Source organism: Mesoplodon mirus (genome assembly GCF_964341445.2).
Source record: "Mesoplodon mirus genome assembly, chromosome: 3".
NCBI classification, from domain to species: Eukaryota; Metazoa; Chordata; class Mammalia; order Artiodactyla; family Ziphiidae; genus Mesoplodon; species Mesoplodon mirus.
In genome coordinates, this window is record NC_138978.1 from 153,681,087 (window position 1) to 153,969,444 (window position 288,358).

The 288,358-nt window shown below is 38.5% G+C and overlaps 1 protein-coding gene and 1 pseudogene across 7 annotated transcripts; one reads left to right on the forward strand and one right to left on the reverse strand.

The window, feature by feature from the left end:
* The first annotated feature begins 20,099 nt into the window (after positions 1 to 20,099).
* RPS6KC1 (ribosomal protein S6 kinase C1) lies at positions 20,100 to 217,807 on the forward strand. 6 transcript variants are annotated; one of them, XM_082616018.1, is made up of 15 exons: positions 20,100 to 20,325; positions 39,645 to 39,680; positions 45,807 to 45,927; positions 66,737 to 66,852; positions 79,237 to 79,330; positions 92,381 to 92,743; positions 127,516 to 127,631; positions 137,253 to 137,345; positions 169,616 to 169,663; positions 170,885 to 171,017; positions 180,237 to 181,832; positions 182,104 to 182,193; positions 200,149 to 200,231; positions 201,331 to 201,426; positions 216,821 to 217,807. In XM_082616018.1, exons 1-15 carry the CDS (start codon positions 20,221 to 20,223, stop codon positions 216,929 to 216,931), a joined length of 3,201 nt encoding a protein of 1,066 aa, XP_082472144.1. In that variant the 5' UTR covers positions 20,100 to 20,220; the 3' UTR covers positions 216,932 to 217,807. The 6 variants fall into 6 exon arrangements, with proteins under 6 accessions (XP_082472144.1, XP_082472149.1, XP_082472145.1 ...); XM_082616023.1 differs by having other exon boundaries at positions 180,237 to 180,260; XM_082616019.1 differs by lacking the exon at positions 92,381 to 92,743.
* On the reverse strand, positions 46,076 to 46,909 carry LOC309798960 (NADH dehydrogenase [ubiquinone] flavoprotein 2, mitochondrial-like; annotated as a pseudogene). The gene has a single exon. The product of its transcript is annotated as an NADH dehydrogenase [ubiquinone] flavoprotein 2, mitochondrial-like (transcript).
* Positions 217,808 to 288,358: the final 70,551 nt, after the last annotated feature.

The following is a 288,358-nucleotide window of genomic DNA, read 5'->3' on the forward strand; positions in this document are numbered from 1 at the left end:
GTACACCTTTTTTGCTCCCCGCTCTTCAGAAGTGGTAGTTGGGTTTTTTTGGTCTTTTTGTATCATGTCCATAATTTGCCCCAACTTCTCAAGCATGCACGCAGTTATTAGTCCTTTAGAGTTTCTTTGTATTTTGTTGCTCAAGGAGATGTTTGTCCAGGTGCAAGCACAGCAGCAAAGTGTCCCAGGTCCCAGCCTGTCTCAAAGTTACTGCCAACACTGAATTAATAACTACTGAACCATTGCTCTTAAGGTAAATACAATTAGGTTCCCCCAGGCCACTGGTCACATTTTAGTCACTAAATCAATACATAACCTTGTTTTATATGTGTTTGTTTAAAGACACTTTATTTACTATATATTTTTGATTCAGTAACATTGAATTCATGACCAGTAGCACGAATTCATACCTGAGTGAAGCATATATAACACATGTATTTTCTCCATAAGGCACATCAAGGACTCTAGGAACAATAGACAGCATTTCAGCACTACCTTTGGGGGCCATTTTTAAAATATTTTATTTTATTTCTTTTATTTCATTTCATTTCATTTCATTTTCTTGGCTGCACCCCACAGCTGTGGGATCTTAGTTCCTGAACCAGGGATTGAACCCTGGCCCTGGCAGTGAAAATGCGGAGTCCTAACTACTGTGCCGTCAGGGAATTCCCTAGGGGCCATTTTAAACAAGAAAATCCCTAAGAAAAAAGGCACAAAAATGTGAAAAGTGTGGCACTAAATAGACCATGAAGAGGACACTTGTTTATGATGTGAGAGCTGAAACAAGAAGGCAGCACTTTGCTTCCCTAGACCTCTCCTGGGAACATGCACGTTAGGCAACCAAATTTTTTGCCACTCTGCACATGTCCATGAATGACTGCAAAAGCACTGCAAGTATTGATGGTGGACAAATGATTGTCCACCACTAAGGGGGTGGACACACCACCTAAGCCACCCCTCGGGCCCAAGCCCTGGACCCACCCCTACCCTCACCCTGTATAAGGAACCAGCTCGCCTCCCCTACTCGGGGAACAAGCAAGGGAACCTGTCACTTGTTTTTGCTTGTTTTGCTTGTTTTTCCCTCGTGCTGCACCAGGAGCCCCAATAAAGCCTTGCCTGAATTTCTTGTCTGGCCTCATCAATTTCTATTGATTAAGGAGGGCAAGAACCATGGTGGGTAACAGTATGATTTTACTTTTTTTTTTTGAGAATTATCCTATAACAGTTTTGCAGTTCCCACTGAGATGCCCAGTGTATTCATCTGACAACCAGTTGAACTTCACCACCAGAGAAGTACACCTCATGGGTTGCTAAATCCAGGTACTTCTTTTCTTGCTCCCAGAGGTGAATCTGAAGCACAATAGGATTCTTTAGGTCTCTGTTTTCCTCACGTAAATTTTCTCCTCCACCAATTTTTGGGGGCTTATATGTGGCCAATAAATTATTTCCCCTTCATGGCAGCAAGGATCAGGAATTTGGTTGTACGGTCTGACCACATTGGTGGGCTCTGTAAAGGGATTAATGATTTATAGAGATCTATTTTCTGTTGAGTGAGAGACAACAGAGAATCTGGTTTGTTGGTTTTGTTTGTTTATTTATTTGTCTATTTTCAGTTCAAGAACTCTGTGTCTACTGGGAAGAATAACTCTTTGATATCTAGACTAGTGAATTTTTATGTTTTACGTTTCTATGTTTACTCTTGACCCATGGCTGAAACTGTAAAATCAAAGCCATAAACTCTCCATATGCCTGTGTGTCTATGTGTCTGTTATTTCTAAAGGACTTTACCTCTCATTTTGTGAGCATGAGATGTCTTACATCTGGATGGTACTAATAAATTAAATTATAAAGTTTATTAAAGGAGCTCTGTTCTGATTGGTTTATAAAGGTAAATAAACACATATAAATTTAACTTCTAAAATTATCTGAAAACAAAGACATAGAAATACTTTAATGTGATATGCTTAAAATAAAAATATATTATTCTTACAGAAACTAACTCAGAAATGTTTTAAGAATCCAAGTTCAAATAATTAAGGTCAATCTCTAGTGAACAGGTGATTTCTTTTTTGAAATAGTTTAATGGTAATAAGAAATGGGTGGGGTGAGACGCTGATTGGTATCTCAAAATACCATTCCATCATCATTGCATAGATAGCCAGGGGCTGAGGCAGTGAAGAAGAATGGTCAGGAATGCCTCAGCATTCAAGGTCTCCACTAAAGGGAAACCGAATATTTCGGGCAAGCATACAGAGATTCAGCTGCTGCTAAGGGGACTGCTTAAAAGCTTAGGAACTTGAATCAGTTGGGCAGAGGTGTGAGTAGATAATATGGCAATAAGTGTGAGTTAAACCTCTCCCAGAGGCTCTGATGTTTGAAAGAAAAGGGAAGTGCTTCAGAGTCCACATTCTATGATGTGAGGACTCTCAAGAATTCATTGCCCACTGGGAAGGAGAACAGCTCTTTAATAACTGGACGGGTGAGTTTCTGTGTTTCCGTGTTTACTCTTGAACCATGGAAGTTGTTCTTGCTGCCAAAAACTGAAGTAGGTAGGACTCCCTCTCCCTTCCACAGAACTGCCAGGGCTGATTATGGAGCAGAGAGGAGGATGGAGAGGTGCAGTGGCGTGAAGTCAGTGACTGTCTCTCCTCTCAAGGGATAAGTCACTAGTGGAGGCACTTTTCAGAGTGTGACAGAGGTACAGAGAACCTCATTAAGGAATTAAGGGCTCTACAACTAGACATAGAGATGACTAGAGCTATGGAAATGTGGCAGAAGATAAAATAATACTCAAAAATATGAATTTTGTAATGCCACTTGCAGCAATATGGATGGACCGAGAGATTGTCATCCTATGTGAAGTAAGTCAGACAAAGACAAATATCATATGATATCACTTATATGTGGAATCTAAAAAAATGGTACAAATGAACTTATTTACAAAACAGAAACAGAGTCACAGCTGTAGAAAACAATCTTATGGTTACCAGGGGGGAGGGGATAAATTGGGAGATTGGGATTGATATATACACACAACTATATATAAAATAGATAACTAATAAGGCCCTACCGTATAGCACAGGGAACTCTATTCAATACTCTGTAATGACCTTTATGGGAAAAGAATCTGAAAAAGAGTGGAGATATATATATAACTGATTCACTTTGCTGTACAGAAACTAACACAACATTATAAATCAACTATATGCTAATAAAAATATTTTTAAAAATATGAGTTTTGAACAATAGCAAAGAGACTTAGGGATTTGAAAACAATTTTCAGATAATTCTGAGCAGGGGCTTGACCATTTCTAGTCTGGGATATCCAGACTGGATCAGCAAACAAGGCAGAGCCAGGATTATGAGAGAAGAAAAATCCAGAACAGACTGAAAGAGAAACATTACACATCTGGAGAAGACCTTCACTAGTTTCTAGAGGACAGGAGGAATCAGAAATTTATACTATATTGGTCAAAAGGTACAAACTTTCGGTTATAAGATGAATAAATTCTGAGGCCTAAAGCATAGCATAGTGACTATAGTTAATAAAAATATATACCTGAAATTTGCTAAGATAAGTATTCTTACCCTACACACACACAAAATTGTAACTAAGTGAGGAGATGGATAGGATATGTTAATTAACTTGTGATAATCGTTTCAAAATGTTTATATATATCAAAACATGTTGCGCACCTTAATATGTACAATTTTTATTTGTCAATCAAACCTCAAGTTAACGCCATAACAAGAGTGTAGCACTTGTAGTTTGTTAAGTTCCAATTTAAATAATCTTTCCAGATATTATTATTGTTATATCCCTATACCAGGTGGACTCCAATGACATTTGCAGTTAAAGTTCATTCACTCTTTCATTTTTTCATTTATCCCAATACCCAGCTTAAGAAATAAAGTATTAAAAACGTGGTTGAAGCCTCTTGGCACTTCACCCACAAGTCCTTCATCTCCCCAGATATAACTACTGTCCTGATTTCCATTCCCATATATGCTGTTATATTTTTCTGTATAATAAGTATTCCAAACATTATATAATGTTTTATGTAACATATTTTAAAACTATATCTAAATGGCACACTCTGTATCTTTCTGCAACTTGCTTTTAGAACTCAACATTTTAAGGTTTACCCATGTTTAGCCCTCTGATTCTGGTTCATTCATTTTTCAGTACTGTACATTATTCCAACTACAAGTCACATTTATTAATCTTTTATTCTGTTGATATACATTTATGTTGTTTACTGATTTTGCTATTATTACTAATGCTATAATTACTAATAAATTTTCTTATATGTCTTCCTGTTCACATCTGTGATGTTTCTTTCCATGTTCCCAGGGGTGGAATTGTGCTGATGGTAGGAAATACATCCTTATCTTCACTACATATTGACAAATTGCTCTCCAAAGTGGTTGTACTTTCACTTGGCATGTATAAAAATTTCTATTGCTCCAAATACTAATTTCATTTGTATTCCTAACAAAATTTCTAATAAGAATTTTTTTAATCTCTATCCTTTTCATGATTAAGACAAGAACTTTAGCAGACTTTTTCATTAAACACTGCTGCCCATATTTCTTGATTTTTTTTTGTTCCCTCAACACTAGTTTTTTAATAGTAACACCAACATATTTATAACAACTTCTTTGCCTCTTTGTTATTGTTAAAAATCAAAATTCAACTGAGGAAATTTGAAGATCTAACCGGCTTTATTCGAGGGTTCATGAATCAAGCAGCATCCCATCAAACAGACAGAAAGGAGTTCTGAGGAGCTGTACGAAATGGAAGGCTTTTGGAGGCAGAAAGGGATGAGAAAAGGAAGTTTCTAGCAAAGAGTGGGTTGTTTCAGGCAAGGTCACCTGCCTTTGGGGGACAGAAGGGTTCTATTGCACAGACTACCTTGCTAGTGCTGACCAGGTAATTTCAGATTGACTGGTTAAAGTTTACATTCCTGGGAGAGGCTGAAACTGCAATTAGGTTAGGTATTAAGTCTTGATTTGCTCATGTGGGGCTTAGCACAAGCAATCCATCTTGGGCCCATTGTGTCTTTTTTTAAACATTGTTTCTCTTTTTAGCAAATGTCTGTGGGTGATAAAATCTTTTTGTTTTTGTGTCACTGATAATATCTTCAGTTTTGGTTTCTCTGTGAGTGACACTTAGTTACCAAACTGTGTTTTATTTGCCTCCATTTCCCCCCAAGTAATCCCAGACCAGAATCAGGTCTTATATTGGTGGTTTAAGCTTATCTAGCTATGATATTAAGAAACACTGCAGATCCAGGCTTTGAGCTAGTGGACCACTTGACCAGGTCCAGGATATGAAACTGTCACCTTTCTCCTGCCTACCTCCTAGCCACTGTCACGGCTCTGGAAGCAATCATTGCAGCACTTTTCAACCTTTTTTTCATAGGTGCAGAAGCCCCTAGTTTCAGCAGTGAGACTGCGTCCATCTCTTGTCTTTCATGGGAGGACTTTTGGTCCATGTTAACAAGCAGGAGCAGAATTCTTAGATGGAGAACGCTGTAGGCCTCAACTTTGGTGTTTCTGGGCCTCAGAGAGGTTTATATTGGTTCCAAGCATGGTAGTTTATTTGTTTGTTTGTTTCTTGGCTTTGTTTTGTTTGTTAATTTCTGTTTTTATATTTTATCTCTCATTGCTATGTGTTAGAGCAGAGGACATTTCAATGCAAGAACTTATATCTTAGCTAGAAGTACAAACATATTGTTTTATGTAATATCAGAAACAATTTCTTTATAAGCTCAAAGTATATGCCTCCAGAATCATGAAGACATTGATAATCAGTGTAGCACAGGAAATGGAAAGACTTGTAAGTGTCAAATAAACCTGGGATTTAACAGACCTGACACTTCCAGATGTGGCATGGGGCAAATGTATCACCTCTTTGATTACAGTTAGCTCATCTCTAAAAGAGGATAATAATACTTATGAAATATTGTGAGGATTAAATAAAATGAGAGCTGTGAAGTATCTGTTATAAGGCACAGGCAGACATGTTTATTTTGCATCAACTTTGTATGCAAAACAAACTGGAACATAAACTTGGTTAAATAAACAACATATACTGAGTAGATAATACACATATAACAGAGCTTTATGCAGACACTTTGGGAAACAGTACAGAGGAAATTAAACACAGAAGATTAACATGTTATAAAATCAAATGAAAAGTAATATAGTATAAATTCAGTATGTAAGGTATCCACCTGATACTCTCAGGTTTTTTAAGACAAGGATGGGTATACTAATGTATAATAACCTATTTTGGGACTTCCCGGTGGTCCAGTGGTTAAGAATCCGCCTGCCAATGCAAGGGACATGGGTTCGACCCCTGGTCTGGGAAGATCCCACATGCCACAGAGCAACCAAGCCTGTGCACCACAACTACTGAGCCAGGGCTCTAGAGCCTGCGAGCCACAACTACTGAGCCCACGTGCCACAACGGCTGAGGCCGCATGCCACAAGTACTGAAGCCTGCGCGCCTAGAGCCCAAGCTCTGCAACAAGAGAAGCCACTGCAACGAGAAGCCCTCACACCACAACGAAGAGTAGCCCCTACTCTCCACAACTAGAGAAAGCCCGCGCACAGCAACGAAGACCCAACACAGCCAAAAATAAATAAATAAATAATAAAAATAAATTAATTATAAAAATTTTTATAATAACCTATTTTGAACTATTGATGATATAAATGTGTCCAATTCTTCAAGAAACCTTGTATCCTTTGTTAAAAAAAACCCTCCCAATTCTTGAAGTTACATAGTCATATATACATACATGTACATAACATTTATATATTAATATGGGGTATAAAAATTATTTTTGCCCTTTTGCGCTTAGAAAACAAGATTTGGCAATATGTAGATTGCAAGGAAAAGCTAAAAAATAAAGATGAAAATCCAAATAAAGTTGAAATTTGTCTTTCAACTCCCACACATGTTCTTATACTTCACTCTCAACCTCCAAATTCTGGAACATGTTTCAGTATAGCCTACCAACTCTCTTAATAAAAATATCTTGGGTTGTCATGGTGACATAATTCTCTCCCCTGCAGAACCTTGTAGTCTGGTACAGTGGCTTCCTAACTCTTTATGGTTATGAAATCTTACCTTTCTTTTTTTCATGCTGTTTCTAATTTTTTCCAGCCTAAGTTATATCTGACCTGCCAGAGTGGTGGCATATTAAAGATTTAATTTGGAGCAGGCCAAATTTCACAAATGGTCTCACAATATCTAGTAAATTGGACTGGAAAGCTGATGGAATTCTCCATAATGATATATTCTGCAGTGGTCCTTGATGAAAACTTTACAGCATTCAGCCCTTGCTAGAATTTCTCATTTCTTTCCTAACCTGTAAACGGGCAGATTAAATTAAGAACTCTTGATGTTCAGGCTTTCAAAACAGAGGTACAATGATAGAAATTTGGTAGTCAGGATATAAAACTCATGTTAGCTCATCTTTTCCCTCTATCCCCAAACCCTTTCCTATTCTGATCCCTCAATCCCAGAATGAGGCCTTTGCAGGTTTGTGAGTCCCTACAGTGCAGATATTTGTGAATGTTATGGAATTGAACTTAGCTCTGACAGATGACCTTGCTGCCTGGCTTAGTCTGTTTTTGAGCTCCTACAGCTATCTTTCTGGGAAGCTATGAAAGAACAAGGACAGATCTCAGCAGGGGTTCCCTGGACACAGAGAAGAAGGAAGAGGCTGAGAAATGGAACAACAGAGGAGAGTATGGGGAAGCTACATGTAAGAAAAAGCAAAAATGCTCTTTGTGGTTGTCTGATACCCATTTGAGGACAGAAACCGTGTCTTTTGTTTGTCTAAATAATGAGAAAATAAATGGATATTTTATGGTATTTTACCAAGTATTTTGACTCTGCCATGCCCAAACTAGATATTTAATTGTAAGCAGTATGTGCCTTTAATGAAGGCTAACGTCAAGGTGTAAGTTGTTTCACATTATTCTCTTTAATTAATCTTTAGTTCATAGTTATCTAAACTTGGGAGGTTTGGGATCCTAGAGGTCAAAAATATTTAAGAACCTTTGAATTATTACAATATTTTGAAAAATCTAATAGAAACTGAAGAAAAGTCTACAGCAAGGTAACAAAGCTTTGCCAAAAACTCAAGTTTCTTTTAGTGTTAGTGTTAGTTTCTGTTGTACAAAAAACTGAATCAGCCATATGCCTACACATGTCCCCATATCCCCTCCCTCTTGAGCCTCCCTCCAAGCCTCCCTATCCCACCCCTCTATGTCATCGCAAAGCACCGGGGTGATTTCCCTGTGCTACGCTGCTGCTTCCCACTAGCTATCTTTTTTTACATTCGGTAGAGTATATATGTCGATGCTACTCTCACTTCGCCCCAGCTTCCCCCTCCCCCACCATGTCCTCAAGTCCATTCTCTATGTCTACGTCTTTATTCCTGCCCTGCATCTAGGTTCATCGGTACCATTTTTTTTTTTTTAGATTCCATATATATGTGTTAGCATATGGTATTTATTTTTCTCTTTCTGACTTACTTCACTCTGTATGACAGACTCTAGGTCCATCCACTTCACTACAAATAACTCAATTTAGTTTCTTTTTATGGCTGAGTAATATTCCATTGTATATATGTGCCACATCTTCTTTATCCATTCATCTGTCGATGGCCACTTAGGTTGGTTCCATGTCCTGGCTATTGTAAATAGTGCTGCAATGAACATTGTGGTACGTCTCTCTTTTTTTAAAAAAATTTATTTATTTACCTTTGGCTGTGTTGGGTCTTCGTTTCTGTGCAAGGCTTTCTCTAGTTGTGGCAAGCGGGGGCCACTCTTCATCGCGGTGCGCGGGCCTCTCACTATCGCGGCCTCTCTTGTTGCAGAGCACAGGCTCCAGACGCACAGGCTCAGTAGTTGTGGCTCACGGGCCTAGTTGCTCCGCGGCATGTGGGATCTTCCCAGACCAGGGCTCGAACCCGTGTCCCCTGCATTAGCAGGCAGATTCTCAACCACTGCGCCACCAGGGAAGCCCACATGTCTCTTTTTGAATTATTGTTTTCTCAGGGTATAAGCCCAGTAGTGGAATTGCTGGGTCATACGGTAGTTCTATTTTTAGTTTTTTAAGGAACCTCCATACTTTTTTCCATAGTGATTGTATCAGTTTACATTCCCACCAACAGTGCAGGAGGGTTCTCTTTTCACTACACCCTTTCCAGCATTTATTCCTTCTAGATTTTTTGATAATGGCCATTCTGACTGGTATGAGGTGATACCTCATTGTAGTTTTGATTTGCATTTCTCTAATAATTAGTGATGTTGAGCATCTTTTCATGTACCTCTTGGCCATCTGTATGCCTTCCTTGGTGAAATGTTTATTTAGGTCTTCTGCCCATTTTTAAACTGGATTGGTTGTTTTTCTTTATACTGAGCTCCATGAGCTGTTTGTATATTTTGGAGATTAATCCTCTGTCTGTTGTTTCATTTGCAAGTATTTTCTCCCATTCTGAGGGCTGTCTTTTTGTCTTGTTTATGGTTTCCTTTGCTGTGCAAAATCTTTTAAGTTTCATTAGGTCCCATTTGTTTTTGTTTTTATTTCTGTTACTCTAGGAGGTGGGTCAAAAAAGATCTTGCTGTGGTTTATGTCAAAGAGTGTTTCTCCTATGTTTTCCTCTAAGAGTTTTATAGTGTCTGGTCTTACATTTAAGTCTTTAGTCCATTTTGAGTTTATTTTTGTGTATGGTGTTAGGTAGTGTTCTAATTTCATTCCTTTATATGTAGCTGTCCAGTTTTCCCAGCACCACTTATAGAAGGCGCTGTCTTTTCTCCATTGTATGTTCTTGCCTCTTTATCGTAAATTAGGTGCCCATAAATGTGTGAATTTATCTCTGGGCATTCTATCCGGTACCATTAATCTATATTTCTGTTTTTGTTCCAGTACCATACTGCCTTGATTACTGTAGCTTTGTGGTATAGTTTGAAGTCAGGGAGCCTGATTCCTCCAACTCCGTTTTTCTTTCTGAAGATTTCTTTGGTTATTCGGGGTCTTTTGTGTTTCCATACAAATTGTAATTTTTTTTGTTCTAGTTCTGTGAAAAATGCCATTGGTAATTTGATAGGGATTGCACTGAATCTGTAGATTGCTTTGGGTAGTATACTCATTTTCACAATGTTGATTCTTCCAATCCAAGAACATGGTATATCTCTCCATCTTTTTGTATCATCTTTAATTTCTTTCATCAGTGTCTTATAGTTTTCTGCATACAGGTCTTTTGTCTCCCTAGGTAGGTTTATTCCTAGGTATTTTATTCTTTTTGTTGCAGTGGTAAATGTGAGTGTTTCCTTTATTTCTCTTTCTGATTTTTCATTGTTGGTGTATAGGAATGCCAGAGATTTCTGTGCATTAATTTTGTAGCCTGCAACATTACCAAATTCATTGATTAGTTCTAGTAGTTTTCTGATGGCATCTTTAGGATTTTCTATGTATAGTATCATGTCATCTGCAAACAGTGACAGTTTGACTTCTTCTTTTCCAATTTGCATTCCTTTTATTTCTTTTTCTTCTCTGATTACCATGGCTAGGACTTCCAAAACTATGTTGAATAAGACTGGCAAGAGTGAACATCCTTGTGTTTTTCCTGATCTTAGTGCAAATGCTTTCAGTTTTTCACCATTGAGAATGATGTTTGCTGTGGGTTTGTCATATATGGCCTTTATTATGTTGAGGTAGGGTCTATCTATGCCCACTTTCTGGAGAGTTTTTATCATAAATCAGTGTTGAATTTTGTCAAAAGCTTTTTCTACATCTATTGAGATGATCATATGGTTTTTATTCCTTAATTTGTTAATATGGTGTCTCACATTGATTGATTTGCATATATTGAGGAATCCTTGCATCCCTGGTATAAATCCACTTGATCATGGTGTATGAGCCTTTTAATGTGCTGTTGGATTCTGTTTGCTAGTATTTTGTTCAGAGTTTTTGCGTCTATGTTCATCAGTGATATTGGTCTGTAATTTTCTTTTTTTGTGATATCCATTTCTGATTTTGGTATCAGGGTGACAGTGGCTTCATAGAATGAATTTGGGAGTGTTTCTCCCTCTGCAATTTTTTTGAAGAGTTTGAGAAGGATAAGTGTTAGCTCTTCTCTAAATGTTTGATAGAATTCTCCTGTGAAGCCATCTGGTCCTGGGCTTTTGTTTGTTGGAAGATTTTTAATCACAGTTTCAACTTCAGTGCTTGTGATTGGTCTGTTTATATTTTCTATTTCTTCCTGGTTCATGCTTGGAAAATTGTACTTTTCCAAGAATTTGTCCATTTCTTTGTGGTTGTCCATTTTATTAGCATATAGTTTTTCATAGTAGTCTCTTATTATCCTTTGTATTTCTGCAGTATAAGTTGTGATTTCTCCTGTTTCATTTCTAATTTTATTGTTTTGTATCCTCTCCCTTTTTTTCTTGATGGGTCTGGCTAAGGGTTTATCAATTTTGTTTATCTTCTCAAAGAACCAGCTTTTACTTTTATTGATCTTTGCTACTGTTTTCTTTGTTTCTATTTCATTTATTTCTGCTCTGATGTTTATGAGTTCTTTCCTTCTACTGACTTTGGGTTTTCTTTGTTCCTCTTTCTCTAGTTTTTTTTTTTTTTAATTTATTTATTTTTGGCTGCATTGGGTCTTCGTTGCTGCATGCGGGCTTTCTCTAGTTTCGGTGAGCAGGGGCTACTCTTCCTTGTGGTGCGCCAGCTTCTCATTGCGGTGGCTTCTCTTGTTGCGGAGCACGGGCTCTAGGCATGCAAGCTTCAGTAGTTGTGGCATGTGGGCTCTAGAGTGCAGGCTCAGTAGTTGTGGCACACAGGCTTAGTTGCTCCATGGCATGTGGGATCTTCCCGGACCCACATGTGGATTCTTAACCACTGTGCCACCAGGGAAGCCCCCTCTAGTTGTTTTAAGTGTAGGGTTAGATTGTTTATTAGAGATTTTTCTTCTTTCTTGAGGTGAGATTGAATTGCTGTAAACCTCCCTCTTAAAACTCCTTTTGCTGCGTACCATAGGTTTTGGGTCGTTGTGTTCTCATAGTCATTCGTTTCTATGTATTTTTTATTTCTTCTTTGATTTCTTCAGTGATCTCTTGGTTATTTAGTAGCACACTGTTTAGCCTCCATGTATTTGTGTTTTTTACAGTTTTTTTTTCCTGTAATTGATTTCCAATCTCATAGCATTCTGGTCAGAAAAGATGCTTGATATGATTTCAATTTTCTTAAATTTTCCGTGACTTGATGTGTGACCCAAGATGTGATCTATCTTGGAGGATGTTCCATGTGCACTTGAGAAGAAAGTGTATTCTGCCACTTTTGGGTGGAATGTTCTATAAATATCAATTAAATCTATCTGGTCTATTGTATCATTTAAAGCTTGTGTTTCCTTATTTATTTTCTGTTTGGATCATCTGTCCACTGGTGTAAGTGGGGTGTTAAAGTCCCCTACTATTATTGTGTTACTGTCGATTTCTCCTTTCATGGCTGTTAGCATTTGCCTTACGTATTGAGGTGCTCCTATGGGTACATTTTTTTATTACATTCCGGTCAGATGCTCAGATCAGTATAAGTCGATGATTTTGGCAAGAAGATAAATAATTATAACTTAATATATTTAATTGGATTGGCAGGAAAAACTCTTTAGAGCCCAGGAGTTAAAGCACTCAGAAGCTCTTGTCTTCTAGCTTAACTCTGAAGCTCTTATCTTCTAGCCACTGCAACAAATACCCAGGTACAAATACAATATAAAGGAAGAACAGCCCCTGACTTTAAGGAGCATGAGGGAACTCCTGCAGTGATGTCTGTGGTGGTGGTTACACAGTTATAGACATTTGTCAAAACTAAACAAACTATACACTTAAAATTGGTGAATTTTGTTGTATATAAATTATGTCTCAATATAAACAACATAAAGTCATAAGGCAACACTGTCTTTTCAAAGTAAAAGCATACCTTTTTCTTTCTATATTCATGGAAAGAATACAGGCAAGAATTACCATTAATTTAATATTGTTGAGAAATCTATATTACATTATGAGAATTTTGTAAACTTAGCATGATGAAACAACCAAAAAACACTGCTAATGGTTCTTTCATATCTGTGTCTCCTTTAACTAAAGAATCAATGGAATTCTACAAGAGAATTTTCCAATCCTGAACAGAAGTTCTTATTCTAGATGAAAATTAATAAGCAACACAGAGTTTAACTAGGAAATCCATTAGCAAGTTTGTAGCTAGCCATAAGGTTATCTAAGCCTGACAGATTCCAGAGAATTGAAAAAAAAAAAGTATAAAGGAGATTTAAGAACATGAAACAGCTCTTATGCTACTCAAAATTTAGCAGTGGTACTCCGCATGATTCTAATTCTACTCCTACATAATGAACCCTGCAAGGATCAAGAATACAGAGATTGTTCCTTAAAGCTAGAAGTCAGTCAGTAATGGGAAATGTAAAGAAGACTGCCTTTAAGGAGTTCATGGTGTAGTGGGATAAAAACATGTCAGCCCTAAATTAACCCACACAACATATCACTACCCTGCAATAGGTGTGTAGTACAGATGAAGAATAGAGATGTGGTAGCAAAGAAGAAGGAACACCTACTACTCCTTGAAAGGGAAGATCGTTACTGTGAAAGAGGGCTTCAGAAAATCATTAGTCCTTGAGTGAGCTGATTCCTGAAGGCTGGTTGGGAGTAGTGGATATCTCAAGAGAAACAAATGGTTTGCAGATCTGAAGGTGTGAAATTGCAAAGGATTTGGTTGAAACCCAGAGAAATGAAACTGACAGGTGAACAGGGACCAGACATGATGGATCCTAAAAATCTATGACAGAGAAATTATGACAGTAAGACCCACTGAAGAATTTTACAGAGGAGTGACATAAGGCCATAGCTTTTTTTTTTTTTTTTTTTTTTTTGGCGGTACGCGGGCCTCTCACCGCTGTGGCCTCTCCCATTGTGGAGCACAGGCTCCGGACGCGCAGGCTTAGCAGCCATGGCTCACAGGCCCAGGCCCTCCGCAGCATGTGGGATCTTCCCGGACCGGGGCATGAACCCGTGTCCCCTGCATCGGCAGGTGGAGTCTCAACCACTGCGCCATCAGGGAAGCCCTGCCATAGCTTTTAAAATGGATGATTTTAATGGGAATATGAAAGGTGGATTGGAAGGGACTAGGGAGACCAGGGGACTTTTACTTCCTTAAATTTTTTTTTTAACTTATTGACTGGGGTACAACATACATACAGTAAAGTGAATAAATCGTAAATGTTTAGTTTGGTAAGTGTTTTCATATGTATACACTTATGTAACTACTAACCACCAGATCATGGCCCTTTCCAGCATCCCAGAAGAGTTTCTCACGTGGTTCTCAGGCAAAACCCATTGTACCTTGCACCTCCCATCCCTGTCGTCTTTGGATAGCCACTGTTTGAACTTCTATCACTATAGATTAGCTTTACTGTTTTTGAACTTTATATCAATGGAATTATAGAGTATGTACATTATCTTATGTCTGACTTCTATGCTGAACATTATGTGCATAAGATTCATCCTTTTTTTTAAAGAGAATAACTCTTAAAAAATTTATTTATTTATTTGGCTGCTCAGTGTCTTAGCTGTGGCATGTGGGATCTTCACTGCCGTGTGTGAGATCCTTGTTGTGGCATGCAGGGTCTTTTTAGTTGCGGCATGTGTGATCTTTAGCTGCGGCATGCAGGCTCTTAGTTGCGGTATGCAGGATCTAGCTCCTTGGCCAGAGATTGAACCTGGGCCCCCTGCATTGGGAGCATGGAGTCTTAACCATTGGACCACCGGGGAATTCCCAGATTTATCATTTTTGATGCATGTAGCAGGAGTTAATTTTTAAAAAACTTTAGTATATGGCATAAGGTAGGGATCCAAATTCATTCTCTTGCATGTGGATATCTAGTTTTTCCAGCACCACTTGTTGAAAAGACTACCTACTACCCTTCCCCACCCTCCTCCACCCTTCTCAGCCATTGAATGGTCTTGGGATTGTTGCTGAAAATCACTTGACTATAAATGTATGGATTTATTTCTGAACTCTCAAACCATGCCATTTGTCTATATGTTTACCCTTATGCCACAACCCCACTCTTCTGATTACTGTAGCTTTGTAGTAAAATTTGAAATCAGGAAGTGAATCCTTTTTTTTTTTTTCAAGATTGTTTTGGCCATTCAGCATCCCTTGCATTTCCAAATGAATTTTAGGAACAGTTTGACCATTTCCAAAAAAAGAAAACAAAAAACAAAAACCAGGCAGTCAGAATCTTACTGGGGATTACACTGAATCTGTAGATAAATTTGGGGAGTATTGCCATCTTAACAATATTCTAATCCGTGAACATGGGATGACTTTCTACTTATTTAGGTATGCTTTAATTTCTCTCTATGAGGTTTTTAGAGTTTTCAGTGTACAAGTCTTACATTTCCTTGTTTAAATTTATTCTCAAATATTTTATTGTTTTTGATGGTACTGTAAATGGAATTATTTTCTTAATTTTATTTTCAGATTGTTTATTGCTAGTGTATAGAAATAAAATTGATTTTTCTGGGCTGATCTTATTTCCTGCAATTACAGTTTTATTGCATTTGTGTGTGTTTAGAGTTTTCTGTATATGAGATCATGTCACCTGCAAAAAAACGTTTTACTCCTGCCTTTCTACTCTGGATGCTTTTTATTTCTTGTCTCATTGTCTTGGCTAGAACTTCCAGTACAATGTTGAATAGATGTGGAAAGAGTGTACCTCTTTGTCTTGTTGCTGATCTTAGGGAGAAAACTTTCAGTCTTTCACCACTGAGTATGACGTTAACTGTGTTTTTTTCATCAGTACCATTTATCAGGTTGAGGAAATTCTATTTTATTCCTACTTTGTTTTGTGTTTATCACGAAAGGGTGTTGGATTTTGTCAAATGCTTTTTCTGTATATATCTGTTGAGATAATCATGTGTTTTCCCCCTTTATTTCATTAATATGGTGTATTACACTCATTTATTTTCATATGTTGAACCAACCTTGCATTTTTGGGATAAATCCCACTTACCATGTTATTTAATCCTTTTAATATACTGTGGGATTTGGTTTGCTAATATTTAGTTGAAGAAGTTTCCATATATTCATAAGAGATTTTGGACTGCAGTTTTCTTATTTTGGTATGTCTTTGTCTGGCTTTGATACTCAGTTAATACTGGCTTCATAAAATGAGTCATTGTTTTCTCATCTATTTTTTTTGGAAGGATTTGAGAAAGATTGTTGTTAATTTTTCTTTAAATATTTGGTAGAATTCACCAGTGAAGCCATCTGATCCTGGGCTTTTTATTTGTTCAAGTTTTAAAATTACTGATTCAATATTTTTATTCATTATGTGTCTATTCACATTTTCTGTTGCTTCTTGAGCCAGTTTTGGTTGGACATTTTTTGTTTTGTTTTTAGCTCTTTGAACATATTTAAAATAGTTTATTTACATTTGGGCTTCCTCATGGACTTGGTTTTTATTGATTTCTTTTTTTCACTGTGTAGGGGCCATACTTTCTTATTTTTCAGGATGCCTCATAATTTTTTGTTGGAAACTGGACATTTTGAGTATCATAATGTGACAACTCTGAAAACCAGATTCTCTTCCCTCCTCAGAGTTCATTGTTACTGCTTGTAGTAGTTGTTGTTTAGTACATTTTCTGAACTGTTTTGTAAAGTCTATTAGTTGTTGTGTATGGCCACTGAAGTCTCTGTTCTGTTAGCTTAGTGGTCAGCTAATGACTGGACAGAGCTTTTCTTATATGCCTGAAGATGAAAAAAACGGATTTGGGACTTTCCTCGTGGTCCAGTGGTTAAGACTCCACGCTTCCACTGTGAGGGGCACAGGTTTGATCTCTGGTCAGGGAACTAAGATCCCAAGCATGGCCCCCCCAAAAAAAATTAAATTAAAAATATCATTTATTGTCCACCTGTTTTATCAGTTACTGAGAGTGGAGTGTTAATTTCTTAACTACTATCATGGATTTGTCCTTTTCTTCTTTTAGTTCTACTGGTTTTTACTTTATACATTTTTAAGTTCTTTGATTAGGCACATGCACATTTAAAATCATCATGCCTTCTTGATGAATTTGTCGACTGAAAGAAAAATGCACAACATAAAACTTGTGAGTTAAGTTTTATTCAGGACCTTACTGAGGACTCTTGACTGGGAGAGAACCTCTAGGATACCTGTGAGGAACTGCTCCAAAGAGGTAACAGAGGAGCCAGGATATACATGAGTTTCTTTTGCTGGGAAAAACATGATGTCATGCATCAAAAGATTACGGCTAATCACAAAGAATAAACATCTCAAGTTAATGATTTTAGTGTTTTTCTATGTATGGGAAGATATAAGAATCTGGGGTCATTTGAAAAATTTCCTTAGATATGCATCTTAACTATCTAAGGGCCTGTATATCCAAAACACTGCTGAATGTTTCCAGTTTTTCTCTATCCTGAATTCCCCTCAGGGTGAACTGTCAGTGGGCAACTGCAGTGGCAAATGGCTTGATTCTTGTAGAACTGGAATGGCAGGCAACTTTTTTTTTTTCTTTACAAACTGAACCCTTTATCATTAAGTTTTGTTTTTCCTTATACCTGGTAATGTGTCTTCTTCTAAAGTCTTCTGTGCGGTGCTTTCATGATATATCTTTTTCTATTCTTTTAGTTTTAACCAATGGCAGTTGCTGAATTAAACAAATTTGGAGAAAGTGGGAGAGGAGGTTGCTAAGGGTGATTCCTAGATTCCTGGCTAATGTAACTAAATGGAGAGTAAAGTCAGTCATTGAGATAGGAACAGGCTTTTGAGGGAAAAAAGCTCAGATTTTAATCTGCTTTTTTTAGTGGTATTTGGATATATAGGTAAAGATGTGCAGAATATGTGTCAAATCCTAGAAAAGAGATACTCCTTGAGATATAGATTTGTAAGTCAATGGGAATAAAGAACAAAGGATCAAAGGCAAAATTCTGAGGAACAAGAACATTAAAGTTTCCCAGAAGGAGGAGAAATCAACAAAGGAGATTGAAAAGGAGTGAATGACTCAGAGTGTAAAAGAAAAAAGCAAGAGAATGCTGACTCCTATACTAAGGACATAGAAGAGTTTTGAAAAGGTGGAAATGATCAGAAACGTTCAAAGTCTGGAAATACTGGGTAAGATAAGGTCATTAGAAACTTTTTTCAAAGCAGTTTCACAGTAGCAGTGTAGTAGTGAAGTGAATATGGGAATGAATGTATGATATTCATGAATGTATGAATGTGTGATGAATATTCGACTATTGATGCAGATTACTTTGAAAACAACTTAACTTTGACGAAGAGGGGAAGGAGAAAGAAAGAAGCAGGGGAAAAGACAACATGAATGATGTCCTTTATTCTCTTCTCTGCCTGGCTAATTCCTATCTCTCTTTCAAGATTCAGCCATAGTTTCCCCTGTATCAGAAAAATCTTAGCTAATCTTCCAATATTAATTAGATGTGCTCTGTAGCACTCCATACATACATCTGTTATACTATTTATAACAATATAGCTTAATTGTTCCCTGTTTTTTCTTACTAGATGGTTCTTAAGAGCAGAGACTTTGTAACTCCAATGCCTAATTAGCATGATGTCTGGCATATAGTAGGTGGTGAATTCAGGTTTAATGAATGAATGATAGATAGATTTAGGCGTACATTGGTTGAGAAGAAGGAGCCAGTGATAAAGAATAGATTAAAGGTACAGAGAGCAGGGTTGGGATGTCACCGATGGAACTATGTCTTTAGGTCTGCCAATGAGGATGGATATCAGGGCACAGGAAGTGATTAGTCCTGAAAAACAAGGTAGGGATATGTCTATATCTCAGACTGGAATAGAAATGTGTCAAGATGGAGGGGTTGGTACTAAGAACTTTTTTCCTCCTGTAAAGAAGGAGGGGCCAAAGGGTAGGGAGGCAAGACGAAGAGGAATAGAGAGTTGAGGAGAATGGCAAATGCTTGGAATGAATGTTATGGGGGAATGAGAAAATCTTGATCAAGGGAAGGTAGAATAATTGCCAAGCAGTGGATAGCAAGGAATTGAGATAGGAAACTCTATTTTCCTAGTAGCTTTCTGAGTCAGGTGATTCCCAATCCCTCCCCACCCCGACCCCCCCAGCCAGACACAGATTCCAGCTTTTAGAATATGAAGGGATGAAGTTTAAAACTGATATAGGGTTGTGTCAACTAAAAAATAGGCACAATGTGAGAAAAATGAGTTTCAGTTTTATTCAGGGACCGCTTTGAGTACTATAGCTCAGGAGACAGCCTCTCAGATAGCTCTGAGAAACTGCTCCAAAGAGGTAAGGGAGGAGCCAGGTTATATATGATTTTTTTTTTTTTGCTGGGAAAAACATGAAGTCAAGCATCAAAAGATTACTGCTAATCACACAGAACAGCTATCTCAAGTTAATGATTTTAGTGCTTTTCTATGTATGGAAAGGTGCAAGAACCTGTGAAAATTTCCCTTGGATATTCATCTTAACTATCTAAGGGTTAGTATACCCAAAGCAGGGAATACGTCCTAATTTTCCCCAGCTTGAATTCCCCGCAGGGCGTACTGTCAGTGGGCTTCCGCAGTGGGTCGCAACTTAATCCTTGTAAAACTCTAACAGGCAGGCTCTATTTTTTTTTTTTTTTTTTAACATTTGGGGGCTTGCTGTGGTGATATAAAGACATATGCACAGGTGGACGGGATTTGTCTTAGGAAGAAGGAAGAGTTATGTCAGGGAGAGAGTTCAGGTGTTGTGGGTATTTAAACCGATGGGTCGTCAGTAGGGAAGGAAAGAAGATGCTAGGCTCGGGTATCCCTCCATCCCGTTACAGGCGGTTCTACTGCCTGATTCCAGGCAGTAGAACCGCCTAATTAGGGCCTAACCTATTTGCCAGTCAGGCCCTAATTAGGCTCCGTATCTCAGGTGGAACCACTTCTTCCCCAGAATTGGCGCGCCGGCCTGACCCGGAAGCTTTCCCGCCAACCCGGAAGCAGAGCTCTGCGGCGGAGGCGCCGCAGCAGAGCTATCGCTCCCTCGCCGCCTGGCCGCTGCTTAGAGAATCCGGGCCGCGGCGGTGTCGGGTTGCACTGATGATCCCCGGCAGGCGGCGGCGGCAGAGGCGGCGGGAGGATGACCTCTCCCCGAGAGCGGGGTGCCGACCTGGCCCGTTTCTACACTGTCACCGAGCCCCAGCGACACCCGAAGGGCTACACGGTGTATAAGGTCACCGCCCGGGTAAGTGCAGTTGTCTGGGTGGGGTAAGAGTCTGAACTGGGACGAGAGATGGGTGTGGACCCTGGTGTGAGGATGCCTGACACCGGGTCAGAGCCGAGGGTGGGACTGGCTGCGCCTAGTGCCGGGACAAGCGTCCGAGGTGAGGACTTAAGGAAGGATGGGGTGGGGGCAGAGCGTGGGATGTCCCGGACAACGCTGGAAACGGTCGCGGTAGTGTCCCCATTCCAGGGTGGGGCAAACGTTGATCATTTAAAATTGATGATTCAGCCCCATCCCACTTGGACTTTCTCTTCTGAGGCTGAAATTTGCAGAAGTGGTTTTGCTTGCCTCCGAGGGATAATGCAGGTTAAAAAAAATGTTAAATTTATGTACTATTTGATTTACATAATAAAAGATATTTCTTCCCTTGACCTTTTATACAGCTTCAGGGTTGCACTGAGGAAGATAAACTCTTGGGAAGTATGTCAGTGGTAGGGCCACCATCGTAAGACCTCTGTATCTGTCTATGTCTTTCTGCCTCTGAGTTTTTCGTGGTTTTCAGTAGGAGACATGAGAAATTCTGCTGACGGTGTCTTGTGTGAGTTGTCTTGAGGGCACATTTAAAAGTTGTGAGGCTCCTTTACATCAACTAATTGATCCAGTTTTTAGTACCCACTTTGTTCATGTTTCATTGCTCTTGCCTTGAGTTTTAGAGAGAGTTTGCGTCTCCCTTCTTGGAAAATAATAGTAATAAAGTTAAATATGAATATTAAATATAAAATAAGAATATTAAAATGAAATATCTATATACATGTATGTAGTAGGAATGTATGTTTACATTAGGCATGTTGTACACATCACCCAATTTAATACTAATTTTAATAATGAGGAAACTAAGGTTCAAGAGAGTGCTGTGGCTTGCCCAGCTTCATGTTGCAAGGTGGTAGCACAAATGGGGTTTGAGATCAGTTCTGTTTAACTCCAAGTTGTATAAAATGTTAAGAATTAACTTTATCATTATCATTAATTGTTAAAAAAGAGAGGTATTGATAGTAGTAATGGTACAATATACATTTGGGGGATGTAGTAATCTTGGGTGATAGCTTAGGAAGTGGGCTTTCAGAAGAACCTTAAAGGTTAAATAGATTTAGATAAGCAGAGTTTGGGGCATGGGAATGGCACATGCCTTATGGAAATGGTGCACAATTCAGACAAGTGTGAGAGGATGAGATGAGCAAATTTGTGTAAATATAATAAGACCAGGCCTGGTTGTTGCAGAGGGCTGTACCAAGAATAGAGAAATTTGTTACTCCCTGTTTGCAAGTAAGGTTGCTATATAGGTGGAGTGTTAGTTTCAGATTAAGAAAAAAATTTTAAGATTAAGGGGACTCTTATTATACCACTCTTGAAACCTTTCTAGTCTTTGGGATCTTCAAAAATCTAGACTTGGTTTCCTAACATAGTTTGTGGTATTAGAACAATCTTCAACATACATAATGTTCCCCTCACAGCACCCTGTTTATCTCTTGTTATAACACTTATCACAGTTATATTGTATTAATCTTTTTACATGTCTATGTCTCTTAGTAGATTTAGAGCAGGTCTCTAGCATTGGTATTTGTTTCCTTTTATATCTCCTAAGGCAGTGGGGCACAGAATGCCTAAAAAAATACTGTTGAACGTTTTCCTCTCTATTTCTTCTCTAAACACACCCAATAAATGTTTAGTTTCAGGCACTACGTGCTCCTAGGGATACAAGGCTGAATAAAGTGTGGACCTTCCTTTCAAGGATACTCCTAGTAGAAAAGGGTTTACTGGACTTAAAGAAGTATAGTACAGGGTAGAAAGTGTTAAATGCCATAAGAGACTACAGGAAAGGGCTATGGGATTTTAGAAGACAGATTGCTTCTGGCCCAAGGGATCAGGGAACATGTACCAATTAAGATAGGTGGTGAGAGATGGGAAGAATCTAGATGGGTGGGATAAATGGAGAGGGCATCATAGGTAGAAGGGTAGGTAGAAGGAATAGAGCCCATTAAGGCCTGAAGGTGTGAATGTGTGTGGAACTTGAATAGGAAACACTGAGTATGATTATCACTTGTATTCTTACTTTACAAAAGGAAAGGTTAACCTAATTGAGATCTTAAATATCTTAAGCTGTGAACTAACTTATATGACAGCATAAATTAGAAGATAAAGTAGCACATTGCTTGTTCTAACCAAATCCATATAATATGCATGCTACATATTGCTTTGGTTGTTTAACTGGAAATTGCTTACACTGCCTTTTTTCCTCCTTGTAAATATTTACGTCATTTATTACTTATTGTACAGATTTTGTTTTCTAATTTTAAAGATTGAGGGTTAATACTGATATATACTTAAAAAACAACCACTTAGTATTATAAAATAAGTAAAATATTTGTTATTTTTTGAGACTTAAGGAGAAAAACAGCTTAACTCAGGAGAATTAATCAGGTAAGTAGTGCTCCCCTGAGAGAACTTCATAAGATAAAAATGTCTTCTTTGTTTCCTATTACTGACTGACTTCTAGCTTTAAGGAACAATCTCTGTATTCTTGATCCTTGCAGGGTTCTTTATGTAGGAGTAGAATTAGAATCCTGTGGAGTACCATTGCTAAATTTTGAGTAGCATAAGAGCTGTTTCATGTTCTTAAATCTCCTTTATACTTTTTTTTTCCCCCTCAATTCTCTGGAACCTGTCAGGCTTAGATAACCTTATGGCCAGTTACAAGCTTGCTAATGGATTTACTAGTTAAACTCTGTGTTGCTTATTAATTTTCAACTAGAATAAGTACTTCTGTTCAGGATTGGAAAATTCTCTTGTAGAATTCCATTGATTCTTTAGTTAAAGGAGACACAGATATGAAAGAACCATTAGCAGTGTTTTTGGTTGTGTCATGCTAAGTTTACAAAATTCTCATAATGTATATACATTTCTCAACAATATTAAGTGAATGGTAATTCTTGCCTGTATTCTTTCCATGAATATGGAAAGAAAAAGGTATGCTTTTATTTTTAAAAGACGGTTTGCCTTATGACTTTATGTTGTTTATATTGAGATGTAATTTATATACAGTAAAATTCACCAATTTTAAGTGTATAGTTTGTTTAGTTTTGACAAATGTCTATAATTGTATAACCACCACCACAGACATCACTGCAGGAGTTCCCTCATGCTCCTTTGCAGTCAGTCCCCTCTCCCCACCCTCTGTCCCTAGGCAACCACTAGTAAGTTTTCTGTCGTTGTAGATTAGGCTGTATTTTCTAGAATGTTATATAAAAGGAATCATATACAGTGCTTTTTTGGGGGGGGTATCCAACTTCTTTAACTCAGTATGACTATTTGAGATTCATCTATGTTGTGTATTTTTTTAAATAAATTTATTTTTTATTTATTTACTTTTGGCTGCGTTGTGTCTTTGTTGCTGCGGGCTTTCTCTAGTTGCGGCGAGCCGGGGCTACTCTTTGTTGCGGTGCGCAGGCTTCTCATTGCCGTGGCTTCTCTTGCTGTGGAGCATGGGCTCTAGGTGCGTGGGCTTCAGTAGTTGTGGCTCACGGGCTCTAGAGCACAGGCTCAGTAGTGGCGCACGGGCTTAGTTGCTCGGTGGCATGTGGGATCTTCCCGGACCAGGGCTTGAACCCGTGTCCCCTGCCTTGGCAGGCGGAATCTTAATCACTCCGGCATCAGGGAAGTCCCGTATGTTGTGTATTTTCATTCTCTTTTATTGCTGACCAGTATTCCCTTGTATGGTTATACTACAGTTAATCCATCCACCTGTTGATGGACATTTGGGTTGTTTCCAGTTTGGGGCTGTTAATACAGCTATTAGGAACATTTATATACAAGTCTCTGTACAAATGTGGGCTTTTATTTCTCTAATAGCACACAGCCTTGTTTACTATACCTTTATACTAAGTTGAAATCTGGTAGTCTTAGTCCTCTTTCTTTTTCTTTCTCAAAATTGTTTTGGCTATTCTAGATTGTTTGCATTTTCATAAAAAGTTTGGAATCAGCTTGTCAAGTTCTACAAACATGGCTACCCATATTTTGATTGGGATTACCTTGAGGATGTAGATCAATTTCAGAAGAACTGATATCTTTAAACAGTATTGAATCTTCTGATCCATGAATGCGCATCTTCCATGTATTTAGCTCTTTAATTTGAACCATATTTTCTAGTTTTCAGTGTGCAGGTCTTGCACATAAAGTAATTTGGGTTTGTTTTCAAACTGTGAGAATACATGTCTTTATTTTACATAGCTAACGTTTACTGAGTATTAATAGCAGACACTTCTGTGGTGCTTTCTATGAGTCAAGCTCTATTCTAAGAACTTTATATAAATTAGCACATTTTTCATAGCAGCCCGATGAGCAGCTGCAATTATTATTCTCACTTTATTGTGAGAAAATTGAAGCACAGAGAGGTTAAATAACTTGCCTAGGGTCACACAACTAGCAAATTATGGAGTCTAGATTTGAACCCTGGTAGACTGGGTTTTTAATCCCAGTGCTATGCTGAATACCTAAACATATTTCGTTAGAGGCTGTGGCTGTACTGTAGCTTGGCAAAAGTGATAGATGCAAGTATACTACAGTGATTAGGATGATGTGAACAAAGGGGAGCAAGGAATGAATAGAAGTACTCAGCTTGACTCGAATCTGAAAGCTGCCATTTCCAAAGCTTCGTATTCAGGCATTATTTGTATTGCTTAGAGGGAACCTGCTTTCAATTCCTGAGCACATTCTTGTATGGCCTGCTTGTGCTTGGGAAGATAATTATTTGTAGTTTTCTAAGTATGCTGGTACCCTGCATTCTTTCATACCTCTCTGTTAGATGCTGTTTCCTCTGTCTGGAATGCTCTTTCCTTTTGTCTTGGCAGTCCCTGCTCATCTGAAGTGTTAGCTCCTGCCCTGTGTTCTACAGGAAGCCTTTCTTTTTTTTTGAATTTTATTTCCTTTATTTGTAATTTCTGTTTGGGCCTCCCCATCACCACCACCTCCCCAACACATATAAATCTGCCCTTATAATATGATCATCACCATTAATTATACAGTTGTACAAAACCAGAATCAGGAATTTAAAAGTTTCCTTTTTTTTCCCCACAACTCACACACACACACTGTATTTTATTTTTACAAGAGATAAATAAACTGACACCAACCATTGTAAATGGGTGACCACACCAAAAGCAACAATGATTGAATTACCAAACACGAAACACACTCATACTATGTCATAATATTGACATTCAGTCCAATAATCCTCCACTGTAACAGCTCCTTTACTTTACAGTGAAAATTGATTTGTATATTTTTTGCCTCTGAGTCCTTGTGGGATTTTTTTTAATTCAAATAGAAAGTCACAAAAATTATAATCATCCTCATCAGTTCACTCAGTCCCATGTAATTAATTTATTTTTCCTCTTGATCTTTTGTTAGCACTTTTATGAATTCATGTTTTCCATTAGAGCTCTGAAAATGCTTATTCATTCAGTTAAGCAGTATAGTCAGTTACCAGAAACCTGTACTTGTCAGAGTCTTTTCCATGAACACCTTGAAGATGAAACCCTTTTATAGGAAAATTTTTGCAAAAGCATCAGAGTACACCCAGGACAGTCTGTAAATGACAAGACTTAAAAATGACCATGGTTAAAGATTTGATGAAAGTTCATAATAATGCAGTTGACAAGGAAATTTAGTTATTTCTGAGATATACATTTTAAAGTAATAACTAGAATTATGACTTATAACATTATACCAGAACATATAAGATTTTTAGAAATCTCATGTAATGTCTGAAACATTTATATTAACATATTGCCATACAAATAAGCCAAAGAAAGTTTAGTATTAGTTGTTTTTTTTGTTTGTTTTTTTATACTGCAGGTTCTTATTAGTCATCAGTTTTATACACATCAGTGTATACATGTCAATCCCAATCGCCCAATTCAGCACACCACCATCCCCACCCCACCGCAGTTTTCCCCCCTTGGTGTCCATACATTTGTTCCCTACATCTGTGTTTCAACTTCTGCCCTGCAAACTGGTTCATCTTTACCATTTTTCTAGGTTCCACATACATGTTAATATACGTTATTTGTTTTTCTCTTTCTGACTTCACTCTGTATGACAGTCTCTAGATTCATCCACGTCTCAACAAATGACTCAATTTCGTTCCTTTTTATGGCTGAGTAATATTCCATTGTATATATGTACCACAACTTCTTTATCCATTCGTCTGTCGATGGGCATTTAGGTTGCTTCCATGACCTGGCTGTTGTATATAGTGCTGCAATGAACATTGGGGTGCATGTATCTTTTCGAATTCTGCTTTTCTCTGGGTATATGCCCACTAGTGGGATTGCTGGGTCATATGGTAATTCTATTTTTAGTTTTTAAGAAACCTCCATACTTTTTTCCATAGTGGCTGTATCAATTTACATTCCCACCAGCAGTGCAAGAGGGTTCCCTTTTCTCCACACCGTCTCCAGCATTTGTTGTTTGTAGATTTTCTGATGATGCCCATTCTAACTGGTGTGAGGTGATAACTCATCGTAGTTTTGATTTGCATTTCTCTAATAATTAGTGATGTTGAGCAGCTTTTCATGTGCTTCTTGGCCATCTGTATGTCTTCTACGGAGAAATGTATAGTTAGGCCTTCTGCCCATTTTTGGATTGGGTTGTTTGTTTTTTTAGTATTGAGCTGCATGAGCTGTTTATATATTTTGGAGATTAATCCTTTGTCCGATGATTCATTTGCAAGTATTTTCTCCTATTCTGAGGGTTGTCTTTTCATCTTGTTTATGATTTCCTTTGCTGTGCAAAAGCTTTGAAGTTTCATTAGGTCCCACTTGTTTATTTTTGTTTTCATTTCCATTACTCTAGGAGGTGGATCAAAAAATATCTTGCTGTGATTTATGTCAAAGAGTGTTCTGCCTATGTTTTCCTCTAAGAGTTTTATAGTGCCCGGTCTTACATTTATGTCTCTAATCCATTTTGAGTTTATTTTTGTGTATGGTGTTAGGGAGTGTTCTAATTTCATTCTTTGACATGTAGCTGTCCAGTTTTCCCAGCACCACTTATTGAAGAGACTGTCTTTTCTCCATTGTATATCTGTGCTTCCTTTGTTATAGCATAGTTGACCATAGGTGCGTGGGTTTATCTCTGGGCTTTCTATCCTGTTCCATTGATCTATATTTCTGTTTTTGTGCCAGTACCATCTTGTCTTGATTACTGTAGCTTTGTAGTATAGTCTGAAGTCAGGGAGTCTGATTCCTCCAGCTACGTTTTTTCCCCTCAAGACAGCTTTGGATATTTGGGATCTTTTGTGTCTCCATACAAATTTTAAGATTTTTTTGTTCTAGTTCTGTAAAAAATGCCATTGATAATTTGATAGGGATTGCATTGAATCTGTAGATTGCTTTGGGTAGTATAGCCATTTACACAATATTGATTTTTCCAATCCAAGAATATGGTATATCTCTCCATCTGTTGGTATCATCTTTAATTTCTTTCATCAGTGTCTTATAGTTTTCTGCATACAGGTCTTTTGTCTGCTTAGGTAGGTTTATTCCTAGGTATTTTATTCTTTTTGTTGCAATGGTAAATGGGAGTGTTTCCTTAATTTTTCTTTCAGATGTTTCATCATTAGTGTATAGGAATGCAAGAGATTTCTGTGCATTAATTTTGTATCCTGCAACTTTACCAAATTCATTGATTAGCTCTAGTAGTTTTCTGGTGGCATCTTTAGGATTCTCTATGTATAGTATCATGTCATCTGCAAACAATAAGTTTTCTTTTTTCTTTTTCAATTTGTGTTCCTTTTATTTCTTTTTCTTCCCTGTTTGCCATGGCTAGGACTTCCAAAACTATGTTGAATAATAGTGGTGAGAGTGGTCCTTTTCTTGTTCCTGCTTTTAGAGGAAATGCTTTCAGTTTTTCACCATTGAGAATGGTGTTCGCTGTGGGTTTGTCATATATGGCCTTTATTATGTTGAAGTAGGTTCCCTCTATGCCCATTTTCTGGAGAGTTTTTATCATAAATGGGTGTTGAATTTTGTCAAAAGCTTTTTCTGAGTCTGTTGAGATGATCATATGGTTTTTATTCTTCAGTTTGTTAATATGGTGTATCACACTGAGTGATTTGTGTATATTGAAGAATCCTTGCAGCTCTGGGATAAATCCCATTTGATCATGGTGTATGAGCCTTTTAATGTGTTGTTGGATTCTGTTTGCTAGTATTTTGTTGAGGATTTCTTTTTTTTTTTTTTGCGGTAGGTACGTGGGCCTCTCACTGTTGTGGCCTCTCCCATTGCGGAGCACAGGCCACGGACGCGCAGGCCCAGTGGCCATGGCTCACGGGCCTAGCTGCTCCGCGGCATGTGGGATCTTCCTGGACCGGGGCACGAACCTGTGTCCCTTGCATCGGCAGGTGGACTCTCAACCACTGCGCCACCAGGGAAGCCCTTGTTGAGGATTTTTGAATCTATATTCATCAGTGATATTGTTCTGTAATTATCTTTCTTTGTAGTATCTTTGTCTGGTTTTTGTATCAGGGTGATGGTGTCCTCATAGAATGAGTTTGGGAGTTTTCCTTCCTCTGCAGTTCTTTGGAAGAGTTTGAGAAGGATGGGTGTTAGCTCTTCTCTAAATGTTTGATAGAATTCACCTGTGAAGCCATCTGGTCCTGGACTTTTCTTTGTTGGAAGATTTTTGATCACAGTTTCAATTTCATTACTTGTGATTGGTCTGTTCATATTTTCTGTTTCTTCCTGGTTCAGTCTTGGAAGGTTATACCTTTCTAAGAGTTTGTCCATTCCTTCCAGGTTGTTCATTTTATTGACATAGAGTTACTTGTAATAGTCTCTTAGGATGCTTTGTATTTCTGCGGTGTCCGTTGTAACTTCTCCTTTTTCATTTCTAATTTTATTGATTTGAGTCCACTCCCTCTTTTTCTTGATGAGTCTGGCTAATGGTTTGTCAATATTGTTTATCTTCTCAAAGAACCAGCTTTTAGTTTTATTGGTCTTTGCTATTATTTTCTTTGTTTCTATTTCATTTATTTCTGCTCTGATCTTTATGATTTCTTTCTTTCTGCTAACTTTGGGTTTTGTTTGTTCTTCTTTCTCTCGTTCCTTTAGGTGTAAGGTTAGGTTGTTTATTTGAGATTTTTCTTGTTTCTTGAGGTAGGCTTGTATAGCTATAAACTTCCCTCTTAGAACTGGTTTTGCTGCATCCCATAGGTTTTGGATGATCATGTGTTCATTGTCATTTGTCTCTAGGTATTTTTTGATTTCCTCTTTGATTTCTTCAGTGATCTCTTGGTCATTTAGTAACGTATTGTTTAGCTTCCATGTGTTTGTGTTTATTAGGTTTTTTCCTCTGTAATTCATTTCTAATCTCAGTGTTGTGGTCAGAAAAGATGCTTGATATGATTTCACTTTTCTTAAGTTTACTGAGGCTTGATTTGTGACCCAAGATGTGATCTATCCTGGAGAATGTTCCATGTGCACTTGAGAAGAAAGTGTAATCTGTTTTTGGAATGTCCTATAAATATCAATTAAATCTATCTGGTCTATTGTGTCTTTTAAAGCTTGTGTTTCCTTATTTATTTTCTGTTTGGATGATCTGTCCATTGGTGTAAGTGAGGTGTTAAAGTCCCCCACTATTTTTGTGTTACTGTCGATTTCCTCTTTTAGAGCTGTTAGCAGTTGCCTTATGTATTGAGGTGCTCCTATGTTGGGTGCATATATATTTATAATTGTTATATCTTCTTCTTGGATTGATCCCGTGATCATTACGTAGTGTCCTTCCTTGTCTTGTGTGACATTCTTTATTTTAAAGTGTATTTTATCTCATATGAGTATTGCTACTCAGCTTTCTTTTGATTTCCATTTGCATGGAATATCTTTTTCCATCCCCTCACTTTCAATCTGTATGTGTCGCTAGGTCTGAAGTGTTTCTCTTGTAGATAGCATATATATGGGTCTTGTTTTTGTATCCATTCAGCAAGCCTGTGTCTTTTGGTTGGAGCATTTAATCCATTCACATTTAATGTAATTATCGATATGTATGTTCCTATGACCATTTTCTTAATTGTTTTGGGTTTGTTTTTGTAGGTCCTTTTCTCCTCTTGTGTTTCTCACTTAGAGATGTTCCTTTAGCGTTTGTTTTAGAGCTGGCTTGGTGGTGCTGAATTCTCCTAGCTGTTACTTGTCTCATGGAATCTGAATGAGATCCTTGCTGGGTAGAGTAATCTTGGTTGTAGTTTCTTCCCTTTCATCACTTTATCATGCCACTCCCTTATGGCTTGTGGAGTTTCTGTTGAGAAATCAGCTGTTAACCTTATGGGAGTTCCCTTGTATGTTATTTGTCGTTTTTCCCTTGCTGCTTTCAATAATTTTTCTTTGTCTTTGATTTTTGCCAGTTTGATTACTATGTGTCTCAGCGTGTTTCTCCTTGCGTTTATTCTGTATGGGACTCTCTGTGCTTCCTGGACTTGGGTGGCTATTTCCTTTCCCATGTTAGGGAAGTTTTCAAGTATAATCTCTTCAGATATTTTCTCGGGTCCTTTCTCACTCTCTACTCCTTCTGGGAACCCTATAATGCGAATGTTGTTGCCTTTAATGTTGTCCCAGAGGTCTCTTAGTCTGTCTTCATTTCTTTTCATTCTTTTTTCTTTATTCTGTTCCTCAGCAGTGAATTCCACCATTCTGTCTTCCAGGTCACTTATCTGTTCTTCTGCCTCAGTTATTCTGCTATTGATTCTTTCCAGTGTATTTTTCATTTCAGTTATTGTATTGTTCATCTCTGTTTGTTTGTTCTTTAATTCTTTGAGGTCTTTGTTAAACATTTCTTGCATCTTCTCGATCTTTGCCTCCATTGTTTTTCCGAGGTCCTGGATCATCTTCACTATCATTATTCTGAATTCTTTTTCTGGAAGATTGCCTATCTCCACTTCATTTCGTTGTTTTTCTGGGGTTTTATCTTGTTCCTTCATCTGGTACAAAGCCCTCTGCCTTTTCATCTTGTCTATCTTTCTGTGAATGTGGTTTTTGTTCCACAGGCTGCAGGATTGTAGTTCTTCTTGCTTCTGCTGTCTGCCCTCTGGTGGATGAGTCTATCTAAGAGGCTTGTGGAAGTTTCCTCTATTTTTGTGTTTTTAAGGAACCGCCATATTGTTCTCCACAGTGGCTGTATCCATTTACATTCCCACCAACAGTGTAAGAGGGTTTCATTTTCTCTGTACCCTCTCCAGCATTTGTTATTTGTAGACTTTTTACTGATGGCTATTCTGACTGGTGTGAGGTGGTACCTCATTATAGTTTTGGTATGCATTACTCTAATAATTAATGATGTTGAGCATCTTTTCACGTGCCCACTGGCCATCTGTATGTCTTCTTTGGAGAAATGTCTATTAAGCTTTTTTACCCATTTTTCGATTGGGCTGTTTGTTCTTTTTGTTGTTGAGTTGTATGAGCTGTTTGTATATTTTGGAGATTAAGCCCTTGTCTGTCTCATCATTTGCAAATATTTTCCCCCTTTCTGTAGGTTGTCTTTTAATTTTTTTTCATGGTTTCTTTTGCTGTGCAAAAGCTTGTAAGTTTGATTAGGTCTCATTTGTTTATTTTTGTGTTTATTTTTATTGCCTTGGGAGACTGACCTAAGAAAACATTGGTACAATTTATGTCAGAGAATGTTTTGCCTGTTCTCTCTTCTAGGAGTTTTATGGTGTCAGGTCTTATGTTTAAATCTTTAAGCCATTTTGAGTTTGTTTTTTGCATGGTGTGAGGTTTATTTTGGTTTATGTTGTGCATGTTCTGACTTCATTGATTTACATGCAGCTGGTGAACTTTCCTAGCACCACTTGCTGAAGAGAGTGTCTTTTTCCCTTTTTATATTCTTGCCGCCTTTGTCGAAGATTAATTGGCTCTAGGTGTGTGGGTTTATTTCTGGGCTCTATATTTTTTTCCATTGATCCATATGTCTGTTTTTGTACCAGTACCACACTATTTTGACTGCTGTAGCTTTGTAGTATTGTCTGAAGTATGGAAGAGTTATGCCTCCTGCTTTGTTTATTTTTTTCCTCAGGATTGCTTTGGCAATTCTGGGTCTTTTATGGTTCCATATAAATTTTTGGATTATTTGTTCTAGTTCTGTGAAAAATGTCTTGGGTATTTTGATAGGGATCACATTAAATCTGTAGATTGCTTTGGGTAGCATTGCCATTTTAACAATATTAATTCTTCCAATCCAAGAGCATTGGATATCTTTCCATTTCCTTGAATCCTCTTTAATTTCCTTCATTAATGTTTTATAGTTCTCAAGTATGTCTTTCACCTCCTTGGTCTGGTTTATTCCTAGGTGTGGAAAGTCATATCTTTGAGAAATGAAACGAGTGGGCATGTCTCTCTTTTTTCATTGTGTTTGATTATTTGTATCTTGACACTTAGTTTTTTTTTTTAATATGTTACTTTTGTTAATATTTTATCCTGTTAGATCTGATATTACCCTAAACTAGAAGCTGAATAGTAATAGTGAAGTGGCCATCAGAAGACATGATTATAATAAATTGCTCATAAAAGTAGCTTTTTAAAATTTATGTTTAACTGATTTCCATTTGTTTCTAAAGGGACTTATTTTTTGATCATTTTTGGTAGGAAATACAACAGCTAGATTTGAATAAATTTTGTAGTTTTATTTTCCAGTAGCTATCTCTTAATCTTATGAAGAAGACAATTCTTTTGTATATGTCTGAGTTAAGAGGTTGATTTCAAATCATTCTTATGAGTTATTATGATAATAATTAGATAAAAGAGTGCCTTTCACTTGACTTTTAAGGAAACTAGGTAAAACTTATTAAGATGTAGATAAAGTAAGTTAGCTCTGGAAAGGATTTAGAGGACCTAATGACAGCATGGTTTGTTGTTTATTATGGGCCTTAGCTAGGCCAAGCCACAACATTCATTCATTTTTTTTTTTTTTTTTTTTTTAAAGATGGGCAAGAGGGCTTATTTTAAGGTTGCTTTTCTTTGGTTTAGCACTGAACTGGCAAGAAAGCAGTTTATAGCTAGTGCCAGAGCTGGTATTCAGACTCTCTTCTTTGATCCTTCTGATCTGCCAAAGTGCTTCTTCAACGTCTATTTTTTGGTTTACTTGCATTTCTTTGTGAAAGACAAATGGGTTTACCTAACAGGCATTAGGACTATTACTTGGAATTTTAATCTCTAGGAGGGTAGATCTGTTATGTCCTGGAAAGAGCACTTTGTTCGGAATCACAGAATTTTGAGATCCAATCCTCTCTGTTACTGATTAATCTGATTAGTATTAGTATGATAATATATGCTCTTGGTCCTTGGTTATCTCATTCTACCAGGCAATATTGTCTTGTTGATTGAATGAAACGAAGTATTTAATTTCTTAGCACAGTGAGAGAGAGTTAACCTTCACTGTGAGCCCTTATTTGTTTTCCTAAATTCAGAACTTGTCATTGGCATTAACCGAGGCAGATGGACTACAAACGTTGCAGTAACATTTCCCAACTGTGTTTCAAATTTTAGTAGGCGTTGCACTAAATAAATCAAATAATAGTAAATAAACAACCTATGATAAAAATAAAAAGATGAGTGGATAAATGACCTTGGGGAATACTATATATTTTCCTTTTGGAGATTTACTAGGCATAATAGTGTGTTAAGGCCTTGAGAAATTCTGCTGTAAAAAAAAAAAATTTTTTTTTAAAACAAAGGTAAACTGAGTTGACCATTAAGCCTCTTTTGAAAGCACCGATTATTAAAGAGTATCCGTATACCGTGGCACATGGCTTTTGAAGCACAGCTTTAGCACAATAATTTGCAGGATGACTTGGTGATATAATTCTCTATAGCAAAAGGCTCTTCAAGATATGTATAGTACTTACTGAGCCAGTGGTAGCTAACGCTTGCAGTGGAAATTTATGAACTTTAAGTGAAAACAATCACTGCTTTAAATTCTAACTTTTGTGAAATTATAGGCTGAATTTTATGACAAAATATTGAAATTCTCCCAGAAAAAAATTACTAAATGCTAGCAATCTATATCAGGGTGAAATTACAGTATTTTTGTTTTGGAATTGATACTACTTATTTAGATAATTGCTAATATAGTTTTAAAAGTTATAGAAATCTTGGTCTGAGGGCTCAGTCTTGTTCATATTCAGTATGATCATATTTTTCTTCAGATTCTGATTTGACATTCTTATTTTTTGTCAATTTGGCAGTCCCGCTGAAGAGAATTATTTAGTTAGAAAGAGTTACTACTAAAGGACATTTGGGCTTAACTCATGTTATCCTAATACATTTGTGTTTTTGGTTTTCATTTCAGAGGACACATTGTTAACTCATTTAAGTGAGATTACACACGTGGGAATACCGAATCCTTATAGTGGGATGCCAAGTGGTTGAACTTGGTAATGTATTTGGCAAGTGATTATATTTTTATAATGTGATGTAGGAATCAGACCCAGTGTTTTCACCACTGTGCTTCAGTACCTAGCAGCAGAGTAGGCACTGATATTTGTTGAATGAGTAAGAGAAAGAATAAATAAAACAATAGTGAAGGGTGTTGTGGAAGTAAGTAAAGTTAGTTATTGCTAAAGATACTGCAGATGAATGGACGGATGCAGTAGAGTACCACAGAAAGAGCACTGAACCAGGAGTCAGACTCTCCGAGTTCTCATTCCAATCTGAAGGTGAATAGCCATGTGACCTTGCACAGGTTTCTGGATCTCTTCCTTGTTGGGTAAAAGGGGGACTCATAATAACCACTTCTGCCTAATTCATAGGTTGCTCAGAGAGTAACATGAAACACTGATATATCAATAAAATGCTTTGCAAATGCAGATGTACAAAGTCAAGTCCCCCCCCGCCCCGCCACATGCCTAGCACAGTGCCTTGAACAGAATTAGCATGGATATGGTCTTTCTCTCTTAATTCTAAAAAGGAGGCTAAGAAGCAGAGTTAGGACTGATTCTTGGAGTGATTGCAGAGTGTTGAGGGTAGAAGGAGGAAGAAGAACCTACAAAAGAGAAGCAAATAAACCAAAGAGGAAAGAGGAGAATCAGGCCCTCTACTTTCCAGACATGATTTTCAGTAAGCTTTATTTATGTTGTTTGGGAAAAGGATAATTAATGCTCAGGAAATAGCTTTTGACTTAATTTTCTGAACTCTGCCTAAGTAAATTTTCCCCCTTCCATATGAGAAGTATGTGAGGGTGAAGAGAAGTTCCTTTTGGGAGCTTAAAATTAAAGACCTTTGGGACTTCCCTGGTGGTCCAGTGGTTAAGAATCTGCCTTCCAGTGCAGGGGATGCAAGTTCGATCCCTGGTCGGGGAACTAAGATCCCACATGCCGCGGGACAACTACTGAGCATGCGAGCCATGACTAGATAGCGCATGTGCCGCAATTACAGAGCCCACGTGCTCTGGAGCCCATGCGCCACACCTGAGCCGGCATGCCACAACTAGAGAAAAGCCCCTGCGCTGCAATGAAGAGCCTTCACGCCGCAGTGAAAGATCCCGTATGTTGCAACAAAGATCCCATGTGCTGCAACTAAGACCCAACACAGCCAAAAATAAATAAATAAATATAAAAAAATTAAAGACCTTCACTTAGGTAGTTTGAGTACTTAGGCTTTGATTTTCTGTAATAACCATGAGTAACTTACTATGAAAACACTGAAGGTCTTAAGTCACTAAACTGTTCTTGTCTGCTTCTGGGATGCCACTGTGGTCTGGACAAGAATTCAGTGAGCATTCAGTATCATGGGAAGCGCCTAGGATGAAGCACTTCTTACTCTGTTGCTTAGCACACTACAGTCTTGCGCACCACCAGACTGTGAGCTCTGGGAATTGTGAAGGCGGGGACTTTCTTTTGCTCACCATCGTAGCCCCAGCACACAGCAGAAGTATGTGAGCCAGTAAGAGTGTGGATGAGGAATCATAATCAGATTGGTTATTTCTGATGAAATGGTTTTAAAATTGTGGATATCATTAGGGGATTACTAATATATTTTTGCATATTGCAGTACACATATATTTGATTTCTGGAATGGCTTGCCTGAGGAAAATCTAAAATGTGATACTTCTGATACATTCACCAAACCAGGAAATAATTTCTTTTGTCACAAAAAGATCATTTGCATGTGTAAAAAAAGATTATTTAAAATAGCAAGGTACTTTAGTATGTTTATAAAATGATTGAGTTGTAAATTCAGGAAATTAGTAAATTTTCAGAAAGGTACATCTTAGAATGTAAGGAACAGCTGAATAAATCTTATTGCCAGTGATCATACGTTGATTATTTTTGGTGGGTGGATATTAGTGGATTGATTATCTCTAACTTTCTTCTTGTTACCACATTTTATAAAAATATAAGAAAAAGTTATAGGAGGCAAAATTAAATCATTTAATTATGTGAAACACCTTACTTTTGGAAAGGTGTGTGTGCTTCCAAAATCTTTTGGAAAGTTTTTTCGGGGAGGGTTGGAATTTGAAAGTAATAGCTAAAATCCAATATTTGAATAACATATGGTTGTTAGTTAGCTTTCTAACCTCTTACTTTAAATCTGTGTTGTTTAATATGGTAGCCATTAGCCATATGTGGCTACTTTTATTTAAATTTAATTTAAATGAAATAAAATTAAAAATTAAGTTCTTCAGTTGCAGTAGCCATATTTCAAGTGCTCAGTAGCCACACAGAAGCATGTGGCCAGAGGCTCCTGTGTTGTATAGTGCAGATAGGGAACATTTCCTTCCATCATCAGAGAAAGTATTATTGGACAGCACTGTTTTAAATTAATGAAAATTGCTAAGAGATTTCACCAAATTTTATATCCTGAAAATTGTAGAATAGAGTGGCAAGAAATTGAAAACCTTTTCTGTTGGCATTCTTTTTTTAAAATTTAATTTATTAATTTATAAATTATTTATTTATTTTTGGCTGTGTTGGGTCTTCATTGCTGCACATGGGGTTTCTCTAGTTGCAGCGACTGGGGGTACTCTTTGTTGCAGTGCATGGGCTTCTCATTGCGGTGGCTTCTCTTGTTGTGGAGCACGGGCTCTAGGCGTGTGGGCTTCAGTAGTTGTGGCACGCAGGCTCCGTAGTTGCAGCTCGTGGGCTCTAGAGTGCAGGCTCAGTAGTTGTGGTGCACGGGCTTAGTTGCTTCATGGCATGTGGGATCTTCCTGGTCCAGGGTTCGAACCCGTGTCCCCTGCATTGGCAGGCAGATTCTTAACCACTCTGCCACCAGGGAAGTCCCTCTGTTGGCATTCTTGCGTTAAACTCTCTAGTAAGAGAGAGAGGGAGATGACTTTTTAATTATGGAGTTCTTGTTCTGTTCGTATTTGATGTCAATTATAGGCAGGCCAGGCAGGGACTATTATTCCCATTTTACAGAGGAGATCAGACCTAGGGAGTATTATCCTCATTTTACAGAGGAGACCAAACCTGTAAGTGGAGCAACTATAATTTGAACCCAGGTTTGTCTGACTTTAAATAGTATACTTTTTGTTTTTGTTTTGGACCTCAGGGGTAGTGTTGAGTTGATCATAATCTCCCAGTTCATTGTCACCAGTCATCAAGGACTTTTTTCCTCTCATTCACAGTCAACCATTTTAATATGTTTGATGTATCTTTTTGTTTGTTTCTGCAAAATACATATTGTAGCATCAAATTCATGATTTTTACATTTGCATAGAGGGTATTATGTATCTAATGTGAGATTTTCCCACTCTACAATGCTATTTGATGATTTAAGCACCCAGCCTTCTTCTTTTTTGTAAATTTTGTGAGGAATTCTTTGTAAATGGTGTTAGGCTTTTTGGCTTTTGTCATTAGAGAAGTCTGAAAGAATCCACCGCCTCCCCTCCCCATCCCCCTTGCTCAGGGAATATTGATAGGATTATTTGTCCCCGAATGATGTATATAATTTTAAAAATTTAATCCTTGAATATTTACTGAATATTTACCACAAGTCAGTTACTGGCCAGGGGAGTATAGCAGTGAACAAAACAGATAAAAGTCCTTGCCTACACACAGGTTACAAAATAGATAACAAGTAAAATACATAGCATAATATTTTGAAAACCATAAATCAGGGGAAAAGGATAGAGAATGCCAGGTGTGAGTAGAGCTGTATTTTAAATAGGAAGGACAGAAAAGTCCTCGCTGAGAAATTGACATTTGGGTAAAGATTTGAAAGAGATGAAGGAACAACCCATGAAAATACTGAGGGGAAAAGCATTTCAGGCAAAGGGAACAGTGAGCATGGTAGCCTTCAGGTAGGGGTGGGGATACACTTGATAAATTTGACCTCCTGGAAAAGAGATCTGTGTGGGTGGAAAGATGGGCTGGGGGTCCAAGAGGTAATAGGGTTAGGTCCTGGGGCCTTGAAGGATAGTAAGGGATGATGCCAGGTGCCAATCACACCTTAAAGGCCCATATGCAGTCAGTCTTAGGAATTTAAATTTGAATTTAACTGTAAAATGCAGCTGACAAGCGACCCTAAAGCTCCTTCCATTCCAGCTTGTCCAGCGTTCCTTCTCTTGTGTCTGGAATCCTCTCCTCCCCCTCATCCTTCATCTTTGATGTTTTCCCTGACCTTTTCTGTCTGTTTTATTTGCACCTCCATCCCTGTTCCTCTCTTAGTCTGTACTTACAGAATGGCCATCGTATCATGTTTACTGTTTTATGCCTTCAGCCAGGAGCTCCTTAAGGATGAGGACGATGTATATAATTTTTTACGGGTTACTTTTGTTTTCTTCTTCACCATTAGGAGGTCAGTGATTACTTCTAACAAATAGTGGTGTATGGGAGCATTGTGGTTGCTGTTTTTTTCTTTAACTTGAAATTTTTATTGAGCTAATTGTAGATTCACATACAGTTGTAAGAAATAATACAGAAAAAAAGACAAAAAATGAAAAAAAAATAAAGCAGTGCTATCGTTTTGTATACTTTGTCCAGGTGCAGCTGCTTTTTATGCTTCTGATTTATATGTAGGCTGGAAAGGGGGATAGACAAGCTGTTAGAATTATGTCAAGTAAGAGGGAAAGCATGAGGCATTCTCTTGTGAATGTAATAATACATGAACTTTAGCATGTGGACTTTATTTTAGTTGCCTTTTTGCTTAATTTTTTAGTATGTGTTTCAGATACTGAAGTTATATAACTGACTTCTGTGTAAGTGATATAATACAGTATTTCTTTTTCTTTAAGCAAATTGAATTTTTCATACAAATGCTGTTGAAAGTAATGAAATGATTTATGTGTATGCTTTGTTTTAGGTTGTTTCACGAAGAAATCCAGAGGATGTCCAGGAGGTAACATGTTTATCCATATGAAAATTTTATTTTATGTATTTGACAAAAATTTACTTAAATGCTTTATTGAGGAAACAATTATTTGTATGTCGGTTTTTGTATTTGTATGTTTATCTGGAGATTGTCTGCAATTCATTAAACAATAGCTGAAATGTCTTATTTCAGACCTATTAAGTACATGTCAAGTTTCAGTAGGTGTTAAGTTATATAAATAAGAATTTCAGGAATTATAGTGCCGTTTAATAATGTGATAATTTTTCTGATAACTACAACTCATAAGATTTCAGTATCAGTTAAGGGCCCCTCTTTACCTATTTCAAAATCATGATGCCTGTTTGGTTTTTTTAAAAAAAAAAGAGAAAGTATTTGGTAACTAGTATTAATTTTAAAGATCATGATAATAAATTATGTGTTTCCATTTACTTTCATTTTTATACTGAGTTGGCATGTTGGAAAACTGCTTTGGGTGTAGATGTTTCTTTTTAAAATTTTGTGGTTTTTTTACAGACTATTTCCCTCTTTCTAAAATAACAGCTTGTTATATTTTTGCTTAAAACTGTGGAATTCTCTATTTATAATTACTTTATCCTTGTTATATATCCTTTAGGAATCCTAACTGAGGAGTTAGCTTTTTTTTTTAACATTTTAAAATTTACTTTCATTTTGGTCCTTGCTTATTTACAGTAGGATTAGAAGAGCATATATATATATATATATTTTTTCTTCCTACTAAAGTGTTTAAAACAGATGTTGTAAATTGGCAGTCTTGATTCTGCAAGTTATTTTTTTAATTGCATTTTAATGTCTTCAGGTGAACTTTATGCTATCTATTTAGCCACAAGCCCCACTACTCCTTACTGTACATACCTGGCTTGATTCATAGATTTAAGTTGATTGTTTGCTACCGGTTGGTTTGAATTTGTGACACATGTTTAGATAATATTTTAACTTTTATATATTACCATTACTTGCTATATCTGATCTGATACTTGTTTTTGTCCTGTTGTTAAAAAAAGTTCAATAAAAGACACATTTTAAAATGATTTCATACTTTTTCCTTAGGGGTTTTAAGATATCTCACCCCACCCCCCACCAAGAGCCAGGAAGAGAATATTGTAATATTGTTATTTAGGAAGAAAAGGCTATATCTGTATCTATGTCTAGATCTGTATCTGTATATCTCTATCCTTTCAAAATGGCAGTGAAAATAACTTGTACCTTTGATTGATAAAGTACTCTTTCTACTTAAGTGTCAGTTGATTAGTATGAACTATTCCTTAGAATTCTATTAATTATGTTGAATTAATAGTCAATTCCAGGCTATTCTGCTTTTGAAAATTTACAACTCTGTTAGAATTGAAAATGGGTTGTGTTTCCGTTGAATACATTGTCTGATTGCTGTGCTGTAGTTTGTAGCTTGATGTTCCCCTTTTCCAGGGAGAATCCTGAACCAACCTATCCATGAACATACTCTCTGCCATTTCCTTAATCCTTTTTTGGGGAAATCTCTTTTATAATAACAACTGTTGGTGAACCATTCATCAGAAAACTCTTGTAAGTGTCCTTTAGTTAGACGATTGCATGGTCCTTTGTTAGAAATGGAATAAAATTTTGAAAAGAATGTCTTCTGTCTAGCTTGCTTCTTGAAGTATAAATATCCTTGAAGTTATAGCAACATTTTTTGGTTTCCCACGTATTTCATTTAAACATTGGAATTCTTATTTAGGAGAGGAATTTTACCACCTAGAATTTGTTTCTGTTTCCTTTCTTTTCACTTTCTTTCTCTGTTTACAAATTCATTTAGTTATTGCTTAGAATTTAGTCATGCTTCACAAGTGCTATTGAAGATCAGTAGATGTACTGCTTGTCTAAGCAAGTATAGGGCTAATAATATGGTATCCTTATAAAAGTGGAGAAATTTAGCTCTTTTTTACACACACACACACACCCCTTGGTGCATGCTACCAGATAGCTCTGTTTTCTTCCTGAGGATGCCAAAACACTCACATGGAGTAAATAATTTAAAATTACCCAGGATAGTTTTTTCTTTTTATCTTTTAAAAATTCCCTCTAAATTTTTATTTATTAAGAGCAGCATGGGTGAATCTTAAGGGGGATAGCAATAGTTAATGTGGCTTCTTGTTCAGTAGATTCTCTAGAGCAGGGGTCTCCAACGCCCCGGGCCACGGACTGGTACTGATCTGTGGTCTGTTAGGAAGTGGGCCGCACAGCAGGAGGTGAGTGGCAGGCGAGTGAGCAAAGCTTCATCTGCCGCTCCCCATTGCTCGCGTTACCGCATGAAACGCCCCCCATGCCTCCCCCTCCCTCCCCCCTGCAGTCCATGGAAAAAGTGTCTTCCATGAAACTGGTCCCTGGTGCCAAAAAGGTTGGGGACCACTGCTCTGAACACTTGCAGAAGGTAAAGAAAAAGATGGAGATGTTGTGCCCTCCTCCCCCCCACCTTTAAAAAAAAAAAGTAACCTATAGCTCTGTTTCTCTCTAGGTAGTAAATTTCACTGGGGAAATGTGGGAAATGAGAACCAAAATAGAACTTTCTATGTATCATGTCAGAAATCTCTAACGTTGAAGTCATTTCATAAATAAAATAGTTTTAGAAAAGCTACTTGAGCACATTCTGAAATGTGTCAAGGGAAAGAAAAGGTTCTTCAAAAGGGGAGGAAAGAAAATTTGTAAGCAGTGATGTTGCAGGAAAAGATGATCCAGCTAGTTTTAAATACTATATGAGCGTAAAAAGGACAGAGTTAATTGAATTGAGTGGTTTTGTAAAAGATCTAAAGTTTTTTTGGTATCGTTAAGAGAAATCATCTGAAAAGAAAGCATTTGTTTTATGTAAAAAGTATTTAAGGCAGTGTTTTTAATGAAAATTAAGCTTTTATTAAATTTGTAGTCTATTATGATTGTCACTGAATTAATATTTAATTGAGGAATTTTATTCAGAGTAACTATAATAAATAGGAAATTTCTGCAGGGTTGGTTCTGCAGAGTAATAGCTGTTAATATAACTTTTTTTTTCCTGATAGGAAAGAATTGATTATTAGAAAAAATATGTTTTGCATGTATCTTTTGGGACTTTGTATAGTCCAGTTATAGACATCCATACTTGCTGATGTAATGGACGTGTGCTTTCGTTCACATTTACATTTTGAAGATTTCTAGAAATGTCCAAGCTCAAAAGGAGTAAGAAGAAAAGGAGGCAGTAGATGGTGACATTTTTGGGATGCTTTGATTTCCTGCCTTTTTTTGAAGGTTTATATTTGCTCTTAGGTATTTCACTTCTACAGTCTTAGAGTCCAGAATAAGGAATATATGAGTGAGTAAATTAGGGCATGGTGAAGAAACACAGATTCTCTAATTTTGGCTATGACAGACTATCTACTGGTTTATATGCCACGGTATTATTATTCTTATTGTGATTCAATTGTTAACTTTTGCCCTTTAAGTTACTCTGACTTTATCTGAAAATGACCCTAACTAGAATATAAATTTTATCTGCAGATTTAATTGTTTCCATGAGCTTCAGTCTTTTGAATAGCTCTCGTGTCTAGTTTATAATGGCTTTAAGGATTGCATTTCCCTTATGTAAGATTACTGTCATGACGACTTCGCTGGTGGCGCAGTGGTTGAGAATCCACCTGCCAATGCAGGCACAGGTTCGAGCCCTGGTCCGGGAAGATCCCACATGCCTCAGAGCAACTAAACCCATGCGCCACAACTACTGAGCCTGTGCTCTAGAGCCCGCGAGCCACAACTGCTGAGCCCGCGTGCTACAACTACTGAAGCCCATGCACCTAGAGCCCGTGCTCCGCAACAAGAGAAGCCACCTCAGTGAGAAGCCCGCGCACTGCAACGAAGGGTAGTCCCCACTCGCCGCAACTAGAGAAAGCCCGCGTGCGGCAACAAAGACCTAACACAGACAAAAAAAAAAAAAAAAAAGATTACTGTCATGAGCCCACCACCCATTTCCCCCTTAAGCCCTTGGCAAATGTGGTAGCACCATAATTTGATCTATTTAAAAAATATAAAAATAACACTATTTTCCCATGACAAAATTATGTTAATGTATCAAAATTAGAAACTACAGAGAAGCAAGATATGAAAATTAAAATCACTTGTGATCTCACTGTCCTGAGACCTTTTACTTTTCGAGTGTTGGTTTAGCTCTCTCAGTTAGTTCCTCTTACTCTGTCTTTTACTGGAACTGTTGATTTTCTGCTGTCAGCATTTGTCTTGTTTACTTCCATTTAAAATAAAATCCCTTCTTCCATCCAGGTGTCCTGTGTCATGGCATAGCTGAGCTTCTTAAATACTTACTTTGTGCTTGGTTTCTTCCTTACTTCTGGCTGACCCCCATCATTCAGTTGTTAGATTCCTCATCTTGTTACAAATGCTGAGAAATGTTTTCTGAGTGGTTACCACCTCTCTCCCGATGACTCCCCAGTTAATACATCTTGTTTAGTTTTTGCTCTTGAACTCCAAACCTGTCTTTTCTATTGGACAACTCCAATTAAATGCCTCACATGCACCTAAATAAAATATGTCTAAAATTGAACTTCGTTCTTATCTCAAAACAGCTTTTTCTCCTTTGCTCTTTACCTTAGAGAATAACACTACCATTTATCCAGTTGCAAAAGCCAAAATTTTAGTAGTTATATTTGGCATCTCACTCTCCTTTTAAATACTTCATTCCCAACTACTTCTCTCTCTATTTTTTTTTTTTTTTTTTGTTCTAGCTATTATGTCCCTTCAGTATGCCCACCTAAGTCAGTACTTTGTGTAGGTGCTCCTTCCATGATACGCTTGGGCTACTGTTTTAAGCATTTATCATGCTGTCTTGTGATGTAGTTATTGTGTTGGCTTATTCTTCCTAATTCGACAGGGAACTCTTTAAAGGAGGGACTTGGTTTCTCATTTCTTCATCCTTTGTGCCAACACAGTGCCTAGCATAACGTAGGCTCATGAAAATATTTGTTTTGATGACTATTTTTATTGTCAAGTAAGTGAATAAAAGGAAGGATCAGGAGGAAGCAGTTTGTTTAAATTAATTCATATTATAGTCTGACTAGTCTCCTAGGATTAAAAGCAAGTCTCCTACATTAAAGCAAGACACTTAGTACTCATGGTAGAATTTTTGATAGTATGGCAGAGTTTAGTGAAGAATTTCTTATATACAGGAGTAGATTTTTTGACAAGTCTCTTAAATCACACTTGGTTACCTCTTTGGCCTAAGATTTGCTTATTAGCATTACGCTATTGAGTTTGTTAGAAGTGAAATAATTAGGTTTTTCAGAAGTAAAGGCCCCAATATACCAGGTAATGGAATTTAAAACTCAGTTTTACCCTATTTTGTGGCAACTGAGGGGCTGAATCAGCGACATCAAGGCCATGTGTCAAATTCTTTTTATTAAGGGTTTTTTTCTTTCTAATCTAAATAAGTTGACAATAATTTAAACTAATGAAGGTAAACTTTTACATGTTGTATAATCTAAATGATTGTTATTTTGTTTTTTGAAATACCCTAATTTTAGTGGTATTCTGATCAGGATTTACCTTGCCTCCAGAAATCTTGTTACTATTTTTATTGAGGTTTATGAAATGCAAAAGTTTAGGTTAATTATTTGCTATAAAGCCATTTTTTCAGTGTTTTTCAGATTATTCTTTTAGGGAAGTGCTGAGTATGTTTTTTATGTTTAAAAAATTGTCTAAACTACTTTGTGTTTATAAACATGCTGTTTTTGAGATGAATATATATTTTGACATCTAACTCGTTTCCAGGGTAATAGTAATTAATGTTTGAAGAGGTTAAGTGACATTTTATGTAGTGTAAACCTTTTTTGTACCAGGTTGATATTTTTCTAGTATGAAGAAAATAGTACTTGTTTAAAATGAAATTTAAAAACCCAAACAGAACAGTTTGAGGAAGAATTGCTGCTTTATATTTTTAAATCAAATATTATTAGTTAATTTTAGACAGTTAACCATATTGGTTAGAACATGTATGTTTTCCTTTGCATGACAATTTTGAGCACTTTAATAAAAAGATTATTTGTTGTTCAGATATCTATGGTTTCACTGTGAGTTACACATTTAATTATCTTCTCTCTTTAGATAATTGTATGGAAGAGATATAGTGACTTTAAGAAACTACACAAAGAACTATGGCAAATTCACAAAAACTTATTCCGACGTTCAGAATTGTTTCCTCCATTTGCTAAAGGAATAGTGTTTGGTAAGTGATTATTTTGAAATTGTGATTTTTAAAAATGATGATTAGCTAATTGTGTATATATACTGAACACTGAAACACTGTACCATGAAGTCAGAAGACCCTTATTAAGATAATTCCTATCCTGCCTCAAGCAACTGAAGTTTTTTCATGTTCCTTTTTTTTTTAAGATAGGAGATTCCTATTTTATTTCTCCAGTGACATACTTGCTATGAATATAAATTAAAGACCTGCTTGCACACCAAAGCCAAGTCCTTTAGGTGGTTCAGTCAAAGAGGTAAGACCTCTGGCTGGTTCACATGAGAATCATCCACTCCTTGGCCCAGGTTTTGGGATTTTGCCAGCTTTGGGTTCATCAGTAATTTCTTCAATATCCTTAAGTGTCAGATCCTCATAGTAGTTGTCATTTATTTGAATCATTGGTGCATTTACACAGGCCCCTAAACGTTCCACTTCTCTAAGAGTGAAAAGTTTGTCAGGTGTAGTCTCCCCAGCCTTTATTCCAAGCTTTTTCTGAGTGGTCTCCAGTATGCTGTCAGAATTTCGAAGCATGCAAGGTATAGTAGTGCAGACTTGAATATGATACTTTCGACTGACTTTCTATTATACATTGTATAAAAAGTTGCTACTTCATATACTCTCATTGGAGGTATTTATAAAACTTCTTCAGCCTTGTTCATAGCAGAGATGGGCAGCCATCCATTCTGTCTTTGGCTAAATCCAGGACTGGAAGCACAGCTGCTGCTTTATGCCCTTCTGGGTAGTTTTTTACAGTGGCCTCTATCTGCTTATAGTTTTCTGGTGTGAAATCAAATGGAGTATCTGGGTTATTCTCAGGAGTATCTCTCTGCACAAATAAGGCTCCTCCAGCTCCATTCTGCACAGCTGTCTTATGCAAATTCCTTATATGTCTTCCCCACTGGGCGGTGAGGCAGGCTGCGTGGGCCCCGGGTGCCATGGAGAGGAACATGGCAGGCCAAACTGCAGGCCTTTCAGGTCTCCTGTTTTTTCATGTTCTTGCTGTGGTTTTGTTAACTCAGAATGCATTTACTCCTTTCTTTCATGGAAAAACAGCACCAGAACAACAACTCAAACTCAAACCGATGAAGCAAATAGAAAAACCCTGTAGGAACATGAGGTGACATTGAATTATTCTTTTTTTTTTTTTTTTTTTTTTTTTTTTTGCGGTACGCGGGCCTCTCACTGTTGTGGCCTCTCCCGTTGCGGAGCACAGGCTCCGGACGCGCAGGCTCAGCGGCCATGGCTCACGGGCCCAACCTCTCCGCGGCATGTGGGATCTTCCCGGACTGGGGCACGAACCCGTGTCCCCTGCATCGGCAGGCGGACTCTTAACCACCGCGCCACCAGGGAAGCCCTGAATTATTCTTATACAGTTGTCCCTTGGTGTCTGTGGGGGATTGGTTCCAGGACCTCCTGTGGATACCAGAATCTGTGGATGCTCAAGTCCCTTATATAAAATGGTGTTGTGCAGTCAGCCCTCTGGATCTGCAGGTTCTGTATCTATGGATTCAACCAACTGTGGATCGGCACCTCATATAAGTGAAATCATACAGTATTTGTCCTTTTGTGAGTGGCTCATTTCACTTAGCATAATTTCTCAAGATTCACCTATGTTGTATCAATAGCATGTGTCAAAATTTCCTTCTTGTGTCTGAGTATAGTCCATTGTGTGTGTAGACACCACTTTGTTTATTTTTTCATCCATCAGTGAACGCCTGGATTGCTCTTACCTTTTGGCTATTAAAAATAATACTGCTGTGAACGTGGGTGTACACATATCAGTTCAGTTCCTGCTTTTAATTCTTTTGGGTATATACCGAAAGTGGAATTACTGGATCATAACGGTAATTTTATTTTCAATTTTTGGAGGAACCACCGTGTTGTTTTCCATAGTGGCTGCTCTATTTTACATTTGCACCAGCTGTGCATAAGGGTTCCAGTCTCTCTTCCTCCTTTGCCAACACTTGTTAGTTTCTGTTAGTTTGATACCTTGGTGTTCCTTTTTTTGCCTTCGTTTTCACATACTTAGTTTACTTTTTCTTTTTTTTTTTTTTTTTTTTGCGGTACGCGGGCCTCTCACTGTTGTGGCCTCTCCCATTGTGGAGCACAGGCTCCAGATGTGCAGGCTCAGCGGCCGTGGCTCACGGGCCCAGCTGCTCTGCGGCATGTGGGATCTTCCCAGACCGGGGCACGAACCCGTTTCCCCTGCATCGGCAGGCGGACTCTCAACCACTGCGCCACCAGGGAAGCCCTTAGTTTACTTTTTTTATATTAAATTCTCTTTCTTAAAAAAATTCTCTTTGTTAAAATAATTGATATATATATATTTTTTTTCTGCGGCACACGGGCTTCCCACTGCTGTAGCCTCTCACGTTGCGGAGCACAGGCTCCGGACGCGCAGACTCAGCGGCCGTGGCTCACGGGCCCAGCTGCTGCGCGGCATGTGGGATCCTCCCGGACCGAGGCACGAACCCGTGTCCCCTGCATCGGCAGGTGGACTCTCAACCACTGTGCCACCAGGGAAGCCCTTAGTTTACTTTTTTTATATTAAATTCTCTTTCTTAAAAAAATTCTCTTTGTTAAAATAATTGATATATATATATATTTTTTCTGCGGCACACGGGCTTCCCACTGCTGTAGCCTCTCACGTTGTGGAGCACAGGCTCCGGACGCGCAGACTCAGCGGCCATGGCTCACGGGCCCAGCTGCTGCGCGGCATGTGGGATCCTCCCGGACCGGGGCACGAACCCGTGTCCCCTGCATCGGCAGGCAGACTCTCAACCACTGCACCACCAGGGAAGCCCAGTTGATATGTTTTTTAATCCTTTGATTAGACCTTGACCAATAGAGTACAGAATGTTATTTCTTGTTTTTTCTATAACTTTACCATAAATTTTCTTGTATGGACAGCTTTATATTCATCCTGTTATTTATTTTAAAATTAATTAATTAATTAATTAATTTTTGGCTTGTTGAGTCTTCATTGCTGCGTGCTGGCTTTCTCTAGTTGTGGCGAGTGGGGGCTACTTACTGTTCGTTGTGGTGCACGAGTTCTCACTGTGGCGTCTTTTCTTGTTGCGGAGCACAGGCTCTAGGCACGCAGGCTTCAGTAGTTGTGGCACGCGGGCTCAATAGTTGAGCCGCAACTAGAGAAAGCCCGCACGCAGCAGCAAAGACTCAATGCAGCCCCCCCACCCCCCAAAAAAAAAGTCAGTCTCATGGCAGAAATTTAAAAGTTTGATTATAGCTACTATGGGGAAATGGATACAGGAAGAGTAGAAATTTGACCAGTTTGGGGAGGACAATTTGGAATATACCTTTTCCTATTTTGGTAAATTTTACTACACATCTATTCTCATGTCTACATAGGAGATATTTATCAGATTATTAGATGCTTTGGCTTCAGGAGTCTCCTTTACACTCTTAAAAATTATTGAAGCTTGAAGAACTGTTGTTTGTTTGGTTGTATCTCTTAATATTTACCATACTAGAAGTTTAAAAATATTATTGTACTAAATTAAGAATAAAAACACACTTAACATGTTAATATTTTTATGAAAAATGATTTTTCCAAAGCAAAAAAACTAGAGGAGTAGTATTAGTTTACTTTTGCAAACCTCCAATGCCTGTATTAAAAGAAGACAGCTGATTCTTTTTTTAAAATTAATTTATTTTGGGCTTCCCTGGTGGCGCAGTGGTTAGGAGTCCGCCTGCTGATGCAGGGGACATGGGTTCGTGCCCCGGTCCGGGAAGATCCCACATGCCGCGGAGCGGCTGGGCCCATGAGCCACGGCTGCTGAGCCTGCGCGTCCAGAGCCTGTGCTCCGCAATGGGAGAGGCCACAACAGTGAGAGGCCCGCGTACTGGAAAAAAAAAAAATTTATTTTATTTATTTATTTTTGGCTGCATTGGGTCTTCCTTGCTGTTTGTGAGCTTTCTCTAGTTGCAGCGAGCAGGGGCTACTCTTCGTTGCGGTGTGTGGGCTTCTCATTGCGGTGGCTTCTCTTGCTGCGGAGCACAGGCTTTAGGCGCGCGGGTTTCAGTAGTTGTGGCTTGCGGGCTCTAGAGCGCAGGTTCAGTAGTTGTGGCGCACAGGCTTAGTTGCTCTGTGGCATGTGGGATCTCCCCAGACCAGGGCTCAAACCCGTGTCCCCCACCTTGGCAGGCGGATTCTTAACCACTGCGCCAAGGAAGTCCCAACAGCTGATTCTTGTATCTGCTTCTGGATTCAGTTTGTGGTGATGGTTTTGGTTGAAGTATATGACGAAAATTTAGGGTCACACGGATGATGTAGTTGAAAAAGGGAGGAGTATTTTAATAGCTCTTCAGATAATTAAAGATATTCTTTGATACATCAGAGCTTGACAGTGGTAAATTCCTTCTTTTTTTTTGTTATTGAAGTCTAGCTGATTTACAATATTATGTTAGTTTCATGTGTACAACATAGTGCTTTGATATTTTTAAAAATTATACTCTATTTGAAGTTATAAAATGTTGGCTATATTCTCTGTGCTGTACATTACACCCTTGTATCTTATTAATTTTATGCCTAGTAGTGTGTACCTCTTAATTCCCTACCCCTATATTGCCCCTCCCCTCAACCTTGTCTCCACTGGTAACCATTAGTTTGTTCTATGTATCTGTGTGTCTGTTTCTGTTTTGTCATACTCATTTGTTTTATTTTTCAGTTTCTACATATAAGTGAAAATATACAGTATTTGTCTTTCTCTGCCTTATTTCACTAAGCATAATACTTTCCAGGTACATCCATGTTGTTACATATGGCAAAATTTATTCTTTTCTATGACTGAGTAGACAGCGGTAATTTCTTATTCTTTTATTAACATTTTTTTTTTAATTGGAGTATAATTGCTTTAGAATGTTGTGTTAGTTTCTGCTGTAGAATGAAGTGAATCAGCTGTATGTCTACCTATATCCCCTCCCCCTTGGACCTCCCTCCCCCGCCCTCCCATCCCACCCATCTAGGTCATCACAGAGCACCAAACTGAGCTTTCTGTGCTTTATAGCATGTGCCCACTAGCTATCAGTTTTACGCATGGTAGTGTATATATGTCAATCGTAATCTCCCAATTCGTCCCACCTTCCCCATCAACCTCTGGGTCCACACGTCTGTTCTGTACATCTACGTCTCTATTCCTGCCCAGCATGTAGGTTCGTCTCTACCATTTTTCTATATTCTACATATATGTGTTACTGTATGATATTTGTTTTTGTCTTTCTGGCTTCATTCTGACTGACAGACTCTAGGTCCATCCACATCTCTACAGATGACCCAATTTCGTTCCTTTTTATGGCTGAGTAGTATTCCATTGTATATATGTGCCACATCTTCTTTATCCATTCATCTGTTGTTGGACATTTAGGTTGTTTCCATGTCCTGGCTATTGTAAATAGAGCTGCAATGAACATTGGGGTACATGTGTCCTTTTGAATTATGGTTTTCTTAGGGTATATGCCCAGTAGTAGGATTGCTGGGTAATACGGTAGTTCTATTTTTAGTTTTTTAAAGAACCTCCATACTATTCTCCATAGTGGCTGTACCAATTTACATTCCCACCAGCAGTGCAAGAGGCTTCCCTTTTCTCCACACCCTCTCCAGCATTTACTGTTTATAGATGTTTTGACGATGGCCACTCTGACCAGTGTGAGGTGATACCTCATTGTAGTTTTGATTTGCATTTCCCTAGTGATTAGTGATGTTGAGCATCCTTTCGTGTGTTTGTTGGCAGTCTGTACATCTTCTTTGGAGAAATGTCTGTTTAGGTCTTCTGCCCATTTTTGGATTGGGTTGTTTGTTTTTTTGTTATTGAGCTGCATGAGCTGCTTGTAAATTTTGGAGATTAATCCTTTGTCAGTTGCTTCATTTGCAAATATTTTCTCCCATTCTGAGGGTTGTCTTTTCATCTTGTTTATTGTTTCCTTTGCTGTGCAAAAGCTTTTAAGTTTCATTAGGTCCCATTTGTTTATTTTTGGTTTTATTTTCATTACTCTAGGAGGTGGGTCAAAAAAGATCTTGCTGTGGTTTATGTCAAAGAGTGTTCTTCCTTTGTTTTCCTCAAAAGTTTGGTAGTGTCCGGTCTTACATTTATGTCTTTAATCCATTTTGAGTTTATTTTTGTGTATGGTGTTAGGGAGTGTTCTAATTTCATTCTTTCACATGTAGCTGTCCAGCTTTCCCAGCACCACTTATTGACAAGGATGTCTTTTCTCCATTGTATGTTCTTGCCTCACTTGTCATAAAGTAGGTGACCATATGTGTGTGGGTTTATCTCTGAGCTTTCTATCCTGTACCACTGATCTATATTTCTGTTTTTGTGCCAGTACCATGCTGTCTTGGTTACTGTAGCTTTGCAGTATAGCTTGAAGTCGGGGAGCCTGATTCCTCCAGCTCCATGTTTTATTCCCTCAGGATTGCTTTGGCTATTCAGGGTCTTTTGTGTTTCCATGCAAATGGTAAATTTTTTTGTTCTAATTCTGTGAAGAATGCCACTGGTAATTTAATAGGGATTGCATTGAATCTGTAGATTGCTTTGGGTAGTATAATCATTTTCACAAATCTGATTCTTCCAATCCAAGAACATGGTATATTTCTCCTATCTGATTATGTCGTCTTTGATTTCTTTCATCAGCGTTTTATAGTTTTCTGAGTATAGGCCTTTTGCCTCCTTAGGTAGGTTTATTTCTAGGTATTTTATTCTTTTTGTTGCGATGGTAAATTGGATTGTTTCTTTAATTTCTCTTTTTGATCTTTTGCTGTTAGTGTGTAGGAATGCAAGAGATTTCTGTGCATTAATTTTGTATCCTGCAACTTTACCAAATTCATTGATTAGTTCTAGTAGTTTTCTGGTGGCATCTTTAGGATTTTTTTTTTTTCTTTCGATACGCGGGCGTTTCACTGTTGTGGCCTCTCCCGTTGCGGAGCACAGGCTCCGGATGCTCAGGCTTAGCGGCCATGGCTCATGGGCCTAGCCGCTCCGTGGCATGTGGAATCTTCCCGGACCAGGGCATGAACCCGTGTCCCCCTGCATCGGCAGGCGGACTCTCAACCACTGCGCCACCAAGGAAGCCCTTTTTTAGGATTTTTAATGTATAATATGTCATCGGCAAACAGTGGCAGTTTTACTTCTTTTCCAATTTTTATTCGTTTTATTTCTTTTTCTTCTCTGATTGCCATGGCTAGGACTTCCAAAACTATGTTGAATGAGTGGCAAGAGTGGACATCCTTGTCTTGTTCCTGGTCTTAGTGGAAATGCTTTCAGTTTTTCACCAGTGATGTTTAGTGTGGGTTTGTTATATATGACCTTTATTATGGCGCAGTAGGTTCCGTCTGTGCACATTTTCTGGAGAGTTTTTATCATAAATGGGTGTTGAATTTTGTCAGAAGCTTTTTCTGCACTTATTGAGATGATCATATGGTTTTTTATTCCTTAATTTGCTAATATGCTGTATCACATTGATTTATTTGCGTATATTGAAGAATACTTACATTCCTGGGACAAATCCCACTTGATCATGGTGTATGATCCTTTTAAAGTGTTGTTGGATTCTGTTTGCTAGTATTTTGTTGAGGATTTTCGTGTCCTCAGTGTTCATCAGTGATATTGGTCTGTGATTTTCTTTTTTTATGATAACTTTTTCTGGTTTTGGTATCAGGGTGATGGTGGCCTCATAGAACAAATTTGGGAGTGTTCCTTCCTCTGCAATTTTTTTGAAGAGTTTGAGAAGGATAGGTGTTAGCTCTTCTTTTTTTTTTTTTTTTTTTTTTTTTTTTTGTGGTACGTGGGCCTCTCACTGTTGTGGCCCCTCCCGTTGCGGAGCGCAGGCTCCGGACGCACAGGCTCAGCGGCCATGGCTCACGGGCCCAGCCGCTCCGCGGCATGTGGGATCTTCCCAGACCGGGGCACGAACCCGCGTCCCCTGCATCGGCAGGCGGATTCTCAACCACTGCGCCACCAGGGAAGCCCTGTTAGCTCTTCTTTATATGTTTGGTAGAATTCCCCTGTGAAGCCATCTGGTCCTGGGCTTTTGTTTGTTGGAAGATTTTTAATCACAGTTTCAACTTCAGTGCTTGTGATTGGTCTGTTTATATTTTCTATTTCTTCCTGGTTCATGCTTGGAAAATTGTACCTTTCCAAGAATTTGTCCATTTCTTTGAGGTTGTCCATTTTAATGACATATAGTTGTTTGTAGTAGTCTCTTATAATCCTTTGTATTTCTGTGATGTCAGTTGTGATTTCTCCTATTTCATTTCTAATTTTTTTGATTTGCGCCCTCTCCCTTTTTTTCTTGATGAGTCTGGCTAAAGGTTTATCAATTTTGTTTATCTTCTCAAAGAACCAACTTTTACTTTTATTGATCTTTGCTGTTGTTTCCTTCATTTCTGTTTTATTTATTTCTGCTCTGATATTTATGAATTCTTTCCTTCTACTGACTTTGGGTTTTCTTTGTTCTTCTTTCCCTAGTTGCTTTAAGTGTAAGGTTAGATTGTTTATTTGAGATTTTTGTTTCTTGAGGTGAGATTGAATTGCTATAAACTTCCCTCTTAGAACTGCTTTTGCTGTGTCCCATAGGTTTTGGGTCATCGTGTTTTCACTGTCATTTGTTTCTAGGTATTTTTTATTTCCTCTTTGGTGTCTTCAGTGATCTCTTGGTTATTTAGCAGCACGCTGTTTAGCCTCCATGTATTTGTGATTTTTTCTGTCCTTTTCCTGTAATTGATTTCTAATCTCATAGCCTTGTTGTTGGAAAAGATGCTTGATACGATTTCAGTTTTCTTAAACTTTCCAAGGCTTGATTTGTGACCCAGGATGTATCTATCCTGGAGAATCTTCTGTGTGCACTGAGAAGAAGGTGTATTCTGCCACTTTCAGGTGGACTCTCCTATAAATATCAATTAAATCTATCTGGTCTATTGTGTCATTTAAAGCTTGTGTTTCCTTATTTATTTTCTGTTTGGATGATCTGTCCGTTGGTGTAAGTGGGGTGTTAAAGTCCCCTACAATTATTGTGTTACTGTCGATTTCTCCTTTTATGGTTAGCATTTGCCTTATATATTGAGGTGCTCCTGTGTTGGGTGTATAAATATTTATAATTGTTATATCTTCTTTTTGGATTGCCCCCTTGATCATCATGTAGTGTCTTTCCTTATCACTGTAACAGTCTTTATTTTAAAGTCTAATTTATCTGATATGACTGTTGCTACTCAAGCTTTCTTTTGCTTTCCATTTGCATGGAATATCTTTTTCCATCCCCTCACTTTCAGTCTGTATGTGTCCCTACGTCTGAAGTAGATCTCTTGTAGACAGCATATATATACAGGTCTTGTTTTTGTATCCATTCAGCCAGTCTGTGTCTTTTGGTTGGGGCATTTAATCCATTTACATTTAAGGTATTTATCGATATGTATGTTCCTATTACCATTTTCTTAATTATTTTAGGTTTGTTTCTGTGGGTCTTTTTCTTCACCTAGAGAAGTTCCTATAGCATTTGTTGTAAAGCTGGTTTGGTGTTGCCAAATTCTCTTAACTTTTGCTTGTCTGTAAAGGTTTTAATTTTTCCATCAAATCTGAATGAGATCCTTGCTGTGTAGAGTAATCTTGGTTGTAGGTTTTCCTCTTTCATTACTTTAAGTATACCCTGCCACTCCCTTCTGGCCAGCAGAGCTTCTGCTGAAAAACCAGCTGATAACCTTATGGGGATTCCCTTGTATGTTATTTTTTGCTTTTCCCTTGCTGCTTTAAATATTTTTTTCTTTGAATTTAATTTTTGATAGTTTGATTAATATGTGTGTTGGTGTGTTTCTCCTAGGGTTTATCCTGTATGGGACTCTGTGTGCTTCCTGGACTTGGGTGGCTATTTCCTTTCCCACATTAGGGAAGTTTTTGACTATAATCTCTTTGAATATTTTCTCAGAGGTCTTTGAGATTGTCTTCAATTCTTTTCATTCTTTTGTCTTTATTCTGCTCTTCGGCAGTTATTTCCACCATTCCGTCTTCCAGCTCACTTATTCGTTCTTCTGCCTCAGTTATTCTGCTGTTGATTCCTGCTCGTGTATTTTTAATTTCATTTATTGTGTTGTTCATCTCTGTTTGTTCTTTAGTTCTTCTAGGTCTTTCTTAAATACTTCTTGTATTTTCTTGATCTGTGCCTCCATTCTGTTTCTGAGATTTTGGATCTTTGTACTGTCATTACTCTGAATTCTTTTTCAGGTAGTTTGCTTATTTCCTCTTCATTTACTTGGTCGTAGGTTTTTACTTTGCTCCTTTATCTGTAACATGGTTTTTTATTGTCTCATTTTTGTTTTTTGGGTTTTTTTTTTAATGGGTGGGACTATGTTCCTGTCTTACTGGTTGTTTGGCCTGAGGCTTCCAGCACTGGAGTTTGTAGGCTGTTGGGTAGAGCCAGGTCTTGGTGGTGGGACGAGGACCTCCGGGAGACCTCAGTCTGATTAATATTCCTTGGGGTCTGTGGTTCTCTGTTAGTCCAGTGGTTCAGACTCGGAGCTCCTACCACAGGGGCTCAGGCCCAACCCCTGGCCTGTGAACCAAGATCCCGCAAGCCACGTGGGGTGGCAAAGAAAAAAAGGGAGGAGACAATAACAAAGAGTAAAAAATAAAATAAGGTTAGAAAACTAACAGATATATTAGAAAACATAAAAATATAGATGAAACAATAACGAGAAGATAAGACAGAACCACAGTAGCAAGAAAAAGGGAAAAGAAAAACAACCAGAAAAGGCCTTGGCTGTGGGAGGTGGGGCTTAGGCACGGGTGTGGATTAGGTGGGGGCGGGGTCTAGGTTTAGGACCCACGGGACCTGGGTGGATGGGGGAAGGGCATAGGCTCTGTGCAGCCAGAGGGGCCCTGGAGTGCCTCTGGCCTCCGAGTGTGGATGATGAGGTCCAGGACCTCAGCAGGGTCCCCGGGGTTGGATTGGTTGGGGAAATGTTAGCTGCGCTTCTCCCCGCTGATCTTTCCATCCCAGAGTGTCCCTCCCCGTTCGCCTCTACTCTCTCCCCACCTCCCCCCGCCATGCCCCTAGGACCCACATGGCTGGAGGGGATCTTGGATGATCGAGGACCAGGCCCAGGACCCCAGCAGGCTCCCCGGGCCCGAGTGGCCAGGGGAAATGCTAGGCACATTCCCCCCGATCCTCCATTCCTGGAGGGTCCCTTGTATTCCTCTCTCCTTCCCCCCCACCACCTTGCTCCCACGCCTCTACGACTCACGCAGTCGGAGGGCACCCTGGAAGGTAGAGGACCAGGCCAGGGAGCCCAGCAGGCCTCCCGGGGCCTGCCTAGGTGGGGGAAATGCAAGCTGCGTTCCCTCCCTGATCCTCCGATCCCTCAGGGATTGGAGCCTCTCCTCTTCTTTCCCCCCGTCCCTCCCATGCCCCCAGGACCCACATGGCCAGAAGTGGCCCTGGAGGGCAGAGGACCTGGCCTGGGACCCCAGCAGGCTTCCCGGGGCCCGATTGGGCAGGGGAAATGCTAGCTGCTTTCCCCTCTGATCCTCTGAACCCCCAAGGGTCTCTGAAGGCTTGGGAACCCCTTCCCTCCCCCAGCCACCCCTCAGGGGTGCTGTTCCCGTTCGGCCTCTACTTCTCCTCCCCTCTTGTTGCCCCCTACGTCCTACCTTGTCGCTTGGGGGTTCCTCCTGTCCCCTTGGGTGTTTAGGTCCCCCACCAGCATCTGGTAGGTGCCCTAGTTGTGGGGGGATGCAAACTCTGCATCCTCCCACTCTGCCTCCTTGACTCCACCCCCCACAGCAGTAATTTCTTAAAGGTTTAATTGCATTATGGAATCTGAAACCCTGTCAGTGAACCTTTGGTACTTTGTTGTATTAAAATCCCTTGGTCTGGGGACTTCCCTGGTGGTGCAGTGGTTAAGAATCTGCCTGCCAATGCAGGGACATGGGTTAGATCCCTGGTCCGGGAAGATCCCACATGCTGCAGAGCAACTAAGCCCATGGGCCACAACTACTGAGTCTGTGCTCTAGAGCCTGTGAGCCACAACTACTGAGCCCACGCACCACAACTACTGAAGCCTACACGCCCTAGAGCCCGCGCTCTCCAACTGCTGAGCCAACGCGCTGCAATTACTGAAGCCGATGCGCTCTAGGACCTGTGTGACTCAACTACTGAGCCTGCGTGCTGCAGCTGCTGAAGCCTGCGCTCCTAGAGCCCGTGCTTCTCAGCAAGAGAAGCCACCACAATGAGAAGCCCGCACATCTCAACGAAGAGTAGCCCCCACTCACCACAACTAGAGAAAGCCCATGTGCAGCAACGAAGACCCAATACAGGCAAAAAAAAAAAAAGAGTAAAAAATTTAAAAAAAAATCCACCTGGTCTGTCTTAGATTTGAATGGATATTTTACTTATGCATGAGCTTGTAACATCATGCATTGATCATTTGAAAAAGATTGGTTCCTTGAGTTATGCAGATCTTGAAAATGTTGACCCATTTCATTATATAATATCAAAAATTGTTAATATCACAGATCTCTAAAGGAAATTTTTTAAGTATTGCGAAGCTGTCAAGCTTATAGTGAATTGACAGCTTGAATTTCATCACTGAAAACAATGCCATTGGTTGTTTTACTTGAAGTGTTAGGCTCAGTTTGTTTATTTTTGAGAGAATATCTGTCAAATATCCAAGTCTGAGTAGTTATAGTTTTTTTTTAACCCATAGACTTTTAAAAAGAAATGGTCTCAGGGACTTCCCTGGTGGTCCAGTGGTAAAGAATCCACCTTGCAATTCAGGGGACACAGGTTTGATCCCTGGTCAGGGAACTGTGATCCCACATGCCACGGGGCAACTAAGCCCGTGTGCCACAACTACTGAGCTCTCACGTCTCACCTAGAGCCCACGTGCCGCAGACTACAGAGCCCTCTGGAACCCACACGTCACAACTACATAAGAGAAAACCTGCATGCCACAACTAGAGAGAAGCCCGCGCACCACAACAAAGAGCCGGCACGCTGCAACTAAGACCCGACGCAGCCAAAGATAAAGAAAAAAACTAGAAATGGTCTCAAGGATTGAGGTTTTTTTTTTTTTTTTTTTTAATTTATTTATTTATTATTTATTTATTTATGGCTATGTTGCGTCTTCGTTTCTGTACGAGGGCTTTCTCCAGCTGCGGCAAGTGGGGGCCACTCCTCATCGCGGTGCGTGGGCCTTTCACCATCGCAGCCTCTCCCGTTGCGGAGCACAGGCTCCAGACGCGCAGGCTCAGTAATTGTGGCTCACGGGGCCAGCTGCTCCGCGGCATGTGGGATCCTCCCAGACTAGGGCTCGAACCCGTGTCCCCTGCATTGGCAGGCAGATTCTCAACCACTGCGCCACCAGGGAAGCCCAGGATTGAGGTTTAATAAAGTTAATAATTTTTACTGTTTCATCAAGGACATTCGCACGTGAAACTGGCATTTAAAAAGATTTAATATGAGTGAGTGGCAATAAGGAATATGATGAGTACTAGTAAGTATAGTTTGGTGTCATTGTCTTGATTCATGCCAAGAGGTCAGCAGTTTTACTGCCATTGCTTTTAGATTATCAGTGCAAATGTCAATGTGGTGAAAAATGCAACTGCTGTCTTGGTATTATTATGAAAATGGTTTTGACCTTGTTGATACCTTAAAAGGCCCTCGGGGGGACCCCCAGTAGTCTGTGGACCAAACTTTGAGAACACACAGCACATATATGAACACACATATATGTATATACACGTGGGTTTCCTTGAAGCATTTTCAATACTGACACGGAATTTTCTCACTGTGTGATTCTATGGATGTGCCATAATTTAGCCAATTAATAGAATTCTGCAGCTATTTGAGATACACTGATATAGAAAGATGTCCAAGATACAGAAAACAAATGTTGCATAGCAATATGTTTAGTAAGATCCCATCTGTGTTTAGACATACATATTTGTGTGAAGTCATACCTAATGTGTATAGCCTATGATGATGTGGGTGGAGGGATATTTTTACTTTCTGCCTTATACGTTCTGTACTGTGGAATTCAACTGCACCCAAGTAGCTGTAACTTTAATGTTGGGAGATGTATAGCCCGGCTTCTTAAACAATAAGCTTGTCACTGGGTGAAAGGGAGCGGCTTCTGAATTGGTTGAGGTTCTTAGCTATTATTGTCTGTTGCTAGTGGATTATTTTCAGCTTTTCTCCACATCCTTATATATTAAAGAGTGAAATTTTCTTATTAATCTTAGTAAGTGAGCAATTTATCTCTTTCAATAAATGGTACAGTCCATTTGTAATACTTATAGTTGCAGTGAACCTTGCAGGCAGCAGCTGTGGTTGTGTGGAGGGAATTGTTGGTTAATCATCTGTCTTTTAGCTATTCTCACATTTTTAGTACGTAAGCCTCAGCTGCAAAAGAGAGTCCTATTGTAATTTACAGAACCATTGGATATGTAGTTACTCTTCTAGTGTTACAGTGAAAAGAACATACCTTTTGGAGTCAGATAGATTTAGGCCCAAATCTTCTCTCCATTATTTACTTAGCGGTGTGATCTTGTACAAATTAACATCTGAGCCTATTTTGTTATTGGTGAGTTAGGGATTATAGCTTCCTGTTCTGAGGATCATATCCGTAGTGTGTATAGTTCAGTGCTTGACACAACGTCAGCTACTGTTAGCTCTCATCTGTTGCTCGGTCTGCCTTCCTCTAACGTACCGCACTTTCTCTGTCTCCTTCTTCAGTGTTGCACTGTTCCACTGAGAACGTTCTGGTTAGCCTTTAAGATTTTTAGCTGTCTCCTCTTCTAGGATGTTCTGTTTCCTTTAGGCTGAGTTAGTTGTTTTCCCCTTGTGGTTCTACATCTCACCAGTATGACCCTTAACTCATTTTATTTTTCTCCAATTTTTTTTAACTTGCAAAATTTTCAAATTTACCAAAAGACCCTAAAGAACAGTGTAGTGAACACTTACATACCTTTTGTCCAAGTTCACCGATGAACATTTTGCCACATTTTCCTGTATCTCTGTGTGTATGTATCATTTTTTTACTGAACCACTTGAGAATAAGTTGCAGATATTGTGACATTTCATCCCTACTTCCCATATTTCCCCTATAGTCACAATACCATATTATTCAAGGAATTTAGCACTCAAGGAATTTAGCATTGATATAAGACTATTATCAAATATGTAGTCAATATTCAGATTTTTCCAGTTATTCTAAAAATGGTTTTTATAGATTTTTTTCTTTTTTGGATCCAGGATTATGCTTCTAGGTTTGTTTCTTTAATCTAGACTATTCCTTATGCATTTTTTTTTGGTCTTTCATGACATTGACATTTTTAAAGAGTATGACACAGTTGTTTTGTAGGTTTCACAATGTTGATCTGATTGTTTTCTCATGATTAGATCATTGTTTTTTGTTTGCTTTATTACATCTCTCCTCACACTATGATTTCCTGTGAGAAAGGCAAAGCAGTTCCTGACAGATCTAAGAAAGAACTGGCCCGGTACTACCTATTTGTTTGACTTTGGTGTTTCTTAAAGTTGGCCTGGCATTCACAGCTAAGCTGTGCTGTTCTTCTGTTGAACGTAAGCAGTTTCACAGAACAGGAACATTAGACAAGGCCACTCTGTGTCCTTGGATCAAGACTAAAACGAGACCACTCTGTAATCATGTCTGAACACAGACAAAAACATTTTTCAAGTCACAAAAATGATCAAGCATATCTTCACCCTGGCTATCGTGATGACTACAGCTTTTTTTCTTATAAATCACAGGCTTAGCCTCTTCATTCTTCTTGCCTCATAGTAAGATTTATTAGAATCATAGAATCATAAAATTAGATAGAATTAACAGAATCATAGAATTACTCCTGCTTCCTAACAGCATCCAAGCCAGGGCAAACAAAGCCCCACTTCTTTGAATCTTTCCCCAAAGCACCTAACACAGGCTCATATCCTGTAAGTCCTTTCTAACACCCTCTTAGTGAAATGCCTCAGGGTTCCCCATAGTATACTTTCTCGGAGTCTTAAATCCAGCTTGTTTAACTAGAGGTATGTTCTTGGTGCTGTTGACTAGAGGGAATTCACACCTGAGAACGTTGGCCTCCCTCTTTTTCTTTTTACTCTGTGAATGAATTTTTAATACAGTTAAGAATTAGCACCAAGCTTTTCTGTCTAGTTTCTTACTGGTCAAGGATAACTTTTCGTTTTGTATAATCAGTTTTTGGTCACCGACATTTGCATTTTAAAAAAGTTGTGAACGCTGCTTTCAGGAGTTGTTCTACGTAATTAAAAAAACGTAGAGAAAGTCTCAAAGGCAGCTTATAAATCAAAGAGAGAGACTTTATTTCTGATGCTTTACCAGCTTTGTTAGAAGGTTTTGGTTTAATTTTCCTTTTGCAGCTTTTAATAGCAAACCACTGTTCAGTAATTTGGAGGTGGTGGAGTGGCTTAAAGATAATATATACATACTCACACACAAATAATATAGTATGTAATATGTAATATTGTATAATAAACCTCAGGAAAAATTTGTTTTACATTTTCTATCACAATTACATATAAATTTTCTACTCTCTTTACAGGAAAATAAAAAAATTTCCATTCCTGTGAATGGAAATTTAAAGCACTGATAAGAGAAGCACCTGTTTATTAATTTCTCTTTGTTGTTGCCTTTTAAGGGAGGTTGATGATATTAAAAGATTAACAATTTGAGAATAACCACTAGTGTGTTGTCTACCATTAGCATCTTGCTAACTCAATCTAATTTTCAAATTAGGTAGCTTTTTAACGTATATTAGGGCCAGTAGTTACTGCATTAAAATTCATCTGCTTCTCTTTGTGCTGCCAATACTATTTTTTGTTGTTGTTATTTTGAAATATCTTAGGAACAAAGAAGTGAGCATGTTCTTTCATCATATTAGCTCTGATGATAGGATTCAGTGTAATTGAACCTTTTAATGCATTAGCCTTTAATTTTGGTTTTACTCCATTCTGAAAAATGTTCTAATTTGTCTCTGCTTGTCCAAGTTTAGTGGAATAGAAATGCATAGATCAATAGAAATATAACAAAGATGCACTTTTGACATGTTTATTCTATTTAGAAGTGATATGCTTGTTGCTTAAGCATTTAAATCTAGTTTAATAGGGAGGTGGGATGAGCCATTGATCACACTAGGATTAAAGCAGCTAAATTTTTATGTATTTGTTTCAGCCAGTAAATGAGACTTTTTTAGGATGTCATCAAATAATAGGAAGTTTTTCATTAAAATTTTTCAACAAGTTGTTAGTTCATTTACAGATAATATCAGGTGGTCTTGTGGGTTGAAGCATAATATAACGTGTGCATTTTCTGGATTTCTGTTCTTAGATTGCAGATGCTCACATAAATACTAATTTACAAGTACTGCAGTTTACTTTTTTGTTTAAAGGATAAATATGTTGGACAATAATCATAAGCACCGATGCATACTTAATTTCTTATTTAGGCAAAACAAGGAATAATGGACATTTAGCTGTCATTTTAACCTGTTTGGCCTACGTTTTTTTCCCCAAGATTGAATATCTTAGATTGTTTCCAGGCCACAGAATTTGCTCTACATGTTAGGGCTCTTAGCAGTTTGTTTCCAGATAATATTATTGATAGGTATGCTAGCAGCGTCATTTTAGATGTGTTTTTTGTCATTGGAAGAATTTAATGTAATTGTTGCCTATGAACTGGGAACTAATAGGAAAGCAGATTTAGCATAATGGATTATATTAGGTTTGGTTACTTGTGACAAAACTTAAAACCAGATAGACGTCAATTTTTTTCTCATGGCATGAGCTCTGGAGGTAGCCTATGCAGGGCAGCGTAGGAGACAGGGCAGCTCCAAAGTAATCAGGAATCCAAGCTCCTGCCTTGTTGCTATATCATTTTTAACCTCCCACATCATAGTACTTCTTGGAAAGGGGAAAGGAGATAGAAGAAAAAGCGGGAGGTGGGGAGGTGAGGGTGTATATCAGTTGTCTCTTAAAGAGATTTCTGGTAATCTGCAAAATAACTTTTGTTTATATGTTATTGGCCAGAATTTAGTCCGTGTCCACATGTAACTGCAAGGTAAGATGGAAATTATAGTCTTTTTTTTTTTCCCCCTGGGCCGCCATGTACCTAGTTAGAAATTGGGGATTATTTTACTTAGAAAGAAGGCGAGAACAGATATGGGGATAGCAACTGGCTATCCCAAAGTAAACGAAGTAGCATACTGAATGTTAGGAATCCTCTAATTGATTGCCACTTGCCTGCTAACCTTTACTGGGCGTGGACTCTTTGAGGATGCTGATACAAGTTACAGATCTTTTCCCTAGAAAAACGTACCCGTGGACATATGCGTGGAGTTTTGTAGGATTGTTGTAACCCATCCATTAAGCATAGGGGGTTGTTTATGGACCCACTGTTAAAATTTCTTTTTCTTTCTTTCTTTTTTTGGCTGTGTCGGGTCTGGTGGCACGTGGGATCTTCATTGCGGCATGCAGGCTTCTCTCTAGTTGTGGCGTGCAGGTTTTCTCTTCTCTGGTTGTGGCGCGCAGGCTCCAGAGTGTGTGGGCTCTGTAGTTGTGGCACGCGTGTTCCAGAGCACACGTGCTCTGTAGTTCGTGGCACGTGTGCTCTCTAGTTGTGGCATGCGTGCTCAATAGTTGTGGTGCAGGGCTTAGTTGCCCTGCAGCACGTGGGATCTTAGTTCCCTGACCCAGAATTGATTGGAAGGCGGATTCTTTACCACTGGACCACCAGGGAAGTCCCTAAAATTTCTTATCAGTGAAAGATGACTATCTTCTAGGATAGAATGTTCCACTGTAAGATAGTTCTTTGTGTTAGAAAGTATTTCTATGTTTTTATTATTCACTCATACAGTCAACAAAAATATATTAGCATGTTCTGTATGCCAGACACTATGATGGTACTTGAAGATTTAAAGACACCATGATTGGTTTATTAAGTGCTTACTATGTGCCTGGTATGGAACTGCTCATTTTAAGTACATTGCTCATTTACTCTGTTTTGTAAATTAGGAAATAATCTGCCTAAGATTTTATAGCTAGTGAATGATAGAGCAAGTAGTTTGAACCCAGGTCTAGCTCTAAAACCATTTCTTTTAGTTACCATGAAGTAGACATTTCACCATAAGCATGAGACACATTGAGCTGAGGTATTTAGTGGTTCAGTTTCAAATTCTTGCTGTGGGTAGTATAACTAGGAATCTCTCTCTCTCTTTTATCTTTAGGTTGACAAGCATTTTTAATGTGATCATGCTACCTTGCTTATTTACATTCCATAGACTTTTAAAAACCTGTTTACTTTCTATAAAACATTGTTAACCATTTTAAGGTGATATCATGATTAAAATCAAAATGTTTGAACCTCAATCTGTTATTTTCCACAAAGTCTAATTATTATGTCAAGTTTTTTAGCTGGGATATAGTATAATCTTACTATAAGGGCTGGTTTTAAATTAAAGTATGTTGGATTAGATGTGACATTTCCTAGTTTAGAACATCTTTTTCGTAATTATGTGTTTTTACAATAGAGTTGAGCATTTTGAAACAGATTTCCCCATAAACAAGGGAGAGTAGAGAGTTGGCACAAATTTAGTTAGCACACCAAAATTTAATCATTAATTGTATTTCTGAGTGGGTGGCAAATAGAAGTGATATTTTAAAAAGTTAGTAAAAAATAAATTTCCTTACTTTATAGTTATATTAATACTTATTGAGCTACTGCAAGAAGTGTGGCACTGCAAAAGTAACCTCTTTTCTCTTTGTACTCTCAGATGTAGTTTAATGCTTTGACTAAAGCAAGTGAGGGCTCTGTTTTAATCCATCTGTTTCTTTGTTTCCTCCCTTTCTTTCATTTGCTTCTTTGTAGTGATAACGGCAAAGAAGTTGACTTATTTCCAATAAGTTGTGGTGCCTATAACTAGGAATCTCTTTATACCTCAGCTTTCTATTAACATTTTGCAAACCACTTAAGTATGGGATGTGTTACTCTTTTGATTTTCTATTTTTTTGAACCTAAATTGCAATCAGTATGATACATGGCATGTGACAAATGCCAACCGGTAATCTTATCTGAGAGTAGTACAAAATGGTCATATTTGAAAATGTCTTATCAGCATTCAAACTGTATATATCATTAAAAAAAATTCTTTGAAAACCACCTTTCGATCACCTTGCAAACCAGAGCTCACTGTGTTGTGTGTGTTCTCTTTTTTCTCACAAGTGTGCTTTCATGTACACTGACAGCGTCACACATGGAATTTGGCTTGAAAGTTTTTTGCTTCAAGCTGAGGTTTTTGACCCCACTGACATACAGATGTTCTCGTAATTTTCTCTCTTCACCTCCGTTTATAAATCAAAAAAGAGTGGGAAAGGGAAAATTATATGAGTAATTACAGTATTAAACTACTATAGAAAACCATTTGAGTTCTTTATTAATTCTGCTTTCAACTTTAGTTTCAAATTACCAGCTTCTTAGTTTTTTATATTGACAGGCTTTAGATTATGACTGCATTATTTATTTACTAGTTGACACCTCTGCCTCTTGTTTTATCAGAAACATTATTTTCTTTTCTGGTGGGAGCACTACTGATTCCAACTGTAGAGACTAGATTTGACTTCAGAAAGTTGCCTGATAAGCAGAGCAAATAGGCAGTGATAGGCCTGCTGCTGCTTTCTAAATTGTGAACATAAACTAACATAAATCAGTGTTTGATCTTTCTTTCCTTAAGTGTTGATTCTTATTTAATTCTAGGACGGTTTGATGAAACTGTTATTGAAGAGAGGAGACAGTGTGCTGAAGATCTACTACAATTCTCTGCCAATATTCCTGCTCTTTATAACAGTAAACAGCTTGAAGATTTTTTCAAGGTTTGGTGTTCTTTCTGGAATATTTCGTATTTTATTAAATGTCTTTGTTTTCTAATTTGTAGTAAAGCAAGATTCAAGTTGTTTTTAAAACAAAATGTCATTTACTTTTGAATTTCATTATTCACTAAAATAAGTAGAAGTTAATAGCTAAATAACAATGTCCACGGCATGTCTTCTGTTTCTCATGTAGAACTGTATATAATTTTCGATTCACAGATTTAAAAAAAAACGATGCTGAGGGTTTAGAGATGATCTAATTCACTCCATCATAATTGAAATACATGAAAATGTTTAAATATGATGAAACTCCAGTAGTTATCTTCACTTTTTGAGGTGTCTTTCAGTAGTAGGCTTCTTTTCTATTAGTCTATATTAAATTTGTTCTAATTAGACTAAGCTATGCAAAGATAGAACAAAAATAGTCACCATACAACTTAAAGAGGTAGACTAGTACAAGTTGTATTACCACAGATGTTTGGATAGTAGCGTTTTAAGTTTCTTGACATGTAATGCCTTCATTCTGAGTTCATTATCATTTTAAATAATAATTTTCTAGCTTATTTTGTATTGAACCTGTGCTAGTTGTCGGTTAATATCAATGTCTTTATTTATAATATTAATGTCTTTTCCTATTTCATTTAGCTCTCTAGAAAAAAGCTAGATGATTGTGCCATAATTATTTTTTCCCTTCTTTAACTAAAAATCTACTCAATTGTATATATGTCATTTCTTAGACCATATAGGCAGCAAGGTATATGAGGATCTTAAAAAAGGATATACCAAAGGATCTACAAAAGGAATTTATTTTTTATGACCTATTTTAGTTTACTGAAGGAAGTTGATCATTTGAAAGATATTATAAACGTATGACTTAGAAATAGAAAGAGTAGTATAAAAGTTTGTAGTAACAATAAGATTCTTGCTGATTGACTTAATTGCTTAATTTTTCATTACTCTGTAAACACGGCTGAGATGATAAATTTGGCTTCTGCTCATGACCTAATGCAGATGTTTAGGATAAAAGGCCAAGTCAAATTGATACAGTATTTAGCTCTTTACTAAATACAGCTGTTTCTATGTGGCAGCGAATCTATGCTTCTAGAAAAAGGCAGCATTATTTATTATTATTTTTTAATTAATTTTCTTGGCTGCATTGGGTCTTCGTTGCTGCACGTGGGCTTTCTCTAGTTGTGGTGAGCAGGGGCTACTCTTCATTGTGGTGTGCGGGCTTCTCATCGTGGTGGCTTCTCTTGCTGCGGAGCATGGGCTCTGGGCGCGCAGGCTTCAGTAGTTGTAGCACGCGGGCTCAGTAGTTGTAGCACGTGGGCTCAGTAATTGTAGCACACGGGCTCAGTAGTTGCGGCTCCCGGGCTCTAGTGCGCAGGCTCAGTAGTTGTGACACAGGGGCTTAGTTGCTCTGTGGCATGTGGGATCTTCCCGGACCAGGGCTCGAACCCGTGTCCCTGCATTGGCAGGTGGGTTTTTAACCACTGTGCCATCAGGGAAACCCCATGGCAGCATTATTAAGCAAGAAGAATATTGCTCTGTAGAAATTGTGAAAGGCAGTCTTGGAAATTAACACATGCCAAGGGCTAAAAAAGGGATATAGAGGTCAGATCATAGACTGAACAATTTAAATGAAAGCTAGCTGCTCATTCTATTTCTTTTGGGTCTGGGAATTCCTAATTGTAGCTGTTGCTGGAAGACACTTATTTTTAGGCTTTGTGGAATGAGAAACAAAAGGAAAGGAAGAAAAGATCAGGCAGTTTAAGAGAAGTCAAGCTAGTCTTGGAAAATATTTGGAAATATCTTAAGCACTGTGCTTGGCAGGAGAGAGATACTGATTTGGTAATATCACAACAGTGATGCTTAGTTTCTTTACGTAGAGATCAGTAAATATGGTCTTTGAAGGTTATTTAGCTGCAGATAAACAATAACAACAGCAAAACTCACCATATTATCTTAAACAAGAAAAGGGTTTATTTGTCTCATACAACAAAGTTTCTTTTTCCACATATATATATATTTTTAAATTCAGGTATAGTTGATTTACAACATTATATAGGTTTCAGGTGTACAACATAGTGATTCACAATTTTTAAAGGTTATACTCCATTTATAATTATCATAAAATATTGGCTACATTCCCTGTGTTGTACAGTATATCCTGGTAGCTTATTTATTTTATAGATAGTAGTTTGTACCTCTGAATCCCCTACTCCTATTTTGCTCCTCCCCCTTTTCCTCTCCCCAATCATAGTCACTGTTTCTCTCTATCCGAGTCTGTTTCTTTTTTGTTATATTCATCAGTTTGTTTTATTTTTTAGATTTCACATATAACTGATATCATACTGTATTTGTCTTTCTGTTTCTGAGTTATTTCACTAAACATAACACCCTCCGAGTCCATCCATGTTATTGCAAATGGCAAAATTTCATCCTTTTTTTATGGCTGAGTAGTATTCTATTGTATATATACACCACATCTTCTTTATCTGTTCATCTGTTGATGGACACTTAGGTTGCTTCTATATCTTGCCCATTGTAAATAACGCTACTCTGAACATTGGGGTGTGTATATCTTTTTTTTTTAAACATCTTTGTTGGAGTATAATTGCTTTACAGTGTTGTGTTAGTTTCTGCTGTATAGCAAAGTGAATCAGCTATATGCATACTTATACCCCCATATCCCCTCCCTCTTGCGTCTTCCTCCCACCCTCCTTATCCCACCCCTCTAGGTGGTAGCAAAGCACTGAGCTGATTTCCCTGTGCCGTGCAGCTGCTTCCCACTAGCTAGCTATTTTACATTTGGTAGTGTATATATGTCAGTGTTACTCTCTCAGTTTGTCCCAGCTTACCCTTCCCCCTCCCCGTGTCCTCAAGTCCATTCTCTATGTCTGTGTCTTTATTCCTGTCCTGCCCCTAGGTTCATCAGAACCATTTTTTTTAGATTCCATATATATGTGTTAGCATATGGTATTTGTTCTCTTTCTGACTTACTTCACTCTGTATGACAGACTCTAGGTCCATCCACCTCACTACAGATCAAGACAGTATGGTACTGGCACAGAAACAGAAATATAGATCAATGGAACAGGATAGAAAGCCCAGAGATAAACCCACACACATATGGTCACCTTATCTTTGATAAAGGAGGCAAGAGTATACAATGGAGAAAAGACAGCCTCTTCAATAAGTGGTGCTGGGAAAACTGGACAGCTACATGGAAAAGAAAGAAATTAGAACACTTCCTAACACCATATACAAAAATAAACTCAAAATGGATTAAAGACCTAAATGTAAGGCCAGACACTATCAAACTCTTAGAGGAAAACATAGGCAGAACACTCTATGACATAAATCATATATCTTTTTGAATTATGTTTTTGGTTTTTTTTTGGATGTATTGGAACTGCTGGGTCATATGGTAGTTCTGTTTTTAGTTTTTCGAGAAACCTCTACACTGTTTTCTTCAGTTGCAGCACCAATTTACATTACCATCAGCAGTGCACAGGGTTCCCTTTTTTCCACATCCTTGCCAACATTTATTATTTGTGGTCTTTTTGATGGTAGCCATTCTAACAGGGTGAGGTGATGTCTCATTGTGGTTTTGATTTGCATTTCTCTCGTGATTTATGATGTTAAGCATCTTTTCATGTGCCTGTTGGCCATCTGTATGTCTTTGGAAAAATGTCTATTCAGGTCTTCTGCCCATTTTTTAATTGGGTTGACTGTTTTTTTGATGTTGAGTTGTATGAGCTCTTTATGTATTTTGGATATTAACCCCTTATTGGTCATATCATTTGCAAGTGTTTTCTCCCAGTCAGTAGGTTGTCTTCTCGTTTTGTTGATGGTTTGCTTTGCTATTCAAAAGCTTTTTAGTTTAATTAGGTCCCGTTTGTATATTTTTGCTTTTGTTTCCTTTGCCTTTGGAAATGGATCCAAAAAAATATTGGTATGATTTATGTTAAAGAATGTTCCACCTGTGTATTCTTCTAGGAGTTTTATATTTTCCGGTCTAACATTTAAGTCTTTAATCCATTTTGAGTTTATTTTTGTATATGATGTGAGAAAATGTTCTAATTTCATTTCATATAGAAAACATATATCAGATAGATATTGAGCAGTGGAATTGCTGAGTCTTTTTTTTTTTTTTTTTTAATTTAATTTATTTATTTATGGCTGTGTTGGGTCTTCGTTTCTGTGTGAGGGCTTCCTCTAGTTGTGGCAAGTGGGGGCCACTCCTCATCACGGTGCGCGGGCCTCTCATTATCGCGGCCTCTCTTGTTGCGGAGCACAGGCTCCAGACGCGCAGGCTCAGTAATTGTGGCTCACGGGGCTAGCTGCTCCGCGGCATGTGGGATCTTCCCAGACCAGGGCTTGAACCCATGTCCCCTGCATTGGCAGGCAGATTCTCAACCACTGCACCACCAGGGAAGCCCGCTGAGTCTTATGGTAAGTTTATGTTGTTAAAAAACTGCCAAACTGTTTTCCAAAGTGACTTCACCATTTTACATTCCCCAGCAATGTATGAGGGCTCTGGTTCTTTTACAGCCTCACCAGCACTTGGTATTGTGTGCTTTAAAAAATATAACTATCTGTATAATGATGTCTCACTGTAGTATTAACTTCAATTTCGTAACCTCACCAACACTTGGTATTGTGTGATTTTTTTTTTCTTTAATTTACTTTTGGCTGTGTTGGGTCTTCGTTGATAGGTGCGGGCTTTCTCTAGTTGTAGTGAGCGGGGGCTACTCTTCGTTGTGATGCGTGGGCTCTAGGGCGCGCAGGCTTCAGTAGTTGTGGCACCCAGGCTTAGTTGCTCCGTGGCACTGGGGATCTTCCCAGAGCAGGGATCAAACCCGTGCCCCCTGCATTGGCAGGCAGAGTTCCAAATGTAATTTGGATACATGTTCTTTATTAGATACGTGATTTGCAAATATTTTTTCTGAATGTATGGCTTGTCTTTTCATTTTCTTAATGGTGTCATTTGATGTGCAAAAGTTTTTAGTTTTGATGAAGTATAATTTACCATTTTTTTTCTTTTCTGAATCATGCTTTTGTTGTCATATCTAAGACCTCTTTGATTAACCCAAAGTCAAGAGAATTTTCTCCTACATTCCTTTCTGGAAGTCTGTGATCTATTTTCAGTTAATTTTTGTGTATAGTGTGAAGTAACAGTCTAAATTAATCTTTTGGCACTTGAATATCAAATAGTCCCAGCACTGTTTGTTGAAAAGACTATCCTTTCCCTATTGAAGTATGTTGGCACTGTTGCTGAAAAAGAATTGACTATACATGTAACGCTTTATTTCTGGACTTTTGACATCTTCTGTTGATCTATGTGCCTGTTCTTTTACCAGTACGTACTCTCTTGATTACTGTAGCTTTATAATATGTTTTGAAATAAAAAAGTGTAAGTTTTCCCACTTTATTTGTATTTTTCAAAGATGTTATGGCAATTTTGATTCCTTTGAATTTTCATAAAATGTTTTAGTATCAGCTTGTCCATATCAACAGAAAATTCTGATGAAATTTTGTTTGGAATTGTATTAAATCTGTAGTTCAGTTTGGGGAGAATTGTTATCTTAACAATAAAGTCTTCTAATCTATGAACATGAAATAACTCACCATTTCATTTATTTGTGTTCTTTAATTTGTCTCAGCAATGTTTTGCCATTTTCAGGTATAAGTCTGGCACTTCTTTTGTTAAATTTATTACTAAATATTTTATTCTTTTGTTGCTATTATGAATGGAATTGTATTTTTTCATTTAGCATTATACTTTAAAGGTTTATCCATGTTATAGCCAGTATCCATACTTCATTCCTTTTTTTATACTTCTTATAATATTCCTTTGTATGGATCCATGGATATGCCACATTTTGTTTATCCATTCATCAGTTGATGTACATATAGGTTGTCTTCTCCTTTTGACTATTATGAATGATGCTGTTATGAATACTGGCATATAAGTTTTTGTGTGGACATATTTTTTCATTTCTCTTAGGTATATACCTAGGAGCGGAATTGATGTGGGAAGATTTTAAATTTCTAATTCAGTTCATTTTCTTGTTGTAGGTCTATTCTAATTTTCTCTTTCTTCTTGAATCAGCTTGTTAACTTGTATCTTCCTAGGAGTTTTCATCTAAATTCTATAATTTGTTCATAGTGTTCCTTACAATGTTTTAAATTTCTGTAGGTATGGTAGTGATGTCCCCTCTTTCATTCATGATTTTGGTAATTGTGTCTTATCTATTTTTTCTTGACCTGTCTAGCTAAAAGTTTGATATTTTTGTTGATCTTTTCAAAGGATCAACTTGGTTTCATTGATTTCTTTTCTCTATTTTTCTATTTCATTTCACTGATTTCTGTTCTAAACTCTGTTTCCTTCCTTTCACATGCTTTGGGTTTACTTTGCTCTTTATCTAATTCTTTAATTCCTTAAATTTGAAGCTTAAGTTATTGACTTGAGATGGTTCTTCTTGTCTAACATAGGCATTTACAGCTATAAATTTTCTTCTTAGCATTGTTTGAGCCTCATCCCATAAATCTTTGTTTTATTTTCACTTTTATTCAGTTCAAAGTATTTTCTGATTACTTTTATGATTTTTCTGTTGACCCATTGGTTATTTGGAAACATGTTCTTTAATTTCCAAATATTTGTGGATTTCTTAAAGTTTCATCTGTTGTTGATTTCTAATTTTGTTTTCTTGTGGTTGTGGTCAGAAAATATACATTGTGGACTTCCCTGGTGGCTCAGTGGCTAAGAATCTGCCTGCCAATGCAAGGGACACGGGTTCAAGCTCTGGTCTGGGAAGATCCCACATGCCACGGAGCAACCAAGCCTGTGCGCCACAACTACTGAGCCTGCGCTCTAGAGCCCGCGAGCCACAACTACTGAGCCCACATGCCACAACTACTGAAGCCCACGTGCCTAGAGCCCGTGCTCCACACCAAGAGAAGCCACCACAATGAGAAGTCTGTGCACCACAACGAAGAGTAGCCCCCACTCACCACAACTAGAGAAAGCCCATGCGTAACAGTGAAGACTCAGCACAGCCAAAAATAAATAAATAAATTTATAAAAAGAAAAAAAAAGAAAATACACATTGTATGATTTCATTCCTTTAAAATTTACTGAGACCTGATTTATTTCCTAGCAACATTGAAAGGATCATATATTTTGTTGTCAGGTGGAGTTTTATGTAAATATCTGTTAATTCAAGTTACTTGATAGTGTTGTCTTCTTTATCCTTGCTAATTTTCTGTCTAGTTGTTCTAGTAATTATTGAGATTGAAGTATTGACGTCTCTAATTATTATCATTGAATTTTCTATTTTTCTTTTCAGTTATGTTAATTTTTACTTTATTTTGGGGCTTTTTTGGCATAGAATGGTTATATCTTCCTGATGAATTGATTTTCTCAACCTTATGAAATGCCCCTCTTTCTAGTAATATTTATTGTCTTAAAGTCTGTTTTTTGTGATTTTAATCTAGGCACTCTAGGTTTCTTACAGTTGCATGGTACCTTTCTTTTATTCTTTTGCTTTCAGTCTGTTTGTATTATTGAATCTAAAGGGTACTCTTAGGTGCACTATATATAGTTTAATCCTGTTTTTTAATTCAGTCTGCAAATTTGCTGTTGTTGATTGTGGTATTTAGTCCTTTTATATTTAATTATTGATAAGATTGAATTTTTGTCTTCCATTTTGCTATTTGTTATATGTCTCATATTTTTTGTTCTTTGTTTTTCTACTTTATACCACCTTTTGTATTAAATAGGTATTGTTTATTATACCACTTAAGTTCTTTTTTTTTAGGTGTGTGTTTTTAAAAGTTATATTCTTACTGTTTGCTCTAGGGATTAAAATATGCACTTTAGGTTATGACAATTTACTTGAGAAGAATACTAACTTAATTCCAGTAAAATATAGAAAGTTTGCTCCATAGAGCTCTATTTACTCCTTTTTTGTTATATTATCGTATACCTGAAATGTAAACTGAACAGTATAGTGTTATGATGTCTTTTCAAGAGTTAAGGGAGGAAAAGAGAAGAACATATATTTATGTAGTCTTTTTATTTACCCTAATGTTTCCTTTTTTTTGGTGTTCTTTATGTGTTCAGGTGGATTTGAATTACCACATGTTGTCATTTCCTGTCATCTTGAAGGATTGTAGCTTCTTTTTTTGTGCAAGGCAGGTTTGCTAGCAATAGAGTCTCCCAGTCCTTGTCTGGAAATGTTTTTATTTACTCATCATTTTAAAAGAATAGTTTGCTGGATGTATAGAATTATTGATTGACACTTCTTTTTAACAGTTTGAATTTATCATTCCTCTGTCTTTTGTCCTTTATTTTTATTATTATTATTTTTTTGCGGTATGCGGGCCTCTCACTGTTGTGGCCTCTCCCATTAGGGAGCACAGGCTCTGGACACGCAGGCTCCGTGGCCATGGCTTACGGGCCCAGCCGCTCTGCGGCATATGGGATCTTCCCGGACCAGGGCAACCTGCATCGGCAGGCGGACTCTCAACCACTGTGCCACCAGGGAAGCCCCCTTTATTGTTGTTTTATGTGAAGTCAGCTGTTAATTATAGTGTAGTTCCACTGTATAAGTCTTTTACCATTGCTTCTTTCTGAATTTAGCCTTTGTCTTTCAACAGTGACTAGCTGTTGATCTGTTTCTGTTTATTTTATTTTGGGTTTAATTTATCTTCTTGTGTTTGTAGATTAATATTTTTGTCAAATTTTGGAAGTTTTCTGCCCTCACCTCTTCAAATATTTTTTTTCAGCCCTTTTTCCTCTCTCATGTGTGGTACTCCTATTACATGTAAGTTGGTATGCTTGATATTATCCCACAGCTCTCCCTGGTTCTCTGTTATTATTCAGTTTTTTTCTTATGATGTTCATATTGGATAGTTTCTGTTGATCTTCAAGTTCATTGGTTATTCTTCTTTCTCAAATGTATTGTTGAACTTCTCTAGTGAATTTAAAATTTTGTTACTATACTTTTCAACTCTAGGATTTTCATCTGGTTCTTTTTTTCTTAAAATTGAGATTAATTTACATTACATAAAATGCACCAATTAAGGCATTCAGTTCAGTGTTTTTTAGTTGGTTCACAAGGTCATGCAACCATTATTACTATCTAATTTCAGAACATTTTTATCACCCCAAAAGAAATGTTATACCCATTAGCATTCGCCCCTCCTACCCCACTTGCCCCAACCCCTAGCAAACACTAATTTACTTTCTGTTTTGATGGATTTGCCTATTCTGGACATGAATGGAATCATACAGTATGTGGCCTTTTGCATCTGACTTGTTTCACATAGCTTAATGTTTTCAAGGTTCATCTGTGTTGTAGCATGTATCAGTACTTAAGTCCTTTTGATGGCTGAATAATATTCCATTAAGTGGATATGAATATACCACATTCTGTGTATCCGTTCATCACACTTTACTCTTTCTTTGTATGTCTCATAATTTTATTGTTGAACACAGAAAAATTTGGATAATATAGCAACTCTGTGTTCTAATTTTTTCCCCTGAGGGTTGTTGCCATTGTTTTATTAGTGTGTTCAGTAACATGTCTGTACTAAATCTGTGTAGTCTGTATGGTGTACAGTGTGTGACTGCTAATATCTCTGCTCAGCTTAAAATCTTTATTGTATTTTTAAACCTGGCTAGGTGCCTTGTGTAAGCATAGCTTGGGTCAGCCAGTGATTGGCCTTTGCTTGTACACTTTGTTTCATTATATGCTTCTCCCTTACGCTGATGATTCTTTGTGTGTTTTCAAGGTTCAAGCAGTTTTAAAGTTTGCCCTGGCTTTTGTTTTCCTTTGGGATCTTTTGCATTTCTCTGCATGCGCACCCTCTCATGGTTTACCAGGGATTTGCAGATAGCTTGATCCGTCTCTGGTTTTTCCTGCATGGGTAGGTAGAGAACTTATTAAGAACCCTTATGGCCATGTTATTTTTTGGATCTTCCTGCTAAATGTCTGGCTAATGTGCTGGTCCTTTACTTACTACAACTTCATGCTTGTTGAGCCACTGTTCTTGCCATTTCTTTGGCACTAAGATTGCTACTATTATTGGTAACACTTTTTTTTGGGGGGGGGGTACTTTTTTCTGTGCTTAAATCTAAATCATGCCAGCCTCTTCTGCAGGTGAATCTACTTGTTTTTAAGGCTTGTCTTCCCTTGTATAATTACCATGGCAACCCAGCTGGGAGGGAATATGGGAACAACCTCAGGCAAGAATGCCACAGACCCCCACAGTTCTCACCCAGGCTTCTGTGGTTTTATGAGTAGCCACTTATTCATTTGCTTTATGTTTTTGGTTAATTTCCAGAGCTCTGAAATGTAAAATTGTTTTGACAGTTTTCTCTAGTTTCATCATTGCCTTTTGGGGGGCATTTGCTGATTTACCACCATATTTGGATGTTCCAGCATATCTGAACTCCTTCCCCCCCAGAATGACTCTTCATTAATCAAAACCTTTGAGATGCTGTCTAATAAGAGTTTCTTTTTACTGCATACTCAGAAACACTAAAAGGTTAATGTTTTTGAACTAGAGATTTAAAGTAGAATCGTGTCATATTTTCCTACTACTTCCCTTAAGTTCCTCTAGAACAGTTTTTATTATTTTGTTTCATTAAAGATTTATTCTTTATTATCTATTTTGTATAATATTGTTTATTAAATTAGGTAAGTAAAATTTCTATAGGATTATGAGCTAAAACATTTCTTGCATTCTTCAGTATTTTGTTTTTACCTTATGAGCGAATCTTGTATCAGCTAGTAATAACAAATAAAAATTTGAGTGCTTATTACATTATTCTAAACACTTTACATCTGTGAAATCTTTTAGTCCTAACAACTCTTTGAGTTAGTTATGTAGATATTATTTCCATTTTTATAGGTAGGTAACTTAAAGTCACATACCTGGTAGTGGAAGAGGTAGTTAATAGTTGAAAGGCACTTTCTACTATGTGAGATTATACCTAAAATCAAATTTGCCTATTAAAATTCTCAGGAATACTTTTACATTTTCTTAGGGTTTGGTTTGAATATTGTTTAAAGGATGGCTAAGTCTAGAATAGATACTCTTCTTTTTGGAGAAAAATTCAGTTACAATCTGTGATTTGAATATTTTAATAAAAAATAGAATAATGTGATAAAAATTCTTCTAAAAATAATTGATTTCAAAGTTTCAGTTCACTTAAAACTCAGGGAAGTAAAATTTGTTAATTTGAGAGGGACCATTTCAAATTTCTCTTCCTTAAAGATGAACTGGCAGGGAGACTTGATTAGGTAAAGATAGTTGTTAGGGGCAGGGGAAGGATAGTTGTTGAGTTCTTTGTGCTGACACAGAGAGGAAATAGGGGTCTTGTATTTCTCTTGGGTTTTGTTATCCTGGTAATAGTGTTTGGGGGTATAGAACTGTTGGTGGAAGGTAAAAAGAAATATGTTAAAGAGCAGAAGAGCTATTATTTTAATTAGTTGTAGTTATTTAAGGGTTATAAACCTTTATATATGTGATTGGAGCATTCAGTCCATAAAGCCACAGCACAAAATCACACCACACCACTTGCCTGATAGAGCATTCTCTAGTTGCACACAGAGTAAGAGAAAATAATCTTTTCAGGCCTGAATTTTCAAACTTAAATATAGAAATAAAATGATGGTCACATGGATAAATCAGTTTTATATTTATTAAAAATGTATCTTTAATAAAATATCTTAAATTTATTTAGTCTTATGTACATTGCATTCAAATGATTCTCGAATATAAGGCACTTCTCGGATCACTTGAGGTGCTGTGTTGTATGTTGTAGTTTTTAATTTGGTAAAATTAAATGACTTCCTAATGGAGTCCGTCATTTATCATTAATTAGAAAGACTAGTGACTACTAAGGTTACTGAGTAATACCCACCACTTTAGCTGGTGGGCTTTTTCTTTTTCTGCATTTTTTCTAATGAGTACTTTTGGTAGATTTAAAATAACATGCTTTTATAAAAAGCCACACATTATTAAAAACATTGTAAAATTCTTGTTGAATTTTTAAATAATAGGCTATGTTTTAGAACAGTTTAGGTTTACAGAAAAATTATGCAGAAAGTATAGAGTTTTCCCATAGATTCCCTTTTCTCCCTCACAGTTTCCCCTATTATTAACATCTTTCCTTGGTGTGGTACATTTGTTACATTTGATGAACCAATATTGATATTCCTACTGATTTTTTAAAAGCAGTTGTAATCTAGTTTAATAGATGAACATTTTTGTAATTCTTGTACATAGATGAGATAACCATTGTTCTCATTACTGATTTTTTAAAATACTCATATTGACAATGAAGCACAGTTACTTTGGTCTTTTTAGGGTGGAATAATCAATGATGGTTCTGAATTGATTGGTCCTGTTGAAGCTTATTCGGATTCCCTCACTGATAGCTTTCCTGAATGTACTACAGAAGGTAAGAGATATAAATTTTTTTTTTCGTTTCAGTGGTTTTGATTGTGACAGACTATAAATCATAGTTACATTGCCAAAATTAGGTGGATATAGGAATTTGAGAGTATTTCACTAATTCTAAGATACTTTTTTTCCCTCATGTTTTAACATCACTGATATTGAGTACATAATACTGGGTTGATGATATCTTACATTTAATAGACAGCTTTTTTCTTTCTTAGTGATGTATAAAATAATGATTTGTCCTGTAATTAATGGCTTCTTAGATTTGATGAAATGTGGTATAATGAGTGTTCAGAATTTGTGTTGTCTAGTATAAGAATGCCTTGCTAAAGTTTATTTAGCAGCATCTGACTATCAGACAATTAATTTCAAGACTGGCTTTAAAAGTTTAGTCATGTACCAGAAAGAATAAATCTAAGGCAGTTTTAGTGTTTTTGATATATTTTATAATAACATGAGTCTAAACCAAAGCAATTTTTGTACTTTTAATCACTTTAATTCAAGAATGCTTAATCTCGTTTTATTCCTCTATTAAGCCATCTTTGAATTTTTATGAAGATTTAAAATATATATTTTGGTCTTTGAATTTCCTTAGCTAGTTTTCTTCCAGAAAATATTTTGGAATTAAAAAAGAGAGAGACTTAGGGACAGGGTGGGGAGAGTCTTTAAAAATAGGTAATTAGATTTGTTTGAGATGGTTTAGGTTTGGTTTATATAAAAGAAAAATCATAGACTAGATAATATTTCTTGATCTCTTTCATGAGTAAGAATTTATGGTAGAGGAGAATGGTGTATGACTCTAACATGGGAGGTAGCCATGATCTCATTGTAGTGATGTTTTTGTGGGGATGTATACTGATGTCATACAGTGACAGACATATTGACATAGATCTATTGCAGTAATTCCCATCATGTTTTGGTAGGAACAACAAGTTCCCATCCATTGTGTGGGCTGATGCACTTAAAATTTATTTTTCTTTTGGTGGTACCACATTGAGAAGTGATTAGCTTTTCTTATTTTTCACGATGGCGCGCATTGACTTAAAAGCACAGTCCATTAACTTACACCTACTGTTCTGTGAAATGTATGGGGGACCTTAGGCCCAGGGGTCTCCCTTGGGTCCTCAGTATCTTTGACTCCATCCTGAATCAGCTAAGGTCATAGAAAAACACTGTTGATAGTAATTTTATTTTATAGTCCATCAGGTTTGTTGGGAAAAAAAAAATCTATTCTCCACGACCTATTTTGATCTGAGATCCTTGCTAGGCTTTGGAAAATCTAATCACTGCTTGAGATCCTAAGGTGACTCTGTTTCTAGAACTAGTTTCCTTGGAGGGTGACTTTTCTGGGATAACCTGATCTGGGTGTTGCCTCAGAGCTACACTCCTACTCCTGAGAAAGAGGGAGAGGGCATTTTCTGCCTGTAAATGTGCTGATTTGGTGATGTCCAAGAGAGGACAAGTAGGAGAGTTAGAAAGATTTGTGGGAGAGTATTCAGTGAGGAGTACAGTTCTTGAAAATTACAGAATGTTTCTTTTCTCTCTCTCTTTTTTTTTTTTTTTTTTTTGCGGTACGTGGGCCTCTCACTGTTGTGGCCTCTCCCGTTGAGGAGCACAGGCTCCGGACGCACAGGCTCAGCGGCCATGGCTCACGGGCCCAGCCGCTCCATGGCATGTGGGATCTTCCTGGACCCGGGCACGAACCCGTGTCCCCTGCATTGGCAGGCGGACTCTCAACCACTGTGCCACCAGGGAAGCCCTCTCTTTGTTTTTTGATACAGAAATTGAAAGGTATTTGATTTGGGGATGGTTATATTCTTTGATATCCTTGATAAGTCTTTATTACCTAGGTAGGAGTCAACCATGGTGAGAGAAGGGTGTCCCAGAAGCCTATTTGAGTATAAGGTAATCAGGGATGTGAGTGGTGCAGAGGTCTTTTGCCTTAGTTTAGGAGAGAAGGGGAGGAGCATTATTATTAGGATGACTTTCCTTGGGATGGTGTTGTAAAATGTGGAAGCTGTTCGGAATAAAAAGGTATTGATATTAAAGGAGATATAACCTAAGGTAGATTATAGCTCTAACTTTATAAGCTAGGGTGAGCTTATAATTTATTGTCCAAACTGAGACACTTCTGAGAATTAAAGAAGATGCTACTGTACTTTTTGTACGCCAAGACAACAAGCATAAACCAACAAGCTAGGCAAACTGGGTGAATGGGCCACCCTACCTACAGCAGAGGTAGAGTATATTTGTTTCAGGGTTTATCTTTGACGTTTCAAAAAGATGAGTTTTCCTTGGAAGCAGTTATCATTTAGGAATATGCTTTTATGAAGGAAATTGGGGGCAACATTTCTGTTAAAAACACAGAAAAAGACTTAATGGTACCTAAAAGTAATACTTAAATTTTATCCTTTCAGTGCATAGTTTAGTTTTCTAACTATATTACCATCTCTAAAACACACTGTGATCCTTGAAGAATGAAAAACATGGAACTGGAAATGCTGTTAATGTTTATGTTTTTTACCCCCTCCCTTTAAAAGCCTCTATGCCTGGCTAATTAATCCTGCTGAAAGATACCTGTTGACAAATACAGCTTGGAGTGTTAGACAACTTGCAAATTCATTGTTATTTGAGAGGAAAAATGACTTTTAAATATCATGAGATTGTCTGGCATACTAGCCAAGTGGAAGATTTACTTTCATACCAAAAGGTGTGCAAACCACAGAGACAAACAAGGGAGAGGGCCTCTAGTAGGAAAAGAGCAGGGAAAGCTGGCAGCCAGCCAAGCCCCACAGGTATGCAGTGAAATGGAAGGTTGTAGAGGGATTGTGGTGGCACACACTTGAGATCTGAATTCAGAGCCAAAATATGAGGAGGTGATTTACTCCGTAACAGCTCCTCTGAGTGTAGTATTTTAAACCGTGTTTTGAAGGTGGATTCATTTTTCATACTTGTGATTTAGTTTGCCAGTGGAATGGACCAGAAGGGCAAATCTTAATATATAGTCTGCTGTGCCGAGGTCCTTCAGTTAGAGTGACAGAGAACATATGTAGAGGCTAAGTGATCATCATTTTTATTAGTACCATAAAATGCAATCAACAGGTCTTACTTAATTTACCTTGAAAGAAAGTTTTCTAAGGAAAATGTAAAGAATTAGGTTAGTGGATTTAAAAAAAATTTCATTATTTTATAGTATAGTATGATAGAGGAAACCTCTTTAAGGTTTCATAAAACCAATAATTTGGTGATTAACTGCTAAATGTATTTTATCTGATATGAAATTGAAAATTATAAAATTATTCTGTAGGTTTTTAGATAAAATGTTAATGTTGTTTTATGTTTTTAAAATGAAATGCTGGTTGCTCTTTATCTCCTTTGTTCAGTGAAATTAAACTATATTTTCTCAAAGATGAAAGAAGATTTAATTGATTGTTAACATCTTATTTCCTTTTTAAAATTCCATCTTTTTATTGAATTAAACTTAGCTATAAAGTTACTGTGACATTAGTGGAAACCTGGCCAAAATGGTGCATGGGAATTGAGCTTCTTGGTATGTTTCTCTCATCTGTTGGCCTGTTGGAAGGATGTAGGTTGCTTTACTGCCATGTTGGCCTTGGTATTGGAGCCTTTGATGTTGGTATAAGCTCATCTGGTAAACTGTGTCATTTCCTCTTCCTAGTACATTACTTGACTTCTTTTGCAGTTTTGGGAGGGACATTTTCCAGGTGTATGCAGCGACTAAGAGAAAATAATTAGGTGATCATAACCACAAATACAAATGGAGAGATCTGCTTTTTATATGTAGCATATCTTTAAGAAGAAATATTCTTAAATGTCTCCTGGAGTAGTCAAATTTACCTTTTTTTTTTCTTTTTGCCTGTAAGTTGTGGAGTAAGAGCTCCCTAAGTGCTCATTGTAACAATTGTAGACACAAGAAAGGATCTGTTAAGCGGTCTTGAATTAACTGTTTTTAGAGTAAATGAGATGTATATTTTGAGAATAGCATCTATTGCTAGTCTATGTAAGGGACCTCTTAAAATCACTTTCAGTTCAAGATTTGTGTATTTATTTGGTGTCAGGGTAGTAATTCTTTCTATTATGTAGGTAAGTACAAAGATGACAAAATATAGAAAGCCTAATTAAAAGTAATTTAAATTTAAAGTAGAATTTAGTGCAAATGTCCGCTAGGTGGCACCATGAGAACTGTAAATCTTGTTACTGGGCTAATTCTAGGCCCTCCTGTATTACTTTCGAGTGTGCTTATTCAGTTTGAAGTTCCTTTTTCTCTTAAGTGCTTATCTATCTACTTAACTGTTATTCACTGTCCATTATTAGTTGAATTTCCTTTGGTGGAAAAGTTTAAAATAAATAGGAAAAAAAAGAATAAGTTATTATTCTCACGATAAGCACAAATGAGAATGTGTCATTGTGGTTATGTGTGCATTATAAAACAAATGACACAAATTATAAGTATTGACCCTTAACAACTCTAGGGCTATTGAGGATAACGTTGGATATTAAGAGTTTAGCAGTTGGGTGGGGCAAATAAAAAATGCATGATATTAATATGTTGTGGGAATGGGTTTTAGAATAGAAGGAAAATTGGGAATGATATAGGTAAATCTCTTATCTTACAATTAAAAACTGGAATTTCAGAGAAATTAAGCCAGGTGCCTAAGGCAGTCACGGCACTCCAGATATTTAATAGCAATCACAGAACTCTATTTTGAAATGAGATTTAATTTTATGTAGGGGAAGGCAGTGAGAATACATATTTGGTATAGAAAGCTCAGTGTAAGTTACTTATGTGCTGGTAACAGGTTTGATTTGCAGAGTAGATTATGGAGACTAGCAGCAAAAAAAGTTCATTAGGTAGAAATGGAAGCGAACTCGTAGGTCTTTGTTGTTCATGATAAGGTAGGGTTACAACAGTAAAGTAACAATTAGGGTTGTAATTGTGATTGATTTATTGTTTTATGAGTTTACTCTATTTTTTAAGCAAATATGCAGTAGATATTCTGATGTTCTTTTTATAAAATTTCAACGGTGAAGCAAAGACATGTATCGAGGACATTATAAAAATGTGAAACGTCAAAGGAATGGTTCTTTTTAGTAACAATAGCTATTATTGAATGATGATTTGGTAATCAAGTACAGACTTTTTTTTTGTGGGTGTTTTTATTTTTTTAATTTTAATTAATTAATTTTTACATCTTTATTGGAGTATAATTGCTTTACAGTGGTGTGTTAGTTTCTGCTGTATAACAAAGTGAATCAGCTATGCATATACATGTATCCCCATATCCCCTCCCTCTTGCCTTTCCCTCCCACCCTCCCTATCCCACCCCTCTAGGTGGTCACAGAGCACTGAGCTGATCTCCCTGTGCTAGGCAGCTGCTTCCCACTAGCTATCTATTTTACATTTGGTAGTATATATAAGTCCATGCCACTCTCTTACTTCGTCCCAGTTTACCCTTCCCCCTCCCCGTGTCCTCAAGATCATTCTCTACGTCTGCATCTTTATTCAAGTACAGGAATCTTGACTAACATTAACTTCTAGGTTTAGGTATTCACTTAAAATCATATTTATAAGGGCTCGTTTCTTAATGGAGATTGATATGTATGTCTTCTACCTCAGGGTGACCTTTGTTCTGCTCGCCAGAAATCTTGCTTTGTGTGTGAAGCTTGAGTCATTGCTACTGGGAAAAGTAGAAATTCCCTTTCATTGACGATGGCAATATTTGAACCTCAGGGCTCAGTGAAAGCTATCAGCTAATAATAATGAGGCCATGTATTTTATATATAGTTGGCTATGAGAGACCACCTGTTGTTCTAAAGGAAACTGATCTCTTTTTTGCAGATGGTCTTCAAATACAGATTTCTGATAGCTTATAGTATAAAGATTTATTCTATGGCAACTCAACCTTTTCCCCGGTGCCTGTCTTTCAGAGACGGTGTCCTAGACAGATTACACCACACTGCCCTACTCTGAGCAGTTCAAAGCACAGAAGGTGAGGGTAGGTAGGTGAACTGTTGTAGCTGCTTTTTAACCAGTCGCCTGGGGCCCTCTAATAGCCCTGAGACTTGAATCTCTGTGATATGAACCTGGAGGCAGAACGCTTTCATAGAACCTTTGACTCCCCTCCACCCCCCACCCTTTCCAAAAAAGGCTTAGGTTTTTGACTTGATGGTGTTGGTAAAGGATGCACCTTTTACTCTCATGATGGCCCAGAGGGCCCTTTAAACATGGATTGACTTCAAGTTGGTTTAACTTTTGACAAATAGTCTCTGTATTGTCAGTTGTTGCCCTGCCTTATCCACAGTGTTCTTCCTACTCACCTTAACTGAGAACCTCTTGCTTGCTTGCAGCTCTCTTTATCTTACTTGTTAACTTTCTGGGTTTCAGGGAGCTAGTGTCCATTTCATGTGATATTTATATGTGTAGCTTTGTAAAAAACAGATTAAATGACAGGACTGTGATGTCAAGGAGTTGAGCAAGCACTGTATTAAGTCGATTTATTAAGGACATAGGATGAATAAACTAGGTACTGAGTATTTGCATACCTCTATCTATATTTTTATATTCATTGTTGAGGTGGTAGACGGGGAGTGTTCTTCCTGAGCTGGTTGGGGAATTCCCTTCATTGAGAAGAAGGGAAGGTAGAAATTGCTTCAATATGGAAGAGAAACATAGTAGATAATACTAGATTAGTTGCAGTGTATGGTTGAGGAAATATGATAGGGTTAGGTTTTTCAGGTATATTAGGATGCATCTTAAGAGGAGAATTAAAGGAAGAAAATAAGCAAGGAAGAAGTGTCAGGGGTTAGTCTGCTTTATACAGATCTGTCTTTATAATCATGTCTGCCTTCTCTCTTAAGTGATGTTTCTTGGCACTGGCTGCTGGCCATGATTCACACAGGCCTACATTTTATAAATTATGTCTGTATAACATATCTTTATTTACAAACAAATTCCCAGTTTTAGCTCTTACAAACAAATTCCCAGTTATATCTTCTTTGATATCTTTCACATACAGAGCCTTAAGGACTTGTCATACACATACAGCAAACCTATAGTCCCAGCATACAGAGAAAAGTACTGTTAATGTTTAGTGTACCTTCCTAGACGTTTTTTCTGTGTTTGTTGTTTTAAACTAGAATTATAGTATATATATACTGCTTTGCAGTTTGTTGTTTTTGATTAATAGAGCATGAATACTTTAGCATTAAATATTCTTCTATAACATAATTTTTAATAACTGTAATATTTTATCATAAGGATGTGCCATAATCTCCTATCATTAGAATTTGTTATTTCCAATTGCACTAATTTTTGTGATGTATATTCTTATGTATGGATCTTTTTTTCACATCTCTGTTTATTTCTGGTATAAATTGCTGAATTTCTGGGCCAAAGATACCAGCATGTTTTGCATCTGGTATGCATTGCCAAATTGTCCTCCAAAAAGGTTAAACCAGAACAAGTCTTTTTGTTTCCTTTTGCTTCTCCTGTTTAGGCTAAAAAATTTCCTCTTCCTAACCTGCTAGTTTTTATGTTCGCTTATTTTGAAACATCCCTCCTTTATAGGTGGATGGCCCTAGAGTCTGTCATACAGAGTGAAGTAAGTCAGAAAGAGAAAAACAAATACCGTATGCTAACGCACATATATGGAATCTAAAAAAAAAAAAATATGGTACAGATGAACCTAGTGGCAGGGCAGGAATAAAGACGCAGACATAGAGAATGGACTTGAGGACACAGGGTGGGGAGGGGGAAGCTGGGGCAAAGTGAGAGTAGCAGTGACATATATACACTACCAAATGTAAAATAGATAGCTAGTGGGAAGCTGCTGCATAGCACAGGGAGATCAGCTCAGTGCTTTGTGACCACCTAGAGGGGCGGGATAGGGAGGGTAGGAGGGAGGCTCAAGAGGGAGGGGATATGGGGATATATGTATGCATATGGATGATTCACTTTGTTGTACAACAGAAACTCACACAGCATTGTGAAGCAATTATACTCCAATAAAGATCTATTAAAAAAAAAAGGAACACTCATTTAGAATTAGGTAGAATTTGAAAAGGAAACAATTTGTATAGAATATTTATTTATTACTTTATTTTACTATCTGACTTTCTCCCTAGGTGTTTTGGTGGTCTTACTTTTCTGATCTAATTTCATTTAATCATAATTTCCTTTGCTAATAAAATAAGGTTGGAAAAGTAAGAGGAAATATGACTATGTGACTAGATGTTTATGGTCAAAAGCCAAGAAACTGAATACACATAACTTTACCCTCTTACCCTTTGGTATTATTGTTCTTGTTAGAAAGGAAAATCAGGCAAAGCATGAAACAGTACAATGTGATAGATGATGTGGAGGTTATAGTGACAAGACATCAGGGAGCAGACAAAAGATCTATAACATTTCCTTTGTTTTGTGATTAGCTGTATAAACAACGTTTTTTTTTCTTTGTTTATTAATTTCAATGGACCAGGTTATATAATGATAACTATTTAAGGAAATAAACTTGTATGGAATATATAAAATATTTAAAAATTATTTTAAAAAATCTCTTGTAAAGTTTATATATTGCTCAGAGCAGTGGATAAATAATTTTGTAGATTGCTATAAAGAGATTTTGATTTTAAGTGCTGTCTATACAGTTGAAATGTCAGAGAATTGAAAAGATTTCCACTAGGTCCAGTGAATTTCATCTGATATTGTGGATTTAATGAAATCTGTTGCTTTTAGGGAACAAAATTAGTACTTTATGAGCATTCTAAGGATTTAAAAAAACCCCAAAATCCCTGAAAACAGGATATATTGACAGAGTGCCAAAGTAGTGTCTAAAGCTGATTTGAAATTTGAGCTTAGCTGCCAGTAAACGTTTTTACCCTAACTTACTTTATTCCGTATGAAGTAAGCAATTTGAGTCTGTAATAGGGGTTGACAAACTGTGTCCCATGGGCCAAGTCTGGCCTGCCACCTGTTTTTATGACCTACAAGCTAAAAATGGGTTTTACATTTTTAAATGGTTGACAGAATTCAAAAGAATATTATTTTGTGGCATGTGAAAATTATATGGAATTCAAATTTCAACATCCATAGAAGAAGTTTTATTGGAACACAGGCACACTTTTCACGTAGGCATTGTCTGTGGCTGCTTTTATGCTACAACGACAGTGTTGATTAGTTGTGACTGAGGTCATATGGCCCACAAAGCCTAAAATAGTCACCCTGTGGCCCTCAGAAAAAAAGTTTGCTGATCCCTGATCTAGAATTGTACACTCAAATCCACCTTTAATTTTGACTTAGTGTATGATCCTGGGGAGATCATTTTCTTCTTAATATATTTTCCTTTATGAGAAACTTGGCAGTCAGTATTCAATGGAGATGCAGATCTCATAGTTGTTCCCAGACCTAAGTTTTGCTTAACCCTATTGTCAATCTTATTTAATGATATAAATCAGTGGCTCTCAAAGTATGGTCTTCAGACCTCTGGGTATTCCTGAGATGTTTTGCAGGGGATGCTCAAGGCAGAAACTATTTTCATAATAATCTAGGAAATTATTTGCTGTTTCCACTCTGCTGACATTTGATGATCCAAAAACAATGGTGGATAAAACTGATGTACTTGAGCATGAATCAAGACAGTGATACGAGACTGTAACAGTAATTGTTGCACATACTTGCAGTAGTTTCACATAGGAATAAAGCCTTGATAAAGCAGTAAAAACTGTTAATTTTATTAAATCTCAACCCTTGGGTACATGTCTTCTTGGTATTCTGTGTGATGACAGGGAAGTATACATAAAACACTTTGCGGGCCTCCCTGGTGGCGCAGTGGTTGAGAGTCCGCCTGCCGATGCAGGGGATACGGGTTCGTGCCCCGGTCTGGGAGGATCCCATATGCCGCGGAGCGGCTGGGCCCGTGAGCCATGGCCGATGGGCCTGCGCGTCCGGAGCCTGTGCTCCGCAACGGGAGAGGCCACAACAGTGAGAGGCCCGCATACCGCAAAAAGAAAAAAAAAACAAAACAAAAAAAACAAACAAAAAAAACACTTTGCGTGCTGAACTGCCATGGTTGCCTTGAGAAAAAGCACGTGTGCAATTGTTTGAGCCATAAACTAGCTACTTTTTCCCTGGGACCCCATTTTTGTTTGAAAGAATGATTGACATACAAACTATCATTATTCAGACTTGGGTATTTAGCAAATGTTTTTTTTGAAAATCAATGAAGTGAGCTGACACTTCAAGGAAAACAGCTAACAGTATTTGTTGCCAAATACTGATAAAATTCTAGTTTTCAGTCCCAAATTAGAATTTTGGAGAACCTGTATCAGCCACTTTGAGCAAAACAGCTAACAGTATTTGTTGCCAAATACTGATAAAATTCTAGTTTTCAGTCCCAAATTAGAATTTTGGAGAATCTGTATCAGCCACTTTGAGCCTGACAGTTTCCAATACTTAAAGAATTTCTGATGATGTTGGTGGTGGTAAGTAGCAAATATGATTTTCTTGGAGATATTGTAATAATGAAATTTGTCACCATTTGGAGGATCTATGTAACTCAGGGAACTAATATTTTCAAAATGACCAGGGTGTGATGTTACAAACTCATGCAAGATAAAAGATTCATTCAGTGTGTAAGACAGACCTGTGGATTTGAATGTAACAGAAACAGAAATTACATTGATAGAAATTTATATTCCACATGTAAACTAACCTTTAAGAAACTACTGTTTGTTAAGTTTTCTGGTAGTATCAAAAAATAGCCATAATTATTTGAAAAGGCTATTAAAATATTCACCCCATTTTCAGTTACTTACCCATGTGACATTTTCTTCAAACTTTTGAACCAGAAAAATATCTGACGACAGACTGAGTGCAGAATTAGTCATGAGACTCCAGCCATCTTCTGTTAACAAGATTTGCAAAAATGTAACACAATGGCACTTCTTAGTTATTTTTATAAAAATTATGTTGGGACTTCCCTGGTGGCACAGTGGTTAAGAATCCACCTGCCAGTGCAGGGGACACGAGTTTGAGCCCTGGTCAGGGAAGATCCCACATGATACGGAGCAGCTAAGCCCATGCGCCGCAACTACTGAGCCTGTGCTCTAGAGCCTGCGAGCCACAACTACTGAGCCTGCGTGCCACAACTACTGAAGCCCGCGCGCCTAGAGCCCGTGCTCCGCAACAAGAGAAGCCACCTCAATGAGAAGACCGCACACCACAACGAAGAATAGCCACTGCTTGGCACAACTAGAGAAAGCCAGTGTGCAGCAACGAAGACCCAACACAGCCAAAAATAAACTAAAAAAAAACAAACAAACTTGAAATGATAAAAAGGTCCTGTAACAGGAGAATGAATGAACCAAAAAAAAAAAAAAAAAGGAAAAAACAGTATGTTAACATGTAATGGGCTTTCGTGTTTAAAAAACTAGTTTTAGTGTTTAAAAATATTCAGTCTGTTTTTAAAATATCAAGATTGGTAAATATTTACAGATACAATCCATATAAACAAAAGCTCTTTGAGGTTCTTAATCATTTTTAAAAATGTAAAGGGAGGTCCTAAGACCAGAAAGTTTAATAACTGTTGTTGTATTTCAAGCTCAGTTACCATGAAGTCAGTTATATGAAATGGAAGAAGTAATTTTCATTGCTTAAATGTTTCAGTAGCACCCATTATTCATTTTATGTCAGAAAACTAAGATGCAAATACAGACCAAAGATTCCTCCAAAAGCTTGTGGAAGAGGCTGAAATGTAAATTTCGAAATACTTCAGTTAAAAAAAACTGTAAGTGGCATACATTTTCCAGATATGGATGGTTACTTAAAAGCACACCTCTGGGGCTTCCCTGGTGGCGCAGTGGTTGAGAGTCCGCCTGCCGATGCAGGGGATGCGGGTTCGTGCCCCGGTCTGGGAAGATCCCACATGCCGCGGAGCGGCTGGGCGCGTGAGCCATGGCCGCTGAGCCTGCGCTTCCGGAGCCTGTGCTCTGCAACGGGAGAGGCCATAGCAGTGAGAGGCCCGCGTACCGCCAAAAAAAAAAAAAAAAAAAGCACACCTCTGAGGGTTAATTATTATGTAATTGCTATAATAGTTATAATTTAATGATAGCCTGTTATATCCATTAACTCTTTTCCTCATTTAAAGCCCTGCATGATAAGTTATATTATTAAGTAACTTGCTGTTGGTCACACAGTAAGTTTTAAAGAACAAGGATCCAGGCACTTCTTTTCTGTCTTACTCTAAAGCTCTTACTCTTCCTTTTATCATAATGCTGTTGTTCACAGCAGCTGTATATACAAGCATCAGCCTTCTATAAATAGTTTATGAGATCTTGTGGTAAGGGCTCTTTTTGACAGCAAGGCTAGATAAAGACTTGTCTCAGTTTTAGTTTGATGATTAAGGCAAGGAGACTTGACTTCTAGAGCTGTAGGGAGACAGTGCAAAAATGAATGAACTAAGAAAGAGAAAAACAAATATTGTATAGTAACATATATTTGGAATCTAAAACAAAAAATGGTTCTGATGAACCTAGGGGCAGGACAGGAATAAAGACGTGGATGTAGAGAATGGACTTGAGGACACGGGGAGGGGGAAGGGTAAGATGGGGCGAAGTGAGAGAGTTGCCTTGACACTACTACCAAATGTAAAATAGAGAGCTAGTGGAAAGCAGCCACATAGCATAGGGAGATCAGCTCGGTGCTTTGTGACCACCTAGATGGGTGGGATAGGGAAGGTGGGAGGAAGACGCAAGAGGGAGGGGATATGGGGATATATGTATATGTATAGCTGATTCACTTTGTTATACAGCAGAAACTAACAGAACATTGTAAAGCAATTATATTCCAATAAAGATGTTAAAAAAAAATGAACTAAGCTGAAACAAAGTGCTAGACACTGACTTCCATCAGTAAATTACACCCTTCCTGGTTGACATAGGTAGTATGAAAAAATGAATAGTCAGTATGATTTGTATTCTTCTGGCTGATTCTCAGTTTAATATCTGTTTACTGTTGTGATCATATTTCTAGGCTTCTCCAGTGACAGTGATCTAATATCTCTTACTGTTGATGTGGATTCTCTTGCTGAGTTGGATGATGGAATGGCTTCCAATCAAAATTCTCCCATTAGAACTTTTGGTCTCAGTCTTTCTTCGGATTCTTCAGCACTAGGGGCTGTTGCTTCTGACAGTGAACAGAGTAAAACAGAAGAAGAACGGGAAAGTCGTGGCCTCTTTCCTGGCAGTTTAAAATCCAAGCTTGGCAAGAGAGATTATTTGGAGAAAGCAGGAGAATTAATAAAGCTGGCTTTAAAAAAGGAAGAAGAAGATGACTATGAAGCTGCTTCTGATTTTTATAGGAAGGGAGTTGATTTACTCCTAGAAGGTGTTCAAGGTACAGTTTTATCTGTATTAATGTATTTTGGCATGTTCTTGTTTTGGTATCAGGGGAAGAAAAAGTATGTGATGTATAACTGTTGCTTGTGTATAATCCTATGTAAAAACAAGACTGAAAAGGAGAAATTACTGGAGATTAAATGACTTAAATATGGACATATACTTTTAGTTACATGAAATGGAGGACAGTATCAGAGATAACTTAAGTTCTGCTTTGATCAATTAATCAACAAAAACAATTTAAAAAATTGAAGGCTCTAAGTCTTTTGTATGAATAATAATGTTTTTTTCTGACATGTTCACCAGCCTTCACCAATCTCAGGAGTATTCATAGAGATTCTTTAGTACATCTACTCTCGGCCCGAAGAGACAAGACGAAATGAGCTTTTAAACTGAGAGTGTAAAGCGTTCTTGGATTTGCCTACTATTCTGTTTTTGTTAGTTGTGATAAATTCTCAGCTAATTAATGTGGGTGATATGGGACATGTAGAGCTGAATGTTGCTGAATGTCTGTAAGTAGAACTTAGTGTTTTATTCACTTATTTTTTTTTTTTTTTTTTTTTTCTTTTTGCGGTATGCGGGCCTCTCACTGTTGTGGCCTCTCCCGTTGCGGAGCACAGGCTCCGGATGCGCAGGCCCAGCGGCCATGGCTCACGGGCCCAGCCGCTCCGCGGCATATGGGATCCTCCCAGACCGGGGCACGAACCCGTATCCCCTGCATCGGCAGGCGGACTCTCAACCACTGCGCCACCAGGGAGGCCCTATTTACTTATTTTTAAGAGTCAGTTTTTATCATTTGCCTTTTTTTTATGGAAGCAGATTGAAGCATACTTCAACTCGTTACCTGACTTTCTGGACACAATAATCAAAGGTTGATAGGACCTTCTTCCAGTGGTTTTCTGTCCAGAAAATCATCATCGTCATTGTTGTTTTGTGGTCTTTGACTTGTTAGTACCATTTAGATTACCACGGTCTCCTGGATTACTAATATTTTTTTACTGCAGTACTCCCACCCTCACTATGCCTGGTGTCCTATAGTCTAGAAGACTTCTGTTTACTCTTCCTAGAGTATAAACTTTCCATCTTCTAATTTAGATGAATACTTGGCTGTATAGAGTGGAAGAGGGAGTGTGTGTAATAGTGTCCTAATTACTTCTTAACCAGGATTTTGATGAATTCTCTTGTTTTTAGCCTTCGCACTCAACTTCCACAGCTACCTAAAACCACTAGTTCCTGAAATTTTGGACAGATTTAAAGTGCTAAAGTTAAAGTTATATTATTAAGTAACTTGCTGTTGGTCACACAGTAAGTCAAGCAGCTTCCTTGAGTTGCCCAAGTCAATAACCACTCAACCATCTACTTTTTAGCTTCTAAAATTTTGTTGCTGCTATTTTCTCTCTCAGTTTCTTTGTTCTTACAGGGTTTTGCCTTAAAAATAATTTTTTTTTTTACTGCCACATTAATGGAACTTCAGGAGGGAGCATCTCTTATGGTTTGATTGATATATCATTTTGTTATAAATTTTTGTTTTTAAATAGTTTCATAGTCTTTTGCGGGTTTTTTTGTCTGCTAGTGGAGCATTTTGGTAATGATCTACTCATTTTTCTTCTTTGTCTTAAATTTCATTTGGGGTTGGGAGTTTAAAATGGGGATGAGTTCCAAACAGTTGGCTCTGATATTTTGCCCTTTTCTTTCTATATACTTTTGTGCTAAAACACAAAATTGATATATATTGATATAAAACACATCAGTGTGATACTTTTCTGTCTAAAAGTTACTTGCATTTAACCTTAGAACACTTCATAATGTTACCACTTGATGGCACCAGAAAAATAAAAATCTTTGCTTCAAAATGAGAATTAGGGATGCATGTCAGCAAATAACAAAAAAAAGTACATAATTTAGTTAGTTACTTTGTGATTATGGTGGTGAATTATTTCTCCACTGGAACTTGATATCAAACCTACTAAACCTCTAGCTTAAGGAGTGTTACTATTTAAACGTATTTGTCCTATTTAACTTACGCTTGTTTCTCTGAAACCACAATCTCCAGTTCTGCCTGGATTAGTTTTGTGGTTAATATCAAATCTAAAAAGTTATAATCAACTAATTGCTTGTAACCTTCTATTGTTTATTCATAATGTGATCAATTTTATTCATACAAACTGTGGGAACCACAATCACAGAATTCTAATTTTAACCAAAATGTAAAATAGCTTCTGTTTGAGGCCCATGGTTATGCATTTAACTACTTGTTAAATGTAATGTCAGGGCAGTGCTTCTAGTCTGTGGATTCTGTTTAAAAGTATACCAGTCACCACACATGGACATTATTTTTAAAAAATGTTTTCTCCAGTTCTACTGAGATATAATTGACATATGACATTGTATTAAAGGTGTACAACATAATGATTTGATATATGTATATATTGTGAAGTGATTACTGCAGTAAGTTTAGTTAACATACATTACCTCACATAGTTGTAAATTTTTTTTTTCTGGTGATGAGAGCTTTTAAAATCTATTCCGTTAGCAACTTTCAAATATACAATACAGTTGTTAATTATAGTCACCATGTTGTATGTCACATCCCCTGGATTTATTAATCTTATAAATGGAAGTTTGTATTTTTTGATCACCTTCACCCCTTGCCTCTGGCAACCACCAGTCTTTTCTCTGTTTCTATGAGTTTGGTTCTTTTTAGATTCCACATATAAGTGAGATCATATGGTATTTGTCTTTCTCTGACTCACTTCACTTAGCATAGTACCCTGAAAAATTTCTTTCTTTTTTATGATTGAATAATATTCCATTGTATATATACACCACATTTTCTTTATTCATTTGTTGATGGACACTTAGGTTGATTCATGTCTTGGCTATTGTAAATAATGCTGCAACGAACATGGAGGTGCAAATGTATCTTTGAGGTAGTGATTTTGTATCCTTCGGATGTATACCTGGAAGTGGAACTGCTCAATCATGTGGTAGTTCTATTTTTAATTTTTTGAGGAACATCCATATTGTTTTCCATAGTGGCTGCACCAATCTACATTCCCACCAACAGTGCACAAGAGTTCACTTTTCTCCATATCCTTGATAACATTTTTTTGTTGTCCTTTTGATGGCAACCATTCTGACAGGTGTGAGGTGATATCTCATTGTGGTTTTGATTTGGGTTTCCCTTATGATGAGTGATGTTAAGTACCTTTTCATATACCTTTTAAGCATGTCTTCTTTGGGAAAATGTCTGTTCACTTCCTCTGACTATTTTTTAATCTGATTAATTTTTTTTCCTCTATTGAATTGTGAGAATTTTGTGTGTATTTTGGATATTAACTTCTTATCAGATGTATAATTTGCAAATATTTCTCACATTTGGTAGGTTGCCTTTTCATTTTGTTCATGGTTTTCTTTGCTGTGTAGAAGCAGCTTTTTAGTTTGATGTAGCCCACTTGTTTATTTTGCTTTTGTTGCCTTTGCTTTTGGTTTCAAATCCAAAAAGTTATTGCCAAGACTGATGTCAAGGAGTTTACCCTCTATGTTTTCTTCTAGGAGTTCTATGGTCTCAAGTCTTACATTCAGGTCTGTAATCCATTTTGAGTTGATTTTTGTGTATGGTGTAAGATAGGAGTCCAGTTTTACTCCTTTGCAAGTGGATGCCCAGTTTTCCCAGCACCATTTATTGTGCCTATCGTTTCCCTATTGAGTATTCTTGGCTCCTTTGTCAAAAATTAGTTAACTGTACATGCATGGGTTTATTTCTGGGCTCTCTATTCTGTTCCATTGATATTTGTGTCTTTTTAATACCAATACTATACTTTTTTTTTAACATCTTTATTGGAGTATAATTGCTTTACGATGGTGTGTGTTAGTTTCTGCTTTATAACAGAGTGAATCAGCTATACATATACATGTATCCCCATATCTCCTCCCTCTTGTGTCTCCGTCCCACCCTCCTTATCCCACCCCTCTAGGTGGTCACAAAGCACCGAGCTGATCTCCCTGTGCTATGCGGCTGCTTCCCACTAGCTATCTATTTTACATTTGGTAGTGTATATATGTCCATGCCACTCTCTCACTTTGTCACAGCTTACCCTTCCCCCTCCCCATGTCCTCAAGTCCATTCTCTACATGTGTCATTATTCCTGTCCTGCTCCTAGGTTCTTCAAAACCATTTTTTTTTTAGATTCCATATATATGTGTTAGCATACAGTATTTGTTTTTCTCTTTCTGACTTCACTCTGTATGACAGAAACTAGGTCCATCCACCTCACTACAAATAACTCAGTTTCGTTTCTTTTTATGGCTGAGTAATACTCCATTGTATATATATGCCACATCTTCTTTATCCATTCATCTATTGATGGACACTTAGGTTGATTCCATGTCCTGCTGTTGTAAATAGAGCTGCAATGAACATTGTGGTACATGGCTCTTTTTTGAATTATGGTTTTCTCAGGGTATATGCCCAGTAGTGGGATTGCTGGGTCGTATGGTATTTCTATTTTTAGTTTTTTAAGGAACCTCCATACTGTTCTCCATAGTGGCTGTATCAATTTACATTCCCACCAACAGTGCAAGAGTGTTCCCTTTCCTCCACACCCTCTCCAACATTTATTGTTTGTAGATTTTTTGATGATGGCCATTCTGACCAGTGTGAGGTGATACCTCGCTGTAGTTTTGATTTGCATTTCTCTAGTGATTAGTGACGTTGAACATCCTTTTGTGTGTTTGTTGGCAGTCTGTACATCTTCTTTGGAGAAATGCCTGTTTAGGTCTTCTGCCCATTTTTGGATTGGGTTGTTTGTTTTTTTGTTATTGAGCTGCATGAGCTGCTTGTAAATTTTGGAGATTAATCCTTTGTCAGTTGCTTCATTTGCAAATATTTTCTCCCATTCTGAGGGTTGTCTTTTCGTCTTGTTTATGGTTTCCTTTGCTGTGCAAAAGCTTTTAAGTTTCATTTGGTCCCATTTGTTTATTTGTTTTTATTTCCATTTCTCTAGGAGGTGGGTCAAAAAGGATCTTGCTGTGATGTATGTCATAGAGTGTTCTGCCTATGTTTTCCTCTAAGAGTTTGATAGTGTCTGGCCTTACATTTAGGTCTTTAATCCATTTTTAGTTTATTTTTGTGTATGGTGTTAGGGAGTGTTCTCATTTCATACTTTCACATGTAGCTGTCCAGTTTTCACAGCACCACTTATTGAAGAGGCTGTCTTTTCTCCATTGTATATTCTTGCCTCCTTTATCAAAAATAAGATGACCATATGTGCGTAGGTTTATCTCTGGGCTTTCTATCCTGTTCCATTGATCTATATTTCTGTTTTTGTGCCAGTACCATACTGTCTTGATTACTGTAGCTTTGTAGTATAGTTTGAAGTCCGGGAGCCTGATTACTCCAGCTCCATTTTTCTTTCTCAAGATTGCTTTGGCTTACCATACTGTTTTGATTACTATAGCTTTGTAATATAGTTTGAAATTAAGATTAACCAAGATTGCTTTGCCTACTCAGTCTTTTGAGGTTCCATACAAATTTTAGAATTGTTTTTTCTACTTCTGTGAAAAATGCCATTGGAATTTTGATAGGGATTGCTTTCAATCAGTGGATCACTTTGAGTAGTATGGATATTTTAACAATATTAATTCTTCCAGTCCATGAGCATGGAATATCTTTTGTTTTTCTCTTCAATTTCTTTCATCAGTTATTTGTAGGTTTTAGTGTACTGTTCTTTCACCTTCCTGGTTGAATTTATTCCTAGGTATTTTATTCTTTTTTATACATTTATAAGTGGGATTGTTTTCTTTTTTTTTCTTTTTTTTTTTTTTTTGTGGTACGTGGGCCTCTCACTGTTGTGGCCTCTCCCATTGCGAGCACAGGCTCCGGATGCGCAGGCTCAGCGGCCATGGCTCACGGGCCTAGCTGCTCCGTGGCATGTGGGATCTTCCCGGACTGGGGCATGAACCCGTGTCCCCTGCATTGGCAGGCGGACTCTCAACCACTGCACCACCAGGGAAGCCCGGGATTGTTTTCTTAATTTCTCTTTCTAATAATTTGTTGTGGGACTTCCCTGGTGGCGCAGTGAATGCGCCTGCCAATCCAGGGGACACAGGTTCGAGCCCTGGTCCGGGAAGATCCCACATACCGTGGAGCAACTAAGCCCGTGTACCACAACTACTGAGCCTGCGCGCCACAACTACTGAAGCCCACGCACTGCAACGAAGAGTAGCCCTCACTCACTGCAATTAGAGAATGCTCGCGCGCAGCAATGAAGACCCAACGTAGCCAAAAATAAATAATAAATAAAATAAATAAATTAAAAAAATTTGTTTTTAGTGTGTAGAAACACTGATTTTTGTATATTGATTTTGTATCCTGTACTTCTGCTGAATTTGTTTATTAGTTTAACAGTTTTTGGGGGAGTCTTTGGGATTTTCTATATCTAATATCACGTCATCTGCAAAAAGAGAGAGTTTTACTTCTTCCTTTTAATTTGAATGCTTTTTTTTTTTTCTCTTCCCTTTTTCTTGCGTAATTGCTCTGGCTAGGACTTCCAGTACTATGTCGAATAAAGTGCAAAAGTGGGCATCCTTGTCTTGTTCCTGATCTTAGAGGAGAATGTTTCAGCTTATCACTGTCGAGTGTTGTTGATTATAATGGACTTTATTCTTTAATTTGTGGGGAAATTGGGGGCTCCATCTTGTGAGCTAACTTGACATTTAGGAGCAGAAGAGATGTTTCCTTGGAGAAACTGTTATTGAGACATCACTCTAACCAGTTATACCTATGAGTCATTTTGATTTAACTCTTGCTGTGAGAATTGTTACCTGTGACCTTAGATTGGATTGGCATACTTTCTAATAAAGTAACTATTTCTGGATATCTGATAATCCAGAGAAATAATCTTTCAGTGCTAAGTAGAAGTGCTTTGTACAGGGGTTCTTAAGAGTTTGCAAATTTTGTTATTCTGCATACTAACTATTCATCCTAACTAAACTCGTCATTTAAAGGAATTTATCTAGGTTGTTTGGAGATCTGATAAAGATGGCTCGATGTTTTTCTTACTTAATTCGTGTTTGCACAGCTGAGGTTAGATGCAAAACACAGTAGCAGCAGTTCTGTTTGCCCATCCAGCAGAGAAGAAGCATACCCTGATAGTGGTAACTTTGAATTCTCCTTTTGAATCCGACATTTATTTCCTCAGTCTAGAAATGGCTCTTGAAATTAAGGTGCCCTCTACTCTTCTAAGTCCAGAAGAGATTTTTATGGTTTTAAGAGGGAAAATCCAAAAGTCAAGATTGAAGGAATCCCCTTGAATCTTTGAAGAGAATGTTTCAGTACATAACCTTTCATTTCTGTCTTATTTATATATTTCTGCAAGTGGCTGATATGACTAATCTTTATTCTTAGTATGGGCTTAGTGGAATAATTGTGATAATGTAGAGTGGCAAATGGATGACATAAAGGTATTAACGAAATACTTAAATAACAATAATTTATTATTTAATACGTGCCTGTCACTGTACAAGGGATTTTTCTTAATGTTATTTTTAATCCTCAGAGCAAACCTATAAGCTGAGCTATGGCTGGTCTTGCTGGGCTTTGTGTAAGGACACCAAAACTTAGAGGGTGCAGACATTTAATATAATGATTCTAAAAGGTTGGCACCTAGTTAGCAAGAATAATTATTTAAAACAGGAAGCTACCAGATGGCGAGCATTGTTAGTAACACCCATCTGTGGGCTACATTATGAATTACAGAGTTGATTTGAGAGCTGGTTTTGTTCAGTTTGTTCTAGGTGCCAACATTGCTGGTTTATTGTGTTTGGAAGGTGGATACTGGAATCCCCATTTTACAGGTGGAGAAAACTAAGACTTATATAAAGTAAGCAATTTGCTCAGCAACACAAACCAGTAAAAGTTTCAGCCAGGCTTTAAATCTAGGTCTGAGTTCAAATTTTGCCTTCTTTCCACTCTGCCATGCTACTTCTCAAACATAATTAGATTAGCTTTTTAAAATGGAAACACAAGTCTTCTCCAGTTTCAAATATTTTTAAACTTTGCATATTTATTCTTTTTCCTTCTACCCATTTATTTCTTTGCTCAGTGAACCATCTATCATTCAGTTGACCATTCAACAAGGTTTTACTACTTGTGTGTACCAGGTACTGTGTACCTGGTACATATAAATAATAAAAAATATAAAATTGAACAATGAGACCTCCTCTCCTCTCTGCCCATCCCTTCTTCTCCCTTCCTTTCCCCTCTCCATCCCTCCCCTCTCCTGTTTCTGTTTAAGTCTCCTGTATACATTATGAATGTCACAATGAAAAGAGTTTCTGGATGTTGTTGGTATCTAATTTTTTTGTCAAACTTGTTGATATTTTTGACCTATGAGCCTACTTATGATGTTGCTACTTAGCTGAGAGATGCAAACCATCTTCTGCAATTTTCATCCTGGTAAATGGTATAATAAGCAGTACCAAACCATTTTTTATAGTTGACCCCATACCTGGGTCTATGTGTGCTAGGCTCTCAGGGATGTTCAGACATATTTCAAAAGCTGACCTAGTGTGCTGCGGTACTATTGATATGTCATTCTGGGTCTCTTATTGGGTCTTGACTATTTTTGTTTCCCATAGTGAGGAATAGAAGTCCTGGAGAAACCATAAACCTACATACACTTCTAGGTTTCCTTTGAGTCTCTTTGATTAGCTTAGAATTGTAGGGTTGGTTCTAGAACATGTCCAGGCTCTATGAATGTGGCTAGTCTCTGTGCAGTCATAATGCCATATACTCAAGTGCTTTAAAAAACAGTTTTGACCATTGATTTATTCCTTTGAATGAGAGTTACTCAAGTATCAGGAAGCTCAAAGGATAAACTTGTTTGCTTTAGAATGGATGGATATAGGAGAAAGGTAGTAAGTCTACATTTGATGAAGAGAAGCAAGTCACATAATTTCTTATTGCCGAATTTCAGAAATGAAAACATGTAGCTTTAAGAATAAAACTTATTTGACTTGTTTATGGTGTTAACTCTGAAGACATTATGAAAATATTGTCTAGCCCACTTTTTCTTTAAGGGATTGCCCAGTTCAGTACAAAGTATGATATAGTATAAGGCTAACAAGACCAAAAGCTATATTTTTAATAAGCAATGGTGGTGTGATCATCCAGCCTTCTAATGCATTGGCTCCTAGCTTTTTTGATTTATGTTTATGATCCCCTTTGAGAATTTTGTTCTTCTTTTTCAGGTTGTTTCTACTATTGGGATCTACTTTATAAACTCTATATAAATTATATATATATAATTTATAATGCAACTCCCTCTATATAAATTTATAATGCAACTCTCTATATAAATTTATATCAACTCTATATAAATTTGAAAATCACCTTTAAAAAATTTGTGGTATAATTGACATACTTATTTTTAAAATTTATTTAAATTTTTTTAGAAATCAGCTTTTCTGTTTCTGCAAAAAAGGCTGTTGGAATTTTAGTAGGCATTGAGTTAAATCTGTAAATACATTTTGGGGAGTATTGCCATCTTAACAATATTAAGTCTTTCAGTCTGTGAACACAGATGTCTTATTTTTTACATCTTTAATTTCTTTCAGCAGTGTTTTGTGGTTTTCAGTGTATGAATCTTTTGCCTCCTTGGTTAAGTCTGTTCCTAGGTATTTATTCTTTTGAATGCTATCGTAAATGGAATTGTTTCATTAATTTTCTTTGCAGATTGTTTATTTCAGTTGACTTTTGTGTGTATATCTTGTATCTGGCAACTTGCCCAATTCATTTATTAGCTCTAGTAGGTTTTTGTGGATTCCTTGGGATTTCTATATATAGGATTATTTTATCTGAATATATGTAGTTTATTTATTCTTTTTCAATTTGGGTGCCTTTTATTACTTTTGCTTGCCTAATGTTCTGGCTAGAACTTCCAATACAGTGTTCAGTAGCATTGTGAAGGTAGGCATCCTTGTCTTTTTTTTTTAAATTAATTAATTAATTAATTTTGGGCTGCGTTGGGTCTTCATTGCTGCCCGCGGGCTTCCTCTAGTTGCGGCAAGCAGGGGATACTCTTCGTTGCAATGCGTGGGCTTCTCATTGCAGAGCACAGGCTCTAGGCGCGCGGGCTTCAGTAGTTGTGCCACGTGGGCTCAGTAGTTGTGGCTTATGAGCTCTAGAGCACAAGCTCAGTAGTTGTGGTGCATGGGCTTAGTTGCTACACGGCATGTGGGATCTTCCTGGACCAGGGCTCGAACACATGTCCCCTGCATTGGCAGGCGGATTCTTAACCACTGTGCCACCAGGGACTTTCCAGCATCCTTGTCTTGTTCCAGTTCTTAGGGGGAAAGCTTTTAGTTTTTTACCATTGAATATGATATTAGTAATTGGTTTTTCATAGGTGTCCTTTATAATGTTGAAGAAGTTCCCTACTATTTCTAGTTTTCTGGATGGTTTTATCAAGAAAGAGAGTTAGATTCTGTTAAGCAGAATTACCACAAATTTACAACACAAATTTATTATTTTATGGTTCTGTAGGTTAGAAATCTGACACGAGTCTTACTGGGCTGAAATCAAAGCGTGGGCAGGACAGTATTCCCTTCCAGAGACTCTAGGGTAGAATGGGTTTCCTTGCCTTTTCTAGCTTCTAGAGGCAACCTGCATGTCTTCTTCCATCTTGAAAGCCAGCAATCTTGTATCTCTCTGATCATTTTAACATAGTTACATCTCACTCTGATCCTTAGCAAGGACACGTTATGTGATTTTAAGAACTCATGTGATTTGGTTGGGCCCACCCTGATAATCCAGGAAAAATGCCATGTCTCAAGATTCGTAACCTTAATCACATTTGTAAAGTTGTTTTAGCCAAGTAAAGTAATATTTTCACAGGTTCCTTGGTTAGGACACAGAGATCTTAGGGGTCCATTAGTCTGCCTACTGCACTTGGGAATTACTTCTAAGTAATATACTTCTATGTATATTATAAGTATACTATTTAATATCCCAGCAATTGAGATTTTTCTGATTATCTTTTTGTTACCGATTTCTAACTTAATTCCATGGTGTCCAGTGGACTTTGTCCGAATGATTTTAATTTTTTGAAATTTGTTGAGGCTTTCTTTATGGCCAGGCCATCCTATTTAATCATTTTTGCACAGGACCTTGAAATGGGGATTCTTTTTTAAAAATTATTTATTTATTTTTAACATCTTTATTGGGGTATAATTGCTTTACAATGGTGTGTTAGTTTCTGCTTTATAATAAAGTGAATCAGTTATACATATACATATGTTCCCATATCTCTTCCCTCTTGCATCACCGTCCCTCCCACCCTCCCTATCCCACCCCTCTAGGTGGTCACAAACCACCGAGCTGGTCTCCCTGTGCTATGCGGCTGCTTCCCACTAGCTACCTGTTTTACATTTGGTAGTGTATATATGTCCACGCCACTCTCTCACTTTGTCACAGCTTACCGTTCCCCCTCCCCATATCCTCAAGTCCATTCTCTAGTAGGTCTGTGTCTTTATTCCCGTCTTACCCCTAGGTTCTTCATGACCTTTTTTTTTTTTCTTAGATTCCATATATATGTGTTAGCATACGGTATTTGTTTTTCTCTTTCTGACTTACTTCACTCTGTATGACAGACTCTAGGTCCATCCACCTCACTACAAATAACTCAATTTCACTTCTTTTTATGTCTGAGTAATATTCCATTGTATATATGTGACATATCTTCTTTATCCATTCATCTGTTGATAGACACTTAGGTTGCTTCCATGTCCTGGCTATTGTAAATAGAGCTGTAATGAACATTTTGGTACATGACTCTTTTTGAATTATGGTTTTCTCAGGGTATATGCCCAGTAGTGGGATTGCTGGGTCGTATGGTAATTCTATTTGTAGTTTTTTAAGGAAATTCCATACTGTTCTCCATAGTGGCTGTATCAATTTACATTCCCACCAACAGTGCAAGAGTGTTCCCTTTTCTCCACACCCTCTCCAACATTTATTGTTTGTAGATTTTTTTCATGATGGCCATTCTGACCAGTGTGAGATGATATCTCATTGTAGTTTTGATTTGCATTTCTCTAATGATTAATGATGTTGAGCATCATTTAATGTGTTTGTTGGCAATCTGTATATCTTCTTTGGAGAAATGTCTATTTAGGTCTTCTGCCCATTTTTGGATTGGGTTGTTTGTTTTTTGTTATTGAGCTGCATGAGCTGCTTGTAAATTTTGGAGATTAATCCTTTGTCAGTTGTTTCATGTGCAAATATTTTCTCCCATTCTGAGGGTTGTCTTTTCGTCTTGTTTATGGTTTCCTTTGCTGTGCAAAAGCTTTTAAGTTTCATTAGGTCCCATTTATTTATTTTTGTTTTTATTTCAATTTCTCTAGGAGGTGGGTCAAAAAGGATCTTGCTGTGATGTATGTCACAGAGTGTTCTGCCTATGTTTTCCTCTAAGAGTTTGATAGTGTCTGGCCTTACATTTAAGTCTTTAATCCATTTTGAGTTTATTTTTGTGTATGGTGTCAGGAAGTGTTCTAATTTCATTCTTTTACATGTAGCTGTCCAGTTTTCCCAGCACCACTTATTGAAGAGGCTGTCTTTTCTCCATTGTATACTCTTGCCTCCTTTATCAAAGATAAGATGACCATATGTGTGTGGGTTTATCTCTGGGCTTTCTATCCTGTTCCATTGATCTATATTTCTGTTTCTGTGCCAGTACCATACTGTCTTGATTACTGTAGCTTTGTAGTATAGTCTGAAGTCAGGGAGCCTGATTCCTCCAGCTCCATTTTTTGTTCTCAAGATTGCTTTGGCTATTCGGGGTCTTTTGTGTTTCCATACAAATTGTGAAATTTTTTGTTCTTGTTCTGTGAAAAATGCCAGTGGCAGTTTGATAGGGATTGCATTGAATCTGTAGATTGCTTTGGGTAGTAGAGTCATTTTCACAATGTTGATTCTTCCAATCCAAGAACATGGTATATCTCTCCATCTATTTGTATCATCTTTAATTTCTTTCATCAGTGTCTTATAATTTTCTGCATACAGGTCTCTTGTCTCCTTAGGTAGGTTTATTCCTAGATATTTTATTCTTTTTGTTGCAGTGGTAAATGCGAGTGTTTTCTTAATTTCACTTTCAAATTTTTCATCGTTAGTGTATAGGGATGCCAGAGATTTCTGTGCATTAATTTTGTATCCTGCTACTTTACCAAATTCATTGATTAGCTCTAGCGGTTTTCTGGTAGCATCTTTAGGATTCTGTATGTATAGTATCATGTCATCTGCAAACAGTGACAGCTTTACTTCTTCTTTTCTGATTTGGATTCCAAACTGCAGGCCAATATCACTGATGAACATAGATGCAAAAATCCTCAACAAAATATTAGCAAATAGAATCCAACAGCACATTAAAAGGATCATACAGCATGATTAACTGGGGTTTATTCCAGGAATGCAAGGATTCTTCAATATGCACAAATCAATCAACGTGATACGCCATATTAACAAATTGAAGGAGAAAAACCATATGATCATCTCAATAGATGCAGAGAATGCTTTTGACAAAATTCAACACCCATTTATGATAAAAACCCTGTAGAAAGTAGGCATAGAGGGAACCTTCCTCAACATAATAAAGGCCATATATGAGAAACCCACAGCCAAGATCGTCCTCAGTGATGAAAAACTGAAACCATTTCCACTAAGATCAGGAATAAGACAAGGTTGCCTACTCGCACCACCATTCAACATAGTTTTGGAAGTTTTAGCCGCAGCAATCAGAGAAGAAATGGGGATTCTTGATGCATTCAAACAGTTATTTGAAGGTTTCATGATACTTTCTGTAATATGGCTATTGTATTTATGTTTGTAGAACATTTTCTTACCTTTTAGTAGTCTCTGCTTTATTTTTGATAATTAGTCATTATGTAAATAGTCATAGGTACTTATGATCAAATTGGTTTTTGAACTATTGATATATGAGATATCATTAAGTTATTCTCTGATTAATGAAGGCCTACCTGCTTTATTGGCTGTGGGTGAAAAGTTCACAAATAAAGTAAAATCTTGCTATAAAATAGTTATCTTTAATAAACCCAGATCAGTCATAGCCCCTTCCCCTACAAAGGAAAAATACACTGTAGGACAATAAAGAAGAAAAACTTCAAGTACCCAGGACAAATAAAAGCAGAGATTAGAAACAAAGTACCTGAAATTGGATTTTTTGTTGTAGTTGATTGGTTTGGTACTTGGAGGGGGAACAGTGCCTTGACTTGCAGTGATAGTAAAAGGCCCGTCTTTATCAAAGCAACAAGAAGCAAGAATTGAAGGAATAAAAAATGAGAAGAGGCAAGGGTGAGTTATTAGAGGGCAGAGAATGGCAATCAGTTTTAAAAATGCCATTACTTTGTACTTTCCTAGTCTTTAAATTACTTTTTTTATTTTTATTTTTTTTTCTTTTTGCGGTATGCGGGCCTCTCACTGTTGTGGCCTCCCCCGTTGCGGAGCACAGGCTCCGGACGCGCAGGCCCAGCAGCCATGGCTCACGGGCCCAGCCGCTCCGCGGCATATGGGATCCTCCCAGACCGGGGCACGAACCCGTATCCCCTGCATCGGCAGGCGGACTCTCAACCACTGCGCCACCAGGGAGGCCCCTAAATTACTTTTATTAGTACTTCTTGATGGCTAACCTATCCACTTTTTCTTTCTAGCACCTCTCAGTTGTTTCTATTTCTGTATTTATCTTAGTTTTTATGAGCCATCATTTCAAAATATCTTTTGGCAGGTACCTTAATCTCCCTTGCTTTTTGACCTTACATCACTTTACCTGGCAGATCCCCAGCTATGGATTAAGTTATCCACTTGTTTTGGAGTATCCATGAATTTCCCATATTTCTGGTTTACAGAGGTTGTTAACCAAAATGAATTCATTGTTACTAATCTTAACTGGGCCCTCAATAATGTTACTTATCCTTGATGTTCCTTGGTTAACTCACATGTATACACTCTGCAGTGATTGTATTTCATACAATCTCTGATTTTCCTAAATCTCTTCTACTTTTCCAGTGACACCACACTTTTCTTCATTTTCTCTCTTAGGTTGCCTTTTCTAAGTCTACTTTGCCAGCTCCTTCTTTTCCATTTGACATTTAACTGTTGAAATTTGTTGATTCTTCGTTGTTAACCTTCTTAAGCTCCTTACCCTGCTTTCTTAGATGATTTCAGCATTACATAGTTTTGGAGACTATCTAAAATAACACTGTATAATAGAAATATAATGTAAGACACATTTAAATTTTTCCACTAGCCACATTAAAACTAGGACTCCCACTACTGGCCAATATGGGTAACAGGGTAACAAGGTAACTATATTTACTCTCCTTCATGAAGGAACTAAAAAACTAGACGAAGTATATGTAACAATGGTTTTCAAGACACTGGATATTAAGTAATGAAGAGCAGTGTTTTCTGAGGTACAGGAAATAAATGTGATGAGCCTTATGATTGTCCAGCTTACTGTGTTGAGTTACCAGGCTCAAGGACAGGGAACAGGAAACAGGGAAGCCAGACGGATCATGGCAAAACCTCTGAGTTGAAGAGATGGAGCTGAGAGTCCACAAAGGCCAAAGATAGAGTTTGCAGTTAGAGCTTGCAGGACCATTACTTGATGTCTAGTGTTTTATCTAGAGAAGAGATGACCGTATGTAGATTTACAGAGTGTCCCCTGGAATATTTAGCAGAGTACAGATTAGTGCACGGATGCGGAGAAACTTTCCGTAGACATGGAAAGTTTCCCTGAAAGGATCAGGGGAAACGTTCTGGGCATTCCCACAGGGCTGGGAATAGTGTCTGTTCCTAAAAGTTAGTCTTGAAAACCTCAACCATGGGGAATTGGGTAGAATACTCAGAAGAGTCTTGCTCCAGTAGGGTGGAGTAACAGTTAGCTCTAGGCCCACCCTACCAAATTTTAGAAGTAAGACCTGCCAAAATGAAACTGCTTCCAAGAAACATAACTATCCCAGAACAAAACTCAGTAATGCCTAAAAGCTTTCCAAATTCAATTAAAACATTCTGCTGGTCCAAGAAGCCCAGCAAACCCCAAGCATAAGAAACATGAAAACAACACTAAGGCATATTATAATCAAGTTGCTCAAAACCAGTGATAAAGGAAAAATCTTAAAGTTAAAAGCAGGCAGAAAGAAAAAACAAACATGAACTGAAGAACAAAGAAAAGAGTGACATCAGATTCCTGCATAAATAATGCCAATAAGTAGACAACTGATTAACATCTTTAACATAATGGAAATTAAAAAAAACTGTCAATTGAGAATAATGTACCCAGTGAAAATATATTTAAAAAATGAATGCTGATTTTTTCTGTTTTAGCAGTTATTTATTTATTAAAAAAATTTTTTTTTGCAGTACGCGGGCCTCTCACTGCTGTGGCCTCTCCCGTTGCGGAGCACAGGCTCCGGACGCGCAGGCTCAGTGGCCATGGCTCACGGGCCTAGCCGCTCTGTGGCATGCAGGATCCTCCCGGACCAGGGCACGAACTTGTGTCCCCTGCATCAGCAGGCAGACTCTCAACCACTGCGCCACCAGGGAAGCCCTGTTTTAGCAGTTATTGAGACAGCTCTGACTAATGTTGAATTGTCTGTTTCTCCCTTTATTTCTTTCAGTTTTTGCTTCATCTACTTTGGAATTCTGTCATTAGCCGTGTAATTTTTTTATAACTGTTATATCTTCCTGATTAATTTAACTTTTTAACATTACAATCTTTTTGTCTCTAGTAAAATTCTTTTTTTCTTAAAATCTTTTTGTTGGATGTTAGTATAGCTATCTACCTCTCTCATTACTTTTTGTATGATACATGTTTTTCCATTCTATTACTTTCAACCTGTTTGGCTGAATCAAATTCTGTCTCCTGTAGACAGGATGTAGTTAGATCCTTTTTTTTAAAAAAAATGAGTCTTATAACCTCTGCTTTTTGATTGGCATGTTTAATCCATATACATTTAGTGTATTTAATAATATCATTGGATTTATGTCTGCTGTCATACCATTTGTTTTCTATATGTCTCATTTCTTCTTTGTTTTTACTGCCTCCTCTGTGGTAAGTAGATATTTTTCTAGGGTACCTTTATTATCTGTTTTTTTTTCTAGGCTATCTCATTTTGACTTTGATTTGACTATGATTTTCCATAGTGGTTTTTCTGAAGATTACAGTAATAAACATTTTAACTTAAAACATTCTACTTCAGAGTAAAACTACCTTAATTCTAGTGATAAAGAGAGACTTTGTTTCAGTATAGCTTCCTTCCCTTCTACTTTTTGCTAGTATTGTCATATATGTTACATCTTTATATAAAAGTCATACAATGCAGTTTTACAATGATTGATTAAATTTACCTGTCTTTTAAACCAGTTTGGGGAAGAAATGAGAAGAATATATTTATGCTGTCTTTTTAAAATTTTACCTAAGTAATTTCCTTGCTCTCTTTATTTATTTATTTTTTAAATTTGGATTTCAGTTACTCTCTGGTATCATTTCCTTTTCTTTCTTTCTTGTGGGTTTTTTTTTTCCCCCTGCTTCAGTATTTCTTGTAAGGCAGGTCTACTAGCAACAAATTCTCTTAACGTTTATGTAAGAATGTTTATCTTGTCTTTATTGTTGAAAGATAGTTTTCCTGGATATTGGATTCTTGGTTGACTGTTTTTTCTCCTTTTCAGCGTATTGAATATGCCATACCACTGCCTTTTGGTTTTCATTTTTCTGATAATAAGTCAGTTGTTAAATTTTGTTGAAATCCCCTAGTATGTGATAAGTAATGTTTATCTTTTGCTACTTTTAAGATTTTCTGTTTTGGCTTTTGACATTTTGGCTATTATATATTTGGGTGTGAATCTCTACATTTATCCTTCTTAATGTTTGTTGTATCCTTGTATTTGATGACCTTCTTAGATATGTAGATCATTTTGGGGAAATTTTCACCTATTATTTCTTAAAAAAAAAAAAATATATATATATATATTTATTTGGCTGTGCTGGGTCTTAGTTCCTGCGTGAGGGATCTTTGTTTTGGCGTTCGAGATCTTTTAGTTGCGGCACGTGGGCTCATTTAGTTGTGGCATGTGGGCTCTTTTAGTTGTGGCATGTGGGATCTAGTTCCCTGACCAGGGATTGAACCTGGGCTCCCTGCATTGGGAGCGCAGGGTCTTAACTGCTGGACCGCCAGGGAAGTCCCTTACCCATTATTTCTTTAAAATATTCCTTTCTTCTGTCTTCCCCCACCCCTTTTATTTTTTGGACTGCATTATTTGTATGTTAGTGTGCTTTATTTCCGAATTTGGTTCTTCCCCCACACCCTCCCTCTTTTTTTTTTTTATTGTTCAGTTTTATTCAGACTGGATAATGTCTACTCATTTATCTTCAAATTTGCTGATTCTTTTTTCTGTCAGCCCAGTGTGCTGTTGAGTACTTTTTAACTCCAGAATTTCTATTTGGTTCTTTTTTACAATTTCCTTGTTTTCATTGTTAATCTGTATTTGTTGATTTGTTGTCTTTGTGCTTTCTTTAATTCCTTAAACATGGTTTTTTTTTTAGTTCTTTGAACATATTTATAATAATTGTTTGAAGTGTTTGTCTACTAAGATTTACGTATGAGTCCCTTCAGAGACAGTTTTTACTGACTGCTTTTTTCTGTTTATGGGCCAACTTTTCCTGTTTCTTGACATGTCTCATATTTTTTGTTGAAAACTTGATATTTTAGATAATATATTATAGCAAATGTAAGATTCTACCTCCTCCCCTCCATTTTTCTGGGGTTGTTTGTTGTTGTTGTTTTTTGTGGTCAGCCAGTGATCCTTTAGAGATTATGCTTAAACTGCCTCAGTCAGTGAGGCTTCTGCCATTTGCTGAGTGTCTGTGTGTGGGCTAGGGCAGTCAAAATTCAGGCGGTTTACGAGTCTTCCCTGGTTTTTACTTTCTGTTTTTGCATGGTCTCCTGTTCACCAAGAGTGAGAGGATAGCTGTGGCCCTCTGTGGTCTTCTCTGTGCATGTGTATAACTTTCAAGATCCCCACGAATATGTGGGAGCTTATCAAAGCACACTGTGACTATCTTGTTTCTCAGATTTTCCTGTTAAATTTTTGGCTTGTCTGTTGTCACTGTTTGCTGTTGATTTCAATAGCCTGGAACTCTTTTCAGTGAATATCAGACTAGCCACCCCTGGCAGCAGGAAGGCTGTTGATCCTCACATCTGCTATCGTCATTGGACTAGGGATGGGTAGGAGTAGCTGCATGTTAAAACACCCTTGCTTTTCTATTGCAGTTCAGTACTTTTTCTTATATAAATATTTCTTAATTTTTTTGTATGTCTGTAGTCAATTTCCAGAGTTGTTGTTTTTGATAATTTTGACCAGTTTTGTCTGGGAAGAGGTTTTCTCCAGTTCTTCTCTCTGATATTCTGGAAATCCTACCTTCTGTCGTTGCTTTTCTAACAACTTTATAATTTTTTTTCCTGCTCTGATCTTGCTTCATGTTAATCTATTCTTTCTCTACCAGTAGAGTAGTCTGAGTGATCTTTTAAAAATAGTCTAATCATGCCAGTTTCTTGCATTAAACTGATTGCTTTGAGGATAAGATCCAAAGATATTATGGTCTACAAGGCTATGAATGATTTGGCTTCTTCCTCCCTCTCCAGGCTCATCTTGAACCACTCCTCTTCAGTTATTCTTCTTTAGCCACAGTGGCTGCCTTTTACCTCCTGGCAAGCACCAAGGTCTTTTCTGTGTTGGAACCTTCACATAAGCTGTGCTCTGTTTGAGTGCTTTTCTGTGTTGCTTCAGTTGATATCCCCTTGTTCATCAGGTCTCAGTTTCAATGACAGTTCCTCAGTGAAGCCTTTCCTCACCTCTATTCAGACCAGAATAGATTTCCTGAATCTTATTGTCATTGCACACTGTTTTGCTTCAAGTACTTATCATATTTACAATGAAATAATTATTTATGCAATTATTTATTGAATGAATATCTCTTTGTTTACTTGTAATGTCCTTGAATGCAAGGAATTTTCTCATTCATCATTGTATCTTCTAGTATAGTGGCTTTTCCATAGAAAATCCTCTGTAAATATTTTTGAATGAGATTTCCTGAATCTCATATTGATACATATAAATGGGCACTTGACGGGGGGAAGGAGAAAGCTTGTAGGGAAGGCTTCTGGAGGAGGTGATAAATAAGTGAAATCTTAAAGTAAGTGTAGTAAATAGCCAGTATGCATTAAGGCAGCTTGTGAAAATGTCACATAGGCTTAACATGACTCCTGTAGGCACATCAGTACTCCACACAGACATCAGTATATTTGTCCCGAAAGTTTGACAATGTGTAGAGTTCAGCCATTTGAAATGACATTAATTATATGCATTATTACATTTATATTTGTAGCTATATAAGTAGTGGGAACTCCGTGTTATTTCTTGCTAATATGACCCTGAGTATGATTTCTAGCTTTAGTAAATAAGCTTCTGTCTTGGTTCCTTTCCTTGTCTTGGTCTTGTCTTTCCTATTTCAGCATCCTGGGAACTAGGACTCTATTCTGTTTTGATTAGACTCAACCCCAAATTGTCCAGAATTATCATTTGACCTAAAATGCAAACTTGGCAGCTAGGAAACTGTCATGTGATTTACTCTAATACTTTTCTCATGTTCTTTTTGGGAACAAGGTAGGCATAGACAAACACCTATACTATATTCTAGCAGCTGAATAGACACCTGTAGAATATCTCAGTAGCTAATAATCAGAGGAAGAATGGAGTAACTCAGTTTAGAAATATTTGTATCAAAATAAAGAGTTATATAAGCTTGGACCCAGAAGGGCTAATTCTACATTATCTCTAAAAATTTTGATTGTGAAAATAAACAGAAAAACCTTGTTTCCTAAGAGTTCTTTATTACCACAGTTTTTTAATACTACAGGTTTTCACCATAGATGTTTTAAAAGTTGCCTTTTTTAAAAAGAGAAGAGACACTATAAGAATATTACAGGGTTGTGCTTCTTCCTTAATTTCAGACTTTGTTACCTCTGGAAACAGAACTTTAGAGATCACATACCTTGGGCCTAGAATAATGTCCATCTGAGGATGATTATTGGTATGCAATATTGTTAATGTATAATAATAGTAATAATGATAATTAAGATGATCTTTCATGTAGTTAGAACTCAAGCAGGATAAATTGAATATGAAGCAGTATGCTTTGGGCAGGTTTTGATTCTTCATTTGTTGGTCTCATGTCAAAGATATATGTGTTTGGTGGTCTAGATGGAATGAATATCATACATTAAAAAAATAATGAAACGGGCTTCCCTGGTGGCGCAGTGGTTGGGAGTCTGCCTGCCGATGCGGGGGACACGGGTTCGTGCCCTGGTCCGGGAGGATCCCACATCTCGCGGAGCAGCTGGGCCCATGAGCCATGGCCGCTGAGCCTGCGCCTCTGGGGCCTGTGCTCCGCGACGAAAAAGAACCTTCTGAACCTCTGATGATCAGGAGGCTCAGCGTACTGCATCCGATGGGCATAAAGTGCTGCCTTCCCACATGGTTACAACTGAAGGAAGAAAGTCTGGATGAATCATCTGTTGGCATATGTTTCTTGAACTGTTGGCTATTTTGGTGTTGACTTTTATGTTGAGAGTTTCATGTTTTAACGACAAAAGTGTTCACTGGAAATTATAGCCTGGAAAAGAGAACCACTTTCCTGCTTCTGCAAAAAGCTAGGTAAAGCATTGATGTTGGGTAAAGTAGCTGTGGAGTTTTATATTCAGATTGTATGAAGAGTAAACAGAGCATCTAAAATAACCACTTGCACATTGCAACAAACACATCATCATTTGCTTAAAAAAGAGTTATAATTACAGTTGACGAAGCATGGACACCATAAAAAATGCATTAGTTTGGCTTGACACATTAATTACCTGTTTTTGCAGATGTTTTTATGTATTGTTGTGTGAACAGTTTACAAAATAATTACAGGAAAGTCATATGGAAAATAAACTAAGTGGGTGGTTTCTCATCTAAATATTTTCATTCATGTGAATCTGTGTGAGGCACAGCTGCTCTATAGCAAAAGCAGAGAGATGAGGATTCTCGAGGTTTTTTTTTTTTTTTTTTATTAGATGGTCTCTGTCATCAGTATCACCACATTTTAATATCTTTAGCAGCACAGTTTAAAAACATAAAATGAGAGGGTTGGTTTAATCCCTGTGATTATTGAAAAACACCTTGATTCTGATCAGAAGAAATGTAGATATCTACGAGTATTTTAAAATAAACCAAACAAAACTAAAATACACTAAGTGAAAAACGACTGCTATTTCCGTGCTGGCAGGTCGTTAGGCACTTGGGCAAGGGTTTAATCATTATTTTGTTTTTACTTGAGTTACATACTTTTACATAATTTACAGCTTAAGCTATATCTTAATTAAACATTGAGCTAGTTATAAATTGCATGGAAATTCAGCTTATTTATTCTCTTTTAGGAAGTATTAAAAATGTAAATCTGCTTTTTCTCAGAAGATCATACTGTATTTCTCTTAGTGGTCTCAAAGTGTGTTTCATTTGAAAAATAACCAGATCATTGTATCATACTTTTACAAACTGTTAAGAAACACGTTTTCCAAAATTGTAATTGTCAAACGATTGTGCAAGTTCATAAGCTTCATTTTATTTTACACAATGATTTATAATTACTTAGAATATCTGTGTTGTATTTTCCTCACGGATACTGTTATGATAATTTTTCATAAAATTAAACCAAATGTAGATTCTCTTTTTAGTCCAGCCATGCCACTTCTGTGCTATATTCCTTTTTTATGCATTTCACCTGCACAGATGATAAAGACAATAATTATACACATTTTCTGACATGTATTTTATGTGACTATTATGAAAGGCACTAAGTTATAGAAGGAGATAATTGAATCATCTCTAGGTGTGAAGGTATTGTAATCAGACTGTGTAATATTGGTGCAAAATCATTCATTTACTTTTTCATTCATTTGTTTAACAAAATTTTATTGATAGTCTTCTATATGTAATCTCCTATGACAACACTGAAATGACCATAAACATTGAGATGACTATGTGTCTGGAACATAATAGATGTTCAGTAACTATTAGACATCTTTCCTTCTGAAAGGGGTAGGAGAGGCAGGAATAAGTGGTATGGAGAACTTTTTCACTCTTGTGCCTTACTTAAAGAAAGCCAGTTGCTGGGAGGATTTTCTTTGTTATCTTGAAATGGGCTTCACATGTGATATACTCTGGGGGTAGTGCTTGACACATACTTTGAATTGTTTAAATGTGGCCGATATGTAATTTTCACCTTAAATCAGTCTGAAGAAAGATGGGATGGAGTCTTTTCTAATTCTAGTATACACTAAGGCAATTTAAATTTTAAGGTGGGGACGCATTAATGGAGTCTATGAAACTTACAGAATTGAGAAGAATTAACTGCTTATAATCAGTATTTCTGTTGAGCATTTTACATCCTCTCAAAGGAAATGTGATTCCATATCATGACATCAAGAAAACAGTTGTTGAACTGAGTCTTCCATAGATTTGCTGCTTCTCTTAAGATGTCTCTTATAGCTAGTGAAAAATGAGCAAAAGCTTTTGTATGGTTTGGGGGACTTTCCATATTTACCTGTGTGGCAGATAAAAAACTGTAAGTTTATGTGGAGTTTCCTTTCCAGATTTTCCCCTATCTTATTTTTATTCCATCTTATAAGACAAAATTTAGCTTTTTGGTTTTAATTCTTTATTCCTTTTTCCTTCAATATGTCTCTAGCTCCTTTTAATCTTTTTATCTTAATCTTTTAGAAGCCATTTGATTAGAACATAGGGGACACTTAGGGGATTATTATCATCATCATCATAAGGAACATTTAAGGGATTGTTTATTTATTTACTTTCTTACTTAGAAGAGTTTATTGTCAGAAAGAGACTGTCCAAGCAGTGTTGTTTTGAAGGAATTGAATAATTGGTCTTCTGGGTTCTCCCCTTTAAAAATGCAAAACAAAAATAGGTTAGGGAGCAGAAAAAAATTGTTGAATCTAAGAGAAGGCTATCTCTGTAGGCATTTAACACCCTATGGTCTAACGATGTGTTAGTTTTCACACAGTATTACTGATAGCAGTGTTAAAAAACAAAATTCAAGTGAGTAAATTTGAAGATCTAATTGGCTTTATTAATGGATTCATGAATTGGGCAGCATCCTATCTAGCAAGTAGCAGGGAGCCCTAAGGAGCTCCAGAAAAGGAGACTTTTTAAAGGCAGAAAGGGGGTGGGAAAAGGAAGTCATAAATAAAAATAAGGATTATTTTGAGCAAGGTCACCTTCCTTTGGGGTCAAAAGGGTTTATCATGCATATTATCTCACTGATCCTGACTGAGAAATTCCAGATTGATTGGTTAAGATTCCAATCCTGGAGAAGGTTGAAATTACAGTTAGACTAGGCTTTAAGTCTTGGTTTGGTGACATGGGCTTAGCACAAGTGACTTCATTTTGGACCTGTTTTTTTTTTTTCTTTTTTTTTTTTAATTCTCCCCTTTTCATCAAACTCTTAGCTTAACTGAGAAACGTGATCAAAGTTTAAAGATTATTATGATTATAAAAAAAGCAGGATAATTCTCAATGTTTGGGGTGCATTTTGGAGCCATGGTCCCCAAGATCCAAACCAATCAAAATCAAATAAGTCAAAGAACAACCCTGCTGAAGGAGTCAGCTTTTTAACCAAGTGGCTTGCTCAGTGATTTTATGTAATTGAGTTTCAGCTTCCCCAGCAGTGTTGATCCAGGCATAGCAAGTGGTGTTGACCACAGCACAGACACCTCCCTGCTCAGCTAAAAGATAATTAAGGGCTATACTACTATGAGGAAAAATTTTGGCCAGAGAGTCTAAGGATTTTTGGGGGGCAGCTATTGTTTCAGTAGCAGATAACAGAATATCTTCAAGAATTAAGGAAAATTTTAAAATCACATTCTCAATTACATTTACTTTTGACCAGGGAAGCATGGCCTTGCCAAAGGAAGTGAATTCTGAGTCATGAACATCTCCTGGTAGGTCTTTTCTAACTTTCTGATGTAAATCCATGGGAGTTGACCAATGAGGTGACTAGTTCATTTGTGGAAAGTTAGGGGTACAGTTGGGTAACCTAAGAGGCATTGCACAGTTGTACGCTAGCCATCTAGGCACTCAGGTCCGAGGAGAATGATAACCACCACAAACAAAGACAAAGCCTATTGCTGCACAAACCATTCCCATTAAAGTGATGCTGCTAATGGGCCATTCACAGGGATTGCTGTGTTTACCGTTCAAGCCAGAGGTCAGTTAGGAGTTCAGTGCTTACAGAAAGAAAATCTTTTAGCCTGAAATAAAGAGTCGCCCAGCTAGCAAAGATGGGTGCTGATGGTGAGATCTCTTAGTGAGTGGGGACAGATCTGATCTAGATAATCATGGGAATGTGGGGGAGCAAATGACCTAAGTTATGTAGGTAATTATGTCTCATTGGGGAAGTACAGTTATAATTGGAGAAAGGTAAAAAATGGTATTTCATGTTCTGGCCACAAGAGTTGAACTTGGTAAGAGACTTCTTACTAAGAGAGGTGAGTGGGGTGTTGATCATAGTTTCCAGTGACACTGGGAGTAGAAGAAAAATTGGTCACAGGGAGGACCAGGAGATCTCTAGTATCATGGATAGATTGGAATCTTTGGTGACAAATCCAGCCGTCTGAGATGTTACTCTGCTTAACATTGGACTGGGAGATATGGAAATGTTTTTCCAGGCTAATTCCAGAGTAAATGAAAGAAAGACAAGAATAAAGGGTCTCATGTTTGTTAAAGTATGAAGTCTTGATCCAGCATCATGGGCAGAAGCAATCTACCTTGATGTCAGCTACTTCTCTTCCTTGACAATTTGATTCAGAGGTCCTTACTGTCTGTACAGAACCAGAGGTCAAGTAGAGCCTTCTTCAGCTGTGAGACATATATCCAAGGCTCAAGTCTCTGAAGTTTGACTGCCATCTGGGCAGGGAAGAGGACCTGGTTATAGTCCCTTGTAGTCTCTTATAGGAGATTCAATGGCAGCCTTTAAAACAAAGGCTTTAGTGACTTTAAATTAGAAGGGTGGGAGAAAATTAGAAATGTTAGTTTGGAGAGTTGTAGCCAGATATTTGAGGAAACTAGAAGAATTTAGGATCTAGTTCAGTTTATAGGTGTATAACCAAACCTCAAAGATAGTTAACAGGGTTACTCTAAAATAGACAAAGGTGCAAACATAATTTTTCTCCCTACAGTTATCCCCACTTCTTTTTTTTAAGGATAATTACAGTAAAACTAATCAGTTTGCATTAGACTTGGCCTGATTATTTTCATAAGTGCAGCAAGGATAGTGATTGATTGTATAAGTTCTTTTAAAGACTGCTTTGGTGGAACTTTTCATAAGGGATCTCAGATTGAACTCTTAAAAGCCTTTGAGGCTAGGAAGCCAATCCAAGGATCAGCACTAGATTTTACCTGCAATACCTACAGTTTGAGTGAAGTCCTCTCTTTTCAAGGTTCCTGGGCCTGTCAGGAAGTATAACCTTCCATACTCATCTGGTAAGGCTGACAGTAACCCTGTAAGTAAGGCACCAGGCCAATTTTTCCAAGCACTTCCTTAAAGCTGTCTGGTCATATCTGAGTGTATACACATTTCTGTCAAATGTGACATTCTAGTTAAAGTCTTGGTAATATAGCCAGTGTTTCCAATTGTGTTCCGTTACAATGAGGACAGATTCTTATTGAACTTATGCAAATAATGAACTTTATTGCCATGAAGAGAATACTCAGGAGTTTCTGAATTTTGGTGGGATCAAGTAGGGAGAAAAAGTAAATGTTCCACTTTAGTTCACAAATGTATGTTACCAAATTGCTGATAGCTTTAAAAGAAGAGAAAAGGATTTCCTTAAACCTGGAAAAACGAAAGAACCAGCAATGTTTTAAACAAAAAGTCATAAAAAATGATAATCATCTTCATCAGTTAATTCAGTTCTATGTAATTATTTCTTTTTTTAAATTAATTTTTATTGGAGTATAGTTGCTTTACACTGTAATTAGTTCTTGATCTTCATCTTTTGTTAGCAGTTTTATGAATCCAGTTTTTCCTTAGAGTTCTATAAATTCTTAACCAGTTGGTGTTATTATCTGAAAGTTACCAGAAACTAGTATCCTAGAGTATTTGTCAGAATCCTTTCTAGAAATTTCTCTGAAGAAGAAACACTTTTTTTTTTTTTTGGTGGTACGCGGGCCTCTCACTGTTGTGGCCTCTCCTGTTGTGGAGCACAGGCTCCGGATGCGCAGGCTCAGCGGCCATGGCTCACGGGCCCAGCCGCTCCTTGGCATGTGGGATCTTGCCGGACCGGGGCACAAACCCGTGTCCCCTGCGTTGGCAGGGGGACTCTCAACCACTGCGCCACCAGGGAAGCCTAACTCTTTGGATTTTAAGGATCCCGTTATTGTTTTTATTTTTTTAGCTAGGCCTTTGGGTCTCTTGGAGCCAAACTAATACCAAAGAGGGGTGTGTCATAGGGTTGGGGATTATGTGGTGTTTTACAGTGTACCTCTATGCGTGGAAATTTTCTTAAGGTTGGCAAGTGACTGAGTGCCAGTAACCCATTCTGTGACCAACTTATCCTAACTTGGGAGTCTTTGAGTTAGGTGGTGGGTATTCTAACAGATCTTAAATGCTCAACCCTTAAGCATCAATTTTGAGGCTGTTTTGACTTCTGAGATTCCTATTAGCATTTAGCCTTTGTCTACATAAAGTAAGGCAAAAAAATGTGTACCTTAGTATATACTGAGTCCTAACCAAGAAAAGGCCCTGTGTGTACCATACCAGTTCCCCAGTGTGGGATGCTGGACCTTGGACTGGGGAAAACATTGAACCAGCAGATCTCAACAAATGCGGGCTGTGGACTGGGGGCCCCACATAAATAGGGAACAGCATATTGCCACTAACAAGTACCTAAGTGGATCCTGGGACAGAATTAAGGGTTGGGGGTTCCACTCAAAAACCTGGGAATTGCAGTCCATTATAAAGCTAGGGACCTGGGTTCCGGGCAGAACTGTCCACCAGCTCAAGCTGTCTTGCCCTGTAAAGGAAAGCCATTTATATTTGAAGCTTGATGCAAAGAGAAAGGAGCTCAGAATTGAGAGAAACTGACCGCTGAAAGAAAGACAGTGAACACAAAAAGGGGTTCACAGATACCACACCTGTCTTTCTTGTCCTCGAATGCCATCAGAAGTTTGTTCACTTTGGACCCTGACACTGACACCATATCTGTTAAAAGACAAAAATCCAGCTGAGTAAATTTGAAGATCTAATTGACTTTATTAATTGATTCCTGAACCAGGCAGCATCCCATCCAGCAAGTGGAAAGGAGCTCCAAGGAGCTCCAGAAAAGGAAAGGTCTTTAAAGCCAGAGAGGGGATGGGACAAGGAAGTCATAAACAAAAAATTATTTTGAGCAAGACACCTTCCTTTGGGAGACAAAAACGTTTATTGGCTGGTTACCTCCCTGGTGCTGACGAGGAAGTTCCAGACTGACTGGTTAAGATTCCAGTCCTGGGGAAGGTTGAAACTGCGATTAAGTTAGGTATTCTAAAGTTTGGTGACATGGGCTTAGTGGCTCCATTTTGGACTGTTTGTTTGTTTGTTTCTTTTTTTTTTTGTGGTACACGGGCCTCTCACTGTTGTGGCCTCTCCCGTTGCGGAGCACAGGCTCCGGACGCGCAGGCTCAGCGGCCATGGCTCACGGGCCCAGCCACTCCTTGGCATGTGGGATCTTCCCGGACCGGGGCATGAACCCGTGTCCCCTGCATCGGCAGGCGGACTCAACCACTGCGCCACCAGGGAAGCCCTGTTTCTTTTTCTAATGGCAGAAAAACTGCTTAAACAACATTGAAAGCAATTATAGTTGAGGCAATGCCTGGGCACAACTATTATTGTGACAATTGCTTTTACTATTCTTTGGTGACTCTTTGAACTTCTAGGGTTCACATAACACTTAGTTTAGAAAAAACATTAATGGGGGTTGTTTAAATGCAAATGGGAAGCAGATTCCCTGACTGACCAGGTTTGTTATTCACGGAAAGGCTGATGGCTCTAGATTTGTGGGTGATGTGTAGAACCGTAAATTACAGTTCTTCTCAAGGTTGCCTTTTGTTGTCAGAACACTTAGCATAAGTCAGAAATGGTAGGCTTTACCTGAAAAGAACAAAAAACCCATTGAATATAATAAATCAGCACTTAAAAAAAAACTCTAACCACCAAGGCCATCTCAAACAGGCATATTCTTTTGTGTGACTGAAGTTGTTAAAAAAAAAAAAAAAGGAAGCACCAACAAACAAAAACTTATCCCAGCAAACCCAGGTTGATTTGGATGTTCTTTCTAATGTGATAAATCTGAATGAAAACCAAGCATGCTTGACCAAGAGTAAAGTGATAGGGCCTCCAATAGGGCCTACTGGAGAGTGTGGAGTAGCGATAGGAATATAAGATGTGACTAAGTAGAGTCTTATATGGGGATTAAATTCTGTGCATGTGGAGACAATCAAGTATGGTCAAAATACTCTTGAAAATCCCTAAAAATTTCCCATAAAGTACAAATGTAGACATATTGGCTTTCAAGAAGTCTGACGTGGTCAATTCTTCCTTTAACATTGCTTTTCTTTTGTTGAATCAGTGATGAGGCAGTAGCTATATTCTTTTTAGTGACTAAGGGTAGAATAACAGAATTGGAAGAATTAACTTTTTATTCTAGTTCGTGAAACTGATTTTCATTATTTCTGTGAGTAAAAATGCCTTTTTTTAAAAAAGTGGGTAAATGAATAAGGACCTTTGTTTTCCAAGGAAATCCTTGGGTTACAAGGATGTTTGAGAGCCCAGTTTTTCTCAGAGAGGCCCATTCTCTTTTACATAGTGTGAAATTTGTACCTCTTCATAGCTCTGATTTTCTTGTGTGCCTGTCTATCTTCTTCAGTCTTTCCTTCTCTCTGATTCTACTCTTATCTTGTCTGATAGGCTCCTGCCTCAACTCCTTACCTTTATTTTCTGTTCATCTTTGTTCCCATACTCGCTTGTACTTGTCCTGTGCTCTGTCTTTTTCTTGCTCTACTCAGTAACAGTAGAATAATCTAATTCAAATTCAGTTACCTGAAGTGTGGTAGCATAAGATCTGGCTTGGGTTTAGGCTCTTATTTAACTTTGTGACTGAGAAAGGCATTTCACATCCCTGAGCCTCAATTTCCTTAGTTACAAAAGGAAGGTAAGGGCTTCCCTGGTGGCGCAGTGGTTGGGGGTCCGCCTGACGACGCAGGGGACACGGGTTCGTGCCCCGGTCTGGGAGGATCCCGCGTGCCGTGGAGCGGCTGGGCCCGTGAGCCGTGGCCGCTGAGCCTGTGCGTCCGGAGCCTGTGCTCCGCAACGGGAGTACCAAATGGTGATGGTCTCTTGGGTAAATTAGAATTTCACAATTCTATTATCTATAGATTGTGCCTTCTATAATAACTTCTCTTAGTAAATTGAGTCAGGGTTGGTGCTCTGGACTGCTGGATAGCAGTTTTCAAAAATTTTCAATGACAACTTTGAAATTGCTCATTTCTATTCAGGTACACTCTCTTCTTTCATGAATCACACTTTATAATCACCCTAATTCTATTCTTTCTCTTGATCTGAGGTAAAGAAATATGGGTTGACACAATATATAAATATAAGACATCTTTTATGGTACACCAGAACTTTTTGACATAAAGGTTAGTAAATAAATAATGGAAGCAGTTTTTCTCTTTTGACTGCCAAAGCACAGTGGAAATTCTTGTTCTGTCTGAATGATTAACAGAAATGTAGAGAACTTATTGAAGGTATTAGTTTATCTTCAGGTAGAATTTTTATTTTTTTTAAAGATCTTTTGATGTGAACCATTTTTAAAGTCTTTATTGAGTTTGTTACGATATTGCTTCTTATGTTTTGGCTTTTGGCCCCGAGGCATGTGGGATCTTAGCTTCCCGACCAGGGATCGAACCTACACCCCCTGCATTGGAAGGCGAAGTCATAACCACTGGACCACCAGGGAAGTCCCTAGGTAGAATGTTAAATACGTATCCATTTTTAAAAGCATTTATTAAGTGTCTACCTAGATATATTACTGAAGAAATAATAGCCACATGACCTAATATGGGATTAAAAGTTTAATTCCAGGTAACCTAGTTTCCTTGAAAAATAATCATTATATGCTGCGTGTGTCTTAAAATGAAGATTAAGAAATTAAGAAGGTTAGTCAAAAATTTTGATCAAGTAAAATCTGTTTAAAGTCATATTTATGAATAAGTTGATTACTTGGAGTTATTCTGGAAATCGATAGATTAATTTTTTCTTTCTGATACTCAAAAACCTCAGTAAGTATCCTGCAGCAGAAATCTACAAGAGGTGGTTTTCATCCTTGGCTGCTTCTATTGATGAGCAGTGCTTGTGACCTACTTTTAAGGGGCTGATAAGGAAGGAGTCATAGTATGTATATTTAAGGTTACACTTAAAAAGCCTTCCAGGATTTCCATCACTTCATTGTTGTTTCCATGGAAGCGGAACCACTATCATCAGCAGGAGTCCATTTCAACTGCTGGCTTCCGGTTCTTGTTTCTCTGTTACTATGGTGACTGCCTCGAAAGCAACAGAAATACAAAAAGTTTAAAAAGCAGCAATTTGATTACAAAATACGTTTTTTTTGTTTGTTTTTTTTTTTGCGGTACGGGGCCCTCTCACTGTTGTGGCCTCTCCCTTTGCGGAGCACAGGCTCTGGACGCGCAGGCTCAGCGGCCATGGCTCACGGGCCCAGCCGCTCCGTGGCATGTGGGATCTTCCTGGACCTGGGCACGAACTCGTTTCCCCTGCATCTGCAGGCGGACTCTCAACCACTGCGCCACCAGAGAAGCCCACAAAATATGGTTTTAACTCTAGCTTTAATTAGGTGTTTTATAATTGACATTTTAAAATTTCAAGTTGATTTTTTTGAAAAAAGAAAAAATTGAAGTTTTATTAAAGCTTAATGACACTGAATTAAATAGAAAAAAACCCTAAATTGCCATAGTTTCTATTAGAGTTGAGCCTAAGAAGAACCAAAAATTCTAAATGGGGATTTAAATTAGGGCTTGAAAGGTATAACCTGCAATGAGAAGAGCTAATGATAATGGGAGTAGCAGTTGGAGTCTATGAGCAATAAGCTCAAAACTAAGAATGAGCAGTGTGTCGAAGTAGTGAATGTTTCTTATTTACGTGGCACATTTTATCTTCAAAATATGTTAGGTGATTTTCACAGATTATATCCATTTTTCAACAGAGTAAAAATAAAAACCTTGGGTTTAGAAATGTAAGTAAATTTTAAGGACAGAGGCAGGAAGCATACTGACATTTTATTTGAGGTTTGAGGAATTGGAGTGTTAATAAATATAGATTGTTCCACAGTTAAAAGGCAGTAGAGATCCCCATCCCTCACCACGACCAGTTATATTTGTGAATTACTACTCATAAAGGAGAGAAGAGATGGAGTGGTAAGATAAAAGCTGTGAAAGGAAAGGTATTTAAGCAAAATTGCAATCCCAACTTTGTTGCAATTTTTCTTTCTTTTTTTCTTTTAAAAAATTTATTTATTTATTAGGCTGTGCTGGGTCTTAGTTGTGGCACGAGGGATCATCCTTGTGGTATGCGGGATCTTTAGTTGAGGCATGCGAACTCTTAGTTGCGGCATGTGGAATCTAGTTCCCTGCGCAGGGATCGAACCTGGGCCCCCTGCATTGGGAGTGCAGAGTCTTAGCCACTGGACCACCAGGGAAGTCCCTGTACTTTTTCTTAGAGGTCTGTATTCATTCAGGGTTCTTTGGTTTACATGTGACAAAATCCACTACCTTAGGCAACAAATGGCAGGATTGTAGGTTCAACTGAAATCAGGGACCCCAGTCACATTAGGTTTTCTTTTTTGGTCTCTGGTATTTGTGTCTCTTTTTTTGCTTTGGCAGAAACTATGGCTGCTGGCAGTTCCCCCTCTCTTACTTACAGCGTCAATAACACAGAAGGACTGATTGGTCCAGTTTGTGTTGGGCCAATTTCTCCCTTCTCCAACTGTGGCCAAGAGGATGGGGTTCTATGGTTGGCCCTGCTGTGACAGGGAGGCTCACCCTTGGCTGACAAGTGGTGACTAGAGGGGCTGAGATGTGAAATAAAGTAGCAGCTTTCATTCAAACCATGTTGTTAAGGGTTAGTAGTGGTTGGGGGAAGAGGTGGAGGAGTATGAAGGGGAGGAGAAAGGGTCATTTCCCAGAAGAAATAGAAGCTGTTGTTCCAGGCAGAAATAAGAAGAGGTTTTTCCACCTGTAGTGTCTTGGGGGAAAATACCTGCTTTATTGTAATTCAGTTCACTTCTAATTCAGCAAACCAGGTGACATTATTATGTAAGATTTGGTTTTGAGAGAAAAACCAAGATTGAAAACCTTTACAACTTATTGCTTCCTATAGCACTGGCTCTGTTGTAGTACCTTTTATGTATGTTGTCTCCTTTAATCTCTACAGTCATTTGAGGTATATATTTCCATTTTAGAGAATGAGGAAGAGGTTCACAGAGTTGAGATGACTTATCATTGGACGCATGACTAACGAGAGGCAGAGCCAGAGTTCAGATAACCAGGGTTTCTGGAATGTAATCCAGGGTACTTTCCACTGTGTGATACTTACATTTTGGTTAACTTCATTCAGAAGATGCATAGGGTGAATTATAAAAACAGTACTGTGTATTAAGTGCTTTGATAAAAATGAGTCATGAATAGTATTGAATATTATTTATGAAAGGAACCTTAGACATCATATAGTACAGTGGTTTCAGACTTTTTGACTTTTAGCCATGGAATCCTTTCTTCAAATGAAATGTTATATTATAGTCGAGTATGTATATAAAATGGGTAAAAGCATAGGATCATCCCACTCTGGAGAGGAGAGATCCAGGAGTGTAACACCTCCTTTTTGAGATCTTGAGTTCTTAGAGGCCACTTTGGATATCCTTTCCTTAGGGAAACTGAGAGCCAGACAGGGTAAATGATCCTTGTTCACTTTCACATAATATATTACAAGGATTTAAATCACATTATTGTTTTCAGTTGTAAGGTGGGTGACAGTTTGTTATTAATGAATAAACCCTGATGCTTACAAAAATCAGAGTGAATTTGGAGTTACCCTAAATAATTTTATTCTCCAGTTTGGTGGTACTTTTATAGCATATCACATCCATGTCACAGCTTTTATTAAATGTCTCTTGCACTTGGTCCTGTTTGTTGAGTTGGACAACCGTATACTGTTTGGACTAGGCTAGTCTCTTGTACACAGACCTTTTACATTACATTCTTTATATATCGGCTCCTCTTATAAAATACATCAAGTTCTCTATATGTATTTAAATAGGAGTGTTTCAGAATTTAGATAAATGAAATTCATCTGGGTAATATTTAGACCTTGCTGATATGAATAACTTTGATGTCTGTTCCAATTTTGATCTCTCTCTTCTTTTCAGTTAGAAATGTGAACAAGTGGTAAATTGGGTAAAAGGAAGTTAATCTTCAGTTTGGATAAAAGAAAGTTTATTTATTTTTCACATGTCCTGACTTTTGTTTTTTCCTTTTAGGAGAGTCAAGCCCTACTCGTCGAGAAGCTGTGAAGAGAAGAACCGCAGAATATCTCATGCGAGCAGAGAGTCTCTCTAGCCTTTATGTGAAACCTCAACTTCATGATGTATCTCAGGTATGTCTTATGTTTCATTTTGTATTTTCTTTAGACATTTTTGCTGTTTTGTCTCTCAGTTTTATTTCTAACTAGAATGTTTGAGCATTTTGGTCTTTGGAATTTTATCAGTGATTTTCTTACAAGGTGTTGGTGGGAAGAAAAGCATTAAAGCACACCACCAGAAGTGGAATAAAATGGGACTCACTTTCTCCTTCTCTTTCTCGGCCCTTTATTCTTTACTCCATCCCTAATATCACCATGTGTAGAATGACAGTAATTTATACTGAATTTTATTTGAAAAATTTAAAGTTAAGTTATGATTCTTATACCATTCCTGTACCAGTTATTGATTCATGCTAAAACTAATTATTTAAGCATAAGTCCTACAAGTAGCAGCTATAGATCACCTAGAATTATAAAGGTATAATTCTAACAGGGATATTTAGGTTATTTGGGGCTACCCCTAGTCTTGTCTGGAAAGCAGGTGAATGTTTAAAACATTAGAAACATTTTGGTTTATCATTATTGTTTTATGTTATGTCCATCTGGATTTGGCAAATTTCTGGAAGAAATTTTTCTATTTTTTTCTTTATATGAAACTAAGTTTTTTTTTCCTGATGCAATTTAAGAGTTATACCTTCTAGAGGTGGGAGAAAGTGTTTATTTTCTTAATTGATCTAAGAGGCAGGCAGGCTTGTTCACATCTCAACTCTGTCCCTTGAAGCCATGGAAGATTGGACAAGATACTTAACAACACCTCTTAGCTTCAGTTTCTACATCTGAATAATGAGGATAATAGTAATTCCTTGCTAGGTTGTAGTTAGGATTAAATGAGTTTAAAAAAAATCACTCATATGTGGATGCACGCGCACACACACACGTAAACATTCAAGTGCCTACCTCATAAAAAGACCAGCCTATAAGCCAAACTTTTAAGACTAGCTTAATAAGCAATAGCCCTATTTTTCATCTCCCCTCATATATTGCTTTATATACCTTTTCCCACATTTTAAAATGCTTTTTATACTTTCTGAAAATTATAAAATGTCTCAATTTTCTAGTTTAAAAATAGCCCATTATTTAATCTTGGTTCATTGGACAACTAAAACTTTTTTTGCTGCTTTTCTGAGGCCTTTTCATTTTCTGTGTGACCTTTTAAAACATACAGTTATCAGAACTGTACTTATTAGTATAAGAATTTTTGTTGTTAAGCCTTTGGCCAATCTTTTTAGAACAAAAACATATATTCCAACTTGGAAGTAATATACTTTTGTTACTTGTTCTAACATAATAAATGTATTTAAGTAAGATAACTGCTGACTCATTTTCAGGTTGTTAATTACTGTGACTCTGTATTCTGTTTGCTAATCTTTTCCTGTTTTCTTTCATCATTGTTTCAATTATATTATTTCCTTTAATGCTTCACTATTGAATTTTATTTTTAATTTTTAAAATTAAAAACTTTATTTTTATTGAAGTAAAATTGACTTATAATATTATATTAGTTTCAGGTATACAACATAGTGATTCAATATTTTTATACATTACAAAATGATCACCATGATAAGTCTGGTTATCATGTGTTACCATAAAAGGTTATTACAGTACTATTGACTATATTCCTTATGCTGACTTATTTACTTTGTAACTGGAAGTTTGTACCTCTTAATCTCCCTCACCTATTTCACTCACACCCCCTCCCTTCTCTGGCAACCACCAGTCTGTTCTCTGTATTTATGAATCTGTTTCTGTTTTGTTATGTTTATTCATTTGTTTTGTCTTTTAGATTCCACATGTAAGTGGAATCATACAATATTTGTTTTTCCCTGACACTTAGCCTAATACCCTCTAGGTCCATTCATTTTGCAAATGGCAGGATTAAGTTTTATCTTTTTATCTTTTTTTTAAATAAATTTATTTATTTTATTTATTTATTTTTGGCTGTGTTGGGTCTTTGTTGCTGCACGTGGGCTTTCTCTAGCTCCGGCGAGCGTGCGTTACTTTTCGTCGTGGTGTGCGGGCTTCTCCTTGCGGTGGCTTCTCTTGTTGCGGAGCACGGGCTCTAGGTGCGCGGGCTTCAGTAGTTGTGGCACGCGGGCTCAGTAGCTGTGGCGCACGGGCTCAGTTGCTCTGTGGCATGTGGGATCTTCCCGGATCAGGGATCGAACCCATGTCCCCTGCATTGGCAGGCGGATTCTTAGCCACTGCGCCACTAGGGAAGTCCCTGAATTTTATCATTTTTAAATGGAATATTTATGTAAACATTACTTTGAATCTAATTCTTATTTTCTGTGGAGTTGGCAACCTACCCTGTGTGCTATCCTGATGCGTATATTCTCCGTCCATTTTTGGGGATACTCATAAATGTATTAAATAGGATGCGCCTCTATGAACTTTTACTAAATCCATCTTGTATATAAATACAGTTGATCCTTGAACAACATGGGTTTAAACAGTGCGGGTTCACTTACACGTGGATTTCTTTCAGCAGTAAGTACTGCAGTACTACACAATCTGAAGTTGGTTGAATCCATGGATACAGGAGGAATTGTGGATACAGAGGGCAACTATAAGTTATATTAGGATTTTCAACTGTGGGAAGGGTTGGCACCCCAACCCCATGCTATTCAAGGGATAACCATATTCTAAAAGTTTTAGGGAGTCAAAATCAGCAGTATTCTGTTCTTTCTATTAATGTTAACTTTGAATGTTCTACTTATACTTACTCATTCAAACTCCCCATTTATGTATCCCCTGTTACAGTTCCCCACAGTCATTTTATGGAGCAATAACTTATTAGGCAAATAAATATATAAATAGACTTGGAGAAAGGAACCATGAAGTATATCAGTCAGAATTTTCCTTCAAGCATAGCTTCAAGTGAAAATAAAAAAAAGAGAGATCTAGTATAGGAAAGCTGATTATATTAGATTTATATAAATTCATTAAGCATCTGTTATGACTCTGCGTGTATACAGTATCAAACTAGATATACTTTGGAGTTATATTAAAGATATGACACAGTCTCTGCTCTTGCAAACCCTAAAGCATAATTTTACGTAAAATATGTACGTAATTGAGGAAACAAAAGTTAGAGAGGATTGTGAGAGCCATGTAGAATAATGGAAACTTGTATCAGGAAGGGTTAAAAAGGGGTACCTAGTGAATCAGATTTGATATGCTAGGATTTTTTTTCAGTTCTTAGGCAAGGAGGTTAGAGAAGAGTTTTTTTTGATAGAGCAAGATGTTTTTCTTTTAGGGTAAGGATTTGCTTTTTATTTTCACTTTTGTATTTTACTCTTAAATCTGGCCCTTATTTAGGTCAGATATGCTTGATTATTTTTTATCTGTAATTTAACTTAAATGTCTTCTAGAGGTTCTGGATGAGCTTGGTGAATTTATTATTTCTCTTCTTTAACCATCTTTGGGCAACAGTTTCAACCAACACAATGAGAGAATCATATAAATGATTTTTAGCAAATCTTAAATTCTGTGCAGAGCAGATATTATTTCTTTCTTGAATACATGTGCAAATATTTCTTTCTCATCTGGTTGATTAAGAAAATAAAGGAAGGGCTTCCCTGGTGGCACAGTGGTTGAGAGTCTGCCTGCTGATGCAGGGGACATGGGTTCGTACCCTGGTCTGGGAAGATCCCACATGCCGCGGAGCGGCTGGGCCTGTGAGCCATGGCCGCTGAGCCTGCGCGTCCGGAGCCTGTGCCCCGCAATGGGAGAGGCCACAACAGTGAGAGGCCCACGTACCACAAAAAAAAAAAAGAAAAGAAAGGAATCCTTTTTGGGTTTGAAATTTTTTGTTGATTACTGTTTTTCCCTTTTGTGCAGTCTAGGTCATGACTCACTTTACCTGAGTTTTCTGTGGTAGTTCAAGCTTTTGCTTTATTGAGTTTATTTGAGACTCTTATGTGGTAAATAAAAAAGTTCCGAATTTCCCCATCGTTGGTGATAATATCCTTTTCAAAAAAGGACAGAAAGGAGCAAAAGCACTCTCCTACTCTTTCTTTTCTTCATTACTTCATTACTAAAAGGCTCTGAGGAAACTTAAGGAGCAAGTCTGAGAAAAAAAGGAAATGAGCTTTATTTAAACTAAAGGTGTAGTTTTAACTAAAGGAGATGGGTTTCTTTTCCTTTTTTTTTTTTTTAAATTGTTGGTGACTTTGAATGATTTAAGAATTGGTGTTAGAGGGGATTTCTCTGGAAAAGACTTGAAATAGCTTATTTGCTATTTTTAGCTCTAGGAATTTAAAACTTAAGATCAATGAAATTTAGAAAAAGACAGTAAATGGTCTAAATTTAGGACATAAAGGATTGCGTACTTTTTAAAGCACGAATACCTTTTTTGTTTGCAATTACAAGGTACGAATGAAATTACAATTGGCCCTCATGGAACCCATGTGAACCCATGGGTTCCACATTTGTGGATTAAACCAACTGCAGATTGAAAATATTTGGGGGGAAAAATTCTAGAAAGTTCTAAGAAACCTTGAATTTGGCACCTGTTGTCAACTATTGACATAGCATTTACATTGCCTTAGGTATTATAAGTAGTTTAGAGATGATTTAAAGTATATGGGAGGATGTGTGTAGGTTATTTGTAAATACTACACCATTTTAAATAAGGGATTTGAGCATCTGAGGATTTTGGTATTCGTGGGGATCCTGGAACCAATCCCCTGTGTATATTGAGGGACAACTGTAGAATGTATGGCTTTCCTGAATATTTTGTGGATTTTGAGTATAGTTGCTATAATATTGAAAATATTTCTCTGTTGTGCATTTTGTTTACTGGTATTATTGGTATTTCTCAATTCTTCTTTAGCAAATATTTTAAAATGAGTGTTGTGTCACCCTTAGTGAGACATGGGCAAAGCAAAGATAGAAATCAGGTGCATTCCAAATCAGTAATAGGACTGCAGTTAAGAGTTGTGCTTGAAATGTGATGTAAGAGATACTTTTTTAGGAAACTGAGTATTGAGGGTTAATAGGTTGCCAGTGAAAGTCTCGGCATAGCCAAAAATCTACAGATGAAGCCAAATTCGGAACTAGTGTAGTTAGCTATCATGGTTCAGAGCGTGGATTCTTGATATGTTCTTTGTAGAGCTTTCCTTTTGTCCTTGATTGCTTGTTCCCTCCCAAATAATGCTGACTTACTCTCAGGTTATTTAAGGATGAGTAGCTAACCCTACTCCACATGTGGTTGGTGGAGCAGCAGCATAGCATCACCTGGTAGCTTCTTGGAAATGCAGAATCTTAGGCTCCACCAAAGACTACTGAATCCGAATCTCCATTTTTACAAGGTCCTCAGGTGATGTGCATGCATGTTAAAGTTTGAAAAGTACCTCACTAACAGATTGGTAAGAATTGAGATAGATCTCATTGAGAAAAGGGAATAATACCGAGTGAAAGAGACTCTGGGCAGGATAAACAACAGCTTTAAAAAACACCAAAAATGTAAACAAAGGTAAGGTTCACTTAACCATTTAGACAGTGTTGAACAGGAATAGTAAATAGGTTCTACTAGTGTGCTAACTCTAGTCCACTGGTAGTGGCTGTATTGCAAGACAGAGTGTGGGACTAATAGAGTTTGCCATTGGCTTGAGCAGTTGAGTGATATATACTTGCCATCTTTGGTTTTGAAGGTTGTTGGACTATCGTATATTCTTGCCTTTCCCTTCTCCTCACCCTCTGTATTTAAGTTTTGAACTCCTTGCTTCTCTAGGCATCTTCTGATATAGTAGCTAATACAAATAAGTGAAATTTTTACTTTTTTCTTTAAGGAAATCAGCCATGTTGCCTAGAAATATTTCCACCCCACCCTGCCCCAATAGCATTGGCTGAAGTTTTCCTAAACAATGTTATATTATTTTATAAATAAGATTTAATCCCCTCTTGTCTATTACCTAGTTTTGTCATCTTAGACAAATTGCTTAACCTTGCTGCTTTTCAGTTTTCTCATCTGAAAAAAAAAATGTTGGACTTGATCTCGGTCTCTTTCTTTTCTTAAAATTCTGTGGATTTATGTTTCCTTTTGCCATCTAAAAAAGGAATAGATCTATAGGGATTCTACCCAATTTAAACACTGCATATCAGAAATACAGGATTTTTTATTGATGGTTTTATTTCATGATCTTTCTTTGTTCATTTCTCTGATCTTAAACTTTTATAGATGGTTAAAGTAGAAAGAGAACTTGAATGATCACTTTGCCTTTGGTCTTTCCCCATTACAATTTCACCATTCCTGTCTTTGCAAAAGTAACCTTACTAAATCACTGTTTTCGTTGGGTTGCTTCTCATACAAAAACTTGTTTTCTGGAGTCTGGAAAACATAGTCCAGACTTTTTTCCCTGGCATTCAAGGCCTGTTAAAGTCAATAAAACTGACCAACCTTAAAAGTGCAATTTTATTTTCCTTTGTTCTACAATTTGAACATTTTTTTCCCCACCAAGAGAGTTCTTTTTTCCCCAATCCTATGTATAATATCCTTTCCTAACGTAATTCCTACATAACATTTAAAATCCCCTTTGATTCCACTTCTTTCTGAGACCACAGGTTATCAGACACATGATAAACTAGTGACTTATCTCTATTGTCTTATGTTTTTAAAAAATGTATTGTTACTTAACTTTTCATGTATTTGGCTTATCTCCTCAGGTAAGTTGTAAACGTCTTGAAGCTAGGGACCATGTCTTTTTTTTTTAATATTTATTTATTTGGCTGTGCCATATCTTAGTTGCAGCATACGGGATCTTTAGTTGCGGCGTACGGGATCTTTAGTTGCGGCATGCGGGCTCTTAGTTGCAGCATGTGGGCTCTTAGTTGCAGCATGCGGGATCTAGTTCCCTGACCAGGGATTGAACCCGAGCCCCCTGCATTGGGAACGCAGAGTCTTAACTGCTGGACCACCAGGGAAGTCCTGGGATGGTGTTTTTTGATGATTTATATCCCTTTCAGTTATCATGCACATAGTGGGCACACAGTAATTTATTGAAAGGCACAGTAGAGATTTTGTGGTTTGCTGTCTTTGCTGTTGAGGTTGCTAAAGTGAACTGATAACTTTCTTTGGAAACTGAAAGATCCAATGACATTACTGATTAAGAGGGATAAGTAGGAGATAGGGATGTTGGACGTGTTTGGCTATATTTTCAAAGATGAATGTAATGGATAAGTTATCACTTAAAGTATTCTTTTTCCTCCTATAACTTTTCCTAACCATTCCTCTCACCCAAATCACAAGCAGTTCTTGTTCTTACTTGGTAATAGAGTAGGGGGAGATGAATTCTTAATTATCAGAATGTGTTGTGTAGCAGAAGGACTGCAAGCAATAGAGTAAGGAGTTGGGGTCTAGCCTAGGATCTTTCACTGCTCTTTCTGACGGTAAACACCCAACCATTCTGAACTTCCTTTTATTTATCTGTAAAATGGGGATTATAATAATAACTTCTTGTAAGTACTACACTCAGGCCAGGGTGAGGTATGAAGATAAAATAATATAGATTAAGAGCGAAGAGACTATTTCTGTTATATGTCTATTAAAATACTCTGCTAAATGTTTTTCTATCCTTAAAAATTCCCCTTGGAGTTTAGGGAGGCAGAGATGTATCTGTGTTTTATGTCATCCAACTCAGCACCTAATAAAGTGAGATTAAAAAGGAATTTTTTGGAAACATATCCTAGAAGTAGAAATTAAATAGCTTTAAAAAGATTATTATCGGGCTTCCCTTGTGGCATAGTGGTTAAGAATCCACCTGCCAATGCAGATGACACGGGTTCAAGTCCTTGTCCGGGAAGATCCCACATGCTGCAGAGCAACTAAGCCCGTGCGCCACAACTACTGAGCCTGAGCTCTAGAACTCGCGAGCCACAACTACTGAGCCCTCATGCCACAACTACTGAAGCCCACGCGCCTGGAGCCTGTGCTGTGCAACAAGAGAAGCCACTGCAATGAGAAGCTCGCACACCGCAATGAAGAGTAGCCCCTGCTCGCCGCAACTAGAGAAAGCCCGCATGCAGCAACAAAGACCCAACACAGCCAAAAATAAATAAATAAAATAAAATAAATTTTTAAAAAACATAAAAAAAGAGCAATGTACTTAAAAAAAGAGAAAAGATGATCATCCTGTCCAGTTGCCACTGTCACCAGCGTTCTCAGGTTAAGTCTCTTTAAAAAATAAAAAGTTGTCTTTTTAAAAAAAAATTAAATACCACCTCTTTAGGCATATTGAAGTTAGTATTTGCTTACTAAACCTAAAAACAAAAAATTTTTTGAAAGCAATTAGGATTGCTGCTTTTAGAAAATTTCACAAAGTGACAGTTTTCCCCGTTTGTAAAAGACACCTAATTTGTCTATGCAACCTCCCTCACTTGTTACCCTCCTCTCTTCCTTCTTCCTCTCTTTTCTGCTCTTTCTCTTTGCTTCCAACCAACATGCTAGGCACTGTGAATATAAAGATGAATAAGGCATATTTCCTGTTCTCAAGGAGCTTCTTGTCTAGTGATGCTGAGTTGCACTAGGACTTGAAGTATCAAAAATGTAACTCAGTAGCTCTGGTAATCATGACATTTGGTTAACCAGGATATTTATTGTCTACTCATGGGGATGATAAATGTTTCCTATATATTCTAACAGACTTTTTACAACAAAAAGGTCTGCTTTGAGGGTATAATAAGGCTTTGTGTGTCCTGTCATCCTTTGCAGCATCACCATTTTAATATAAGGATTAATAAAACATTGCTTTCTGGTTGTAAATGCCAAATGGAGACATCTTTAGAGTTTATCTAGTCTAATGTTTTACTTTACTGATAGGGAAAAGCTAAGACCAATGGATGGAAAGTTAGGATTATTCTTTCATTGCATGTGGTACTGAAATATCCCTTCCTTATTCACTGATCCTTTTTGGACTTATTTTTGTGGCGAACAGACTAAGTTTTCCACATCACAGATTTGAACGTTCAAATATTAAAAAATATTTTCTTTCTTCTGTAAATCATCTCTTTTCTAGGCTTACACAATCTCAGTTCTAATAATTATTGGTTATATGACAGAGTCTCTTAATTATTCACCATTATTGGCAATTCTGATTGAACTTGAATTTGCCAATCCCTCTTAACATACCTAGTATATATTTATAAAGTAACATTAAAGGACTGTAGTTTTATGATGAGAGAAAATAACTTATGTTCCTTCCCTCCCCAAGTTTATCTGTTGTTACATTTGTTTTAGTCCCCTCCTTCTAAATTACTCTTGAGGCTTCTGGGGTAAATATAAGGCTGTGATTGATTGTTGGCTCAGTTAGCCATTTGTTACAAAGTTTCATTACAGCTATACAGTTCTGAATTGCATTGTTGCTCTGGAAACTATATCAGCTCATTAATTTTTCTTTTTAAAATTTTGTTTTCAATGTTATGATTTATTTACTTGCAACTGTTTTCTTGATTTTCTTCATTTTTGATTTTATTATTTTTTTATTTTACATTCCAGACAAATAGAAATTTCCTCCTTTCATCTTTCCATTCTCTGATTTATGATAAATTTAGTTCCTTTGGCCTGACATTTGCTTCAGCAGGCAGTCTTCCTTCAAGCACCTCCCTGATTGATGTATAATCTTTGATATCTTCCATTAGCCTCCAGGATCACTAAGTTCAAGGCCCCCTTGGAACCTAAGGAGCCCTGCCGAGGAGCTGAAGGCCTTCAGAGTCCTTGGGGTGATTGACAAGGTAATTCTTCAGTGTCTCTTCAAGAGTTCAGTCATAAATCGATGCATGCTGACATTATGTCTTTGAAGCTTTGGATCTTAAGGATATGAAACAAAAGGAGAAAATGACTCAAATGCATCTGCACTTTAAAATAACAAAAGAGAAGAGAAAAAGCTTTTATCTAAGCAATTCATGTAAGGTCATGCAAAATATACTTGTGTTAAAGGAGAAGGTGCTTATTTGTTGGCATTCAGTCTAGTAAGGGGTTTGGTTTTATAAACCTGTTATAGTTATAAAAACTAGTGAGTCAGTAGTTGTTCAACATTAACTGGTATAGTCAATCTAATGGTCAAAAAAAATGACATTCTCCTAATAAATACCATTTCTTGAGTACCTGCTATGTATCAAACCATGTATTAGGCATTTATATAATATAAACAATGTATTAGTCCTATCCAACCTGTTATTTGCATGCTGGTGGAAAAGCGATGCTTAGAACAGTTTAAGTAACTTGCCCAGAAATCACATAGCTATTTAGGGTGGTACTGAAATTCAAACGTAGATCGTTGTGACACCAAAAGCTGTGCTTTTTCCAATACACTAACCCCCCTTTTGCACACATGCATTTTTATATTTGGAATAAAAGTACTGCGATAACAGAGGTCTCTGCCATTGAGTTTCCCCAAATTTGGTGACATCTCAGATATGCCAGACATTAACAGTACTGAGCCTGTCAGAGAGTTTACAAATGTAGTTAAAAAATCATACACAGGGCTTCCCTGGTGGCGCAGTGGTTGAGAGTCTGCCTGCTGATGCAGGGGACACGGGTTCGTGCCCCGGTCCGGGAAGATCCCACATGCCATGGAGCGGCTAGGCCCGTGAGCCATGGGCGCTGAGCCTGTGCATCCAGAGCCTGTGCTCTGCAAGGGGAGAGGCCACAACAGTGAGAGGCCCGCGTACCGCAAAAAAAAAAAAGAAAAAAACATACACAGTAAACCGTGTTTTACATATATTTGGTCAACCACCACTTTACCTTTCAAAGTGAAAGAAAATGCTTTAATATTAGGTATAAATTAATTTAATCTTTTTTATGTTAACCATGTTTTATGAAGCACCTTAGTGTTTATTTATAACTTCATGTTCATTGAGTACTTCTTGTGTTCTAAAGTATGCATGTGAGTCCATGCTAAAATTGAACAATATGCAGTATATTTCAGGTAATTTGAACAGTAACTAATAAGAGTTCGAGGTATTTCAAAATAAACAGTAGGTTGGATATTACATGAAGCTGCCAGGTCTTATTAAATTCTTATAAGCATCATTTTTCTCAAATAGATTTATTTGACTGAATTTTGAAGTTAAAGAATTGGAAGCAGTAGGACTTTTGAGCCTGAAATATTTCCTTAACCATGTTTTTCCTAGCCTTTCCAGTTTAGAGAACATTCTATTTGAGAATACAGAGAAGTAAAATAACAATTAAATAGTTCTTGGATTAATGAAAGGTCCTTGGATTTCTGTTCAGGCAAATATACTTTTTTGATGTACAGTGTCTCCTCCTTCTCTTAGATCTGTTTATTTTGACAAAGTGTGACCTTTCATTGCAGTGCTCTAACCATGAATAGATCACCTTTAAGTCCTGATAATTGCTATGAGTCTCACATGTATCCAAATAAGGATGTTGACAGTAGAAGAATTCCTAAATTCTATGCTGAGGCATAATTCATTACTGTCTTTGTTCTGTTAACCTGGGGAGTATATTGGTATTTAGAAGGGGACATTTTAACTTTTCTAAGTAGAAACAAGGAAATATGAACTTGGGAATTAATAAGCTTTACAAATAATCTTTAAAAATTTGTATACCAGTCTCTCCTTTGTAAAAACATGAATAGGTAGATTTTTTTAAAATGTGCATTTTTAAAAAATTGGAATATAATTGCTTTACAATGTTGTGTTTTGAATTGTTTTTTAAGATAAATTCCTCCCCACTGTAATGAGGGATATCTAAAGTTTGGGTTTTAGAAACTTGAAATTTGGAAGAGAAGTGTTGTATCAATTCAAACAGCTAGAAAATACACTGGATACATTAATCTCACCTGTACCGCTCTGATTCTGTTTCATTAATATGTTCTTCATGAGCTATTTTGAGTGTTACTATCTAATAACTCAGGAAAATAAAATTTCCCTAGGAATAGAATTTTATAGACTTTTATATATAAAGTAAATAAAGCAGATTTGTTCATTAATATCTAGCCTGTAAGCTCCATGAAAATAAGATCATGTCTTGTTCACCTCTATAATCTCATAGCACCTAGAATCATGCCTGGCACATAATGGATGCTTAATAAAAATTTGTTGAATGAATGAAATTGAGACTTAAATAACTTTAAATATATCATATATAGAGTGACACCTACTGGTATAATGTGAGACTGCTACCTAGTATCATGGTTCAAGACACTCAGATGTCTTTACCCAGAGGCACAGTAATTGCAATGCTGTATCTTGGTCTAGAATTCAAAGGGGTGTAAGTGACTTTCTGTTCTTTAACTGGGATTAGAAAATCTTTCATTAGTATATATATGGGACAAGGAACTTAAACTCTTGGAATATCAATAAGCTGGTGTGCATTCAGAGGCAAGAATGATAAGGCTAGTGAAGGCCCTCAAAATTGTATCATACAAAGAAGAGCTGAAAAATGAGGTTAACCTAATAAAAACGTGTGGTCTTCATATTTTTGAGGGCTATACAGGATAGAGTGAATATATAATGTTCTGTTCAGATCTTGAAGGTAAAAGGGGTTATTAAGTATGCCAGAGCAATAGATGCAAACTAGGACATCTTAGGCAAAATAGGGCATCTGTCTTTCCTGGGAGAAAGACAGTGAGGGATAAGCCTTTTTTGTTCATATCCCCCAAAGGATACAACTAGAAGTAAATGAGTACAGATTTTTAAGTTTTGGGCTAATGATTAGAGATACCTTTCAAGAATTAGGATTGACCAAAGGTGGATTGGATTCCTTCATATCTTATTTGTTTCTTGTCATTAGAAGTACTCAAGTAAAGGCTGAAGGATCATTGATGAGGATGTGGTACAAGGAATCAAGCATTAGATGGATTTTTATGTTAGATAACTTTTAAAGATTTCTTTTAGCCCTCAGACTCATTTACACATAGTCTTCATGTAGTAATAGCTAGGGAAAGTAGAAATTAGTGAAATACAGTACTCAGATAAGAAGGGTGGGATTGCTGTTGTTTTCATATAAGTTTGTGCATGTGTGGATGCAAACTTTTGTGTTTCTGTGTGTGAGGTATGAATATATAGAGTATGTATATGTTTGTGTGTAGAAGGATTGTTTATATATAGGTAGTTTGCAGTTGAATTAGAAGTCTGGATTGGTAGTTTGATTGCTAATAGGATGCCCAAGTGTTGGGAGAGTTTCTGAGAAAGTTCACTATTATATAGCTTATCTATAAAAAGGATAAAGGAATCCATAATCTAGTAATGTACTAATGTCAGTTTCCTGGTTTTGATACTGTGCTATAGGTATATAAGATGTCACCATCAGGAGAAGCTGGGTGAACGGTACATGGGACTCTGTTATTTTTGCAACTTCTTGTGAGTTTTAAACAGAGTTAAAAAAAAAAAAAGGCTAGGAGGAACACTGACTGGAACATCAGAGTAAAAATACCAAGATGTGATCCCTTCACGTCCAGTTAACTCTTCTGGTTTGGGTGTAACTGGAGAGTCATTCTGCATGTGGTGCAGTGAGGATCGTATGGTTGGATTGCCCAAATACATTGCCACTCCTTGAAAAACAGCTTCAGTGGGATGCTTTATAAGTCACTCTTATAAGAGATGCCACATAGTGTAAACCTAAAACTATTACTTCAAGTGCCTTGGCATTTTGTAATTGAGATAGCTTCCCAACTTTATCTGATGCTTGCTAGGTAGAATTCTTGGGTTGGCTTGCTATTGGGAAAAAATATAATAACTTAGATGAAGTGCACCAATTTGTAGAAAAGTGTAGACTATAACCTCATATGAAATGGATAATTTGAATAGCCCTATAACTATTAAGGGAATTGAATTTACAATAAAAAAAAATTCCTAAAATGAAATCTTGGGGCTCAACTGGTTTCACTGGAGAATTCTACCAAAATTTTAAAGAATTGACACCAATTCTTTATATTCTTTTCCGGATAATGGAAGAAGGTGGATCAGTTCCCAGTTCATTTTATGAGGCTACTATTGTCCTAATACCAAAATCAAAGACAGTACAAAAAAGAAAATTATAGGCCAATATTCACAGATACAGAAGTCCTCAACAAAATATTAGCAAATAGAAGTCAGCAGTATGTAAAAGGAATTATGTCCCATGACCAAGTGGGGTTGATTTCAGGGATGCCAGGTTGGTTCAGTGTTTGAAAATGAATCAGTGTAATCCATCCACATTAACAAGAGGAAAAATTGTATGAGTGTACCAATTGATGCAGAAAAAGCATTTGAAAAATTCAACACCGATTCATGATTTAAAAAAATAATCTCTCTAAAAACTAGGAATAGAGTGGAACTTCCTCAACTTGGTTAAGAATATCTATAAAAATTTCACAGCTAATACCATAGTTAATGATGAATGACTGAATGCTTTACCCTAAGGTTGGGAACAAGGCATATTCTTAGCACACCTATTAAACATAGTACTGGAAGTTCTAGACAGTACTACTAGGCAAGATCAAGAAATAAAAGGCATATGAATTGGAAAGAAAGCAAACAGTTGACTCTATCTGAAGGAGACATGATCTTCTACACATATAAAAACATGGAATCTATCAAAAAACTAGAACTAATAAGTGAATTCAGCAAGGTTGCAAGATATAAAATCAGCTTACAAAAATGTTATATTTCTATATACTAACAGTGAACACATAGAAACTGGAATTAAAAATACAATATCATTTACAATCACTCCAAAAATATTGAACTACTTAGGTGTTAATATAACAAAATATGTACAAGACTTTTATGCTGTAAAGTACAAAACTGATGAAAAAAATCAAAGGTCTAAATAATTGGAGAAATGTGCATTGTTTATGGCCTGGAAGACTCAACATAGAAATGATGGAAATAATGTAAATTCTCCCCAAATCAATACACAATTTTAACACAGTTTCTGTCAAATTCTAGTTTTTTTTTGTAGACATAGGCCAACTTATTTTAAAATTTACTTGGGAAAGTATAGGAGCTATAATAGCTAAAACAGCTTTGAAAAAAGAATAAGTGCATACAGTTTACTTGATTTCAAGACCATATAGCTATATAGTAATCAAGACAGTGTAGTATTGGTATAGGGAGAGACACATAAATCAATGGAGTAGAATAGAGAATGCAGTAATAGCCCCACAAATGCGGCCAGCTGACTTTTAACAAAGGTACAAAAGCAGACCTTGTAGGAAGAATCATCTTTTTAATAAATAATGCTGGAACAGTTGGATGTCTATTGGCAAAAAAATGAACCTTAACTTATACCTCATACATTATACAAAAATTAGCTCCAAATGGATCATACATTTAAATGTGAAATGTGAAACTATGTAACTTCTCAAAGTAAACAGAGGAAAAAATCTTGAGTAGCTAAGCCTTGGTTTATAGAGGTTTTAGATGTGACACTGAAAGCATGATTCATAAAAGGAAAAATTGATAAGTTGACTTTATCAAGATTAAAAACTTTTGGTCTGTGAAAAACCCATTAAGAGAATGAAAAGACAAGCTACAGACTAGGAGAACTTATTTGCAAACCACATATATGACAAAGGACTCATCTAGAATCTATAAAGAATTCTTGAAAGCCAGCATTAAAAAACCCAAACAATACAACCAGAAAATTAACAAAAGATACAAAAAGCCATTTCACCAGATTAAATGATGGCAAATTAGCATATGAAAAGATGTTCAACATCACCTGTCATTAGCAAAATGCAAAATAAGATCACGATGAGTCATCACTACACACCTATTACAAAACTTTATTTGTATTAGCCCAAAACTGGAAACAACCAAAATGTCTTACAATAAGTGAACAGTTAAACTGTGGTGCATCAATACCATATAATATTACTCAGCAATAAAAAGAAATGAACTACTGATACACACATCAACTGGGATGGATCTCAAGGGCATTATGCTGAATAAAAAAGTCAATCTCGAGTCAGCTCTACCCACCACCAGTCCCTCCCATCAGGGAACGTGCAAAAGCCTCTTAGATAGCCTCATCCATCAGAGAGCAGACAGCAGAAGCAAGAAGAACTACAATCCTGCAGCCTTTGGAACAAAAACCACATTCACAGAAAGATAGACAAGATGAAAAGGCAGAGGGCTATGTACCAGATGAAAGAACAAGATAAAACCCCGGAAAAACAACTAAATGAAGTCGAGATAGGCAACCTGCCAGAAAAAGAATTCACAATAATGATAGTGAAGATGATCCAGGACCTCAGAAAAAGAATGGAGGCAAAGATCAAGAAGATGCAAGAAATGTTTAACAAAGACCTCGAAGAATTAAAGAACAAACAAACAGAGATGAACAATACAATAACTGAAATGAAAACTAGAAGGAATCAATAGCAGAATAACTGAGGCAGAAGAACGGATAAGTGACCTGGAAGACAGAATGGTGGAATTCACTGCTGAGGAACAGAATAAAGAAAAAAGAATGAAAAGAAATGAAGACAGCCTAAGAGACCTCTGGGACAACATTAAACGCAACAATATTCACATTATAGGGTTCCCAGAAGGAGAAGAGAGAGAGAAAGGACCTGCGAAAATACTTGAAGAGATTATACTTGAAAATTTCCGTAACATGGGAAAGGAAGTAGCCACCCAAGTACAGGAAGTGCAGCGAGTCCCATACAGGATAAACCCAAGGAGAAGCATGCCAAGACACATAGTAATCAAACTGGCAAAAATTAAAGACAAAGAAAAATTATTGAAAGCAACAAGGGAAAAATGACAACATACAAGGGAGCTCCCATAAGGTTAACAATTGATTTCTCAGCAGAAACTCTACAAGCCAGAATGGAGTGGCATGATATACTTAAAGTGATGAAAGGGAAGAAACTACAACCAAGATTACTCTACCCAGCAAGGATCTCATTCAGATTCGATGGAGAGATCAAAAGCTTTACAGACAAGGAAAAGCTCAGAGAATTCAGCACCACCAAACCAGCTCTAAAACAAATGCTAAAGGAACTTCTCTAAGTGAGAAACACAAGAGAAGAAAAGGACCTAAAAAAACAAACCCAAAACAATTAAGAAAATGGTCATAGGAACATACATATCGGTAGTTACCTTAAACGTGAATGGAATAAATGCTCCAACCAAAAGACAAAGGCTTGCTGAACGGATACAAAAACAAGACCTGTATATATGCTGTCTACAAGAGACCCACTTCAGACCTAGGGACACATACAGACTGAAAGTGAGGGGATGGAAAAAGATATTCCATGCAAATGGAAATCAAAAGAAAGCTGGAGTAGCAATACTCATATCAGATAAAATACACTTTAAAATAAAGACTGTTACAAGAGACAAGGAAGGACACTACATAATGATCAAGGGATCAATCCAAGAAGAAGATATAACAATTACAAATATATATGCACCCAGCATAGGAGCACCTCAATACATAAGGCAACTGCTAACAGCTCTAAAAGAGGAAATCACCAGTAACGCATTAATAGTGGGGGACTTTAACACCTCACTTACACCAATGGACAGATCATCCAAAATGAAAAAAAATAAGGAAACAGAAGCTTTAAATGACACAATAGACCAGATAGATGTAATTGATGTTTATAGGACATTCCATCCAGAAACAAAAGATTACACTTTCTTCTCAAGTGTGCACAGAACATTCTCCAGGATAGATCACATCTTGGGTCACAAATCAAGCCACGGTAAATTTAAGAAAATTGAAATCATATCAAGAATCTTTTCTGAGCACCATGCTATGAGATTAGAAGTGAATTACAGGGAAAAAAAAGTAAGAAACAGAAACACATGGAGGCTAAACAATACATTACTAAATAACCAAGAGATCACTGAAGAAATCAAAGAGGAAATCAAAAAATACCTAGAGACAAATGACAATGAAAACACGACGATCCAAAACCTATGGGATACAGGAAAAGCAGTTCTAAGAGGGAAGTTTATAGCTATAAAAGCCTACCTCAATAAACAAGAAAAATCTCAAATAAACAATCTAACCTTACACCTAAAGGAACTAGAGAAAGAAGAAACAAAACCCTAAGTGAGCAGAAGGAAAGAAATAAAAGATCAGAGCAGAAATAAATGAAATAGAAACAAAGAAAACAATAGTAAAGGTCAATAAAACTAAAAGCTGATTCTTTGAGAAGATAAACAATATTGATAAACCATTAGCCAGACTCATCAAGAAAAAGAGGGAGTGGACTCAATAAAATTAGAAATGGAAAAAGGAGAAGTTACAACAGACACCGCAGAAATACAAAACATCCTAAGAGACTACTACCAGCAACTCTATGCTAATAAAATGGACAACCTGGAAGAAATGGACAAATTCTTAGAAAGGTATAACCTTCCAAGACTGAACCAGGAAGAAATAGAAAATATGAACAGACCAGTCACAAGTAATGAAACTGAAACTGTGATTAAAAATCTTCCAACAAAGAGAAGTCCAGGACCAGATGGCTTTGCAGGTGAATTCTATCAAACATTTAGAGAAGAGCTAACACCCATCCTTCCCAAACTTTTCCAAAACTTTGTAGAGGAAGGAACACTCCCAAACTCATTCTATGAGGCAACCATCACTCTGATACCAAAACCAGGCAAAGATACTACAAAGAAGAAAATTACAGACCAATATCACGGATGAACATAGATGCAAAAATCCTCAACAAAATAATATCAAACAGAATCCAACAACACATTAAAAGGGTCATACACCATGATCAAGTGGGATTTATCCCAGGGATGGAAGGATTCTTCAATATATGTAAATCAGTCAATGTGATAAACCATATTAACAAATTGAAGAAGAAAAACCATATGATCATCTCAATAGATGCAGAAAAAGCTTTTGTCAAAATTCAACACGCATTTATGATAAAAACTCTCCAGAAAGTGGGCATAGAGGGAACCTACCTCAACGTAATAAAGGCCATATGTGACAGACCCACAGCAAACATCATTTTCAATGGTGAAAAACTGAAAGCATTTCCTCTAAGATCAGGAGCAAGACAAGGATGTCCACTTTCACCACTATTATTCAGCACAGTTTTGGAAGTTCAAGCCATGGCAATCAGAGAAGAAAAAGAAGTAAAAGAAATACAAATTGGAAAAGAAAAAATAAAATTGTCACTGTTTGCAGATGATATGATACTATACATAGAGAATCCTAAAGATGCCACCAGAAAACTACTAGAGTTAATCAATGGATTTGGTAAAGTTGCAAGATACAAAATTAATGCACAGAAATCTCTTGCATTCCTATATCACTAATGATGAAAAATGTGAAAGAGAAATTAAGGAAACACTCCCATTTACCATTGCAACAAAAAGAATAAAATACCTAGGAATAAACCTACCTAGGAGACAAAGAGCTGTATGCAGAAAACTATAAGGCACTGATGAAAGAAATTTAAGATGATACCAACAGATGGAGAGATATGCCATGTTTTTGGATTGGAAGAAAACTACTATATTGTGAAAATGACTATACTACCCAAAAGCAATCTACAGATTCATTGCAATCCCTATCAAATTACCAATGGCATTTTTTACAGAACTAGAACAAAAAATCTTAAAATTTGTTTGGAGGCACAAAAGACCTCGAATAGCCAAAGCAGTCTTGAGGGAAAAAAATGGAACTGGAGGAATGAGAATCCCTGACTTCAGACTATACTACAAAGCTACAGTAATCAAGGCAAGATGGTACTGGCACAAAAACAGAAACATAGGTCAGTGGAACAAGATAGAAAGCCCTGAGATAAACTCACCCACCTCTGGTTAACTAATCTATGACAAAGGAGGCAAGGATATGCAATGGAGAAAAGACAGTCTCTTCAGTAAGTGGTGCTGGGAAAACTGGACAGCTACATGTCAAAGAATGAAATTAGAACACTCCCTAACACCATACACAGAAATGAACTCAAAATGGATTAGAGACCTAAATGTAAGACTGGACACTATAAAACTCTTAGTGGAAAACTTAGGAAGAACACTCTTTGACATAAATCACAGCAAGATATTTTTTGATCCACCTCCTAGAGTAATGGAAATAAAACCAAAAATAAACAAATGGGACCTAATGAAACTTCAAAGCTTTTGCACAGCAAAGGAAACCATAAACAAGACGAAAAGACAACCCTCAGAATAGGAGAAAATACTTGCAAAGGAATCAACGGACAAACGATTAATCTCCAAAATATATAAACAGCTCATGCAGCTCAATATTAAAGAAACAAACAACCCAATCCAAAAATGGGCAGAAGACCTAAATAGACATTTCTCCAAAGAAGACATACAGATGGCCAAGAAGCACATGAAAAGCTGCTCAACATCACTGATTATTAGAGAAATGCAAATCAAAACTACAATGAGGTATCACCTCACACCAGTTAGAATGGGCATCATCAGAAAATCTACAAACAACAAATGCTGGAGAGGGTGTGGAGAAAAGGGAGCCCTCTTGCACTGTTGGTGGTAATGTAAATTGATACAACCACTATGGAGAACAGTATGGAGGTTCCTTAAAAAACTACAAATAGAATTACCATATGATCCATCAATCCCACTACTGGGCATATACCCAGAAAAAACCATGATTGAAAAAGACACATGCACCCCAGTGTTCACTGTAGCACTGTTTACCATAGCCGGGTCATGGAAGCGACCTAAATGCCCATCGACAGTTGAATGGATAAAGAAGATGTGGTACATATATACAATGCAATATTACTCAGCCATAAAAAGGAAAGAAATTGGGCTTCCCTGGTGGCACAGTGGTTGAGAATCTGCCTGCCAATGCATGGGACACGGGTTCGAGCCCTGGTCTGGGAAGATCCCACATGCCACGGAGTAGCTAGGCCCGTGAGCCACAACTACTGAGCCTGCGCTTCTGGAGCCTGTGCTCCACAACAAGAGAGGCCACGATAGTGAAGAGGCCCGCACACCGCTATGAAGAGTGGCCCCCGCTTGCCACAACTGGAGAAAGCGCTCGCACAGAAACGAAGACCCAACACAGCCAGAAATAAATAAATAAAATAAAGAATTATTAAAAAAAAAAAAGGAAAGAAATTGGGTCATTTGTAGAGACCTGGATGGATCTAGAGACTGTCATACAGAGTGAAGTTAAGTCAGAAAGAGAAAATCAGGGCTTCCCTGGTGGCGCAGTCATTGGGAGTCCACCTGCCGATGCAGAGGACGCGGGTTTGTGCCCCGGTCTGGGAGGATCCCGCGTGCCACGGAGCGTCTGGGCCCGTGGGCCATGGCTGCTGAGCCTGCGCGTCCGGAGCCTGTGCTCCACGATGAGAGAGGCCGCGGCAGTGGGAGGCCTGCGTACCGCAAAAAAAAAAAAAAAAAAAAAAAAAAAAACAGAGAGAAAAACAAATATCGTATGTTAGCACATATATGTGGAACCTAGAAAAATGGTGCAGATGAACTGGTTTGCAGGGCAGAAATCGAGAGACAGATGTAGAGAACAAACGTATGGACACCAAGGGGGGAAAGCGTGGGGGGTGGGGTTGTGGGGTGAATTGGGCGATTGGGATTGACATGTATTCACTGATGTGTATAAAATTGATGGCTAATAAGGACCCGCTGTATAAAAAAAATAAATAAAATGAAATTCAAAAATTAAAAAAAAAGTGAATCCCAAATATGTTTTATGATTCCATTTATATATCATTCTTAAAGTCACAAAATTATATTTTTCCTACTTTATTCATTTCCCATAGTTCATTCTATTTAGAAATCAAGGTAATATAGGATAAAGACATTAAAAAAACTACTAATAAACTAAGGATTAATAATTATTGCTATAACTTATTGATTGCATAATACGACAAAAGTGAGATAATCCAATATGCTTTCATATTGTTTTTGACAAATTTATTATTATTTTGTTGCAACCTTTAAGAAATCACTGCTGTGAATATTATTTATAGTAAATATAGAGTAATTTTCACATATATAAGACAATACACTTTACTACTATATTTTTAGTATGTAGTTCAAATATATAGTATATTGTAAAAATAGAGTCACAATTCTCAAATTAGAACCTGCAAATACAATATAATCATAGTTTCAGTATATTATAGTATATTCAGCAGTACTATAGATGTAGATGTATTTATAATGAAGTAATTCATCACAATGGTTTTGTGTGTAGCATAGTACTAATAATGTTGCTATTGAAACCTATGTTTATAAATACTTAAAAATCACTATAGTACTTTTTTGCCTTTGGTCTGCCATGTAAGGATCTTGGAAGGCACCACTCCATCCTAACAACAAGTACAAAGCTAAACAAACTGAAAAACTAAGAACTCTTCTGAGATCTACCAGAGAAGTAAAGTCATAGGACCAATAGCTGCCCCTGACATTGGAGAGACAGACATCAGATACAGAGAATCACAGGTTACTGAAGCAGAAACCCATCAGCATAAACCTCTGTGGGAAGTAGTCCCAGGGTATAAAACTGTACTGTAACTGACAAATTGCCAGAGATCCAGTAGGGACAAGTCTGAGAGGTAAAAATTCCATGGGGGTGTACCCTCACTTTTGTGAGTTTTGTCTCCTGGAGCTCTACCAGTTTCTCACAGTGAATATTGGAGAAAAATCCCTTCAGGCTTCCTGAAAGGGGAAGGGGAAAAGTAGACATTTTGAAGTATAGCAGAGCATTCTATTCTTATTAGAGCCTAACTGACTTGGCATGAGGGAAATGCCAAACTCCATTTTGGCTCTAGCTTTGTGTGTAGAGGAAGGGAAATACCCAACTCCAGTCCCCTGTAGCCATCTGGTTCCATCTAGGGCTGAGGAAAAGCTGATAGACACTTGTGAAATTCATAGTCCAGGGCCACAGGCTCACTAAAAGACTAAGACATAATCATAGGACTATAGAATTCCTCCCCTCTCCTGTCATCTTACCACCACGTTACTAAAGTGTTAACTGGAGTCGCTTTCACCCAGTATATCATGTACAGATTTCAACAAAAAATTACAAGGCATACTAGATGGCAAAAACCCATAGTTTGAAGAGACAGAGCAAGAATCAGAGCCAGACTCAGATATGGAGGAATGTTGGAATTATCAGATCATGAATTTAAAAACAACTATGACTAATATACTGTGTGCTGGGCTTCCCTGGTGGCGCAGTGGTTGGGAGTCCGCCTGCCGATGCAGGGGACGCGGGTTCGTGCCCTGGTCCAGGAGGATCCCACGTGCCGCGGAGCAGCTGGGCCCGTGAGCCATGGCCGCTGAGCCTGCGCATCTGGAGCCTGTGCTCCGCAACAGGAGAGGCCACAAAAGTGAGGGGCCCGCGTACTGCAAAAAAAAAAAAAAAAAAAAAAAAAAAATATATATATATATATATATATATATACTGTGTGCTCTAATAGAAAAAGTAGACAACATGTGAGAAAGAATTTTATTCTAAGAAAGAATTGGAAAGAGAACTAGAGGTAAAAAATACTATACAGAAATGAAGGGTACTTTTGATTGGCTCATTAGTAGACTGGAGAGGTCCGAGGAAAGAATCTCTAAACTTGAGAATATGTAAATCGAAACTTGAAACTGAAAAGCAAAGGGAAAAAAACACTAAAAAAAAAAATGGAACAGGATATCCAAGAACTGTGTTTTAACTATAAAAGGCATAATATAAGCATAATGGGAATACTGGAAAGAGAAAAAACAGCTTGTTTAAAATATTAATAGAAACAGTGTATCCAATTATGTATAGTGATGTATGTATATATATGCTTATATGTACTTCTGTATGAGTGAAATGAATGACAATGATACCAAGGATGAGAGATGGATTAAGAATATTTTGCTATTATAAGGTACTTGTACTACCTGAGAAGCAGTATAATTTTATTTGAAAGGGGAGTTAGATTAGTTGTAAATGTATATTGCAAACTCTAGGGCAAGCACTAAAGTAAAAAAAGAGGTATAATTTATTTGCTAAAATGGAGAAAAAATCGAATCATATAAAATGATCAATTAAAGCCACAAATGGTAGAAGAAGAGTGGGAGGAAAAAAATAGGAAAAATAAGCAGGGCAATTTAATAGAAGTAAATAATCATAAAGATCAATGGTCTAAACGTACCATTTAAAAGACAGAACTTGTCAGAGTAGATTAAAAAACAAGACCCAACTATATGTTATCTATAAGACAGTCACTTTAAAAGACACATTGGATTAAAGGTAAAAGGTTAGGGAAAGGTTTACCATGTTTACACGAATCAAAAGAAAGCAGGAGGGCTTCCCTGGTGGCGCAGTGGTTGGGAATCCGCCTGCCGATGCAGGGGACACGGATTCGTGCCTCGGTCCGGGAGGATCCCACATGCTGCGGAGTGGCTGGGCCCGTGAGCCATGGCCGCTGAGCCTGTGCGTCCGGAGCCTGTGCTCCACAACGGGATAGGCCGCAACAGTGAGAGGCCCGCGTACCGCAAAAAAAAAAAAAAAAAAGAAAGCAGGAATAGCTATAGTAATTTCAGACATTGCTGACTTCAGAGCAAGGTAAATTATTAGAAATTATCAGAGGCATTACATAATGATAAAAGGATCAGTTATCCAAGAAGATATAACAATCCTTAATGTGTACGTGCCTAATAATTGAGCATCAAAATACGTGAGGCAAAAAACTGATAGAACTACAAGGAGAAATAGGTAAATCTATTATAGTTGGAGACTTCAATATCACTGTATCAGAAATGGACAGATCCAGTAGGCAGAAAATCATTAAGGACATAGTTGAACTCAGCAGCACTATCAATCAAGATAATTGGACATAATCAACACTTACAGACTTCTTCATGCAACAGTAGCATAAAATATATTCTTCTCAAGCTCACATGGAACATTCACCAAGGTAGACTACGACCACATTCTGGATTATAAAACACACGTTAACAACTTTAAAGGAGTAGAATTCTTACAATATCTGCTCTTAGACCACAATGGAATTAAATTAGAAATCAGTAAAAGAAAGATAACTAGAAAATTCCCAAATACTTGGAGATTATTGTCAAGATGTCAGTTCTTCCCAGCTTGATTTATACTTTTAGTGCAATCCCAGTCAAAATCACAGCAAGTTATTTTGTGGATGTTGAGAAAATGACTGTAAATTTTTTACAGAGGAACAGAAGTCCCAGAAAATCTAACACAATATTGAAGGAAAAGAACAAACTCAGAGAACTAATTCTACCTGAATTCAAGACTTACTATAAAGCTACAGAAATGAAGACAGTGTGGGATTGGTGAAAGAATAGACAGATCAATGGAACAGAATAGAGAGTTCAGAAATAGATCTACATGAATATAGTCTAGTGGTCTTTGATAAAGGAGTAAAGGCGGTACCATGGAGAAAAGATAGTTGCTTCAACACGTGGTACTGGAACACCACATCCAATGGACGTTCACATGAAAAAAGGGGACCTAGACCGACCTTACATCATTCAAAAAAATTAACTCAAAGTGGATCATAGACATAAATGAAAACACAAAGTTATAAAACTCCTGGAAGACAACATAGGAGAAAATCTAGATGACCTTGGGCATGGCAGTGACTTTTTAGATATAACCAAAGGCATGATCCATGAAAGAAATAATTGATAAGCTGGACTTCATTAAAATAAAAAACTTCTGCTTTGTGAAAGACACTGTCAAGATAATGAAGACAAGTTGTAGACTGGGAAAAATATTTGTAAAAGACATATATCATAAGGAATGTTACCTGGAATATACAAAGAGCTCTTAAAACCTAACAATAAGGAAATGCACAACCCAATTACAAAATGGGCCAAAGACCTTAACAGGAAATTCACCAAAGAAGATACACACACATATGGCAAATAAGCATATGAGAAGATGCTCCACAACATAGGTCATCAAGGAAGTGCAAACTAAAACAACAATGAGATACCACCACCTATCTATTAGACTGGCCAAAATCTGGAACACTGACAACACCAAATGCTGGTGAGGATGTGGAATAATAGGAACTCTCATTCATTGCTGGTTGGGAGTGCAAAATGGTACAGCCACTTTGGAAGACAGTTTGACAGTTTCTTACCAAACTAAACATATTTTTACTATATAATCCAGAAGTCATGCTCATTAGTTTTTTACCCAAATGAGTTGAAAACTTATATCTACACAAACATCTTCATGTGTATATTTATAACAGCTTTATTCATCATTTCCAAAACTTGGAAGCAACCAAGATGTCCTTCAGGAGATGAATGGATAAATAAACTGTGGTACATCTAGACAATGGAAAATTATTCAGCACTTAACAGAAATGAGCTATCAAACCATGAAGACATGGAGGAACCTTAAATGTATATCACTAAGTGAAAGATACCAATCTGAAAAAGGTACATACTGTGTGATTGCAACTATATGACGTTCTGGAAAAGGCAAAAAATTATGGAGAGAGTAAAATGATCAGTGATTGCAAGGAATTAGGAGGAGGGGGGAGGGATGAATAGGCAGAGACAGAATTTTGGAGGGCAGTGAAACTATTTTGCATGATATTATTACGGTGGATACGTGTTGTACATTTGTCAAAAACCATTGAATGTACAACACCACGAGTGAACTCTAATATAAATTGTGGACTTTCGGTGATAATAGTGTGTCAGTGTAGGTTCATCGGTTTCAACAAATGTACCACTGGTGCAAGATGATCATAGTAGAGGAGGCTGTGAGTGTTTGGGGGCAGGAGGTATATGGGAACTCTGTACTTTCTGCTTAATTTTGTTGTGAACCAAAAACTGCTTCAAGAAGATAAGGAATAGTAAACAATAGAGCTAGATTGTGCAGATAACATTAATATCCACAAACTTAATTTAAAGGAATGTAGTTTACCCATAGTTTTTATATAAGGAATCAAAATAGGCTTTGATTATAATTAATAATATCATCTTTAAGGAGCCACATCTAGTATACCTGTTTTTTTTTTTTTTTTTTGCGGTACACGGGCCTCTCACTGTTGTGGCCTCTCCCGTTGCGGAGCACAGGCTCCAGACGCGCAGGCTCAGCGGCCATGGCCCACGGACCCAGCCACTCCGCGGCATGTGGGATCCTCCCAGACGGGGGCACGAACCCATGTCCCCTGCATCGGCAGGCGGACTCTCAACCACCGCGCCACCAGGGAAGCCCATAGTATACCTGTTTTTTTAAAACAAGGGACAACCACATGTTTGATACACACACACATGAGTTTTAGTTATGTTTCATAATGTTCAGTGTTTTAATATCTTATTCTGTCTCTATTGTTGAAATTCACATCTTAATTATAATTAAGAGTATAAAACAAATTCTATGCTTGTAAAACCCTTTATCTGCAATATTAATGTTAATATATTGGACTAATAGAGTATTTTTGTTCCAAAGAAGTCAAATTCTTTTTGTATTTAAAGTATGATTGTATAATGTATAATATATTTGTATGGTCAGTTTTATAATAGGAGAACCTAAGTAATTTCAAAATAAAGGGACAAGTTTCATTTTACCTCCTAATGGCTTGGGGTATACAATCTCAAGGTTAGAAAGGACTTTAAGGTCATCTGACCCAGTGAATTACAGATCTTGTGGCCCATCTGTAGTGCCCTGTTGAATGGCTGTTCAGCTTCAGGGCCATTTATTTATTTATTTATTTATTTATTTATTTATTTAGGGCCTTTTATTTATTAATTTAACAAACTGTTTTGAATGCCACCATGTAGCAGGCACTGTGTTAGGTGCTATATAAGACATGGTTCCTCTCTTTAGTCTAGCAGGAGAGATATAGGTCAGTATGTAAATTCTAAAACAGCATGGAAGAGACTGTAAAGAAGTGTGAATAAAGACAGAGCTACTTAATGTCTCAAAGTCAGTCATTCCATTTTACACAATTGAAACTCTTAGAAAGTCCTTTTTTCTTTTGAGCCAAATACTGCCTCTTTAGTCCTTAGTACTGCCCTTCTCCAATAACCAGTTTTTAGTTATTTCAACACAGTGTGTTGTCTTTCCAATTGGTAGTGTTTTATGTTTGTTTCTTCTAGTTTTATTTTGCTTAAATTTGGCCTAAATTTCAATCTGTTGAAATATCTTTGGACTTTCCATGTACAAATTTTTGGTTTTTTCTTAGAGTTAATAACTTGCCTCATTTTCCCCCATTTGCTTATTTTTTTCTCTGTCCCTATCATTATTTATTACTAAACTCTCTGATAAAATTTTAAAACGTCTCAATGCAGTCAGACACCTCAGATAGTAGATCAGTGGTTTTCTCAGAGTCTTTTCTCTTGGATTCCTTCCTTGTTCTGCTTATGTATGGATTGGTTTGTTCTCTTGGCCTTCTGCATAGCTTTCCTCATCACACTTCCACTTCTTGTTACTGTGGGAATTCTCTTCATCAGTTTTCTGTTGGGTTGGCCAAAAAGTTCATTTGGGTTTTTCCATAAAAAACCCAAACAAACGTTTTGGCCAACCCAATATACTGCATTCCAATTCCCGACCCATTTTTTTTCTTCCTCCCTTTCTCTCTCTGGAGGCCTATAGGCTCTTCTCCCTGTCCCTACTGTTCTAAAATTTCACAATGATTTGTTTGGTGGGATTTTGTTTTTTTCATTTGTTGAGCTGGGCATTTGGTGACCTTCAATTTGCGTAATAATCCAGATGTTTTATTAGGAGACCTAATAATGTCAGTATCTATATGCCTTATCTTTTAGGCTATTTGGTTTTCTTAGAAAAGAACCTTTAAATCTCTTACCAAGGGATCTAGTATTAGACCAGCCAGCATTCTGGGAGCCAAGTGGTTGAAGGAGGACTGATGTCCTCATCAATTTGGCATTTAGGTTTTCATATACTGCCCCTGTTTTCAGTAGCACTCTTCAATCCCTCCTTTAGCTGTCTGTAGTATCTGATTCATTCCGTTTTCTGTCTTCTGAAACTTTTCCATCTTTTCTCATCTCCTCTCTTGTTTTCTTTGTAGTCATTATTGTATAACTTTAAACATTTGTTTACTGTTATTTAATGCAGTTTCTCTAGGAGATAGTGATCTGTATTTCAGAGAATGTTAAATTTAACACATTGTTTAGTCCTCTCAGCTTCATGGCATCCATAATTTTGATCAACATGTCTTTGTTGACCTTTTTCAAGTTGTCAACAAATTTTTTTCAACAAAATAGGACAAAGAATCCTGCAGATGACATGTAGCTAGAATAATTATTTCAGGTTGACCCAATACCTTCTGGGTACTGCTAGTTACAACTAAGCCATCTTTCCTTCAACTGTTTCAAATCAAAATTTAGGCATCCCAAGTTATTTGTAAGTTTAAAGATATACACTATTCTCTTTATCCCCCTTTTAAGACATACTGTTATTTGCCTCTAGTCTCATTTTCCTCTGGTTCATTATCAACACTGTTGCCAGAATAATTCATAAAGCTGATACTTTAGGAAAGTGATTTTTCTAAAATGAATAACTCTCTTGCTTAAAAGTCTTTAATACCTTCACATAGAATTTTAGGATAATGTTCAAATTTCTTAGCTAAGCCTACGAAGACCATTCCCAGACCACCTCAACATGCTGTCTTGGTTACAGCCCTGTGGAACTTGTAAGATATACAAGGTGTCATGTTTTATACCCCTCTACCTGGAGTGACTTTACCTTTCCTTCCTCACTTAATTTGTCTCATTCTTAATTATTGTCTTCTTTTGGAAGGCTCCCTTGCTTACTTACCTCTACGGTCTAATGTAAATATCTTTTGTTGTGTCCTTTTAATGCCTTGAACCTATCTGTCATAGCATTCATCCATATTGTATGGTAGTTTTTGATATTTCTATGCCTCCTCCAACAAGCCTTCATATGCCTCAAGTACCAAGTATTTTCCTCCTTCTTTCCTAAAAATTAACATTTTTATATATTTTGGTACAGTATTCACAGACATCTATTAGAAAAGATAGTCTAAATCCTGTGCAGAAGATATGTGTCTTTGGAGAATAAGCCTCTATAACATGTCAAACACCAGCTTGGTGACTATATCTTATTTAATTTTGTATTTTTAACATTTAGTATAGTGACTTAAAAACAGCAGATACTCAATATATATGTATTGAAAAAAATGAATGAATGAATGAATGATACCTCTCTACTCACATTATCTTAAAAAAGGTAGGGACCATTTATCTAATTGGCCTGCCTCCTCACCATTTCTCTCCAGGTCTTTTCCATTTTCTCATTTATTCATTCATTCATTCAGCAAATATTTGTTGAGCTCCTGCTATATGTCAAGTGTGATAATAGCCACTGGAGATACAATGGTGAATAAAACACCTAATCTCTACCCTCTCAGAGTTTATAATTCAGTGGGAAATAGCAGTTACAATACAGTGTGAAACTGCTTTGGGCAAAGGAAGTACACTAGGGTATTGTGAGAACATGTAGGAGGGGTGCCTAGCTTGGGGCTCTCCAGAGGCTTCTTAGAAGCAAAGCAAAGACATGAGGAATGAGTAGGGTTTAGCTCCTAGAATAGTGTTTCAGGCTAAAGGAATTGTGGGAGACTCAGTGCATGCTTTCTTTCTAGCTTCTTCAACTCTTTGAATTCTTCCTTTTTTCCTTCCTGCTCACCTATGTTTAGTCCATTCTTCGAGACTTAGCTGAAAGCTTATCTCTACCTTAACTGTAATACTCGTCTTTCCTTTCTTTGAATTAACACAATTTAGCATTCAGTTGTGTGTTATTTTAGCTTGTATGCCTTTAGTTGCCTTAAATATCTTGTTAACGTGTCCTAGAGGGCAGAAACTATAATTGATCCTTTTTTATTTTCTCTGATAATGCCTAACTAAATACAGTGCTGTCCATGCAGTAAGGATTTAACAAATGTTTGCTGAATAGTTATAAAGGGGACAAAAAGAGATAATACATGTGTTTTAAGATTTCAAATACTCTGTGAGACTGTACCTCAAAATATACTACATGTTCAGGATCAGAGCAAGAAGAGTAGTTTTGAAAACTGTCAAAACATTCATCCTCCTCCCTTTTTCACCCTCTCTCACAGAATACACCTGTAGATTGTTGGCAGGGAAATTGTTGCAGTCGATGAAATTGTCAATTTGAGAATAGTGTTGTGTCTTTGTGTTTCATATATGCTTTAAAATACTTCGGAATTTTTAAGAACATCAACACGTATTCTTCTACTAAATAAAATTTCTAGTCATATTAAAACATTGTTAAATTTTGACCAGTACCAGAATTTCAACTCCATCTGCTACAAAAGTGCAAAACTCATTTAAAACACTTAAAAATAAAAACATTTAAAGCTTTCTTGCCCTTGAAGCATTTTCTTCCGAATTGGAATCAGGCTATCTCTGACATTGGCAACTTAGTTGGATATGTATTGATTGACTTGAAGATGTAGCCTCTGTATCCGTCTGTTATTCTTATAAGATAGCATTTACTGAGTACACACTGCACCAATTTTGAACACTATATAAAAACTATGTGGACATATTTGCTGCTCTTTAGGGACTTATTTCAGTTTCCAGGGCCTATAAATTTATTTGAGCATATCTATGGAACACACTTAGCAGCAGAATGAAAATATTAAACCAGAGTATGAATGAACATAGTTTATATCAGCACCAGAGTATTAGGTGTTTCTAGCAAATGCAAATAAGAAGGATCTAAAGCTAAATACAGCAGACTATACTTATAATTGAATTAATTTTCATCTAAATTTAACAATGTCAAGTCGTTATCCCAAGTGAACTTCAGAATTCAAACCAAAGAAACAGAACAAATGGTTTCATTATGGTACTGAATGACATAAACTGAACTTGGGCCTATAAACCCAGAACTTCAGAGTTTTTACCTCTCTTTAGCATAATCTCTTTGTGGCCTTGGGCAAGTTGCTTTGCAAAAACAGAAAACAGACAATCAAAATGAGGATGACAAAGGTGTAGAGATCTAGCTTTTAAAGCATTTGGATCTGAGAAGAGCCTCCTAAGCTCCTCAGGATTTGTTTTAAACTCGATTTCTCTGTTTTTTATATTCTGCCTTCTGCTATATTTATATCCTGTTTTCTTACAAAGACACACCATGTCCTTTGGAAGCATGTTTTATGAAGTAATAGATGTATAGGCCTAGGATTTGAAAAATTATACAAAGTAAAACTTTTTTCATATGTATAAAAAAGACATGTGATAGCTTTATTGTTCACTAAATCATTAACCTCACATCCTAGTATGAGACATCATTGAGGAATGGCTCACATTCATTGACGTTTGGCTAACAGGAATATGAGATTTAAAATTCATATTTGTGGTTGAAATAATTACTCCCTGGATTATTTTCTGGAGAATCACATGTATTTTGCATTACCCTAGGGCAGGACTAGATTTAGCTATTCGCCTAAGGATAAATAATCCAGGTGTTGGCCAAGTGACTTTCAGAGAAACATTTTTTTTTTAAGTTTTTCTTTTTTTGATGTGGACCATTTTTAAAGTCTTTATTGAATTTGTTACAATATTGCTTCTGTTTTTATGTTTTGGTTTTTTGGCCACAAGGCATGTGGGAGCTCAGCTCCCCAACCAGGGATCGAACCCGCCGCACCCACTGCACTGGAAGGTGAAGTCTTAACCACTGGACCACCAGGGAAGTCCCGAGGAACATCTTTAAAATCCTTTTTATCTTTTCTGATCCTGATAAAACAATCTTTGCCAAGCATATTTCGATGCCCCTTGGAGGAATGAAACAATGTGGGAATGACTGACCTTTGAATTTTGAGTAAATTACTTGTATTTGCAAATCTCTTTTAGCACCACCAAAATATGCTTATTTTCTTTTTTTAATGTTATGATTCATAATATATTCATAACATCTTGGAAGATAAAGTTACTTTGGTAACATATACTCTATTTTTAGCTATCACAATGACAAACTGTGATCTTTTAAAAAATCATCATGATTATTATTGAAGTTACTAAGTATACAGAGGCCTGAATTGTGTTCCCGTGGAGCATACACACACAACAGTATTGTATTTGATTATAGAAACTGTAGATAGTTGTGCTCAACAGGTTGTGTTCAGTTTAAATAGAGGTCAGGACAAATGGACTTTGTTATGACAGTTCTTAGGGTACATGAATGTTTAATAATGCCCTAGTTTTAAATTAATTTATAACTAATTCGCTGTGGAAGCTTGGAAGAATTTTTAAAAATCAGGATTAAGATTAGAATGAATGCAAACTAAATGTATCTGCTGCCATTTTAAAATCAAGAATTAAAAGATGCTTTATATATTCTAAAAAATACTTTCTATATTGCTTTTCCTCTAACTACATTAAAGATGCCAAAAAAACCAACCCAGGAATCAAGGGTGATGTATAAGAAAATTTCATATAAGTGCATTTCTTTTAAGATGAATATATAGCCAGGTTCTTGAGATTCTCTGTTTGTAGTAATTTAAAAGACAGTGCAGTATTTTGTTTCTACATGAGGTATTGTGGTGAATATAATCATTACCTGAAATAAATGACATTTTTGAGTAGCCAGAAATCAGGATTTTTAATTGCTATTTTGTGGATTTTATAAAACCTCATCTCAAAGTGCATTTACCTTGGGTAACATTTGGATTGTGGATATGATGGTACACAGAAAACAAACCTTTCAAAGCAAAGTACCTTATTTTATGACTACCTAAAAATATATATATACCTTTATTATTATTTCATAGACTGAACACACCTTCAATTTATATTTCATTTTATTTATTGTATGCTTGCTTTGTATAAAATTATAGGGGATTTAAAAAAACTAGCCACCTCTCCCCTTTTTTTAAAGGAAAAAATCATCACATTTACTTAAGTAAATTCCATTAGAGGTAGTATTTCTCTTGTCTTTTTGTTCAGCCACTAGAGTCCCTTGTGACCTTGGGTATGTATTCTAAGAGGTGACTGATGGTTCGTGATGTTCTGAATTTTCTGGTAGCTTGCCTGTTGCCTGCCTCTAGGTTTGTCATCACCCTTATGGTGACTTACGCAGTATTCCTTCGGTCTCTTATCTCCAGGCTTTGATGCATATGTTCTGAAGGTGGCCACAGTGACTTTGGGTAGCAGCAGATGGTGAACCTTCAGGCTGCCACCGGCTATACTGGTGTTAAGTTGGAAAGTTAACGTTTGATGAAGAATCAGTAGTGCATATGAAAGAGCTTTCGCTGCTGAAATATCTTTTAATTAAAAAATTAGCATACTCAAACCTTTGTAAATGTCTGGGCATTTAAAGAAATCTAAAATTAGTTGTTTTCTTATACAGGAATTCGTTATTTACCAGCTTAGATTTGTGTTGCTTGCTAGTCCTACTGTGGTTCTTTTCCCCTGCCCCTGCCCCAGTATGCTTGTAGTTAAGGCAGATAGAAGAATTAGGTAAACTGAACTGGGAAGTTTTTGGGAGTTAAATGTGTTTGGATAAACATTTAAAGTATATATATATATTATTTTACATATCCTTATTTTATTATTATTTTTAACATCTTTATTGGAGTATAATTGCTTTACAGTGGTGTGCAAAGTATATTTTAATTTATGGTAATTTGGAATTTAATAATTGGAAAGAAATGTGGATCTTACGTACTACTTCCATAGAATCCTAGTAGATTAGTTCTGTTGTTCCTACATTTGAAGATACTTCTAGGTTATATAGAAGCCTAAAGAACTTAGCCCGCTTCAAAAAGATATTTCTCCTTGCTGTAAGTTGTTTGATGATGTTTTGGCTTTGCTGTCAGTCCACAAAGCAGTATGCTTTTTGATTGTTTGTTCACTTAGTTCATGATATTGTGCTATGTTGGAAGTTCTAGCACAAATAAAGCACTGGTAAGACTCCAAATAATTTTTTTCTGTTCCCTTTACATCACAGGGGTACCTTTTATGCTTTGCTGAAAATAGATTCTTGAGAGTAGTAAATGAAAATGTCCTTTAGGATAGAGTTGTAAGTATCCATGTCAAATTTTACTTTTCATACTTCAGTTCTTATCAGTGAAACAACTTTTGTGAGCATATGACCATTAAGAACAGATTGATTTCATGGCATAACAGGTGAGAAGTTCCTCTACACAGTCTGTTCATGCTGATGCTCCTGATGCTGCAACTTCTCATGGACGGAAGTGGTAGGCTGAGTACCTTTTGCTTTTGGAGTTGCTGAGCAATGGTACAGGGAACATTGCTAACCTTCTGATGTCAAAGAAAGAGAAAGTTAGATCCCAGTGGGGAGAATTGTTGGTATTAAAGGTCACCTAGTACTCTTTGTTTTCTGGTAGCTAATTTTTTTATAAGATTATCTCATGAGCGTAAGGTATGGAATTAACCATCAACAGTAGAAATACATTTTGAATATTCTAAGCATATAAAATGAGATGGGTTTTAGCAATAAATATAAATAACATTTGATTATCATCATGTGGTATTGACAGGAAGAGCAAAGGTTTGGTGCTTTAGGTTTGTTGTTCAAAACCATTTCTACAGAAGAATAACATTACTAGCTCCTATAAAGCTGCCAAGATGAGTTTAGTTAATAACTCATCTAATAATGGTCAAGTTAAGTGTGGACTTTTTTGTAAAAAGAGAGTACAGTAAGTATAATCTTATTTATCTGGAACTATGTTGAAAAAGACTCTCTAACTTGTGGAATTGGGCTTCTCTGTTTTCTTTGGCTTCTTTATTATGTTGATCCCGTTCTTTTCTGGTATGTTTGTTTATGTGTGAATTCCCAGCAGTATAACTTGCACAATTGAAGTCCATTTGGATGACATCCCGTCAACACGAATGGTACTGTGACACCATTAAGGGAAACGCTGTTTGTCTGGTATGGCTACCTCTGTAAGCTTTTCTTAAACATTAAAAAAAAAACACTTTTATTAATTGTTCTGGAGTCCTGTGAAGTAACTGGCACCAAAGTAGAGATAGATATTCCCTCAGATAACCCAGGTAGTCTTTCTTTTTAAAGGAATTGGAGTTGAATTTACTTTTAGAGACTTACAGACTTTGAATGTCAACCTTTAAATTAAGTATCTAAAAAATTTAAAAAATGGGTGGCACATAATCTTCACTGAAGGGAACTATCCATAATTCCTCACCACAGTCATAGTGTCTTTATTGCTATTTGTCTCTTTTCTTTTCTCCAAATTTATTTTTCATGTGCTTAAAAAAAACTCATCATTTGATACCTTTGATATATTCCCCAACGTCTCCTATCTTTCCAGAGGTGGTACCTAGTTAAATATTGGGCCTTCCCCATTCTAGTTAACAAAATTGACTTATAATCAATTGGAGCTTTTCCTGCTACTGTTGCAAAAGAAGAGTAGGCAAGTCTCATTGTGCTGGTAGAATTGAGGAGCAGATGAGGCTAATCCTAAAGGCATAAGTTGTCTGTTTTTGTTTTTTTTCTCCCAGTTAGGAGCAGTGATTCTATATATTACCATGGGCAAAGATGAAGTAATCTCTCCTGTTAGACCATATGCTAATATAGTGCTGATAAGTAAGTGTGAAAAATGAAAGGGAAAAATACATTACTTGTATTCTTTCAATAAAGTATACTATCCAAGGTAATTATTTCATGACAGGTTTAGTTATAGTACTTGTTTTATCATGAAACAAAAGATGGTTTTAGGAGTCTTTTATTGGGAAGACAATTGTATCAAATTAGTACCAAATTAGATTTTTGTCTTTATAAAGGTGAGCAAACCCATGAAGCAGTTTTTAAATTGATATGTTCTAGTCCACAAATGAACGAATGCTGTTTGAGGGTTAAAGAAGCTATTATTTTGCCCTTTATGCTGACAGCTTCATTACAGATTGGCCTGCTGTTGGCATTAAAAAATGTTTGGCTTCTTATGATCTTTGTGCATGCAACTATAATATTAATGCAGCGCCATAGCACTGTTCATTAAGAAATGACTCTAAATGGGGTTGAAGCGTGTAAATTTGGAAAGATACAGATGTTAAATGCAGTCGTTTCTCTTTGTATACAGCCGTATGGCTAATAATTTCCAAGTGGCTAAAGCTCTTGTTAGCAGGAGTGCTGGTGTGTTAAGAATGGCTCTATAAATAACTTTAAGAACTGAAGTTGAAGGTGCTTCTTTTAAAGACTACTGTTAACTAAACATTATTGCCAAACAGATGGAAAGCATTCACCAGCCTGATGTTTTTAGGTCTAATTATATTATCACCAGCCCTGTACGGCTCAGTTGAAGAGGTGTATCCAGAGGCCAATTTATAATCATTTAGCCAACACCTGTTTGGGAGAAATTGACAGTCAAAGGGCACATTTAAAAAAAATCACATATGTTCTTGTGTTTATTGCCTCAATGTGAACATTGTCTAGTTGCAGACAAACTTGGAGAAGAAAGTAAATGTAAACAAAGCAGCCCTTCTCAACCATGTTTATCGATCTTAATTTGGCCTTTTTATCGGATCCACTTCATGCTTCATGGCTAAGTGAGACCAGCAAAGAGATATCACTCCTGATTTATGCAGGTACATTCTGTTCAGTCGATTAAGAAGTTTCTGGTAGAAAAAAGTTCTTTGCTTTGTACAGCTTCCTTACCTTTTACCTAGTGAAACGTTTTCTATTTCATTTCACATAGAAGTATGTTATTTAAATTAGGATTGGAATCTGATGAATAGCTTAAAAGAGTCACAACTTGATGTGAAAACAGATGAGATTTAAGGAATACTGAATAGATGTCTTCACAGATTCAGTAGATATTTATTGAGCCCTCCTTTACAGAGGTGTGCCCCCTTTTGCACTCATGATATGTTAATTTAACTGTCAAGGTTCAAGTTCTTTGAATGTGCTTCCATGCCTAGGAGGTTCAAGATTGGTGGTGAATATAGCTCCGAGGGAAATTATGGGCAAATAGGTCTACCCTCTCTGAAAATAGTTCAAACCTGATGATCCTACTAACTCTTTCATTTTAGTGTTTTTCCTTCTTCTGACATACTTCTCTTTGGAGAGACATGTATATGTTGCCTCCATTTTCTTATCACCCATTACTAACTCAGAGTAGTTGGCTTCTGTCCCCACCAGTTGACTGCATGATGTAGTATTGAAAGTTATCAGTGACTTCCTAACTGCCTTAGGCAGTAGTCCCTTCTTAGTCCTCATTCTTCATGGCTTCTCTTTGTTGTTTGGCACAGGTGATTACTCTAATTTTAAGCATTCTCTTTTCCTGATGTCTGAACCACTATATTTTCTGGGGTTTTTGGTGTATTTCTCACTGTACTTTTGGTGGTTATTGTGTTATATACCCTCAGTATTCCAGCTATGTATACACAGACATAAATAGTATAGTTTAGCAGTTAAAGAGGAAGAGCCCTGGAGCCAGATTGCTGGGTTTAAATTTCACCTCTGGCACGTCTTAGCTTTGTGAGCATGGGCAGGTTAACAGTTTTATGTTTGTTTTCTCCTCTGTAATATTGGTTAATAAAAGTATACCTACCTTGGAATGTCCCTGGCTGTTCAGTGGTTAAGACCGCGCTTCCACTGCAAGGGGCGCCGGTTCGATTCCTGGCTGGGTAACTAAGATCCCACATGCCGTGTGGTGTGGCCAAAAAGGAAGAAAAAAAAGTATGCCTACCTCATTGGATTGTTGAATGAATTATGTGATTTAATTCCTTAAACCCCATCACAGTGCCTGCTATAAAGTGAGCATTCCATTGGGGTACTTCCTCATGTCTTTAGCTGTTATTTTTATGGAGATTGCTCAGTTACTGTACATCTTTAGTCCTGACTTATTTTCTAAGCTCCATTCCCAAATTGCTGTCTACCTTCCAAACTTTTACACCTAAATTCATTCACATATGTTTATTGAACAATTACTGTGGGAGATGGATAGGTTATGTGTTGGAGGAAATACAATTTCTGCCCTGTATTAGCTTTCTATCGCTGCATTACAAATTACCACAAACTTCGCAGCTTAAAACCACTAAATTTATTATGTCAAAGTTCTTTGGATCAGAGGTCTGACATGACATGGATTGCATTGGGCTAAAATCAAGGTGCTGGCAGGGCTGCATTCCATACTGGAGACTCTGGGAGAAAATCCACTTTCAAGCTCATTCAGGTTGTTGGCTGAATTCTTTTCTTTATGGTTGTAGGACTGTGGTTGCTGGCTCTCAGCCAAGGGTTGGTCTTTGTTCCTAGAAGCTGCCTGTTCCTTCTCATGCTTACTGTGAGCTCCTAGAGGGCTCTTTCCAGTGCTTACATTTGGACCTCTGTATCCAGCAACAACATGTCCCTCTCATACTTCGAATCCCTCTGATTTCCCCTTCTGCCATATCATTTTTGTGCTGTCCAGTTCTGGACAGAGACAGTTCTCTAAGGGGTCATGTGATTTGATTAAGCCCAGTCAGATAATCCAGGGTAATCTGTTTTAAGGTCTGTACCCTAATTATATCTGCAGAGTCCTTTTTGCCAGTAACGTAACATATTCACAAGTTATGGAGATTAAGATATGAGTGTCTTTGGCGACTGTTATTCTGCTTAAACATGCTGATGAAAAGCTTGAAATCTGGTTGGGATATAGACAAGTGACTAAATAAAACCAAATTGAAGAGGCTGGTACCATATACAGTGGGAGAACAAAGGAAGAAAAGTGTCAGTGACATTTGAGCTGAATATGGAAAGATAAGTGCTTGTTTGATAAGGGGCTGGGTGAACATTTCAGGGAGAAGAAGCAATAATAGTGATAGCAATAATAGTAATAACTGGCTGTACCAAGCAAGTTTAAAGATTATCTCACTGAAATTCTCACAAATGGTAGATACTATTATTATCTACCGTTATAGCTTCTACAGATGAAGCTATAGTATCTTCACATATGGAGTAGGAATGGTAAAACTATCTTATTGGGTAATTGAAAGAATTAACAATGATTACACATGACTAAAGCATAGCACATATTAAACACTTAAAACATGGTAGGCGAAAGAGAGTAGAAGGTGGAGGAGAGAAATACTTAGGAGGTAGAATTGACTGGACTTGGGCACTGGTTATGAAGGTGGGGGGCAGGGGAGAATTCACGGTGACTTAGGGAGCTTTTTGATTGGGGGGGGTTCCATGGGTGGTGGTGTTATTCAATATGGTGAGAGGTGAAGCGGGGTTTTGTTTTAGTTTTAGTGGGGACAGGGCTTTGGGAAGAGGAAGAGATGAGTTTAGGAGGTATCTGTGGGAATATTCAATTGAAATTAAATGGAGTTAAATAGTATAGGTCAAGCACTCAGAAGAGGGGTCAAAGTTGAAGTTGTCACTATTACTTCAAATTCATCAGGTCTTAAACGGGTTCCTCTTTGTAACTCCCGTTTCTTCTCACCATTCTTTATTTATTTATGTATTTATTTATGTATGTATGTATTTATTTAACATCATTATTGAGGTATAATTGCTTTACATTGTTGTGTTAGTTGCTGCTGTATAACAAAGTGAATCAGCTGTATGTATACATATATCTCCATATCGCCTCCCTCTTGTGTCTCCCTCCCACCCTCCCTATCCCGCCCCTCTGGGTGGTCACAAAGCACCGAGCTGCTCTCCCTGTGCTATGTGACTGCTTCCCACTAGCTATCTATTTTACATTTGGTAGTGTATATAAGTCCATGCCACTCTCTCACTTTGTCTCAGCTTCCCTTCCCCCCTCCCCGTGTCCTCAAGTCCATTCTCTACATCTGCATCTTTATTCCTGTCCTGACCCTAGGTTCTTCAGAACACTTTTTTTTTTTTTAGATTCTATATATATATGTGTGTTAGCATATGGTATTTGTTTTTCTCTTTCTGACCATTCTTTTATTTTTCTAAGCTTAATATCTTCTTTTACCCTTGACTCCCAGCTCTCTGGAGGGGGTGGGGAAAAAAAGCCCTGTTTACTGTGTTTGCAGATTTCTGTGGTGTAAATTCTCCTGCCATGGCCCATTTCGGACTCTGGCTGCTTTTGTGCTACAACAGCGGAGTTGAATAGCTGCAACAGAGACCGTGTGGGCCTGCCAAGCCTTAAATATTTACTACCTGCATCTTTACAGGAAAAGTTTGCCAACCTCTGCTATAGTGTTTCTCCAAAATGATAAGATTAACATAATATAAAATATATAATATAAATATTTAAATGTTTATAAAACATAAACTATAAATATAAATATTAATATGGTAGCATAATTCCCTATCTCTATTCACTCTTTTTTTCACCAGGGTGGGTGCAGGGGGAGTGGATAGTTTGAGGGGGCAATGTGTGAGATTATGAGGGGTCTTGAGGTCATTGTTTTGAATGTGTGCTTTTTCTCTGAATGAGAAGTGACATGATATAACTTATGTTTTTAAAAGCAAACCCTGCCTGCTATTTTGAGAATAGACCATAGGGCAGCAAAGATGGAAGCAGAGAAATCTGTTGGGACACCATTGTTATAATCCAGGTAAATCTTTGTTTCATTCAGGGTAATAGCTGTGGAAGTGGTGAGGTGAGTTCAGATTCTGGATACAATTTGAAGATAGAGCTGGCAGGATTTGCTGATGGGAAAAGAGGAGTTAAGGATGAGTCCAGGATGGAGAAGTAGCACCAGAAGGGTGCCTTGGGTTAGAGCCTGGGTTATTGAGATCACATTGTAACAAATTGCTACATTAGAGGTTTTAGGAAGAAAACTGAGACTTCAATTTCTGTAAAAAATAATTTTTTAAAAACTTTTTTTAAACCATATATGTTTCTTGAGGAAAAGTTCTTTTTCTAAAATAGTTCTTCCTTTTAAGAAATATATTTTAAAATAAATCTAGGAAAATGTAGTAGTGTTTCTAAAATATGGCATTTTTAGAAAGGAAACACACTTTTAGATAAGACTGTTTTAATCCTGTGATTTGGCAACTTAAAAAAAAATCAATTCAGAAATTAACAATTTTGGCAGAGTCAATTTCAACACTTCCCCCAAACCTTTAAAGTATAGTTTCAAAAAGTTATGAGTTCATGTTTCATTGTATTGTAAATAGGTTATTACTCATGTCTTTTATGTAGGTTTTACTTGTAATGGATACAAGGACAGAACAGACATTCATTCTAAAAGTAAGTAGAATTTTTCTGTTTAATGAATTTAGAAATTTATTTTCAAATTTTGCTTCTGAAAGAAAATATTTAATTTTTTCTGGGTGTTTGAATGTTCTTTTATGTTTGCAGTGATCTGTATTTATTTTACTTTGTGTCCTTCCATCACAGTGGATAAATACTCTATAGCATACATTTAAAAAGAGGCTTAGGTTATAGAGTATGGAGGAAATAATTTGGATAAGTTGAAGACTCATTTTATGCTGCTTAAATGTATAGTGTATAATTTAAATGCATCTCTAGTACATTTTGAATAATATGTGAAGACCACATGCAATCATACCTTTGATTATGATTATAGTTCTTAAGACCTGAAATTTTGCCTTAAAGTCTTTGTTACAGGTATTTGGGAAAGTGTTATCTACATCCCTGGCCCTGTCTTTTTTCTAAATTCAATTTTGATTCTCTGTATTACTCAGTTTGTAATTAAATGAATAAAGGAAGAAAACCCCCTCAATTTTGTAATTTCAAAATCATATTTGAAGTGGATTGTGATAGTACATATTCTAAAAATATCCTAATTTAAGCATTTCCACGGCATCCAGAATTAATGAATTTCAGATTAGTTTTATATTTTTCTGATATTTTTCTTTTACTTATCAGCATGGCAGTTGGTCACCTTGACATATACTGAAATAAATTTCTTTTTATGAGTATACTCTATCACTGGCATTTTCTTAGATTTTTAAACCAGGATATGACAGCAGAAACTACACATACCTTGTTCCTTTGGAGAAAACTTAAAATGATATTTGTACTTTTTTGGAATAGAATTTTAAAACTGCCCGTTTAATCTAGGAATGCCTTTTGTGTCTCAGGAATTTGAATTGATCTCACGATGTCTACTGCTTTAAAGATATACATAAGTAAAATAAAACTTAAGAAAAGGTCATAGAGAAATAACTGTGTGTCATCCTGATGACTTAGTTTGAGAGCATCTCTAATAAAAACACTGACCCACGTAATTGATTTTAATGGCAGCTTTGTGGCATCTTCCGTTCTCTGGATTCACGCCAGATGCCATCAGCAGAGCCTCCAGGGACTGAGGGGCATAGAGCAGCAGATGAGTGGTTTCTCTGAAGCCCAGGGTAACTCGGATAGATTAGTTTGGTTGATAAACACAGAGCACAGCAGGCTCCAAAGGCAACTGAGGGTACAACTGACCTTTTTGTTCTCTGTCAGGGTCTAAGGAAAAGCAGTGAATACAGCAGGAACAGAAAGACCATCATCCCCCGCTGTGTGCCCAACATGGTGTGTCTGCACAAGTACATCATTTCTGAGGAGTCGGTATTTCTTGTGCTGCAGCATGTGGAAGGTTAGTTTGTAGTTTAAATTGTTTGTGGAGTGAAGAATGTCACCTGCTTAGCTTTTTAGTTTCTATAATGTCCTTCTTACTTCTGTCATTACTTGAGCGGATAAAACATAAGAAACACGTGTGAGAAATTGTTTCCTTATTCCTCTGTTCTCCCTCCCTAGTTTGAGTTGTGAGGGAGAATGAAAGCCCAGGCGAGAGGCAGATTTCATTTGAACTGTAGTAACATTCTTAGGTATACTTAACTACTTACTCGTAGGATTGGTCCGATATGATGAGAACTTTAATGCACATGTGTGCTAAGAGAACTAAGTTTTATTTTAGGGATTTCTCTTGTTTTCTGCTGAGAAGATACACTAATGTTAGATGACAAAATGAAGAGCATCCCCTGAAGAATTAATTAATTACCCCCTCTTTTAGAAGGCATAGGTATTTGCTTAACATTTGACATTACCTAGTTATTCTGATCTGGGTTTTTACGAATACAGACACTGGCATCACATATGGGGACAAAGCAAAGGCACAGTGCTCTGCCTTCAAACTATGAAATTTCAGCTCTTAGTAAAGGGAACAGGTGGCAAAAAATTACTGTATTTTGGTTTGTTTTTGCCCTTTAACACCTAAATTTAAATAAAGAGTCTTTTATGTAGAATGAACACAGCACATAAATATTAATCCACAAAATAAATATCGCCTTTTAGCTTTTGAGAGGTGTTCTTAAAATAATAAAGAAAATTAAAATTATTTTCCATATTTCTTGAAGGCGTTGTTATTTTAACATTACTGAGAATAAAGAATTACTGTGCTTTAGTAATAGGCCTAACATTTGAATTGAATGCATTTTCCCAGGAAAATGAGTCATTGCTTTGTGGAATGAGGTCTCGTATGATAACTAATGTAAGATTTTTGGCGGGGGCAATAAACTATTAATATTGTTTATTATGAAGTACAGCACAAGATAACTACAGATGGAGGGAAGACCTCCATATGTAGTATTTGATAGGAAATTCAGAAGGGGCTCCGTGGTCTCTCAGGTATTAAGAGAGTTAATTGCGTGTGTGAATTGGATAACTAATTCACCTTTGTTCAGATATTATAGACAGCTTTTATCCGAGGATACCAGTGCATTACAGACATTATTGAATTAGAGGTCATGTCATCTGATAGCGAAATACAGCCACCTCTTGTGGGAACAAAATAACTTGCGTAGTAATAATCCATAATAATTTAGAACAAGGTCAGTAGGATGAATGTAATTATAGTCAATATTCTATTACCCAGTGTGGATTACTCATGTTGGAGATTATCTGTGGCAAATTTTCAATCCTAGTGTACCTCTGCTATTTGCAGCTTCCTCTTCCTGTTTTTCCTTTTCCTTCTCCAAATACAGTACTTCATTTTTTCTTGTGCCATCTTCTCACCTTCTCTTATACTTCCCAAAGCTGATATTTCAACCAATTTTACTTTGTTACTATAGAAAATGTTTGTAATATGCTTTAAAGCCATAGACATGTGGCTTTCAAATTTTCCACTGTTTTAGATTATCTTTACCAAGTCTCTTTCCTTTATTGTTGACCATGCCTGACTTTGAATGGTTACATGACCATAGAATTTGTTCTGGATTATTTAAACTTGGGGGGTGGGCAGGAATCTCTTTTGACTACTCATTTCAGGTGTTTATTGTTTAATTTTAAGAAGATTTTATAATACAAATATATTGGATTATGGTGTAAATAGGGACTCTGGATTCATTTAATATTCAGCTAATTTATTGAGCATGTACTATCAGGCTTTCTTTTAGGTGAACAAAACAGGAAAAGAGTCTGACTTTTTGAAACTTACATTCTTCTTGTGGAGAGTCAAACAGAAAAACAAAAGCATGATAATATTGGCTAATAATAGGGACCATACTCATCTTTAACACAGAGAGCTCTAATCGAGAATGACTGGGGGACTACTTTAGACGAGTTAGTCAAGGAAGCCCGCTCTAAGAAGGTGACATTTAAGAGGAGTTCTGAATGACAAAAGAAATAACTGTTTGGATGTAAGGGGCAAACCCATTCTAGGTATAGGGATCAGTATAAGAAATCGAAGGCAAAAAGAAACTTGCAATGTTTGATGAACAAGAAAGGAGACCATTCAGTTGGAGTCTGGTAGGTGAAGACAGTGGTGGTATATGAAGCTATTGGAGAAGCAGGCAGGGGCACGGTAAGGGCTTTGGCTTTCATTCAAGTGCATTGGGAGACCATTGGACATTTTAAGCAGTGACAATATCTGCTCTACATTTAAGGAAATCACTCTGACTGTTGTATGTGGAATGGATTATAGAAAGGCAAGAGGAGAAGCAATGAAGGGTAATAAAGTAGTCTGGGCAAGAGTTGATGATGGCATGGCCTTCTGGGATACTTGTGGAGTTGCTGTGAGGGTAGTCAGTGGGACCTGTGATGGATTTGAGGTTAGGGAGAGAAGAATCTAGGATAATTTCCTGGATTTGGCATGAGCAGTCAAGTGAACTGGCTGATGGACAGTGTGTTATCTTTTTACATGTCAGTGATACTTTCTTTGTTACCTCTGTGAATTAGGAGGTTGTACATATATCATAAAAACTTCACTTTCATATACGTGAATAGCTATTACTAAAAAAGTAAACACTGAAGAATTGTTTTCTCCATAATATGAATCCTTGAATATTTATGATTTGGGCTTTAACTTCCCTTTGCTTAACAGAACTATTCATGATTCACATGAGTCTCTTGGACTAATTTTCATAACATTTTTAATTCATTCATTTAGAAATATATGGAGTGCTCTCTGGGATATAGGCTTAGTTCTAACATGGCAGTGAGCAAAATAAAGACTCTGTCCACATGGAGCTTGCAGTATAGAGGCAGAACAGACAGTAAGCAAATACATAAGTAAATATATGAGGGAATGCCAGAAGGGTGAGTTGGGGGTTGTTATTTTATAGAGAGTGGTCACCTTATTAAGAAGGAGACATTTGGCCAATGACCTGAGGGAAATGAGAGAGGGAGCAGATGTGGACATGGGAGGGAAGAGTATCTTGGCAAGAGGGAACAAGTACATAGGCCTGGAGGCAAGAGTGTATTTGCTGTACAAGAAACAGCAAGGTCAAGTGTGGCTGGAGCAGAATGGGAAGAGTGGTAGGAAATGGTATCAGAGAAGTGGGGAGGCAGGTGAGCAGATCCGGTGTGGTCTTCTAGGCCACTTTAAGAACATAGTTTTTATTCTGAATGGATAGGAAGACCCTGGGGGATATTGAGCAGAGCAGTGACAAGGTAGGGATTACTCTGGTTGCTTGGTGGAAAATAGAATCTAGGAGGGCAAACTCGAAAGCAGGGAGACCAGTTTGGAGGTTGTTGCAGCACTCCAGGTGAAATCGACACTGGCTTCCACAAAGCATTAGTGGTGGAGGTGGTGAGAAATGCTTATTAGATTCTGAACACATTCTGAAGGTAGAACTGAAATGATTCTGCCTTGTATGACTCCATGGTTTTGGGCTTAAGTAACTGAAAGAATGGTTTCCATTTACTAAGATGAGGAAAGCTGTGGGAGGAGTAGATTTAGAGGGAAAAACCAGAGATTCAGTGCTGGACATGTGAGTTTGAGATGCTTATTAAATTTCCAGGTGGTGTTGAGTAGGCAGTTGGATATGCCAGACAGGATTTTAGGAGAGAGGTTTAAAATGTTTATTGTTCCTATTAATGGATTTCTTATTTTAACTCTGTTTGAAGAAGAAAAGGTGGGAGAAACAAATGTATTCAGTCAAGGCTATATGTGTTATTAAAACTTTAAGTTCGTAAGATTAGGGATTATGATTCATCATATATATATATATATCCCAGCATTTATAGGAATGCTTGGTACATAGAAGGTGCTCAGTGTATAACTGCTCAATACTGACTAAGAAAAGATGAATGACTAGGTTACAAGAAAGTGATTGGAAAAGCTTCCGAGGAAATAGGTGGGGGATGGGAAAGAGTTTCTCCTCAAGTTAAGAGGGGACCAAAGGGATGAAATGATTCTCTTTTTATTAACTAGTTTTAAAAAAAACATTATAAAACTAATATAGAAAGAAATTCGTACCAGATGGAAGTATATAAAGTAGAAATAAAAATTCTTCCTCCTTATTCACTTTAATGCCCATTTCTATTCTCTAGAAATAGGGTGAACGTTTCCAGAAATTTCCTGTGTATATAAACATATACTTCTCCCCCCACCTGTCTGATTTAAAAAATATATATTTACTTATTTTTATTCATTTGGTTGCGTGAGGTCTTAGTTGCAGCACGTGGGCTCCTTAGTAGCAGCTCCAAGGGCTCCTTAGTTGCAGTTTGCCAGCTCCTTAGTTGCATTGTGTGGACTCCTTAGTTGTGGCACACGAACCCTCAGCCGTGGCATGCACGTGGGATCTAGTTCCCTGACCAGGGATCGAACCCACACCCCTGCATTGGGAGCATGGAGTCCTATCCACTGCGCCACCAGGAAAGTCCCTGTTTTTTAAAAACATAAATTCACTTTACATATTGTTCTGTAGCTTGCTTTTCCCCCGACCCTAACAGTGTACTTCAGACATCTTTCCTTATCAGTACATATAGGTGTCCACTGAGAGAGGCGGTATAGTATAGTGATTAAAAAGAAGGATCTTAGGGCTTCCCTGGTAGCGCAGTGGTTAAGAATCCGCCTGCCAATGCAGGGGATGTGGGTTCGAGCCCTGGTCTGGGAAGATCCCACATGCCACGGAGTACCTAAACCCGTGAGCCACAGCTACAGAAGCCCACATGCCTAGAGCCCGTGCTCCACAACAAGAGAAGCCACTGCAATGAGAAGCCCGTGCACCGCAACGAAGAGTAGCCCCCGCTCGCCACAGCTAGAGAAAGCCCACGCACAGCAACAACGAAGACCCAACGCAGCCAAAAATAAATAAATAATTAAATAAAAATTAAGGGGGGGGAGAAAAAGAAGGATCTTAGAGCCAGACTATGTTAGCTTGAAGGCTGGCTCACAATTTACTAGTTGTGTGACCTTGGGCAAATTATTTAGCCTTTCTATACCTCTGTTTCCTTATTTGTAAAACAGGGATAATAAGAATTACATAATAATTATGTAATTAACTAATAATTACATAGTGTAGATGTGAGGGTAGATGTGGGGATTAAATAGTTGGTATATGTAAAGCACTTATAATAGTGCCTAGTACATGGTAGACACTAAGTATTTGCAATATTGCTGTTTGTTTATTTTTGAATACATACAAGGTATTTGGTTGTGCAGATTTACCATAATTGATTTAAGTAGTCCCCTGTCTACTGTTGTTTAAATTGTTTCCAGTACTTGTCCCTATATATGTGCATTTTTTAAAATTTTGTTTTGTTTTGAGAATTATTTGTAAGAAAAATTTCTTGAAGTAGAATTGCTGGGTCAAAAGATGATTTTTGATCATGGGTCCATCAATATTTTATCATATGTATTAAATTTAAATTCCAATTCTGGTCAAGTAAATTGAAAAGATTTTCTTTGTAATCCTGCAGAAAACCAATAGATGAAAATCTAAAGAGAGACAAAAAGAGTTTTTATTAAACCTTATGGATTGCTATTTTCATAGCTTAAAGTAGCTAATATATGTAATTTTATGTGCTTCAACAGGGCTTAGAAAAGTATCATTTATATTCTTAGAGTATTAAAAATTATAAATATTTTAGATATTTTCTATTTATATTTTGTGATTTAGCAATAACAGGATTTTTTTAGGTTAATATTATTAATGTTACAATAATAATGTTGACATTTGTGTAAGTTTGTGTATTAGGCCTGATCTTAACTCTAGAAAGTAGAACTCAGCTTCTGTGGAAAGAAACTTCATGGGAATTATGTATTTTTGTAAGTTATGTGGTTTTCATGATTTTGTAATTGAAAAAAGTATGTCATAGGACCAAATTTTTGTTTCTGTAGCTCCACATTGAGCATTAAATCTAACTTGGCCCCCAAAAAGGAATGGAAAGAGCTAAAACAGTTTTTTTCTCTCTTGAAAATGCACAGTTTTTATACTTCACATTAGAGTACTTTTTTAGGCTAGTAACAAATTTCCATAGAGAAAATACCAACAATTACATTAAAAAATTTTTAATCTAATAATGAAAAGAATGGAATTAAATAAGATGCCATGTTTGATTAATCAAATTGGTAAACTTGCTAATATCCAATATAGGTAAGATGCTATGAAGATGACACTAATACATGTTGCTTGTAGGAGTGGATTCTGGTACAGCTTTTCTGTAAAGCAATTTAATGACACATATCAGAAGCATTAAAGATATTCATACTTTCTGACCTAGCACTTTCATTTCTGGTGTTGTGTCCTGATGAAATAATCAGAGGTGTTAAGTATTTGTAAGCTAAAGTATACATTATTTTAATTCTAATAATAAAAGACTAGAAGCAACTTAGATGTTCAACAACAGAGGAACATTTAAACACACCATATCTATCTATCTCATGGATATGCTATATAGCCTTTCAAGTTCATATTCTCATGAAATTAGAAAATGTTTATGATAAGATGTTAGTTGTGAAAAGTCAGAAGATAAATGTACTAATGGTTAATAGTGTTTATGGGTGATTTATATATTCTGAATTTTTTGCTGTTCTGTGTTCTTTTCTATATTAAATTTTTTAAAAATAATAAAACCATGTATCTGTTTTAGAATAAGAAGAAAGTATGACCAAAAATAATGACATTTTTAATTTGTATAAACTTTTCCTAAGGTTTTCAAAAAATTTGTAAAGATGTCATCTTTTTATAACTCAATTTAATAAATATTTAATTCCTATTATTTTACATGCTAGACAGAATCCTCTCCTTGCAGTTATGAAGACCCTGCAGTATGATAAAAGAACTAATGAACACATAAAAGTAATATTAGTATGAAATACAATGTTGTAAATGTCATAAGAGGGATGAAGTGATACAGAGGATTCTGGGAAGATAGGAGTTGTATACAGTGAGGGTATGTAAAAAAAACTGATAAAAGAAAACAAATTCTGAAGGACCTTCAAGAATGGGTAGGACTTTGACAAGCAGATATTGGGGAAACTAATAGGAAAGACAATTCTAAGTGGTAGGTATAGTTTGAGCAAAAGCCCAGCATGGGTTATATGTGGAGAAATTCTATTCAGATGAAATGTGTGATGAGTTGAGGGAGAGGAACAAATTATGGGTTGATACTGTATTACTAAGGGTCCAAATGCCTATATGGAGTTGGTACATTGTTCAGTAGGTGGGCGGGGTGGGGGTAGGGTTTGGGTTCTTGAAGAAATGACATGATAAGATCTGTGCTAAAATGGAAGATTACTTGGGCAGCAGTTAGTATGATAGAGTGATACAGGAAGGACTGAAAGTAGTGGTCTAGTTGTAGCTATAACATTATTCCAGGAAACACAGAGTGGTCAAAGGAATTAAAAGAAGAGGAAGACTGTGGGAAACATGGGTAGATCTTATAGGACTTAGAAACTTGTCAGATATAGGAAGAACAAAGGAGAGAAAATAGTCCAAGTTTTTGTGCCTCAGTAGCTCTGAAGTCAGAAAGAAGAAGTGATTTGGGGAGCAAAAATAAAGAATTTAAGCACATTCAATTTTAGATTTGAGCAGCTCATCCAGGTTGAATTAGCCTAAGAATAATGCAACTTTTCTTAGAACTTTACTAGGTACTGTTCCTTGCTGATCACTGGAACTTTACAGCTACAGATAGTGTCTCCTTTGTGATGGCGTATCCCATTCTGATAAGTTACGATTTGAGTTAACAAGCATTGAGTGAATGCCTATCATGTCCTGCACACTGTATAGGCAGTAGATATATAAAGATGAAAAAGACTTAGTCCTGTCCTCACAGTAGGACAGTTGAACAATATACATCATTTTATTTGGACTGCATACAAGAACCCCAGCTTCAGGGCAGGCATTACTGTTAGTGTGCCACAATGGAGGTATTTGTGATAAGAGGAATGTGGTTATTGTTGTCAAAAGAATCAAAAAAGATGGAATCGATGCATAGCTTCTTTTGTGTGTGAGTGAGTGAATTTCAAAGCCATATATGAATCTTTAAACTTTAGTTTGAATATGGAGAAATATGAGACACCGAGTATAATCTAGTGATGACAGAAAGTTAGTTAAGAAGAAGCAAGAGGGAAGTTAAACACCACAATGTTCTATACCACTAATTATTATCAAAATGGGATAAGATTGTTAACTAGATCACTGGTAGAAGAAGATGTCTGAGTATCCTAGGATTAATATTATGGCAGTTACCCTTTATAGCATTACTCTATGCTGGGCACAGTATTGGGCGCTTTATGTATTTATTGAGTTCCTCTAAATGAAATGAAATGCCAAGGAGAGAAAGATATTTTGGATGCGTCCATTGACCTTTTTACACATATAATTGACTGTCAGTGATTATTTCCCCTAAGATTTAGTTCCCCTTGGTATATGATATTTAATAATGACATTTAAAAATGTGCTGAAAAAAGTTGCTTTCTCCTTATTAGTACAGGGTTTCATTTTTAATGTATTATTTCCTATTTTGGGGAGCAATAGTTATATCTTTACAAAGTATGCTCCCACAATTACTGTTTTTAAGATTTCTGAATCAAATTTCACTATTCTTTTTTTTTTTTTTTTTTTTTTTTGTAATACTGTTTCTAGTCAGTAGAGCTTCAGTGGCCATGCTTGAAAAAATTATTAATAAACAGAGCAGAACATAGATGTTTCTAGAGTAAATTATGTTTAACTTTAAAGTAGAATTTTAGCTGTGAAATTTCATACTAGTATTTGTTATAACCAATTTCTCTTCAAAGGAAGAAATAGGTTGTCATTTAAAAAATAATTGATATTAGGAGATATGCTTGAAACTGTACTCACCAGTCAGCAATAATAAGAAAGCATTTTATTCAGTTATTTAGTTTTTTTTTTCATTGCAAAAATTTTATTTAGACTCTTTGTTGTCGTGAATCCCAAATCCAAGCTCGACTATTCTTCAAGAAGGCATTTTGTTAAATTGCTTCTTACACTATACTTGACATTAATGGGTATCATTGACTTGCTTTTGATTGATTATTAGAATACTTTTTGTTTTTCTAATGGCTTCAATAAGTAACCATTAATTTGGTGTTCTTAATTTTTTTTTTTTTGGTTATGCTTATTCACAGGTGGCAAACTCTGGTCATATATCAGTAAGTTTCTAAACAGAAGTCCCGAAGAAAGCTTTGACATCGAAGCAGTGAAAAAATCTTCACTTGCTAAAGTTCAACTGCAACAGCCAACATCTAGTCCTCAGGACAGCAGCAGCTTTGAATCCAGAGAAAGTGATGGTGGAGCCATGCTTAAAGTTCTGCCTTTGAAGACTAGTCTTACTCCAAGCTCTCAGGATGATAGCAACCAAGATGATGATGGGCAAGACAGCTCTCCAAAATGGCCAGATTCTGGCTCAAGTTCAGAAGAAGAATGTACTACTAGTTATTTAACATTATGCAATGAATATGGGCAAGAAAAGATTGAACCAGGGTCTTTGAATGAGGAGCCTTTCATAAAGACTGAAAGGAATGATGTTGATACCAAAGCTATAGAAAACTTCCCAGAACACCTTGCTGCTGACAGTGACAGCCCCAGCACACAGCTGACAGCCCACGAGCTGAAGTTCTTTCCTGGAGATGATGGCCTGGAAGCAGTTAGTTCTCCAAGAACATCAGATTCCCTCAGTAGATCTAAAAAGAGCCCCATGGAATTCTTTAGAATAGATAGTAAGGATAGCACTAGTGAACTCTTAGGACTTGATTTTGGAGAAAAATTGTATAGTCTAAAGTCAGAACCTTTGAAACCATTCTTCACTTTTTCTGATGGAGACAGCACTTCCAGGAGTTTTAGTACTAGTGAAAGCAAGGTAGAGTTTATAGCTCATGACACCATTAGCAGGGGCTCAGATGACTCAGTCCCGGTTATTTCTTTTAAAGATGCTGCTTTTGATGATGTCAGTGGTACTGATGAAGGAAGGCCTGATCTTCTTGTAAATCTGCCTGGTGAATTGGAGCCAATGAAAGATGGTGCAGCAATGGGACCTACAAAGTTCACACAGACTAATATAGGCATAATAGAAAGTAAACTGTTGGAAACCCCTGATGTTTTATGCCTCAGGCTTAGTACTGAACAGTGCCAAGCACGTGAAGAAAAAGGCACAGAGGAACTGAGTGATCCCTGTGGGTCTAAATCCCATAGTATCACAGAGAAACACTACGCACAGGGAGATCTTGGGATGTTATTTGTAGCAGCTGATGATCATAGTAATGCGGGAGACATGTCTTTGTTACACAGTTCAGACCCTAAGTTTCAAGGACTTAGCTTGGTTGCATCGGCAGTAACAGGAAACAACGCAAAAGAAAGCTTATTCCATATTTCTGACCCACTCTCAGGTGCTAATGAATATAACGTAAATACAGACACTTTAAAAACTGAAGAAGTATTGCTGTTTACAGATCAAACTGATGATTTGGCTAAAGAGGAGCCGACTGTGTTTCAGAGAGACTCTGAGACTAAGGCAGAGAGTGGGTTAGCACTAGAAGGAGACAAGGAAATACATCAGATTTTTGAGGACCTTGATAAAAAATTAGCACTAAACTCCAGGTTTTACATCCCAGAGGGCTGTATTCAAAGATGGGCAGCTGAAATGGTGGTAGCCCTTGATGCTTTACATAGAGAGGGAATTGTGTGCCGCGATTTGAACCCAAACAACATCTTATTGAATGATAGAGGTCAGGAACTTTTGCAAATGCATTTCTTTTTATTCGCTGTTGCTTCCAATTAACTGAGTAGGCGTTTTATCTTGTAATTAGTATCTTCATTTCCTGTCTAGAGCTTCATTATCAGTGCAGCAAATTCACCCCCAGTAATAGCTTCTAGTACTTAATGATGCCATTATTCTTAATGATACTGTTTTTAGCTACAAAAGGAGTAATTACAGTTCACTTCTGCAGAAAATGGAAGAGAAAAATGTTTTGATTTCTCCTGTCGTTTTGTTTTTAGGACACATTCAGCTAACGTATTTTAGCAGGTGGAGTGAGGTTGAAGATTCCTGTGACAGCGATGCCATAGAGAGAATGTACTGTGCCCCAGGTTAGAGCAATCTCCTAAAATGTTTCACTTGGAAAAGTAGTTTGGCAGCTCTCATTTCTTTATTGAAGTTGAATTTTCGCTAGCAGTTGACAATATGTTGGATTTGGTTATCTCTTTAACCCTTTACAAAAGATAATTTGGGGGATAAAATCATTATATAATCCATAGTGTATGTGTGTATGTATATTTATTAGTATATGATGTTAAATGGGTTTATACTTCTCTTAGAACTGGCCATGAATTCGTAGAAATGTCAACTTCTTAGTGTTTAAAAGGACCTTTAAGTATCCTCTTTAACTGGATGATTTTTTTTTAATTTTAGAATTTTATTTTTTTATACAGCAGGTTCTTACTAGTTATCCATTTTATACATATTAGTCTATACATGTCAATCCCAGTCTCCCAATTCATCACACCACCACCACCACCCCTGCCACTTTCCCCCCTTGGTGTCTATACGTTTGTTCTCTACATCTGTGTCTCTTTTTCTGCCCTGCCAACTGGTTCATCTGTACCATTTTTCTAGATTCCACATATATGCATTAATATACAATATTTGTTTTTCTCTTTCTGACTTACTTCACTCTGTATGACAGTCTCTAGATCCATCCACGTCTCTACAAATGACCCAATTTTGTTCCTTTTTATGGCTGAGTAATATTCCATTGTATATATGTACCACATCTTCTTTATCCATTTGTCTATCCATTCATAGTCACAGAGGACTGTCTACTTACTTACTTATTTAATTTTTGGCTCAGTTGGGTCTTTGTTGCCGCACTTGGGCTTTCTCTAGTTGCAGCGAGTGGGGGCTACTCTTCGTTGTGGTGCGTGGGCTTCTCATTGTGGTGGCTTCTCTTGTTGCGGAGCACGGGCTCTAGGCACATGGGCTTCAGTAATTGTGGCACACAGGCTCAGTAGTTGTGGTGCAGGGGCTTAGTTGCTCCACGGCATGTGGGATCTTCCCAGACCAGGGCTGGAACCCCTGTCCCCTGCATTGGCAGGAGGATTCTCAACCACTGCGCCACTAGGGAAGCCCAGTAAATGGATGATTTTTAAGATGTGAGAGGTAGATGACTAAAAGAGTAAAATTCCTAAGGCTAAAAATGGATAAAATTTGAAATAAAAAAAGATGCAATGTTGTGATTTCAGTGATGTGCCATCCTGGCATTTTAGAGCAGATTTTAAAGAGTTCTTTCCATATTTGAGAAATTTTAGGAAGCATATTCTTCTTGTTTTGAAATAACCAAATATTTGACACAACAAGTTTCTCTTACTTTTACTGTATTGTCTTTGTTTTTTTAAATTAGAGATTTATTTCTGGGGGTGTTAGATCCTTTGCTGATAATTATAGGTCTCTTAAGCATATGAATTGGATTTGAGTTAGTTTTTGTCTGTTATCAGTGCAGATGGGGCTGTGTTTGTATCCAAAGTTTGTTCACCTTTTGCCTAGCATTCAGCCTCTTTGAATGGCCAAAGTTGCTTCACTTGTCACCCTCTGGCTTTCAGAGGAGGTTCAAGCTGATTGTATTGACATGATATGCTTAGTTGTTGATTAATACAGTATTTAATGCTTACTAGCAAACCAGCATTATTATTGATGCTAACATTGTTTCCCTGCATAATGGGAAATGATTATAATTAGGATTCAAAGAGCTATATTGTTTTTAGTTACAATTTTCATTGTTAAGAATTATTTCTGTATTGAGAAATAGCACAGATTTTCAGTCTGCAAAGCAAATATACTAAAACTATTTTCTGAAAACAATGATTTAGATTTTCTTCTTACTGTTACACTCTTTTCTTTCCTCTTTCTTCCCCCAAATTAGGATTGTTTGATTTTATTTCTTCCTAGGGGTGATAGAGCATGCCTACATTTTTTTCTTTCTCAAATAGATAATATTATGCTGGCTTTTGAAATCTTATTAGTATGATTTAGTTAATGGGATAACAAAAAATGTCATAGTGAAATCACTTTATTATGGTTATCTGGTTTATTTTTTAACAGACCCTTCCCCTTTCTAATTTGATTATAAATAACATTTTAGGTACCAATGTATGTAAATAAATGTATGTTAATTATAATGAATTTCAGGTTTTTAGTATCAAAATTAAATCTGGGAGTTCTTTTAAGTAAAACCTGTTAAATCCTGAAGTCAAGTGCAGTATAAACCTCACATCAAAACCAAATGTTTATGGGGCAGTTTAATGTTTATAACTGACTCTTTTTTTCCTATTTTTCTTCTTACTTTCTTGTTGAAAACTGTCTGTAAGGTTGTACTTTGGCTTCCTAGCAGATTATTTTTCTTCAAACTATAGGCATGTCCACTTTAACCTTCATAGCATGTGACCTCCTGCGAATTATAATATATGTGGAATAAAACCATACTACATACATCAGCAAATACATACTTTCAACTCTGTGTACTGAAATACAGTTTTGTGTACTGAATTTAATTTAATAGCGATCAGTTTCCAAGTTCTAATTTTTAAGCCTTTTCCCAGAAATCACAATTCTCATAGTTTACCAGCAGGTGGCAGTCTACCATTAATGGATTTTTGCTGTCATCGTCCAGGTTGTCCTTCACTAACATTTGCAAAAAGCTGTAGTCTGAAGAAGGGCTTTGTTTTAATTATTTGCATAAAAGAATTGTACTTTCAAGCTTTGTAAGTTACAAAAGCGTTCTAGTATTATGGCATACATTGAACAATGTGGGAAGTCTCTCCATTCCTTGGGCCTATTAATTTGTTTTATCAACAGTATAAAACTCAATCAGTAATGACCTTAATTGAAAAGTGATGCTGGTGTTCTAATTTAGATGGTCTTAAACCTAGAGTTGCAGAACTCAGTTGGGTGTGTGTACTCCTGCCCATTGCTTATAATGCAAGGGGAATTGGAACAAAAATTTGTGAATTACTGTCTGTTTCAAAACTGAATAGCAGTGCTACTGATAGAAATACAAGTAGACTTTGCTCCTCTTCTCAAAGGGGTGGGAGCAATGAGAAGCAGCTAATGTTTCGATGCTTAAAAATCACAAATCAATGAACACACGGGGACATAGAGTACTAAGTCATCTTTTGATCTGTCCTTTGCAATACTAAGGGTTGAAGTAATTCTCCTCCTACATCCCCTTGCCCTCCTGTTTCCCAACTCTAACCTAGTATTTTTGTCCAAGTAACTCTAAAGCATGTTAAGCAGCTGATGTTTGGTTAGAAAGTAAAGTTGTCACAAGATTATGATGAGAACGATTCACTTCTGTTTGAACAGCATGCAACCTCTACCCCTACCACGCCTCCCTCCTGGGAATCCTTATCACACATTTGTCCTAAAAACATTATCCACCTGCCCTGTACTTTATAATATCAGCAGTGTATCTTTTTATCTTGTGGATGATGTGCCTTTATATTTTGAGAAAAATTTCCAGTAACAGATTCGATTTACATGGACAGAAACTTGAGCAAATGCCAAACTAGCAGGGGGGCCATTATTCTGCTCTATAAATAAGTTTAAAAAAGAAAACACACACACAGAAACCTGCGAATCAACATGTTTTGGTCTAATTGAGGGGAAAAGCAAGACAGATAAATTTTGAAATGCAAATGATCACCTTCTGTTATTTAAGTGTAGTTTCTGCCAACTTTGCGATCTTAGATCTTAAAAGTCATAGTCATTTCAACGATGTATACTACCAGGGATGTCCGATGTTCACAAGTTTCTACAGTGAAATGAAGAACTTTTTTTAAAAAGTTGCCACTTTTTTATATTAAGGAAAATAAATCCAACAACAGAAAGACAAAAACCATGGAGCTTTTTCTCTGTCTACATCTGTGAAAAAGCCAGCAAATAAATGGCTGCAGCTGCAGACCCATCAAGAGGGTCTTGAGAATACGAATTCACTGATCAAACCCAGCCCTGTTTTCAAAGTAGAAGCCGTTCCTTTTAGGTTCACTTTGTATCCTTAGATTATCTAGGATGATTCTCTAGAAAGGTTTTATTTTAAATAAACATCATTCATGGTAAATGGGTTCCTTTCATACCACAGAAACACAGAACGGAGTTCTGTGAGAGCAAAGAGCAAAGAAATAGTCCCCAAAGTGGGAATAGATTGTATAGCATGACGATATAAATATAACACTGTCTAGTTTCCGTATGAGGAGAGTTTTAGATATTTTATTAAGAGATGTTTAGACAGATTCTTCTATTTTTTTGTTATGAGAGATTATAGAATAATCTGGAGAATTATAGAATAACTGGAATTAATTGGTCATTCTTCTCCAGAGGACGTCCTTGAAGTTACGCTGATTTTATTTCAATTTGTATATACACACAAACACACATGTATTTAGAAGATTTAATGTGCTTTATCATTGGAACTATTAATTTATCATAATATAGAATAAATTTTTTGTTATAGTATTTTAAGTATAAAGGAAAAATAAAATGTCAAGAAAGTATTTATTTTTTCTTTTACCAGTATTTTTTTCTTAGCAGTCTCGTCTCTCATCATAAAAAAGCAGCTAGAAAATAGAACTTATTAAACACATAAAACACAAAAGACTGGATTTGAAAGTTTAATATGCAATCTAAGACAAGTGAATAAAATTGTGTATATGTTAGTTATTATGCTAACATAATCACTTAAGTTTCTCATTCTAGTCTTAAGTTGATATGGTATCCTATGAGCGTGTCCTTCACCTTTAGTTTCCACCTGATTATGAGCCTTTATATAAATGCTTGAAATTTACATTGATATTTCTCATTGAATACTTTTCACACTTGAGAATTTATAGGTGAATATGTGTGTAAATTGAAGAAGTCCAAAGTGCTTTTTACCGCAGCCCAATCTCCACGCTCACAGATGTCAAATGACAGCTTTGCTTCCTCTCTTAGGCGATTTCACACTTGGAAACAGCTCACAGCTGACGGTGAAAAGTGAAACATAGAAAAATCATGCTGATAACTCTCTGCAAAATTCAGTTTTAGAGCATAACATTTATTTACTACTACTCTTTGCTCTTCTAGCCTGACTTTATCAAATAATCCATGAATATATTTTTGGGGTGTAGTCTCCCCTGCCTTTCTTCATATGCATGCTTTACACATGATTAGTTGCTTTTTAAGCATGGTGCTCTGTGTGATAGTTATGTATTTGATAATTAGATCTAGGACTCAGACCATGGATGGTTTAAAAATACCATGAGGGCATTGTAGGTTTAAGACTTAGAATGTTACCATGAAATTGAGAATTCCCAAAACTCAATATTTTTCTAACGTCAGCCATTAACTCATTGCATGACGTTGGGCAAGTTATTTAAGACTTTTTAGGCCTTAATTTACCAGTAGTAAAATAGATTTTTAAGAACTTTTTTCTTAACATTTTATTTAGAAAAATTTCAAACATACAGAAAAGTCGGAAGAATTGTACACCCATATTTACCCATCACCTAGATTCTGCAATTAACACCCTATAATATTTGCTTTATCATATATCTATCCGAAACAGATTTGTTGAATATTAAGAAGATCACAGATGTCAAAATTCAAGTCCATCTTATTAAGGGCAAGAACTTTTCTGCCGAGAAATAAATACTGATTTCCTGTCTAACATCAGTAAGGTTAAAAAAATTATTTCACTTGGAGGACTTTCTAAGTATTCTCTTTTTACTCATTTATAGTTTGCACATAAAGTATATAATATGGAATTGAGGAATTTATGGAAACTTTTCATTTGCAGGAAAAAAGCCAAGACAACTTTTGAGTAGGGTGAAATTTAAATGCCAAGATTTTTAACAAAGCTGTTTAAAAGAAGAAAGAATCATTTAGATCTGAGAATTTCTGTGTCCTGGGTAACTTCACCATGCGTGAGGAATCTAATTTTAGGCACGTGAAGTTGTTAGAGAAAGCAACTGAATATAGATGTATATTTTGAAATAATGTTATAACCAGGAAATATGGCTACATCCCTGGTCCAATCTCCCCCCGCCCACCCCCGCCAAAGGAGAAGGAAGAAAAAGGCAAGAGGGAGCTATAGAAATAATTTTAAAAGAATGAAATATTTGTGGTTAATATTTAAACATTATGTTTCAAACAGGAACTGTTTTGTTTGATTTACCCTTAAGCAAAACTTCAACAGTAGCTCCCATGTACATAGTAAATGTTTTAATGTTTTCCTCGAATGATTAGCAAGTACTTTTAATCTTTTGCCTTTAGTTCCTAATGTTATATAACTCACTCTGTGTCTTCTTTGAGAGAACCAGTATCTTTTCAATTTTGCCATAGAATAGCGGAAGTTTTACACTGAGGAAAATTCCCTGCTGCACTCCACTCCTGTATACTGAAGAAGCTTGTGCCATGAGTATATTAGGCTAAGCAAAAAGAGGTTCAAGTCAAGTCTTAACCTTGTCCAGAAGGGCAAGACCCTTCTGATGGAAAGAAGGTTGAAGGGTTACTTTATACATGTTTGAGGGTCTGAAACCTTGGGATCCATCCCTAGGTAAGGTATATCCTGGAGTCCTCACAAACCCCCTAAAAACCCCCCCAGTCACCTTCACCTCTGCATTAAGGTCACTCCATATTGAAATAGACCCATTCTGAAACCATACTTCTCATCAGGCCAGAATGTGATTTGTCTCTAGTGGTGAGAATGAGACAGAGTAATAGCAGAGTATTCAGTCCGTGTTATTCGGCACCTTAGTGAATAACACATTAATTCCTCTTAAGGGAAGAAATTCTTGAGCTGTTAGAACTAGAGAATTGATAAGGGTGAAAGAATTGATAGTGTATTTCACCCCTCCTGTATAAGCACAATATCTCTGTACATTTCCTAGTACTACCTGATATTGGGGAATAGGGAGTTTACTTCAAGCTTTAGATTATTAAAAGGAAGTTAATTTTAACTTCTTATTTACTCTACATCTTTTTCTTTATGATCTTGGACAAATTTTTTTTTAGAAGAGGAACACAAGATTAGATACTTACTGTTTTAAGTAATAGCTGCAGTGTAATGCTTCTTAATTTTAAGGTCTAAATGGATTTTTGGCAACTGTTCAGTTAATTGGTCTCACCACCATATTATTATAAAGAAGAAAGTGAAGTATCTTTTACCTGTGGTATTTAACAAAGAAGATGTAATGCTGAGTTCAACATTATGTACCAGAACTATTGTCTAGCTACTTTGACCAAATCATCAGTTTTTATACCATGTAAAATCTTGTCAGTTTGAATCTCCAGGAAGTAACCAGGCCTGACTCCTTCTAAACAATTATTCATAAATACTTCCTTCAAATAAATGTTTAAAAATGCCAAGGTTTTAAAAAATTGGTGATAAAGCAAATAGAATTCCTGAAGCTCCGTTAATAGCAGTACGTGTAGCTCTGCCTGCCTAACACAGCAACAGAGCAGCGGGGAGAGAGAGAAAACTGCGCCTGTCATTTTCACAATTTTCAGTTAGCCTTTTTCTCATCAATCAACCGTAATGGCTTTGGTTGGGTAACACTGTGACACCCGATGGCTATTCAGAATGGAGTTGTGATATGATCAATGGAAAATGGAGCATGCTATTGGTTTTTTTCCTACCAGAAACGCAGGGTGAGAGTAAGCAAGATTGTATAGAGCTCAGAATTATAATCAGTCAACCAGAAGTCATATGGTAGTTACCTGTTTCTTAGTTTATCTCACAAGAAAACTGTATAGTAATGATACCTATAAACTTCCTCGAACAAGTAATTTTTGGCTCTGGAATGCTGAATCTAGTTAAATTAAGGGTCTTTGACCCAAGTTGTGCAGATAATTGCAGGAAAACTCAGAACATGGTTGCCAGGTCACCACGACAACAAGGAATTAAAAGCTGGGTAGTGGGAGAGGCAGAATTTTGTTAAACCTTGCCTGAATTAGTACTTACGTACTAATTAGTACAACCCAAGGCCCCAGGTTTCATATAATTCAATTGCCTGAAAACCAACTGAATTAGTCATGTGGTGGCGGCAGGAAGCAAGTCTAGAGACACGGATGAGCCAAGAAGGCACGCGTGTGGAAGGGGGGCAGCACTGCCTCTCTCCCATCACCGTGGGGGGCGTGTGCAGGAATGCTGAGCCCCAGCTGCTGCAGGTTCTCCCCTCTGGAAAGTGCTCGCCCCTGTTGCTGGTCTTCCCTGATAACACTCCCATGAGTTAGAGCAATGTGATACCAGCAACTTTTAAACAGTTCATATTCTCTACTTGACCAATAAGGCATTTGAATCATCGATTGAGTAGGATGTTGAAGGACTTTATGGAATGTGCAACAGATAACTGGGCAGCCAGCATTTTCTGAAATGTCAATAGAACTATATAAATATAAAATAAGAAAAAAGGAGCAAAATGCCCATTTGAAAGGATGGGCTAGGAAATGCAGATTCCAGGCTCTAGAGTTACTCAGATGTTATCACCAGCTTATCCATTGGAGCACATTTCATGTAATTGTGTGTCTAGATTCCTTCCATTGAACAGGGACAGGGGAAACCTTGATTTATCTCCCAGTCCTGTCTTCCTCCTCCCAGGGCTTTCCAGTTTCTTTTCTTTACCACGTGCCATCCGTGCCAGGACAAACTGTAGCAGTCATTGTGTTCTGCAGAGGGGAGCCCTGGAAGGTGTCCACTAGGCCACCCCATTTTAAGCCACCGTCATCTCTTGCCTGGACTCCTGCAGTCCTCAGCTGACTGACCTCCATTCTTGCATTGCAGCCAGCAGCCAGAGTATGCTTTAGATAATGTTGAAAACTTTCTGGCCTACCACATGTAAAGGTGCAGGAGGACTTGATGTAGATCTCTGTGCTCAATAGACTTAAAGAAAATGCATGTGATGAGGCCTTTGGAGGTGTTTTGATTGCACTGTGCTACAAAACACAAGATAGAGATAGTTGTTCAACAAACATTTATTAAGTGCCTTCTATGTGCCAGGTACTATGCCTAGGAGCTAGAAATAAGGCATAATTGGTTTAATATTGACAGTTACTTTTGAAGATGTGTATAAAAAGAAGAGACTGTCCAAACAGAAGACATACACAATTGGTTAACTAGGACATTAATAGACTTTATAGGTGAATAGTTATGTTTACAGAATTGTAATTTACCAAGCTAACATAAGATATGCTTAGCTGTCCCTCTTCTCACAGTTTAGTTCCATGTATTGTTGGATATATAAAGAAAAAAGAAATGCTTTCTTCTGTGTTTCTTTCTCTTAGCTCTTTAGTCATCAGCTGTAGTGGAAGACTAATGCTCAGCCCCTGCATAGAAAATCTTTACACACAGCAAGAGCTGCTGAGAGAAATTGACTAGAATTTTATAATTCTAGTCCCTTTCAATTAGCAGCAGATGCTGCAGGGAAAGACTGTGTAGGAACACAGGACTAATGTTTGCATGCTCTAGCTAACATGGAATGCTCATTGCAGAAGAAAGACGTTCTTTTACCCTTGGTCCAAGTATGTCACTAATGATAGATCAGATTGTTTTAAAAAAAAAACTTAAAAAAAAGAACTATCTAAGGCCATTAATGGAAGTCTTGACTCCCTTGGAAGAAAGTTAACAAACTAATTGTAATAGTGTTTTAAATCTTACTGAACACTTACAGAATTTATGGAAAATTTAGACACCACAGCTTTTTTTCTGATACTATAAAAGTGTATATGGTGCTTAATTTTAAGGTTTATAAGAATGTGGCTCAATTTTTATATTGAGCTCTCTTTTATTCTAAAAGCTAATGTATTTTTCTTACTTTTTTTCTTTTTCCTAAAAGAGAGAGTTGGAATCCTTAAGATAAGGTATTTAATGTCAAAATTTAAAATATTGTTTTGGAAAAAAAGCCCTGTGCATTTAGAAACTATATTGCACCCCCCCCCGAAAGTATACTTACTGCTATCATTTTAATGTATTTTATAGGTTTGTGGCTTTAAAATTGTTCCATCATTCTGATATTTGGATAAAGTGCTCTATTGTTTATGTAACTAATTCTTTCAACATCTAAATGTTGGTTTAATTTGACCATTATATAAACACATGATTTGCAACAATTGTTGCTTTTCCACTGAGTTTTATATGACCTCTTAATAACAGTTCCACAGTTACTATAACTTTGAAGTGAAGAGAAATGAGGCATCTAAGATTCTGTTTATTTAAAAAAGTGTAGTTAAGGAAAAGAGTTTGGGAGAAATATTTAAATACTTGCTCTAAATTAAAATAGAAATTCTCTATATGTGAAATTCTCTTCTAAGAAAACTCTGAATTTACTGTATTTCCTATCATATCCTGAAAGGAAGACAGCAACAGTAGAACATACTGCCAGAGGGAGGTCATGGAATTGTCTCTAAAGATTTTTGGAATGGGGATGGGTAGCTATTTGTTGTGATCAGTAGAGGTAAGAAGAAGGATGTGATGACCTGTGTGGGTCTCCCTTAGTGGAGAATCAAGTGATGTCACCAGTCTGAAAATGTGCCTTAACAAATCCATCAAAGAGCTAAATGTAGAATATCATATTCCCTTATTTATCAAGCACCATAACAGTAATGTCTCTTAAAGAAAAGTAAATTCTGAATTTGGGAATTCACAGTTACTTAAAATGCAAGGTGATTCATCTTCTTTTTTTCCTTTGTTTTTATTTTTTATTTATTTTAACATCTTTATTGGAGTATAATTTTTTACAGTGGTGTGTTAGTTTCTCCTTTATAACAAAGTGAGTCAGCTGTACATATACATATATCCCCATATCTCCTCCCTCTTGCATCTCTCTCCCACCCTCCCTATCCCATCCCTCTAGGTGGTCACAAAACACCGAGCTGGGTGATTCATCTCTATAAAGCTTTATAGGAAGGTTGGTGTTCATTTATAAAGCTTGAGTTTGAGATGCATTTTCCAGCTTTTAAAATTCTCTCTACAATTTCCAGCATAGTTATTTCTGAGTCATGTCTTTGACACATCCATGTGGCTTAAACTATATAGCCCTAAAAGGCAGGGCCTGGGCCAGTAGATAGTATATGTCATGGTCTCAGTAATGCTGGGATCGAATGGTCTCTCCAGTGTCTTTCAGACTTTCTCAAGTCTAAGAGTGTATACTTTGCTTCTTTCCCTTCACTTCTTGTACAGATAGAGACATTTTACGGTTTCCTGAGTCCAGGCTTTCTGTTTTCTTGCTCTTTTACTTTTCAGGAGCACGGCTTATTATAGTACAGTTTGGGGGTCGATTAACATTATTATTTTTGGCTGTAAGAGGGAGACTTAGTAAACTCTATCATAGGACTATAAAACTCTCTTAGTCTATGTTTTAGCAAGCCCTTTGACAATATGGGTTACTAAGGCAGCATTATTTTCCTGAGAATTGTCCTGGCTTGTTGAAGAGTGTTCTGTGAGGTGTTAAACATGAGTAAAACAAAGGTAGGCAAGGCACATTTTTACGTTGTGGTATCTTTATTATTTTATTTAAACTTGTTTATTCACTTGTGAATTATGATAGTTTGGATCATTAGTATGAATCCATAAAATTCTATATTGTGTTAGAGTGTGAGGATTGATAGTGCTAAAATGGGATTTCTAGAATTTTACTAAACTGTTCTCACATATTTGATGTCCTCCAAAAATTTTGGATGAGTTGAAATCTAATCTGGAGCTGATTTTGTGTCTCCATTACATTAAAAGATGGTAACAGTTAGATTTAGTGACACTGATTCATTTTGCTTGCCACCAGGTCTCTTAGGGAAAGGAAGGGTGGCTGTGTGTAGAAAGGAGAAGGACGAATGTGGAACACTGGCTCATTTTAGCATAATCCCACTCTTTGGGCATCTTAGGTTAATGGAGGGAGAAGAAGTTATGAGAAAGGCTCTTGAGTGCTTTTGAAAACACTTTCAGGATTGTAAAATTACAGGTAGAAAGAATGCTAGAGGTCTGGCTGTCCTCATTTTCAGAGAAGCTAAAGTACCCAGCCAGGCTCAAACAGTAGCAGAACTAGAGCCCTGTCAATACATTTCTTTGACTCAAAGACAAAAATTCAGGATTCTTTGATATCACTGTCTCTTTTTGAGTTTTTGTGGGAATAATCTGAGGATTTGTTTGTTTTCTTAGGGAATAGTTTATTTTTCCCCCTGATCCCTTTGCTTAATGCTTATAGCCCTGCTGTCCTTGTGGAGAATAAGGATACCTGCTTTACCATCCTGGAAACTGCAAATATAGAATGTAGTGTCAGGGGAAGGGGCATGCATGGGAACTGAATACGTGGGGTTTTATAGTGAAAATATTTTGAAAATTGACAAAGCAGTGGAGAATTTATCCGTTAAATTTTTTTTTTTTTTTTTTTTTTTGTGGTACGCGGGCCTCTCACTGTTGTGGCCTCTCCCGTTGCGGAGCACAGGCTCCGGACGCGCAGGCCCAGTGGCCATGGCTCACAGGCCCAGCCGCTCTGCGGCATGTGGGATCCTCCCGGACCGGGGCACAAACCCGTGTCCCCTGCATCGGCAGGCAGACTCCTAACCACTGCGCCACCAGGGAAGCCCCTATCCTTTAAAATTTTTTTCTGCTTTTTTTCCCACCAGAGATTTAAAAAATTCAAGGTAGGGAGTTTAAAGGGATTTCTCAGCTTTACTATGTTATACTTTAAAAGAACCCTCACAAATTTATTTGATATTTCTTTATATTTCTTCATATTCTCTGCTTTTGACTTCGGACACAACATACCTGACTGTTCACCTGGTGTTTGTAGTAGCTATCATGTAGCTTTATATATGAATCAGTACTCTTGGTTTATGCTTAAAATTTTGTATAGATTTTGCAAGTAAAGCAGTTTTAGAGTATTGGTTTTGACAGCCACACAACCTCAGTCTTCTTTTTGGCAATGCAATTTCAAGGTATATCTTTAAAATTTTAATCTAAGAATTATTGATCTATAAGGGATGTTGAAAAGACAATCAAAATCTTTCATTCTGATTATTAAAAGAAAGTGAGGGCTTCCCTGGTGGCGCGGTGGTTGAGAGTCCGCCTGCCGATGCAGGGGACACGGGTTCGTGCCCCAGTCCGGGAAGATCCCACATGCCGCGGAGCAGCTGGGCCCGTGAGCCATGGCCGTTGAGCCTGCGCGTCTGGAGCCTGTGCTCTGCAACGGGAGAGGCCACAACAGAGAGAGGCCCATGTACCGCAAAAAAAAAAAAAAAAGAAAGTGAAATTCTATTTTAAAACCCTAAAGAAGAAATTATGTTAAGTATCTTCTTCCAGTTGTTCTAATATTTAAGTTTCCTGAGCCGTTAGGAAGTTCTTCTTTGTATCTTATCTAAATATAGAACTCTTTGTTGTAGTTCAGAGTCATCTATTAAAATCAAGGACAGTTGGTCAGGATGTCAGTTTCACATTAATTAATGAATCCTTAATATAAAGTCATTTTGAAGTGGTTCAAGCTGCACTGTTAAGGGAATGGAATTAAAACTTGTTCAGTGTCTTTTGTCCAGATTTCCATGAGAAAAAAATTAACTTTTCGCAGTTGCTATCCTTCTTTATTAGCCCAGTCAGATTAAAGATGACATTCAGCCTAGTTGTCTTCAGACTTTCAGAAGCAGTTTTTCTTAGATGGGATCAGTAGTTTCTTTAGGCCCAAGTGCCATTAGAAAGCTTAACCAATGACAACCAAGAGTGGGGAGGAAAAAGAGAATAAGGCGAGGGGAAAGTCGAGGAAAGATGGGAAAAGAAATGGGGAGTGAATGAAGTAGACTAAGGTTGATGGTGCTAGGGCGTCACCAGCAGTTATATCAGGTGCCACGTGGTGCATCCCGCATCCTGGACCAGAAAATGAGCCGACTGAAAATGGGAATTAAATTAACTTTAGGGCCTGCTTGGGTCTCTTGCTACTGTCTGTGTTGCCTGACGTTCAGACTGGTGCTTGTCAGACACTAGCATCCACATTTGAAGCAGTATGTTGGTCATTATCTACCTGTTAAGGACTCTGGCAGAAAATTGTGAGGGATTTCAAAGCAGCATAAAAACCAGTGAACCTAGTTCTTAGACTCCTTAGTTGAGCAAGGTCACAGAAACCAATAAAGGAATAACACCTTGTCTGTCTCCTGAAGTGCCTCTTAAACTTTTCTACCCAAGTACTTCTGACTGTAGCGGTGATATGAAATGGGGACCTCCGAGACTAATAATATGATCCTGAAGTTTCTTTGAAGTCATTATCTTGCAGATCCATGCAAGGATTACATTCTGTTCCATAATGGGTCTGTGTTTCTTTTAATAATAAAACAACATCCTACCACCTCCCACACATGTAAAAATCTTTGATGCTCAGGAGGATGCACTGTGCTTATGGTAGCATCAGAGATCCCCCTCCCCCTACCACATGCGCACGCACGTGTGCGTGCACACACACACTCTCTCTCTCTCTCTCTCTCTCTCTCTGACACATTTCACACCCAGCGCACATTCCCAGCAGTGATATGGGAAGCAGGCACAACGTGTAGCATTTGGTGGTCTAGGCTACATCGGTGATGGCACTTTGGACCTTTTGGAGAATTTGAAAGCTCCCTTTATAAATTATATTAGTCACTGATTACATTGCATAGACTTACCACAATAACCCTTTGCTCAGTTCTGACAGCAAACCTTTGTGAGCAGAGACTTGGGGTGTGATTCTAGTCTACAGCTCCTCAGGGCATGTTCTTAGACCCTATAAAACCATCTGATCTTCACAGCTTTCTCTGAGCCGACTGGGTCAGGCATTCCTCTTTTCCCTGAACACACAAATACAGTATTCTTTCTCCTCCAAAGTCATTCTACCCAAGTAAGTTCTCCGTAAGGATGCTTGGAAATTTTAAGTAATTCACGTACAATGTTAAAGACAGTTCCTTACATATGGTAAGCAGTCAATGGATGTTAGCTACTGTTCTGTTGTTGCAACTCTCATTATTACAATATATGCCTACTAGCAACCTTCAGACATGGAAAGTGAGACTTGGAGGTTGCATATTCAAAACAGATGGCTGATCAATAATTTGGGGTCTTGAGTTGTGAATATGTAACACCTTTCTAAAACTAAGGAGTATATACTGCTTGCTTTATGATTAAAGAAAATGGCATAACTTAAATTCTTGAGCAAGATATTTAAAAATAAAGCCATTAACTCTGAAAACTGATTTTAGTTTCACATTATTTAGCAATGTGGTGAGTACATAGTGTTCTGTGGAGGAATAGTGCCTAGCAGGGGACCTAGTTCGTACTGCTTATATGTGTTTGAATGAATCTTGATAGGTTGAGACCTCATTATAGAGACCTGAATATATATACATGCCTGGTTAAGCAAGACATTTGAATGTTATTTAATGTTCAGTGAGAAGCCATTTCAGAATTTTGAACAGGGAAGTGATGTAATCCATTGCCTGCCTTAGACTGGAAGGAAATGTGCAAAAGGTTATATTTGATAACAGGGCTATGGTAAATTTCTTCTACTTTTCTGAAGTTTCTAAGAACACAGCCTTTTTAAAGTTTCTGGAGCACACTTCCAAAGATGATGGTGGCTCTCTATGGGGAGCTTGGGAATGGGGGTGCGGGCAGTGTATTTGAATCTGGGAGGGGTAACATAAGTACTTTGAATGAGAGCCCCCAAGGAATTGTCCTTCAAGAAAATCACTGTTTTAGGGAATCCTTAAGTATCAGAATCGTAGATTATAGAGCTAAATTTAACCTAGAGGTCCTCAGATCTCACCCTCGTGTTATGGATGAGATCAAGTGAATTCCTCAAGGCTCTTAACCCAGAACTTCTGATTCCTACTCCACTGCTGTCTCTAATATACGATACATTAAAGTTTTAGAGGATCGCTTCTTGGCCTTTTGGCTAAGATCACGTGTAAAGTTGTAGAAGAAACTGTAGGCAAACAGACTCTTAGGGAGGACTGGCCTATATAGCTTAATCTTTCCTGCTCCAACAAGCCTGAATGTTTTCATGCCATCTTGCTATACATTTAAAATTGTACCACTTAGATATTCATGTAGGTTAATAAGTATAAGAATGAAAATAAAAATCTCACCATCCCAGAGGCAAAGCACTAAAACATTTTGTTACATTTTCTCACCAGTCTTTTAAAAATATATGTATTTTAAAAATTAAGATTCTATTGTTTTATAGCTTGTTTTTTTTAAATTTAATATATCCAGACATTTACTTATATACCTAAACCTTGCGTGAATACATCATTTAAAATGCTTATGTAGTAACATTTCATTGAATTCATGTGTCAAAACATGTATAATTAAACCTCTATTGTAAGATAGTTCTCAGTTTTTCAAGCATGCTGCTATTTTATGAATGCACATGGCTCTCGGAGGAAGCCTTTTGGTCATTCACACAATAATATGAGTTAGTTAAATATCTATGCTTTCTTTTTACCACCTAGCTGAGAGCAGCTAATTTTGAGAATGGAGGTTGTGATTTGGCATGTAGCACAATAAGCGGAGGAAAGATGGGTAGGAGCTGGTGTGAAGGGTATAGTTGTACATAGGCCTTGTGAAGCCCAGAATACGGTAGGTGCAGGGATAAGGAAGGAGGTTGCTGAAGTGGAGTAATTTCAGTATTTTGCATAGAAATGGCTCTTTTTTTCTTTTTCTGATCCATATGACCTTTGCTTCAAGACTTAAAACTTGAGCTGTGTTATGATTTTTTTTGGTTCTCCAACACAGTAGATTCACTAAGTATTGGTTAAAAGGCTGGGGCGCCTGAGCACCACTTCCACTTATTATTGTCCAAGTTCCAATCTAACTACTTAAAACCTTTTCAACATGATTGTTGTGAGTTTTGGGCTACCTGCAGACAAATAATAAGCGTGTTTTGTCAGTTTAATGGAAATGAAAGGGCAGATATATTCAGGCTTAGTGACTAATTGAATGTCATTAGGAAAGGACAAGAAGACATCAAACATGACTTAAGAGCTAAAAGCCTCAAAAATGGTGAAATGAGGAGTTATTGCTGATTTGTGAAGAAAACTGAAAGATGACACCTGAAAACTCGTATTACATCTCAGGAACTTGTGCTGGTGAGAGATAGTGATAACACAGATAAAACTGTAATTTGGAGATATTCTAAAAGCCCTCATCTTAGCCAGTAGTTTCAGTTGTGGCTTAAAATACCGTATCTATCTGTACTTCCGAATAATAAAATGGGTAAATTTGCATTTCACATCCTCCTTCTTTAGTTGAAAACAGTTGATTATTTAGGGGAGGGATCATACTATAACTAGGTCCTAGTTCTGCTTCTGGTTTACTATATGACATTGGACAAGGCATTTCACCTCTCTGGTTTCTAGTCTGTAACTCAAAGGATAATTAATACTGGTTTAGATAATTTTTGAAGTTCCTTCTGAAACCTAGAGTCTTTATTTCTAAAACAAAAAATGACCCCTGAGATAGGGCTGGCTGTACATTCTCAAATTTGAAAAATTAAGCAAAATGTTCATCTAGTAGATTCATGTAACTTTTTTTTTTTTTTTTTTTTTTCTTTTTGCGGTATGCGGGCCTCTCACTGTTGTGGCCTCTCCCGTTGCGGAGCACAGGCTCCGGATGCGCAGGCCCAGCGGCCATGGCTCACGGGCCCAGCCGCTCCGCGGCATATGGGATCCTCCCAGACCGGGGCACGAACCCGTATCCCCTGCATCGGCAGGCGGACTCTCAACCACTGCGCCACCAGGGAGGCCCGATTCATGTAACTTTTAAGTATAGCATCTTGAAGGTGTCCCTCTATCAACTAAAGAACAAATGTCTCAGTTTAATATATGACTGCATAAAAAAATGCAACCACAGTAGGTGACCAAAAGGATAAGAAACTTTCAGGAATTTTGAAAACCCAGTAGTATTTAGTATGTGCTCTCTCAGCATTAAAAAGGTCACCTTGCTAATACATGTTAATTTTGAGAGTTTAATTGACCTTTGGAATGTTAATATCAACCTTTTTTGGTGTGTTTAGAGGTTGGAGCAATCACTGAAGAAACTGAAGCCTGTGATTGGTGGAGTTTGGGTGCTGTCCTCTTTGAGCTTCTCACTGGCAAGGTAAGCAGTGACCTGGAGGTTTATTAACTTTATCCAGATGCTACCTTATTTCAAATTGAGAATATTTAGCCTTTGCCTTTAGTTTTTAGGTCAGGGACTAAGTAAGAAAACCTTGATACCAAAAAGGGGGGGTGCAGAAAAATGCATGTTTATCAAGATTCCAGATTTTTTAAAAAGTTGAATTTTATTACATTGAATAAATGTATGGTAAAATTCTGTTATGTCACACTGTTAGTCCATAGCGAGATATAAGACTACACACTCTTTCTCTTCTTTTTCTATGAGTCAGTTTCAACAGAGTTAAATCTGTAAGGTTCATGTAAGGATTTAAATTCTCTGTATGTTTTAAATACCTGTCTGAAACCAGGAGGGAATTATCATTTTAGAAAATTAATGTAGATATTAAAGGTAATATTATCTTTTTTCTCAATACTGTAATTTTTCCTGTCCATTCTGGCTTAACGGAGAGTTATTGATCAGAGAGAATTTATACTCTCTCTGATCAATAACTTTTAAGTAAGATATTTGAGGTTAATAGTTGATAGATTTTAATTGAGTATTGTGCAGATTGCCTCCTGGGATGAAAACAGAGGAAATGAACAGTCATACCTTTCTTTGTAAGCAGTCATCTACCTTAAATATGTAGTTAATACTGAGCGCCTAACATGGTTGTGGAATGCACAAGTCACCTGTACATATATTTAAACCATAAAGTGCTATACATATATAAAGCATTATTATTAACAAATTTTCAACTTTGAAGGTATTTAATAACACTAAAAAATTTGAGATATCAAATCCCATTTTAGTTTTTGGGTATAATGGAAGTTTTTCTATTATGAGCCACTCTCTTTATAACTAAGGGAAAAGGGTGAGGGGCCTAAGCTTATGATGTGATTTTGATGACTGTCTGTATTTCAGTTAGAGTTCTGTGGGCTCATAGCCCTTGTCCTAAACTGCCTAGAGGGTACTGTGGTGATTACTGCACCTCCAGTTAAGGTGGTTGTTGAGCTTTCTGTATTTGCTGTCCATAAACCCTGTGATGGAACAGAATATGATGTTGTTTGGGATAAGAAGTGTACCTGATTGATTGTTTCAGACTCTGGTTGAGTGCCATCCAGCAGGAATAAATACTCACACTACTTTGAACATGCCAGAATGTGTCTCTGAAGAGGCTCGCTCACTCATTCAACAGGTAATTTAATTGACCTATTGGCCAAGTATATCAGCCATGCAAATTAGCAGAGCCCACAGCTCCAAAACCTTAAAGAAATTAGTTTCAGACAAGAAGGACCCTTTACTATTACAAATTCAGAACTAGTACTGTATATCTTTAGGCTTCTACTATTATCTGAGTATTGGTGATGTCAGAGAGAATAGGTAAAGCTTGTTGGTATTATTTATTTATTTATTTATTTTAAATCCAGGCTAATGTTTAGTCAATTCCATATATCTGTGTAGGTGTGAGATTTAAGTATTGGCTTTTAGCTAGTCTGGAGCTGCTCTGTTACATTTTGTAACCATATGTGAATGGCTATGTTCTTTTCTTTTTTTTTTTAACTTTTTAAAGAGTTTATTCCTTAGAGTTAGTCTCGAGATAGTATATGGTGAATGGCTATATTTATAAACGTAGGAATGGGCTACTTAGGAGAGAAGTGGTAGAAAATCTTGCCAAGTTAGATCACTTGTAGATCCATTCATGGAACTTGAATATTGGTGTCAGTTGGTGTATTTCTGGTGGCTTTGAAGAAAGAGACTATTGATAATTAAAGTTCAGTATCCCAGAGGTAGGCTTGGAACTCTAGTGAGCTCCTTAAATTGATTCGCCATGTGTAAAATGCTCACCTAGTTTTGAAGAGCAAGTTTTGATGAGTACACTGAGGGTTGTTAGCATTGAGGTGTGATAGGCTCACAGCAAATCAGCAAGAATTGTCAGGACTGTGATCCCCTATGGTTTTGGGAAAATATCAAGGGAAAAGTTATTTGAAAAAGATGAAGAACTAAGATTTTTGTTTAATGAAACATGAATTATTTTTTAAATCAGGGAAAATAAAATTTGTAAAAAAAAAAGAGAGAAAAGGGGAGGGGAGAATATATTAAGAAGAGTATTACCTAGTATTCTCTTGAGCTGTGATTTTTGTTCCATTCAACGAATATATGTAAGGCATAGTGTCATAAGCTACAAACTTGAGATTCACAAGTAATTATATCACAGATGGATTTAATAAAGGCTATCAGAGAGGTTTAAAAAAATACTTTGGCGAGTCAGGATAAAGAGGTGTAATAATTGATGCAGTGGTGGTATTAGGAAAGTTTTTGTGTAGTGAGTGTTATTTTTGCGGAGCCTTAGCCAGAATTTTGGCATTGCAAGTTTGGATGTGGGAGAATAACTGGGTGGAATGAAAAGCTTGAACAAAGGCAAGGAAGGAGTCAGAAAGACTCAATTTGGGAAATCAAAAGTTTGGTTTATCTAGAGTACAAGGATGAATATAGGGATGAGTAAGTAGATGAGAATGGAAAGAGAAGTTGGGGCTCTCTTATCATGAACACCAGGGGAGAATGATAGTATTTAATTCAGTAAAAAATTGAGATTTGGAGTTTTTGTGCACAAGAGTGAAAGGATCAGAGTTGTGCTTCAGGAAGATTACTTTGCCCAGACTCTGTAAAAGCTAAAGAAACATAATCAGGTTGGAAATAGTGAGATGAGAGGACCCTGAGCACTTTGTAAAAGGATTAAGAGGTAATGCAAAGATACATAAAACACTTCATTCTAATGGAAAAAAGGACAGCTCCTCATTTGATTTCATATTCTTTGTTGTGGCACAGCAAGGTAAATTCAAAGTATTTTTTTGGCTATTAATTTAAGGAAGGCTAGCAACTGCTATTTTTTGTTTCTCTTTCTTAAAGAAGTAGTCATTATTATATAATATTGAGAATAGAATTCCCCACATTAATTAATAAAGGTCTGTTACTCCTGTCTATCAGAATTTATATTGTAAAGGAGTCTGAGCTTAAGATATGTTAAGTTCCCAAATACAGATATGTATAGCTTATATAGTTAAAGCAGCATTCTGTCATTGGCCTGCCTAAGGAAACTACCACTCATGTTGAGGAAACATCATCAGGAAAGGGAAAAGGGGTCTCTTGGCATGATTAGCAATTTGTCATTTTGACTTTCCTCTTCCACTACCTCATGGTTCATAAAGGTTATTTTAAAAAATCACAAAATGATTTATGTGGAAAGAATTATTCCACTTTGAGGAGATTTTCCCCTTTGGTCTTTTCAGCGCCTTGCTTTCTTCCTAGATTTCATAATTCCCTGTACCCATGGTTTAGTCATCTCAGTCCAAGTGAATGGTACTAAAGTAAACATAGTTACATTTTAAATGCAGTTAAAAAAAAGATATTTACAGTTTACAGATCCTCAGAGCATGGATGTTTGTACTTCCCAGTGTACATTTAGTTCTTTATGACACAATTGCTTTGTCAGTTGAAAGATATTATATGAGAAAAAGACCTTCAAAACAAATTTCTGTGCCTCCAGTGCTCAGCTTTATTGCCTGTTCTTTAGGAGAAAGGAGGTTGGCAGTGACTGTCTTGGTTTTGCCACTGGCTGACACATTCTTTTAGCAATAGAATCTTTGTGTGATCTCTCAGAAGGCCTGGGAGAGTATTTAAAATGGCAGAATAAGCAAGACAGTCATGGATAAACAATTATACTTTTGCCTGTAGATTTACACTTGCAAAATTATAGAAGAGTCCATGAACTAAGGTAAATTGACTTTAATAAAAGTCAAAATATGAACTTTTATTGGAATTTCATAATGAGGTCATGTTTTGGAAAGAATGGGGGCAGGAAAGCCAATTTTAACAAGAAAGAAAGAACTTATATGTTTCCAGAAATATTAAAAAACATGCTATAGTTATAGTTAATTCTTACCAATGTTTGTTATTTTACATTTGTATTCAGATGTTTAATGCCTTCCACATTTCAGTCAGTGGACATGACTTGTCTGATTTTGAAAATGGATTTGATATGTTTAGGATATGCTTATGCTGTTTGTTTTATAATAGCAGCTTTTCTCTTAATGCAGTTTAGCAACTTCTAATATAAAAATTCTTTGAGCAGTTCACTTTAATAAAAAGTCATTTTGAATGCTAGATACAGTAATTTCAAGTGAAAAGACTGTGAGTACAGTCTTTTGAAGTATATGCTTCACTCCCCTCGTGGATTTGGTGATATCAAAGTGAAGTAATAGATTCTTGGCATTTGCAGGTCACGCACTCATAAAGCAGTGTAATGTTGTGATTAAGAGCAGGGATTCTGGAGACTGAGTACCTGAATTCAGATCATATCCTTGCTACCTACTACCTATATGATCTTAAACAAGTTATTTAATTTCTCTGAGTCTCTGTTTTCTCATCTATAAAACAGAGATATTTATAGTAACTATTCATAGAGTTGTTGTGAGTTCAATGAATTAACCTATGTTAAGCAATTAGAATAATTCCTGGCACACAGTAAGCATCACATAAATGTTTTGTATTATTATTATTGATAGGGCAGCATTGAAAGCTCACGACATGTAGTAATTTATAATTTGATAAAGCATATAGTTGAATTATAGTATAGGGCTGCTAACATGATAGTGACACAACTGCTGGTGATACAGGTTGAAAAGGTCTAAAAAGTAGTGGATTGGCACGTAATAGGAAGTCAACTGATGCTTTTATATAAATGATTAATTATTAGTGAATAATAGAGATATAGAAATAAAGAAAAAAGAAGAAATAAAAGCTTAGGTTTGATTTGAATAGTGGGATTTCCTGTAGGTATAGAACCATTAATGTAATCATCCACATATTTCAGTTGCAGTTGACTAAATTCTGTGGAAAAAATTATATGCTATATGAATATTCTCAAATTTGAATGGCTATAGCCGTATGAGAAATTTGGAAAATTCTCTTCTCAAAAAAAGAAATCATAAAGTTGGACAGAATTGGCAAAAATAACCATCTTTGTGTGCTGGAAATTGATCAGAGGGATGCAGCAATCTGGGAAGTACTTAGGCTTGAAAAATAGCTGAACTTTGGGAAAGAATTGTGGGACTCTGTGGCATTCTTGCCTGGGGCTACTTGCATTCTCTCTTCCCTGCTTGGCCAGGTGTGAAGGTTCTCCCGGGTTGGGGTAGGCCACGAAGACCAGCACTGAGGCTGTATGCATGTGCAGGGAAAGATCTCAGTGGAAAGTAAAAACAAGGACAGACTTGAAAGTGGCCTAAATTTTGAATGTGTTCTCCTGCCCACTGGCATAGGATGGAAGCTTTAGTAGCTAAGGTATTTGAATGCAACCCCTTTTCAGTCACTGGTTGACCACTAAGCTATGCAGACACAGTGGTGAGCCTTAGGAAACCAAGCTTAAAAAAGGAAAACTTAAAACTTTTTTCTTAAAAAAGAAAAAAAATATGAGCAGAGATATCAACCTCTGCTTGTTACAGTGGGGTGGGGAAGCAGATTTACAGGTCTAGCTGAACAAGTTATCAAACAAAGAATAAACCAACCAACAGCAATTGATAACAGTCTTCTTGAGAAAAAAATAAGACTCCAGAGTCACTAAAATATATTATCTAACATGTATCATTTTCAGCAAAATAATGTAAGATATCTACAGAAACAAGATAGTATGATCCATAGGCAGGGAAAAAAACAGTCAATAGAAATACTCTGAGTGTCCCCAGATTTTGGGGTTTAATAAAGACTTCAAAGCAGTTATTATAAATATGTTCAAAGAATTAAAGGAAATCATGTATAAAGAATTAAAGGAAAAAAACAATAATGAATCAACAAATAGAGATTCTCAGTAAGGAGATGGAAATTATATTAAAAGGAAAAAACCAAATAGAAATTCTCAAGTTGAAAAGTACAATAATTGAAGTGAAGAATTAAGTAGGGGAAAAAAAATTCACTGGAGCATCTCAACATGATATTAAATTATCCAATCTGAAAAACAGATAAAAAAATTTGAAGAAAAATGAACAGGTATAAAGAGACCTGTAAGATGATGTTAAATATACCAATATACATATAATGGGAGTTCTAAAAAGAGGACATAGGGAAAGGGGCAGCAAAAAATGTTTAAGAAACAATGGCTGAAAACATCCTAAATTTGATGAAGAACTTTGAGATGCATCCAAGAAGCTTAGTGGACCTTATGTGGAAGAATACAAAGAGATCCACATAGAGATATTGTAGTCCAATTGTTGAAAGACAAAAACAAAGAGGAAAATTTTGAAAGGAACCAAAGAAAAACAACTCATTGTATCCAAGGGAACATTGTGATGTCTGACTTCTCATCAAAAACAATGGAAGAGAGGTAGGAGAAGATGGCGGAAGAGTAAGACATGGAGATCACCTTCCTCCCCACAGCTACATCATAAGTACATCTACATGTGGAACTGCTCCTACAGAACACCTACTGAACGCTGGCAGAAGACCTCAGACCTCCCAAAAGTCAAGAAACTCCCCACATACCTGGGTAGGGCAAAAGAAAAAAGAAAAAACAGAGACAAAAGAATAGGGATGGGACCTGCACCAGTGGGAGGGAGCTATGAAGGAGGAAAGGTTTCCACACACTAGGAAGCCCCTTCGTGGGCAGAGACTGTGGGTGGTGGAGGGGGGACCTTCGGAGCCACGGAGGAGAGCACAGCAACAGGGGTGTGGGGGGCAAAGTGGAGAGATTCCTGCACAGAGGATCGGTGCCAACCAGCACTAATCAGCCCGAGAGGCTTGTCTGCTCACCCGCTGGGGCAGGTGGGGACTGGGAGCTGAGGCTTGGGCTTCAGAGATCGGATCCCAGGGAGAGGACTGGGGTTGGCTGCGTGAACACAGCCTGAAGGGGGCTAATGCACCACAGCTGGCGGGGAGGGAGTCCAGGAAAAAGTCTGGAGCTGCCGAAGAGGCAAGAGACTTTTTCTTCCCTCTGTGATTCCTGGTGCGTGAGGAGAGGGGATTAAGAGTGCTGCTTAAAGGAGCTCCAGAGACGGGCGCGAGCCATGGCTATCAGCGCAGAACCCGGAGACGGGCCTGGGACACTAAGGCTGCTGCTGCCGCCACCATGAAGCCTGTGTGCGCACTCTCCATACCTCCCCTCCCGGGAGCCTGTGCAGCCCGCCACTGCTAGGGGTCCCGTGATCCAGGCACAACTTCCCCGGGAGAACGCACGGTGTGCCTCAGGCTGGTGCAACGTTATGCTGGCCTCTGCTGCCGCAGGCTCGACCGCATCCATACCCCTCCCTCCCCCGGCCTGAGTGAGCCAGAGCCCCCGAATCAGCTGCTCCTTTAACCCAGTCCTGTCTGAGCGAAGAACAGATGCCCTCAGGCGACCTACACACAGAGGTGGGGCCAAATCCAAAGCTGAACCCCGGGAGCTGTGTGAACAAAGAAGAGAAAAGGAAATCTCTCCCAGCAGCCTCAGAAGCAGCGGATGAAAGGTCCACAATGAACTTGATGTACCCTGCATCTGTGGAATACCTGAATAGACAACAAATCATCCCAAATTGAGGAGGTGGACTTTGGGAGCAAGATATATTATTTTTTCCTTTTCCTCTTTTTGTGAGTGTGTATGTGTATGCTTCTGTGTGAGATTTTGTCTGTATAGCTTTGCTTTCACCATTTGTCCTAGGATTCTGTCCGTCCGTTCTTTTTTCTTTTAAAAATTTTGTTCATAATAATTATTTTTTATTTTAATAACTTTATTTTATTTTATCTTACTTTATTTGATTTGATTTGATTTTATCCTCTTTCTTTCTTTCTATTTTTTCTCCCTTTTATTCTGAGCTGTGTGGATGAAAGACTCTTGGTGCTCCAGCCAGGAGTCAGTGCTGTGCCTCTGAGGTGGGACAATAAACTTCAGGACACTGGTCCACAAGAGACCTCCCAGCTCCATGTAATATCAAATGGTGAAAATTTCCCAGAGATCTCCATCTCAACACCAAGACACAGCTTCACTCAACGACCAGCAAGCTACAGTGCTGGACACCCTATGCCAAACAACTACCAAGACAGGAACACAGCCCCATATATTAGCAGAGAGGCTGCCTAAAATCATACTAAGGCCACAGACACCCCAAAACACACCACCAGACGTGGACCTGCCCACCAGAAAGGCAAGATCCAGCCTCATCCACCAGAACACAGGCACTAGTCCCCTCCACCAGGAAGCCTACACAACCCACTGAACCAACCTTAGCCACTGGGGACAGACACCAAAAAAAACGGGAACTACGAACCTGCAGCCTGCGAAAAGGAGACCCCAAACACAGTAAGATAAGCAAAATGAGAAGACAGAAAAACACACAGCAGATGAAGGAGCAAGGTAAAAACCCACCAGACCTAACAAATGAAGAGGAAATAGGCAGTCTACCTGAAAAAGAATTCAGAATACTGATAGTAAAGATGACCCAAAATCTTGGAAATAGAATAGAGAAAATGCAAGAAGCATTTAACAAGGACATAGAAGAACTAAAGAGGAAACAAGCAATGATGAACAACACAATAAATGAAATTAAAATACTCTAGAGGGGATCAATAGCAGAATAACTGAGGCAGAAGAACGGATAAGTGACCTGGAAGATAAAATAGTGGAAATAACTACTGCAGAGCAGAATAAAGATAAAAGAATGAAAAGAACTGAGGACAGTCTCAGAGACCTCTGGGACAACATTAAACGCACCAACATTCGAATTATAGGGGTCCCAGAAGAAGAAGAGAAAAAGAAAGGGACTGAGAAAATATTTGAAGAGATTATAGTTGAAAACTTCCCTACTATGGGAAAGGAAATAGTTAATCAAGTCCAGGAGGCACAGAGAGTCCCATACAGGATAAATCCAAGGAGAAACACACGAAGACACATATTAATCAAACTATCAAAAATTAAATACAGAGAAAACATATTAAAGGCAGCAAGGGAAAAACAACAAATAACACACAAGGGAATCCTCATAAAGTTAACAGCTGATCTTTCAGCAGAAACTCTACAAGCCAGAAGGGAGTGGCAGGACATATTTAAAGTGATGAAGGAGAAAAACCTACAACCAAGATTACTCTACCCAGCAAGGATCTCATTCAGATTTGATGGAGAAATTAAAACGTTTACAGACAAGCAAAAGCTGAGAGAGTTCAGCACCACCAAACCAGCTTTACAAGAAATGCTAAAGGAACTTCTCTAGGCAAGAAACACAAGAGAAGGAAAAACCCTACAATAACAAACCCAAAACAATTAAGAAAATGGGAATAGGAACATACATATCGATAATTACCTTAAATGTAAATGGATTAAATGCTCCCACCAAAAGACACAGACTGGCTGAATGGATACAAAAACAAGACCTGTATATATGCTGTCTACAAGAGACCCACTTCAGACCTCGGGACACATACAGACTGAAAGTGAGGAGATGGAAAAAGATATTCCATGCAAATGGAAATCAAAAGTAAGCTGGAGTAGCAGTTCTCAGATCAGACAAAATAGACTTTAAAATAAAGACTATTACAAGAGACAAAGAAGGACACTACATAATGATCAGGGGATTGATCCAAGAAGAAGATATAACAATTGTAAATATTTATGCACCCAACATAGGAACACCTCAATACATAAGGCAAATACTAACAGCCATAACAGGAGAAATCGACAGTAACACAATCATAGAAGGGGACTTTAACACCCCACTTTCACCAATGGACAGATCATCCAAAATGAAAATAAATAAGGAAACACAAGCTTTAAGTGGTAAATTAAACAAGATGGACTTATTGATATTTATAGGACATTCCATCCAAAAACAACAGAATACACATTTTTATCACGTGCTCATGGAACATTCTCCAGGATAGATCATATCTTGTGTCACAAATCAAGCCTTGGTAAATTTAAGAAAATTGAAATCGTATCAAGTATCTTTTCCAACCACAACGGTATGAGACTAGATATCAATTACAGGAAAAGATCTGTAAAAAATACAACTACATGGAGGCTAAACAATATACTACTTAATAACCAAGAGGTCACTGAAGAAACCAAAGAGGAAATCAAAAGATACCTAGAAACAAATGACAATGAAAACACGACAACCCAAAACCTATGGGATGCAGCAAAAGCAGTTCTAAGAGGGAAGTTTATAGCAATACAGTCCTACCTTAAGAAACAGGAAGCATCTCAAATAAACAACCTAACCTTGCACCTAAAGCAGTTAGAGAAAGAAGAATAAAAAAACCTCAAAGTTAGCAGAAAGAAAGAAATCATAAAAATCAGATCAGAAATAAATGAAAAAGAAATGAAGGAAATGATAGCAAAGATCAATAAAACTAAAAGCTCATTCTTTGAGAAGATAAATAAAATTGATAAACCATTAGCCAGACTCATCAAGAAAAAAAGGGAGAAGACTCAAATCAATAGATTTAGAAATGAAAAAGGAGAAGTAACAACTGACACTGCAGAAATAGAGATACAGAGATATACCATGTTCTTTGACTGGAAGAATCAACATTGTGAAAATGACTCTACTACCCAAAGCAATCTACAGATTCAGTGCAATCCCTATCAAACTACCACTGGCATTTTTCACAGAACTAGAACAAAAAAGTTCACAATTTGTATGGAAACACAAAAGATCCCGAATAGCCAAAGCAATCTTGAGAATGAAAAATGGAGCTGGAGGCATCAGGCTCCCTGACTTCAGACTATACTACAAAGCTACAGTAATCAAGACAGTATGGTACTGGCACAAAAACAGAAATATAGATCAATGGAACAGGATAGAAAGCCCAGAGATAAACCCACGCACATATGGTCACCTTATCTTTGATAAAGCAGGCAAGAATATACAATGGAGAAAAGACAGCCTCTTCAATAAGTGGTGCTGGGAAAACTGGACAGCTACATGTAAAAGAATGAAATTAGAACACTCCCTAACACCATACACAAAAATAAACTCAAAATGAATTAAAGACCTAAATGTAAGGCCAGACACTATCAAACTCTTAGAGGAAAACATAGGGAGAACACTCTATGACATACATCACAGCAAGATCCATTTTGACCCACCTCTTAGAGAAATGGAAATAAAAAGAAAAATAAACAAATCGGACCTAATGAAACCTCAAAGCTTTTGCACAGCAAAGGAAACCATAAACAAGACGAAAAGACAACCCTCAGAATGGGAGAAAATGTTTGCACATGAAGCAACTGACAAAGTATTAATCTCCAAAATTTACAAGCAGCTCATGCAGCTCAATAACAAAAAAACAACCCAATCCAAAAATGGGCAGAAGACCTAAATAGACATTTTTCCAAAGAAGATATACAGATTGCTAGCAGACACATGAAAGAATGCTCAACATCATTAATCATTAGAGAAATGCAAATCAAAACTACAATGAGATATCATGTCACACCAATCAGAACGGCCATCATCAAAAAATCTACAAACAATAAATGCTGGAGAGGATGTGGAGGAAAGGGAACCCTCTTGCACTGTTGGTGGCAATGTAAATTGATACAGCCACTATGGAGAACAGTATGGAGCTTCCTTAAGAAACTAAAAATAGAATTACCGTACGACCCAGCAATCCCACTACTGGGCATATACCCTGAGAAAACCATAATTCAAAAAGAGTCATGTACCAAAATGTTCACTGCAGCTCTATTTACAACAGCCAGGACATGGAAGCAACCTAAGTGTCCATCAACAGATGAATGGCTAAAGAAGATGTGGCACATATGTATAATGGAATATTACTCAGCCATAAAAAGAAGCGAAATTGGGCTTCCCTGGTGGCGCAGTGGTTGAGAGTCCGCCTGCCGATGCAGGGGACACGGATTCGTGCCCTGGTCTGGGAAGATCCCGCATGCCGCGGGGCGGCTGGGCCCGTGAGCCATGGCCGCTGAGCCTGTGCGTCCGGAGCCTGTGCTCCGCAACGGGAGAGCCACAACAGTGAGAGGCCCGCATACCGCAAAAAAAAAAAAAAAAAAAAAGAAGCGAAATTGAGTTATTTGTAGTGAGGTGGATGGACCTGGAGTCTGTCCTACAGAGTGAAGTAAGTCAGAAAGAGAAAAACAAATACCGTATGCTAACACATATATATGGAATCTAAGGAAAAAAAGAAAAGGTCATGAAGCACCTAGGGGTAAGACAGGAATAAAGACACAGACCTATTAGAGAATGGACTTGAGGATATGGGGAGGGGAAGGGTAAGCTGTGACAAAGTGAGAGAGTGGCATGGACATATATATACTACCAAACGTAAAATAGATAGCTAGTGGGAAGCAGCCGCATAGCACAGGGAGATCAGCTCGGTGGTTTGTGACCACCTAGAGGGGTGGGATAGGGAGGGTGGGAGGGAGGGAGACGCAAGAGGGAAGAGATATGGGAACATCGGTATATGTATAACTGATTCACTTTGTTATAAAGCAGAAACTAACACACCATTGTAAAGCAATTATACTCCAATAAAGATGTTAAAAAAAAAAGGGAAGACAGAAGACAGTGGAATGACATATTTAAAGTGTTGAAACGAAGTAACTGTCAGCCAAGATTTCTATATCCAGCAAAATTATCCTTCAAAAATGAAAATGAAATTAAGAAATTTCCAAGTAAAGACAGAGACTTCATTGTTAGCAGAGCTGTCTCACAGGAAATAATACAAGAAGTCCTACAGCTGCAAGTTACCAGATAGTGACTCAAATTCATAGGAGGAAATGTAAAGTTCTGGAATGATAAATATGAGTTAATAGAAAAGACTAAATATGTTTTTTCTCATTTCTCTGCTCACCTTCTGTCAAAAGGCTTAAGGTTGTACAAAGCGATACTTGTAACACTGTGCTGGTAGGTGTATAACCTATATAGATGTAACGTATAGTACTTAATGACAGTAAAAGACGAAGGAGGACAGAAGGGATGGAACTGTCGTGGAGCAAAATTTTGCATTTCACTGGAATTAATCTGAAGTAGACTGTGATAAATTAAGAAGCATATTATAATCTTGACAGCAACCACTAAAAAAATAGTAAAGGAAAATTAATAGAGGAACTGAAATAGTACAGTAAGAAGTATTTGGCACAGAAGAAGGCAGTAAAGGGGAATGAAAAAAGACAGTAGACGTAGAAAACAAGTAGCAAATTAGCAAACATAAACCTACCATGTCAATAATTACATTCAGTGTGAATGTCTAAACATGCCAAACAAAAGGCAAAGATTGTTAACTGGATAAAAAAGAGATTCAGCTATCTGTGTGCAAGAGACACACTTAAATTAAAAACACAAATAGGTTGAAAGAAAAAGGGTGGGAAAAGATAAACCGTGCAAACTGTGACCATAAGAGAGGTGAAGTGGTTTTATTAAGTATCAGACAAAATAGATGTGGAGACAAGAGAATTACCAGGGACTAAGATGTTTTATAATGATGAGAGGATCAATACATAGAAAGATATTACATTATAAATGTATATGCTCTAATAACAGCTTCAAAACATATGAAGCAAAGTCTGATTGAATTGAAATAATAGATAATCCAATAATAATAAATGGAGGCTTCAATACCCTGTTCTTGGTAATTAGAAAATCAGCAAGGTTATAGAGAAGACTTGAACAACATTATCAAACAACTCTGACATATATAGAACAATGATTGAAGAATAGTCTTATGCACATGGGACATTCCCCATGATAGATCATTTGCTATGCCATAAAACAACTTTCAATATTTAAAAGGATTGAAATTATACAGCATACTCTGACCATAACAACTTTTTATTAGAAATCATCAACAGAAAGAAATCTGGTGAATCCATACTACATATTTGGAAATTAAACAACACACTTCTAAATAACCTGAGTCAAAGAAAAAATGCCAAGAGAAGCCAGAAATTGTTTTTAATGGAATGAAAACAAAACACGATATATCAAAATTTATAAGATGCAGCTACATCAGTTCTTGGGGAAAATTTATGGCTTTAGACATCTGTATAGGAAAAGAATGGTCTCAAATAAAAATCTCACCTTGTTACTGAGGAAGGTAGAAAAAGAAACTGTAAAAAGCAAAATAAATCCAAAGCAAGCAGAAGAAAGCAAGCAAGCAGAAATCAATGAAAGAGAAAATCTTCATTGGATAGAAGAGAAAAATTAAATCACAATTTGGGTCTTTGAAAAGATCAGCAAAATTGGGAAAACTTTAGCTGACTTCAAAATGAATATGAAAAGGCAAGGTACCTAGATTATCCAAAACAATTTTGAAAGAGAACAAAGAAGGAGTACTTATACTCCCAATTTCCAGTCAGTAGCCACAGTAACTACTTAATTACTGTGGTATTAGAGCAAAGATAGGCAATATAGATCAATGGAATGGAATTGAGAGTTCAGAAATAAACTTACATTTATGGTCAATTGATTTTCAGTAAAGGTGCCAAGATAATTCGATGATGAAAAAATAATCTTTTCAACAAATGGTGCTGGGAAGGGAGGAGATACGGGAGCATATGTGTATGTATGGCTGATTCACTTTGTTATAAAACAGAAACTAACACACCATTGTAAAGCAATTATACTCCAATAAGAATGTTAAAAAAAAATGGTGCTGGGAAAATCAAATATTCACATGCTAAAACCAAAATGAACTAAGACCCTTAATTCATATCATATGCAAAAATTAACTCAAAATAGCTCATAAACCTATATGTGGGAGCTAAAACTGTAAAATCATAGGAAAAAAATTGGAGAAAATCTTCATGACCCTGGGTTAGGAGAAGAATTATTAGGTAACATGATCCATAAAAGAAAAAAAATGATAAAGTGGGCTTCATTAAAATGAAAAACTTTTGCATTTCAAAAGATACCAGTAAAAGAATGAAAAGACAAGCCACAGACTGGGACAAAATATATGCACATCATGCAACTGATAAAAGATTTGTTTTCAGAATGTGTAAAGAAACTTTTAACTCAGTAAGCAAACAGCTCAGTATAAAAATGGGCACAGCTTCACCAAGGAGGCTATATAAATGGCTAAGAAGGATATGAAAATATGCTCACCATCATTAGTCATTAGGGAATATAAATTAAAACATAATAAGATACCACTAATTCCCACTAGAAGGGCTGTAATAAAAAAGATAGACAGTATCAATTATCGATGAGGGTGTAGAGAAACTGGAACTCTCATACATTGCTGGCGGGAACGTAAAATGGTACAGATACTTTAGAAAAGTTTGGTAGTTCTTAAAAAGCTAAACATAAACTTAACACAAGACCCACCAGTCCCATTCCCAGGAATGTCCTTAAGAGAAATACTTAACACAAGACCCACCAGTCCCACTCCTAGGAATGTCTTTAAGAGAAATGAAAATATGTGTCTGCAGGAAGTCATATATACTATTAATTATAGCCGCAACCTGGAAAGTCCATATGTCCATTAATTGGTGAATGTATTAACAAGATGTGTTATATCCAAATAGTGGAATGCTGTTCAGAAGTAAAAAGGAACAGACTGTTGATACATGCTACAACAAGGATGAATCTCAAAAACATGCTAAGTGAAAGAAGGCAGCTTCAAAAGACAACATATTTTTATGATTTCATTTATACGAAATATCCAGAAAGGGCAAGTTTATAGAGATAGAAAACGAATCAGTGGTTGCCTAGGGCTGGAGATGGAAATGCGGATTAACTGCAAACAGGATGAGGAAACTTTTTAGGATGATCAAAGTGTTCTAAAACTGGATTGTGGTGAAAGTTGCACAACTCTTTAAATTTACTAAGAATCATTAAGTTGTACACTTACCACAGATAAATTTTATGCTATATAAATTATCCCTCAGTAAAGCTGTTAAAACAAAAATTTGGGGATGCATGAATGTCTTAAGACATTCTTTCAGTATGCCTAGGGTCGTCTATAATTGTATATGACTACTTTTATTTCCCCACACTTAACAATCCTATTGCGTGTAACATTTATTAACTTATTTTATACCTGATTCCTATTAGTGAAGAAGTTGAAACACATTTCACTCATTGTATCAAATTGTTCCATGTGAGTCAGCTATTTCAAAGAAAGCAGTTCTGGAATATGAATTGGCTTATTCAGACCTTAGGTAAAGTTTAGACCCGGTGCATATATAATTCACTAGGGGTTGAAAGACTTATTGTGCCTTCCAAACTTTCTCATCATGAAAGGAGTAACTGGATCTCTCAGAATTTGGTACAATATCTAATTAATGTCATAATTGTACTTTTGGAGTAGGAAATTGATAGGTGTAACTATCCTATTGTACTATATGAGGATGAGAAACAAAGTGAGTTACTCAAGGTCATAATTCAAATCAGTTGAAAAGTCGTGAACTCAGATATGTTCCCCACCACCCCACAGCTAGAGTGGTATCATAGACATAATTCCCTTTCAAGGAAATATAGTCAGTTGGCTGTCAGTCAAGTCCATTTGTTACTGGGGTTGAATTTAGAAGTTCTTTCCTTTCATATATTTTTCTTTTCCTTTGATTCTTTAGTTGGATCCCCACTATTCACTAAATCCTTCTTTTTTAGCTCTTACAGTTCAACCCTGTGGAGCGTCTTGGTGCTGGAGTTGCTGGTGTTGAAGATATCAAATCTCATCCATTTTTTACCCCTGTGGATTGGGCAGAACTAATGAGATGAACATAATGCAGGGTTCTCTGCACACGTTCTGATCTTCTCTATGACAGGCTTCTCCAGCACAGAGGTAGCTCTGCCTTACACTCAGTTATGGGGCACCAAGCATTGGGATGAAGATCTTTAGAGGAAATGGAGAAAGAAAAAGCCGGAGAGAGAACAATTCCTTTACAGTTACTGTCTGGACAAGATATTGGCTACATTTGCAAGGGGCTGTTATGTACAAACCTTTAACTGAGGTGTGGTCTTTATTTTATCTGCATTTAGTGTTGCAGGTGAGTTGTAAACCCAACTAAAAGAGGAATGCCCTTCAAGACCTTCCTCTGATATGAAGCTCCAAGTGTAGAATGAAGTGTTACTTGAAAGGAGGACCTTTACATGGCAGCTGACAGTGCTTTCCGCTAACCAGGATTGGTTTAATATGATCAAATTAATATTTGCTGAATAATATACTAAAAGTGCTTCATGAATAATGTCACCTGTGGAGCTTAAAAAGTGAGAAAAAACGAATATACACATCATGTCTGATAGGAAAACTGAACCACGATGCTATATAATTAATGTATGTCGAATATGGTCCCATAGTCATTCTTTCTGAAGTCCACTTGAGAAGAAAACACTTCATGTTGTCAACTTCGTACTTTGTTGGTTGATACTGCTAACAGAAGGGTTCATATGAACACTCTCTCTTTCTCTCTCTCTCTCTCTTCATCTTTATTTTTTCACTTTCTACACCCTTTCTCTATTCTCTCATATTCTGTTCTTCCTACCCCTATTAATACATATGCAACAAAAAAGGGAAGGGAGTATTTATTTCCCCAAATTGTATCAACTTAATAAGAACTAAAGAATCATGTAAAATAAACGTGGTAAAAATTTAAATCTCTCTTTAATTGCTTAAGATTTTTTTTCAAAGGACTCTCTTCCTTTCATTTTGGAATGTTAGCAACTTCTGCTTCTTATTATGCTTGATTTCATTTTAGTTTTATGGCTTAGCATCCTAAGAACCAAAGGATCTCATCTAAATGGGATTGAATGGCAATCCTATTTTATTATGTATTGACAGGATTTCCAGATTTGACCTCCTAATCTACTTGACGTTGTGTAGAAAGAACATGAGTATTTATACATCTCCAAACATTTGTATTCATTATTTCTTTCTGTTGCTAAGATAGCTCCTGTAGTCATACATTGTTTACAACAATTTACAAAATTTGTAAGTTAATGTCTGTTTTTTAAACTTTATCCAAAGAAGAAAGAATAAGTCACCATTTTCAAGTTAGGAGCCACAACATAATGAAAGTTTTCTGTATGTTTTAATTCTTTGTATTTTTGAGATCTGTGTGAGAGCCTATCCCTACTCCAAGAGCATCTGTACAGCTTCCAGCTGCCATTGGCCGGGTCTGCCCATCAAATTAAATGGGAGCAGAAAATGCTTTAGTGACACAAAGGAAATGTGCAAGCATTTTTGCTTTTTCTATTATCCTACTCCCCCATTTTCCTTTTTGGTCCCCTTATAACCTGAACCCCAGCTGAAGTGCTGCAACAACACTGGGATGGCGAGCAGGTCAGTAGGATCATAGCTCAGTCAAGATGACATCACCCCCTGGAACTGGATTTCAACTCACCAGCCCCCTGGCCTCATAACAGGAACTCATGCAGGTGAGACACAAGAATGACTTCCTGTGTAGGACTAGTAGGAAATCTGTAAGTAGTTAGAGCTGGCCATTACAGAGCTTCCTTCCAGAAGTGCCCTATGACATGAAAGTAGGACTTCACAGCTAAGGTGAAGCTCCCAGCCCTACCACATGATTTGGGTCCCTTGGATTCAAAGGACAGTGTTAACAGATGGTTGCTGTGTTAGTGTGTTGACAGAATTCCACTGCTTCAGTTTCTCTCTCTCTCTCTCTCTCTGTGTTTGGAATTGCGCTTAATGTAAATACATCATTCATAATCATGGTAGACATGAATTATATTAGTAATAAACACACAGGATAAATAGCTTTGGGGTGATGGACCCAAGTCTGTTTTTACTTTTTTTTTTTTAAAAAAGCTTTTTCTTTTTTAAAAATTAATTAATTAATTAATTAATTAATTTTTGGCTGCACTGGGTCTTCGTTGCTGCACGTGGGCTTTCTCTAGTTGAGAGCACAGGCTCAGTAGTCGGGGTGCACGGGCCCGATTGCTCCACGGTATGTGGGATCTTCCTGGACCAGGGCTCGAACCCGTGTCTCCTGCATTGGCAGGTGGACTCTCAACCACTACGCCACCAGGGAAGCCCCTAGTCTGTTTTTACTTGATGATGTGTATTAGAAATATCAAAATCAGAGAAGAACTTACCACTTAGTATTTCTCATTTGATCTTTTAAACTTGTTTTTATTTTTTTCTCATCTGATATTTTTTATTGTAGTAAAATTTACATAACATAAAATTTACCATTTTAACCACTTTTAAGTATACAATTCAGTGGCATTAAGTATATTCACATTTTTTCCCCAACCATTACCACTATGCATTTCAGAACTTTTTAATCATCCCAAACTGAAACTCTTTACCCATTAAACAATAACTTCCCATTCTTCCTCCCCACAGCCCCTAGTAACCACTATTCTACTTTCTGTATGAATTTGAGTCTTCTTGGTCTCTCACGGAAGTGGAATCTTATAATATCTGTTCTTTTATGTCTGGCTTATTTTACTCGGTATAAGGTTTTCAAGGTTCATCCATACTGTAGCCTATATCAGAATTTCATTCCTTTTTAAGGCTGAATAATATTCCATTGTATGTGTATATCACATTTTGTTTAGCCATTCATCTGTCAATGGACATTTGGGCATTTCTACCTTTTGGCTGTCACAAACAATGTCCTTAAGAACGTTGATGTTCAAACATCTGTTTGAGTCCTTGCTCTCTTTTGATTTTACACTTTTATATGAAAGTACCAGTGTCCTTGACTGTTATGTTACTATGTTCTTTATAGGAGAGCTTTACCAGTGGGTTGCCAATAACTTGGTGTAATGCCACCTATCTTCAGACAAGGCATGAAAATCTACCATTTCCGTTTCACAGAAGGGTAAGATAAGCTTCCTAAGAGTAAAAAAGAATGCCGTGATTCTAGCAGTTCGTTTTAACTATGATATGAGTTAATACTTTTTTGGAACGTATATCTTTTCAACTTACTTGTTGTAATAACTGACCTCTTGTTAACATATTTAAACCTGCCTTTTAAACCTTTTTAAACAGCTGTATTTCCTGTTGTGTTTTGACCCTCAGGCTTTTCCTACCCTATCTTATTTCAGAGTCATTGTGAACCAAGATTGAGTTTGGCTTTTGTATAGTGCATTTAATGAAGAATTTAAAATCTATAAATAATATTCATGCTATGACCAGTAACATTATGTTAGGGCCCTACACATAGTATGCCTTAGTTGAATTCACTTGTTCATAATTTATGACTCTAAATAGAGAGAAATCTGACTGTAGCACTGAAAGGTTCTTTGCCTCTCAGGGGGCCCTTTCTAGCATCTTTATTGGACTCACTTAGGGATTACTTTACAGCAAAGGCCAAGGCATAAGATGCATCATCTTTCTTCTTAGAGTAGTTGATTTAACCTTTGGTGTTTCTAAATGCTCTGGGTAATGAATGAAGCCTCATATTTCAAGTTCTTTCTTCGAGGATTGTGGAATATAACAGAAAGTCTTAGAGTGGTATCTGGTCTTGTCTCTGTAACTAACTAGCCTTTTCTTTTAACTTTAATCAAATAACAGTATTCTAGACCTGTTCCCTCACCTATAGAATGAAACGGTAGTTGAGTTCTAAGCTCCCCAAGTATACGGTGGCCTTTCTCTTTTTCAGAGTGAACTAATTTGATAAACCAACATTGTAAAAATACAAGGTTAATGAAAATCTTAAATTGACACTTAACTGTTTTCTTATAATTTTTTTTTTAGTAATCCCAGATACTTGGGTTACTGCCATTTACCCACTCAGTAGCATAGCCCTTAGTGGTTATGTGGCTATAAAAATTAAAAATAGATTGAAATATTAAAAGGCTATTTCTCAGTCAGCTCTACGCTGGAAAAGCAGAGTTGAAAGTCCAGATAGAAGTACACAGAGGTGAAAGGAGGGTAGGACAGGGCTTCCCTGCTGGCACAGTGGTTGAGAGTCCGCCTGCCGATGGGAGAGGCCACAGCAGTGAGAGGCCCACGGAGGGTAGGACACACCTACATTTATTCACTTCTTAGACCTTTCTCAACAACCGTGGTGGTTTTCCTACCCCCATTGCCCTCATCTATCATATTTTATGTGTTTATTTGACTCAGTTCTTGGGCAGGCATAATCAGAGTACAAAATTGATACTTTCTGTTCCTATTTAATGTAGAACATTAACCTCTACCAGTCTAGGTAATTTGGACTTTGAGTATTTGATGTCTACTCACCTCATTTTAAGGATTTCATATTAAGTCCTCATGTTGAAGGGTTACTAAATGGCAAAAGCTGTGAATTCAGCTATTTCTAAGTAAAGTTGTAAACATAGTAGCCGTAGGGAAATGGGAAGCAAAGTACTACAGGCTTTTGTGACTCGGCATCACTTATTCTCTCAAGGACAGTAAATAGGAAACCGGAGAACAAGTTTCCTTTTTTAGGAAGATTTACAATAGTGGTGATATGTAGTCAGATGGCATAGCGTTGCATTTTTTGTCCCTATCACATGACTTCTTCCCTTGATCCAGGGATCTATCTCAGGGAGAAATAGCAGCAGAGAAAATGTGTGGAGGTGTAAGAGAGAAAGTGACTTGAGTGTTACTCTAGGAAAGTGAAGCAGGGTACTCATCAGGCATGTTGGCCCAGGTATCTGGAGCAATAGAGAGCGTGTTTTTTTGAGCTAGATTTAAAGTGCTATTCTTTGTTCTTCCCCCAGCAAGAGTTAGGCAGAAACTGAAACTGTTCCTCCTATCCCAGGAAAAAAGATGCTGAACTAACTTTTTGGAAAGGATTATGTGACATGCTTATCCAGAGTTGGTTCTAACTCTGCTTTCTTGCAGAAGACAGCTGGTGAGTGTCTACGAAGAGCAGCTTTCATTTCTTTGGGCAGGAAAACCTCTTACTGAATAGGATAAAGAAGAATGGCAAATGAACCAGCTTTTAGTCACACTTAGAGATGTTGGCATCCTGCTTTTGTAAGTCTCAAAAAATTTTCACATCAAAAAGGTAACTCTTCTGGGAATGTTGATCAAATTCCTCCTAAAGCTAATCCACAAGGCAGGAGTTTGACCAACCCCACCCAAAGAGGCAAATGTCAAAGGGGATTTGACAAATGTAAAGAGGTTTGCGTCTGTTTCAGTGCCCAAATAATAACTGCAGTGTGATGTTGTCCTTATCATATGGGAGACAGACATGAAATTGACTCAGTTGTGACATAGATAGAAAATAAGAAAAGGAGGTGTAGTGTTGGCAAAACAAAAAATCTATACAACTATTCAGTCTGGGTTCTGGAAAGACAATGTGTTAGATATTTGAAGGATCTATCTTCAGCAAAAACATTCTAAATGCCTAAGAAAACTATAGAACTGAACACGTCCCCTCCCTATGCTCTCCTACTCTTTTCTCATTCTTCTCCATCTTCCTCTCTTCATCGCCTCTTCATCTACCCACCCTGCCTCCTGTGGGTTTCTCTGGTCACTGAACAAAAGACATGGTACCTGTCTTCAAGGATCTTATAAAACTCAGGGGAAATAAAGCATAAATAATAAGTAGGGCAGAATGTTGTGTTACAGGGTGCAAATAGAGTACGGTGAGCATACAGAGGAGAGATCCGAGGAACTGCAGGAAGGCTTCCTGTAGTGGAACAAAACCTTGACCTTTGAATGGTATTTTTAAACATAAGGACTTTTCTTTTTTCCAGATTTTGTTTGGGAAGGAGGAAAGTTTCCAGTGGAACAAAAAACAGTTGTATACAAAGGCATGGAGCTAGAAAAACGTAAAGCTGTGCATGTTGTGTTTGGCCTGTGTGTAGGCATATGAATTTGAAGGGTGGGTTGGGGCCAGATTAAATGCCACGTGGACATTTGGACTTCATTCTCTAAGTTGTAGGGGACTTTAGAGAGATGACATTATTGCAGCCTGCTGTTAAAAAGGTAACTGTAGGGTTAGAATGGAGAATAATATTGGAGAGAAAGTGATAAGAGACAGAGAGATCAGTTAGGAGTCACTGCAGAAATTCAGGCAAGAGATAAAGTCCTAAGTTCAGGAGATAGAATACAAAAGAGGGGTACATGACCGTCCTCTCATCCGTGTCTCTCAGGTGTAGAGTTTCCCTATCAAATAATTGCTTTCCTTTTTTCATGAAGCCAGTTTATACTAGGAGATACCGATTTGTTGTTTGTAAAATCACCCCCAAGGAATCACCAGAGGGACAAACCAGGAGAGCTTCTACACTTTTCCCGCATTGGTTGATAATGGTGTTTACTATTCTGAGCTTAAAACCCCTGGGTCCCATCTCACTTTCTTTCATCATTTTGTGATACTTCTTCCCACCTTTTAAATAGTTGGTTTTGCTTTCTATTTGGATGGTGTTCTGCTCTTGCTCTTAGAAGGTATTACATCCTGTCAGGTGACTGCTATCCGCTCTGACCTACCTTTAGCTTAGCTTAGTGGTCCTCAAAAAAATGATTCCAATCTGGGTCAAGGAAATACAGTGATTTTCACTTTTCTTGTGGCTTTAAGTTTGAAATTACTCCCCTCCAAAAAAGTTTTAGGGAAATGAAAAACAGGCGTTCCCAAACCATCAACATTAGCATCACCTGGGAACTTGTTAGAAAAGCATATTCTTGAACTCTATTCCAAATCTACTGAATCAGAATTCTGGGGGCTGGCACAGCAATCTGTTTTATTTAGCAAGCCCTTCCAGGTGATTCTGATGCATGATCAAGTTTGAGAACCACTGTCTTAGTTTAACGTCAGTTTATTGCCTCTGCTTTGTATGAACATAAACATCCTTCCCTGTGGTGTGTGTTTTGAGTTTGAAGACATTTCCCAACACTTAGCATATTTCCCAGAAGTCTGGCCCAAGCAGTTTTTGCATCAATGGGAACAGATGACAAGAGAAGATAGATAATGAGGACAATAAGGAGGAAGGGAAAAGGCAAGGGGAATAGCCAGTTGGATAAAGAAAACATCAGAGGAGGGGGCAAAAGGAGGCATACATGGTGGGGAGTGGTTCTGTGCCCCCAAAGAGACTCAGCCACTTCTGTCATGGTTACTCGATTCAAATGACTCATCCATTTAGAAGTAGAATAAGCATTATAATCATAATTCTTTTGATTACTTGTTGTATGCTGCTGGGTTGTTTGCTCATTCTTAAGCAGAGCCACAGTGGAAGTTTAGTATTTAGTCCCTGTGTTGTTCAAAATCTGAATGTAAAGAATCTAAACGAAGTTTGAGAAAGAGGCCAGAATGTTCTCATCTCATTCTGAAGGGTAGCAGAGCTGCTCAGTGTTCTCTTTAGAACTGAGGGACTTAGCTTGGGATGCTTTCTCGGTAGACTTGGTTTTGCCTGTTGAAAATGGGCACCAAGCTTCACAGGAGTAAAGTAAAATGTATGAAACGTTCCCTGAAGGCTGTGTGTGTGTGTGTGTGTGTGTGTGTGTGTGTGTGTGTGTGTGTGTGTGCGTGAGGGGGCGGGTGGTGAGAGGAATGTGGGTGACCCACTGTTTTCCTATTTTTCACTTTAAATTAAGGCTCTTTTGTTTATAAGGTACCAAGATGATTAATAAAGTATATTTTGACCAAATATATATTGACCTCTCATGAGCATCTGCAAGATGGTTAGATAATTTCGTGTTTTCAGGAGGTGGGGTTTCAGTGTTGGCAGTGGCTTCATGTGTCTCTGTGTTCTTGCTATGCCTAGACTCAGCCTCCATAGTAATGTGCTGTCCTTCTTAAAAATGACACTATTTCCTTCTTTTTTTTTTGGTTATATATTTTATTTTATTTTAACATCTTTATTGGAGTATACTTGCTTTACAATGGTGTGTTAGTTTCTGCTGTATAACAAGGTGAATCAGCTATACATATACATACATCGCCATATCTCCTCCCTCTTGCGTCTCCCTCCCACCCTCCCTATCCCCCAAAATGACACTATTTCTTAAGCCGCCATTGATAGGACATGCTTTGTACAATTCTTTTTACTGGTAGACAGAGGTTCCCCCAACCCCTGCTTGTCCCCGCTGATCATAAGCAGAGGCACACCATGCAATTCTGGTCAGGGAATACAGTATCTGGTGAACAGAAAAAAGCCCCTGTGCCCCTAAGAGAAGCAACCCTCCTGCTGGTAAGCGTCCTCTGGGGCTGTTTCCCCCAGTCCTCTGGCCGCAGAGGCCGGACTGTTCCCACCGTGTCATCACTGTCTCATTCGCTTGCTCCTCTAACCTGTGTTTCAAGTGTAAGGCCCTGAGCAACTCCCGACAAGCGTGACATGGGTAAAGGTGGTGCCGGTTAGAATTTGGTATTTTGAGAAAGAAGAACTGCTGCCTGCTTTTTATTCTCTCACCTCTCACTTCAAACCCTAAACTTTCCTCATTCAACTCACCCCGCTGGGTCATACCTCCACCTAACGTGACTCCAGCAGGACCTGAAAGTTCACTCAGGCTCCTATTACCTTAGCATCAAAGGCCACTTCAAGGCAAAGGGCTTCTTTCTGCCTGCACCTTGTTCCTGGGATCAAAACACCCCCCCATCACACCTTTCTTGATTGTAAGGATCCCCTGAAGATTGCCAGTCTGGATCTCGCCCTGGCCATTTCTTTGGCCTTTCTGACGCTGGTCAGTCTTGGCACTCAGAAAGCAGAAAGCGACAGCCATCCTGACGTTGCCACTGTCTATCCCTCTGCTGCAGATTGAAGCCCTGTCCGGCAGCTTATTTCCTCTGTGGGCTGTCGTGGTGTGAGGGAGCCGAGGGGAGAGCGGTGGCTGCCCGCTGCAGCTGTCTCCTTTAGAATCAGCCACCCCCATTCCCCAGGTGCCAAAATAGCTCGCTGGGTTTAGAATGCTCCCCATCTCTACCTCTCCCGCCCATGGCAGCGTTGGTAGCAGCTTTCCAACGAGTCTTTTGTTGTGGAAGCTCTAAACCCATGGTAGGGAAATTACCAAGAGACTCTTCCACAGCTTGCCCTCCCTCCCCTTGCTCCGTCTCTTTCTTCCCTTCCTTTGTCTCCTTCCGTAGCTGGGGTCAGAATCCCTAGCCAGACTGAGAGCATGGTTGCGATTCCAGGACCCAGATGCCAACGTGTGGCAGCATCTGGCTTCTTGGCAAGCGTTGCCGGCAGTTGTGCTGGCTGCTTCTAGGCCTGTCATGTGGCTGAGCCCGCTAATGGGGGCCCTGTCACAAAACGGACTTTCTTTAAGAATATGGTTTCAACCAAGGAGCCCACCCGAAAGCAATGAACTGCACTGAGAGGACATGAATTATTGGGCAGGGTGACTGCAGACTAGAGCTTTGATGCTGATCCTGGACCTGTTTTGCAAAAATCCCTGTTTCATGTTGTTGGAGTCCTGCTCCTCCTGTAACCTTACCTTCTCGTGCTGTTAGTGTTTCAGGTGCCTTAAGGCATGGAGCTCCTTGAAAGAGAAACACAAATCACGAAAAATGTTGAGATAAAATCCTGCTCCTCAGAGGCGCCCGTTTGGCACGGTGAGCGCATGATAACAGCTTGCTTTAGAAAGGTGACATTTCTGCTGAAGGCTGAATAATAAAGCATGCATTTTAAAAACTCAGCTCTTCCCTGTCTTCTGACGGGTGACTTTTGGAGTGAAGGCCATTTCTTCCATGTGAAGGGTCTTTTTTGAGGCTAGCCTCTCCAGCCCTAAACAGGGGTTGGTTAACTCTTGTCATCAGTGATGTGGCCAAGGAGCTCTTTAAATGAATTATCACATAATAGGGCTGTTAGTACTTTTTTTCTAGGTGCAAATACTGAGTACTCAGAATGTGTCAAGCCCTGTCTGAGGCATTGAGGAGCAGAGACAAAGATGAAGAACACCACAGAGTTGCTGCCCTCCCCCAACCCAGGATGCAGGCCACTGGTGCCCGGATTACATATGCTTCCATTATTTCATTTCTTCCCCACACCTACACAATTGGACAGGGCAGCGATATGCTCTGTGTTTTACAAAGAGAGGAAGTAAAGTCCGGAGAAGTTGCCTTACCCCAGTTGGCATGGCAAGCTAGTAAGAGCTGTGATTGAAAACTGGGTATAGCTGTACTTCTGGTCCACTAAGCAGTTATGTGTTGGATTCTTAGGTTATAAACGCCTAAGGGCAGGGACTATGTCTTTAACTTTTTGCACATCTGCCCCCAATTAGCAGCCTCTACTCACTCATGACCCTGTCCCCATACATCTCACCTCAACACACACACACACACACACACACGCACGCACGCACTAATACAGGGACTCTACAAACTGAGGCCAAGTTCTTCCTGTGACAGGCTAAAGGAAGGAATCAAGAGGAAGGATAAAGCAAAAAATTAGCTTGAATTAAAAGATGGTGATGATCCTGGGAAGAATGGTGGTAATGATGGCAGTAACATACTACTCACATAATCCCATGTATAAACGTACAGGGCAATTAGATAAGCGAAGCCAAAATTTCCTAGGTGACATTTACAACAAAACTAGGTAACAGGATACCAGGAATCCCAGAATGTGAGCAGTTGGGGACAAAATACCAAGAACCACGACTCGCATGATAAGCACATCCATGTGGGCAACAAAAGGAAGAAACAGTGCAGCTTTTGACTGGACCGGAGAACAGGAGAATCCTAGCTAGCCTACTGGTACTCATTAGGAAACTCAGTGGGCCAAGTTGAGGACAGCAGCTGAAGGTGAAGGCGTTTTGCCTGCTCAAACACCTGGTAAAGTGCAAAGAGCTTGCAATACAAGAGAATAAAGGGGTGGGCTCCTTGAACTCTCAAAACTGACCTGCCAGAACAGCTTTCTAGTACAGAGCCCTACACTGAGAAGAAATTGCTGGGAATGGAATCAAAACGGAGCAGGGTAGGGACAAGAGAAAGGTCCAGTTCAAAGGAAGGGAAGGGCGGCCAGGAAATCTCAGAAGCCAAGACGTCATACTTCTTCTTTTTTTTTTTTTAAACACTTCACAAAAACAACAGAAGAGGGAGCTCTGTGAAGTTGGAGCCTTTTAAAATTTAACCTGCTTCATTCTCATAGTTTAGGAAACCTAATTTCACATAAAAATACACAACAGAAAAGAATCAAGTCCCATACAAAGTTATTATAAGAAAAAAAAGAGAATTAGGAATAGAATAATATCCTTACAGATAATGAAAGCATTCTGGAAAGATGTTCTCACAAACAGATAAAAACTAATTTACAATTTCAAAATGCACTGCAAGACAATAAGAAAATTATACAAGACAGGAAAGAACAGCATAAATCATAAGTAGAAAACTCAGAAATGATGTGACATCTCAGGAAAGACTTAGAGATAAATTTAAACAATTATTTCAGAAATGAAGATTAAACTGGGAGGACCAAAAGAGTGAATAAACACGACAGATAATGCCTTAAGAGAAATATAAAATGAAAATTAAAAATTAAAAAATTTTTTTCTTATTTCAGACTTTTAGTGCAGTTTTGGGTTCACAGCAAAATTGAGGGGAAGTTACAGAGAATTCCCAAAGGCCCTTTGCCCCACACATATGTAGCCTCCCCCATCATCAACATCCCCCACCAGAGTGGTACATTCATTACAACTGATGAGCCTACATTGACACATTACCACCCAAAGTCCAAGTTCATGGTTCACTGTGGGTGTCACACTCTTGGTGTCACACTTGCATTACAAATGTATAATGACACGTATCCATCATTATGGTGTAAAGAGTATTTTCACCGCCCTCAAAATAGTCTGCAATTGCCTATTTATCCCTCCCTGCCTTCTCCCACCCCTGACACCTGGAAACCACTGAACATTTTACTGTCTCCATTGCTTTTCCTAGAATGTCATAGATGGAATCCATATGTGATGCAGCCTTTCAGATTGGCATATTTCACTTAGTAATATGCATTTAAGGCTCCTCCATGTCTTCATGGTTTGATAGCTCTTTTTTTTTTAATAGTAAATTTATTTATTTATTTTTGGCTGTGTTGGGTCTTCGTTGCTGCGTGCAGGCTTTCTCTAGTTGCGGCGAACGGGGGCTACTCTTCCTTGCGGTGCACGGGCTTCTCTTCCTTGCGGTGCACGGGCTTCTCATTGAGGTGGCTTCTATTGTTGCAGAGCATGGGCTCTAGGCGCTCGGGCTTCAGTAGTTGCGGCACGTGAGCTCAGTAGTTGTGGCTTGTGGGCTCTAGAGCGCAGGCTCAGTAGTTGTGGCACATAGGCTTAGTTGCTCCATGGCATGTGGGATCTTCCCGGACCAGGGCTCGAATCCATGTCCCCTGCATTGGCAGGCAGATTTTTAACCACTGCGCCACCAAGGAAGTCCCAGCTCATTTTTAAAATTTTTATTTTATTTTATGTTTATTTTTCAAATTCTTGGCTGCATTGGGTCTTCGTTACTGCATGCAGGCTTTCTCTAGTTGTGGTGAGTGGGGGCTACTCTTAGTTGTGGTGCACGGGCTTCTCATTGCGGTGGCTTCTCCTGTTGCAGAGCACGGGCTCTAGGTGCGTGGGCTTCAGTAGTTGTGGCACACAGGCTCAGTAGTTGTGGCTCGTGGGCTCTAGTGCACAGGCTCAGTAGTTGTGGCTCATGGGCTTAATTGCTCCGTGGCATGTGGGATCTTCCCAGACCAGGGCTCGAACCCGTGTACCCTGCATTAGCAGGTGGCGTCTTAACCACTGCGCCACGAGGGAAGTCCCCAGCTCATTTCTTTTTAAGGCTGAATAATTTTCCATTGTTTGGATGTACCACAATTTATTTATCCATTCATCTGCTGAAGCACATCTTGGTTGCTTCCAAGATGGTTGGGCCATCATGAATAAAGCTGCTATAAATATCCATGTGTAGGTTTTTGTGTGGACATAAGTTTTCAACTCATTTGGATAAACACTAAGGAGCTTGACTGCTGGATTGTATGGTAAAAGTATGTTTAGTTTGATAAGAAAATGTCCAGTGGTCTTCCAAAGTGGCTATACCATTTTGCATTGCTACTGGCAATGAATGAGAGTTTCTACTGCTGTACATCCTCTCCAGCATTTGGTGTTGTCAGTGTTTCAGATTTGGGGCATTCTAATAGGTGTGTGGTGGTATCTCATTGTGGTTTTAATTTGCATTTCTCTGATGACGTATGATGTGGCGCATCTTTTCATATGCTTATTTGCTATCTGTGTATCTTCTTTAGTGAAGCACCTGTTAAGGTTTTGGCCCATTTAAAAAATTGGGTTGTTCATTTTCTTATTGTTGAGTTTAAGAGTTCTTTATATATTTTGGAGAACAGTCCTTTATCAGATATGTATTTTGCAAATATTTTCTCCCAGTCTGGGGCTTGTCTTCTCATTCTCTCGACATTGTCTTTTGCAGAGCAGAAATTTGAAATTTTAACAAAGTCCTGCTTATCAGTTATTTCTTTCATGGAAAGTGCTTTTGGTCTGGTATCTAAAAAGTCACTGCCATACCTAAATTCATCTAGGTTTTTATTCTAGGAATTTTATAGTTTTTTTTTTTTATCTTTAGGTCTGTTATCCATTTGTGAAGGGTGTAAGGTCTGTGTCTGGATTCATTTTTTTGCATGTTCAGTTGTTTCAGTACCATTTGTTGAAAAGACTCCATTGTATTGCCTTGGCTTCTTTGTCAAAAATCAGTTGACCGTATTTATGTGGTTCTGTTAATACTTCTGGGGTCTCTATTCTGTTTAACAATCTATTTGTCCGTTCTTTCACCAATACCACGCTGTCTTGATTACAGTAGCTTTATAGTAAATCTTTAAATTGGATAGTGTCAGTTGTCTAACTTTGTCTTTCAATATTGTGTTGGGTATTTTGGGTCTTTTGCCTTTCCATATAAACTTTAGAATCAGTTTGTTGATATCCACAAAATAACTTGCTGAGATTCTGATTGGGATTGCATTGAATCTATAGATCAAAGTGGGAAGAACTGACATCTTGACAAATTTAGTCTTCTTATCTATGAACATGAAATACCTCTCCATTTATTTAGTTCTTTGACTTTGTTCATCATAGTTTTGTAGTTTTCTGCATACGAAGATCTTGTCTTTTTCTTTTTGTTCAACTTATACTAAAATATCTCATTTGGGGGGGGTGCTAATATAATGGCATTGTGTTTTTTAACTTAAAATTTCACTTGTTCATTGGTGGTATATAGGAAATTGTATCCTGCAACCTCGCTATAATCGCTTACTAGTTCCAAGAGTTTTTTTTGTCAGTTCTTTCCGATTTTCTGCATAGATAATCATGTCATCTGTGAACTATCTGGAGGTAAATCTCATGATATTGTAGGGGACCCCAATGACTGAGTCCCCTCGAGTTTTTAAGTCTCAAGCTTGTCCACATTGAGCCTCTATCACTTTGTCAATTACAATTCAGGTTTTCCTACCACAGCCTAGGTTCCCACCTGTGAGTCTTCCATTTGTGAATTTCTGCTATAGTAAGCCATGACTCCCTGTACTCACTTGTCTGTCTATCCAGTCTTGGGAGCAGCAGTTTGCCTTGTGTCCTTGCCCATCTCTTACAGATGAAGAAGAGTTGTTGTTTTTTCAGTCTGTTCAGAATTTTACTTGTTGTTAGGATAGAGTGGTGACTTCTAAGCTCCTTGCATGTGGAACCGGAAACTGAATGTCAGAAAAGTTTTTTAAATAAAAAAATTAAGAGAGAAAGAGATACTAAGGGTTAAAGAAAAAGTGCCAAATATTCAAGTGGGCAAAGGAAATTGGATATATGGTTGGTAGAAGATCACAAAGAAAACCAAAGCAAGGCAATTGAACTATAAAAACTAATTCAAGAAAACTTTCCTGAAAATTAAAAAAAATTAAATATAGAAATAGCACACTGCATACCTGAGAATGACTACAGTATGACTAACACCAAGAAGAGGAAGAAATCCTTTGAGCTTTTAGAAGAAAAAGTGCACGTGACTTACAAAGGAGAAAAGATTATCATTAATCACTTCTCAACAACAGTGTTTTACTGAGGGGGAAAAAATGAAACAACATAGAGTTGACCCTTGAACAACGTGGGTTTGAACTCTGTGGGTCCACTTACATGTGTTTTTCAATAGTAAATACTACAGTACTACACCATCCATGGTTGGTTGAATCTGCAGATGTGGAACTGTGGATACAGAGGAACTGCAGATATGGAGTGCCAAATATAAGTTATACCTGAATTTTCTACTGTGTGGAGGATTAGGTCCCTTAACCCTTGTGTTGTACAGGGTCAACTGTATTTAAAATAAATAAAGAGCGAGCCAAGGATTTTATACCCAATAAAGCTAACTTTTAAGTATAAAGAGCACAATAGTTATCAACATGTGAGTATTCATGGAGTATTATTTGCATGAGCTCTTCCTGAGAAATCTACTAGAGAATATATTGTAGACAACTGAGGTGATGAGAAAGACACCAACGTAAGACTTAAGCATTAAGTGGGGACTTCCCTGGTGGTCCAGTGGTTGAGACTCCACATTTCTGATGCAGGGGGCACGGGTTCGATCCCTGGTTGGGGAACTAAGATCCCACGTGCCGTGCAGTGCAGGGCGGGGTGGGGGGAAGACTTAAGCATTAAGTAAATAGTTGCCTGTAGAACTAGGACTAAAGGAGGACTAAGGGGGAAAGAGTATAGTGTGTAATGACCATATGTTCTGACAGTGTAGATTTGGTAGATCTATTTTTTTTTTAATGGGGAAAGTAGGGAGAGTATATACAAAAATATAAAAATAGTTTTGGTAATCATGTTGGTGGTGATATTAATGTTGTCATTCTGAGATTGTTGCCATGTAACGTGGGATAAAACAAATAAGTCATTGTGAAATGTTCTATCATCCTCTCTGCTTTTAAGAACCAGGATTCTCAGAATGGAAGAAAGAAGATTCTGATGTTACAGAGAAGTGGTTAGGTAAAAGCTCTGTAGTGTTGAATTTGAATAGAGAGCACCAATACGCATTTATAAGATGTTTTTTCTTTGAATCAATACTATTTCCTAGTTTATTCCACTGAAAAGTCTTAGAAACTATGTCTAATTTAGCAAAGAGCATCTCTAGCACTCAGATTGTGGTTTTGAAATACCATTTTTCTGTAAAATAAATTATGGCTTCTTGGAGAAATAAGTCTGGGGCAGAAAGTTACAAAATGAAGCTGAAACACCTTGGATAACAAGGAAGCAATCAAAGATTTCTAGGGTCATGTCAAAAGGACACAGAGCCTCCTACTGGCCAAAGATGGGACAACTTGACCTTTAGTAATGAGAAAAACCGAAACCCATCATGTATGTTTAATCCATGATTTGATAATGATATTACAAAGAATGATCACCGTCAGAGAATTATAGAGAACTAATTCATTATCTTGAAAACTGGGAAATAAAGGGAAAGAATTAAGCATTTATACTGATTTTTATATGAACTGTATCACTGGGTATCCAAATAGTAAATGAGGGACAAAGTCTCTTATAGAGTTACTCCAGCTACAGAATGTAAAAGAAGTGATAGAATTAGACTATCACCATTTTGCAACCCCTAATGGATGGATACAAGCATTAAACATCAATGGCTGCTAAGATTATAAAAAGAAAGACAACCAGACATTTTGTGTCTCCTATAGTATTATTGCTAAACACCACCTGTAGTCTTCATGAAGGGGTCCAAAAGTGGTCTGATACTTAAGTGGACTGAGCTTGCAATTTTCAGGAAATACAGAAGTCATAGGAACATGTTGAACTTTTCCATGAGTATGCAGTCAGCAACATCAAGACACTGGGAAACTATATGTCAAATTGCCTGAATTCTTCAACAGATAATTTATAAAGATATGAAAATGTTGGAGGAGAAACCCATAGATTAAAAGAAAGATACTGAAAATTTTAAGGGCATATCTAAACAATAGTGTCTAGAGATGCACATTTTGATGATAAAATGATTTTTAAAATGCAAAGAAGTGATAACTACAACAGGATAACTGTTACTTTGGGGGAAGGGAGGGATTATGATTGGGTGGGGCACATGGAGGGACTTCTTGGGGATACTATATATATATACACACATAATACATATACACAGATATAAATGTATAAATAAAAATAAAAATATAAAAAATATATAAACAGAAATAAAGAGGATGTTGGCTACCTTGACCTTTTACTAGATATGAGTTTCTACAGAGCTACTCCTAGCCTTTATCTTTGTGCAATTTAGAAAAAGGCAGCCCTTTCTTGGGCATTTACTGCTATTGGCCAGTAAATACAAAAATCTATAATAATGCCTATGAATGAAAAGTGCCTCTTTGATGGTGCTTTTGTGCAGTGTACAACCTGCACAACGTTATGAAATAGCCTTGAGTCTCTATGTTGGTTCAGGCCCATCTCTGTTCAGTGTTATTAGGGAAAGGGATTCTTTTTTTCTTTTGCAACACCATTTTGTTCTTTGAGGGATTTTACTTAAGTGCAATTTAGCAATCCAGTGCGATAGAGAAAGTGCTATTCTAGCTAATATATCTCTTACTCATTTTAGCATGCAGTATCCCTAAGGTAGGATTAAGTATTTCCTGAGATGTTATACAGTATTAGAAAGATTTAGGGGGGCTGACTGGCTGCTGAGGCAGGATGTTCCATGGTATTATACCCCTGCTCTGCTAGCACAATTTGGGTGCTAGACCCCATCTTGGCCAGGTCCAGAACTTGATTCACCATAATTCATCAGGTTCAAGGAGATAGATCCACATTAACAAAGGTTCAAAAGATTGTGATATAAATCAGAATGTCAGTTTATTAATTTTCCAAAATAATAGTAACTGCTAAATGAATGAGGGTACTCATGTTATCTCTGTTTTCTCCCTACTAGGCAAGTAAATACCTTAGAAGACAGAAGGTTATGTGGTTTGCAAAGGGAGGTGGCTGATCCTAATGGTTGGTGACATTCTTATCACATTCTGATCCACCCACCTCTACTCCAGGGAGAAACCTGCCAGCTGGACCAAAACACTTGTGTCAGCCGTGTCAACATTGTGCAATACACACACTTACAAATTCTTGCTTTCTAGTTTATCTTTTCCCAGGCTCCACATAGAGAGAGAAAGGAAACACCTTCACAGTCAGCCAGAGCATCTGGGTCAACCCTAGTGATTGGTGGCATGACCGTTGAAGCAGCCTGCTCACCTCACATATAAAGAATTTCAGGTAAATGAATCTAACAAACTTGCAGTACCTTGAATGGACTAAACACAAAGAGGAACCAGCAATGGTTCCTGGTCTTAAGTAGCTTACAGCCTTGTAGGGCCAGCTTTAAACGTTCTTTGCCCACTTCTGCTTGAAATATATATAGATAGATAGATAGATAGATACACACACACACACACACACACATATATATATGTAGTGTTTTTGTGTGGGTGTGAGATTGAATCAGAGAAAGCATCAAAATAAACTTTAGCTTGGCCTGTATCTGAGCATTGCGAGATTCAGATTACTGGGTCTCTGTCTAAATAAAGTTTTATTGGATTTCTTTTCTTAGACTTACATATAACAGGACTGAACTATACCTGAGCCCAGTCTGTAAATTTTATTAGATGGGATTGGATCCTATTGGATGCAGACTTATCAGGTAGAAGCTTGCTGTTTGGTTGTATATTTAGAGAAATAGCAGTAATTTCCTCTGAGGATGGCAAAGTACTAAGAAAGGGGACTACATCTCTCCTCCCTTCCTTTAATGCTGTAGGTCTGTATGGTTGGGTCTGGCTGCTTTTGTTTATTTGTTTGTCGGTTTTATCTAATCCGGCATAGAACATGGAGCTATCCGTGCTGCTCCAGGTTTCTGGGCTTCTCCTGCTCCGGGCTCAGGTGATCATGGTGTGTGACACCCTGCTGTTCCTCAGGCCCATCAACCACATGGCCACCGTAGTACCTTCTCACAAGCCTGGCACCTGGTCTGGAGACAGAGGGTTTAAAATTAAACATGCTTTCCATCCTGGAATTTTGAATTAACCTTTAGAACTCAAATGAGGGGTTGGCTATGACAGCGAAAGAATTAATCTGGAGAGTTGGATGCTCAAAAAAAAAAAAAAAAAGACTTAAAGGCCATGCCCATTAAATATATTGGACCTGAAATGGAGATGATTATGTGTATTTTGGATTTAAACGAGTTTTGTAAAGAAATTTCTTTTCCCCGAGTTTTTGGTTTAATTGCCTGGCAGGGTGGGAAATCCCAGCACAACAGCATGGAACTGGGGCATGAAAAGCAGCAAGTGAAACGGATTTATGAAGCCCATAAATAAAAATGAAACTCAGTTCATTGTCCAAATTGAGTGGAAAGGCACAATCTATCCCTAGTCTGATAAACAGAAGAATGGGACACACATAGGGGAAGTTCTTTCCATTTTAATAAGGCCAGATAAAGGTAACATAACTGAAGAATTTCAGAAAAAGAGACACTTCCTTTTGCCAGACTTGACCCAACTCTGTGCTATGGGGGGGAATTGCACACTTTTCCAAAAAGAAGTACAATTGACTGCATGTTTAAACAGTGCCCTAAATGAGTATTTTCCTATAAAAGCAACGGCAGTGAAAGGAATGAGAAAAAAGTAAAGGTCAAAGTGGCAGCCCTGGTAGGAGATTTTCATACTTCTGGAATTTGAGGGGTTGCCAGCCTTTTACTCTTCTCTCCTAAGAAGTACACTGGTACTTAACTGTTCTTCAAAGCCTGTTTATTCCTGTACAAATGGATCAGATAAGATGGAGGTGAGTGTCAACAGTGAACAGCTATACTTTTTAAAAAAAACGTATGATGGAGAGTGCCTACAACTTGAATGGCAGGATATTTGTGCTCTGTGGCTCGTCAGTGAGCTGTGGGCCACAGTATGCTTCCTACTCCACACTGATTACCAGCCACTCCTTCTCTCCTGTGTCAATTCAGCCTGTTCTCTTTCCAACTAAATTCCTGGGTTTTTTAGGTTTTTCTTTGTAGCTTTTTGCTGGTTCATTATCAACCTCTTCCTGGGCTTGGTTGTGACGAGGGAAGGTATACCAGTTGGTTGGTACAAATTAAGAACGCAGTCACTACTCATGAAACAGGAGGGAAGCCAGTGGGCTTATAAGGGAATCAAACCCAGGCATGAACTTACCAACTTTAACATGGAACTAAAAACTCACTCATCATTCATTTAATAAAAATTTTGAACACTTGTCTTAACACTACTCATCCTGCTAGGCATTTACATGATTCAAAGATAAATTAGGGGCTTCCCTGGTGGCACAGTGGTTAAGAATCTGCCTGCCAATGCAGGGGACACGGGTTCGAGCCCTGGTCCAGGAAGATCCCACATGCCGCGGGCAACTAAGCCCGTGCGCCACCATTACTGAGCCTGCGCTCTAGAGCCCATGTGGCACAAATACTGAGCCCATGTGCTACAACTACTGAAGCCCCCGCGCCTAGAGCCCATGCTCAGCAACAAGAGAAGCCACCAGGATGAGAAGCCCACGCACTGCACAAAGAGTAGCCCCCGCTCACCGCAACTAGAGAAAGCCTGCACACAGCAACCGAAGACGCAGTGCAGCCAAAAAAAAAAAAAAAAGATAAATTAGACCTGGCTCCCACCCTCAGTAATCCCATAGCAACGGGCAGAGTCCTCATTTCCTCCCTCAGTGTTCATCAGCACCCCTAGGCCACTCCAAGAAATGTTCAATCTAGGTAAAAATGGCATGTCTGCTTTGCAAATGTGGCTTCCAGACAAGTTCTGTAAGCCCCTTCCAACTGGATTGCTCCCTAAACCTATCTTATAAATAGAAATTCTGAAGCTACCACAGCCTCCCGGGGATGCACTGAAAATATACTCTGGCAACTAAAAGGCCACATAATCAAACCATCTCTTCATCCATCTCTGTATTCATGCATAATTCAAGACTCAAGAAGACTGGTAGATTCCCTCCCACTTCTTTGTGCGAACTTGTGGAAGCATCCTGTCACCTTTTTGCACACTGGGGAGAAACCATCCCTCTCTGGGAGATGATGAAGTCTCTTCCACTGCCTCCTCTCACCCTTTAGCTTCAAGAATCGACTCTACAGCAACTTAGCCAACTTGATTGAAAACATGTCCAATGCAAACTCCTGGAATTGATCTTTCTTGTCTGGTGTTCTATCCTTGGATCATTAAAGACTGTGGCTGTGAGGAGCTTCTGGCATGGTGAGAAATTGACTAATTACCACAAAGGGAGGAACTTTACTGTTAGATAAAGCAAAATATGTACCGGTGAGACAGGGGAGGAATCTTCACTGAAAATTGGAGTCCAGAGAGACCAAGTTGGCACATTTGCACTGTATAAGGCAGAGGCACTGTGTGCAAAGGATTAGAGTGTTTTGACCACAAGAAAGAGGTTCCCTGTTGTGCAGAGGGGAAATTCCATTGAGCAGAGCCCTCCCACACCATTCTGCTTTCCTGTTCCAATTTTGAGTTCACCAAGGGGCCTTCTGATTAATAACTCAGCTTCCTTTTCTAATAAACAGATCGATATTGGGAGGGGGATCACCTGGAGAGGAAGCATGAGAATTCCAAGCTCTAAAAAGGGAATTTCTGAACTCTTCCATTAAAGATTAGTAAATTAATATACTGATTTATTGGCTAATTGCATGTGAATTTGGTAAGAATAAGGTCATCAGTAAGAAAATCTGATTTGTGAGGTTGAAGCTCAGTCTCTGGAACGTGTTACCTCGAGGTGCTTGAGAACCCCTTTCCTGTGACCACCCCCATGATGTCTTCCTAGGCGCCGGCCCAAACTCCAGCATATTCCCCATTACTTTCCACTTAAGGATGAGACCATCCATCAGACTGTGTGCTGGTTAGGTTGTGGGTTTTAAAGATTTTATGTCCTTCTCCTCCTTACCACCTTATGATAGACAATATTTTCTAAAAGGAAATGGGATAGAGGGAGTAGTGTTATGCACATTAACATAATTATTAAGAAACAAAGGAAGAACTGCAGGCCCTCTTAAATCATGATTGGGTAATTGTTCTGATTTGCTGATGTAGACTTGACCAGTGAGTACTCCTTACACAGTGCTCCCTACAAAAGGGGGAAAAAGAAAGAGAAACTCACCATTAAAATCAGGCCAACCTCCTCTTTGAATAACTCTGACACGGATGAGGGAAAAACCCAGAAGGAAAAAATTTGAAAAGTTTACTTCAGGTTGAGAATTTCTAATTCTACCACTTTTGTGTGTGTGTTGTTGTTTGATAGACATGACAGCATCTCCTCATTATTATGGAAAATATAGGGTTGGTGGTAATTACTATCTGAATATGAATGGGAGCAGAAGTGGGCATAGCCTGCACTGGCCTTTCTTTGACAAGGTATAACTTTCTTCTGAATTTCTGTGTTAATTAATGCTTATTTAAAAACCACTTTAATTGGTAGTAAACACCTCAACTTTTTGTACTCATTAAAATGCGGCCATTGATGTGTGATGGATTTTTTTTAAAGCTTAATTAACTTTCCTTCTGTATATATAACCTATAATAATGACAAACATATTGGGAAAAAATTACCCCTGCTTTTTCCCCCTCTCTCCCTACCCCCATTATAAAGACATTTTTAGATGTGGATGCCTCACTTTGTTAGGATCAGATGCCATTAATTTGGCATTTTGGAGAAGAGTAGGTGGCAGGAAATCAAAGCTTTCGTTGGTCATTTCTAAACCAAATATTCATGTTTCTGCTGGAGAAATAGGCTATTTTTTTAACATCTTTATTGGAGTATAATTGCTTTACAATGGTATGTTAGTTTCTGCTTTATAACAAAGTGAATGAGCTATACATATACACATATCCCCATATTTCCTCCCTCTTGGGTCTCCCTCCCACCCTATTTTTTAAGTAAAGAAAAAGTTTAGAGAAACCAATATTCCAGGTGACTCAAGACTTACCTTGAGTAACTATGTGGACAACATCAAATTCTTAAGATGTTCTTGGAAATCTTTTCTTGGAGTGGTTATAATTGTGTAGGAACTCAGTAATGCATCCCTTTCCTTTTTCATTAGGAGATATAATTACTGTGAAGATGATGTAACTACCTTAGAGAAAATTTGGAAAATAGGAAGCAAGTCTCAGTAGTCTCACTACCCTGACACAACAATAGTTTTCAGTTGTTCATTATCCCCTTGCATTCTTTGTTCAGAATGGACACAAAGTTGTCAAACAGTAAAACCATAGTCAGCAGGTATAGAAGAAAATTGACCAGAGCATCAGTAAGCTGGGAAGAATTAGAGGAATGAAGTGGAATCGATCTTGATTTGGGTTTTATCAAGAATGGGGGAACAACAGCTGCAGGAACCACGTCATATAAGGGCCACAGCAGGAAATTTTTAGTCACTTGGAGTCTCTTAGAGTTCCCCTTCTTGGTGAACAGGGAGACCAAGTCTTATCATCTGATCAGATTCTGATTTGTTCACTCCCTCAAATTATCTAACTCCTGTCAACTGCAGTCTCAGACCCATTGGTGAGGACTGCTATCGAGTTTCTTGTGATTTTTGTTTTGCCTTTGTAGTTGAATTTCAATCCTTTTTTTTTTTTTTTTTTTTTTGAGCAAGTGGCTGACTAGAAGCATTTAAGACTCTGAAGAGAACACAGTGAATGATTGTGGAGACAACATGGATTAAAAGAGTTGTCAAAAGGCCTTGGATAATGCTTATTAGTCCAGATCCTGCCCCATCCTCAGATCAGCCAGAAGAACACCTCCATTCCTAGACCAAGGAGAAGGGACGTTTGATATCAGTGAATTTTCCCAATACTTCATTCATCCTCTTGATTTACCAAGGTTTAACCTCTGGCATCCAGAATACTGTACCATTAGGGGAAGTAATTTTAAGAATCTCCTTTTAACAAAGTTTTAAACAGAGAAGGGAATAGATAGTTATGGAAAGAATGATGAAAGAAAGAGACAAACAAGGGTATGGCATTCAGTGGCTCCCTGTGTCCTGGATCTTGATCAGGAGGTCATGGGTCAAAGCTGTTCGTATCTAGCTGTCTGCTGCCTGATCTGGGATTCTTGGGAAAAATGTCTCCTTTGTGATGCCATTTGCTTCAGAAGAATCTTGAGGGAGTTTCAGTTTTAGATTTCCTGTCAGTATGGAAGCCCAGGATGTGGGTGTATGATATCTTGGGAATCATGAATCCAGTGGGGGTAATTCCTTGGAATTTCACTGCAGTATTTGTATTTAATGGTACCTGATAAGGTTACTTCCAAGAGATACACCTCGGGTTTAAGAACACCAACACAGAAGGTAGATAAGGCAGTTGCGATATCTTTACAGGGAGATCAGAGTAGTCCTGGAAGGCGGGATACTTAATAGTCTGAGATCAGAATAGCGCTATTTTATAGAATTGGATTTTTGTCCACTCAATTTTGACATGAAAGATTTCAGGGAGAGCTGCTAAGAGATCTTTTCTAGTATTAATGCTCTTTTTATATCCATCCATGGTCAATTTTTGATCCATATATTTGACAAAATATATGGATCAAAAATAAATTGATGGAGACTGAGGAGCCCCAGAATATATGTTCCGAGGACAATCCTTAATTCTTCAGGGAACTTTCATTTTTCCTACTACTTTTGACTAAGGATTAAAGTTATAAATCCATTGACCTTGGGATTATTTTCATTCTCACCTCCTTTTTTTTTTTTTTTTTGCGGTACACGAGCCTCTCACTGTTGTGGCCTCTCCCATTGCGGAGCACAGGCTCCGGACGCTCAGGCTCAGCGGCCACAGCTCATGGGCCCAGCCGTTTCACGGCATGTGGGATCTTCCCGGACCAGGGCACGAACCCGTGTCCCCTGCATCGGCAGGCGGACTCTCAACCACTGCGCCACCAGGGAAGCCCTCTCACCTCCTTTTAAAAACCATTGTGAGGAGATATTGTCCAGTGAGAAAGATACGTTTAAGAAGGAGCAGTGGAGGAGAGGGAGCGTCTGGTGAAGTTGTAGGAGGAGTAGCAGAGCAAGAATGAGGCAACTTGGGCTTCCTTGGTGGTGCAGTGGTTGGGGGTCCGCCTGCCAATGCAGGGGATGCGGGTTCGTGCCCCGGTCCGGGAAGATCCCATATGCCGCGGAGCGGCTGGGCCTGTGAGCCGTGGCCGCTGAGCCTGTGCATCCGGAGCCTGTTCTCCGCAATGGGAGAGGCCACAACAGTGAGAGACCCACGTACCACAAAAAAAAGAAAAAAAAGAGTGAGGCAACTCTTTTTCCCTCTCTGAAAGCTTTTAGGATCTTTTCTCAGTTCCTCCTATTCTGAATTTCCCAGTCATGTGGCTTTTTCTCTGTTTCCCAATGATGAGCCCTTAGTAGACCTTTCAGTCTGTAAACTCATGTCCTTTAGCCTAGAGACTATTTATTGTATATTTCTTCTGTTGTCTGTTCTTTCAAGAATTCCTATTAGCTAGGTTTGGGCTTTTTTGCATGATTAAACCTTTTTTTCTTTTTATTCTGTTTTTGGACATTTCTTCAGCTTAATCTCAGTTTTTCTATTGAGTTTTCTTTCAGCAGTGATCTTTTTAATTTTCAAGAATCTTATTCTTTGGATACACCTATTTGACAACATCCTATTCTTATTTTTATTAATGATATATTTATATATATTTATCTCTGTAAGGAGAGAAGAATTGTAGTTTTAGGTTTTTTGTTTTTCGTATTTCTAGCCTGATTCCCTCTGTGCTGGTTATCTAGTGCTATGTCACAAATCCCCACCCCCCCAATATTAGTGGCTTATAATAACATTAATTTTGCTCATGAACCTTCAACTGAGCAGAACTCAGCAGGTGCAGCTCATCTTTGGTCCATTCAGCGTCACCTAGGCTGGAAGCGTCTGAAGGCTCGCTCACTTGTATGTCTGGTGTCTGGGTCGGGAAGATTCAAACACCTGGGGATCTCTCTATAGCAACATATGTTCCTTCCAGGATGGCAGCTTCAAGGACAGCAGACTTTTATGTGATGATTCAGGGCTTCTAGGGTGCATGTCCCGAGAGCATGAGAGTTGGGTGGAAGCCGGATCCTTTTTATTACCTAGCCTCAGAAGTCACATAGAGTCATTCCTCTTTACTCTATTGCAGTGCTTTCCAGCTGAGATATAATTGTGAGCCACAGGTGTAATCCTAAGCTTTCTAGTACCCACATTAAAAAAGTAAAAAGATATTTTGGTTGTGTATTAAAATATAATCATGTGTTTAAAAAAAAGTAAAAAGAAATAGCTGAAATTAATTTTACTAATATTGTATTTAATATATTCAAAATATCATTGTAATATGTAATCAATATAAAACTATTAATGAGATATTTTATTCTTTTTTTCAAACTGTCTTCAAAATCCAGTTTAGATTTTATACTTATAAGCACATCTCAATTCAAATGCTAAATTTTTTTCAGATGCAAAATTTTCAATAGTTAATGGGAAATACAGTCTTATCCAAACAATCAAGTTACTGGCAAAATATTTTATACTACTTCAATTTTTTAATTTAAATGATTTAGAATTGAATAAAATGATTATTTCAGTTCTTCAGTTGCAATAGCCACAATTCAAATGCTCGATAGCCACATGGGCGTGCTGGCCACCAGCTCCCGTATTGAATAGTGTGACTCTGTTAGTTGGAGTGCCACCCAGATTCAAGGGAAGAGAACATAAACCCCACCTCTCAATGGAAGAAGGAACAAAGTTTTAAGGAAAATGTGGGAACGGAAATATTGCGGCCATCTGCTCCAAGTTTCCCTTGATTTATTTTCCGTATTTTGTGGTGAAGACTTTCCTCTAACACCTGTTTACTAAAACTGAAGCTCTTAGAGGTTGGTGCAAGCTCTGTGTGTTGGGCAAGGCTTATCTGTCGGTAGACTTCACTGAAGGGTGATTGATGGGGGCAGGTCATCCCACTGGGGATGCATCACAGGTCAGCATCTTTGGTCGTCTCTCTTAGGTCAGATTCTTCAGAGAAGAATCAGTGTCCTTAGGGTATATAAGCCTGGCTGTCAGCGGTGGAGGCGGTGGAGGCAGCGGAGGCGGCAGGGATGGTGTCAATGTTTACCTAATGCCATTGTTTCAGTAAAACATCTCACCTCATCCCTCTGTAGTGACTGGTGTCTTCACCAGAACCGCTCTGATCTAATTATACGAAGAATAAATCTCCCAGGGCTTGCTGGGTTGTGGAAGAGTGGTTTCCAAGATGCCACAGGTAGGGCTAGGGAGCAGCCAGTCCTCCCCTTCCAGCTCCACCCTCACCCTGCCTCCTGAGGAAGGTCCCTGAGCCTCTCTGGGCCTCTACTGTGAAGCAACCCCATTTCAGGGCGTCCTCTCTGTGGTTCTTAGATTTCATATTTTTCCACTCTGCTGAGCCAGTTATCACTCATGCATCCACCTTCCATTCCCCAAATATTTGGAAACACCTGTTGTATGCTGTCTTCTCCTCTCCTGTTTTCTTTGTCCTTTGTATATTCCTTTGCTTATTATTTTAGCAGGGTTTTAGTAGGAAGCAGAGATAACTTTAAGGTAGCAAAGCTCCAATGTCCTGCTAATATGACAGTGCCACCAGAAAGAATGTCAGGCCCTTTGGTGCCTTAGAACTTCTACCTGTTGAGTTCAACAGTTGTGCTGCTTTTAAAATTAAAATTTAGCATATAATTTCACTATAAATTACAGTCCATATAATGGCCAGTCAAGAAATACTGGGCAGCTAGTAGATGCCAAGCATTGTCATGGCCCTGGGTATGCAGTGGCAAACAGGTCAGATAAGGCATGTAGTTCAGTGCTTCTCAAACTTCTGTGTATGCACATCACCTGGGGATTTGTTAAAAATGCAAATTCTGTTTCAGTAGATCTGGCGTAGGGCCTGAGATTCACCCAGTAGATAAGCCTGTCCTCCCACACAGAGCTTCCAATCAACTTCTGAGCCCTTCACTCTCAACGTGAATGGACATCAGAAAAATGTCTCTAACATGAAAGATGTTTAATTTCATTATAAATTTTGCTTAGGAATAACATGCTTTGCCCATCTATGCTTTTACGATGTTTCTGCTTGGCCAGAAGTTGGCTAATGGCTATTTATAGGTTTCTACATCTGTTATGTTCATAGGTTCCTAGGATTGGAAAGGACCTAAGAAGTGATCTGAAGACCCGTTTGTAATACTTATATCCCTGTTGTGGTTTCCTTATGGATTAAGCCTCAGATCCTGAGGTTACTGGATCATATCTTCATAGTGAGCGCCCAATGGTAGGGTTGAGGTTTGGTGGAAGATTAACATGCCAATTGCTCTAACTGTGGCCCATCCACACGTGGGCACAGGTTTGACCATAGGCACCTCCTATCTGTCCCAGTGGCTCCAGTGTCCCTCCAGACACCTGTTACTAAGATCCAGGCTGGGAGAAACTCAGGGATAGAACTCATGTAATATGCTCTCCTACTGCTTGGCACACTCTAGGTATTCAATATTAGTAGTTTATTTTTTTGTATATGTTTGCCCACTGGACTTTTTCTCCCTCCCACTAGACCTTTGGTACTTAAAATATTGTCCAAGTGCTAGAAGTATCGACCTCACCTGGAAGCTTATTGGACGCTCAGGCCCTACCCCAGATCTATTGGGACAGAATTTGTACTTTTAACAAGATCCCCTGGTGATGTGCATGCACACTTAGAAGGTTTGAGAAGCACTAGATTATATGCCTTTTCTGCTTTGTTTACCTCAAATGTTGGGCAGTGCCCTGCCAGTACTTGGCCTGTGCTGGCTGCCCAGTAAGAACTAGTTGATTGGCTGGTCCTCAGCAAGCCAGGCTGCAGCATGAGCAGAGGGCCCTTCATTTTATGAGCTCCCAGTCAGCTCCAGGATGGGAGAGAGAGGAGAAGATAAAGAAGTCCTTGCTCTGTGCCTGGGAGCTTGAACGTATTTGGAAGCCCCAGAAGCAACTTCTACTATTCCCTTCACGATTCATCTCAAGATTTTCCAGACAGAAACTGACCTTTGAGATTTCCCCCCACTCCTAAAGCAACCCTGGAAACTTGATGCCATCCAAGACTCCTTCCAGCTCTGCGGAGTCTTGGGCATTAGAGCCGATTTCATGCCTGCTTGGATGCCTGCACCCTGGCCTGCGGTGCAGGGGCAGCCCTAGGACCGCAGTGTGGAGGTTGGGTAGGGCTCTTTTCCAAACAGGGCTGTGTTTCTCCTGACAAAGTCCAGTGTAGGATGTGCCAGAGGCCTGGAGGATCCAGCACCTTCCTCCCAGCCATGCTGAATTATTTTAAGAATCCCTGGATTTCAAATGAGCTAATAATATTACCAAAAGATTTTTATAAATAATTTAACAACAAGGCTCTGAACAGTGTTATAATCATATTTTATTTAATTAAATAATATATCAACTGAAAAATATAAAAATAAAACATCCTTTCAACAGAGCCATCATATTGCACATTTATGACTGTTGTCTAGGATTGCATTTAGGCGGTATAGAGGGTTGAGCCAAAGCTTTCCTCACCCCAGAACATACCCTGGAATAATAAAATCACTGAAGCCCTGATACAAATTTAGTTTGTTTAAAATAAAAGTTTTCCTCTGATTTAAAATCGTATATATTCATTAATGAGAACTTGAAAAAATGTTGACACTTTTGAAGAAGAAATAAAGATCCCCATAACCCATCACTCAGAGATAGTCCCTGGTAACATTTTTAATATATTTCCTTCTAGTCTTTTTATGCATGTCATAGGTTGTTATGTAAACTTGAGGTGATTCTGTTTAGAAAATTCTGCTTTTTGTTCACCTAACATTATATTGTAAGTTATTTCCCCATCCTTTGAGACATTCTTTGAAAACACCATTTTGCTTTACCCATAACATTCTATTTCATGGGTGTCTCCTGTTTTTGTTGCTGTTGTTGTTTGTTTTTTAATGAATTTCTCTTTAGCTGATCACTTAGACTATTTCCCATTTTTGCTGTTACTAATACTGTAAAGCCACAGTCTTCTTTCATGGAACCTGTCTTTGGGAAACAGCTGAAATCATGCAAAATCTTTATTACTGGATCAAGTTGAGATTTAAGCTTGACTCTTTTTTTTTTTAACACCTTTATTGGAGTATAATTGCTTTACAATGGAATGTTAGTTTCTGCTGTATAACAAAGTGAATCAGTTATACATATACATATCTCTTCCCTCTTGCGTCTCCCTCCCTCCCACCCTCCCTATCCCACCCCTCTAGGTGGTCACAAAGCACCGAGCTGATCTCCCTGTGCTATGCGGCTGCTTCCCACTAGCTATCTATTTTACGTTTGGTAGGGTTTGTCATACAGAGTGAAGTAAGTCAGAAAGAGAAAAACAAATACCATATGCTAACACATATATATGGAATCTAAGAAAAAAAAAAAAAAGGTCATGAAGAACCTAGGGCCAAGACGGGAATAAAGACACAGACCTACTAGAGAATGGACTTGAGGATATGGGGAGGGGGAAGGGTAAGCTGTGACAAAGTGAGGGAGTGGCATGGACATATATAAGGTTGACTCTTTACAGTATACTTGCCAAACCAGTATCTGGAGTAAAGTTCGACTTCGCTCTGGCTTTATGAAACTAGTTGTTTGAAAAGTGCAGAGTCAAAAACTCCAACTTCAATCAGTTGAGTGTTCTGCTTAGCTCATTTTAACTCAGCGGAAGGGAGACGGCGCTCATGGCTGAGCTTGAGGGAGGTATCGGAACAGAGAGTAGGGGAGCGGAGAAGAGTTAGGAGCGACAGCTGGGGCTTCACTTAGCTGGCATCAGTGTTTCTGGTGTCTTGGGTAAGGATAAATCCCACTGGCCAAACGCATTATCACAGATTTCCTGGTAATGGCTTCCTCTGTTCATCTTTCTTTGCCCCTGCCATCTCCTCCTTCCTTCCCCTGCCCTCTCTATCTTCACCTCTTTTCTGCTTTGCTCTTTCATCAACTGTTTTGACCCTGTAACTTTTGAGAATCTGGTTGCCGCTCTTAAATTGCACTGGACTGAGATCAGGGGACAGGTATTCCATCACAACTGACCTCATCTTTACTGTGTTACGGTAAGCTAGGTAATGCTGTAGTAACCAATAGCAGCAAAATCTTAGTGCCTTTACATAATCAGGTTTATTTCTCACTCAAGTAGCTGTCATCCAATGGGGTACGACTCAACAATCCAGTCTGCTTGGATTTTATGGCACCTTGATCTTAAGACATGATTTCAGGATGACCATGGCAGGTGATGAGTGTGCAGAAAATGGAGCATCATCTCTTAAGTGTTTCAACCTGGAAGTGACACAGTTATAGCCTTTGGGTCAAAACTAAGCACATGACCTCACCTGATTGCCTGGGGTCAGGAAAATGTGATTATCTGTATGTTCAGGAAGGAGAGAGAACTGGAAATATTGTTGAGCATTATGATGTCTACCTGAATTACCAAAAATAGAGATCTTAAAATATAGTCCAAACACAGTAATTAGAGAAAAACATCATTATTAAATATGTGCAAGCAACACCGATAGTGACTTATAAAAGCATCCATTTTTTAGGCTTTATGTTTCAAACTGAATTTGTTGTTTACAAATATGTGAAGCTGTATGCCTCACGGTGAAAACAACAACATCAAATTAACCTGGATGTCATGATGGAGCTCAAAGTAACCCAGGAATCTACCTAAATTTTCTATACAAATTGCATCACTTAAAAGGAGAGTGGGGGCCTCCCTGGTGGCGCAGTGGTTGAGAGTCCGCCTGCCGATGCAGGGGATACGGGTTCGTGCCCCGGTCTGGGAGGATCCCATATGCCGCGGAGCGGCTGGGCCCGTGAGCCATGGCCGCTAAGCCTGTGCGTCCGGAGCCTGTGCTCCGCAACGGGAGAGGCCACAACAGTGAGAGGCCCGCGTACAGCAAAAAAAAAAAAAAAAAAAAGGAGAGTGTTATGATTTAACTTTTTGTATAAGGACCAGAGGCAGGTCTAAATTTGTGTGCCTTGGCTATTTGATAGGTAGTAAACTTCTTAGAATTCAATTGCTTTGTTGAGCAGGGCTCTAAGGCAGCATCTAGGCTCAGGGAGGAAGAGTGCAGTGATTCATTCATTCAACAGATATTTACAAAACACTTACTACAGTAGGCACTCTACCAAGTGCTGATGCTGCAGTTCACATGGAACTATCGATATCATTTAGTGGTGTCTGTCACGGGATGCCTGCGTGCGTGCGTGCATGTGTGTGTGTGTGTGTCTGGTGGGTCAGGGAAGTGGAGGCACATTATTGTCTTCATATTTCCATCTCTGAGCTAATGTGACTGTTCAGTTAGTGCCAGATTAATTCAAGCAATAGAGGTAATTGCTAATTGGCTCGCACATGCACTCCCATAAGAAGGATGTAGGTTTTGAAGTGCTTTCCCCTGATCATGATGAGTCCTGCAGAACTAACTGTGCTTCATCCCTGTGACATGTGTTTTCAAGGAAACTAAAGGCGTTAATGGAGCACCATCTCCTTTTATGTTTCTCTTTCCCTAGCTCAATCCTCTGGCTGCTTTGTAAAACTTTGCTTATTCTTATTAGGTCCCAGAGTCTATTGTCTTACACAGAATTTTCTCTTGTCTTAAAAAGCTGAAACTAGCAAATGGGAATGATATGAATGTCTCTCCTCTGGTTCCTCTAAGTTTTTTGGGTTTTAGTCCACCTAGGATGGAGCAGGAGGAATGCCACCTTTCCTTGTCAACTGCTTCAGGAGAAGTGGTGTGAAGACCTGCAGGATCTCCAAAGGGGCTCCTTCTTGGCTGGGACACTGGGATGGGTTCCCCATAGAATCTGCACCATGAAACTCAAGTGAAATGGTAAACAGGACAAGGGGAGTCCTAGCAGGACCTACCTGGTCAATTTACCGGTTTCCCCTCTCCCTTTGTTCTTCTCGTCAGCCTGACTCTCCTGGCTCCCCCACGCTCTCTCATTCCAGAGAGCACAGGACTTGCTTGGGAGCTTCTCATGGTACAGTGGGCAGCAAGTCAAGTACTGTGCCAACCTTGAGTAGTAAAGGGCTGTATAATGACAGTGGGCTTTTGCCAAAAATTAAAAAGAAAAATGAATTTATTTCCAAAGAAAAATAGGAAATGTGCTTTTACATTTTTCTTCATCCTTATTGTCTCTATGTCTATATGATAAATATGATAAGTCTAGGGACCGATTTTCCAAAATATTTTCTCTATTGGGACCCACAGAATATTTAGTACTCATAATTACACACACACACACACACACACACACACAGATTTGGAACTAGATGTTGAAACGCCATGCCTATCTGCTAAAAGACATTTCAGACCCATTATGGGAAACTTTTTAAAGCTGTTTATTGGGGTAAGGATACTTTTGTTCTCTGAATGTTCATTATCTGAGTCCCCAGTTGCATACGGAAGGAAAAGCCATTCTAACAAGGAAATTCTCAGTAATAACGTGACCACTTATGAAATCAGCCTCCACTCAAACAACCCTCCCTGTTTAACACCGGAGTTTTAACCCTGCCCATTGGGTCAATATCTTTAACATTTTCGGCTCTCAGTACGTCTCAGCTAATTTCAGGGTATTGGAAACATTTGACAACCCTAATGCAAATAAAATATAAATAGATTGCAAAGTAAATGCGCAAATCTTGCATAAGATCCAAGTTTTCATAAAGTTGTGGATAACAGTCCGGAGCAAAGCCTTTGACAGCTGGAGATCTGGCAGAGCCGGATTAATTAAAAATGGAAGAAGAGGCAATTGAAAGCGATGATGACAATATAGGTGTTTGAAAGAGAATTATTTGAACCGTAAGAACACGGATGTAATACCTGAGTATTTAAAAAATGATCTGGGGACTTCCCTGGTGGAGCAGTGGTTAAGAGTCCGCCTGCCAATGCAGGGGACACGGGTTCGATCCCTGTCCGGGAAGATCCACGTGCCTCAGAGCAACTAAGCCCGGCTGCCACCACCACAGAAGCCCGTGCGCCTAGAGCCTGTGCTCCGCAATAAGAGAAGCCACCGCAATGAGAAGCCTGCGCACCGCAAGGAAGAGTAGCCCCTGCTCGCTGCAACTAGAGACAGCCCGTGCGCAGCAACGAAGACCCAACGCAGCCAAAAATAAGTAAATAAATAAATAAATTTAATTTTTTAAAAAAGCTGCTTTATGCTCTTACTTCATGCCAAAAATGAAGTGAAAAATGTCAGAGTCCACAAGAAGTTTAGAAAATTTTAGTCCAACCATCTCACTTTTGACATGAAGACCCAGAGAGGTTGTACAAGGTCACGCTGTTGGTGGTGGAGCAGGACTGGACCGCAGGTCTGCCGACTTCGCCGGTTCTTCTAGTCACTCCAGCCAGTCGTGTTTGGTTCCATCTCATCCCCTTCCTCCCACCCATGAGCAGTTCCTGTTGGCCTCTTGTTCAAAACACACCTGGAATCTGACCACTTCTCTCCCCCCGAGTCTCTCCCCTGGATTGCTGCCATGGCTTTCTCACTGGCTTCCCACTGCCATCCTTGTCCCTGGGATGTCTACTCTCCACACAGCAACCATTGTGATCCTTTTAATAAAACAGCTCAGACCTTATCCCTCCTCATCTCAAACCTTCCAGCGGCTTCTAATCTCCCTCAGAATAAAATCCCATGTCCTCCCTGAGGTTATAAAGCCCAACCACGTATTGCTCTCTGATGTCATCTATCTTACTGTCCTCCTCCTGGACTGTGCTCCACTCCCCTGGCCTCTTTGGTCTTCTCAAGGCGTTTGCACTTCTCTCCCTCTGCCCAGAAGGCTGTTCCCCCAGATATCTCACTTTCTTTCAGTGCTTTTTGCATGTCCTGAGCACCCACTTTAAAAGAGCACTTCTCCTTGTCATCCTGTTTTGTTTTGTTTTTTTTTTTGGCCACACCGAACGTCTTGCGGGATCTTAGTCCCCCGACTAGGGATCAAACCCGCGCCCTCGGCGGTGAAAGCACAGAGTCCTAACCACTGGACCACCAGGGAATTCCCACCTTGTTATCCTTTCCTACTAAATTATTCTTCACTCAAAAAATGATCAAGCCCTGACATAGATATGTTTATTATCTGCCTTCCCATATCAGAATATAAGTTCTGCATTCATTGTATGTTTTTTTAGAGGTGTTTTGATTCTTATTTATTTTTTGCCTTGTTATGCAGCATGTGGGATCTTAGTTCCCCTACCAGGGATCGAACCCATGCCCCCTGCATTGGGAGCACGGAGTCCTAACCACTGGACTGTCAGGGAAGTCCCTCATTGTGTGCTTTTAATCTATGCACCAGGCACCTGTGTCTTCTTTGTTTGTAGGTACTGTTAGAGCAGTAACGCTGCTAGGAGATGCTAAATAAGCAATTCTTGAATAAACAAATAAATGAACGATGAAATAAGTTATGTTATCTATATTGGGGTTACATATAAGACAACTGTTTTAAAAGTTAGACTGTTTGCCAGGTTTCTTCCCCCAGCAGCATTTCATCTTGTGGTGCATTTATCTGTCCCCTGTGGTCACCCCCTCCACCCCGTGCTCTTTGCCAGGGTGAAGCCTCACCCCCTGGGAACCAGAAGACCATTTGGATCTCTGCTTCTCAGTCTTGGTGAAGAGATGGGGGCAAAGTCACTCAGAGCTTCAAGATCACAGACTAGCAAGGGCACTTGGGGTCCTGCTCACCCAGAGCCATTGGGGCTGGGACAAAATTATATAGATGAAGAACTTTTTAAAAATTGAAGTAGAGTTAATTTACAATGTCGTGTTAGTTTCAAGTGTACAGCAAAGGGATTCAGTTATATATATATTATATATACATATTCTTTTTCAGATTCTTTTCTATTATAGGTTATTACAAGATATTGAATATAGTTCCCAGTGCTATTTGGTAGGTCCTTGTTGTTTATCTGTTTTATATATTGTAGTGTGTATGTGTTAATCCCAAACTAGGACTTAAAACATTTTTTTTTTTAATTTAGGATTTTGGCAGCTCTTTGGGTCAGAGATTACCTATGCAGTTTCTGGTCATTTGGCCCTCCTTGTTCTCCTTTATTTTGGCCACAGAAAAGAAGGGAAATTTCCCCTAAGTTGTCAAACTTGTAGTGAGAAAAGAGGTTGAAATTCCTGCTCAAAATCAGCTTCCTTGGAGTTTTTTGCTTTTTTCTTTTCTTTCTTTCTTTTTTTTTTTTTTTTTTTTTTTTGGTGGGCATGGGGTTGGTGGTGGAGAGTTGGGCAGAAGAGGGAAGCTTTTGTGTTAAGATGCATGTACTGTTTGGGGACATTCGTTTTGAAAGTTTGGGAAACATTTAAGGACTGATTTTTTTTTAAATTATCAATTAGCATGGGATAAGGGAAATTTAGGGGATATGTGAGGTGAGGAGATGGGGAACTCGGCTCAGAGTAAGAGCAGTTATTACAGCTGAAGGAAGTTAGGCCAAGTGTCAGGAAGAAGTGTGTGATGCACCGAGAGAACTGGGGCGGCCATCACCCCAGAGCAGACGAGGAGCTGGGTCGCTCTCTTCTCAGGGGCATGGGTCTCTGGGAGCAGAAGATGACTCGAGGTGACCATTTGGCTTGTATAACCCTGGATTCTGAGTTATTCTACGAAATTTCAGGGTCAGCTCATTTTGGTGGCAATTAATCTGACAAATTGGCACCTGGAAGATCTTCAGCATAGGAAGATTCTGTGGTATTTCCAGTCCCTTCCTCCACCACAGAATCAGCTTGGCAGAGTTTGGAGCATGGTGCTAAAACTCCATCTCCTTCCCTTGGCTTTGCCCGGTAAATACTTGCTGGTAACACTCTGCAGTGTGGAATTTCCCTGCACTACAGAACGAAAGCGAGCCCGGCCCTCTCCTCAAACCTCCGTCCTGATGGAAAGACGAGTGAGCCTACCAACCACCATCTTGAGCAGCTTCCCGAGCCCCACAATGTGAGGACAAGGTAATGAAGTCCAATTTTGCACACTTCAGATCCATTAGTAGCAATTACCTTTCTCGAGGTGTTTTGAGTTAGTTTTAACATAGCATTCTTACAGTTGGTGGATAATGACAGTAATAATGTACACAACATTTTCAAGTCACTGTTTTTAGCTACAATAACACCATTAGTAGGTCTATTTAACAGATGCATTTCATGCTAAAAGTTAAGGTTCTTGTGATTTCTTTCCCTTCCCCCATGCAAACCTTCGCTGCTATTTCGTTCAATGGAGATTTTTTACTCCAATTTTTCAGAGATATTTTTCTTATTCTGGGTTTTCCTATTGAAATGAGATGGTTGTGTTAACTGGTTTGGTCTAGAATTATTTATTGTTTTAGCTGTTCTTATTTAACTGTTCTTTTCATGATATGCAAGCTGACCCAGAAATCCAAAACTCACAAAAATGGGAATTGCATGTGTTTTCTAAAACTCATTTGGGAAAATCTATGAGCGATTACTAGGCTTTACATGATGCCTTCAAGGCAGAGAGATGACCATTGAGCTGTCCAGGGGAGAAATCTCTCAGAAGCGGGATTCAATTTATTCTAGTGACTCCATCAAGGGGTGTGTGTGTGTGTGTGTGTGTGTGTGTTAGCTCCTCTGATAATCCAGATCCCACCTCTCCCACCTTCTCCTGGAAGCCATCTTTAATCACCCCAGCCACCAGAGAGCTCTTTTCTTCTCAAGCCTTGCATCTTTGTTATCTATAATCCTTTTTAAAAAAAATTTATTGAAGTATAGTTGATTTACAATGTTGTGTTAATTTCTGCTGTACAGCAATGTGATTGTTATATATATTCTTTTTCATATTCTTTTCCATCATGGTTTATTACAGGATATTGAATATAGACAAAGCTGTATCTGTAATCCTTTTTGGACACCCGTCTACACCCCCTCCTTCCATCCTCCCCTCTTGTTGTGTTATTTAGTCTCCATTTTGTAGCTTGTCAATCATGTGTCTCATCCTCCCATATTAGATTCCTAGGCTGCCATAACAATGTAACACTAACCAAGTGGCTTAAAACAACAGAAATTTATTCTGGAGGCTAGAAATCTGAAACTAAGGAGTTGGCAGGGCCGTGATCCCTCTGAAGCCTCTAGAAGTGGATCCTTTCGTGCCTCTTCCAGGCTTCCTAGATTTTTGGTGGCATAATTCCAGTCTCTGCTTCTGTCTTCATGTGTCTTCTCCTTGTGTATCTCTGTCTTTTTACTTGACCTTTTTTATAAGGACACTAGTCATATTGAATTAGGGGCCCACCCTAATGACCTCTTCTTAACTTGATTACATTTGTAAAGACCCTATTTCCAAATAACATCACATTTGCAGATAACAGGGGTTTGGATTTCAACATTTCTTTTTAGGTAAGATGATTCAACTCATAACACCCCTCAACTAAACTGTAACCTTCTCAAAGCCTAGTGTATTTGATGTACTCCCTGAAACAGTGTTTCCTAAAACCTTGGCTATGGAACAGGAAACCTTAGGTTCTTGGTTAAAGAGTGTCCTATTGTCAAACACATTAGAGGTACATGATATCAGGAGTCCCTGACCTGGGGACTTAAGATGCCTCTTAGCCTATTAGAGCTGAGAATTCTTGCTCTTAAGACACTTGCTTAAGTAAAACTTATTTTCACTAGCTTTTTTGACCACAGGGACTTTCTTTTCTCTCCAAGTTTCCTTCATTAACAGCAATGGAAATTATCAATACTGTGGGGGAATATAGGCCCATTGAATGTTGTTTCTGCCACATGAATTGCCCCAAATGATGTAAGCAGAGTATTATGGCATTCAGTTGAGTAATTTTTTTTTTTTTTTTTTTTTTTTTTTTTGTATAACATGAAACGGGCACTGAAGAATGGGAGCGATTTTAAAAGACTAAATTCTGAGTGATACTCAAATTCAGTCAAGAGTTGGACAGAATGTCTGCAAGTCCCCCCTGCCCCCAGGCTCAGTCCACTCACCTGACCTCTGTATGGTGTGTTTCTGCATTTGAAATGGGGACAAGAATAGACCTTAAAAATGTACAGTGCATAATTACTATTTGAGCCCAGTAATTCAACCAGGAAAATCAGTGAAGTCAGTGAGCCCTTATGCTATTCTGTGCTTTCATTCACCGTGAATTTAAATGATGTGATGGAATGGTGAGCTGCCTGGGGAAAATTTGATTTTCTGCTTATATTTAAAGGAACATAATGATGATAATTTCCCAACAACAATAAAAAATCATCTTTTTGACCCTTCCAACACCATGTGAGTTCATTATGCATCTTTTTGGAAAAAGTTTAATCAGGTGGACTTTTCAGCAAACTTGTGATAGTTGTTTCTTTTTCCTCTCTTCCCATTGGTGTGCTTTGGGGAGTACAAGTCCATTTCGGTACTAGCCTGAGGAAAATCTAGGAAGGTCAGTCTCCTGGCGGAAATGTCACACATTATATTGCAGAGCCAAATAAAAATGATTTTGGAATCATGGGTGTGTCATGGATTAAAATGAAGCTGGTAGATTTATCACAAAGAAATACATGAGACTGCTCTTTCATAAAAAGCATTGTTAGTTTTTTAAAATATACAACTTGGAATTGATTGCAAGTTCCCTTTAAATAGTAAATAATCCTGGTGTATTTCAGTTAAGATTTATTTTACAGATATCTGATTTCCATACCACTTTTTGGATTGTTTCAGATTTGTAGAGCATTTAAGAGCATGGGCTTTGAAGTCAGATGGACTTGTGTTCAAATCTTAACCGACTTCACTCCTTACTACTACTGTGAGCTTGTGCAGATGAGCTTCAGTTTTCTTATCTGTAAAATGGGAATAACGACACCTACCTCAGACAGTTATGGTAGGGACTAAGTTAGATGATGTACTTAAAGCTCTGTTCTTGATTTGTAAAGAGTTTAGCTTAATGCCCAGTGTATACACATGACATATAGCTTAGCTCATTGCTCAGTAAATGTAGCTGCTATTATTATCTGCTACCTTATAATCATTTACGATTTTCATCATTTAAGAAATACTTACTGAGTGTCTGTTATGTGCCAGGCACTATTGAAATTGCTGGGGATATAACAGAGAACAAATAATTTCTTGCCTGCTTGTCTTTCTTCTCTTTTCCTAGTTCGAGGCTTCAACAACCAGCTATGCATTCTCCTTTTGTACAAAGATGCCCATTTTCCAGGGGGATAAATATCATTGATATTAAGGGCAATGTCTTAGCTCAGGCTGCCATAATAAAATACCATGGATTAGGTGGCTTTAATGAAAATAAATTTTTATTTTTCACAGTTCTGGAGGCTGGCAGTCTAAGATCAATGTGCTGGTGAGGTAGGTTTCATTCTGAGTCCTCTTCTCTTAGCTTGTAGACAGTCTCCTTCATGAGACGCTTTAGGAGGAGACAGTCACCTGCAGATCCTCAGCAAGGCCGCCCTAGGCACATTATGTTCTGTACAAGGCCTCCCGCCTAAGGGGGCAAACAAGGGCTGAAATCCAGCTGGGCATCTCTTGCTGAGCCATGTGCCCTCCTGGTCACGCTGGCCTGGAGAAGTGTGTCCTTTTTTCATTCACACGGAAGTGCCTATGGGCTGACAGCAGCCTCCTTACTGCATGGGTGTGATTGGATATTGAACAATGTCTTCTCTGTCCTCAGGAGAAATTTCTGTCCAGTGTGAGTATCAGAAATAGTTGTGCTTCCCTTGGGCTCCTGGTTGGTTTTGTGTTATGGGTACTTACAACTGTGCTGTCCTCTTCCCTTGGACTCTGAGGAAGCTTAGAATCAGGTTGGAGTTTCCTCTCTAGCTAGTAGATGGGATTTCACAGTAGGCCTTCTGTGTGCCACTGGCCCTTATCACATGGGATTCCTGGCCACTCTGGGTGCTCTGGGTGGGGTGGGAGACCTTATAAAGTTAGTTTGAGAACATGTTCTGTGCATCGCTCGGTCTGGGTCATAAATTGTGTTTTGGTCTGCTTATTTAGGAGAGTATTATAAGTTTGCGTTCATTCCATATGTATTTGTTGAGTACCCTACTGTGTGCTGGTCACAGGGTAGGAGTGAAGACAAACAGGCTAGGACTCTACCTTCCGGAGCTTGTATGCTAATTAGGGAGGGGAGGCAGGTAAACGGGCAAGGTGATGAGAGTCTGGAACAGTGCCCTCCAGGAAGCAAGCAAGGTGCTGCCTTGAAAAGTTACTGTGTGTGGGGAGGGGTTAAGGGGGTTTCTTTATTTTTTTATTTTTAAAATATTTTTAAAATTTTTATTGGGGTATAGTTGATTTACAGTGTTGTGTTAGTTTCACGTGTAAGAGGGGGTTCTTTAGACAGAGAAAGCAGGGAAGGCTTCTTAAAGAGCATTAATTTAGATAATGTAAGTTAAGTCCTGACACATGGTGCCTGACACATGGTAAGCCCTCAATTCATGATAACTGCTATTGTTATTATTATTATTTTTTTTTTTGCGGTATGCGGGCCTCTCACTGTTGTGGCCTCTCCTGTTGTGGAACACAGGCTCTGGACGCTCAGGCTCAGCAGCCATGGCTCACGGGCCCAGCTGCTCCGCAGCATGTGGGATCTTCCCGGACCGGGGCACGAACCCGTGTCCCCTGCATCAGCAGGCGGACTCTCAACCACTGCGTCACCAGGGAAGCCCTGCTATTCTTATTATTATTATTAACCGTCTCCTCGCCTTCATCATAGGCTGCTCAGTGCATGAAGGCAAGAGGAACATGCATGGCTTTGCTGATGTGCCAGCACTGGAAGGCCGGGGAGCTCCGGTTCATAATCACTGATCATGCATTTTCCCTCTTGCCATCTTGAAAGGCAGGCTTTCCTTGTTGGGTGGTACTACGCAGCTTTGCTGGACATCTCATCTTGGGTTTGTCATTTGAGCCCTCTCTCCAAACCATCATCCCCAAGTATTAACCTGCTGCAACTGCCCAGTCTCTTTCAATCTGTATTTTCCTGATGGTTATCGAAGTACAAGTTTCAATTTATGTTCATTTAGAACCAAATGCATTTAAATCCTGAATTAATATGGGGGCAGTGAAGAGATGAAGGCCCTTCTTTGCAGAGATGACATTCAGTGGTCAGAAGAGTTATTCAATGGATTGAAATATATCTCCTCTAACTTCATGTTTTTGAGCACACTCTGAGTTTCTAGAATAGTCCGCCTGTCTGGTGGAAGAGGAGGGGGAAGGATTAGAGCCTGAGGCTGGGAGTTTTGGTGAGTATAAGAGGTTGGCTTCACTGTACTCCGAGGAATGATGCAAGGCAATGAAGTACAGGAGCTAAGCTCGGGGAAGTAGCTGGAAAAGAGTTGGGCCTCCATCTTGGGGCCCCACAACTCAGCGCCTTCCCTTGGTTACCTAAGGGAATCCACTTATGACTCTATTACCCGGTAAATTAGGAGAGTGATTCAGTCAGGTATATTTATCATGAAGAGAACTGAAGATAATACACTGCATTGAATGCAAATTGTACCCACAGCACTTATCTCATTTTCAACGAGCACAAATGTTACAGCACCGCAGGCTTGTTATGGTTTGACCATGGGCTGGGTAATTAATTTCTGTGAGTCACATAGCAGGCACCTGGTAATGCCGTTTATTAATAAATGTCACCCCAGGTATCGGTTTGTTAGAAGAGGTAAATAAATGGAATGCGCAGTTGTCTGCCCTGTGCAAATCTATTTTTACACCTCACTGAGTCTTTTCACTTGTTTGTTTATTGACTAGAGTGACTACTGGGCTTACAATTGCAAGCGAAGGAAAATCCCCACCCTTAATGTGGCCTCCAAAGGGGATTCCTTTTTCTTCCCCCTCAGGGATGCTGAGGCCTGTGAGTGGAGTGGAGAAGAGTTCGTTGTAGATGGGTTTCTGTTGTTTCAGAAGGTATTTCCCCAGATGAGGCCCATGGGAGGAGGGTCAGAAAGGAGAGAGCCCTCCTGCAGTCCCCCACCCCGTATCTGATCACAGACTCACGTGGGCGCCGCTGGTCACGCTGCCCCATCTGTGAATCCTTGGGGAGCTCTTACAGGCCCCTTACTGAGCCCCTGTCGCGTCTCATCCCTGACCTCTTTCGCTGGCCTAGTTCTCATCTATACTCTTAGCTACCCCTCGGGCCTGTGACAAGAAAAGGTGGGTGGGATTTGGAGGCTTTGACAAGTGTGGCTTCATCAGCCAAAGTCTCCTATTTCTCTGAGCTTTTTCATGTTTCTGAATGTGGGCCTTCTCTTTCCATATGGGCAGGTGACATTCGTTTGTTTGTTGTTAAAACAAAACAAAACCCGAATTAGCAGATTCTGACTGTATACCTACTATGGTTCAGACACTTTCCAGAGCTGGAGGGCTGGCTCTTGGCTCCGATTCCATTTTATCAATGCTCTGGTGTTGACACCAGTTTTGCCCAGTGAACAGTTTCCTCTTTTTTTTTTTTTTTTTTTTTTGGCCGTACGCAGGCCTTTCACTGCTGTGGCCCCTCCCGTTGCAGAACACAGGCTCCGGACGCTCAGATTCAGCAACCATGGCTCACGGGCATAGCCACTCCGCAGCATGTGGGATCTTCCCGGACCGGGGCACGAACCCATTTCCCCTGCATCGGCAGGCGGACTCTCAACCACTGTGCCACCAGGGAAGCCCCAACAGTTTCCTCTTTTTGTCCTGAACCAGCTGGGACCTTCATCGGAAATCAGCAATTCCCACCCTACATTTTGAATTTTGTGGCTCCTTGGGTACCCTTCAGGGCCCTGTATGAAGAGCCACTGTGATTTGCTTAACTGAGTTAATACATGGAAAGCGCTGACCACAACACCTGGTTTGGTGTGTACCCAGGGACGTAGCTGCGATTAGTGTGTCTGTTGTTCTCAGCACTGGTTACATTGTCTCATCGGCTCCAGCCACGTCAGAGAGTTTGAGTGCCTTGGAGAACATCAGGTGGGGAGGGAAGTCTGGGAGTGGAAGGGGGTTTCAGTTTTGAGGTTTTAGCTTTAAACAGGGTGCTCAAGAAAGGCCTCTCTGAGAAGGTGCCATCTGAGTAGACATGAAGGAGGTTGGAATCTAGCTCTTGATGTCTGGGAAGGAGACTTCTAAACAGAGGGCAGAGGAAATGTGAAGACTCTGAGACAGGAGGCTGCCTGGAGCCCCAAGGAGACCAATAAGGCCGTGGTGGGATGAAAGGAAGCCTCAGAAGGTGGATGGCTAGGTCGGGCAGGACCCTGTGGGCTTCTAAGAACTCTGTATTTTACTCTGAGATAGGGCATCGCAGGAAGATGTTGAGCAGAAGAGGGACTTCGGTTTTAAAAGAATTGCCTTTATGTTTAGAAATAGACCGTAGAAGGACAAGGCCAGAAGCAGAGAGGCCAGTGAGGAGGGTGTATTCGTTTCTTACTGCTGCTGAAACAAATTGCCACAAATTTAGTGGCTTAAAAGAACATAGATACATTAATTTACAGTTATGGAACTCAGAGTCCTAAAATCAAGGTGCAGCAGGGCTGCGTCCCTTCTGGAGGTTTTAGAGGAACATCCACTTCCTTGACTTTTCCAGCTTCTAAAGACCACCTGCATCCCTTGACTCATGCCTTCTTCCTCCATTTTCAAAGCCAGCAGCACAGCATCTCCCAATCTTTCTCTCTCTGACATCTGCTTCCATTGTCACAGTTCCTTCTCTGACTCTGACTCTCCTCCTTCCCATGTAAGGGCCCTGGTGATTATATTGGGTCCATCTGCATAATCCAGGACAATCTCCCTACTTAAGGTCCTTCATTTAATCACAGCTGCAAAGTCCTTTTTGCCATGTAAGGTAACATATTCACAAGTGTTGGGGGTTAGGATGTGTTCATCTTTTGGAAGGCCAGGGTTCTGACCACCTTAGAGGCTAATGCGTTCATGCAAAGGATGAAGGTGGTTTGGGTGAAAGTGGTGAGATGCAGTTGGATCATGATGATGTATCATGCTGCCTTATAATTTGGGCCAATTTCACCATGGAAGCTTCCATAATTCTCTGGGCCTGTGGCATGGGTGCCCCCTTTTTCATTATCATTTCAACTGACTTGGGGTCTGTTTCTCACCCCAGTAGTTCTCCCAGAGACAGGAGCCGTAGACAGCTGTAGTGGGAAGGGACTTCAGAAGCTATCAAATCCTCATTATTAATTTATAAATTACTGCTTTGTCCTGGGCCCACTGAAAATAGCTTGGATTTTTTTTTTTTTTTACCAACTTTATCTGGTTATTCTTTCATTCACTCATCAGCATTTTCTGGGCACCTGTGGAGTGTACTGCTCTGTGCTATGTAAAAATAGAAATAGAATATGTAAGAGTCATGCTCCTTCTCCTTGGGAGATAAGGATCTATTTGCAATCTATTTGGAAGGAATCAGGGAATAATTATAGAACTAAATATAAGTGAGTAAAAAAAATGAAACACAGGACTTATGCATCAATACCAAAGGAGGGAGGAATGTAGAGAGGCTTCTTGGAAGAAGTAACAGGTCATGGATTTTAATTTTTTTAATTGGGCGCCAGTCGAAGAATTGCCAGCTTTTAATTTTGCTAAGAATGGATATTAGAAAAATTCTTACACTCTCTTACTACCATCATTTCATAGTAGGTAGGACATCTAAGATATTAAAAGGACATGTTCTCAGAATAAACGGGGAGTCCATCAAATTAAACATATTTGGCTTTATACAAACTCAATGTTTTGACTTTATTTTTCTCCTTTCACTGAGGGTCATTGTGGATTGGTACAGGTCTCTAAACCTCAGCCTAGAGACAAAAGACTGTTTGAGTTGTTTGTAGTTTGGACTTCTGACTTCATTGAACACGATTATCTCCCTGTATTTCTTTGGGTTCTGACTTCAGAGAGCTGGTGACCAGATGTCTAGGATCTGCTGTCTCGCTTGTAGATCTTCTAAAGCCTTGTCACTGCTTACTGGCTCATTCACCAGAGGGAGGCTTGGGCGGCAGAGGAGGGAAGAGAAATATAGACCTGTTTGTGGTGTTGTCATCAGGTGGTTGGCTCCAGTGATCATCTAATTATACACTGAGATTTGGGGGTTCTCTGTGGTTCAGTCATCATGCTCATATTAGTTTCCTGGGGCTGCTGTAATAAAGGACCACAGACCAGGTAGCTTAAGACAACACAGACTTACTCTCTTGCAGTTCTGGAGGCTGGAATCTGAAATCAAGGTGTCAGCTGGGCCATGCTCCCCGTGAAGGCTCTAGAGAAGCCTTCCTTGACTTCCTAACTTGGTGTGGTTTGCTGACAATCCTTGGTGTTCCCTGGCCTACAGCTGCATCACTCCAGTCTCTGCCTCCGTCATCAATTGGTGTTCACTCTGTGGGTCTGTATTTCTATTTGTCTCCTCTTCTTTTAAGAACATCAGTTATTGAGTTAGTTTAGGGCCCACTCTAATCCAGTGACACCTCACCTTAACTAATTACACCTACAAAGACCATATTTCCAACTGATGTCACATTCTGAGGTTCCTGTGGACATGAATTTTGGGGAAACACTGTTATGGGCCGAATTGTGTTCTCTCAAAATTCACATGTTGAAACCCTAAGCCCCGGCACCTCAGAGTATGACTTTGGAGATAAAGCCTTTAAAGGTAAAGTTAAAGTGAGATCATGTGAGTGAGCCCCAGTCCAATATGACTGGTGTTCTTATAAGAAGAGGAGATTAGAGACAGCAGGAGTGTGCACACAGACAGGAAAGACCACATGAAGACATAGCCAGAAGGGGGGTATTTACAAGCCAAAGAGAGAGGCTTAGATCTTGGACTTCCAGCCTCCAGAACTATGAGAAAATAAATTTTTGTTGTTTAGGTTGCCCAGTCTGTGGTATTTTGTTATGGTAGCCCAAGCTGACTAATATAAACAATATTCAACCCAGCACAAGGCCTGATAGCCTTTATTTTTAGCTTAGATAACCCAGTGTATGATGGAGGCATCCCCAAATAGATTTCAAGATGTCTGTGTTATACCTGTACCTTTTGTTATCATTCGCTCCATGTCTATTCCTACCTATGGAGTAGATATGCTGCTCTTAGAGGGTGGGCTGGTGGGGAAGGGTGTGAGGGCTTTTACACAAGATGCTGTGAGACGGAGGCCCCCAGATAGATGTCTGGAGGCCACTGTCACTGGGGAAAATCTGCTCAGGTAGATTATGGATTTGCCACGTGGAGTTCTTTGTAGTCCCTGGTTCACCTGATGTGTGTACACTTTGGGGAGGGGCAGATATGTGGGGGAGGGTTGGGGTGAGGCAGGGGCTCTAACACCACCAGTTTCCCTGCTCCCAGCCTCATTATCCCTCTCCGAGGACCTCAGTCTCCCAGGCCGGCCCTGCCCCCTTTCTGCACCCAGTAAACATTGCTGGTTTGCTTTCTCATGAATATGGATTTCCATCATCCCTCACCAGGGATAGATGTTGGGGGCAGAGCTGTTGATTACATTTCCAGCCAATCATTGCCCATTAGCAGGGAAGAGTGGTGGGCATTATGCCTCTTCAGTGAGGAGCCATTTGCATTTGGTTGGGCCCTGCTTTCTTTCTGAGCATCCATGGACCCTCAGCGCACTCAATTACTCCTGCATCCGGCTCTTCCTCTATGATGCTCTTTTGCTTTCTAAGTGTCTTGATTGGATTCGCCAAATAGCTTGGTGCTAACTACAGCTGTTTAGCATATCCCTGGGTGGAGGGTGATAAGGACATCAGGGCTTTGGGTGGCTGTAACCAGCAGGAAACAAATACCTTTTCCTTTCTACTCACACTTCTCCCCCATCCCCTACTGAAAGAATCCCCTGTTGTTTGGAGGGAATAACCCCAGCAAGCAGTGGGGTACATGCTCGTACATTTTGCCTCTTTTTAGGGGAGGGCTGGAGGTCCTTCACTCCAGCCTTCTCTGCCTAGTGCCCTTGTCCCTGAGGACTTGGTTTCCTGGCTGCTTCTTGGGAGGGTCTGGGGGGTGTGGCAAGGATAGATGCTGAGTTTCCCTCACTACCTCCACTTCCGAGAAAGAGGGTGTGAGTTGGTCTAAGGAGAGTCCATTGGGAATACAGTTTTCCCTCCTTTCCTGGATATTCCATCAGAGTCATTGGTTTGGGGGAAAATGGAGGCTTAACCCATGGGACAGGCATTTTCACACCTTGTTTACAAACCCTCACAATCAATAACGTGTGAAGACAACTGGGAATGACAGGGTCTCTTTCTTTCGCAGGATCTTGTTATTTCTAACCCCCTTCTACCCAGGGCCCTTTGGAAAGCCATTCTCCAGAGTCAGGAACATTTCTTTGCTCTTGTTAAGGCTGGAGCCATTTTCCCTCCCTCCTCTGGGCATGCCTGGGTGCCCCCCCCAACCCCGGCCCCCTGCTCCCCTCTCTGCTGTGTTACTAAGGATGCTGTTTTGTTTTCTTTTCCTCCTTTGTTTTGCCTCTTCAAGAAAATGAAAGTGAGCACCTTAGAAAGAGAGAGAGGGCGGCAGAGGGGGAAGAGACAGTGGGCACCAAATGATCTGCGAATGATAAAGGAAGGTTACCTGTGTGTTTGTCAACAAGATGAAATAAATAAGAGCAAAAAAAAAAAAAAAGGACAGCAGTCAAAGGCAATCAAATATGTATTTAATTAAAGCAAACATAAAAATAAAAGTTACATGTTGAATCAATAAACAGCACTTTTTTCTACATGCATTTTGAACAAGACAGATCAGAATCTTGCCTGATGAAGACATAATGTGTCATAATAATTAGGAACACAGACAAAAGAACAGCTAATCAGCATGCAAATGTATGCAGTTCTGGTGATTCAGATGAGGCAGATTTCTACCTCTTTTTTGCTTGATTCATCTTCATTGCTAATCATCTGAAGGCTGCCAAATGTTCACTGACACTAATGTATTATAGGTCAAGAGAGGCAGGTCTTCACCTATTACCCCCCCAAACAATATGCTTCCCTTCCCTGTTTCCTCTTCAGGATTTTCAGCAATCACTGCCAGATGCAATCAGACTCCTTGAATAGGAGCAACTGAGGCTTGTTTGTGGCTCGGATTCATTAGAATCAGGAGGCTGAAGAAAGGAATAAATTACTTAATTGCACAAAAAAGTTGCAGCCAAAGTGATGGTGAGAGAAACTGATTGTGTAGATACGCATTAGGCCACTCTTGGAATGGGGCGTCTTAGAATAGCTGGTAGTTTGGCCTCACAGATTCAGACAGATTTGGGTGTCCTCCAAAACAGATGGCTCCACATACCATCTATTCTTCTCTTTGTCAGGTTTTACCATTTATTTGATCTTGGTCCCTCTCTGATGCTGGTTGTATGAGTTGTAACACACATATGCATTCAGATCATATCCATTTAGTCTGGCCTCTCCCAACTTTTGTTCTTCATCTTTTTTTCTCTGTCTTTCTTTTCTCTTCTTGTTTTGAGGAGATGATCAAGTTGAATAAAACCCTTGTTGTCCGCCTCCTGAATGCTCCTTCGCACGAAAATGCTGGAAATGGGAAGATTGCACAGGCCTGGGGTGTCGGGACAGGAGCCTGAGGAGGAGGGAGCAAATGGGGCAAAGAAAGAAAGAAGTCACTCTATTTTCCAACCACTGGGATACTTTTCTTGCCTCATACTAACTCTTAATCTGCTAAAAAAAAAAAAAAAAAAAAAAAAAGGTACACTATTAACCAGTGCTGTTCATAGAAACCAAGGAAGATGAAATAAAACACTGCGGAACAGTCTCACCAATGCTTCCTCGCTTCTCTCTGACACCCTGACCTGTGTCTCCAGCCCCGGGACCTCTTCTCAGGAATTCCACTCAGGTTCCTGGTCACGTGCCCGACTTGCGGGTGGTCTTAAGGTTTTGAAGAAGGAACTTCATTTTCTCTCTGAAGCCCCTGCATTGTTAGTAGTTGTGTGTCTCCATGTGTATATGTGTGTGTCTGGGGCGGCAGGGGAGGGTGTTGGGGGAAGGGGCTGATATAAGGCAAGAGGCCCTGGCAGGGAAGAAATTTGGGGAAAAAATAATTATGATTGATTTCTCTTTGAGGAAAAAAAAAAAAAAAACCATTCAGAAAGTGAGGGGACTTTTCCGGTACTGTTGAAAAAGTAATTGGCTAGACTGATATACCCAGCCTTGCTCTGACACTTCTTCCCCAACCTCCCTTTGCTCTTGCTGTTCCCTCAGCCTGACAGTCCCTTCTGGATCTTTCCAAACCTGGGTCATCTCATTATGAAGGTCTCAGCATCAATCCCTCATCCTCAGAGAGTCCGGCTCTGTCCTCCAAAGGTCAATTAGTGATCACCCTTCCACACCCATCTCTGTCTTGTTACTCTGTTTTTATTTGCTATATGATTTGACTACTCTCTGAAATTTATTGGTGTAAAAGTTATTTACTTATTTACTGAATTTTATTTACATGTCTATCATCTGTTGTGTCTATTAGAGGGTGGGTTTTCTGAGGGCAGTATTATCCCTTTTATTTTATTTTATTTTTGGGGGGGAGGTATGTGGGCCTCTCACTGTTGTGGCCTCTCCCGTTGCGGAGCACAGGCTCCGGACACGCAGGCTCAGCGGCCATGGCTCACAGGCCCAGCCGCTCCGTGGCATGTGGGATCCTCCCGGACTGGGGCACGAACCCGTGTCCCCTGCATCGGCAGGCAGACTCTCAACCACTGCACCACCAGGGAAGCCCAGTATTATCCCTTTTAGTCCTGTATCCCGATGTCTACACCTTCAGAAGGCATGGCACGCATTTGTTCTGTAAACAAATGATTTCTGAAAACGAATGCGGCCTAGCCGTCAAATCACAATTAACCCTCAACTCTAAGAGGTTACTCAAATTACTTTCCCAAACTGTGATACCATCACAGAATTTGCTGGAGGTGAAAATGTGGGCCGCTGAGCTCCTTTAGTTACAAAAGGCATTTTTGCCAAATTCCCGTTTTTAAGCCTGGTGCTCATTTGTTGGGTAAGCGAAGTAGTGACTTCTTGGAAAGGAAAGACATTTCTTTTCCTGAATTCATGGTCTGTGTCGTGTCCACTCAGTGTGAGCCGGTAGTCGGCCATCTCTGCAGTTCTGCGTGGACCTCTGGGTGTGGGAAGACCCCGGGGAGGAGGTGAGGAGGGGGAGGGGAGGGGAGAGAAGGGGAGATGAGAAGGGAAAGATCCTAGACAAGGAGGAAGGAGGCTTCTCTGGCCCTGACACTGCAAAATTAGAGGCACTGCGAATGGCCCCCACATGGCTGAAAGGCCGAGTGAAACGCCAGGTTGGTTGATCTCTGTTAAACGAGTGGACACAGGCTAACAGCTTTTTTCCAGGAGCTGAATGAGCTGAGAGAGTCACGGGGAAAGGCATTTCCTCCTCTGGTTTGATCACACCCTTTAAAAATTCCTATTACATAGACCAAGGTTCCAGTCACTAAGAGTTCCATCTCCCAACCCTGAGCCCCCGACCAGGGTTGGGTGTTAGCCGGAGCTTTTTGTGAGGATGTGAAAGAGAAGCCCTTTTCTTCTGGTTTAGAGTACCACTTGGGCCATTACAAACAAAATAAAGCAAAGCAAGTTCTTTTTCTGAAACTTGCCAGGACTGATCGAAATGGAAATGAAATTCGTCTTGGGGCTTGTTTTTCTTTTCCCGTCTTACAGATGGAAAGATTCCTTTCTCCCAGGAAGCTCAGTGATGCATCTATTGAGAGCTAGATGCCTCCCCCTGCAGGGGACCCATGGGGTCACAGATTTACTGGGAGTGGGGAGTGGAGTGGCAGGCGGGTCTGAGGGAGCATTTTAATTTTCTGTGGCGTTGGCAGGGAGAAGGCCACAGTGGGCCCCAGACCATCTAATCCCTTATCGCAGGGGCCCCAGCTCCATGCCAAGAACTCGACTTTCGGAGAATGGCAGTCTCCTTGTTGGGGGGAGGCTCTCATCTCTGTAGGAAGCCAGTGGGCAGAATGGACACCACCAGACAGAGCCTTCTGTAGCCAGTCCAGAGGCATCTGATTATTCAGTGGATGGCTTCTTTTTTTTTTTTTTTTTCCTGGTCCAAATAAGCCTCATATCCCTTCATCAGAACAAAGCTGAATTTTCCCACTCTCCGGCTGGCGGAGATAGCTGTCTTAGGCTCCTTGGAAAAAGCTCCATGGTTACCTTTCTTTCCCTTTTCCTTAGATCTTTTTGTTTGTTTGTTTGTTTTCTTTCTCCTAAAGTGAGAAAGACATTCTTCTGTGCCTTGGCAGACAGATGTCTGAGGTCCTTCCCCTATTGGGGTCTCACCGTTGGACCCCCGGCCCCTCCCAGTCACACAGGCAACAAAAGCTCCTTCTGCCTTCCTTTCACATACCGTGTCTGAGGGAAGGAGCTGGTCTCCGTGCCAGCAAGTGAAACCTTGGCACCCTCTCAAAGGGACCTGAAGTGAGAAGGGTTCAAGAGGGACATCGCTTTGTGTGGAAAATCTCCCGGCACAGACCTCTCCACCAGTCTGTCTGAGGGCCTCCCATGGGGCACTGGAGAGATGGAAACCCCTTCACACTGGGCACTGTGTCCACTCGGGCTCCTTCAGCCATTGCTTTAACTTTAAACAGACCGAAGAAAAAGATTCCCATGGGATATAGGAGAAACCTAAGCCCACTCCTGTCCCATCCTGTCTGCTCTGGATTTGGGATTTTAGTCTCAAAATACCTCATTTCCCCTAACCACCAATTTAGTTCACTGACTTCCTGTCTGGAAATGCCATAACTAGCTGGCCTCTCTGTTCATGTCTCAGGTTAATACACGTTTATTACCGGACACTAGGGAATCAGATAATTAAATCACTGTCCTGTTGGGAGAGACATGTAACAATTAACTTACAAGGCAGTGCGACAGGAGCTCGAAGTTCCCAGAGAGCAGCTCTTCCTGCCTAGGGCCTGGTGCATGTGCAGTTGGGGTCGCTAAAGGCTCGTTGATCCTGGTGACCGATGGCCCCAACCTTCGTGGTCACAGGGGTAGTGGACTCAGTGGTGTTAAGACCCGGTTGGCGTGACAACTGGGAGAACAGAGAACTGCCCGAAGCCCTTCTCATTTCGCTCCTACAGGGTGGTGACCAGTTTGAGGAGTGGAGGAAGAAGATTCCAGGATGTCATGGGAACAGGGTGTTAGCTACTTTCCTCTCCACTGCCCTCCTTTTCTTGAGAAGGTGAACAGTGAGCACTCCATGGATTAAGTGTCCAGCTGTTGGGTTAGAATGCTTTCAATTTCTCCCAAGAGGGGAACTTTTCATGGCATCAGCAGCTACTTCGAGAAGAAGTAATTGCCAAAGCAAGAGGAACTCAGATCCCTGCTGAGAGTTCACAAGGGAAACTGCTGGAAAAGTAGAATCAGAAGGAGACTTTTTTTTTTTTTTTTTGCAGTACGCAGGCCTCTCACTCTTGTGGCCTCTCCCGTTGCGGAGCACAGGCTCCGGACGCGCAGGCTCAGCGGCCATGGCTCACGGGCCCAGCCGCCCCGTGGCACGTGGGATCTTCCCAGACTGGGGCACGAACCCGTGTCCCCTGCATTGGCAGGTGGACTCTCAACCACTGTGCCACCAGGGAAGCCCAGAAGGTGACATTTTTTCTTGGCACATGGAAGAAGGAACAGAGAAGAAGAAGAAGAGGTGGTGTTGGTGGGTTTTTTTTGCCATTTGAAGAAAAAACAAAGAAATGAGCTTTTAGTCATTGCTTTGTCCATAGTAGGGAGTGAACAAGTGTCCCTCATTGGGTGCTAGTGTCCTGACACAGGAGACCCATGAACTAAAGTGTCTCTTTTAAAGATGGATCGAGGATTCATGTCTAAGCAGAAGGTTGGGCTTGATGAATTCTAGGTCCCCATCCAACCGGTAGAGTTGGGCTTTTCCTTTGGCTGCCCACTCTAGGCAGCAGGGCTGCCCCTCTCTATGGGGCTGCCTCTGCTATGGGAGGAACTTTGCTCTAGCTGGAACTGAAAACACGGACCAGGAGATGAGAGCGACGTGGTAGAAGTGTGGTGTGGTGGGGTCAAAGCCATTTCTAGTACCTTCCGGTCAACTATTAATTGAACAACTATATGTTGTGGGCCCTGCCCAGTGCCTGTGCGGGGAGATGGGGCCGAAGGGGAAAAGCGAGGGTGCGCAGGCACGCGGAGGGCCAGTGTGATGAGGCTGGGCAACGCTGGAACGCGGCCCCTGCCCCCGGGTCCCCGCGGCGCTGCTACCCCTCCACGTCTGTTAATGTCTGTGGGCTGGGAGGCCGGGACAGGCAGGATTAGCGCCTGGGTAAGGAGGTTGGTGGCATTGCTATTATTTGGCTTTGAAGGACGCCATGCCTTTTGTGTAAAACGGAGGTGAAAAGGCTGTGGTCCTTTTGTGTGGCAGGGACTACGTCACCCTGCAATTCTCTGCAGACTCCTGAGGAACTCGTGGCGACAGATGAACCCCCGGCCTCTCTCCCGGCCTCCTCCCTCGCCGCCCGCCCAGCCTGCCTTTGTTTTGACATCTCTGGGCTCTCCTCTCCATGTTTCCTGTTTTCATGGATCTTCCCCCTCTGCCGTATTTTTCCTGTGTCTGTTTGTCTCCCAGATGTTGCAGCCCCTGGTTATTTTCGTAGCTATCAGGGCATCACAAGATCGAAAAAAAAAAACAAAAAAGACAATGGAAAAATCCTATATTGGAAAAAAAATTTTCCATACATGTATCCCAGGTTGCATAATGGACCATCCCAATGTTTCAAATGCATAGCTTAGGTGTTGTTACTCATGACAGAGCCAACCAACTAAAATGTAGCAAATTCAGTGAAAACGTCCACAGTTCTTTCATATTATGCCACTTCCTTGTAGCACACCACAGCACCGGCACATAGCTGGTTCTCACTAAACGTTGGCTGAATTAAACTTGTTAAGTGCTGGAGCCTTCCTGGAGATATCTTTTTAGGTGTGACAGTTCATGGTCCTTTTTTTTTTTTTTTTTTTTTTTTTTTGCGGTACGCGGGCCTCTCACTGTTGTGGCCTCTCCCACTGCGGAGCACAGGCTCCGGACACGCAGGCTCAGCGGCCATGGCTCACGGGCCCAGCCGCTCCGCGGCATGTGGGATCTTCCCAGACCGGGGCACAAACCCGTGTCCCCTGCATCGGCAGGCGGACTCTCAACCACTGCGCCACCAGGGAAGCCCCATGGTCCTTTTTAAACAAGCAATTTTTTTTACTGGTTGTCATATAGGAAAAAACAAAATCCGTGATACAGCAGTCCAGTCAAATGGCAGTGGAGGCCACGCTTGTCTGTATATGCAAAAGAGAAGAAATGCCTCCGAAGACATATGCTGCTCCGATGGGGACTCTAGCAGATCTCTGGCACCGGGACAGCCAGCCGTGTCTGGGAATTTGGCCTGAGAAAGGCCTATAGGAAGAGTGTCATTAGTTGATTCTGTGTGGGCCAGATCCTGGAGGCAGGTTAACTGTTTCCTTAGAAGCCATTTAGTCGGCTCCTCTGTGGGTATCTGTGGGGCAGCCCAGCGGGGCTGTGAGCTCCTTTTTGTGTGGAGGGGGTGTCTCCTCTCTGCCCCGACCAGACCACACTTATCCAGAGGGCTGACCTTGAATGGGGTGGCAGGACCACGTGCCCTTAGACACCACTCTTTCATACCCTCCATGGGATGGATCCATCATCATAACTGACATACAACAGGTGACAAAAAAGACACCAGTCCCTCACTGGACTTTTCCACCACTCCATGGATTAGGTAGAGGAGGCATTATGACCTTTCTTAGTTGGAAGCAAGCTCAGGGCTCCAAGCAGACGACAAGTGGCAGAGTTGAAAGAGCAGGGGCTAGAAGTCAGGGCATGGAAGTTCTAACTGGGTTTCTTCCTGTTCTTAAACCCCTCACCCCACATCCAATCAGTGGGAAAGTCTCCCAAACATTTCTCAGATCCGTTTTTTTTCTTTCCATTCCACAATCATAGGTGGCTCTTAGGCCCGTAGTTACATATTTAAAGAGAAATAGCTATCCCAGCATTTCTCCTGTGAGTGTGTGTAGACCCTTGAGTCTGCACAAGAGACTTGGAAGAGGGGTATGCCAACTGATCCTGCACAATTCTTGCCATATTTGTGACCACGGTTCCTGGTATTTCTTTCATTACACGGAGAGGTATATTTTCTAAAACTGAAAGGCTGAATTTGGTGGAGTGAATTTCATAAATGAAGGGAAAAGCCTGATGTTTCACCTGTGTTAAGGGTGTAAGACTTAACTCACCCATGTGGCGATTGTCTCATGTTCACTGAAAATATCCACGCCCATTATCTCCATGTACCCAGGGGACTTAAACTGATCTGCAGGATAATCGAGCCCAGTGATTTATCTAGCTGTGTTGAATTGTCTTGTGAGATGCTTAGGGTGAGATTTGGGTGTGTGTTTATTTGTTTTGGTTGCTTGATTTTCTGCAGCTTCATGAAAGGTATAGCTATAGGAATGTTCCTGAACTCTTTTCCAATATTCCTGTGATGCTCCATGTTGCATATTAGGGACATTTTGGCAACAAGGACTGGCTTTTTTTTTTTTTTTAAGAAGATGTTGGGGGTAGGAGTTCATTAGTTTTTCATTTATTTTTGCTGTGTTGGGTCTTCATTTCTGTGTGAGGGCTTTCTCTAGTTGTGGCAAGCGGGGGCCACTCTTCATCACGGTACGCCTCTCTTCATCGAGGTGGGCCTCTCACTATCGCGGCCTCTCTTGTTGTGGAGCACAGGCTCCAGACGCGCAGGCTCAGTAGTTGTGGCTCACGGGCCTAGTTGCTCCGTGGCATGTGGGATCCTCCCAGACGAGGGCTCGAACCCGTGTCCCCTACATTGACAGGCAGACTCTCAACCACTGTGCCACCAGGGAAGCCCAGGACTGGCTTTTTAATGGTCACTAGGAGGCACTCACTGGAAAACTTTAAGAGCAGGCTTAAGACTTCCTGGTCAACAAAGGGGAAGCAGACAGAAAACGCCTCCAATTTCAGGACCATAATAATAATAGCAGTAGCATTTTTACTACATTTTTTTACATTTGAACAGGGTCAGGCCCCTGTTCAAAGTGCTTCATGTGAATTAACTGCTTTAATCTGTACAACCACCCCATGAAGCAGACTATAATCCTCATTTTATGGATGAGGAATCTGAGGCACAGAGAGGTTGATTAACTTGCCTGAGGTCACATAGGTGGCTCCAAATTTTGTCAGATTTGGGAACACCTCTATTAAGTTTTTCTTATGTACTATTCTTAAGTATTCTACGAATTGATGATAGTAGAAGTATTCCTGGCAGCCATTTATACACTAGGAGCACTAACAATCAATATAACAAGGGATTGCAAACCACACAAACATACCCCACAAAACCCAAACTAAATGTATCATCAACTCAGCTCTCCCTGCGCTGAATCTCAAAAATGCCTGCAGCCATTCCTCTACCACCCGAGTGGAAATTGGAATGGAGGTGAGTGGAAAGAGGGAGAAGTCTTAACCGACTGGCTAAAATATCTTACTGTTGCAAAACTTATAAAAATATATGATAACGTGATGACATTTCAAGGGCTTCTCTTGTGGTCTTTGAAAGTGATCTGGGGCCCGGAAACTCAGGCTCATTAATTCCATGATAAATATGCTCCTGATCGTAAGATATTTACAGGATTTATATATATATATGTATATATGTAAAAATATATATACACACACACACACACACACAAATGGTAGCAGGATGTTCGTCTGAAGGTGTTTGACGGCTGTCTTCTGCTGCCAATCTTTTTTTTTTTTTAAGAAGATGTTGGGGTAGGAGTTTATTAATTAATTAATTAATTTTTGCTGTGTTGGGCCTTCGTTTTTGTGCGAGGGCTTTCTCTAGTTGTGGCAAGCAGTGGCCACTCTTCATCGCGGTGCGCGGGCCTCTCACTATCGCGGCCTCTCTTGTTGCGGAGCACAGGCTCCAGACGCGCAGGCTCAGTAGTTGTGGCTCACGGGCCTAGTTGCTCCGTGGCATGTGGGATCCTCCCAGCCCAGGGCTCGAACCCATGTCCCCTGCATTAGCAGGAAGATTCTCAACCACTGCGCCACCAGGGAAGCCCTGCTGCCAATCTTATTGTGTATTGTTGTGACAGAAAAAATACCTCATCTGGAGATAATGTGAAAAGGCTACATTTGAAACCCTTTGGGAAGTTGAGGCTCGTGTCAAATGACTTCCCCACCATACATCTCCCTGCGACAACAGCGTTAGGAGTTATTATCCCCACTTTGCACATGCAGGAGCTGAGGCGCAGAAAGGTACACAGAATGAAGAACCAGCTCTGATAGTCACTTTTTACTCACATGAACTAATGATGGCTTCTATAAAAAGCACAAATAAGGATCACATTTCATGGCCTCAAGAGGATGGGATGGCAGAGAGCTTATTGCTCCTTAGGGGAAGTTAAGTACATAATGATAGGTTGTTGTATTAGGATTAGTTTTGGCTGTGAGTGGCAGAAATCCCTAAATAACAGTTGTTGAAATCAGATGGATGTTATTTCTCACTCATGTGAAGGTCCAGGTAGCTGGTCCACCATGGTCAGGGGCCAACTTTCTTCTATTTTATTGCTCTGCCAACCTACACATGTAACTTCTGATACATGCTCCAGAGTGGCTGCTATAGCTCCAACTATGAAGTCTATAGTCTAGCCAGCAGGAAGGAGAAAAGGACAGAAGGAACACAGATTTCTTCTTAAGTACACTCACTGAGAACTTTGTGTGTACACACAAGCACACAACTTCCACCCCTATCTACAATCCCGTTGGCCGGAACTTGGTCCGATGGCCACACCAAGATGCAAAGGAGACTGGGAAGTGTAGGTTTTATTCTGGGCATGCCCCTCAACACCCCTTTGATAAGCACAGTGGAGAGTTCTGATCTAAAGCTAGAACAATCACTAGCTGGGACCTGGGGCAAGGGTGTAGGAAGGTCAGTCACGTGAGTAGAGTACAGGTGAAGCAGGCACTGGTTGAGCAGGGGATGCACAGCAAGAGAACAGCCATCTTGAGTGTCCTGATCATAGCGCTGTCTTAACTCCTTCTGGATCCCCTGTGAGATCTCCCACATTGCAAAGTCCATAGCAGGTGCTCAACAACCCCTTGGTTATTGATCACTTGAAGGGTTATTTTCTTCTTGGAAAGAACAGGTTGAAGGTAATAAACTGCAGACAGTGGCAAAAGCTCTTCCCATTAGGATGTGCTGTCTCTTTCCTCAGTCCTTGAATCTGGGCTGGTCTCGTGAGGTGTTTTGATGAACAGAGTGTTGTGCAAGTTCTGGGTCTAGAAGCCTTGTAGCTTTTGATCTTGGGCTGGAAATGCCTCCAACACTGAATACACCAAGGCAAGCCTGGAAGAGGGCAAGAGGCCATATGGAGAGAGGTCTTGGCCATCCCTGCTATGGCCCCATTCATGGCTGTAAGCCTGGCCAAGAACAGCTGAGCTGGGTTCAGACCAGAAAGATCACTCCGAGGAGCCTGAACCAAACTGCCCAGGTACACAATCACCAACAAAATAACCTGCTGGTAGTTTTAAGCCACTAGGTTTGGGGTAGTTTGTTACGCAGCACTGAGTAACCAATACATTCTGTGAGAACACTGGTAGCAAGGCAAAGTGGTTCTAGAAACAATCCCTTGCACTCATATGCTGCATTCATGATATACTTCAGAGTTTTTTCATGTCCATCACCTCATTTAATTCTTGCAGAACTTTTTGAGAAGACAGGTAGTTGCCACTGTACCTATTTTACAGATTATGAAATCAAGACCTAGAGAGGTTGCCTCAGACAAGCTAGCTCAAAGGGGATGAAGAATTAGTGCTCAACACCCCTGTTGTGCAGAAGTCCCAGGACACCCGGTGGCCTTCCCTGTTGAGGGCAGGTTAACCCGAGGACAATAGCCTGAGGTGGGTGCGGAAAGTTGAGACCTTAGGGCCTCACTTGGAGGCTGCCTGTTCTAATGAGCCTGGCTACTCTGGGCTCCTCTCACCTCCAAGCAAGAAGGTTGTATAACGAGAAACTCATAATGAGGCTTAGCAAGTCCTTGTTTTTTTGAGTAGCTCTGAGCCTCGCTTTGCTGCTGCATTGGGCTGCTTGTGAAGGTTTCTAATTCGGGGTCTTAATTTTTGTAAAGCGTGAATTACAAGAAGTCAGAAGAATGATGCAAAGAGCATTTAATAATGCACATTCACAAAAGAAGTGGTGTAACTACATTAATTAGGCAAGTCTTGCGTAAAGATGCAATGTAATTATATATTTGAGACAGTTAATTAGAGAGCTACTTGGAAATTTCAGTGAATATTAAGGTAATTATACATAAATACTATAACCATTAAGACTGCACCCATAATGAAAGCAATAACTAATTACATAAATAACAGCATACTTATGTTTTTACATTACCAACACCTAACAATGCTTCCTCTCCCCCGCCTCCCTTCACCATGCAAATGACAAATCTTGCATTTTTAACTCAGATATTCTTGCACATGGTGTAGAACAATGACCTTTCCTCTCTTTGGATAGATCTGGGCCTGCTGCAGAAGCTGCCAGTGAATGGACAGAAATGTGGGACATGAGGGCTTGTTGGCACGGCCTGACTCCATCTGAGTGGCTGTGGGCAGGAATAAACCCGAGCCAAACCGTGCAGTGGCTGGAGAGGGGTGAGCCAGGACCATGGCCAGAGTCAAGGTGTGGCCTGGGAAGATCTGGACTCCAGTTCGGGTCTTGCCCTTTGTCAGCTGAATCACCTCAGGGAAGTCACTTAGTGTCTCTGAACCTCAGTTTCCTCCTTATATTAGATAGGAATGATAGGAATCCCTGTCTTTCAAGGCAATGATGAAGAGAAAATATAAAACTGTCAGGGCCTCCCTGGTGGCGCAGTGGTTGAGAGTCCGCCTGCCGATGCAGGGGATACGGGTTCGTGCCCCGGTCTGGGAGGATCCCATATGCCGCGGAGCGGCTGGGCCCGTGAGCCATGGCCGCTGGGCCTGCGCATCCAGAGCCTGTGCTCCACAACGGGAGAGGCCACAACAGTGAGAGGCCCGCATACCGCAAAAAGAAAAAAAAAAAAAAAAAAAAAAAACTGTCAAATGCTATCCTGAGTGATTGGTTGAAGTTTGCCTTTGAAGCTCCTGACCTTTGACCTCTGTGCCTTTTGCTCCTTCAGCTTGTCCCCTTTATCTTCAGGGCCCTCAGATACTCATCAAGCTGCCTACACCAGCCTTCCAGTTAAGAGCTGCTTTCATGAGAGAATATGGAGCTCATTCACACTCCAGTGTGACTGACTGATGAATCAAAGTTTTGGGAGGGCCAGGGGATGAGGGGATATATTTATATTTTAACAGGAAACAAAGCGTTCAGCTACTGACCTGTAGGATGCCCAGTTAACAGGTTGTTAGTGAAATGTTTGGGTCAGGAGCAATTCTGGGCATCTTGGTATCTCGCCACGGAGACATTTGCTATACCGCTTGAGAGGGGCCACACAGAGTGGTGGGTAAGAGCGTGGATCGAGGGGTCTGAGATATCCAGGGTTAACATTCTTGGCTCTACCACTAGCAAATTACTTAGCCCCCCAGTAATAATAAAAACACTAGCATTTACTGACCAGTGACTATGTTGTCGGCACTGTTTTAAGGCACTGTTTTATGAATATTAATTAATTTATCTTCATAACAATCCCACAAGGTACATGCTATAATTGTCTTCATCTTATGGGTGAGAAAAGTGAGGCGCAGAGATGTTAAGTAACTTGCCTGGGCCACTGGCTAGGAAGTGGAGTAGCCTGGATTTGATTCTCAACGCTTGGCTCTACAGCCTGAATTCTTTGCCTCTATGATCTACTTTTCTCTTCAAATGCAAGATGGTGGCAGTCATTACACCTACTGCATGGGGCTATTGTAAGTATTACGTGAGACCGCACCGATAAGCCAGCACATTGTACATACTCTATCCTAGCAAAGTTTGTCTCTTACCCCAAAGGTCAGCAAGTGTTCATTTCTGTTTGGCCCTCCTCTTGGCAAGTCTGAGTCTCTCCCATGCTCTCCATTTCCCATTATCTTTCATTATTTGCAACTCAGTCGATTTCTCACCAGGTGGTCTTTCCTGCTCATGTGGGATGTAGATGTGAGGGGTGAGTCTGATTGCATGTGATCCATCGGATGAATGCTGCTCCTTCAAAGGCTTCAAAAGGGAAGTCACACACTTGATCTGACATCACTCCCATTACCTAAAGTCTGACTGGTACCATCTCCTCCTGTCAAAATATGTTGATTTCTTGGAAATTGCCCATCATTTTTTACTGGGAAAGTTTCATCATCTCATTTATTGACCAAATTTAGATATGAACTGTTTTTTAACATTTTAAAGAAAAGCAAATCTTCTCCCTTGGAGTGATAAAGAGCAGTTAGTGTTTGGTACATAGAGAGGCTTGTTCTTTAAAGAAACATGAATGTCATATCTGGAATGGGAAAAGTTTCTTCGTGCAGCTCTTGGTACCTCAGCTCTTTCTTAATTTGGCAGGGATTGGAAACCAGCCTGTTTCTGTGCTTCCACCCATGTCCCCTAACACAGTTAGTTAGTTGCCAACCTTCCGCTATATTCACAGCTTGTAGTCAGTCTTCTCATCCAGAGGAGAGGCATAGTGGGAAAGACACATACAATATCAGAGGAAAGTTGTACCATCTACTTATATTAGTCAAACTTCATTCATAATTATAAATAAGATCTTTATTTAGTATAATATACACTAGGTGATCTCTAGACATTAAGGGGAAAAAATGTAAAGTGCAAAAGAGAAGAACCAACAAATACAGCTAATCTCAGAGGAAACAGATAATTTAGAGAAAAGAAGAGGATTTAAATTGTTTTTAGTTGGTATCCTCAGAGGACTTCAAGACAATATTGTATTTGTAAAATAACCGCTGCTTTAAAAAAGAGAGAAAGGGGCTTCCCTGGTGGCGCAGTGGTTGAGAGTCCGCCTGCTGATGCAGGGGATGTGGGTTCATGCCCTGGTCCGGGAAGATCCCACATGCCGCGGAGCGGCTGGGCCCGTGAGCCATGGCTGCTGAGCCTGCGCGTCCGGAGCCTGTGCTCCGCAACGGGAGAGGCCACAACAGTGAGAGGCCCGCGTACCGCAAAAAAAAAAAAAAAAAAAAAAAGAGAGAGAAAGAACAAGAAAGAATTTTTGGAATTAAAAATTAAAATACTGAAATAAGCATTTTAATAAAAGTCCTGGAAGTTAACACTGAAAAAAAATTTCTTTACAGAGCGAAAATATGTAAGATATAAATGAAAAGTTAAGAGACAGAAAAGGTCAAACTAAGAGATATAATCCCATGTAATTAAAGTTCCAGAAAGAGATATCAGAGAAATGAAGAAAAAGAGATAATCAAATTTTCCAAAGTTCAGGAAAGATAGCCTATTTAAAAAAATTAAAAGAGCCCATTAGCTATCAAACAGGTGAATAAAATATATCCACATCTAGCTCTCTGTTCATTAGGTTTCAGGACATAGGGAAAAAGAGCAGATTCTAAAAGGATATGGAGGGGAAAAAACAGATTACCAATTAAGGAAAAGTAATCAGATTTCCATATGATTCTCATCAGCAGCACTGTTTGCTAGAAGAGAATTGAGCAATACCTTTCAACTCCTAAGGGAAAATGATTTTGAACCTAGATTTCTAGTACCCACCAAACTATCGTTCAAGTGTGAGGTGTTAGGACACTTTTCAGAGATGAAAGGATTCAGAAATTTTATCTCCCACACAAACAAAACAAAATAAACACAAAGCAAACAAACAAAACAAGGCAAAACAAAAACAAAAAATCTGTGTATGTAATCCAACAAAATAAGAAAAGAATTGAAGAAGGGGGAAAACACAGAATCCAATACGCAGAGAGTATTCAAAAGGAATAAAGATGCAGATGTAGAGAATAGACTTAAGGACACGGGGAGGGGGAAAGGTAAGCTATGAAGTGAGAGAGTAGCATTGACATATATAGACTACCAAATGTAAAATAGATAGCTCGTGGGAAGCAGCCGCATAGCACAGGGAGATCAGCTCGGTGCTTTGTGACCACCTAGAGGGATGGGATAGGGAGCATGGAAGGGAGATGCAAGAGGGAGGGGATATGGGGTTATGTGTATACATATAGCTGCTTCACTTTGTGATACAGCAGAAACTAACACACCATTATAAAGCAATTATACTCCAATAAAGATGGGAAAAAAAGAAAGAAATCCCAGTCTGACAGCTGAACAGCAGGCCAAAAAACCAATCAGATAAAGTTAGAACTGGATGTCAGATAACTCCAAGAAGAATGCTTTTAAGAAAAAAATGTGGGGCTTCCCTGGTGGCACAGTGGTTGAGAGTCTGCCTGCCGATGGAGGGGACACAGGTTCGTGCCCCGGTCCGGGAGGATCCCACATGCCGTGGAGTGGCTGGGCCCATGAGCCATGGCCGCAGGGCCTGTGCATCCAGAGCCTGTGCTCTGCAACGGGAGAGGCCACAAAAGTGAAAGGCCCGCATACCGCAAAAAAAAAAAGAAAAAAAAGTGGATTTCATTCAACTTAGCATCTTTTAATATGCCTTATAATCTTATTATATCTTATAAATATCTTATTTGTTTTGTTTTTTATACCCCCAATAGAATGTAAGCTCCATGAGGGCAGAGAATTTTGTCTATTACAGTCACTGTTCTATTTCCTGCACCTAGAAAAGTGCTTAGCACACAGTAAGCACTCATTATTTGTTAAATAGTTGAATGGACTAGGAAAATGCCAATGCTTTTTGATCCTGACTTTTAGTATATTTTTCTTCAAATTACACAGGTTTAGTGACAAAGGGTCGGTCATTTTCCTTTGAGTTCAATCACATTTTTTGGTTCTGCAGTGAATAATTATATTACTTAATATTATAAATACTGCTTATTTTTCAAGAATAAACTATTTTATTGAGTTATAATCTAGATTCACAAATCAAAGGGTATAATTTGGTGAATATTATTACCCAGATCAAGAAAGAAAACACCACAGCATCCTAAAGTCCCAATTACTCTCAGTTTGATGAAATTATTGATCTTTTCTTCTATCTTCTTGAACGTTATTAATCATAGTTATTTCAAAGCTCTTATCTGATAACTGCAATATTTGGATTTCCTTTGGGTATGTTTAGTTTATTTTTTATAGATTTTATTTTTTAGAGCAGTTTTAGGTTCACAGAAAGTTTGAGTGGAAAGTACAGAGAGTTCCCACGTACCCTTTTCCCCCAAATACCCACAGACTCCCCCGCCATCAACATCTGGGACTAGAGTGGTATGTTTTTACTTTCAGTGAACTAGCATATACATGTCGTCATCACCAAAAGTCCATAGTTTACAGTAGGGTTTATTCTTGGTGTTCATTTTATGGGGTTTGACAAATGTGTAGTAACATGTATCAACCATTATAGTTTCATACAGAAAAGTTTCACTGGCTGGCAATCTTAGTTTTGCCTTTTCCATAATATCATATAGTTGGAATCATACAGTAAGTGGCCTTTTCAGACTGGCTTCCTTCACTTAGTAGTACGCATTTAAGATTCCTCCATGTCTTTTCATGTTTGATAGCTCATTTCAATTCAGCCCTGAATAATATTCCATTGTATGATGTACTACAGTATTTATCCATTCACCTACTGAAGGACATCCTAAATTACTTCCAAGTTTTGGTGATTATGAATAAAGCTCCTATTAACACCTATGTGTAGGCTATTCTGTGGGCCTAAATTTTCAGGTCCTTTGGATAAATACTGAGGGTGCAATTGCCAGATGGTAAAAAGTATGGTAAAAGTATGTTTAGTTTTCTAAGAAACCATCAAACTTGTCTTGCAAAGTAGCTGTACCAATTTACATTCCCATGGGCAATGAATGAGAGTTGCTGTTGTTTACATCCTTGTCAGCATTTGGTGTTGTCAGTGTTTTGGATTTTAGCCATTCTAATAGGTGTGTAGAGGTTGTAATGTCTAGTAGGTGTGTAATGTCTCACTGTTTTTTTAATTTGTATTTCCCGGATGACATCGTTACAGAGCATCTTTTCATATGTTTATTTGCCATCTGTGCATCTTCTTTGGTGAGGTATCTGTTAAGGTGGTTGGCCCATCTTTTAACTGGGTTGTTTGCTTTTTTATTGTTGAGTTTTAAGAGTTCTTTGTATACTTTAGATAACAGTTATTTATCAGATATTTCTTTTGCAAATATTTTCTCCCAGTCTGTGGCTTGTCTTCTCATTCTCTTGATAGATCTGTTTTTATTGTTTGTTTTTTCCTCTTTCGGGCATTTAGTCTTGCTTGTTATTATACCAGCTATTATGGATGTTGTGAAATAAAAATTGTACAGGGGATCTGTGGTTGATGTTTTCAGAGATGGCAGACAGAGCGCCTGAATCTAGACTAGGATTAAGTTTATTCAGAGCTGGGCTTCGGTCTTGGGAAAGACTGGTTTATTTTGGTTTGCCTTTATTTCTAGGGAATTTCCCTTCTAGGGCATGACTTGGATGTTTTCCAGGGATCCTCTATCTTGATGGGCCCTAAATTCCAATTTTTACTCTTCTAGCCACATGAGGGTGCCTAGAATTCTGTTTAGCCTCTCAGGGTTGGGGCTCTCATGTTCACTACTGCTTCTCTGACACTCTGCTTCTTGGCCTCTTATCTGCAGCTTTAAAAATTGGCAGATGCCTTGAGGCTGAAAACTACATGGAGAGCTGACTTTCTTCTGTACTTCTCTTTGATATGCTGGCCCTCCGAAATCTTCCTGCTTTCCAGTGCATTCAAATGTTTTATTTTTCTTTTAATAAATATTTTATTGTGAACTAATTTTAGACTCGCAGTAAAGTTGCAAAAATAGTATAATAGAGAGTTTCCATGTATCTCTAACCTAGCTTCTCCTAACGTAACATGTAACATCTTACATCACCATGGTACACTTGCTAAAACTAAGAAGTTAACATTGGTACATTACTGTTAACAAAATTGCAGACTTTGTTTTGATTTCATCAATTTCTCTACTAATGTCCTTAAAAAAATTACTGGATTCAGGGCTTCCCTAGTGGCGCAGTGGTTGAGAGTCCACCTGCCGATGCAGGGGACACGGGTTCATGCCCCGGTCCGGGAAGATCCCACACGCCGCAGAGCAGCTAGGCCCGTGAGCCATGGCCGCTGAGCCTGCGCGTCCGGAGCCTGTGCTCCACAACGGGAGAGGCCACGACAGTGAGAGGCCCGTGTACCACAAAAAAAAAAAAAAAAAAAATTACTGGATTCAATCTAGGATATCACACTGCATTTAGCAAATGTATTGTTTTAAACCCAACTTTTTAGTTATTCCTGGCAGGAGCGCTGATCTCTTATAAGCTAATCTGCTATAGTCAGCAGAACTACTATTTACTGGTGTTTAATTTTTTATAATTAACCTGTAGATAATGCACAGACAACGAAATACTGGATATTCATCATTATAAAGGTAACCAGCAGAACAATGAAAAATACAGCCAATAAAATTCTGGGAATACTGATGAAGTAAGAGGTAGTATTATAGAGTTAAATTTTATCGTATTTGACAGAGGAGAGTCAGTTGATACCATCAAGTTCATAAGTCATGACACTGAAGTATAAGGATTATGATGGAAATGATTGGAAAAACAGAAAATAGAATTGGTTATCTCTGAGTAATGAAACAGAATGTTGTGAAGGTATAAGAGTTTTGCTCTTCTTTTATTTAAGCTCATTTGCTTAAGCTTTTTTTTTTTAACCATATAAAGTAGAATCTATGTGTACTGACATAGCATAATGCCTATTATACTGTTTAAGTGGAAAAAAATTGGACAATATAGTATATATGGTATGACGCTCTTTACATGAAAGCTCTATGTGCATACATATGAACAGAGCATGATTTTACAAACATATATGTGCTCTTGTGCTTCTTTCATTCTCATGAAAAGGACATATCCAGGTTAGTTTGCCAATCCCAGAAGGATGAGAGATACATGGGGCAGAGCTGACCTAGAAACTTCATACAGGAAATTTGGTATGAATATGAATTACCTAGAGTCCTTTGTTATCAGTAGTGGAGGTCAAGAATGACAAATACAGTCATTATGAATTTCTCATAACTAACAATAAATATAAACAAAAGAATAATATCTTCAAGTGTTGAGTGATAAAAGGCATTAACCCAGATTCCATAGCCAAAAACCCCACTAATATTTAAGATTCAAGATGATACATAGACCTTTTCACTAATACAAAAACCAAAAGAATTAGCCCTCTAAGACCTTTCCAGTATAGATTAATAAAGGGTATACATAAAGAGAAGAAAAGTGATCCCAGAGGGAAGGAAGTAGATGCCAAAAAGCTGGTGAAAAGTGAAATTCGTATCTCTTGGTAATAAGATTAATTATTGTAAAAACTTTTTTTCCTATTTAACAAAGGGTGCAACAAGAAAAATGAAGGTTATCAGTTCTCAGGAGATAGTTGCTTTATTTTGGACGAGATGAAAGACAATGAGCAGCTTTAGAATTAGGAAAATATGTAGTTATGTACGTATATTAAAAGGTACAGGTAATTAGGATAATAAAAATAAAAGTCTAGCTTTCAAATCAGCAGAGGAAAAATAAAGGAGTAAAGAAAACTCGATCAATTCTGTAGTGGGTAGGAAATGGGAAAGAAACAATGGTAAATGTAACTTAATCAAGACTGCCAAGTCCTGTAACATAGTCACAGTTTATGGGGATAGAATATGGACATCTTTGGGGCAGCTGTTATTCAACCTGCCCAGGAACATAAAGGCAAAGGCCCTGAGGTGAGCATGGGATTGGCATATTCTGGGAGTTCAGTGTAGCTGGAGTGAGGAGTGGGAGCAGGGGCGGCTCCGGAAGGGCTAGTAGACCACACTAAGGACCTGCATCATCTCTTATAGGGTCTGAGGATGTATTTTAATATTCTCAAAGTCACCGAACATGAGAATCAACCGGGGGGCTTATTATATTTCTGTGCAATTCAAAACTATCACCTCACACCAGTCAGAATGGCCATCACTAAAAAGTGTACAAATAGGGCTTCCCTGGTGGCGCAGTTGTTGAGAGTCCGCCTGCTGATGCAGGGGACACGGGCTCGTGCCCTGGTCCTGGAAGATGCCACGTGCCGCAGAGCAGCTGGGCCCATGAGCCATGGCCGCTGAGCCTGCGCCTCCGGAGCCTGTGCTCCGCAACGGGAGAGGCCACAACAGTGAGAGGCCCGTGTACCGCAAAAAAAAAAAAAAAAAGTGTACAAATAATAAATGCCGGAGAGGGTGTGGAGAAAAGGGGACCCTCCTACACTCTTGGTGGGAATGTAAGGTGGTGCAGCAGCCACTATGGAAAACAGTATGGAGGTTCCTCAAAAAACTAAAAATAGAGTTGCCATATGATCCAGCAATCCCACTCCTGGGCATGTATCTAGACAAAACTATAATTCAAAAAGATACACGCACCCCTATGTTCATAACAGCACTATTTACAATAGCCAAGACATGGAAACAACCTAAATGTCCATCAACAGATGAATGGATAAAGAAGATGTGGTGCATATATACAATGGAATACTACTCAGCCATAGAAAAGAATGAAATAATGCCATTTGCAGCAACATGGGTGGACCTAGAGATTATCATACTAAGTGAAGTAAATCAGACAGAGAAAGACAAATACCATATGGTATCACTTATATGTGAAATCGAAAATATGACACTAGTGAGCTTATCTACAAAATAGACTCACAAACATAGAGAACAGACTTGTAGTTGCCAAGGGGGAGGGGGTGGGGGAGGGATGGATTGGGCGTTTGGGATTAGCAGATGCCATCTCTAGTATATAGAATGGATAAACAACAAGGTCCTACTGTATAGGACAGTGAACTATATTCAAAATGCTATAATAAACCATAATGGAAAAGAATGTGAAAAAGAATGTATATATGTATAACTGAATCACTTTGCTGTACAGCAGAAATTAACACATTGTAAATCAACTGTACTTGAATAAAATAAATGAAAAAAATATATACATTTCTGGACTCCAGAGATTCTGATTCAGTGGTTCTGAAGAAAAGCCCCAGAGACTGACGTTTTCTAAAGCATCCCAGATAATTTCACTGATGTTTCCAGCTATTACTCTGGAAACTACTTGCACCAGATGAAAATAACACCGAGGGGTGTGATAATAAACACCCTCCATCTAATTCTTCCTCTTCTCCTTCATCTTTTTTTTTTTTTTTTTTTTTTTACACAGGCCTCTCACCGTTGTGGCCTCTCCTGTCGCGGAGCACAAGCTCCGGACGCTCAGGCTCAGCGGTCACAGCTCACAGGCCCAGTCGCTCCGCGGCATGTGGGATCCTCCCGGACCGGGGCACGAACCCGTGTCTCCTGCATCGGCAGGTGGACTCTCAACCACTGCGCCACCAGGGAAGCCCCTTCATGGTTGTTTTTGTTCGCCTTGCAGGTGATGGGCTTTGGAAAGGGCATGTGACCTGATTCTGGCCTAGGAGACATGAAAGAAGTCTTCCAAAGGTGCTTCTACAGACATTGTCCTTGCCCTTAAAAGAAAAACTATCTGAATATGGCAGCCATTTTTCTGTCATCTTGAGGATGATGCTGACACGCAGGATGGCAGAAAAAAGTTGTGAAGAACCTAGGACTTGGCACTATTAAGGTGCTGAATCCACCCATCCTGAGCTCACCCTGTCTTTGGATGCTCTGCTGTGAGAAATAATAAATTCCCGTATTGTTTAAGGCCTTTGGAGTAGGTTTGTCTGCAACTTGCAGCTGAAGTATTCCTAACTGATGTAGCAAGAACAGACTATAGCTCTTCTAAGTGGCTCTGTAGTTCTTCTGGGTAGAATGAAAAGCCATATGTCCTTGCTTCTCTCCCTCCTCTGTATAACAACAAATCCTATCGGGCAGGTTTGTGAAAGGATGAAATGAGATAATGTCTGTAAAGCTCTCAGCACAACGTTTGGCACAGATAAGTGCCTAATAAGTGCTCCTTGAATTGAATGAATGAGTGAATGGCTGACTGAATTTGTTGAAGGGCTGTGAGAAAAAAGAAGTAACACCAGCGCACACCAGTCTTCATTCTTAGGGTCTCTTTCTCAAATTAGGGTTAAAGATGGCTTTGGTTTTCTTTGGCAACTATCCTGTTGTCCTCTTTACTTTTTTCTAACAAATGTCCTATTAGCTTAGGAAAGGCTAAGTACCTATTTTTTAAAATTTATAC

Excerpts from the sequence above, each read along its gene's own strand:
- RPS6KC1 (XM_082616018.1), top strand. The coding sequence starts at position 20,221 with ATGACCTCTCCCCGAGAGCGGGGTGCCGACCTGGCCCGTTTCTACACT. Across the intron at positions 137,346-169,615 it reads TCCTTGGGGTGATTGACAAG|GTTTTACTTGTAATGGATAC; the intron begins GTAATTCTTCAG and ends TCTTTTATGTAG. Across the intron at positions 182,194-200,148 it reads GAGAATGTACTGTGCCCCAG|AGGTTGGAGCAATCACTGAA; the intron begins GTTAGAGCAATC and ends TGGTGTGTTTAG.